The sequence below is a fragment of the Chelmon rostratus genome, chromosome 16 (assembly GCF_017976325.1).
Source record: "Chelmon rostratus isolate fCheRos1 chromosome 16, fCheRos1.pri, whole genome shotgun sequence".
NCBI lineage: Eukaryota > Metazoa > Chordata > Actinopteri > Chaetodontiformes > Chaetodontidae > Chelmon > Chelmon rostratus.
The window spans coordinates 8,343,665-8,582,984 of NC_055673.1; the positions used below are offsets into that span (position 1 = coordinate 8,343,665).

General features: G+C 42.0%; 6 protein-coding genes across 8 annotated transcripts; 2 read left to right on the forward strand and 4 right to left on the reverse strand.

Annotated features, from left to right (window-relative positions):
* Window positions 1–708: 708 nt before the first annotated feature.
* zdhhc3b (zinc finger DHHC-type palmitoyltransferase 3b) lies at window positions 709–11,475 on the forward strand. Its single transcript, XM_041955477.1, has 7 exons — window positions 709–1,046; window positions 5,958–6,289; window positions 6,619–6,743; window positions 7,653–7,749; window positions 8,018–8,099; window positions 8,319–8,449; window positions 10,136–11,475. The coding sequence occupies exons 2-7, from the start codon at window positions 5,987–5,989 to the stop codon at window positions 10,292–10,294; spliced, it is 897 nt and encodes a 298-aa protein (XP_041811411.1). The 5' UTR covers window positions 709–1,046; window positions 5,958–5,986; the 3' UTR covers window positions 10,295–11,475.
* A 9,016-nt stretch (window positions 11,476–20,491) lies between these two features.
* On the reverse strand, window positions 20,492–22,520 carry LOC121620011 (transmembrane protein 42). Its single transcript, XM_041955947.1, has 3 exons — window positions 22,344–22,520; window positions 20,956–21,102; window positions 20,492–20,635 (listed from the first exon to the last, which is right to left on the reverse strand). The coding sequence occupies exons 1-3, from the start codon at window positions 22,518–22,520 to the stop codon at window positions 20,492–20,494; spliced, it is 468 nt and encodes a 155-aa protein (XP_041811881.1).
* A 10,611-nt stretch (window positions 22,521–33,131) lies between these two features.
* LOC121619620 (oxysterol-binding protein-related protein 10) lies at window positions 33,132–105,691 on the forward strand. Its single transcript, XM_041955449.1, has 13 exons — window positions 33,132–33,643; window positions 45,374–45,549; window positions 56,701–56,780; window positions 59,791–59,856; window positions 66,585–66,782; window positions 76,595–76,835; window positions 82,246–82,376; window positions 97,680–97,829; window positions 97,933–98,431; window positions 101,400–101,586; window positions 102,992–103,174; window positions 103,269–103,422; window positions 104,754–105,691. The coding sequence occupies exons 1-13, from the start codon at window positions 33,375–33,377 to the stop codon at window positions 104,796–104,798; spliced, it is 2,379 nt and encodes a 792-aa protein (XP_041811383.1). The 5' UTR covers window positions 33,132–33,374; the 3' UTR covers window positions 104,799–105,691.
* A 3,275-nt stretch (window positions 105,692–108,966) lies between these two features.
* Window positions 108,967–197,188, reverse strand: LOC121619413 (dolichyl-diphosphooligosaccharide--protein glycosyltransferase subunit STT3B). 3 transcript variants are annotated; one of them, XM_041955115.1, is made up of 16 exons: window positions 197,077–197,188; window positions 159,149–159,257; window positions 151,543–151,830; window positions 143,426–143,491; window positions 136,656–136,755; window positions 135,023–135,121; window positions 128,197–128,343; window positions 122,477–122,525; window positions 121,625–121,779; window positions 119,230–119,441; window positions 117,660–117,847; window positions 116,689–116,860; window positions 116,016–116,189; window positions 114,124–114,237; window positions 112,145–112,351; window positions 108,967–111,420 (listed from the first exon to the last, which is right to left on the reverse strand). In XM_041955115.1, exons 1-16 carry the CDS (start codon window positions 197,136–197,138, stop codon window positions 111,346–111,348), a joined length of 2,217 nt encoding a protein of 738 aa, XP_041811049.1. In that variant the 5' UTR covers window positions 197,139–197,188; the 3' UTR covers window positions 108,967–111,345. The 3 variants fall into 3 exon arrangements, with proteins under 3 accessions (XP_041811049.1, XP_041811048.1, XP_041811050.1); XM_041955114.1 differs by lacking the exon at window positions 197,077–197,188 and adding an exon at window positions 191,880–192,346; XM_041955116.1 differs by lacking the exon at window positions 197,077–197,188 and adding an exon at window positions 185,242–185,280.
* On the reverse strand, window positions 132,998–134,699 carry LOC121619415. The gene is made up of 2 exons (XM_041955117.1): window positions 134,040–134,699; window positions 132,998–133,255 (listed from the first exon to the last, which is right to left on the reverse strand). Exons 1-2 carry the CDS (start codon window positions 134,498–134,500, stop codon window positions 133,072–133,074), a joined length of 645 nt encoding a protein of 214 aa, XP_041811051.1. The 5' UTR covers window positions 134,501–134,699; the 3' UTR covers window positions 132,998–133,071.
* A 6,577-nt stretch (window positions 197,189–203,765) lies between the features above and the next one.
* Window positions 203,766–222,942, reverse strand: LOC121619586 (TGF-beta receptor type-2-like). The gene is made up of 7 exons (XM_041955400.1): window positions 222,689–222,942; window positions 220,029–220,170; window positions 219,030–219,220; window positions 215,559–216,334; window positions 214,525–214,666; window positions 207,453–207,577; window positions 203,766–204,966 (listed from the first exon to the last, which is right to left on the reverse strand). Exons 1-7 carry the CDS (start codon window positions 222,759–222,761, stop codon window positions 204,787–204,789), a joined length of 1,629 nt encoding a protein of 542 aa, XP_041811334.1. The 5' UTR covers window positions 222,762–222,942; the 3' UTR covers window positions 203,766–204,786.
* Between the last annotated feature and the right edge of the window lie 16,378 nt (window positions 222,943–239,320).

Consider the following 239,320-nt stretch of genomic DNA (forward strand, 5'->3'; position numbering starts at 1 on the left):
CGTGTATACTCCATTAATATGTGTTGCCACAAACACACAACTTATTCTGGCGATTAACGCTAACTCTTAATAAAATCTGACCAGTCAGAGACGTTTCTATTGTTTTTATCTGCATGTAGCCTCTACTGAAATTACACTTTTTGAATCAGTTTTGCTCTGTTTGGTGTTTACAGTGCACTGGCATCCCTATAACAGATCCCTGGTCATTTCTCATATTTCCACTGCAGCCACAAGACCTGATGCAAAATCTAATATGAAACCCTGAGTTATGACTTTCAGGCAGTTGTGGCCGCATACTGGGGACTTTTGCGTGGAGACAAGTGGAACTTGTCTTTGTCATGATGAATAGACAGTTGGTTCAGAGAGAATAAAAAAAGGAAAATGGAAGTAAATCAGTCTAACATCTATTGTTAAGCACCATGGTCACTACTGAACAATTACTTTTATAGGCTTTTTAAAGAAGAACATCATAATGTCCTCTTAGCTTGATTTTAGATTGGGATATGCACGGAAAACTCCAGATTCATATTTCAGTATTTCAGAGAGACGAATTAATTAAACTATCCTCATATGGAAGCTGGCGTTTGTCTCACATCATAATTTGACTGATTGGACCTGGGAGAAAGTGCTGCCTGATAGACTCAGCACAGGGCGAAACGCCCAAACATCACGGGAGAGAGTATCGGACTTCCTGGTTCAGCTCTACGTTCTGTTGTCCCACTGCCAGCAACGCTTTCTGGATCTAAAAGAGAAGGAAGCTCCGAAGTAGTTGGGCAACCCCCTGTTTTAAGGCTTGGTCCGCCGCGGTAGTTAGCATACGAACGGGCGGATTAACCCCTCGTCGAAACCGAGGCGGCTGTAAAAGCGGGAGCCGAGCCGCGGAGCTGTGGAGAAAAGCTGTCCGCAGATCAGTGAGGTTAGCCGGGCTTGTGCTAACAGACGCAGCGGCGGAGGAGACGCTTGTTTAGGCAGCTTTTAACTTCCAGCGCCTCGAAAACACGCAAGGACCTCAAGAAACTTTTGCCGACAAGACAGGAGACTGCGAGGTATGTTGTTAGAAAACTAGCGTCAGTGTTACGCTTGAAGTTGAATGTAAGGCACATTGTGTGATTTATCAGCTGTCAACTAAAGGAAATTCAGATATCTTGCCCCAGATTGCAGAGTTACTTCCTGGTCGGTGTAAGTGTTTTAGCGGTCTCTGGAAGTGTATTAATTATAGCCCTACAATGCCATACTAACTGTCTAGGCACTGCCAATCTTTAAGTTATGGTAAGGTGAACAGGCCCCCTGATTCAGAGGCACTTCAGAGATTTTAATATCCTAGATCTAGATCCTAGATTTTAATATCCTAGACCTTGACTGTTAAGTTTCCCAACATTTTTAGCTCGTCTTCATCCTCCACTGAAACAAGGTCAAAGGTCAAAAAGAGCATCCATGTGTTCATTCTAGTGCTACTTTGGAACTGAAATAATTAGAGTCAAACATCTCGCAAGGTAAAGCCTCAGATGTTTTATTCAGAGCCACATTTGAGTTAGAAGTGAATGAAGTTTGGAGACCAGAACCGCCTCTCTGACAGGATGCTCCTGTGGTGGTCTGCTGGTCTGAGAGTTGGCGTCTGTGCTGATAGTGGATTCACCAGTTGATCCATCCATAGCATCGACTCTGATGATCCATCATTTCAGTCATTTCTCAAGCAGAAAACACCAAACATTCACAGGTTACGGCCACCTTTATCATCGCTATGTCTTAAGTCTACAAAGTTTTGCTTTCCGCGTTGCCAATTGAGATTATTGATCAAGTGAAATCATAATATATTGATGATCAACTCAGCAGGGGGTGAAATGTATCTGCGACTGAGACTGGGATCATCCTTTCATGTGTGCGGCACGTGGACATAAACATAGAATTAAATTGAATAGATCACTGATACCTGATCAGTATCAGTTTGATGAATCTGGCATTTTCACATACTGTATCTAATGTTACAGTGGTGGCATTTCAGTTTGGCAAACAGTACGACAACTCTTAACAACGCTGGGGCTGTTCTGTCATGTGTTTCTGTTACAATCAAGTCAGTCAAGTCTATAGCATCATTCTCCAGTTTTTAGGGTCATCAAAGCTTCTTTGTCTCTGATAGACTGAAATGTTTAAAGCAGTCTACATAACAATTACTTTACCAGCCGCCTGTATCGTCACCACTGATACTGACACACACACACACACACACACACACACATACACACACACACACACACAGGACAAGTTTTTCTTGAACTGGGCAGCTCCCACCAGCTGAGTCTGATCTATACTGGCAAACGGGCACATGAATTAATGACAGTTAGCTGGATCAGTAAAACAAAACCTGTTTAGCACATGTTGTTTTTTGCCACTTTTCTTACATTTTGATTGATCAGAGGATGCGATCATTTTCACATTGGGATTGTAACCTCACTAAAGTTGTGCTTCACATTATAATTGTCCCCATTTGGCTACAAGAAATGAGTTAATACCCCTCGTAAGGTGTTATATTAAGGGATTTCTGTTACTGAGCAGTATGTGTATTTTGTAGGTTGTCATGGTTGACCTAATTTCACCTACAATATACTGTTAGGTAGTTTTATTCTTTAACAAAGCATTACATATAATTTTTTTTTTTAAGATTTTAATTTGCATAGTCTCTACAAACTATACTGCTGACACCAATAATTTAAAGCAAGCATGTGTATTTGTATAGAGCATGTTTAAATACACAAAGGCCCTTTAAAATGCTTTTTTAAAGCATCATAAATTAAGAACGTAGATATTAGATAAAGAAAGATGTTGAGTTTCAGTTCAGTCAGCTGTAGTGAATAGCCTGGATTTAAAAGTGGCAACTAAATGCAGCTTCTCCAGGTTTAGTTTGAACTCTGAGAGCAGTTAGCACAATGCTAATAGACAACCTGAGAGGGTGATTATGGTGGAAGACAGCAAGAGATGTTTTCTGGTCCTAAAACATTCACAGATCTACAGATCAGCACCAGTAATTTAAACTTATTTTTCATTTAGTCGTTATTTTCACTATTCACTGACACATTGACAGCTACACTGGTGCAGAGATCTGAGAGCTGGTCGAATGTAGTCAGCTGTGTTTTATACAACTTTCCATTATGAATGAGCTGAAGTTGAAGTTTTTTGTAGTGATGTAAAAGTATAAAGAAGCATAAAAGGGAAATTGTATTAATTAATTAATTTATTTATTTACAGTATCTGTGCAGATATACATACTTTTGCTGTTTAGTGCCACTGGTGCTGAGGCAGATGGTACAATAACCCCAGGCTTCTCGAGAAAGTGAGAGCTGAACGTACACCAGACCTCCAGCGTGGCCTCCCGGAGCGCCCAGCTCCTGCTGTGTGATGACAAGTGTGGTGAAAAGGGTCAAGGGGCTGCGCAGCAGGGTTTGGGTCAGTCATACAGTATTTTAGAAAGGTCATTCCAAGCAGGAAGTGCATTTTTAACAAGACAACGCCCCCGACTCTGTTTTCAGAGTTTGTTTGCAGGCAAGTTTGCAGTCACACAGGTGGATTAGTTCCGGTTGTTGGGAACTAACCCCCGTAGACGTTCACTGCTGCCATCAATGATCTCAGGCTGGGAGTGCTACCTGAACCTGACTACCTCCAGTTTTCATTTCAAGACCTGTTGAGTGGCGCTCATTGTGCAATTCTTGGCAGGGTTTTATCATCCCTATCGTTTCCGTATTTGTTTTTCCTATTGTAAAGCAAAAAAGGTTAGTTTTCAAGTGACCGCTATATCGTTGTAGAAGGCAAGTGTACAAAAGCTGTGTGTTGTATTCTGTACTCTCAATGGTTTAGAAGAGAGTTGAAACAAAGATCACCTCCAGCAACATCATAAACAGATCTCATGAGTCCTGTAGCTCTGTGGGGCTGCATTTAAGCACAACAATGCTTGAGCATAATTCTAACATAAGCATATTAACTCGCTCGCAATGACAATGCTAACATGCTGATGTTTAGCAGGTGTAAAGTGTACCATATCACTGTCTTAGTTGAGCGTGTTTCCATGTTAACAGTAGCTAATTAGCACTAAGTACAGCTGAGGCTGATGGAAGTGTCATTAGTTTTGCAGGCATTTGCTCACAAACCAAAGTATCTGACTAATTATAACTTTGATCTGGTGGTGGTGCTGGAGAACAAGTTCAGAAATCACCAAAGTTATTATAATTCATCCTGAGTATGTAGCAGCGTTTGGTACCATTCTCTATGTCCTGGAAGATTTCCAAAAAAAAAAACAAAAAAAATGTGATTTCCAGATAACAAAAAACTCTGGTGTGTAGCAAATTTTATGGCGATCCATCTGTTCAAATGTCACCTCATTGTGGTGCTAGAGTAAAAGTTATAGGATCACCAAAGTCAGTAAGATTCATCCTCTGGGGGCCATGAATGTCTAGACAAAATGTCATTGTAATCCATCAAATTGTTGTTGAGATGAAAGTGTTGGAGCACCAGACTGAGGTTGTCGTCCATGCAGCTAGCATGGCTTAAAAGGTTCAAAGTAAACTCTTCAGTCATTGTTATGCTGCCATGCTGTCATTTATTCCACAACAGAAAATTAAACTCACAGGCTGAGATGAGGTGAAAGAAAAGCGTTTGGATCGGTGGTAACACAGGAGGGTGCATGTCTTCAGCAGGTTGATCTTGAGGGAATTGGAAGCATACGAAGGCGGGAAAGATGCTTGATCTGAACTTTTGCCATAATGGACCATGAGATGTCTTAGTTTAACCCAGAGATGGCGTTGATTAATTCTTCATCCCAAACATGCCGTTGGAACGCCATATCGTATCATTCTGATTAAAGTGCTGTCCTCTGGGGAAGCATGTTTAACTGCCAGGATCATTGGCTAAGCCCTAATTAATACGGACATAAAATAAGATTAGGCTATCGCTCGGTTAAGCCTAATGGATAGATTGAATCCTCAGGAACGACCAAGCAATTTGATTTTACTCGTTATAAGCTTAGGTTTTAGTGAGGAGCTCCAGCCACCCTCTGGGCATAAGGTGATATATTCCACTCTGTGTTATCTGCATATTACAGTGAGGCCTATTTTTGGTTTTCTGACATTTTGTCCCCTTTGAAGTCGCATCATCTCTGTCTGCCCACACTCAGACCTGCTCAATGGCTTATTCATGAGCCTCGAATCCAAACAGAGCTGGACACACAGTCAGTGCGGGTCAGGATAAATGTGTAGGCTGTGTTGAAGTGTTGTTTCGAGTTTCTGAATCCAACAGCAGTCTCTTCTTTTTGCCGTGAGAGGAGCCTGTTGGGATTGGACCAGTCAGCGCTTGTTCCTCCTTCAGTTAATGCTTCCTCTCGAGTATTGTCCTCAACTTCATTTGCTGATTCACTGTCTTATTAGTTCCTATCTCTGTTTATATTCCTCAAGGATGTAGAGAACCTATTAGATGGCTTACAGAGTCTTAATTATTGTGGGAAGGAACTCTCACACTTATGTTGCTGTAATGGGGACAGGAAACTTACGATCAGTTGATTGGTTGATTGACAGGAAATTACTGTGCAGTTATTTTAATATTTGACTGATTGACAAACGTTCTCCTGTTCCAGCTTCTCAAATGTTTGCATTTTTTCTTTGTCTGACATGATAATAAATCTATAATTTTGTGGTTTTGGTTTGGAGGTCAGAAAAAACAGTTGTTTTGAAAGCGTCACCTCAGACTGCGGGAAAACATTTTATAGACCAAACGACTGATCCAGAAAGTAATCAGAGGATTAATTGATAGTGAGAATAAATGTCAGTTGCAGCCCTATGCTAACACCTTCCCTTATCAAGATGCCGTCACTCCAGATCCCGCACCTAATTCTCTAATTCCCTTCTTCTTTCATTTTCGGCCCATCTCTCTGCTCCCCCTCTTCCTCTCCATCTGCCTCTCATCACTCCTCACAGTATGCGGCCGGAGCCACGGACGCTGTAGGATGAAGAGCCCGGCGCACCGCACCAGGGACATCGAGCGGCAAGCCGGCTACCTGAGGCCCGAGCACTGCGCCCCTCCCCCGCCCCGCTCCGGCTCTGACACCATGTGGTTCATCCGCGACGGCTGCGGCATCGTGTGCGGCGTCATCACCTGGTTCCTGGTCTTCTACGCCGAGTTTGTGGTGGTGTTCGTCATGCTGCTGCCTGCCAAGAACGTTCTCTACAGCCTTTTCAACGGGGTGATCTTCAACGGACTCGCTTTCCTCGCCCTCGCCTCTCACGCCAAGGCGATGTGCACAGACCCGGTCAGTCAGACTTTGAATAGCAGATTGGTTACTGGACCAAAGGAAAAAATGAATCATTTATAGGCTGTAATCAATGTTTATTAACCCATGAAGGGTTAGACATACAGACATATGCACAGACAGACAAATACAAGCAAAACAGCTGTTGAGTGTTTAATCCAAATCATACATTTTTCTTCAATTTGTTTGCTGTGTGTGTAAATTTCCATCATTAAAGAACTCGCAGCCAAATTAACGACTCAGAAACGCTGTAAAAAAAATCCGCAGTGAGAGAAGCTACAACTGAATTCCTCACCACCGCATCTCTCCCTCCTCTCTCTCTCTCTCAGGGAGCCGTGCCTAAAGGGAACGCTACCAAAGAATTCATAGAGAGCCTGCAGCTCAAGCCAGGACAGGTGGTGTACAAGTGTCCCAAATGCTGCAGCATCAAGCCCGACAGAGCTCACCACTGCAGGTACAGCACTCCGCGTGAGTGTGTAGATTATAGGAAAGATTACAGTTCCCACTGCAGACTCTGCAACTTTTAAAGATGTGGGTCTGGGCGGGGAGAGTGTGCTGCTGAAGTCTGCACCTTACAGAGCAAAGTCCTGATGAGTCTATCGCTGGGGGACTCCTCTGCTCATCTGTGTTTGTTCCTGCACCGGTTCTCCTGCTCCCCCCGTGTGGCTGTAGAGTAGCTGTGAAGCATTTCCCTGCAGGCTCTGCAGCCTGACAATAAGGAGTTCCCTCTGTGGCTGCTCATCCCTGGGATCTCCAGGCGTGAAAAGCACAAAAACACTGCAGAGTAATTGAATTGTAAAGCCAGTGAGTCACTCGGCCTCAGAGGCAAGAATGGGTGTGAGTCTGAATGAAACAGATTTATTCTTTGCTGACTATTATTAGTCATCCTTGTGGGTGGTGCAGATGATACAGTGCGATGATACACTTGTCTCCATTGACCCATAAGAGTAATATCTTACACACAGGGTGGCTGCTTTTAAATGTGTATTTGCCTCAGAAAGTTGGTAAACAAAGCACACGGACAGACTGGGTAAGACTTCCTGCTTCATCAGATGATAGAGTGTGAGTTGCCAGACCTTGCTTGAGTTTTCACAGCGGCAGTTCTGCGAGATAAATAACCCGTCACACACACTCTACACACACTGACAGACACAGTCCAGCCTCCATGACTGAGAGCGGTCTGTTACAGTCTCTCACATCAGTCAGTGTCAACATGTGAGTGAATTAAGCTGCTGAAGGAGCACTGAGAGTTAGTTTGTGTCATTTTGTGTTTTGATTTACTCTGGCAATAGCTAAATATACCTCAACGTAGCCTCCATATTTTCCGTCCTCATTATATGTGTGTGTGTGTGTGTGTCCTCAGTGTGTGCAAACGCTGCATCAAAAAGATGGACCACCACTGTCCCTGGGTGAACAACTGCGTCGGAGAGAACAACCAGAAATACTTTGTGCTCTTCACGGTGAGTCTTTAAACTCAGATTCAATATATTTACTGTAGAAATCTTGCAAAGCTTATTTGAATATATTCAGTGTGGAATATAGTTATAATAATAATAATAATAATAATATTATAAGAATAAGGCATCAAATCACAGCATAAAATAATAAGATATAGGTAAAAATAGATTCCATAAAATGCAGAAAATCAAGTAAAATGCAACTTTTTAAAAGAAGTCTTGACACTAAATCTATGCTTCATTTACTCTTTTATTTAATTTTTTTCCACAGATGTATATTGCACTAATATCCTTCCATGCGTTAATCTTGGTGGCCTTCCATTTTGTTTTCTGCATTGAAGAAGACTGGACAAGTAAGTAATAAACTGGTGCAGGGGCTGTACTTTTGTGAAAATATGGCTGATTATACCCCCAAGAGACTGCTTTCTTAAAAATGATAATAGAAAGCTTTGTATATTTTTTCCTTCATTATTAATTTGCTTATCTCTCGTTAGAGCTGACCATATTGTTCGTGTACCCGGCATTAACTAATGTGACAAATCTTTCTCTCTCTGCTCTTCCTCCCTCTCCAGAGTGCAGTAACTTCTCCCCACCAGCCACTGTCATCCTCCTCATCATCCTCTGCTTTGAGGGCCTCCTCTTCCTCATCTTCACTGCCGTCATGTTTGGGACTCAGGTCCACTCCATCTGTACCGATGAGACGGTGAGTGAAAGCAGCAGTGACGTCACCCCTGCATCTTTCCACCTCCTCCACGCAGACTTTCAGTTGCACCACGGGTTGGGTTTAGGCAGTCGGGAGGGGGAGAGAAGAGGGGAAATTGTCTTTTAATTTGGAGAATTGGCGTCCGAGCCTCCGGCAGCCACTCTCCACCCAGCTGAAGTGCCTTTGAGCAAGTCGCTAAATCCTACCAGCTGTTTGGAAAATGAGCTGCGCTGGCTCTGACCTTCCCTGCAGGCTGCTGCAACGTTCACTCCACCTTACAAAAGACATTTCCTCACCGAAACAGCGGTCAGGCTCATTTGTATTTGTATCCACTGTATTTATACATTTTCAGCCTAAAATTAGTTGGAAGTAGTTGTTGCATCAAAAGCATTTTAATATTTTAGCCCAATAATCAGAGAATTGAGGAGTGAGCTCTTGCATCACTTACAAGCACCTTCATGATTAAGAAGCATGTGAATTTAGCATTGGTTTAATGTAATATATTTTAAAAAAGCAGCCAATGGACTCCAGCAAACATTTGAAGCTAACAAAGTTAGAGTAATAGTTTATTTCATTACATTTGTTTGGCAGACACTCGGTCCAAAACAACTTATAATAAGTGCATTCAACCTCTCTTGCAGCAAAAGAGGTGATTATATTACCTCGGAGACATTGAGTCCAAAGGCTGAGATAATATTGGACATATTGTGCCACAAGATCCTGCACTTTATCGTTATTTTAGAAATGACGGAGAGGTTATTTGGCATTATGCACAAGTCTGGCCTCAAGTTGTTCACACCATTGAAACAGAGATGTTAGGTTGCATTAGCAGTAACAGCATCAGCGATAAACAGTGATATCACTGAGATAAAGTTACAGACTTGTTTTGTGCTTGTGAATAGAATCTGCCATTAAACACATATAGAAAGATAATTATTCTGAATTTAAATACATTTGATGGCTGTTGCTGGAAAAAAGCTGATAAGAAATAGCATCTAAACCGAGGTCTGAATTCCTGAAAATCAACCATAAATCTCTCCTACTTAACTTCCTGTCATCTCTCTATGCTCTACTCATTAATAAAATCATAAAATCAAACAAAAAAGTCGATCATAATAATATAACGAGGAACACCAGACACACTGCAGGGTCAGTTTAACCGACAACACAATGTGTGTGTACTTCTAAAGTTCGTATAGTAGCTCTAGACTTCCTAAAATAAGTCATAAATTCATACTGTCTGTTGTTCACTAAGTCAGAGCGCAGATGTAAATAGGAGCAGTTAATTCACTTACAGCCTCCAGGCAGGTAGAGATTAGTGCATTTTCTCATAATGTATGTGCTCAAACCACCCACGACGGTGACTCACAGTGTAATATTCACGACAAAGATCATCTATTTCAGTCACTTTCAATCTAATATGGCTTACAGTACTCTACCCTGCTGGTGCATCTTCATGTGTCTGTGTGTATGTGTGCTGTTCTTAGACATGAGAGTGAGTCACCTAACCCTGATTAAGACCTCCGAGAGACAAACAAAAGGATGCAAAACATGTTTAATTTTTAATCCCTTGCTCCGCTTATTTTCCGCTGGTGCTTTAAACTTTAAATACGCAGCTGTATGTTCAGACATACATCAGCTTTGAGACTCACATCTTCTCCTGTTTGTTACATCTTGCGCCTGCAGGGTATCGAACAGCTCAAGAAGGAGGAGAGAAGATGGGCCAAGAAGTCAAAGTGGATGAATATGAAGGTGGTGTTTGGCCATCCGTTCTCTATAGCCTGGCTGAACCCGTTTGCAGCGCCCGACCACGGCAAGGCAGATGTGTACCAGTACATAGTGTGAGAGCTGGAAACCTGAGCTCTGCTGCTGTGGACTTAGACTGATCAATCCTGGCCTGCCCCCCCTATTGGCTGGACCTCCATGAGCATGAACTCCTCTTCACCACTTCCACATTTCTTTCGTTTATGAATATTTCATTGATATTTCAGGGTGTTCTGCTGTGAGCTATTACATTTGTCAGAGTATGTTTCTTTTTTAACTGCTTGCCACCTTCTTTTCATGTCATTGTTTCCCTCTTGGTGCTGACTGAGATTAATGAGGTGTAGCTGTACAAAGAAAAAGAGCTGAGCGAGGGAAAAAGAAAACATCTCAAAACTAAGCAGCAGCGACAACTTGACAAGAAGCACTTGATGAGAGTCGGCGAAACCACACCGAGAGACCGAGTTCTGCCTTCTCCACTGTCAAATTTCCTGCAGTGTGTCTGATCATTTCCTGCTTCCAAGACAAAACAATGTGAATTCGAAAGTGAAGTCCAGAATGTTGTCGCTCTAAGCGGCCTGGGTGCCAAGATGGTTTCTGTCTTCCTGTAAACACTGCTGTGATCCTGTCGCTTCTTCATTTGCTGTATTTCTGTCGTTGCAACAGTATTCTGCTGAGCTCTGCGGATGACTCGCCTTAGAACAGTGCATTAGTGAACGGTGGCATCTGCTTTTTTTTTTAAGACAGTTGTGTTATTTTGCCTTAATGTGACAGTCAGGGTGAGACAGGATCACATTGGTTAAGTACTCTTTTAAATGAGTTTGTTGTACCCTTATTTGGTGCCAGATCACTGTGAAGGACAAAGGTAGCCTCACAGTGGCCAGTCGAAGTTATAATCCTTAAGATTTCAGTCCTGCTTGATTCGGCAAAAGCCGTGGTTTCCGTGGTAACAGCAAGTGGGATTTCGATCCGACAGCAAACGCTCGATGAGCAGCTACTTTGTCGGAAATACAGCAGAAGAGCAGCTGTTGAATTTGTTAACAGTGCGGCCGAACGAACTGTTGCTTTAATAAATGGGTCCATATTTTAGCCGTTTTCCATCACATTTTTCCAGCAACGTGCAGTTTCACCCACCACCTTTATCTGAATATTACAACCCTGATTTCCAAAAAAGTTAGGACGCTGTGTAGAACATAAATAAAACAGAATATGATCATTTGCTAATTGTTATTGACGTACACTCAATTGAAAACAGTACAAAGACAATATATTTAATGCTTGACCTCATCAACTTCATTGATTTTTGTAAATATCTGCTTATTATGAATTTGATGCAACAACAAGTTTCAAACAAGTTGGAACAGGAGCAACAACAGAAAGTTGTGGAACGCTCCAAAAACACCTGTTTGGATCATTCCACAGGTAAACAGGTTGATTGGTAACAGTTGATAGTATCATGATTGGGTATGAAATGAGCATCCTGGAAAGGCTCAGTGGTTCTCAGAGGATGGAGCGAGGTTCACCTCTTTGTGAACACATGATTGGATAAAGGATGATACTAATAAACTATGCTACACTTTGAAAAATCATTGTCTGCAAACACATTTTGTTTGCAAATGATTACATTTTTATGTTTCACACAGTGTCCCAGCTTCAGGGTTGTACACGTTACCTAAACCTTAACTTACTCAAAATCTAATCTTAACTCAAGTCTCAACCTTCAAACAGTCTTGTGTCAGTACCATCATAACTTTACATTAATGCACCTTCCATCCACTACCCTGATGTGAACATTAGGAGTCGGATGCGTCAGGATAAACACTTGGTGGCGCTAATTCTTCCGCCAGCTGCCATTAAACCAGACGAGGACGATGCAAATAGATAATGTAAATTTCAATTCTCGCTTTCCAGTTGGGAGTTTTTAATGTGCAATTTGAAAATGCGCACAAAAACACATGAATGGAAATCACAGAGTGAGGCTGATGTCAGTGGGATGTAGTTAAAAGTGCAGTATTACATGCTTACCTCATTTCCTGTCAAGGGATTTTAGCATAGCTTGAAAATGGCTCCACCACTAACAAAGAAAACCACTACATAGGGGGATAATAATTTGTTTACACTGAATGGGTGTCGCTAAAAAATTGCAGACCACACAGAGTATCAAAAAAGGGGTCTGAATTCATGAAAATCTTAAGGATTATAATTTAAAATCTAACACTTGACACTTGTTTCTTGGCTTGTACAATATTGTAAGTGACACATCAGTTTAGGTAGTTCCTGAAGTCCACCAGGTAGTTTGACCAGCATCCTTTTGATCATTTGATGTGTTAAATCTAGCCGACCTCTTTGCATGAAAACCATTTACATCGCAGTCACCAGCTCAGATGGACAGTCAGGGAATAAAGCAATACACATTGCTCTCCGAATGCACTGACCCTAAGTGTAATTCACTCGCTCTCAATTGATGGAATTTGCCCGTGGATAATCCAGTTTGTCATAGATTGTAGCTGTGAGCCTGACTGAAGTGGAAAAAAGCCTTACAGGATAAAACGCTCGCTGAGGCCTGAAAGACCCTGGTGGAATTGCACATTTCAATTGTCACAGCTGTGGACAGCACTGGGCCACCCAGTGTGAAGAGATGAGTGTTGATTTCACCTCCGGTGATGGGAATCTGATGCAGAGAGGAAATAGGCCACATCAAAGCATTTAACACTAAAAATGCCTTTGCCCAAATGTGTTGGAAAGCCTTACTGTACTTTGAAAACATGCTTTATGGGTGATGAAAGGATGTATTTGAACATACATGTTGCCAAATTGACTGCTTAATGAAGGAAAGCGATGAAGTGACCATTTCAGGAGACGAGCAGAGGCAGTCAAGAGTGACATTTTCTTAGGCTTTTAAAAAACACTGGAGGTTTTAAAACACGTACAAAGCATTGACGTCATATGGAGATGCATCAGTTGCGATCCAGTTTACACATACAGCACCAGCTTCCTTTTTTTTTTTTTTTAAATTGTCCATTATGTTCTTAGTGGTCAGATATGAAAACCACTTGTAATACTGTGGACCACATGATGTTTTTTTTCTTTTTGATTGTGGTATTTGTTTCAAGGGGAATGAAATAAAACTATATATATATATATATATATATATATACACTACCGTTCAAAAGTTTGGGGTCACCCAGACAATTTTGTGTTTTCCATGAAAAGTCACACTGTTATTTCCCACCATGAGTTGTACAATGAATAGAAAATATAAGACATTGACAAGGTTAGAAATAATGATTTGTATTTGAAATAATATTTTTTTCCCTCAAACTTTGCTTTCGTCAAAGAATCCTCCATTTGCAGCAATTACAGCATTGCAGACGTTTGGCATTCTAGCTGTTAATGTGTTGAGGTAATTTAGAGAAATTTCACCCCACGCTTCTAGAAGCCCCTCCCTCAAGTTGGATTGGCTGGATGGGCACTTCTTGCGTACCATACGGTCAAGCTGCTCCCACAACAGCTCAATGGGGTTTAGATCTGGTGACTGCGCTGGCCACTCCATTACAGATAGAATACCAGCTGCCTGCTTCTTCTCTCAATAGTTCTTGCACAATTTGGAGGTGTGCTTTGGGTCATTGCCCTGTTTTAGGATGAAATTAGCTCCAATCAAGCATTGTCCACAGGGTATGGCATGGCGTTGCAAAATGCAGTGATAGCCTTCCTTATTCAAAATCCCTTTTACCCTGAACCAATCCCCCACCTTACCAGCACCAAAGCAACCCCAGACCATCACGTTACCCCCAACATGCTTGACAGATGGCGTCAGGCACTCTTCCAGCATCTTTTCAGTTGTTCTGCGTCTCACAAATGTTCTTCTTGGTGATCCAAACAACTGTGTGAACCAAACTTCGATTCGTCCGTCCAAACACTTTTTTTCCAATCTTCCTCTGTCCCATGTCTGTGTTCTTTTGCCCATATTAATCTTTTTCTTTTATTGGCCAGTCCAGATATGGCTTTTTCTTTGCCACTCTGCCCTGAAGGCCGGCATCCTGGAGTCGCCTCTTCACTGTAGATGTTGACACTGGCATTTTGCGGGTACTATTTAATGAAGCTGCCAGTTGAGGACCTGGGAGGTGTCTATTTCTCAAACTAGAGACTCTAATGTACTCGTCTTCTTGCTCAGTTGTGCAGCGGGGCCTCCCACTTCTCTTTCTACTCTGTTTAGAGCCTGTTTGTGTTGTTCTCTGAAGGGAGTAGTACACACCGTTGTAGGAAATCTTCAGTTTCTTGGCAATGTGACACAGCATTGGGTTAAGTTAATATTTTCGCAGGTAAGGTTTTACTTTGTGAGAAATTCTTGTAATTAACATACTCTTACAAAAATCTGACAGCAAAAATTTCCAAGCAGTTACCATTAAACTATATGACAGAAATATACAACAAACTATTCTAGAGTCAGTTTCAGATTTTTGCCATTGATAGTCTTTGTAGTTCTACCCGTCATTTGAAAACATCTCTAAAATGTGGAAAAATCTAACTTTCACCTCTAAAAAAAACAAAAACATAAATGCATTTGAATTTCTTCATTTTAAATAGTTGCTTTCTTTTTTAATCACAAGTGCAGATTTTTTGTGGGAAAAGACAGAACAATTATTCAAATTGACATTAATTTTATGGATAATTTATCGACTTTTATTTTGGCGGTTGGGTCCTCTGTTGGAAAAATTTAGAAACTCAATTTTTAATTCAAGCATAGGGAGAAAAAAGGGAGCATATCTGAAATGTAGACAAAACAACATTCAGTTCTCACTGTAAAACCATCACTGTAGAAAAAAATGATAAAACTGGCAGCAAAAGTTTTGAAGTAATTACCATTAAAAACTGTAAAATTCTAATTTCCAATAAATTATTCTCCAATATAAAACCTCTAAATTATATTTTTGCTCTTTATACTCTAATGAAATGAAGGAAAATCTAACTCTAAATCCTACAACAAAGAAAATACCTTTTGAATTTGATTATTTGAACTTAAATAATTGTTGTTTTTTATAGTACACTTTTGTTATAACGTGTCAAAGTACATATTTCTTAAGGTAAAAACTAAGTAAATTGATTTAAATGTGCATTCACATACACTCTTTTAACACAGGAATGGCAAACTATTTGCACATTTGATACTACAGTTTTAGCATGTAGAATTATGAACATACTCCTCATTGCAGAAGCACAGTCTTATTCACAGTAAAAGCAATATCCATACACAGTAAAAAAAAAAAAAAGGCAGATTTGTGTTGTGTATCTTGGTCGTTTTACAGCCTAACTTTAGTAGAGTTAGTTTTTAATGATTAGAAAATATCTCTAAAATATGACAAAATCAAACTTTTACCCTGTACAAAACATAGAATATCTTCCGTTTGAATTTCTCTCGTTTCACTGATTGCTGTCTTTGACAGACACGTAGATAAATTGGATAATTGCATGAAATTAAAGTATATTATTATATAGAGTATAAAGTATATGAGTTGAAAGTACGTGGTAATTTAAAGTACAGTTTTCTTGAGGTAAAAAAAAGTTTTATGGATTTTTTATTCACCAAGTCTAATAGTTAAATTTTAATTCTTTCTTTGAGAGAAGTTTGATCACTGAAACTATCATGTCAAACAATAATAGTTAAAAAAACAATATATTCAAGTACAAGACATCTGAAAAGACTTCAAACTGATTTATGTTTGTCTTCTATTTTTAAAAGACGTATTTAAAGGAACCGATCCTGTGGTGCATAAAGCTCTCTGTATAAGTAGATGGAGGCTCAAGGCTGTCATTACATGCAACACCATTAACCACAGTGAGTGTGATCATCATTAGAGGACACTGAGCTAAATGAGTAAAAAGTTCCTGTTTGCTGCAGGAAAACACAGACCTTCACATCCACTTGAACATGCGCATCAGATTTGGCTTGTTATTCACGTCTAATTCAACTCATCCGGACGCAGAGCGGCGAAAGAAGCTTTTCTGCCGTGGAGACGTACTTAACATCCTGCCACAGCCAACAATATCTGAGCGAAGCAGACGAGAATCTTGTTTGTCAGATGAGATGTTTATTTAATAATTCAACAGTGTTTCTTCTCTCAGTGGAGATGGCAATTTACACATCCTTTTAAGTGTCTCCTATTAACAGAATATATTTACACTTTTACAAATGTTTGTTTCACATAATCTGTAAGACACATTATGAACGGCTTATATCAGAGCAAACAGAGTCTCTCCCTCTAATCACGCTGTCTTGGCTCGTTTTAAAGTTAAACTTAATGTTAAACTGTACAGCTGCAGCTGCAGATTAGAGTGACCAATATGCACAGACTTTTTGATTTTTTGGTTAGAGTACCAAGAAACACAAGAAGTCCTGATATATGTATTTTTTTGCACTGCAGCTTATGAACTCGTCAGTGTGACAGACACCTTGTCAGGCCATGATTGTATTTCAGTGCTCTTTTTTAATCTCTCTGTACAAGCACATCTACAGTTTATGTGTGTGTTATAAATAGATCACACTCAGGGCCATGCCGCTGTCACAGAGCTATAAATGTGGCTACAGCAAAGCTCTGACTGGTTATATTACAGTGAGAGTGGGTTCACAGGTAGGTGGTTTACCCTCATGTCATGCCGTTAACTGGAGAAAAGCCAGGCACCAAAAAAAAAAAAAAAAAATCTTCAGAATCAAAAGCAGGGAGTGCAGATAGTAAAGGTGCGCTAAAGGAATAGTTCAACATTTTGGGGAAAACGATAATTCACTTTCTTGCTGAGAGTTAGGCAAGGGGATTAATACCACTCTCATGTCTGTATGTAAATATGAAGCTACGACCAGCAGCCACTTAGCTTAGCTTAGCATAAAGGCTTGAAAAAGGGGGAAACAGCTAGCCTGGCTCTGTCCAAGGGTGATAAAATCTGCCAACCAGCACCTCTGAAGTTAACTGATTAACAAGTTAGATGTCGTCATCATATTACATGTCTGATTTGTAACAAAAATGTAAGTGTAAAAACGTCAAGTTGTGGTTTTATGGGGGGGTAATGTGTTGGGTTATTTCTTGGCCAATCACTGTTGGTTGCTACAACTGCTCCAAGCCAAGAAATAATCCATCACATAAACATCAATAAAACCACAACTTGACATTTCTCTCATACCTGTCCAGTAAATGTTTAACAGTTATCTTATCTTAGCATGAAGACTGGAAACAAGCAGAAACAGCTAGCCTGGATCTGTTTAAAGTTAACAGAATTCACCTACTAGCACCTCTAAAGCTTACTAATGAACATTACAGTGACAACATCTAGGAAGTCACTAGTCCTGGCCAACACATACTCTAACACATAAACCATTTTGTAAACCCACAAATTGTTATTTTTACACCTCAGTTTTTGTACAGTTTAAACAACTGAGATCAATTTTTATTAGTGAGCTTTAGAGATGCAAGTAGGTGGAGTTTGTTACCTTTGGGCAGACCCAGGCTAGCTGTTACCCCATGTCTTCAGTCTTTATGCTAAGCTAAAATAACTACTAGCTTCAGTTTTCTATTAATCGGACAGACATGAGACTGGTATGAATTTTTTATCTGACAGTCAGCAAAAGAAAGGTTGACTTATTCATTTAAGTCTCTTCCTTCCTTCACATCTCATCTGTTAGCTCATGAGCTGTGCTGTTAATAAAAAGGTTTCCCAAAAATAACATAAAGCTATTGTTTAAATTGGATTAAACATATGAAAACAACATATAACAAGATAATAAGTGAGCTTTAGAGGTGCTGGTAAGCAAATTTTGTACATTTGAACAGAGCCAAGCTAGCTGTTTCCCTCTTTCTACCCTTTATGCTATGCTAAGCTAACCAGCTGCTAGCTCCAGCAGCATGTTTACTAACATGAGAGTGGTATCAATCCTCTCATGTAACTCTTGATAACAAAGCAAATGAACGTAATTAGCCCAAAATATGTAACTATTTTTTTAATGCAAACACCCAGGATCCCCAAACGTGGAGGCACAAACAGCTAAATTCACTTCTGATGTCGCTGCCTGTGTGCGGCTGTGAGCGATCGCTGCTGCAAAATCCTGCATGGTGAATACAGCCCTGCCATGAAACATCACTCAGCCGGCATTTCGCATAAAAGCTGTATAATCACATTGTCACTGCAGTCACATTAATAGGGATGCATGGAAATCACATGATACAAAACCTGCACAGCAGCGGTTGGAAGGACATTTGACATATTTGTGCATTGCTGCTGTGGTATATTACAGACAGGTATTATAGCTACCATTATGCATTTATATTATGATATGTATCTGAACAGCAAAGTGTGATCTTAAAACATTGTTCAATAAAGCAACCTTTGATGTCATGTTCAGGCAAATCCCTGTGTACTACAGTATGCTTACTTATCTGATTTATGGTGATATAAATGTCCCTCTAGTAGCATATATTGCCATTTTCTATGCTCAATAATTAATGCTCAAAGCTCCCCCGTTGTTACACACATCACAGTGTTATGACATTAAAAGGAAGTATAATGTTATTGCACTCTTGCTGACAGCTCCAGGGGTGCAGAGGGAAGCTTTAAATGAAGTCGATGTCTACAAAACCCCGAGAGACAATGACTGATATTCATGACGTGCAACAGAATACTATGAAGTTGCGAATGCAGGGCACGTAAAGCTCAGCAGACAATCAAGAGGCGATGTGATGTCTCTATTGCTGTAGAGACAGTTTGGCCACTTAAGTCGCAAGATTCTGGGTTTAATGAAATGAAGCAGCTCACAGGGACGTCCCTCTGATGTGGGCTGAAGCTCCAGGATGCTTTGGTGTGAGATATTTGAGCTCAGGCCTCTGTAGGAACAAGCACACTTCTCTCATGAAATGGAAGACCAGCTGCCTCTGAAAACATGTGTCATGCTCATATCTGGAGGTTAAGGTTCAAGCTATCGAGAAGGCAAATAAAAAGTAAAAGAAAGATCTAGGCAGGGAGCATATTCTCACGAGGGATGAGCCTTTCAGTGCTACATTAGTATTATTACTTGTGATAGTGCGAGTACCTCGTTAGCGAACTGCTTCATTTATAACATCGCCTCGAGCATGCATAAAATGCAACGTCAGTGAAGGATGTTTACAGTGAGTGTCGTAGCAACTTAAGGAAATGTGAGAATTAAGAAAGCTTTGGTGATCTGACGGCTGCAATACATAATGCACAGGCTGATTAATGGTGACATCATGCGCATAGCCAATGATGCTATTTGCTCATTGCTCATGAACAAAACCCAAAAGATTTACTTCAGATTGGTCTGTCAATATGCACACAGGTTCTCAAATTATATACATATATCTTGTATTATCTGTCTCTTCCTTTAAAGGAATAGCTCAACATTTTGAGAGATGCACTTATGTCCTTTCTTTAGCCAAGAGTTAGATGAGAAGATCGATACCACTCATGTGTCCGTTAAATATGAAGCTGCAGCCAAGAGATGGTTATCTTAGCTTAGCATAAAGACTGGAAACAGGGGGGAACAGCTAGCCTAGCTCTGTCTTAAAAGTAACAAAATCTGGTCTCTTGTTTTTTAATCTGTAGAGATGCTGATGCTGTTACCTTCAGGCTGAGCCACGGTAGCTGCTTCCCTCTTCCATTTGTTATGCTAAGCTAAGCTAACCAGCCGCTGGCATCAGCCTCTTATTTACCGTACAGACATGAGAGTGGTATCAGTCTTCTCATCTAACTCTTGGCAGGAAAGCAAATAAGTGCATTTCCCAAAATGTTAAATTATTCCTTTGACTCTCCTCCCTTCCTTCACATCTGTTCTGTTAGCTCATGACTTGTTGTGCTTTAGTTGACTAAAGCTAATATAATTTTTGCTTCATTGTAAGCCTGTGGGCAAAGATGATTTTAGAGCTTCTGGGAAGCCTGGCACAGGCATCCATTAGCTTGTCTCCACTAGCCAGACTGTAGCTGTGCCATGGTCAGACTGGCTGAAAGCCAACATCTCGTCTGATTTTAGAACGGGCCTAAACACAGCTGAGCCAGCAGTGTTACTCAGCCTACACAGGAAATTCTTGTTGTTTCACTGCAGTGCAGAAAGAGTCCTATTTCAATATATGTACTTTTGTAAAAGAGCAAAATTGGCCAAATCCACATAATATTTCAATATCTTTTGAATAAATGTTGAAGATCAGTGGAGATGCTGACCAAAACACACCACATACCACAGCCAGCTGGAGCCAGGCTGAACTGAGCTAGTGGAGACGAGACATATTATTCGTCCTTGGCGACAGTGTTCTGATGTCCATCCTGCGGTGAAACCCTCTGCAGTACCAGCAGACCGGAGAAGGTCAGGGAGATCCCAACCCACCACAATGTTATCTGGGCTTCGCCAAAGATCAGCTGCCCCAGAAAAGCCTGCAGGAGGAAGAAAAATCAAGGTTTCTTCTTTGTCAAAGTAAATCAGTGTCTGTAATTCCATTGATGGGATATGAAGGACAAGGAGATGAACTTTGACAAGAAATTCTTGTAAGAAGCCTAAATCACTGCGACAAGCTATTTTTGAATATAGACCAGCCTATTTCCTAAAATAAAGCAGCTTCTATAAGGGCGACAGCACGTAAGGTCGCTCTGAAATTAACTTACACTCCACTACAGTCTGATGTAAAGTATTTAGTGGTATAAAGGAAGGACAAGAAGGGTGTGTCAAAGGTCCTGTAAGACAGACTGTTACTTACGGAAGATATGAAGTTGGAGGCGGTGGTGGTCACAGTGGTTCGGGTGGAGGAAGAGGAGTACCTGAGAGCTTTGGCAAGGAAGGTCCACATCACAGCATTGCAGGTGAAAAGCAGCCCGCCACACAGCAGCCTCAGGGGGATATGGAGCTGAAGTACAAAAAGAGTAACTTAGAAACAACAATAAGACATGTTGAAACTGGTTGAATTAAACTGAATGAAATCCCTGCAACGAGATACACAATGTTTGCACCTGTCTGCCGGATTAATTCTCTGTGACAGTCGTGTTTTAGCAGATGTCTACATGAAATGTAATGTAGTAAAGTATCAAGTCACATAAAACTGAAATACTCAAGTAAATTACAGTACAAGCACTTCAAAGTTGCACTTAAATACATTATGCTTTCCACCACTGCATCCCAAAACAGAAAAGCCAATAGATGATGAATATACTGCAAATAAAAGTGTTATCAGACAGAGTGAAGCAATTCAGTACAGTGCAGTCTAAAATATCCAGTGGTGGAAGGATGCAAATAACAGATGCATTCATGTTTACAAAGCACTTTTATGTTGCAGTTGTCATTATAGTCATTATATATGTCTGACAAATGTACTAAGTAAAAAGTACAATATGTCCCACTGAAAATGTAGCGGAGTCGAAGTGTGAAGTAGCATAAAATGAAAATGCTCAAGTATAAATACCTAGAAATTGTCTTTAAGTTCACTCCACAGCAAACATCACATTCAACACTGTTAATAATTCAACCAGACCATTATATAAGGAAGGGTCTCTGTTATTTTGTCTATTCCCTGCATGTCTGAGGTACTATGACGCATTCAAACCTCGTGGTGAATATTAAGAGCATGGCCCCCTGCACACCTTATATGCCATTTGAAACATCCCCCGCATTAAAGGTCACAGTTTGACGTTTCTACCGTCAGAAGCTACAGACAGCCGCCTGCAGATGTGTTTGACATCACGGCGTGACGTGTGCGGAGAGCGTGAAGGTCACGCAAGAAACCCAAAACACATCCGTGCAAGAACCCTGACCCCCTTCCATGCAGAACCCCAGCCGTTCTCCGCTCCATCGACGCCACCGCGCTGACACGAGTTAACAAAGCGACGCACGAGCACGAGCTGCAATGTCACTCGGCACGCGGACACGGCACGAGAGCGCAGCAGCTGCACGGGCTCCCCCGTGTGATGCTGCTGATGGTGCTGATGCTGAGGGAGTCGGGGAGGAGAGAGGCGGCGGGCGGGGATCACCCCCCGTCTTGCTCCGTGAGAAATCACCCCGCTCGCAGGCGCGCACGCCACGCGCTGCATTATTCACCGGCGTCCACACTGTGTTAATAATTAACGCAACTTTAACAGCCTCTCGATGCCTCACCCGGTCACAGGCGGTAGTTTCGTCCGCTTGTCTAAATTTCCGCTGCTCTCCCCACGTCCGGAGTCCGGTTTCACAGACTCCCTTCAGATAGTCGGCTCCGAGGGACAGCTTGGCCGACGACGACGCCACGGCCCCGAGGAAACCCGCCAGCAGTGCATAGAAAACTCCCGGGAACATGATGATGACAGCCGAGGCACATAATTTTCCAATCCGTCTCTACATGTCTGCTGCTGCTGCTACTGCTGCTGCTGGTCCGGGTTGAGCTGCCTGCATGGTTTTGTGTGTGTGTGTGTGTGTGTGTGTGTGTGTGTGTGAATGCATGGCACGTTTTCCTGCACTTTCTACCGACAGCCGTCCGGTGGCAGTCACACTACACATTGTCAACCCGGAGCAGGGCTGTGGTTGGACTAGAAAACGGTGGCATTCTGGGAACTGTAGTTCCATCATTCCATAACCTTAACTGAATAAATTATGACTTTAACGCAGCAGTAAGGTTCCCCCAAACATGAAGGAGTCATAATAATCGATATTATAGTGTTTTGATATTTAGATTAAGAAAGAGTAATTAAACAGAGTCTAATCTTTATTAGACAGTGATTTAAAATCTGCTATTCTTCTGTGCTATTAATACTGGGTGGAATAGAGGACAATCAATGCTAATGTAATGTCCTTGAGTGTGGGCGTAGAATAAAGTATGACTCCAGTTCATCCAGACTGCATGGGACGGACCTCTCCTCCCCTCAGCATACTGATGAGCTGCATTATAAAGGCTCATTACACTAAAACACACCAGTTGTAAGAGGAATAGACAGGGGAGTGTGTGTGCTGGTGCACATGTGTTGGCAGTCACACACGTGCACCCCGCATTACACACACATGATCCTCGCTCCCTCTCCTCTGTGTCCTTTACAGAGAGATGAGCCTGTCAGAGAGGTGGTACCAGTACAAGAATAAATTATTCTTCTAATTAGGAATAGAAAGTGGAGTCGTTGTCATGCATGTATGGGCCTGTAATGACTGTATTAATCTGAGCGTCTGTAATAAAGACAAGAGTCATCAGAGACAGTAGTCCCTCTATTTATCAGACTTGGCTGAACATTTGGCCAAAGATGGAGCGGCAGTAAGAAAGGATGTGTTACTGTGTTATTTCTGCTCTAAAAAATGTACTGATTGTGTGTATTTTACAGACAGGACGTAAGGTCATTGTTATTAAGGTCATTGAAATAGTCTACATAAGGCTAGTAATAAACTTAAACTGCAAAACCAATGCAAAAATGCAGAAAAGATGATTATTTACTTATTTTATTTGTTGATTAGACCATAAATAATGTCTTAAAAATGTAGATAATTCCCTCTGAGGCAGAGATGGCAGATACTCCACTAAGCTAGGCTAGCAGAAGTTAAGTTTAATCCTCCGTCATGATTAGATGTAGCTACTGACATATTTGTTTATTAATTTACCCACATGTAGTTTATATTAATTTACAGAAAACAACTGCAGGGAAAGAGTTAGCCAGTTTAGCTTTAGCTGAGGCTAGCTGGAGCTAACTCACCCTTGTGATCTCACTAGCTAGCTTTAGCCTAAACCTGCACGCATGCACAGTACCAGGACCCTGACACTGAAGCAGCTAAAGTAAATTCAGCCATCATTATTTTTTTATCATGCATTTCATATTTTGACATGTCTGCTCTGAAAAAAAACCCTGTTTCTTAAGCCGTCTAGCTGTCTGTGTGGAAGTGCACTGATTGGGGTGGGTGCTCACTGAGCCATAAGCCATGGTGATTGCTGTAACTGCAGGGCAGCAATTGCAGTTCCTGCAATTTGGCTTGATTTTTTCTAGCTCCATTCTATATAGCTACCATACCATAATCATCCTATGTAACACATTATTCTAACACATGTCCACCTCTGTTCTGTTCTGGCCTTAACTCAATCCTGCCCAAATGTTTGGATTTTATGGGCTGAATTAGCAGATCCTCCAAAGCGAATGACATCGCATCTTGAAGGTGATCTCATCATCTTCTCAACCAGGCCAGGTGTAAGCGCTTGTTTAGTTTTCTGGCCAGTAGATGTCTCTAATGAGCTTCAAGGAAATACAGCCACCACATCCTGCTGTGGATGAAAATCACCGACTTGCAGCCTGTGTACATTTTTTTCTGCAGCGATGTCGTGGGTTGGAGTAACAATTCGTTTGAGACACAACCTGTTTTCCCTGTTGATGTTTCGATGATCTGCTACCAAAACTCCATTTTATCTTTCCATCTTGACATTTGCGAGCAATAAAATCTTAATTAGCCTGTAAAGATGCTGCTTTTAATGCATCTGCATATGTCAAGTCAATTTATTGAGTGATTTTAACTGAGGCGATGAATACAGAGTCCTTAAAGGAAATCAGAGGCAGACAAACAAGGAAGGTAATAAAACCTGGTCTTAAAACAAGCACAACACTGCAGGGCCACAGTGTCTATCGTGTGCGTCTGTGAACAATGTGTGTGTTTTCCTGTTGTCAATGGAAAATGATATTAGAGTGGCGAGCAATGACAGTGCAGAAGAAAAGAAGTAAGGTGTTGTTTCTGTCACAGTATCCCCTGCTCTCAACCCACAGAAGCGAGCTTCAGGGAAATGACCGTCCTCGAGCTGTCACATTTTGACACCGGTATCTTTCTGGAACGCCTGCTTAGCAGAAAAAGTCTGAAATCAAGTGGAACCATTAGCGGTTATCTCCTTTGCTCTTCTGACAAACACAAAAAGTGCCAAGTTAGAGCATGAATGGGAGGTCCTTCTAGTCGTGTTCAACTGAGCGATAATTGAGCCCACAGAGAGCTTCAGTGCCACTTTTACTAAAGGTCTGTCACTGCCTTCCTGTATCTTTGTCCACCTTTTGTGCTTTTGGTCCAGAAAGGTGATTTACTATGAAAGAAAAGACTACCTTCAAAGTGAAGGGTTCATTAGTGTAACAACCTGACTGTGACTTAACCATGACCTTTAACTCAGCTGTCAGATACTTGCAGACAGGTTTTAATGAATCCATGACTTTCAGCTATAAAAAAACTGTGGCATGATGGATCTTTTTCTCATATTGTTGCTCATTTCCTTTTCTGTTTTGCCTTTGTATATATTCCCATTAGATGTCTTCATTTCATCCGGAGCTGCAGTAAAGTACACACTTACAGCCTTTTCTTTAATACATTATTTAGCTAATTTAACATTTCTTGGCATGGAGCAGCTCAGGTTTTTGCTGGAGATTATGTTACAGCTACTGGCTACTGGTGGAAGTAAACGGTTGACCATTTTGGTTGCACACACACTCAACAACTACACAAAGGAAACACTATAATGAAGATCAAAAGATGATAAAATACCTGCACACTGTTATCTTGTTCTCAGCTCTTTCCATTTCTGTTTCAATTCTTATTCCACGAGGACACAACAAATAGAAGAGCAACTGGGAAAAAGATAACAGTGTTTTTGACTGAAATGAGTCTGAATGGTGATGCATTTGCTTTCTGATGTATACAATGAAGTCCCTTTGAACTGCGATGCGTTCGCTTACTGATGTAGGGCCTGAGGTGCCTTTGAATGATGATGCATTCAATTGCTATTGTATGGACTGAAGTCCCTTTGAACAGTGATGCATTCACATGTTCATTTATGTCCTGAAGTGCCTTTGAATGGTTATGTGTCCATTTACTACTCTATGAACTGAAGGTCATTTAAACAGTGATGCACTCACTTACTGATGTACTGTACATGCATTCACTTACTGGCTTCCTTTTAACCCAATGCTCTGCTATGAGAATATTTAGACATAAATATAATTTATGTCATTTCATGTGGGTTTAAAGTCTGGTGGAGACTCACATGCTAATTTTTTCATGTTGATTTTCAGGTCTTAATTACCCATCCTCTTTCTTGTAAATGTGTTTTGACCTTCAGAGTTGTGGCTGATAGAAGGTTCCTGGCACACAAAAACAAAAAAACCCCCAAAAAACTATAACTAGTCTGGTCTCCATATTGAGCCACCAAAGGGCCTCATTCTTTAGCTGCCTTGATGAATATGCATGCCTTCATCTTTAAGCCCAGCATGGAAAGAGGCAGCATGCAGAGAGTCAGATATTCACTCACAGGCACACACACCCTTGAACTATAAATTCTGTGCTCAGCTTTCAGTCCTACACATAACTACACAGGCACACAGTCTGTTGACCTTGTCAGTGTACAGGGTCAACAGCCTCCTTCCAGTCCATTTAGTAGTCATGACGAAGTGGCTGGTCTTTGTGAATAATGCAGGCTTTTGTGCAAACATACGCAAGCTTTTGACAAGCCAAGTATCGCCACATGTCATTCATAATGTTACAGTATGAACAGCCTCAGAAAAGCAATACATTGAAATACAGTTACACCCAATATGACTGAATATTGCAGTTTTACACACAGTTAAACGTTAAAAGTAAGAGCTGACAGAGGGAATTAAGCTTGTTTCACACACCAAATAAGCTTCTTTCCAGAGAGCAAAGGGAGAGAGACATTTTACTGAGCCATGTTGGCAGGCAACATTTTATCTGCAACAAGCAGATAAAATGTTCCCAAAACAAACAGACTCCAGATAATCTCACTTCCTGCGGTTGCCAGGAACAATTAGACCAGGTGAAATGATAATCTGATCCAGCTGTTCTTTGTAACCGCAGCGTCAGCGAAACATAGAAACAGATCAAGGTCAGTCATGTCTCTCTGTACATTATTGTTGGGTCGGTTTGGACTCTCAGGGAGACGTGTGGATTATGTTTGTGTATGTGTGTTTGTGCATTTGCACACAAAGCGCTGGGCAGTGCAGCATGGTGCAGATATGTGTCAGGGACAAGGACAGACAAGCTCACAAAGCCAACACTGATAAGATCAATGATGAAATACACCCATCCTTATTGAAATTCTGACTGCTCGCTCTAAAATGAACCCTGTCATTGTCACCCATGTCAGCGAACAAAACTCTCTGCCCTGCCACTCACTACAGTTGCTTCTGAGATGCCAGGATCCATTAAAAGCTATGAAATATTTCATTCTGGAAATTGAAGCATTAGAGCTAAGAGATGACGACGAGTCCTGATGGAGGATTTCTTCGCACTACTTTATCTTTAAAGCTGATTGCAGGGCTTTCTCTTTGCAGAGCCTCGCGCTCAATCATCAATTATTTTCTGAAAGGCTGTCAGACATCTAAATGCCAAATGTGCTGGACAGCAGCGCACTTTGATCAAGCAAGGTTTTGCATGCACAAAGTTTGCTGCTGCAACATAGTGAAATATCCTCGATGAAACCACCTCTGAGCACACTTCATGGCCAAAAGTATGTAGACACTTTAACACGGCACCCTCTTCTTCCAAAACCACCAGTTTTCAACAAGATTTGGGAACCTGGCTGCAGGATTTCCTCTCATTTCTCTCTCAAAAAGATCAAATCACACTGTCGTCCATAATTTCATTATGTGCAGTTGTATCAAATAGGTAATTCCACATTTTGCCAAACACACTTACTTTCTTGAGACTTAGGTGAGAAGCTTTAACCACTGTCATGTTTGTACAGTAAATATGATGCTACAGCCTGCAGCTGGTTCGCTTAGATGAGCAGAAAAACTGGAAGCAGGTGAGAACAGCTAGGCTTGCACTGTCCAAAGATAAAAATCATCTGCCTGTCAGCACCACCAATTAAATCATTATATTTAGTTTATTTAATCCGTAAAAAAACTGAAGCTAAGCTATCCTTCTGACTGTAGCTTCATATCTACTGTACAGACATAAGAGAGGCATCAATTTCTTTATCTACCTCTTAGCATTAAAGTAGTACATGTATATACATCTTATATTAATTTGCATGAGAACATATATGAAATATTTCATAGCAACTGCTTACCTCGTTAGAATGTCATTTAACGAGTAAAATACAATTTAACAAATGCTTCATGTAGTCAGTATTTTCTATGAAGCACAAAGGTTTTATTCGTATTATACATCTCATTTAGGTTGCTTTCAATGATCAAAGACTTTCTGGACTGCCTGAGCATTTTCCCGCTTTGAAAATAAATGTACACGCACAAAGTTCACTGGTAGCAGCTCACATGCTAATCTGCTTTACCTCTTCAGTATAAATACAGTGTGCACACGAATCTGCCGAGTACGTCTTTTCTCAGTCACATAACAAGCAGGACGGCTGTAGGATGATGATGGTGGCACACCACATTGGTGCCAAAATGATTTCAGCCGATTTATTTATTGTTCGTATTTGTAAAAATACAACATTGCTCAACAGTTACATTTATAAGGAATAGCCTTGCAGGTCAGCATAAAGGCTCGCTATCTTAGCACACTCAGCGCTGCAGTAATTACATTTTCACAGTAGGTCAGTGTGACATGGATGACCTTATTTCCAGCTTGTGCACCGGTGCTGGCTTGAGGCTGTTCCCATGTAGGTATATATTTAGGTGTGATCTTTGTTGAAGATACATTACAAAACAGGGTAGCTGTGCATTGCCACTGTCAAGTAAATACCCCCTTAACTGAATTTTGTTGATTCCAGCCGCTTAAACCTCAATTACCTGTGGATGGACATTCGCAAGCTCATGCTGTGGCGGCCAAAATTGTTCAACCTATTAATTTTCAAATCTAGTAGAGATGCCAAACTTTGCAAGTCAGGCTGATTATGAGGGGAAATGTGTGTAAAATTATGCACAGGAGATCTAGAATATTTCCCTTTGAAGTGGGAGGGATGGAATATTTCACCGGATGTAAACACAATGTAACTTCAAGGAAGAACTGAAACAGGCTGACACAGAAAAAAGAAATGTATATTCCAGCCTTACAGGCGTTAAAGGCTTAAAAAAGGGGCTAGTGTTTAAAAAAAGATGAAGAAGTTCCTCCTTGGACTGTCAGTTGAGTTTATAACTTAACACTTGTAGCTTAAAAGTTACTACATAAACTAAGAAATGTGTTGCTATCATGCTAAAAGCGAGGCTGCTGTACTTAGTTCCTAAAAAGCTGACACTTTGGAGCTGTTGGGGTTTAAAGTATCTCTTTCTAGGCTGTAATGGCTCTGGTGCCGACAGCGGACTTGTAGTGGAAGGTGATGAGGCCCTGCCTCGGGCGAACACAGCTGCCATAAATCTGACTGGGCTGACGCAGGACTGTAATGGAGGAGATTGTTGCGATGTCAGTGTGTAGCTGGGGAAAAGAAATGCAGCGAGTCACAGCTCTGGGGAATGAGTTCTTTCATATTTTACAGTGTTGAGGTGAGGAAACTGAGGTGGCTCTTGCAGCAGCTCACTCTGTCTCGGCAGAGTGATGGTGACTGAGGCAGCGGTGATGCAAGCTGTTTCAAAGTGCTTATGACGCTGATGATGCTGATCAAGACAATAAGATGGAGGAGAAGATAGAAGAGGGTGAAGAGGAAGAAATAATGAAGATGATGGTGATTTTAAATGTCATGATACTGCAGAGTTAGCAGAAGAAAATAGAAAGCTGCTGTTCCAATAACTTCTGTAACTCTGCAACCTTTTCAGCATTTCTTTACCTGGTGCTTTGGTAAAAAGTAAACGCATTCCTGATGTTTACTTTTCATATTCTGAAACAAAGCAGCATACACTGCAGCAGTTCTCATCAAAAACCAAAACCTTTGTTATATCGGCAAAGTTTAAGAGTTATTTTGTGAACACAGAGAAACTACCACTCCTGCAACACCTAAGGTACTTGAGTCATTGTAACTTGGTTACAAAGCTCTTTTTCAAAGTAATTTCCCTAATTTTTAGCAGTAATCTCAGCTGTCTACAAGCTTTTAAAGCATCTGTACCTCGGCTCCTTATAGGCACACTAAATTGTGTACTAGGTAAGCCCCTCCCCCCTTAGCTACAGTTGCTATGCCTGTCAAGCTGTGCCTTTTCTCATGGCAGTTTAAAACAATAACAGATGGCACACTCACCACTGAAATTCGTGCCAATTTTTTAAACAACACGTGTTCAACTTCACACAAAGGTAAACAAATGCAGGCCTCTCATTTTTAGGCAGTGACTGTTGCTAGCAGACTTGATCAGCTGTAGCTAGAAAGTAGAAGCTAATGCTAATGCTAGGCTAAAATTCTGTTACTGTTAGCTGACTTTTCAATGTTTTTAGCTGATTAATTTTCAATGAAGGACCCCGTAAAAGGGTCTTAACTATGGAAATAATGTTAAAAGACGGAGGGTAAAGCTAACAGGTCCCCTGTAGAAAACATATATTACATTATAATGTCATTTAAATAACCCTGTGATGATCTGAAAGCTTACTATAGAAAAACGTACTGTTGGTTTTTTAGTGAGTGTTCATATTATAATATAAAAGGTTTTGAGGATGAGAAACTTTGTCTGGAGTTGCTGGAGTGTAAGCTTCCCCAACCCAAATAAAACAGAAGGACACAGCTGCTAACGTTGATCTCATATAGCCTGCTAACATCTTGACATCTGTGCAATGAATGTTTCTGTCCTGTACGTGTATTTTTCTAACCTGTTACCCCACAAAATAATCTAAAATAGTGATTTAGTAACATGCCCTTGCCTTTGAGATGGATTAATGTTTGATTACTACTGTAGGTTGTAAGATAGATAGCTGGTCATGCTAACGTTTGCAGGTTGAAGTGGTGCAGATAAACACACAGTTTAATAAAAGATACCACCGCGCCAGACTCTTAATGTACAGAGCATCTCTCTTTCTACAGGCACACGGCTTCAGCATGTGGTGAAGTCCAAAGCCTGACAGACTGTCATGACCTCTCCTAATGAAATGCAGCTGACCTGAGCTTGACTCTCAGCACAAGCTTTTAACAAACCATTGACTCTCTGTTACACAGGCGACTTTTTTTTAAACTCTCTTGTATTGATCTTTGCTTTGTGGCTGCCTCAGCTGACAAGCAGCAGGAATCTAGCCGTGCTCTGTTGAGTGTCCTATGGAGATTCAGAGACATGTCTTCAATTGCTCAGCGCAATCTCAGCCTCCTCTTAATAGCCTGCAGTGCTCCTCAGTCTGGTCTTCATTAACGTGTTCTTTTTATCCTGGTTGTCATGGTCGCGTGAGCGTGTGTGTGAATAGGTTGTATAATACTTACTTACATACATGTAACCATCTGAAAAGCCCTCCCAAATTCATGAAACTTTACAAATAGACTAGAAAAGATATGGAGAATTACACCCAGATTTGATATAAGTATTTATCAAACAATGCTCTAACCTCTCTATCTCCTTAATTTTGCCGAATATATATATATATATATATATATATATATATATATATATATATATATATATATATATATATATATATATATATATATATATATATATATTTATAACAGCTGATGGACTGAAATCGCGAGGGAAATAAGTACACAAACTACCCCCGGCAACAGACCAAACAAAAAGAAAAAAAAAAGAAACAAGACTAAGGCCCTGTGAGTATTACAGTACTGAGGCACATCGGTGCATGGAGCTAAATGCTAAAGTGTTGATGTGTTTACCATATTCACGATGTTAGTTTAGCACGTTAGCATGCTAACCTTTGCTAATTAGCACAGAACACAAATTACAGCGGAGACTGATGAGAATGTCGTCAGTTTTGCATGTATTTCGTTATAAGCCAAAGTTATTCATCCAGAGGGTGGCATGAATGTCTGCACCAAATTTTATGGCAATCCATATTATAGTTGATTGTTATTTCAGTCTCGAACGAAGTGGGGGACTGACATTGTTGGCCAAAAAATATCAGTGAGCGTTGACCATAAACCAAACCGGTATATTGCTAATCGTCACTGTTTTGTTCTTGTAAGTATACGATATCGCAGCGCTGTGTCTCCAGCATCTGTCTCATATGTCTTTAAATTACAGGGCTGTGGTGGAGTTTACTTCAAACAGACAGATGTAATCTGAAGTCAGAAGTCAGGCCTAAAATGTTAGCAAATCTTAACCCATAAATTATGTAGATCTTTGGGACTCAATAGAGAATTATGTTTTAACTTTATTATTATTTATTTAAGCTGATAAATGTACCCTGAAACACATCTGGGACAATGTGAAAGACATTAATCTATATATATACACACTGTATGTGTGTATGTATGCATGTGTGTGTGCATTTGTGAGTATTATGCAATTTTATGTGATTTTATTTGCTCTATTAACCAACATTTCTTATCATTATTATACATATTAAATTGTAAAACTACTCAGTTTTATAGTCCCCTTATGTTGCAGTATTGGCTGTAATGTTTTTATAATAACCCTGTGGGTATTTATACTTCAGTAAACTGGGTCCCAGCCCAGAGGTCACAGCCCTCTGTAGGGGTCACATGATAAATCTGGGGGTAACAAGACAAACAAAGAGATGATAATAAAAAACATATTGCTGTTATGCAACATTAGCACATTTATCAGGAACCTCTGACTAGCTGTGTCCCTCCAATTGTGAAACCAAACCTGCACCTTTGAAAATATAAAGAAACTCTTTGTATGTGTCACCCTCGTCCATGAGTAATCTTAGGCTTTTCCTGCTGATGTTTGCAGTGTTTTTATGTTTTTTGGGTTATATATATATATATATATTTTTTTTTTTTTTTGTATGATCATGTGTGTAATAGGATTGCATTGTAATATCCGGGGGCAGGTCCAGAGTGGAGTGGGCGTGTCTGTGCGCTGCTCTCCCTTCCCACCAGGAAAACGCTGGAGGAGACCCACAGACCCACTCAGACGCGCACTGCAGAGGAGCGAGCAGGACGCGGACACCGCCGAGGAATATGTCAGCTTTCTCACGCACCGAGGGACGCTCAAACCACCGGCGCTGCGCGGTCAATGCACATGCACTGCCTCTGCTTTAGTTCAGCAGACACACATCGCCTTGATTTCCACTTATGCGCTGGTGAAACCTTCCCTGCTGCTGCTGCTGCTGCTTCTGGTCCATCCCCGTCCCCTCCTCCCCTCTCTTCTTCCTCCTCCTCCTCCTGCTCTCTGCCGTCCCGTCGCCAGGATGGACAAGACGCTCTACAGTCCGCATCCCGTGGCCAACAAAGCCAACTCCTCCTCGTCGGACCGTGGGAAATCATCGTCGAGGAAGCCCGGGAGGACCGGGTCGCACAGCCCCGGCTCCGGCTCCCTGGGCGGCCCGGCTGGAGCGGCAGGCAGCCGGGGAGCTGTGCTTGGGAACAGCATGAATTTGCAGCAGCAGCAGGCGCGCAAGAGGCAGCTGGAAGGAGTGCTGAGCAAATACACCAACCTGATCCAGGGCTGGCAGAACAGGTAAGCACATGGACGGAGTTTGGTGGACAGCGGACGGGGGCCGTTAGGCGCGATTCACTTCGGGTTCAGGTGTCAGATGGCTCCGTGTTGTTATTTGCCCCGTCCACGTTGCACTTTTGCCACCACGTCACCGCGAGGGGGAGGAGGGGGGTGAGGGGGTTTAAATCCAAGCCCTGCACACATGCTTGCAGGCCTGCTCACGAGCTATTTCAATGACTATTATAAAGTAACTAGACACTAACAACTTCAAAATCAGTTAATAGAATTGCTGACACAGCAGTCCTGCACTCAGTCTTTTTTATATTTTACAATATTCACTTTTGGTGGACATTGTGTCAGAGATGTGTTGACCCAAGATGTGTTGTTGTTGACACTGCAGCTCTTTTGGTAACTGGTCAGTCCTTTAAGCCATTTCTTAAGCACAATAGAAAAAAACAAACTGGTTTTCTCTTCTCAGATGTGAATGTTTGCTGGTTTTCTTAGTTCTCGATAATAGTAAACTGAATATCTGTGAGATTTGAACTGCTGGTCAGACAAAACAAGCAATCTGGAGACGTCCAACTTGGGCTTGGGAAGTTATGAAGCAATAAATAGAGAAAATAATCAACTATCAATGATTACATTAGTTGTTAGTAGCAGTCCTAGAGTTTTGATGCATTGCCTTTTCTAACATTATGGCGCCTTATTTCCTGTAACTGGTGGTTAATAAGGCCATCCTGCATTCGGCTGCAACTAATGATTATTTTCATTATCAATCAATCAGGTGATTATTTTCATTAGCTGATTAATTGTTTGGTCAATAAAAGGTCAGAAAATGGAGAAAAATGCCCATCAATGGCATTGTTTTGTCTGATGAACTATAAAAAAAATTCCAAAGATATTTAATTTACTGTAATCTAAGTCCAGTAAAGTCAGGAAACCTTCACGTCTGATATTTAACATTTGTGCTTGAAAAAGATCAACTAATCGATTATTGAACTAATTGTTTGAGGTCTACTCTAAATCGACTGGGTTGATATCTTGGCCAATGTTTGGATCGTGAATGTGAATAAATTTGAGGAAATTGCATTGCAGACATGCCAGACATATTTTTGGGGTACTTCAGAAACAGTGTTTTACCATTATATACAGAAATATATCTTTGAAGTCTTCCATTCAGTTCAATGAATAGTGATTTTCATCATTGATTAATCTGCGGATTATTGTCTTGATTAGTAAATAATTGTAGAAAATTGTGAACAAAACCCGCTCCGTCATTGCAGCTGTAAAATACTGCTTAACAACCAGATCTAAGGGATCCTGGTAAAAATGTTTGTTTATGTTAAAAAGTAGCCATTGGAGACATTTTTTACTGTGTTTTCTAAATTCTCTCAAATACTGATTGAAGCCTCAAAAATCCAGTATCAGTGGGTCTACTGCAAAGCTGAAACAAGAGCCGTCTGACACAGTGTCAACAAAATACGATGTTGCTTATATATAGAGTAGCAACTACCTGTTATTTTCAGGATCAGTTAATCTGATGATTATTTTTCCATTCATCGATTAATCGTTTGGCCCAGAAAATGTTAGAAAACATAAAAATGCCCATCACAATTTCTGAGAGCCAACCAACAGTTCAGATCATTAAGATGCTCAGTTAAGTATCACAGGGACGAGCGGCAAATCCTCACAAATGAGAAGCTGGAACTAGAAAGGTTAGTATTTTTGCACAAAACTCACTGAAACGATTGATCATCAAAACATTTTTTCTGTCAGTTGATCTGTCTAGTTCTAAGGTTCATTAAGCTGGGATATATCGTATTGGATTGAATTGTTTGCGTGTATCTAATACAATGGTTGCGTGGCGTGTGGGACATTAAGCCTGAAATGTCTGCAGATGCATTTCACTGCAGCACATATGTGCACACTGGCCTGTTTCGCTGTGGTTAATGATATATTTCCTTATTGCGTTTTTTTCTGCTCAGTTCTGCTGCTCATGAGGCGCTGCGGCCGCTCTCATAATGAAGAATGCCTCAGCAACAACTGTTGAGATCACAGCAGTGCGTTACTGTGCGACTGTACTTCATGCAGCATTCATTGGTTCGCTCCCTGCCCTGTCCGATTTACTCAACTCAGACACAGCGGGATACAGAGGGAGTTTTTTATGAGAAGCTATGACCGAGTTTTTAAGTTAGAAATATTACTCAAGCCCACTTTTGTTGTTGTGAAACATCTGTTTGTGGTTTAGTTTTTGTTTTTTAGGAGAAAAGAAAGCCTTTTCTTGTGAGTTTCCTGTTAGCTGCCAAACTCCTGCACAGTTAACATGAATCATGCACGATTTCTGCTCTGCAGCTGTCGTGTGATTTGGGATTTGAATTCCTTTTTTACCGATATGCACACAAAGATTACCGACTTATAGTGTCCCTTTGTCGCCGTTGTGGTGCTGCAGAGAAGCTGGGACTGTAGTGTGTGTGATCTGGGCTGGAAGCCAGTGTATGTGAGAGGGGTGGGGTAGTGAGGCGGAGGTGGAGAGAAAGAATGGCTGCTCCCCGGTCTCCCATTAAACTGACAGGCAGATGAACTGAACTGCATCTTGATATGCACCCACGGGAATACCTAAGTGTAAGACTCATCCTGGGTGGAAAAGAAAAGACACGTGCTCATTTCAAAGAGGCAAAAATGAAGTGGTTGATCAAATGAAATGTGACGGTGTTTGACGTTGCTGTGGGATTTGTAGTCCGTCACCTCTGCTCACACAAACACTTGAACACACATAAACGCAAACAAACATCACAGTATAGAAAGCGCGGGTTGTTATGAGCAGGTTTGTGCTGATTTGTAAGCGCAGCTGTTAGCAGGAAGGGAATCCGTTTGTTCTTTGGGCTGATGATAGCTGACCCGTTTCGATTTCAAAGTGCCCGAAGGCGAAGGGCTTGCTTTCAAGGAGAGATTCCTTTTGATTCTTTGACCATGACTTGACCCCACCACGACCTCCAGATCAGGTTAGTGTGGAGACTAAAACACCCTGCAAATGTAGCCGAATAGTGAAAAGCCTCTTTGAGTATGCACTGAGATCAGAGTAAATGTTAATTATTTGTTGGACTATTTTCTTGTACCACTATGTCTTCTGTTATAATCAAGACCCTTAACTCATCAGGAAGCCATTTTTTTATATCTCAGTTCTTTTGAAGGAAGCCAGGTTTACTAATCACATTTTGTTTCATGCCGGTGGTTCCAAATATAGTACGTAGGTTGAATGTGACTAATTGAAGCGGGATGTTTATCTATCCCTGAAATTAAAACGAATTAACCCCATATAAGTGGATCAAGATTATTCCTGGAGTCATGCTGTTACTGTATTGTACATATAATCTTGTATGAGGCTCTCAAGCCGCTTGCACATCCAGAAAAGTAGAAAAAAGCAATCGTGAATCCCATTTCTTAAAAAAATCAGTTTGGGAGGAAATGTTCCATGACGGTCATGAGATTGGGTCTTGTTGTGAGTAATGTTTCTAAAACTATGTTTTGCATAACAGCTACTAATATACTGCAAATGGAACTAGCTCAGTAATCCCTGCAGAAGGGTTCATGATTTCTTGCCACACTATTTTGACTTTCCATTGCCTTTTTAGACTATGTGTCATGTGCAAAGTAAAATACACTTAGATATTGTCTGCTTTGTTTAATGTGTGAGAATTAAAGGCGCAATCAATAATTTTAACTGCATAAATACCTGCAATTTTCATAGAAATTGTTGAATTGTACCTTGAATGTGTATTTGTTGAATTACTCAATATTAGCATTTTTGTATTTCTCAGCTTATTTTCTCAGATGAAAATCAAGGCCTGTGTTTACAGACACAATTGATGTAAACAAACCTTCAACAACAACGTCAGACAACATTAATACATGGGCACATACTGCACAGTCCTGGCAAATATTGCACATATTGCGCGGTTCATGGTAGGGGGCTGTACTGTCACAAGCAGTGTTGTTGGCCTTGGCTAAGATGCATTGTGGGCAGTTGGAGGGTGAGGGAGGGAGCTAGGCTGGGTTGTTGTGGAGAGTGATGGTTCTGGTGCTGATGGAGCTGAACCAGGCGGAAGCTTTCTGAAGAGGTGGTAAGCCAGGTGTGATGGGTCTATCCTACTGGTCCCTGAAGATATATTAGATTTTCACTAGAAGTGGACACAGAAATGAAAAAAAAAAAAAACTTAACTGGAATTTAGAAAAAAACTGATAAAAAGGTCAGAACAGGTCTGTTCAAAATGGCTTGTAATATCAGTCTTTATCCAAATCCATTAGAGGAAGAAGAGACGCATCAGGACGGTCCATCCTTTCTCAGGTTGGGTCCAACATTGACAAAGAGCTAATATCTATAAGTGCCTGCAGCATCTTTACATACAGTATAGAAACGTTTTGAAGGAGGAGAGGCTGTGCACCGGTGGAAGATGGTGCTGGAGTAATTACAGTCGTCAGTCACGTTCCAGTATTCATCACGTGGAGAAACACATTGTGTGTGTTTGGCAGGTGGTGTCATGGTGGGCAACAGACCTGAGTGGAGCTAATTCTGCCACTGTGTGGGTGGCCATGTGTCAGCGTGAAGTGCTGTTATGTTGTGTAGGTGCTGTGTGTGTGTGTGTGTGTGTTGAAGAAAATGTGCTAGGTTGCCTTTTTTTTGTTTCTAGAGACACATATACCTACTATGCTTGTGAGGACCCTCATTAATATAGTGCATTCCTTAACCCCTAGAACTTTTTTTTTAATTCAGCTTAGGGTTTTCATAGTTTTTTTGGTTGTTTCTGTCAGTAATAATAACCCTGCACTGATTCAGGTTAATTGCTGGAATGCAGAGACATTGCAACAACAATGGGGTTGCAGTAGTGTGCAGTTCAACCCTGTTATTTTCTATGAAACATGATGTGGGGGAAAAAGGGAGCGGTCAGACTTTAAAAAATGGTTTATGCAAATGAGTAGACAGTTCCCCAAGAAACTCCATAGTGATTTATTGAAAAAGTGACAGAAAGTGATGGTAACAGGTGATAGTATCATGATTGGGTATGAAAGGGGCATCCTTGAAAGGCTCAGTCGCTCACAAGCGAGGCTGGAGCCTGAATGTACTCTAAATCTAGTTTTACCTTAACCCAAGTCTTAACCTTTAAACAGTCCTGTGAAGATGCCAAAATGTTCCCACTCTCAAGGTCTAAAACTCAAATGGGCCCATCAGCTGGAACTGAAGCTGGATCAGGTTTGTGCTGCACTAGAAGGTGTTCACTTGAGAATCTGTTTCAGGATTAATAGGTTGACTCTACGTTACATGGCCTCAGGGATCCCAGACTAAAAAATCAGGTTGCTGTTGTGTATTTTACACAAACACCATCACACATTGACTCACACTCACGTACACACACTCAAAATATGCTTACCATGCATGCAGTGATTGGATGGTATCCCTGCTGAGCCTTGGCCTTTTATTGCAGATACAACGATGTCGGCGCTCTTGTGACTGTAAAGTAATGCAGTATACAATACAGAAGTGTGTGCGCGTGTGTGTGTGTGTTTGCAAGCCATCGGCGGGTCATATTTGGTGTGTGATAATTCATTTTAAGGTTAGTCGATTTTGTTGCTGAAGCAGACGATCAGAGGCTTTTGGTTGTGGATGGCGGTTCAGAGCTGGTTTCCAGGGTGATGATGTAGGAGATGGACTTATTAATGATTAGAATTTTCAAACGGCAAATGAGGCCTTGTGTTCAGCTTTTCATGCAGGAGATATTGCTCTGCTGTTGGGTCATAGTCTCGTTTTCATCAGCACAGAGTGAATGTTTGTGTGCATCGTGTCTACAGTAGGTACCCTGACATTTGCATGCAGACCACAGAGTCCTAAACAATCAGAGTGCTCTCATTCTCCTTTTCAGATCTCTGGTTGTACAATACGAGGCCAGATCTGCGAGGATTTCTACATGTGTTGATTCTAAATTTATATCTTCCTAAGCGGTCAGCAGGGTGGGGAGTACATTGTAAGTGATGAATCATTTCTTTGCAGATGTGCTCACAGGAAAGGAGCAATGCTGCGCTGCTTTGATCAAAGCTGTGAGTCGGGCTAATGCGGCTCTGGTGGGTGTCTCTGTGGCACAAAACAGAAAGAAAACTTAAGATGTTTGACTTCTAGATGATAGTCTATTGCTGCCTGAAGTGAATTTGCATTTGCTGTCGTCATACTGTCTTAGCTGCAGTTTGGTTGGTTTGCTGGTAGCTGCAAAATAAAGTTTTTAAGAGGAGTTAACAAACATCACACCACCCTCATCATCAGATTGAGTTTGCTCACCGGCAAAACAGCAGATGTTGAAACTGTCAACAGGGAAGTCAACATGGATGATGGAGGGTTTAAGCATATACAGAGCATTTGTTATGGTTGAAGTCTCCAGAGCAGGCCAGGAAGTGGACCTTGAGTTCAGATTGCTTTGTTTTGTTTTTGGTTTAATCAAAGCTCAGAACCTGCACTCGTGATATTTTTGGGGTTAACACCGAATCAGATCTTTGTAAGGTTTGCAGACCTGCTGAGAAATGCCGTCAGCTCTTTAGCTTTTACCAGCTTTTAGCTTGATGTTTAGTTTTGTGGTTGATTCTCAATGCTCTCCTCAGTCCCCCCGGAGAGAAAAAAAACATTGTCAGACATGGAATTGCTTTATTTATCTGTTGAAGTGATGGCTTTATGTCATTCAGACAGTTGTCTTTTACTTAATGTACCTCTCTGCTGCAAAGTTAAAAGTACTGGAGATTCGGGGTGGGTGATTTGGCACTATAATTATATCAATATTTCAGGATATTTCCGTGATAATGATATTCTTGACAATGTGACAAAATGTGGAGTACAACTTGCCAAAGATTGGGGCATGCTATTCTGAGCCAATGCAGTTTGCCTGCTTGGTTTAGATCTCACAATAGCTGTTGAGCTCTCCTCACAGGATTTTTGGCTCCACTCGTACTCAACCTGGAGCTTCTGCTTGGATGGTAGCACAAGTTTGTTGTGTTGCCTGCTTTTGTTATAACAGTCTTCCTGCACTTCTTGCATATTACCGTGGTTTGTTGTACATTTGATCTTTGTACCTGAATCTCTTCCACACTGCTGAAGTTGCCCTTTCTTTTCAAACTAGCTCCGTCACTGTGGAGCCAGTGGGGTGTTGAAGTAGTCTTTCATGACTGTCGTAAAGGCGAGGTCGCCTCGTCTTCTTACAGTAATTCCAGAGGATCGAATGACAGGACGTTTCTTGTTTGATTTGTGATTGTCGGATGTTCATGTATTCATCCCTGCAGCTGGTTGTTTATTCAGCTGATTTCATGTTGTTTGGGCTTAAGTAACGAAAACTGATATCTTTCATTTATTGCAGTGATCGTAGAATGTGGTTATATATGCTTTACCTTTTGCTGCTGCAGCCTTTTATGTTACTCTGGCGCTAGTTACTCTTCAGTTCAGAGTACCAGACTGAAAGCGTTACAGAATTTTTACTTGATCCATCTTCATGACATTATCATTGTGGCTTTACCGTAAACGTGAGAGTAACATGTTAAATTGCAATTAGATTAACTTCAAGGGGTGCATGTCTAAAATCGGCTCAATCAAGAGAGTTGTTTCCAATGAATGAGCTCAGAAAAGCCAAATGTTCAGTTGGTGGAGACCAACCTTGAGTAAGAAGCCAGCCAATATCGAACCTAATCTGTCACATGGACAGAAACAGGATGCTAATGTCTGCTGGATATGTGGGAAGGGAACCGTCACAGCTAACAGGTTAGCTACACTCACTCGATAAATGGATATCTCAGCCTCATGTTTCTTTGAGTTTGCCCCCTAGTGGTTGAAAATCATTTAACGCAGCTTTAACATTCTCCCATGATGGTGTGTATGATGATAAGGTGTTGGCCCTTTGACACTACAACACTACATATTTTATCCCTTAACAAGTATAAACCCACATTTCCTGCCAATAACCAGGGTGATTTACTGCCTTCCTGCTGGTCCGATGTTCCTCTGGGCATTTTTGAGAATTAACTGCCAAAAGAGCAGGGAGGAGATGCAAATTCTGCTGACAAGCTATTTCCTGCACCATCAATGTTAAAGCCATTAGGAAATGGCAGTGTTTCTGTTGATGTGGACAAATGTGCTTGACTAAGCTCTTTTTACAGTGTTATTATTGTTTGGTGGTGATTTATTTGAATGATATCAGCAAAAAAAGTCAGTATCGGAAAGCTCTTTGTTGTTACAGATGCCTATTATTGAGTGAATGAGTGATTACAGTTCAGAGCTGTAAGGCAAGGATAGTTTTTGATGAAAAATCAGAACTGACTGAAGTTATATTTAGGGTTTTCAGTGCCTGAAAAAGCACAAGTCTACACAGATAGGCCTGAAAATGTGAAGTAAAATCATGATATACCTAATGAGACACGTTTATTTTTAATCATATTTTCAAGGACAATATGGCCAAATCCATGAAATTTGGTGCATACGTTCATGTCCCCATCACAGGGTGAATTGTAGTCATTTTGTTCAATCCTCAACCTTTCATGTAACTCCGTCATCTTTGTGTTTTGGGCTAATTGGCACATTTTAGCATGCTGACATTAGCATTAAACTCAAAGCACCGCTGTGCCTCAGTGCAGCGTTTTAGAGCAGCTATCATGGCTTATGTTTGGTCTTGTTGGATTTTTGTATTGTATTATCCTGATATTAGATGTTTGATCCCTTAAGTCTTATATGCAGCAATGAGTATGTTGACCAAAATCAATTCGCTAACCTCTGCTTGTTTCACCAGACACATTATAGCCCAAAAAGCCCAAACATCAACTTCTCAGTGATATCTACAGCCTGCTATTTACATGTAGATATTTAGCAAATTACCATTAGCATTTAGCATTAAACCAGGTTTGGTTTTGAAAAGCTGACGAGTGATGAGCAAAATTAATTGAATATTGAAACAAATTCACTATATTTGACAATTAGTTTTACTTTTGTGGGCTTGAACTTGTTCAATGAAATGGATTGTTGTATAACGAGCAGTAACATTGCTGCAAACCTCTGATGTTCTCTCGATGTTGATGTTGATTTGGCCCAGTTCGCTGCAGCCTCGTGCTTTCAAAGGTGAAAAGTTCACCGTGAGCGCAGAGAGTCTGCAGCCTTGCAGGTCTGGTGTTATCAGCATGACACGAGGGGCTGAATGTAAAGCCTAAGGTTTTGTTATCCAGCACCATCCATCATGTTAAAGGTCTGCATTGTGGTTTAGCTGCAAAGGCAAGACTGCCCGGAGGGGTCAACGGTAAAAGCCTCCAATCTGCTGACTGAACAGGGGATAAGACTTCATATACAGTACAGCCTGTGTGTGTGAGAGAAAAAGAGATGGCTGGATGGAAACTGACGTAGGCAGATTGTTCCCTGGTTGGCTGTGGTCGACATAAATCACCAGCTCTCCTGATGGAAGGGGGCAAGACCGTGAGTGGGGATCAATTTTCAGAGAGCAGTATTCACTGCATCCTCTCTGGGGAACCCTAGAGGGTTCATGGGAAAATGCCTGATGTGGAGGATGCTGTAAAAGAGTTCTTTGTCCTCTTATCTTTTGCATATTTAAAGACTGAAGCCGTCCGCAGTGTCAGTTTTTTTGTAATCATAAAAAACAAATGCTTGAGATCTCTAGTGCTGAAAGAATTAGCGCATTAATCGATGAGTGAATCAAACAGCAATTTAGATTTTTGAATAATCAGGTCTTTTTATCAACCGAAAATGCCAAACATTTGCATTTCTCTTAATTGCAAACTGAATTTATTTGTATTTTGCAGTATTTTTTTGACAAATTGAAAACAAGACTACAGCCATGCTAGAAGCTATACTTCAGGACAATGGTACTTTGAGCTAACTGCTAACATCAGTAGGGTTGCAACTACTTTGATAATCGATTGATCAATGCAGTCATTTTTCAAGTAAAGATGTCAAACATTTGCCTGTTTCAGCTTCTTAAATGTAAAGATTTGCTGTTTTTCTTTGTCATGCATATAGAAAATAATATCTATGCATTTTGGACTGTTGTTTGGACAAAAAAGCAATTTGACGACATCACTTTGGCCATGCTCACAGTGACAAAGCTAACATGCTGATGTTTATCAGGTATAATGTTTAGTTTCGCAACACAAAGTATGCTGAGGCTGAAGAATGTCCTTAATTTTGCAAGTACATGGTCATTTGCAAAATGCAAATGTTGTCATTGTCCTTCGACCTTTTATAGACTAAAATATAGCAGAATTATCAAAATAAAAAATCAGCAGATTAATTTATGATGAAACTAATTATTAGTTGCCATCCTAGATATGTCTATCCATTAATGAGTTGGACACAAAAATAAGATATGTGTCTACAGACACAAGATCTGAAATAATTAGTCAATTAATTATTTAGGTGATGGGTGGGTCTATATATCTAATATCAATATCTATTTTGTTAATCATTTAAAACCCATGCATTGCCTACATCCATTGTCTTAATTGTGCTGGTTTGTTGCTTTTCTTTGTCTGATGTTAGAATCTTTGGCTTTAAACAGCCATTTGAAGACGTCACCGTTGGCTTTAGAAAATTGTGACGTCTTTTGATGCAGTGTCACGGGTAAAAGAAGTAAGTGGCAGACAGTGATAGTCAGGGTGCAACCACAGCATGAGGGCAGATTGAAGTGAACTGTTGCAGTTCTTTGAAATCTATGAGACACCTATCTAAAAACAACACATCTGTGAGATACTGGAGCGGACAGGTGACCGCTCCAGTGTGCCGCTCAGTCGTCACATTCAGCCGTGATGTGGCAGCAGGAAGAAGCTGAGAGCGGCGCTGCTCGGCAAAGGCCTGATCAATACTGCAGCTTCTGCAATCGCGGGTGGAGAGAGAACATTGATTGTGAACATGGGGAATCTCGGGGAAAAGAGGGCGATGCGGGGCCGTGCTGAACCAGAAGGCAGGACAAAGACAACTGCTGTTAGGCCACTGTGCACAGACATGGAAAGGTCAGCCAAAGCCACCCAGTGCCACTCTGGCCTGTACTGAACTGCAGAACCAGAACAAAGCATTAAGCGGAGCAGACGGGCCGGTTTCTTGAATGTCATACACAATCCTTTCTGGCTGCAGGAAATGAAATGTGTCTACCTCTCTAAGTCTTAGGTTATGTGTCTGGCTGGGTTTGACTCTTCCAGCCAGCGATGAGCGAGGCAGAGATTTAATTATGCGGTGATTGAATGTGATTCATTAATCACAAAGGGGAAAATGTGGGGTTTAATTTCGACGCCTCGAGCTGTGGGTTCTGCTCAAGATGACCGTTCTAATCGCCACCTTGAGTAATTTGGAATTGAGCTGCCGGCTCGATTAATGTGAGCGGTGGGGTATTTTTAACAAATCTCGCATGAAGAGAGCTGTGGTAAATAATATCCTGCAGGCGTCGTTGCATGGGAGGTGAGAAATTTAAGGGTGCTGCGTATTTTTACGGCAGCTCTCTTTTGCCTCATCTCACACTCATTCATAACCCTCCTACTCGCTTTCTTACTCTCTCCCACAACCTGAAAAGTTTGTGCAACAGGAATATATAAAAAAGTTTTATTGGTAAACACAAGCTGCAGTAATGAGAGCATAAAACAAGATGATGAGTATGCTTCCTCTGTTTCCCTCTCCCTTTCTTTCTCTCTGGCCCATTACTTTCTTAACTCCCTGTCTTTTTTTTCCCTCCCTTGCAGGTACTTCGTGTTAGATCCAGAGTTGGGACAGCTGCACTACTTTGTCAACGAGCAGGGGAAGAGCCAGAAGCCCCGTGGGTCCCTGCCCCTGATCGGTGCCTCGGTAACCCCGAGCGACGAGGCTCCGCACATGTTCATTGTAAACTCTGTCAATGGAGAGCTGTACAAACTCAGAGGTATGACCTCACGCCGGCTTCAGGCTGTCCGTATACGGCAAAGTACAAACACTGAGTTGAGTGTGTGTTTTATGTTAGAGTCACTCAGTGTGCAGTGTACATACTGCGGTGTTATGAATGAACTTCTTCCATCCAGTATTTATGAATGCACTGAACAGCTGGTAATGGAAAGCTCTTGACAGAAGTAAAGCTGCAACATTTTCCTCTTTAAGCTGCTCTAATCAATATTTTTAGATGAACAGTGGATCAGATGACTTTGTGCAATGTGAAAGATGTCACTCGTCGTGATAATCCTACATGGAATTATTACTAAATGGCGGACAGACACAGTTAGCGACTAGCTGGTGGACATAGTGAAGCTTTTAGCAGCTAAAGAACCAGATGTTTCCCTCAGGGGCTGTTAGAGACCAAAAACAGGGATAAAAATTGAGTGAATATTCATTAGGTGGCAAGAATGCGACTCCAAATGAATGATAATGTCGTTGTGGGACTGTTGAATGTGTAAAAATGCAGCTGTTTGCCAGTGATTATTACAGACTCTGCAGCTCCCCTTAACTCCATGGAGCATTTTAGGGTCTCTCAGCTCATTGGTTTGGTAATATGGCCTGCAACTTTTTTTCTTTTGCTTTTTTTCTCACCACTCTGGCAGCCGTTTTCAGTGAGAAAGCTCGGATAAACCCACTACACACTGCCCAGCACTTAACAACAGACAAACACAGGTAGTGACTAGCTGGTGAACATTGTGAAGCACTCGGCAGCTAAAGAGACAGATGTTTCCCTCTGGAGTTGATGGAGACCAGAAACAGAGATAAACAGAGAGTGAATATTGGACTTACGTTCATCAGGTGGCCAGAAAAACTACTCTGAATCAATGATAGTGTTGCTGCATGACTGCTGGTTGTGTAAAAATGCAACTGTTTGCCAAAAAGTGTGCTGCATCAACTTTATAAAGTGATAATGTGTTAACCTTGGGTTTACTGCTTGTTTCACTGCCCTTAAGTGGCCAGAAAGTCAGTAAATGTAGGTGTAAACCTGTAGGGAAGCTTTTTAAATGGCACACATTTAACTGCACTAGACGCTGTTCTACTCTGTTATTGACCAGAAAAGATCTGTTATGTTCTGAAGCTACCTTTAAAATCCAGCTCGTCCTTTTGTGCCAAGAGTAATTTGATGTCACTTTCCATATTTGAATTAGAGTTCTCACTAATTTACATACTCAACTCTTGTTAAAGTGTTTTTTACAGCACGTCATGCCAAAAGGAAAAGTTGATTAACCAATTAGTTGCTCAACAGAAATCAACAGTTGCAATCATGAGTGATCACGTAGTTAATTTGTCATGCAAATATAGTAGTTTCAGCCTCTTTTTATCTGTTTCTTCTTTGGCAAAATAAGCAACTTGAGGACCTTGGCCTTTTATAGACCAAACACTGAATTAATTAATCAGAATTAATTGAAGCTCAGTTTCATTGTCGTTGTAATTGGGTTCAACGGAACATAGTCTTGTCATTTCAACATAGTACACACGCTGTTTACATAAAAACAAAACAGTAGAGTCAAACTAGATTAAGAACTCCATTCTGCAAATACTGCGCACAAGGACGATACACGTGGACCAGTCAGTGGTTTCCTCAGTTAAAGCTGTTGTTCAAATAATCTGTGATCTAGTCTTGTCAAGATTTTGCAAGTATCTAATGTAGAAGTGAATGTTATTTGCTTGATTTTGTCTGCGTTTTTATTGTCCAAGGGAAAAATGGCTCCCACATCAGTGCCAGGTTTGTAAAAACATTGTATACCTGAGTGGAAAATTCAGCTCAGGAGACAAGTTTGGCCAAAGTTTAAAGCAAATAACCGAAGTATCGCTTTAAGACCCAGTGCCAGACACAGCGCCTGTAGCCGGTCACTGTGTTGAAGGCCTTTGCTTTCAGTGACCTGTATCCAATGAAGCGAGAGAAACTCCTTTTCACTGTTGCTCCACTTGAGCCACTGGAATGTCCCCTTACACTCTCAAGAGGGAGGATATCAGAATAACTTGGCCTATATTCCCAGAATAACTCAGTGATCCATGCGTATTGAGCTAAAAGGAAACAATGATCACACAGAGACGAAGAAGTCGGGCCGAGTAGCTCACAGGCAGAGGTATTTCCATTTCCAGCACCTCAGTGAGTCGAGAGTAATCAAGGAAGTCATTGAGAGAGAAAAGCAATCTGTTGATGCAGCTCAGCCAGACAAACCCAAGACCTGTTCTAAGGTTTGACCTGCACATAATCCCCCTAAAGCAAAACAGCACTTTAAATATTCCTACTTTGAAATTAATTGCAGTTGAATAGAAGCATTTGTACTCCAAAACTTCAATTTGCTCAAACAGCAGGGTGCAAAGTCGCTCAGCACTCTGTGATTAAGATTAGCCGGTACCCTTCAGATCTGGTATTGGTTACCATTGGAATCCCTGAAAGTCCAAACCTGGAGATGAAAAAGAGTAACTTGAAGGTTCAGTCAGGAGTCTTAAACAAATTGCGTACCATATCACTGGTGGTGTGTCTAAAGCTTTAAATGCCACCTTTGTTCTCAGGTTGATGCCTTTTCACAAGAGGGCTTTGAACACATTTCTCTGCTGCTTACTGGAGTGAGAAAATACTGGATCGTGTCCTCTTACTGTCCAACTGCCAAAATCCACATGGGAAAATCTCTGAGTTGATAAAAATGTTGAAAAGCCCATCAGAGTCGCCTTCAGTCATATCGTTCACTCACAGAACTTCAGCTTTACAAGCAATAACCAATGATTTGATGACTTTTTTGTCCTGGATTTTGCCTCTCAGGCAACATACCAGTTGTCCCACCCGACTGGTGGAGGTTGTTGGGGTTGCATGTAGCTTGAGCAAAAGACTGCAAACACGCCTAAGGCCTTAAAATGTCCCCCAACATCACTGCGTTTTCCAGGGATTCATCATTTAGCTGATTTTGAATATAGATAATTCTCCTGAAAAGATGCTAGAACTAATGATAAATCCAAGATGCAGTAGAAGACTATGGTCTTTGTAGTAAAGGTAGAAATAAAACATTGCTTATTTTGTTCTAAGGTTCATCATTAATATTGGAAATGATAGTCATGATAGCAATATAATACAGCAATTTTTGTGGCTTTTGTTAATACTAGCATTATAATGGAAAGCATAACAACTAATTTAAGTATAATGTTTAATTTGCTAAATATAGATTTATATAAATGATGACAAAATATTATATGATATGAGTCGTTTAGTATCTAGCATGCTTAAAAAGAGTAAAATGAAATTAGTAGCAAAAAAGGCACAAATAGTAGTAAGAAGGCACAATAACAACAATAAATAGCAATGATAAAATACAAGGGAATATCAAAATATGTACAAAAATGTAAAACAGAAACAGAATAAAACTTGTAAGATCAATTTATAAAAAATTTAAGATGTTGAAAACATGTACTTCTCGACTCGACAGTTGACGTACACGCTCAAACTTCTGAAACCAAACTTACTTTCTCGCTTTGAGGTTTTCTCTGTGCAACAGTTGATCACAGCTCTTCATAATGTTTCTCTATAAATGCAAGAATATCTAATCTGATCCATCTTGGGACTTAACATGTGGCTGAACTGAGCTGTGAAGTCTGAGAATCACGGTATAATTAGCTAAAGCAGAGTTACATGAAGGGAGTATTTCATTATCGGGTGGAGGGAGCCTGTAGCGCCTTGTGTTTTGCTGCTGAGCAAAGGTGAAGAGCAGTGGGAATTTAATCATGTCTGAATGCACAGACGGCAAATTAAGCAATTTATCAAAGGATGTCACAATGAGACAGTCAGCCAATGAAATGTCACGTTGTGTTCAGCACAGCTTTCAAAACGGCTGATTAGGATTCCTGACACAACCTTTTTTTGTGCATCATAATAATTAAAACAATGCTTTTGCAGTCTTTTGATACATAAACCTGTCAGCCGAGATCATACTTCACTACAAATCTGCCAATGCATATCTAGTATTTACAACAGCAGGCTATTTATAAGGTTTCCTGTGATAACCCCTGTTTGTTTTTAGCTGTGACTTGACAAGAATAATTTTACATTTTGGTTTGGTTATACTAAAAATAGAGCCACAGTTAGTAAAAGCTTATCTGAGATTGGCATAAAGAGTGGAAACAGCTAGCATAGCATCATAAAGTAAAAACTAGTGGTGTCTACCAACACCAGCACCTATACAGTGGTCCCTCGCTATAACGCGGTTTACTTTTCACGGTTTCGCTACTTCACGGATTTGCATCGTGCATTGTGTTCTGCATTCTGATTGGCTAAAAAGTCACTCCGCTTCTTCTCTACCTGTGCGTCAATAACGTTGCAGTTTAATATGTACACGTACGTTAAACAGCTTGCCAAATTTACATTACGTACGTGCAAATTCTCTTGCAATTTCGAGTTTTGCCTATCACTGTGTTCTTCTCCCGAACAAACACACCTGCACCGCGGGCTTCAAAAGAAGAAAACACTGCAGAGCGGAGTCAGGATGCAGCGGCTCAGTCTGAAGAGCAGCGAAATACACCTGAGTCACTATTTGTCCGACTGTACTCTGTATTTTTTTCATAATCATTTTTAATTTTCTCCCGTTTAATCCAATCACTCGGGTCGCAGTGGGCGGTGCTAATCTCCGCAATTTGAAGCCTTCTGTTCACATCGATGATTAAAATTATTATTTGAAAGTACAGTACAGACGTTATTTGTTGAAAAAAACGTTTCTAAAGTACTTTTATTTGTGAAACAAATGCTTGAGCCTGTAAAATGGTTTGTATTTAATTGTATAATAATTGTAAAAAAAAATTAAAGGTTTCTACTTCACGGATTTTGCCTATCACGGGTTCTTTTTGGAACGTAACCCCCGCGAAAAACAAGGGTATACTGTATTAGCATTTTAGAATTCGTGCTTTGTCAGCCAAATCAGAAATGTGAAGTTGTCATTTTAGTTTTCATGCTAAGCTAACCTAAGCTAATCGGCAGCTGGTGATAAATTAACCTGTAACGTACAGATTTAAGAGTGGTATCAATCTTCTCATCTAACTCTCAGAAGAAAAGCGAAAAAGCTTACTTCCTAAAATGTCACGTAGCCATTACCCTTTTAAATGTGAGCTGTCATCAGAAATAATTGGAAAATTGTAATTTTTCCACATAAAAGAATCACACCCACAAGTGTCCTCCAATAAGTGACTTTTCTCTGAATACATTTTCAGTGATCGATGAAAGTGATCAAAGATTTTTTACTTAGGACTCTTATTTATAAGCAAAATAATGGCAGAAACAGACTCTACTCCTTGCCTTATATATAGGTCGGTTCCAATTAAGATTAAATTCACAAATAAATTTTGAATTTTGATTCTTATCAAGTGAATGGCAGAAGTTCACTTTCTTACATGGTCATTTGAGGCTTTTGTGTAGTCTTCTTTTCATGTGATACAATGCCAGTAAAGCAAACACTTACTCGACTTAAACGTGACATTCAAGTCCCCTTTGACCGACTGCATAAAAGATTCAAATGAACTGCTCCGCACAACAAATGTGAGGTGCAGCAGTCTGTACCATGAGTGAATAAAAGCTATTAAAAGCCAATTAAACATAAAGTTAAAGCTGAAATTACAACAAATTTGCTCCTAGTATATAATTTCACGTTACTGATTCAGTGTGAATAATTACGGGGGCCATTGTGTCATTTTAATGAGGAGAGGCTGGGCGCTGTAATTGCTGGGCCACTCTTCTAGCCTCTCTAGTCCCTGTCAGCCTGTCCATTTTCTTGAAGTATATGTTTAAAGTGCCTCGCTCATAATATCTCTCAGCACTTTAATCAAATCTAACTGCTGGTCCAAGCATTAATCCTCAGACGTACCATTATCTTAACCAATAACATCTTTCACAATGCTGTAATTAAAATGGGTGTAATTAGACGAGGATGGCGATGCTATGATTGACTGGAAAGGAGCTCTCTGACTCAGGAGTGTTCGGATATTGCTCGCCGTCTCTCCGGGATGGATATTGACATTTAAATAGGACACGCGGGCCAGGACGCGTGTCTATTGTTGCTCATTTTAAATGGGCAGACAGACCAGCTTCTCATTTTGTTTAGTCCCCCTGGTTTCCGGTGCAAACCTTGTGCATTCATTAAATGAATAGAGCTGTCAGCATGTCACCTCCAAGTCTGCAGCTCTTGTGACACAAAACCAGCTTTGAAATTTTCATCGCTGTCATAGTATTCTCCCTGAATGTGAACGGCTCTGCTCTCAGCTAAGTGGCGCGTGTTTCTTTTGCGTCACCATATGAGCAGGTGCATATTAGCATAGCCACACATCGAGGACGCTCTGCTCAACACAGACAACTAATTATCTCTAATCACAGTGAGGCTTGTGCACATCAGAGAGAAATATCCGATTTAGGCGTCTGCTCACTCTCCGGTAAGTGGCCCCTTTAGAGTGAGCGATTTCTGTGGACGATGACGACAAGAAATGAGTGGGGAGGTTGATTCTTGGTATTTATGGAGGGAGGCAGCTTTGCACAGGTGTTTCTATATGAATGCCCTGTTCTCCCCGGAGAGGTGAGCAGCCACTCCCACAACACGTCTCCAATGCTGCGCTCGTCAAGAGTTCCTCTAAATGCCCCATTTTCTCAGAGTTCCCTCCTCACTTCAGGTGTTCTCATGTCTGCGGAGGACGTCGGCGGTGCCAGTGACTGACAAGTGCAAATTGAATTCTCCATACCCTGACATGCCTTCCATCAGCATGTCAAAAAACAGTTAGCGCCGAACAGAACATTTTAAAATCTCATTCTGGCGGTGATGCAACTCCTCACAGATCTAATGAAGCCATCCCTCCTCATTATCCAGTCGCTAACAGGGCGAGTGCTGCATTCGTTTACACATTTAAAGCTTTTCTCCGGAAGAAAATCCAGAGAAAAATATCTTGATGACAACCAAAGTGGAGTTTAATTCAGACTTCTTTTAAAAAATAGTAGATTAAAAGCTTCAGGAGGCTTCAAACAAACCATGTCGTACAACACAAGATTAAATATTCTGAGGATAAAGTCCTGCACTTTCAGACAGTCTAATCTCAAAAGCATTAATGGACTGGAACTCATGCAGAAAGTGACATAAGTAGTTGTGTTTAGAGAGCCCTGTTGCCCAGTAATTACATTTATGTAGAACTGATTAGCAACAGCAAATACATTTTGAAGGAAATGTAATGAACCGAATTGTGTTTTCTATTAACATAATGGGAAATGTTGTTAATTAAAGTACCTGCAAGTCGGAAAAACATTGATACTGAATTTTTGTTTTCCACCAAAATAAGCAATCTACTCATAGTGACAACAGCATTATTCAAGTTATTTATGGTTATGTTTAGGCGCTGGCAGCGCTTGGTTCATGGCCTGTTTTAATACAGAAAAAGTCAGCAGCAATCAGGATGTTTCCCAAACTTAACCCAAAGTGCTTTTTGTTGCCTAAATGTTACCACAGTCTGGAGGTGAACCCTGAATTCTGGTGTCACAGTCCTGCACTTTATACGCCAACCATCCACCCCGACCACCTGCCTGCAACAGCGCCGCACATAAATGTAATGTTTCAATCACTCAAGCATACTGAGGACTTTACTCTTCTTTGTTTCCTGCGTTACACAAAAGGTTCGACAGTCCAGTGTGCAGGCGAACAGAAAAAGTACACGAGAGGTTATTTTGTTTCAACTATGCTGCATGATTCAGAGGTGAGCAGCTTGTGAAAATATGCTTTTTGCTTTGGTTTCAAACTTCGCAGTTAAAACCCTGCAATGCAGAAGTTTAGATCCAAAGATGTCGGTTTGTTCGACACCCACAAATCTCACAAATAATGACCAAGTTGGTCATCATGCTTTCTGTAATAGTGGAAATATACAAAAAAACATCAGTAAGAATAATAAGACATGAATTTAAACCATTATTAAACTAAGAATAAAACAAGATTTGATAAAAATTGTAAAGACCAGCTGGGGCAAATCAGATTACTGAAAGACACAGCTGAAAAGAAATGTGTTGACTTTAGTTTTAAAAGATGACAGTGTTGGAGCACATGTAACATGACTGCATAGGATTAACCTTTAAGCTAATGTATATGAATTTCCTTCTTTGGCCCAAAGAACTCAGCCCTTTGCTATATTATCTCTATATCTGTCTTTTTAGGGGGTAAATCAAAACACCCGGCGGCTTTGGGGGTATTTTTTTCAGCCCTGAGTAGTGTCTGCAGGCTTCCTCACAGGCTGCATACGGCCGTAGTAACCTCGACCAAAAGGACAGCCTGTATGTTGCCTGAGAAGCGCAACCCAGGCCAAAATAAATCCTGTAAAATCACTCATGACATGCTGTAAAGCTTAATTGCTGTAATAAGTGCTAATTACACCCTTGTTTGGATCTGAATGAAGCCTGATGTTTGGCAGACCTAAAGCATTTTTAAGTCATGATCTGGAAATAAGTGTTGTTTTCCTATTTTCCACCCTCAGTCCTGTGGGTCTAGAGCGTACCTTCATGCGAGGGTCTGCAAAGACGCAGGATGTCCCAGTCCTGTTCTTTTTTTGTTCTGCAAGGCTGCTCCGAAGTGCTGTCAGGAGCCCCTGATGGACCCTGGTGAAGCCTGCATCTGCACAGACTTCACAATGATGTATTACCCGAAAGTATTTTCAGTGTCTTATCGTAGTGGACGGGTGTATTTCTGTAGTGGTTTTTTTTCTTAATTTCCTCATGCAACTGAATTTGATGAGCACCATCCATACATTTCACAGTTAGTTCTTCACAGTTAAGGACAGCCAACATTTTTTCTTTAAAAGCATGACCACTAACTGCTAGCAAAATAAAGCTTAGCATATATTTTGTGCATGTAAATTAAATCACTACTAGCTGTGGTCAATATGTTTTGTGATGTATGACAGGGTTTTGATGGTGTACATACAAGACTTGGCAGTCAGCTTACAACTGATAACACAAAATGAAGCACACGTATAAACGAGGCTGTGTGCAGGTGTGCTGACACACACCGGGCCTTTTGTTACCGAGGGGGATCTTAGTTTTAGATGAGTTTTTAAGATTTGAATCATGTTTTTTATTATTATTATTATTATTGTCATTGTTATTATTGTTTATTTCGGTGGAAATGCTAGAAAGTAGGAGGAGGCACAGAAAGAGCAGGTGCAGTAATTTTGCTTTAGTTGGGATTGACCTACAGCCTAAACTCAACATCATCAGACCTATCAAAGACTTTGCTCTGTAATAATTAGTCAGTGAAATGGGATCAGAAGGATATTCTTTTCCGGTCTGACCTGGAGGGGGTCAGCGCAAGCAGACAGTCGGTGTCTCCTTCAGCTGGAAGGGCTGCAGCTCGATGTGTTAGTCAGCAAGTCTTGGCTTCAACTGGCTATTTGTGTTTAGATAACAGGGCGTATTGTGTCCGTGCCAAGGGGAAAACCACAAGCATGCAGAGAGTATCAAGCTGCTTCCTGTGCTGCTCCAGACCGGCCAAATGAACTGCTGTTGTTTCCCGAATACTGAATGTTCAATTTAGTAGAAAATGAAGAGGTTCAGATGTTAAATCAGCCCAGAGGACTTCACTCAGAAGGTAGCAGGATCAAATGGTCGGGTGAACAAGTTGAATATCTTAAGGCAGCAGCCACGAGTTAAATCACAAACATTCATTCATTCCACCTTAAAACATGCTCTGTCATGGTCGTGCTGGCTCTCTGATCATTTTGTGAGACAGTTCAACATTTTGGGAAATTTGCTCATTCTCTTTCTTGCTGAGGGTTAGATGAGAAGATCCTTGTGTGTACAGTAAACATGAAGCTGCAGTTAGCATCCATTTAGCTTAGCGTGAAACGGGGGAAGTTTGTCATGATTACACTTTAATTTTCCTTGGCTAGATGTTTCCCCCAGTTTCCAGTGTTTATGCTAAGCTAAGATAACTGAATGGTGGCCTTGGTGTTCAGCAGATATGAGAGTGGTATCAGTGTGACTCCTGGCAGCAAAACACATCAGCATGTTAAACAAAATGCAGAAGTCCTCCTTTAATATTTTTATTGTGCATATACCCATTGCTGTGCCTTGTGGGCCCATGTCATGAAGCCTTGAGCTTTTTTTTAAACGCATGTGTGTTAAAGCATGTATGAGAGTTTGTCTTCAACAAATATGAATTTTGCATTTACACCTGCCAATACTTGATGACTGTCCAGACCAGGGCCCTCACCAGAAGTCTGTTATTCTCTGGTTTCAGCTTCTTTAAATGTGAAGATTTGCTACTATTTCTGTTTTATATCGCTGTAAACCAAATACCTTTAGGTTGATCAGACAAATCTAGGCTTTTGAAGACATCACCTCTGGATTTTATTTTATTCATTCATTTATTTACTTATTTTTCCCCACACTCAGAAAATTCAGATTCAGATTAAAATCTAAATTTGTTTCAATTGTTTGTTGGATTTTTTCGTTTGATATGTTACATCAGCGAGCATTAAGGTCTTAATGATCTTTCAAAGCCTTTTCTGCAGTACCAAGAACAGAATTCTGGTGCTAGAGCAGTGAATTTATTATTAACTATTTTATTTTGTTGGCTAAAAATAGTCACATGTTTAATATTTAAAGTCTAAGACTAGTGCTGGAATCAGCCAATTAAATACCCACCATCATATATTACCCGTATAACTCCTCTGTCTGCTGAAACTCCCAAATTCTTTTTAATCATATCAAAGACATGACCTCAATGTCGTCAGAAATTATAGTAATTCAGTGCTTGCTCTTTTAACTTTATTCCTTGTATATTGGGGATAACCCTGTAACACTAAAAAAGGATTTTATTGAATGCTCTTCTTCGGAAAAGATATTCACATTGGCATCTTGTTCCTCTGACGATGTTTAGTGCTCGAATAATTTAAAAGTTCATCTGTTCAGTACAAGAACTGAATGTTAAGCATCGGTGGATGTGGAGACACTTTGAGGCAGATGGTTTTCTTCTAATTGCATATTGACCTGACTGTGAACTCATGGAAGGATTTATTGGTGATTCCCGATGTCTTGTGTGTAAAGGAAGTTAAGGCCTGTAATTTTATCAATTTATTTTTGTTCTGTGTGTCTTTGTAGCCTCCGACGCCAAGGAGCAACAGTTTTGGATGAGTCAGCTCCAAGCGTGTGCCAGACGTCACTCTGACAGCAGTGCCAAGGTAACACACACACACACACACACACACACACAGTGAGAGAGTTGTAAACATGACCATGGTCCAAGCTCTTGGTGAATGTTCCTGCAGGAAGAGAAGTGAGCGGAAAGCCTTGACATTTCCCTTGAGATTCCTGTTGTGTGTGTGTTTAGAAATGCGGCAGCTTCCCATTTCAGTAAACTCAGGTCAGGTTCATGAGTTCAACAGTTTGCCACTCTGTGCACAGGAGCAGATCCTTCACCGGGTGAAGGCCCTGTCTTACTTCCTGTTCTGCTTGTAGTCCACCATCTTTTTTAGCGAGTCTAAAGTTGACAGATTTTTTTTTTCCATTCCATTTTTCATTTTAAATGGCATCATCTCCCACGAGTCTCACTTAACATTCCCTCCAGAGTTTTAAAGCTGCTGCAAGATTTTATCTTATCTTATATTTTTTTTTTCTTTTTTTTTTTTTGCAGATACTCAAGTGTTCTTTCCTGGCTTTCGCTTTACTCCTGCCATTCTCATCTTGGCCTGCTAAAATTGCTTGTTTTCCCTATGAAGTCTTGCACTAGCATCCTGCTAATGCAGCATAGCCCTGTGCAACCTATCTATAAGTACAAATGTTGCAGAATTAAAGAGAGTTACTGTACAGTCCACACAAACTACTTCCCATGTACAACCCCCGATTCCAAAAAAGTTGGAACACAGTGTAAAACATAAATAAAACAGAATGTGGTTTGTGAACACAAAGCTGGCAAAGCTGGTAACTTGACTAAATTTGACATCAGACACTAACTATATATTTGTTTGTGTTTGCAAGCAAATATATAAAAATAGAAAGCCCATCGTTTTATTACCCTGTGATGTGGTTGATGTTTTCAACACTTGTTATTTTGCACTAGTTAGGGCTGTACAGTTATCTAATCAGAATTCTTTGTCCCATTTTCCGAACCTTTTTCTGTTGTTTGGTGATTAATGTTAGCTATTTTTAGCTATTAGCCTCTTTGCTATAGCATAGCAACGTGTTCAAAGACGACTGGGCACAACAGACAACACCGAAATGCGGCTTTAAGAATAGTGCTTTTCACTTATTGGCCACAGGAAGTGATAACGTCATTTTCTGCAACAATATTTTGGTTTGTTTGGACTTGATAGTAGTTAATTAAAACTTACGTCTCCGTGGTGCAGCCTAACATCGACACAGCTTTAGTATCAAACTCACTAGCTTCATCATATTATTTAGTATGAACTTTGCACCACAGGTATTTTGGGGTACATTGAACAATGTACAATGAACTTGATACAAATTGAAACACACAAGATATTTTAACTTCAATGCTTACTTGAACAGTTATGAGTCAGTTCAATTGGGGAATTATGGTCTCAATACACCGTATGCATCATCATTTTCTGTTTTCTCTCATTTTCTGTTTTCTCTCATTTTCTGTCTCCCTTCACTGCCTCGCCACAATCAGCGTGAGCAAATCCACAGCTGCAGACCTTAAATGTCATCCAAATAAATGCTATGTCTCTGCAGACAAGTAATGCTTCTTAATTAAATCTGTCCTCATGTGTCTGATTTTCTAGCTAAGCACCCCACACAGAAAAGAAACAAGTAAATAGAAGAAGTTTGAAAACAAATAAAAAGTAAGGACATTTTAAATAAGAAAAGGGCTGAATTGGAAGTTAATGATGAAAAGCAACAATTAAAACTATTTAAAAAGTCAACAAGTGAGAATGATACAAAAAGTGAGCACAGATGCATTTAAAATGGAAAGAAACTGTGTTTAGAAAATGTAAAATTTTTGAAAATCCAGGATGGACACCATTTGCAGAGCTCAGCTTCCTTGTGTCATGTGTAACTTCTCTTGCTTGTCTAATTCAAAAATATTTTTAGCACCTCCATTGACAGAAGCGACTTAGGGAAATGTGGTAGCACGCTCCTGCTGCTTTATTTGAGGATGAGATTGTCACTAAATGTCCCTGGTTTCACCGTCTTCTTCATATCCCTCTGGGCTAATTTCTGAAAAGATTACTGCATAGGCTGGAGTAGTAACTAACTTTACCCACAACCAGTCTTTTTTCAGATGTGTTTCATGGATTAATATTTGGGCATGTGCATTTCGTGAGGTTTAGCGAGGCCTTCAAGGGATTATTCGGTGTATTCGTGTGTGCTGTCTGTATCTCGGTGGGGTACATCCCCATTCGCCTGATCCAGTCGAGAATGAGGCTTGTTATAGAGCTCCTTCTGGAGCGCCACTGCAGGTTGTGACAGTGTGCAAATCAGCAGTGCACGACGTAGAAACATAATCCAAACTTTATTATCTCTTTGGCAAACTTTTGGTATTAAGGTTGATTTTGTACATGGAAGCCGTTAAGGCATATTTGTTGTTGGTCTTTGCTGCAGCTCTGAATGAACAAGCTGATGTTGGGATGCTTGTGAATGTTTTCAGCTGAGTTTATAACTCCTGAAGTTGGGTGACTGGTGCTGGAAGCAGCGGATTTACCAGTTCATTAGAAACATCTGCATAATCTAATGCAATTCAATACAACTGACCAAACTCCTGGGTTTGTGAAGCTTATAAAGCTTTATTTTTATTGACACTTTCATAGGCATTGATGCAGCTCTGTGGCAAAGTTTAACTTTTGTACTTGGTGGGTTTGTTGTATTGGATTGCACTGGTGGCGGTGAGAACAAAAACAAACAAACTGTGCCCAACGGTGAAAATGGGGAAACGTTCTGACTTAGAATAAATAAGGTTTTGCTTGCACTAAGTTCTGTTATAATGTACGCCACATGAGACAGAGTCTGTACTGTATATTCAAGCTGTCAAACTGGTTTGCCTAAAATCTCCCACATGTCTGGTCACTTTGAAGGCATCATGGCGTATGATTCACAACACTTTTATAGTCATCAGACCATTCGGTATCTTCCCTGGTGTCTTGCACAGAACCGTATGCTTTTGTCATGTTTCCTCACTAATTTATTCAAGCTGTTTTCCATTAATTTGTCTGTATGTGTGCTTGGTTTCAGGTGAGGAAGCTGAAGGGCTCTGATGAGCATTTGAGTGTGGAAAGAGCAGGAGGCCAGGAGGCGCTGGTGAGTCACCACACACTTGTCCCTGAGCACCTAAGATGCTCTCACAAACATTGTTTCACCTTCGATCACGAGGAAGGACATCGAACACTGGCTTTCTTTCCATGCTGATACTGGTTCATGTGTCTTTTTAACAATTAAATACTGCACCCTCATTATGCTGCCTCATCGCCGGCTCGCTTATTCAACATGTAGCTCCCTGCCACTTCAAAACTGCTGCACAGCTGGAGCGAGGGGAAGGTCCAATTACTCTGCTCAGCCGTGATGAGAAAAGCAATCAACAGATGAGAGGAAACTGGATAAGAAAGGAAAAGTGGAAGGGGGACGACTGTCTGTCTTTCTTTTCCTTCTGTCCTGCGGAGCTGAGTGGGCGTTTTGTTCCTGATCGTTGACTGCGAGGCATTGCCACAGCAGCAGCTGTTATTACTGTACCCACTGCTGTGGTCTAATCCTTCCCTGAGCCGCACTGTCTACCTCTGAGATCGTTATCGCAGCCGCGCTGGCGATGAGGCAGCCAGCGGTGGCGGTTCGGCTGCATCTTTGACAACGGGCTGTCGCAGGATTTATTTATTACCAAAAAAAGGGGGGGAGGAGTTAATTTTCCCTGTCTGTCGAGAGAGAGCGTTTTATATTGGTGCTAGATACAGATGCATTGACTAATTTTTTCAAACTTGTCTTAGGGAGGCTTTTATTTTGACGTTGATGAGGTAGAGTATGTTGGTATGCTAGTTTTCTCCTCAGCATGGACACTACAGTTCTTTATCTGCGCATAGACAGGGGTGGTGGACAAAATAGCAGGAACACCTGAAACTATTATGCAAAAATTTTAACACACGCTGTTACATGGGGCTGAATCAGCACCTTTCTGACACAGCAGAACATTTTAAAGTCCATTTAAAAGGTGCTCTGGAGCTTTTGATCATATCCTGTGTTTTCCATCTGCAGAGTCAGCAGATATATTTACAAATCATGTGAGTTTTGGCTCAGGTGTGATCCTCCTATTTCTTTTCCCGACGCACAAGTAAGTGTTGATATAAGTAAGAAAACAGCCAGGTTTCTGTTCAATTGGAGAAGTTGGTTCATTGAGACGTACAGCTGGTGGCGCTAATTCTTAAAATGGGTGCCATTAAAACACTGCAGAGGAAAAGGCAATGAGATGAAGTATTAATAGAGGGCCAGTAAGACCTGAAATGATGGAAAACAATGTAGAAAATGTGATTGAAATATTACATTTGTGTTCTTGTCATGTTTCATTATGAGGAAAGTTACAGTCTCCTCATCCCTGCACAAAGATCTGATGATTTCATCTGCTGCTATTATTAAATCTGTTTCCATTGCACTTTGTTCCATTTTCCTTTAATTTATACTCAAACCTTTTCATCTCAGCCACAGAGAGACAAAACATACATCAAAACTAAGTAAACTAAAAAAGTGGAAATAGATCTTTAAGCAATTTCTGAGCAGGATTTAAGCTTCTGAGTTAAGGCATTACACTGTACTGCAGCACCTACATGTGCAGCCATAATGGTCGTTTCAGTCTCTGTGTTTACCTTCAGTTGAACTCAGAACAAGGGTTTGAAATGATTAATGTAAATATCATGTTTATTTGGAAAACTGTTGGAGGCTCGTGCAGCTTGCTCACCAGGTTGAAACACACTGTTATTATTGTTTAAAGCATGATATAGTCCAATAGTGTATGATACACCTGTTCAGAGCTGCAGCGACGATATCAGCAGGTGAAATCTGTCACTGAACGGTACAACTTAACTACATCGTAGGCATCCATGGCAGGACTCCTGGTTTCTTCTCACACAGATTTTCTGGCCACCTGCGCACTAATGATCTACTCGACAGGAAATGTTGGATAAATGTATTGCGTGTTGACTCCAACACATTCGAGGTGACTAGCCTCTAAAGTTTTGTAATCATTATGCAGCTTTTTGCAGAATTATCTCCAAAGGAAGATTCAGACTGGTTTTATCCATTTTATGCAAGAGAAACACATGAGTGAACTTTTCTGCAGCCACATTTTCAATTTAGGAAAGCTCATGTTCAATAAAGCCATGAATCTTAAAGGAATGAGTAGATACACTTATCTCTCTGCCTGGAGCTTCCTGTAGATTCTCATCAGGTCTCGTTGGAGAGTTTGACCTTGTTCATTGCAGCGTGAGAGCCAGTTTCCTCTGACCGACCACAGGTAGCTGGTTACGCTGGTTGTGTCTTTGTTCGCTGCTAACTTAACTCCTTCCAGACATTTAACAGTTATGCTGCTTTCATTTAGACTCAGTTTACACTGAGGTGTTGTTCCATTACAAATCATTCTTTTTATGTTATTTTATATGTTTTGTTGGCAGCAAAACTTGTAGATATACGCATGAGGAGTATAAAAGGCAGTGGAGAACACACGAAAAATAAAGCACTGTAGGCTATTTCATATAATTTGCAACAACTTCTGGTAAATCCAGGTGCAGATTGAATGTAGATATTTTTGTGACATGGGCAGAATAAGATTTTCTGTGAGTCTCATCTACCTGCTTGGTGGTTTACATGTTGTTTGAAAGCCTTCTCTGCATTAGCTGTGTTTCCATCAAGTGTTGAAATGTTGCATAAAGAAAAAGCTAAGAAAATGCGAATTAGGCACATTCCAATAAACTAGACTAAGATGGGCTATGTAAATTGTAGTTTTGTCAGAAGCTGCTAGTGTGAGCCACGTTACACATGTCTACAATAAAAAGAGTGGAAGAAGAAGAAGAATATTGAAATATGGAAACAACGCTAGTTGCCTTAGCCACCTGAGAGAAAATGGAGATTTTTCTTTGGGAAGTCGTATTGTTCTTTCCTGTCAGCTTGTATTGGCCATGTTTCATGCTGTCTGGAGGCAAAGATTATGAAGACAAAGAGCGTTATGTGAATATCCAGGAAGATGACCGCAGTGGAAACAGCTTCTTCTTCGGATTTTGTAACGGAAACAGCTCTTCAGTCAGCACTGACACTTTAGAAGAATGTGATACGAACTCCCATTCGTGCCATTATTAAACACAGAAATTCCCAGAAATATTAGAGGACTTGACCACGGTGTTTACAACGGTAGCTACGACCCTAACAGCACCACCAACTTATAGAGACTTCTACATACACTGCACATGCAGGTGTGGTCTTAGAGGTTGCTGCAGGTGGAGATTTATGGCCGCTCAGTCGGGCAGTGAGCACAAATGCAGGTAATCAAGCTGATTAGCAGCCTACAGATTATCAGTTATCATGTGTGTATGTGCTCAGTGTTTAGTTGTGAAGCCGAAACCACAAACTCCTGACAGGAAGGGCACAAAGAGACACACTGTGGACTTTGAGTTGGTAGTGTTGTTTACTTTCTGCTTGAATAAAGACAGTTCATGTGTCAGTGTCTGTCCTGGGTTTTGAAATCAAACTAAAAGTTAATCATTTCATACTAAAAGTATCGTTGTGCAGGTATTTAAAAACCTACACTCTGACCAAGGTTATTACTGAGTAACTAATTGTGTGTAATTAGTGCTGTTCCCTGTAGTGTAGATAATGGAGGGTCAGCAGCTGACCGTTGTACCGTCTACCCATGCCAGCCTCTCACAGGGCCAAGTCCACCCACGGTCGAGTGACAGCAGAGCACCTGTGAAGCAGAAAGTAATAGGTTTTATTTACCCCAGAGCTAAGTCTGTCAGGCACACACTGCCTTTTACGTAAGATTACAAGCCTGGAGTCCCATTCATGGCCCTACATTTACAGAGGGTGCGATTGTATGGCCTAAAATCTATATTTGTATATTTGAATTATACAGATAGACATATACAGATAGTGTTTCATTTTACTCTGCTGTGTTGTAGTGTGGTGGGTGATGGTGACCATAACATAAAGCTGAAAGTCACAAGATTACTGCAGGAATTTCTTACTCAGTCATTTGTTTCTTACTCAGTCCTTAAAGTCTTACAGTATGTGCCTAATCTCTCAAAATCTCTTTGTTCCAAGTATTTCCTTGAACCAAGCTTAATTTGTCTTTATACCTGCCTGCCTTCTTCGTCATTCATGTCAAAAAAAATCTTGAAACTAGTTCATATCTGTTGGAAATTGAAATTCTCAAGATTTTTTTTTTTTATGTTTTTAGGATTTAATTTTACTTGACAAGAGGAAGGTTTTTAACAGTGGTGATCAAATATGAAAGAAATGGCAAAATTATGTTCATTTTTGTCTGACATTTTTCAGATGTTTGCTTTTTTTTAAATCAAATACTGGATACTTGCACATCTTCATGCCTCTAAACAACCTTTAAATACAACAATATGAGAAAGGAAACACACAGCTCCTGTTCGCACTGGGACCAGGGGTCACAACTAGATATTGGTTTAATTTCAAGGGGTCTCAAGCCAAAAATATTGGGAAACACTACCCTATTTGGCCCAAACCTTATTTCTGATGTGTTTATACGCATTTGCATTCATCCGCATCACAGCCGCTGCACTTAGTATGTTCCTCACACCTGTGATACTCTCCTGCACCTCTTCACTCTTTTCCTCTTTGAATTTTCTTGGTCTGACATCTTCCTTCCGTTCCACTTTTATTGAAATGCTCGGGGCTCTGTACCAGTTTTGGAGCGCAAAACCTCAGCGTGTCTGTCTATTCGCACTCCTGAAATGCCGTTCCTTTTCTGCTTACTCACGACTCGTGGCTCAGCCTTGCACAATACAACAGTGTTCTCTCCTGTAAGCTGATTATTTTCTGTTAAAATGATTACACAAGAACCTACCTACTATACTGCAACTCCCTCTATTTAGCGTTTGGATGCATCAAATCACGAGGAGAGGTTCTTACAGGCGTATCGACATGATTTTATTTTTGTAAAAATGGGGTGTTTTTGCATGCAGTTTTATCCTATTAAAATCTACCCACAGGAGCAGAATAACAAATATCTACTAATCATGTATGTGACATTATGTTACAACACTATGGTTGTTGTAGGTTTGATTTCCTGGGTTACCGCATAGCAAAGGCTGGTTCGTTCCCTCTCAGCCAGCAGTGTCCCGGGGGGGGGGTTGTTTATTTGATCTATTTTATTTTCACCGCTGCAGTGGCCAGACCTCTGAGCTCTTCTGAGGGATAAATCTCTGGTGCCTTTTCTCCCTGTGCTGCTGTAAAGTAATGGAGAGTAAAGACAGAAGAGAGAGATACTGTTCTGACATCGCTGCCTGTGTGAGCACAGAGGTCAGCGAACTGAAGAGACAAGAGTCGCAGAGGGGAAGCGAAGGAGGCATCAAAATGAGGAATGTGATGTGACTTTAGCTTTGGTGCAGAGAGAACAACAAAAAGGGATGTCTAGTGTTTTTTTATGTATATATATAAAATTCAGTTAAATTCACAAACCTGGAGGTGGCATCTACTGTATAGTATTATCTTGTATGTTAATTTGGAGGCAAATACAAACATATAAACATTAATTAAACATGCTTAACATTTTTGATAATCCATTTGTTTTAAGTCAAAAGTCAAACCTTCATTCGCCTCAGCTTCTCCAATGTGAGATTTTTTTTTCCCACTGGTTTTTTGCTGTTAAAAATGAGCGTAGGCATTGGTTTGATGAGCCCCTGCAGACAGAAAGAACAGAAGTAGCGTATGTGTAGTTGCATGGTGTTACTGTGGAACGTTTGAGATGTTGGTGTTTAGAAGGCAGTGGTAAAAATAGGCCTCATTTACACATTACAGCAACTTTGTCTTGTCTGTGTGATAATTTTCCTCCTGTAATCTAAGAAACAAGGACCAAGACAAAAAGAAAATGGACAAGGGCTAAAACTAAGCCACATTTTAATTACTAAAAAGTTGCAGATTTGTCACCCTCTGCTTAACATATAACGCTAATAGCTAGAAGCTTCTTTGTTTCCACAAAATTTATAGACTATAATTGCTATTCGTCTAAGCCAAGTTAGCACAAAACATCTAATTTTAATAACTTTGAGTAAGTTACTTATCTAAAATTATTAACATGAAGAAAAACCAAACAGCATCCAACTGTACTCACCTTAGGCACAGCTAATGTTAGCTAGCATTAACATTAGCCAAACCACTGTCTTGAAAAGAAGAATTTTTTTAACAACAACAGAGATGGTGTATTCACGGAGCTCTTTCTACATTACCATATCTACCATTTGCTGATTGTTCATCCACTTGGTGTATTTAATTTACATATACATTACAATTAGCTTGAAGATTAGGATTTAGTTCCAGGTTTAACTAATTTCTAGCTAACAGTTAGGCTTAACTGACATTCAGCTGGCACGTTGGAGCATAATTTGATTATGTTAATTTGTGTGTCTTATTTTGCTAATACTGAAGAAACTGAGGCAGTTAAAGTGCCGGAGATATCTAAATAAAAAAAAAAAAAGATCGGAACCAACTTGGGTTGGCCATAATTGAGTTAGCGCAGATTGTGTAGGCTCAGCGCTGTTCTCCTCTCTATTAGCAGACAAATCAAACAACCCCATGAACATAAAAGGGTTTATTTCAATGCAAATTTAATACTGAAGCTTTTTGTGGCTGAAGTTTATTTGATTTGAGGAACAGAACTGGCATTCCTTATTTAAACTTGTTTTTTCCCAAATGAGATCATTTTGAAGAGCATGCTCTTCCTTTACATTACCATGCTCCTTTCACATTTAAATTCCCACACAAGTCTCTCTCTCCCTCCTCTCTGTGTCACCCCCTGCTTCCCCCAGGGCTCCTCATCCTCTGGTCGGACCCGTAGTTTCTCCCTCCTCCCCCACCTAACTCCATCTTCATCCCCGGGTTCTCAGAGGCACCTGAGCCACACGGCCTCACCCAGCAACATCGTCACCATCACCCACCACAAATCTCCGGCTGCGGCTCGGCGGGCCAAGAGTCAGTACCCAGGACGGCTGCTGGAGGTCAAAGAGGTGGGTGTCACAGGCAAAGCAACATTTTAACGCTTGGCCTCGAGGCTTGAAATTCAAAGCAGACAAGTGGGCGTATGCTTTTATGTTTTTGCCTTTGAAAGAGGTTGCACATCCAAGTTGAGTTGGATTTGCCAAGACAACATGAAAGTGTAATTCTGTTTTAGTACGCCTTTTGTCCCATTTGGGTTATCATTTCAATCAGCTGTGATAATATTGTACTCAAATTCACTGCTTAAATTTGTGTACAAGGCAATGTTGCTACAATAAAGTCCAAATGGGCTAAAACATGCGCAGTCAGACTATCAGACAGGTTGTACACAGGTTAGCAACCTGAGATAAAAATCCATAATTGTACAGAACTGCATACAAGTAAGGCAAGTGTGGTAGATCAAAATTTGGGCAAGGGTCTCATGACTGACAGGAGTAGCCAAGCTAGCTGACCGCTAGCTCACTGTACTATAGATAGATGATGTTGCTTTATGCAACCAGAGTGTTGGAGTTTTGCCATTGATTGCTCTTTCAAATGGATAGGTGCGAACAGTGGGAGCATTATGTGTTTACACTAAGCTATAACATACCTGTCAGCATTAGGATTAGAATATAAGGGAAATTTTCTTGAGCCCAGCCCCGGGCCGTCCCACCGCCCATATCACAGTCCATATACCCCTTACATTCAGACAATGGTACACACAGTGAATTCTAAAATCAGCACTAGGCAGCCCTTTAAAATATCAAAGCAACAAGGATTGGGTTACTGCAATTAGGTGGTCGGAATCAGAAAGTGAAATGCTCTGAACAACCCTGCTTTAAATAAGCTAAAACACCAAAGTGCAAATAAATTCAGCACTTCGGCATGTTTGAATATGTATTACTGTGTACACGTCAGTTGCACATTATACTTCACTTGTGATTTTAAGAGAGGCAGTTGGTAATAGAGGGTGATTATGAAAATGGATGGCAGAGATAGTATAAATGCAGTCACTGGTGGAGCATGTTCCTGCACCTCTTTGGCGAGCTTATGCTCGGCAGATTTGTCGCTTTTCCCTCCGTGTGAGACGCTAAAAATCTGTGGGGCATATTTTACTGCTATAAGAGATAATGCTAATGCTGTAGAGTGTTGCTAATTTTACTACCAACTAATCTTTCAGACAATTATGTCATGCGCTACAGGACAAGTAGACAAGCTAGCAAGGCTACCAAAAACTAGCTTTCTGACAGCTCTGGCTGTGCAGGTCGTAGTGGTCCCTCGAGTCTCCCAAGTTTACTTCTACTCTTCACCTTTTCCAAATATGTTTAACTAACCTGGAGGTTTGCTTAAAGCCTGTATGATTGTATGTCTGCTGTATGTTGCTGCATTCCCCACATTCCAGAGCAGTTAACATGTTTTTGTTACCAATAGTAATGATGGACAAACTTAGACCTAAATTGTAATAAATTGGATTATTGTTTAAAAAAATAATCCCTCAAATATTAGAGTAAAGGCCCATATTTAAATAAAAAACAACTTTGGATGAAGCCCATTTTGTCCTTTCTGATCATTTGGACCAAACTCCAGAATCTGCACTGCATTTTATGTGGCCTCTGTCTTCAGAGCCTCCACACTGGTCTCAGGTGGGACACTGGTGCAGTGAGTTCAGCAGATATTTCTGGCTTCCTGGCAGGCTTGACTCCGACTGCAGTGTGCTCGGTCTTTCCTGTTATTTCAGCTTTGTTGGCATTTTTATGGTATATATCAATACTGATTAACACTGCTGGTGTCAGAGGGAAGGGCTGGCGGAGCGTATGTTGTTGAATCAGGATCGGTGTGGTTAGTGTGTGCAGTAATCAACATATGAGATGTGAAAGTGTGCAAAGAAGATAAATAGTGAAGGTGATGAATGGGGAAAAGGGGCCGTGAGCTCCTGACCGTGTTTCCTTGCTGATGCATGAATGTATACGTTTTAACAGTTTTTACCATGATTTCCATAAGGGTTTAAACATACAGACCTGGAAGCACATCCTGAGTTAATTACAAATCCCTCCACTTGAAATTTCCAATCAGGTTTTGATTTAGCTTGAAGTTCAAATCCTCATTAATTCTCTCCGCTTCAGTCACCGGACCTGTCAGTTCTGGTTACCACTTTGTCCTCATCTACTACATCTCCATACACTCAGCACAGTCACTCACTTTCACTGCTTATCTCTCAAGAGAGGATTGTTTCTTTTTCCTTTCTCTTCTTAATAGCCTGTCTGCAGTTGGGTTTCAGTGATTAATTGCAAGAGATTAACCCTGAAGTTGGCTTTGCAAAGCGAAAATTATAAAGACATGATGAAGACATGATTGCATGCCTGGCTGGCAGACTACAGAGCCATTAGCTGAGGGATTTTTGCTTTCACCCTTTTGTTTAGATATGAAACATGCTTTTCGGATTGTTGCCAGGCAGCTGCACATCTGGCTGCTGAACTATGGAGATAAGATGACTTTACAGTTTGAAAGGAGGAAGAAACATGTACAAGGAGAGACAAGAAGCTTTCTAAATGTAAAACACTTCTGCCCATATAAATTGTTGGTACAGAAGAGAAAAATAGAAACTGGCAGGGAAGCGGTCATTCGGCCATTGTGGAAAATGCTGTTTGCTCAGCACAACTGACCTGTTTTTGTCCTTGAGCTGTTCAGGTGTAAGATGCTTTACTAAAAAAAATACTTATTTTACATAAATTCTATTGCCTTTATTATGCATAATATCAGTGCCTGTACTTACTCATCCAGACCAAATGTTGTTCAAGCCACACGTTGAAAAGTGTGACACATTTTCACAAAACTAAGTTCTGTACGATAAGTTAAAAGCTGCTATAATCAATGTTTTTTCATAATGACGATCCCAGTGAGAATCATCACTTGACATTTCCAGCAGCAGCAGGCAGCTGTTTTCAGTGAAAAAAAAAAAGCTTTGAAACTCACTGTGCACTACCTGCTCAGCACCAAACAGCAGCTGTTTGGAACATAGTGGAACATTTAGCAGCTAAAAAGCCAGATATTTCCCTCAGGAGTTGGAGGAGACCAAAAACAGAGTTAAAAGAGTGAATATTGCACATTCATTAGGTCACAAGGGACATAAAAAGAGTCAGAATGAATGCTAAAGTTTCTTCGTTTTTTGCCATGTCAACTTAAAAGCGTTGTATTAAAGCGTGTTTCCACAGCCAAGTTTAAAGGTTAGGCAGTAATTTGCATCAAACATTGGCAAAATGCAACATGAAACTAGCTAACACATCTCTAACAGAAACATTAATTTGATTACTTCATTGAATGCAACTAATGATCATTTTTTTATATCAATTAATCTGTTGTCTGTGTTTATCAGTTAATTTTTTAGTCTATGTAAAAGTGGAAAAGAGGCCACGGTGATGATTTAAAGTTGCCCTGTGAGGTTTTCTTATCAACAAAAACGAACAAAAGTGGTGTCTACATTCAGTGTTACTCACTAAAACACATCCTGTGTGAATCCTTCACTTCTCACGAAAGTGTTAAGTGCATTTCCTTCCTCATAAAGTGTTTTTTGTTTTTGTAAACATTTTTTGTGTTAACTGGCTTGCAGTCTTCTTCTCTCCCTTTTGCTGTGTTTCTTGGCGCATTACCACCATCTGTTGATCAGTGGAATAGTGTGAAACCATTGGCAGGAATGTGTAATGCATACACCTGTGTTTGTGTGCATGAGACAAACAAAACAGGGACCTGCTCTTGAATGAATACCTCCATCATGCTGCTAGAGGTAAAAAATAGCTTGTTTTATCTCACGAACAGTCCCAAACAATCCGAACATTGATAGATATCCAACTTACAATGATATTACTAATTTTCTGTCTACTGACTAATTGATCCCATGTTTGTCCATTTTAGCTGCTATTTATTGTTAAGTCAGACAGCTCTTTGGTTGACTTTTTGAAGTTTACAGGGATAAGAAGACAATCTTTCACCTGTAGCTACTTGATCCTCGCTCCAGACTAACCAAGATGTCTGTCATTTACTGGCTGTCTTAAACTGGGACAAAGCTGCTTTGCATGGTGTCTGCTAGATAGGGCGCCTGAATACACCACAGGAACAAAAAGCCCTGCTAGCCTAATAACCTCAGAGTAAGATTTGAGCATGTTGCATTGCTCTGTCCCCTCTCCTAAACTGGAACCAGTAGGGAGTAGACTGCAAAACTATTTGCTAAACGGTGTATTAAAAACTTGGTATTTACTTCAACGACCCATCTGGTTCCTCTGCTTGTCATTCTGATGGCGCTGTTGGAGGAGCATCAATATTTCACGCAAAGATCTCTGTTTCATGCCTTTTTGCTCATTGAAGACCTGGCTGGCTTCAAGTTGTTAAATTCCCCATTCAGATGCGCCACGCTGTGCGTCTTCCTCGTCTCGCTAAGAATATCTCGGCTAAGTGATTCACTCTGTGACATGAAGAGAGCAGCGAGCGATCAGTGCGAGAGTCTTTTCTCACCTCTCAGGAGCAGAGTCTGTCTCCTCGAGTGAACCTGGGACAGTTTGAGTAAATACCGAGCAGATGGTGTGATCATTAAGCAAAACAAACACTCCTTTGCTGCTCGTGTTTCCTGTGCAGATTGAGAAAACAAGGCCCTCTGTGATGCGTGAGTCACTTTCCCTTCGGCTCCACATTCTTTTGGTCCGGGAGAATTTGGTTGCTGCTTCCTGTGACCTGATTCATATCTGCCATCATTTAGCTTCTGTCTCCATCACTCCTCACTTCCACTATTCCTTCTCAACCTCCAACTGCCTTGCCTCCTTCCTCATGTCATTTGTTGTTCTCCTTCCTTTATTCATTACAGGCCCATAAACTTGTCTGACAGGTTTGGCACAAGGCTGGAGGGTGCTGGAGTCGACAGTAAAGGAGTCTGCTTGCTCTGTGATTTATGCACCACTGTACGCAGCAGAGACCAGAAAGCTGCTGCGTGCTGATTGTCAGAGGATTTATGGTCCAACAGTGGCATCAGGGATGTTGTGTTGTACATTGCATATGTTTTCTGGTCACTATCCCTGATAATACTCATAAGCACCACTCTGTTATGTCCTACAAGATGCATCCCACCCAGCTACAGATGCATACACTGCCTCCTCTTCAAACTGTTATGGAGGGAAAGAGGTCTTTGCACCTCAGTGAGTCTCCACATGATCTGCCTCCTCAGCTCTGCCCTGTTGATCCCCGTCTCACCAGCGCTCACTGAACCATCCTCACACCAGGCAGGAGACTCCGCTGTTAGGGTTCTACCAATGTTGTGTAACAGGATTAAAGTGTCCACCACTCACCTGGCTCGAAGGCTGCTCGTCTGGGAAATTTCCATGGCTTTCAAAACGCTGTGCCCCCAGTTTGTAACACAGGCTTCCTGCAAGAGAAAAAAGCAGTCCCCGAGCCCGGCCTAGCCGAAATAACCCTAATGAGATCACCAGGGTTATTTTTTCAAACTTTGAAAGCTCCCTACAGAGCCACAGAAGATGTTTTCTCAGCCTTAATAGTGCTCTTTGTGACCAGCTGAATGTGAAGAATCCAGTTTAAGTAACACATCCATGAGGTTTTTGCCATTTTTTCCCTCTGCTTCAGCACCCTCACTGCTGTGGTCTACAATGGATGAAGAGGCTCTTTTATTAGTTCACACAATCTATTTCCTCATTGTTAAAGTAATGCTTTGTTATTCTCATACTGGATGGATGGTAGCGATGGGAGAGATTCCCATATTTATGACGTCACCGTTGTCATCGGACAGCTGGTAATGTTTATATGAGTACAGAGTCGGCTGTATTAGGGTTAAAACACTGTGAATTGGCTATATAGCAATATTAAATTTGGGTTTGAAATATGTTTTGTATCTTCATGACCATATATTATGCATTATGTTGTAGTATTGTAGTAAAGACTCTTAGAAAGGGAGGGAAGTGAGGTAAAGGGAAGTGATGTAAAGGAAAGGAGGTGAGCTAAACAGGGTGGGGAGACATGAAAAATAAGAGTCTTTACTACAAGTATGTTGTTTGAAATCAAAATTAGTATAACCTGTAACACAAAATACACAGATAGATTTATTTGTATAAAATGGTGCACTGTCAATGTGCATTTTAAAGTGTGAATCTTAGATTTTTTTGTAGGTAAGAGAAACCTGGATAATAATTTATACATTTCAGAACATTTTTACAAAATAAATATGCAGCATCTGACTCTGGTATCTCTAAAAGGTAGCACTTAAGCACTAATATATTGCAGAGGTCTTTGACTTGATGTTCAGGCCATTGTCTTGCTGTCACCTCCCATCCATCTGTCCATCCATGCATGCATCTGTCTTTCCTCTGAATGTGTGACGCCGGGAGTCAGACCACATTACCGTCTCTCCTCAGCAAGCTTGTCACAGCTGATGTGAACTCATCAAACGCCTCGACTCTCAGTGCAGCAGCACCACTGGGCACTTAGACTGCTGCTGCAGAGCTGGATCACCGGGGTTAGGCTATTTCTGGAAGCATCACTGGTCCTGTTGGCTCCAGAGAGCTGTGTGTGTGTGTGTGTGTGTGTGTGTGTGTGGTGGGGGGTGCTGCCATTACTGTAAGCCCACTGACTTAGCTTTGTAGCAGAGGTCTGCTGCAATTTTATGTTTGTTTTACATTCATGTAAAACATTGATAACTGTGTAATATACTTAGAAACGAAGCAAAGAAATATGAACTATAGTCACACACAGAGAACATAAACTAAACTAAAGCTTAGATGTACAGTATATGAATACCTTTATGACCTAGTTTGTGTTGGAATATAAAGAAGGTTTTTTTTTGATACGCAATTCATATTTTGTGTGTGTGCGTGAAATTGCTTTAAAGGACTTTATCTTATATATTTATGTCCCTCTTGGCACAAGTGTAATATTTCTCTTCACTAAAAATAGCATCTTTTGCTTACGACCCCACTTCTTACAACCCGTTTGTCAACAGCAGTTTTCCAAAGTGTTCCTGAGCCCATGTACTAATATCCTTTATCCAATCAAGTGGTGAACTTCGCTCCATCCTCGCTTGTGAGCGACTAAGCCTTTCCTGGATGCTCCTTTCATACCCAATCATGATACTCTCACCTGTTACCAATCAACCTGTTTACCTGTGGAACGATCCAAACAGGTGTTTTTGGAGCGTTCCACTACTTTCCCAGTCTTTTGTTGCTCCTGTCCCAACTTGTTTGAAACTTGTTTCTGCATCAAATTCAGAATAAGCAGATATTTAAGAAAAATCAATGATTGATGTTGATGATGTCAAACATTACATATATTGTCTTTGTACTTTTTTCAATTGAGTAGATTCAGCAAATTATCACTTTTCTCTTTTTTTGGAACTGGGGTTATACAGTATATGTACTTAAAATGTATTTATTTAGCATGAAATATTCTTCCTTTGGACTTAGCAAGTGGTTGTAAAAAGTAATGTAGTTTGGCTCTTGGCAAGAACTACGGTCAGCTTGGATCCACAGCAGATACAATAAAAGTAAAAAGAAACTGCACCACACAACAGTCAAAGACGTGTTTATGTCGTTTTGAAAGAATGATGCCATCACACTAGAGAACACTGACATGTTTATGTGTTGACTGTAAAGTGTCCTGGTCAGTCTGCATCTTCGTTTCAAATCTTATCATAATTTCATTTTTTTTAAAACTATCAAACATTCTTTCATCGTCTCAAAAGTCCGATACTGGTCAGGATAAATCTCTCACTCGTCATTCAATACTCCCGTAGTCTTATGGTGCTGTGGATTGGTTTGCATATGAGCACACTTTCTGCTCATTTGTTTTAGTAAGCCATGAGAATAAGGCATGAAAATGTTAATGATGTCGTGATGTAATGAAGAATTTGGCAACATATAATACAGAAAGACAATAACTGATTATGTCCCGCCCTTTATGACTTTATCAAGAGCAGTAAAAATGATGTCAGTCAAGAGTTAGACATATCTATCTTGAGGGTTTTAGCTGTAAAAAAATAAAACGTCCGTGTGAAAGGAAACAGCAAGTCCTTATTATTTGAAGGGCACTGTGAAAGTGATATGGTTATCAGCATGCTGAACACTAAGAATCTATTTATAACAAGCAGTGGGGACAAAAATTTGAGCTCCATCTGCCTGAGGAATTCAAGTTCCGACACAAGCGAATAGCTGAATAATTGGACAAGCTCTGTTTAAAAAAAGCTTTTACATGAACATCTATGCCACATGTAACCCCACCGCAGCCGTTCTCGGTGACTCCGAAATAGCTCTGTGTACTGATGCAGGGAGACAGATGTGCAACTGAAGTGCGTGCAGAGGACGAGTGTTTGTGAAGCTATACAATATTAATGAATACAACATTTCCAGGCTGATAAACAACCCAGATTCATTAGCCCCGAGAGAAGCTTATTACCCGCTAGCGCAAAACTGACTTCTTCCTTTTTGTGATACATTCAGACTCCGATAGGTGAGTCATAAAGAAATAATTCTCAGTAAGAAATGTTCTGTGAGTCTGTAGGAGCATCAGGGAGAACTTTTCTTCTTTGAAGAGTTTTAGCAGGTTCTTTTTTGGCACTGTCGTCTCGGAACAGATGGTTGTGTGGATCAGTTGCTGCCTGCAGTCAAGACTGAGGTGACAGAGTGTTGTATCACTTCCTACGCACTTAAAAAACAACTAAAGATGTATAAGGTGGTGGAGGACGGCACATTTGATTCTGATTGGAAAACGTTTTAAAAATCGAAATTACATCAATATTGAGATGTCTGTAATTATCAGCCCAGCTTTAAAACGTCCATTAATGAAAACTGTAACTAGTTTGCTCCTCATGTTTTTACAAGCTGACAAACTAATCTTATTTTAAAGGATTTGATGACACATGTTATCGCCGTGGACTTCCTGCTAATTAGGTCTGGAACTCACAAGTCAACAGTAAAAACTGACATTTATTGATTAAGCTGGAGTTATTCGGTTTGTCTTTTTGTCAACAAATCCCATGAAAACACCATGTGCCTCAATACTTTCTGACTTCCCTACCCTGCCTTCCCCAAGCACATTGGTTCCTACTGAACACATGTTCTGACATAAATAATTTAAAAACTGCCCCAGATCTGTAGTCTCATCACCTAAAAAGGCCAAATAATTTGCAAAAACAGCTGGGCACTGTAGTTTTTTTTTAGCAAACTTTTCAAAGTAGATTGTGCATTTGTGGGGGACTATTTTCAGCTGTGGATAAATACACTTTTGGTGCACTGCTGAGTATGATGTAGGGTGGCCTCAAAGCAAACCACAGCGCCCATGTTTGTCGTAATGAAGGAATATGTCTGTACGTGCAACTGTGCGGCTCACTGATGTGTTTTTAATAGCTTCTGGACAACAGTGCAGGTCTGTGGCATGGAGGAATGAGCTATACCATTGTTTGATTTGGTCTTTTCATTGGATGAATGAGAAAAATAAAAATACCACCAGGCTCATCCTTTAAGTGCAAATATGTGCAACTTACCACTGATGCTCTTGTTCCTTAAAGTGCAGTAGTAGTAAAGGAACATGTTTTTTTGTTTGTTTTACATTAAATTATATATATTTTAAGTTTCTCACTGGTAGTGATAGGGATTTTCCTGCCATCCAGTGATGAGGAATGTTTTTAATGTTGAACACTTTCTGGTAAGGCAAGCTGAGAAGTGCAGCTACAGGATTCATTGCCTCATCTAGCAAACATATGCATCCATGCCGCTAGCTGCTAGGCAACTAAGTGATTGTTGATTATGGTTTTGAATGATGACTGTGAATTTTAATGCTGTGCATCACTTTTGTCCCCCAGGTGATGTCTCAGGCAGAGGGCCAACAGAAAAACCTGGTCCAATCCATTGACTCTTTACCCACCAGAGGCCCTCTCTCCTGTCTGGACCAGGACCTGCTGCTGCTCAAAGCCACATCGGCCGCCACGCTCAGCTGCCTGGGAGAGTGCCTGAACATCCTCCAACAGACCCAGACCCACAGCCAGGCACCACCTCAGTCCCAGGCCTCTGACCGCAGTCAGGCTGTCCACGGAGCCCCCTCCGGTGAGTCTGCCCTGGGCCCCATTCCAGTGCTGCTACTGGAGCCCCCGACCCCTCCATCTCCCCCATCCCTCTTGTCTTTCCAGTCCCCTCCTATAGAGCCCGGCACCAGCGGCAAGGTCCAGCTGGGGCAGCTGGACTGTGGCTCTTGTCCCTGCCTGATGGCTACCATGAACTTCAACGTTTGTAGTAAATGTTGTTGAATGTTGCATTTGTGAATTGCAAATTGTTTTATTTTGTTCCATTTATATTTTTTGTCATAGTTCGTAGTTGTTAATGTTGTTCTGTGTTGTTTTCCATTCATTATTGTGTCTCTTCAGTGTCGTCAGTTGCATTGAAATGCCAGTATTTCCTCAAAATGGTAGTGCCAAGTACAAGCTTGTGTGTATGAACATGAATTGACTGTCAATCTTGTTTACAGAATCCTTGAAAGCATTGCAGACTGTCTCCCAACATGCATGTCAGAAAAATCAGGGTTTGTGTGTGAATGAGTAAACCTAAATATAATGACTAATACTATGCACTTCTAAATCTCCTCAAAGGATTAAGTCTTTGCCAAAGGAATCCACACTGGTGCCTAAAATGTCAGACCTCTGCCATGTTTAACCCTCTCTGTGCCAGATCAATATGGATCCAATAAAGTTGTTTCGATTTAAACCATTTGCAGCCTGAGGGTGGTTCTATTGGCCGAACACCAAGGATCAAGATTAGGGAATAGTTCCTAAAGGTGGAGGGGAGACTGCAAATACAGGACAAGAATAGATAGATAAAGTGAAATCCATCCAAACATTATGGACTAATCCTATTTTCTTAAGTACAGAGGAATATTTGTAATCCATTTACAGTCGACCTGCTACAGAACAACAGCACCATAAATCTCTCCAGAAAGGGGAGATGATTTAAAGTAAGCAGAGTGCGCTGTTACTTTGAAAAGCTACTGAGTACACTCACTGCCTGTAGGCTTAAAGGTGTGGAAGATGGCAGATTTAGTCAGTTTGGATTCACAGCAGTTCACAATTGATCCCAATGGTCAAACACAAGTTAACATTCACTTGCTGACAAAGTAATTCCAAATCAAGGTCCATTTACTTGCTGTTCTGGACCTGTCATGGAAACAATGTTCAACATGGACTCGAAAATGACTAATAAAGCATTAAATGTGCTACTTCTGCGTCACACTATTGCCTCCCCATAGTTCCAAAGCTCTGCCGAAAGTAGCGTGTTTAACATTTCATTGGCAAAGCAAGAATTGTTTGACGTATACTGAAGAAGTCTATGTGCTGTAGAAGTTGTTTGGAAAGTTCCTGTGGAGGTTTTTGACGCTGTTCCATAAAGATGACGACCGAACTAATTAAATCACAAATCCAAGCAGTAGGAGACAGAGAGTGAGGTGAATTAGGCTGCGGTCTTGCCGTCTGTTATTCACCTCAAAAAGCCAATGTATTAGCCGTACAGGTGGAAACTTGTTGGAAACAAACTCAGTGTGTGTGTGTGAGCGCGGTCAGCCTCTGACTGGTCTCAGAACTCATCAGAAAATCCAGTTCTTTCCGGTTTTCCCTCCAGTCTCCTTTTTCTTCTTGTCTTTGGTGGTATCTAAAGCAGACTTGTAAATCCCTGGGATAGTAATGGATCAAGTTTGCCTCAGTTCACGCTGCCCCATGCTAATTGCTTCTATTCTCGCCCGCTCTGGTCTTTTCTTTGACTTCCTATGCGTTCATGCCACCTGTAAAATTCGCCTTGCTTACTTTTTGAACACGTCTTTAGAGGTATGGTGATGAGCTCAAACACCCACAAAGTACTCAGTGTGGAAACACTGCTTCTTTAGGAAACTGATTTGAATGCCTCCTAGACACCTCTCTGTAGAGGTATTCCAAACACATTCAACTGGGACACACCCATTAGATACTGAAGGAAAGAAATGTCCCATCAAGCTTGGGAACCCATTATGATCCCCCAGGAAAAGCTGGAGGACAAGGCTAGGGAGAAGGATGCATGGGCTACCTTGTTTAAGCTGCTGCCACCACGTCTTGAACCCAGATAAACAGGGGAAATAGATGGATTTGATTTGATTGATGGTTTTGATGCATGTTTTTCTCATGACTTCTTGGTCCCCAGCGGAATCCGTTGTAACTACTGTGAATCCAAATTGACAACCGCTGCCATCTTTTAAGCTCTACAGGTGCATGTGTTTGGTGGAATATTTAAGCCAAGAACTTGTTGTCCACCTCCATCCCCGACTTAGGGGGAAGGTATTTTGGGGTCAGGGTTTGGGTGGGTGCTGGATCCCAGCCAATCCGCCAGTCCTCACAGTTTGTTGGTCTTCTCTTTGCGCCAACAGTCACTCTACCCTGTACCTGTTCATCAGACAGGGGGTGGTGTGGAGTGGGACCACCGGGCCGCAAGTACAAACCTCTTTCCTTCCGCTGCCTGGCTGATAAGTCCTGTGGAGGTCCAGCTGCTCCCCGCTTCCGGCATGTACCCCCCACACCTCAGTGAGGAGTTTTTTGTTAGGATCCTCGGTTTTGCCGAGTGACGGGTAGTGTGGCTCACCAGCATGGGCAGCATCCAGATTTGATGCAGCTGATAAAGGGAGTGGCTGACCGGTCGGTTGGTTGAGTGGTCTTGTTACGCCCTCACAGGAAAGCTTTGCCACTGCATGGGCAAGATAACTCTTTGGTAGAGAGCCGAGCATGAGGTTGGACTGAGTTTGGCCGGCACGTTAGTCCCTCCAGGCTCCTATTACTACAAAACCAGAGCAGCTTGTTTGAGTCAGCCCCAGTAAACGCAAACACAACCAAGGAACTTGAAGGATCTTTGTAAACTCCCACCAAGAACCTGCCAGTCACAAACCAGACAGCATATTATCAGCTGATGTCACAGAAGATCTTTGCTGCTCTTTTTGGATCCCCCTTCCCTCCCCTCTGTCACTGCTATAAAGAGCTTGAAGCCCAACCCTCCGTCTCTATCACGCAGAACACTTTCCTTTAAGGGAATGAAAATCCATAAAGGAAATTTACTTTGCAAACGAGTACCCTTGCAGCATAACATAGAGACAGAAAATCCCTTCTTTTACACACAAAATAAAAGAAACAAGAGGAACATGAAGGGCAAGAGTTGGATGTGAAAGCATCACACAATCTGAATCGATGTCACAGCCCAGAAATGGAAGGTAAAGCCATTGGAAAGCACTTGCTGCATGAATGTTTGTCTCTCCACTGTTTGATTTGCAACAGCCTTTTGATTCACCTGCATGCCTCTATCCAATGGCCCAGACATCCCCCTGAGTGTTTCTACTTCTGGTGCTTCATTGTGACATTTCAGAGAAAGCATCAGAGTAGATCTATCTGTCATGAATTGTGTGTGTAAGCCAGCCGCTAACTTGTGAAAAATCATTACGACCAGCATAAACGCATGAACTATTTCCAGAAATGTTTCCCTTACAACTCTATCTTGAAATGAACTCTCAGGAATCTATTAACCTCCAAATGTCTCGAGAACAGCCTTTTCAAAAAATTAAATTTTCACTGTATTTGCAACTTTCTCACATCTCACTTGCCTCCAGGCAGAGCCACCCCTGCTCATGTCTCCACTGTGTAGGAGTCCGGTATCGTAGGAGGAGGTTCACTAACACTTTTCAGGTTCCTGTCAGTCAAACTGTCAGTTGACCAAAGCTGAGACCTGGCCTGAGGGCTATTTCAGCAGATTTTGTCGAGACAGACTCGCCTCAGCCTGACCAGTGTGTCGACTTGTGTCAACACAGCTTGCTTCTCACTAATGGATGTCAAAGAACGGCCTCTTGGTGCATTAGACTTTTAACCCAATTTGAGTGTTGGGACTTGGGATGAGAAGGGCCTGTGGCACTGCTCCATTAACTGTACTTTGAAATGGGATCTACCACTGTGGTGTATATAAGACGCTTTTAAAAGAGCCAGATTCCAGCTTGCTTTTCTGATGGGTCTGTTCATACATACAGGAGACAAAAAATTTGATTAAATACAGATTTGGTGAAGCACAATGTTAGAGGGTTGTGAGAGGTGGTGACTGAATTTGACGTCTGTTTTTGAGGCTGTAGTTTGTAGTGTTGTTAAGCAGATTTCCAGTGAAAGTCAGTATTATCCTTTCAAGTAATAAATATTTCCTGTGAGTCATGGGGCTTTTCACCTCACCACATTACAAAAGGTTGTAATTTATGAACCCGTAATTCAGACTGAGGCTACTTTAAAATTAGTGATTGCTAATGGGAGGGCTGAGTGAGATGATTAAAAGGAATATGACAGTATTGAAAAGTAGGACAAATGTATACAAAATCACTCATAATATAATCAAATTGATATTTAGAAATTTAGACAGCAGCATTTTGTAAAATGATAATGCAGCATGTTCACAATTCAATACCACTGAACGTTGCTAAAGAATAATATGGCTTTATTGCCCATTTTTCTCACTTTGTTTCAGTTTAATACTGTATAACTCTGAAGTGGTCTAGCTGCCTGAGATTTTATCCGTGCTAGTGACATATCTCTAGAGACGGCGATGTCAGTCTGTCAGTCGGTTGGTTAGTCCAACACTTTTGTCCAGATGAAATATCTCAGTGTCTATAGGGTGCAGTGCCATGAATTTTGGATGTTCATGCTCCTCAGAGGATGAACCTGACTTGGTGATCCGCTGACTTGAAAGCTTTCAATCACCCTGTGCAATATCTCAGCATCTACTTTATAGGAGGTTAATTAGGAGGTTATTGAGGGAAAACTATTAGTTAATGGCCTTGTAGCAGTAGTAGGGGATTTGCTTAACAGTTCTGCAAACTATGGGCTTAAAAAAAGACCAAGTTCTTCTGCCAGTCTGTCCTCTGTGGGTGAAGACAGTGCAGCGCTTTCTGGGTATGCATTGATTTTTAAATGCCTGCAATAACTGGCATGAAATTGTTTCAAGGCTCAGTTACAGTATGGGACAGACTGTACAGGATGTAGATTTATAATACATCTGCAGAACATTTTTTTTTTGGCCAGCGTTAAAATAAATAGTGATTCCAGTCATTTCTGTGTGACATACCTGAGTTGAGCCAACGCAACAGGCCAGGATATAACAATGAACAAATATTAAATTCAGACAGACACTCACAACACACACAATATCCTGTCTAGTCTCTGTCAGTCACACACCCTCAGTTCAGTACTATTCATGAGAATATTTATATTGAATGTCAGGAAAAAATAGGATATTGAGTGTGATGAGTTTTCTCCCTAGTCCCTCTTTCAGGTTCAGGTTCCCTCTATCAATTTTATCCACCCCAAAATCATGCATTAATAGACTTGGATCAACAGTACAAATCATATTATAAATCCCAAATATCTCCTCCTCACTGTTAAGTAAAAGCCACAGTCGGCTCTGACGCTGCCTTGTCCTTTTTCAGATGGTGTTCCTGTGTGGACTGTACCAAAGTCGCCCTTAGGGGAGCCGTTGAGGAACGGAGGTCTGACTCCTCTACGATCAGCCGAGCCCTCCCCAGCCCTCAGGAAAAGGAGTCTGTCCCATGGTGCTGAGGTGAGAAATATTACATCATATTGTCAAAAATCACCTTTGCTGTCTTGCTCTTCTTCCTCTACCCTGCTGTCTAAGTCTGTTAGAAATCTGAGTTTATGGTGTCTCAGATGTGGGCCTGAACCACTACAAGGAAACCTAGGAGATACTGAAACTGAAATATTGCCTACTTATAATGTGGAGAGCGTTCCTGACTTGTTTGGTTGGATTGTTATGAAGGAAATAATTTTACATTTACTCATTTTGCTCGTGCTTCCAAGGTCCAAGGTTGCAGGTGCATGCAGCAAGGTATGAGTGTGTAAGACATTGGGATTTTTTTTGTATGCTGTTATTTGATTTTTGCATTTCCTCTGGGCACTTTATCTTGGCGACTTTAGTGAGGCACTCTTTTATAAAATTGCCAGGGGCTTTCTGTGCCAGGTGATGAGCTGGGCTACTTCATGGATAGTATTTTCTTGTATTTTGTTGGCTCCAAAAAAATGCTACAGTTGAACTAGGCTAGATGTCAGTTTTTTGGTTTTCTGCTCATGCTCTTTGCGAAGAAGGCAATATCTTCATTTTAAGATAGGGTGTATTTAATCAACTGAGGTAAATGTTTTCATTGAACGATAATCAACGTAGCTCATGCAGTTGTTCGACATGGGACCAAACTCTTGTGTTCAAACTAAGAAGTGTAATGACAGGCCTTGCTATTGGTTGTTCAAAATGATAGCAACATCTAGTGTTTAAACTAGGATGTGCCATGTACATATCTGGGACAAGTTAGCTGGAGAACACAATGGAAACACAGCCTTAACCTAGTCCAAGTTAAATAAAAACAGATAACAATACCACTGAAACTGAATAGTTAATAAAAGTGTTTCTTATTTATTTGCTAGTGCTGGAGACTTTTTAACAATGTAATTATACGTATAAAATGTAAATATATCGAGGGTGGGGTTGTGAATATGACGGTAACTGCAGCAGGTCCAGCTATGTCGCGTCATCAGAAACAGACGTCGCTTCACGTGACGCTTCAGAGGAAAGGACGTCTTAATTTTCATAAAACATATTTCCTCGTTTCTTCTCTCCTTGCGTGGTTTCCTTGCGTCCTCTCGTGCATCCCTGGTGGGAGGGACTAAGACGCAAGGAAAAGACGCAAGTGAGGGAAACGAGGATGCAATTTTGAGAAATGGGATCCACCCAATAATACCGTCTCCGGTACGTTTCCGGAAGTCTTCACGCTGAAAACACAGAGGGAGCGGCAAAGGTGCACATGCCCTGCTAATTAGAAAGGAGAACATCTTTTTGAGCATTATTACCATGTTTTGGACTAAATATTTGTACTGCAGTGGATCGTCCCTTTTTGTTGTTGTGTTATTGATCTGTGGATTACGAAGAGATGTAATTGGTGAGTTGCCTTAATGTTTCCTCAATTTTAAAAACGGTTATTTGTCTGCTGTTGGGGTTTTATTGTGCCTTCTGTTGTGATTTTGAAAGGCTTTGCATCAGTTGATTCACGAGAATCTTAGCTTTCTAACGGTGTGTGTAAACGGTTCTGTCAATAGACCGGAAGAAAAATAAACAGCAATAAATTGTTACTGTTTATTCTCACCGCAAGCGGGATGTCTGAACGTAAGGTAGGCCGTCCATCATGTTTCACTACTTTTTTGAGTCAACGTTATATTACGCCCATTTACTCACCCAGACAACTTTGGTGGCATTTGGAGTCGTTTTGAAGAAGTTAGCCCCAGAGGAGCGGCGCATATATCCGTATAATGCGAGTACTCGGGGCACCAATGCGCAGCCTCTATATAACGCATAATCTGTGGCGAAACTCGTTCATATTCCAATATTTTGTTATGATATGCTGGTGCTATTCCCCTCTGAGCCCTTGGTGGCATGTTATCAACATCCGGCGTCTCTAGACAACTACTTCTGACGTGGATGATGTCATTACCAAACGCCGCGCATAAGGTCCAGGTTGTAAAAAACGAAAGTTATCCTTTAAGTGCATTGGCCATCTTCTTGCATTAAATAGATCAGCGGCGTAGTCTCAAGTATTTGATGTCTGACTTGCCAAAAGCCCTTGAAGACACCAACAAAGACATTTTCAGAACAGTGCTGCTCTTAAAACAATGAAGAAGCTGACTACATTACTGTAGTTACTGTGATGGATTACCTGTCTTTTCAAACCTCTGTAACTTGATTTCCATGCTATACTGAAGTTAATTAAAAGGGAAAAGCTACTTGCAGATATGAAATGCTATAAAAAATGTGAATGAAATAAACAGTTCATTCATTCCTAATTCACAAACTTCCTCTGTGTGCCAGTGGACCGAAACAAATCTGTCTGTGATGATGCTGATGCAATTTCTGCTTCACTTTCATTTCATGTTAGCCCTTGTTGCCCAGCAGGAGAAGCATCTGGTTTCTGAAAGTTTTAACAGAACTGCTGTCAAATAAGTGGGTCACACAGTATAGAGCTAGAACTGAGCCGATCCCAGAAGGGGGCTCCATGAATTCCTGCCTGCCTGCCGCAGAGAGGGGCTGTCTAACTGTCTGGACCACCCTGCATCAATGACAAGAAAAGCAGGTCAGGTGACCCTGATGTAATTGTGTTTCAGTTGGGTGGAGAGAAAGAGGGCCGGATGAAAGTGTGAAGCTTAGAGGGTGAGACATTGGTGCTTTAATTGCTTTCTGCCCCAAATGGTAAGCAGACATTTTAAAGCTGTGGTACAGCTCTGCACGGACCTTCGGCTCATTATTTTCGATACCATGTTGCTCGTATTGACAAGTGGCGAAGAGTGAGGAAGTCGTGGAGGGGCGTCTATGAGAAGTTGCACCGAGAGGGGCCGGGTCTTGGCGAGGTTCACGTCGTGGAGAGCGGACCCTATGAGGCGTTAAGTTTTGCTGGCCAACCGGCTCCTGCTGCCGTTTGAACTTGTGGATTTGGTGGCAGGGCTTCGTGGAGTGATACGAGGCAGCAGAGAGAGAGGCGGAAGGTTTTACATTGTGTATGCTCAATTGTTAAATTGATAGCATTTGCAATGCTGCGGCTTTAATCATTTAGTTAAAACACTGATTATTAACTTCAAAGGACGATGCCCACCCCAAAGGAAGTGAGTTGTACCTGTTTTAATCTCTATGAAGCACAATTAAACATATTGCATTATTGTGATAGAAGACATGGTTGTTCAAAAGCAGCTAACTTTCCATTTCTTGCATTTTGCTTTTTGATTTTTGGTGGTGTTTTCCTTGTTCCCATGGATACCTTGGAAACATAGATGAAATGCTACAGTGGATTTTTCAGTAATGTAAAACATCAGCATGCAATCAAATAGCAAGGACGCGATTCCAGACTCACCCCACCTGCATGGAGTTATTTTAGTATAGTTTTTTTTATCTTCCCTGTAGCCCACAATGCACTGTAAAAAATGCCAAATTGCAAATGTATGGAATCATAATCTGTAGTTGAAGTATGCAAACCATGGTAAAAGTAAGGATGATCATGTCATGACGACAGTTCCTCTTTGCCGTACCGCTGAAGTCGGAGCGAAAGGGGGGCTCCTGCTCTTGTGGATGTACATGGCGACCTGCTGCTGCCTTTGGAGTTGATGATAGTTCAGATTTTTCCAACTCCCTGTGTGACCATGGCAACCACAGACACCAAACTGAGGGAAATAATACAGGAGCTGATTTTACAGGCATCGTATATCTTCCACCACTTCACCAGCACAGAGGAAGTATTAGTGAAGAGAAACAGTGTTGGGGCAACATCAACTTCCAAATGTGTAAATGCCTCGGTTGTTCAAATTCAGAGAGCGAGGCAGCGAGAAGGCTGAAAGAGACAGGCCTCTAATTACTGATTATACGTCTATTCTGTGCCATGAAAGCACCAAAAGAAAAATGAAAGCAATACAGGTGGGAAGTGAATGATGTACGGTACGAAATAACTTTTAGTACCAGGTGTAAATGAGGTATTGGTCACAGATCAGACAATGTGGTGGATGCCGGTGTCAGAACAGCAGAGCAGAGCAAAGGTTGTTCACCATGTAAACACAGATCAATTTCCTGTAACACCTCTGTGACATGAATCACATTGATCTTTGGTTCTGTCATCCTATTATTCAAACACAGCAGAATAATACAATCCTCGGCTGTGAATAGCAAGATGAAGATTAATGGGGCAAGTATCATCTCAGCAGCATTAACTGCCACGCCCGCTCTTAATAGCCTTTTTGTCAAGCGTTAAACTTGTTTCATTGCTTGTCACAAGGCTCTGTTGTGAAACATTGAGGGAACAGCCTGTTAAACTCTCGTGTCAGATCTTATAGTGGGATGACACTTATTTAACCACAGAACGAGGTATACGGGGCAGGGAGGGACTTTCTACCCTTGATGGGAGCAGTGAATCGACACCCCGCCTAAGGACTTAGCTGTCTGGCAGCGGTCTAATCTAGAGGCACAGAGATGTAATATGTCATGTTAATGATCATTTTCTATTGACATATGAGTGTAAAATGGGTATTAAGGCATTGCTCTGTCAACCCATTCACAGCTAATTGTCAAGCTGTTCAACATACTTCATAGCGCACAATTAAGAGCGGAGAATGGAAGGCAGCTCATAATGGTGATTTGGCACCTTTAAAGACATTTCAGACAGTATTATGGTAGTTATGATTCAGGGGGCCTCGGCCAGCCATCTGCACTGACATTCCTGCCGCTGTCAGTATGTTTCTGCCCAACGCAGTGTGCTATTAGGATACTGTGCTCCACTAATGAGTAATGGGAAGTTAGGCCTGCCTTGAAATAAGATGACATTGAGGGAACTGTAATAATGTCCATCAGGCAATCGAACCAAGAAATTGCACATATTATATATCATGATGTATTCAAAACTCAACCATAGGCTTCTGTACCACAGCATAATTGGTCTTTGTTAATCTGCAAATTATGTGAAAACTTCTCTTTCTTCACACTGTCATGTAATGTATATTGTCAGTAATGAGGCATACTCTATAGCTTTGGTGTTATCCCACCAAGGAATGCAAGAGGACTTTTTTTTGTTGCCTTTCTTGACACCTCATTGTATTTTATCTTATCAAGTGCAGACAGTAAATTAGATATTACCTCTCAAAAAGTTGTCAAGCCTCTCATTAACTGTGTAAACAATGTCAGTGGTCTATTAAGAGTCTGTAAAAAAAAATGAAAGTGTGATCTTCTCTCCAACGTAGAACGTCTCTGTAGTTAGTTATCTCATTTTGCATCGACACGTTCAGACTTCGCCTCACTCCGTCACCACTCTGTAAAACTCTGCACTTCCCTCCCGCATGTTTCTCGGCTCTGCCCTGCAGCTTGAACCAGATTTCATTAGAGCCTTCAAAGATGCTGTGGCCTGCGTTTGAAGAAGAAGGCCAGAGAGACGGAGGAGATGCAGCGCAGATTGACAGGGCGCATTACTCCAGCTCGACCCTGACGTTTATTCATCTTTTAACGAGATGCAGCACCGTCATCCATCTGATTACTCCCCGTCCAGTCAGAGCGGTTGAAAGTGGAAGGGGATGGGAGGGCTGAGAGATCCTTCTTGAGTTGATTGTCTTAAACTTTGACACACTAAAGCTGATATTTAGATAAAGAGGGGCAGAGATTGAGGGTGTAATCATTTATCTCCTGTGCAGTCTGACATGATAACAGTGGATCTGGTGAGATGGTTATTTTGCCATCTTGTGGTGGGGAAACACAATGCAGATAGAGTTAAAGGCAAAATGCTTTGGGTCACTGGCTCAGGAGGTTTGGTATTTTATATTTTTAGTGGGCAGCCAACACTAGAAACAAGAGACGGTACATGCATTATTAACGGTTTTAATGAAGTGTTGTTGGTCAGATGTCATTAAATGATGGACAAAATTTTCACTTCAGTACTGCTCAAGGATCCAATCTCCAGTTTCTAATCCTGGTTGTTTGCCAGTTCATCATTTTCCCTGTAATGACGTGAGTAGTCTTGAATGCGAGGCAGAAAATACATTAACCCAGAATAATAAAGGTTTGCTATTTGAATTATTTAGCGCCACAGTCGTGTTTGATATTCGCTCCTAGTATGCAGGCAACAAGAAGGAAGCACAGGGCCCAAGTGTGACTGGGAAAATGGAAGAAAAATTGCTAGTGCTTGCAGAAATCAGGTGCTTAATGCATTTGCAAGAGCGCCAGTGCACCTCCTCGCCATGTATTAGACTGTGGAAATAAGATGCTGCTGGAGAACAGAGATTCAATGACAGTCCTTCAGTTAGTTCTGTATTGACAGAAAAGGCAGAGTAGGAGAGTTCTTCTCTCCCGAGTGCCTGTTGGTTGAGTCCTTTCTTTCTGGTATTCATGTGTATCGGTTAAAAGTGTATTGTGTTTAATATTTGCACATTTTTACTCACACTGTTCTTTTATGTGCTATTCAAATATAAAAAAGGTGGAAATCCTCCAGGAAGGCAGTAGTTATATTTTTAATTCTTTGTTCTCTTCTTTTCTTGCATTTCGTGCTAAAAACTTTCTATATCTAAATGAGTGTTTCTTCTTTATTCCAGCAGAGGGCAGCAAAGTCTTAGGTGCAGCTGCTCTTCTGTATGATTCAGTATATACAGTACCAGTCTACTGCACTGCCAGGGAGAGATTTACATGTGAACTCAAGAGTAATTATAACACTTAAACAATGCCAATAACATCAATGTCTAATTTAGATAAGCATGTGTGGTCAGCGTGCAACCTTCAACAAAACAATGAACTTAAATGCTTATTTGAGCTAAATGAATACAATTTGTTTTTGCTGTTTTGCTCTAAACCTGCAACCAACAGTCAACCAAAGTAATAAAAATCATTTACATGATGGTGCCCTGATTTTACAAGTCTTATAAAGATCCTGTCAGTCCCGGAGTGAAAACATCACATAAAGAGCTGCGTGTTCTCAGGTCTCAGCTCAGGGTGGAAAATATCACCCATGACTCACCCTCTGCTCTGTAATCCACTCTCTTTATTGAACTCGAGATTTACTTTGGGAAATTGGAAATGACATCTGCCTGCTGGAAAATACTCTTTCTCCTCTGTCTCTTTGAGCACTTCTGTCAGAGACATCACAAACTTTGTTTTAAATCGAAGCTTCTTGCTGTTTTTTTCTGAACACCTGGCATGAAACACCACAAGAATATGCTCGATTTCCTCTTTGCACATATGCACATACAAAGACATTTTGTAATATTTGTATAAGGGCTGCAGCTTACTTTAATCACTGATTAACTGGACAGTTATTTTCTCAATTCGCTGATTAGTTTTTTGTCTATAGAGCGTCAGAACTCTGTCCTGTGATGTGTGGTTGGCGAGAAGCGAGGTTGAGTTGCTTTTTAAAGTTCATTGTTCTGAACTGCAAGGTGTCTTTGTTGCTTTAATCTTCCTCAAAGCTCCTCGACAAAGACGTCTGAGGGTTTGAAGTTTCTCACTTCTTAGTTTTCTTTTGGCTTCTTTTCAGAAAAAGAACAGTTCTGCAGAGACTTCCATTACCCTCTGATTAAAAACTGGAGTGCCAAAGTGGGAATGTGTGTGATTAGCGGGTATACTACATACTAAATTAAGCCTTACATTTTGAGTGGGTTGGCATTACTTGCTGCTTTGTTGGAACAAAGAAACAAAGAAGACAAAAAGTGTTGATTATTTTAAGGTAGTTCACCATGTAACTATTCACAAGATTAACCGCCTGCATTGCTTTTGTTGTGCCACATATTTGTATCAGTTTGTTACCAGGTGGAACCAGATACAGAGGGTGTATAGCTCATTTTACTGCCCACAGTGGTGCATTTGCAGCCATTCTGCCATTCCGTTGACGTGTGTGTAGTTCTTGTCACCAATTTGGACATATCATCAGAGTGATGGTACTGTTTGGTTTGTCCGTTTTGGGCTACTGTAGAAACATGGTGGCGCTCCACGGAAGAGGACCAGCTTCCCTACGTAGATATGAAGTGCTCATGGAAAAACATGAAAATATGAGTTCACCTTCAAAAACAGCGTTAAGATTTGACTCAAAACCGTTGCCGTAGACAACAGCACAGTCTTATTGTTTTGTGCTTAGTGTCTCAACATGTAGCTACAGTATGTTGTAATGTTTTACTGATGAATTGCCCCACGTTTAACAGACAGCGGCCGCAGGATGACTCACCACCAAGTGTGATGGTGTACGGTGTCTTTTATCTGTGTGTGTGTGTGTGAGAGAGAGAGAGTTCCTAACCACTGTGTCTGTATTTTATATCCTCTCATTAGATGCTCTTCTGCTCATTATGATTTATACATGAGGCACCGAAACTCAACATCTCAGCGCGCCTCTTTTTTTTTTTTTTTTGAAGTGGGAGAGATTTGGGCAGTCTGATCCTGGCACTGTGTTGTGTTGCTTTCTCATTCATAACCATTCAGGTGGTGCGTTTCTACGCCTGTGCTTTATTTGTGGCAGTTCTGTGCATTGTATCTCCTGTTTTTTGGTACCTGAGAGCTCGACTGTTTTGCAGTATAACCATGTAACCCAAAATGCTAATAGCTTTACAACCTACTGCTAATCATTCGCTCAGTCGTGTGTGTGTGTGTTTGTGTGCTGTAGTTCTCTGCACAAAATGTTTTTAGACATTTATGTCCTAAATTGAGACTAAGCAGTAAATGCAGCGCAGTCTGTTCAGACATCTGTTACCATTTAAATGCCTTTTAACGCTACTAATTAACGTTAAAAAAAATGACTTCAGGTCTTATTACACAGCTGCAAACTCGTCGCCTTCCAGTGAAAGTCACTGTTGTGATTGAAGAATGTGGCACCCAGGTGATTCATGTAGATCGTGGGTTTGTTTGGGTGGGGCAGACACATTGCTCTTAGGGCTTCTTGACCTCATCTTTGTAATGTGTCCATAGTGAGTCTTGTTTGGCCCAGCGGCAGCAGCGACACACTGAAAGCGGTGCGTCGCAAAGCGAAGTTCGGCCCTATTCTCAGAGCTGTCACCTCGTTATATTAAACAGTGTCAACACTTGTATACGTTATGTAAAATGACAGACGCACGGTAGAAATAAGCTGTAGGTTTGAGATAAATGCCAAATGGGAGCCACACTGGGAGCTTTTCAGTCGCTCAGTGCAAGTTGACTCAAAACATACCTGACATTTAACAGAGGAAGTGGAGCTCGACAAATACACCCAGTAGTTCTACTTTAGTTATGAAACCGTCAGTTTATTAGAATATGCTGCTCCTCCAGACAGTGATCCGGATAAGCATAAAGCACACAGTCAGGGTGTGGAAGTTCAGTGATTATGAGGCGACTAAATGTCAAATTGGACAGGAGGTGTTTTTCTGTGATTTTGAACATGATTATTAGCGTTACACACACAGACATGGCTGCCTGAGGGTTTCCTGAGAAGGACCAAACACATCTAGTCGGCTGCAGTCCTGACAGCGAAAATACCACGTAGATCAGCAAGAGGTCAGAGGTGAGCAGGCGGGACAGCGCTGTACAGAGAGTGTTGGAGTCCAATCCTGTTATCACTCTGATGTGTTCATCTTAGACTTCTAAAAATCCACACTTCAGGCTTTGTAAGTCGAAATGAATGCGTGGAGTTATGAGTGTGCTGCGTGGAGTGAAAATGTACAGGGGCAAAAAAATGTCACTTCACTATATCAGTTTATTGGTTGTAGGCTTAATGACATCAGAAGAAATGTCAATATCATTATGTTTGAAACAGCATGCAGCATCAATATTAATGCTAATCTTGTTGTTAACAGCAACAGCACACACTGACTGACAGATCATTCAGACTACAGCCTCCACAGAACTTTCTATTGTTGGAATATGTTTTAAAAGTGGTGACTGATCTAAAGGTCCAAATACAACTCACTTATTAGTTGATTAGTTTATGGACAAAAAATGAATCAACAGCTATTTTGATAATTTATTTATCAAGCAAAAAAATGGCAAACCCTGGTTCCAACTACTGAATTTTATCTATTTTTTAAATAACATATCATCATAAACTGAATATTGAAATCTGTGCACATGCTCACTGCTGTGACAGACTTATTAACAGTATGTCAATTTAAGCTTGTTCACTAAGCGAACTTGATTCAAACACACAGTCGAGGATTGTGCATTAGTTTGCATGACTTCCTTACAATTTCTCTCATAGATCAACCATTGGGACACTTCCTGTATTGGCTGCTGATCATATTGAAATCTCTTACGTGCAGCAGAATAAGTTGAGGTCCCGGTTACACATGTTCAGAACTAGTTGTTACGATATGTTCTCCAACCACGTCGGAAAGAAGAAGTGTTACTAGTTATTCCTAAATGGCGACACCAGACGGCCGTTAGAATATGCAGATGAACATCATAGTGACAGAAGTAGTTGTGTCCAGTAATAAAAAAGGCAGCTGAGAGAGAGAAGTTCAAATCTTTTCTCCTTTTTCACCTCTGCACAGCCAACCATCAAGCTTTACTATTAGCACCCACTCACTAATGTCTCATTATGGGTTTCATAAAGTTACAGAAATACAGAAAGGCACCAACCATCTGACAGACGTCTCTGAAGACGAGGGACATTTCTTGGTGAATTTGTTGAAGTTAAAAACAAAGTTATGTTGCTGTCTTCAGCAGACAGGGATGTTTAGTTCTTACAGTATCTCCAAAATCCAAACTACAAACTATAATTCTATACAATATAACACATGCATTCATCATATGCACATGGTACAATACATGTTAGTTGTTTTGTTTTTGTTTGGAGGGGGTTTCTGGAGCTGTTTAACCATCCAATAAGCAGCTCTGAAGAGGGATACTGGCCCTTTAAGACTTCAGGTTCATGGTCAAGTTTAGCAACAAAGCAGGTGGAAACACGTCCTACTAATTACAATCTAGCCGGAGCTGGGTGGAGACAAAAAAAATTAATTAGCACAACAAAGCTGGCCTCTCCGGTGCTGGCGATGACTAATAGTGCAGGTTACCACTTTACCTTTTCCTCTGTTGACGGTGCCCAAAGGAGTGGGAGGAGGGGAAATCCACTTTACTGTAACACGGACACTTCAAAGGTGGAGCTAGAAAGAGGACACTTCTGTCGGGGAATGATTTCACAGCAAAAAGGTTCAGGAGTTGAGTCTCATACACTCAGCACTACCCCCCCCCCCCCCCCCCCCGGTTCTCAGATGGACTTTCGACAAAAAAAGAAAGAAAAAGAAGATGGACGTGATGATGATAGGGGGTGGAGAGGTGGGCTGGTGAAGGAGGACAAGCCCTCCAAGTTTATCCCGTTCAAACCGAGAAGGAAAAGGAGTCTTTGAAGTGGGAGCACGAGCAGACTTGGTCTATCTAAGCCTCCTGCAGACGCCCACACACTCCCCTGATGACGAGAGAGAGAGACAGACAGACAGACAGACAGCAAAGAGAAAGAAACAGAAGAACTCACAGCGAGAGCAACAAAAGAGAACAGGGTGGAGGTGGGAGAAGCCATGCGAACGGATGAGGGGACGGTTAAGGAGAAAGACGGTGATGAAACAGAATAGCGGATGGCATGAATGAGGAAGACGAGGGGAGGGAGGGTGAATGGAAGGCACAATGACAGATGACAGCGCGAGGGCGGAGGAGGAGAGAGGAAGAATGAATCAAACATGAGATTGGAGTCAATTAAAAGGAGGACTGTCAGGCTGGAACGAATGTGGAGAAGAAGACAGTTACTGAAGCGAGAGACAGAGACGGAGGGCACGATAACTTTATTTATAACACATCTCTGACACAAAGCTGCAGCCCAAAGTGCTATTAGTAAAAATAGCATAAAAATATAACAAAAAGTTTGGTACCAATACAACATTAACAATGATACCAGCAAGAGAGTTGGCTGTTCTAAGCTCTGAGGGGGGGTGTTCCACAGTTAAAGGCCATAATAACAGAACAAACCACTGCCAGACTAATTAACCACGCTGATAAACACACCCCTGCCACTCGTGCTCGATAGGAGCAGAAAGGTGGAGGTGTAGAAGGAGGGGATAAAGGCGGGGACGCCATGTCAGAGGGAGACGGGAGGGGGGGGTGTAAAAATGGAAAGAGATGCAGGGAAACACGCCAGAGGGATGCTGGGAGGATGCGGAGGGAAACGTCACTGGGACTTTCCCTGAGCTCTCTCTCTCTCTTTTTTTTTTCCTCCCTCCTCCTCCCTGTTTTTTCAGAGTGGGTGGTGGGCAGAGAGGAAAGAGGCTCTCTCTGCAAGTCACGCACAGCACAGCAGCTCACCACCTCACCTCAGCCACATTGTACATCTCTGTAGCAAGACCCGGGACTCCTTTAAGAGGGCTGCTCACTCAGTCAGCAAATCCAGTTGCGGAAGAAGAGTGTTTTCGTCCGCGGTGCCCGTCGGAGCTTTAAAACCCTTTGAGAGACGCGGTTTCTGACAGGTTTTCCACCAATTTAACTGGATTTTACAGTGACTCCAGCCTCCTGCAGCGGCTGTCCTGTTAGAGCAGGAAAGAGCTTGAACTTCTCTGCCTTTGGCTGGATTTCACCGTCGCTCGTGCTTACCTGAGGCCGTCTCACTTTTTTTTTCCTGTTTGGAGATGAGATCCAGCTTCATGCAGGTCAAGCCTGTAGCCACACAGCAATGCAGCGTGAGTGTTAACCAGCCGTGTGCGTCGGTGCGTGTGCGTACCGTCTGTCTTCGCGTCTGTTTTTGGATGTGGGGGTTGAATAGTGAAGTTGAAGCCTGAGGGGTTACCCAGCGTGCACTGGTAAACATCATTTATCTGGAATGAGAGACATAGTTTTCCTCCAACACAGAGACTCTTTGTTCAATTCATAAATTATAGAACTGACTAGCCAGCAGGGCTGATTCTGGTGGTAAACGGCATCCTTAAAAGTTTCTCAAATGGGTTATGAAATGGAAGAAGGTGAAAAAACAAATCTATTTTTCTTCTCATGGTTGTGAGATCACTGAATCTCTGGGCACAACTTTGTAATTGTGATGGATAATCAATATTTGCTGTCATATCATATCAATATCAGTTAGAAGCAGTTAATAAGAGCCCCTTTTGGGTTGCCAGGTTGTCAAATATTGTGTTGGTATGTGAAGTTTATCTTTTCTATTCAATAATAATTGCAGATTGGAATGTAACTAAGTACATTTACTCAAGTACTGCACTTAAGTACCATTTTGACTTACTTTAACGTTACTTGAGTGTTTCTATTGTACAGTATCTCTACTTCTAATATTGTACTTTTTACATTTACTTGACAGCTTTACTTGCTCGCTACTTCACAGATTCAGATTAATATCACAAAATATAAATCAAACAATTTCTGATATATTATCATGTGGCCAAAACTTTGAGTGATTACAGAGTATTTTACGTTGTACTTTTGCTGCTTTCACTTCAGTAAAGTATCTGAATACTTTTTCCACCACTGTATTAATGCTTGTAACTGCTCATTCTCACTTTCTGATAAACCATCGAGTCTTTGGTTATAAATGTTAAGTTGTTAATGGATTGACGCTGGAAGCTTTAAAGTTCATAGAAGTGGTTTAGAACTGAAGTGTTAAAAAAAATTTATTAACTGTTTATAATGAGTTGTGACGTGTTAACTCTTGTTTGATGTTTCATTAAAAAGAGCCACAGTATCCATCAAATGTGGGGGTTTAACTGATTTAGATCTCAGCTAACCCTTTAGCACCTTTGGTTTAAGGGTTGCAGACATTCTTCATCGTATTTGCATTCATATGACCTTTCACGACACTCGCAGTCTCTGAAAGTTAAACACAGGCAGCGTCCGGCGATGGCGTGCTGCACAGTTTTATAGTTTTACGATGGAATATATTATAAGAAGAAGATAATAGATTTCATGTCCTAATGACCAGCATCAGTGAGTCTCTTCTCCTCCTCATACCGTTGAGTCGTAAATCCAAACACTCCCTGTGCTAATTTATCATTCGAGACACATTATCACCTACTTCTGGACAAGTTGAACTGCATTAAGAAGTCTTAGCTAATGACAGCCACTAAGTCCACCAATATAGCCACTCCAGGGCTTCCGCAGAGATGCTCTGACCTCTTCAGCAGTACTTTTCTGCTGCTTTCAAGAGCCTCTTTAATTAGTTAGAACCAGAGGAATCATAACAGACCCCCTCCCCCTACAGTACCTCCTCTCTTTTCCCTTTCACGTCTATATATATCACTCTGCTGCGAGAACCAACCAGCTCCAGGGACTCCTCTACTTGTGTGTTCATGCACGCTCCCTCGCTTGTGTGTGTGTTTGGTGCAGGCGGTGTGCTCAGTGTGGAGGTAAAGTGTGAGTGAACGTGTGGAGCTTTTGGCATGCATGCGTGCAATGAAATATTCAGGTGACAGGCAGGCACTCGGGTCCTGGAAATCTCTTTTTCTTCAGCGTTCCTCCCTCTTCCTGCAGGAGCGTGCAGTTCTGCTGCCAGGAGTTTTCAGTTCAGATCCCCACCATGTTTTTGCTGATTTTCCAGCAGTGGCTGCACTAAAATGAGACATACAAGCTGGGAAAAGACCACGCATGCATTGAATGTTGCAGAGATAGTGATAGAAATGGAGGATAAAGAGCAGGGCGGAGGGGGCGTACAGAGAGTTGTTGTTACCCACAGGCTCCGGAGCACTTTCTGCATTATACATCAGCCTCTTTCTTGTGTTGTTTTTTTCCTCTTCCTTCCTGCCCCGAGTCACTGCAGGAGATATCAAAGGCATCAGCTCTGCTTTAACCTCCATTAGATCAGTTTCCAGTCGAATGCTGGAACACAAATGAAGGACACAACTTGTGTCTGCTTTGACCAGTGCCAAGTATCGTACACCCGTGAAGGCGTTGTGAAGGTCGGTGCTGAAGGCTCTTAGTAGCGAACAGGAAGAAATGTAGAGCTCCTGCTGCCATACGAAATGCTGAAAGTGGCTTGAAAGGTGGGAAGACACGGCTGAGTGGAGCGTGAATGTGCTACAGTGAAAAGTGAATGGTGGTTATGGGTTGCTTATGTAACAGGGCCCTGACCTTATCGTTGGTATTGACGGTGGAATATTGGTGAGAGAAGATGGCCTTACCTTCCTCCTCTTGGCCTTTCCAGGTGACAGGTGTAGCACTGTATTTGTGAATATGTATGGTAGTGAGCATCCTCTGACATGTTTGGTGCAGTTATGTCTGTGCTTTTCACTGAGGACCCATTGTTACAGATTGTGAGATGAGAATGCAACAGCAGACTCAGTGTGTTTACACCCTCCACACGGAAAATAAAGAGTGAAAATCACTGAATTTAGTATTTTCTTCTTGCTTTCATAGCACCACACAGGGCTGGAAGACATCAGCCCCACTGAGGAGGTGACGGATACGGAGGATAACGAAGAGGAGGACCTGGGTGTCCTGGACGACCAGCGGAGCATCATCCTCCACCTGCTCTCCCAGCTCAAACTGGGCATGGACCTCACACGGGTACGCCACGAAAAACGCTTTTAAATCACAGCTGCCGACTAACGAGAATAAAGTTTGTGTGATGTTTTTAGTGCGTCATTTTCGGTCGTTTTGTGTCTCCCAGGTGGTGTTGCCGACCTTCATTTTGGAAAAGCGGTCGCTGCTGGAGATGTACGCCAACTTCATGGCCCACCCCGACATGTTCCTGTCCATCACGGCGGGAGCCACGGCCGAGGACCGAATAGTCCGTTTCGTTGAGTACTACCTGACCGCCTTCCACGAGGGGCGGAAAGGCGCCGTGGCCAAGAAGCCCTACAACCCCGTGCTGGGCGAGTCTTTCCGCTGCTCCTGGGAAGTGCCTCGGGAGAAAGTCAAACCTCTGGTCAGATCGAACCAGGGGTCCTCTTGGGAGCCGAGCAGGGGCCCCAACAACACACAGCAGGCTGACGATTCGCCGGGAGGCTGCTACAGAGTCCGGTTTGTGGCCGAGCAGGTGTCCCATCATCCACCGGTGTCTGGGTTTTACTGCGAGTGCCGGGAGAGGAGGATGTGCGTCAACGCCCACGTATGGACCAAGAGCAAGTTCATGGGGATGTCTATAGGCGTGTCCATGGTGGGAGAAGGTGAGCAAAGCCACAACATGGAGCTCCTAAAATACAGCAGTCACAGGAAGCAGTCACACCTTCCTCCATGTTCAAGGTAAACAGGTTGATTGGTAACAGGTGATAGCATCATGATTGGGAATGAAAGGGGCATCCTGGAAAGGCTCAGTCGTTCACAAGCGAGGATGGAGCGAGGTTCACCACATGTGTGAACACAAAGTTTTATTAATGTTTTAAACAGCTCTGAGACCTCTTTAGAATCAGGTTTGTATATAAATGTTAAAACTCTGTATAACTCACTTGTGTGGCTGCATCTGTAACTGTAATTACCGTAAAAGCTGCTCAGGCCTGAATTGTTGTTGCAGTCGATACAAAGGTCACAACGACACCAGCCTTAAACAGGAAACTCACGAGTTACACACTTATCAACACCGCTGACAAACATTAAATTACACAACAGCACTGCCCTGAACGCAGCTCACCTTTTGTAACATAAATGAGTTATACTTGTTTTTAGGAAGGTTATTTTTGTGTCAGCTGGGAAACGGGAGGAACAAAGTGTCAAAAAACTGCCACCTTGTTTCTCTCTTTTGGTGAACGTCTCACTTTAAACAGCGTCCTGTCCTCCGTGAAGGAGTATGAGAGCTCTCCCATGGCAATCAATAAGCCCGTCCTGTCCGTCAGCATCATCACACTGTGTACAGTAGACTGCTGGAGCTGAGTCACCCTGAGCAGGAAGTCCTTGAGCCCAGTCCACTGACTCCGGACACACAAACTGATCCAGGCTTTACGCCGTCCTCAGGGTTGCTGTACCACCTGTTGGTAGGTTATGACGCAGCAGTTCATCGCCATGTGCGGAGGCTGGCGCTGCCGCCGGAGAACATAGTGACCCTCGCCCCGGGAAGTATTGATCGCTGGGTATTTTTTTTCCGCAGCGGCTGCTTTCCTGAGAGCTTTTGATCCCGTATTTTGTTATGAACGGCTCAGACTCGACTGATTGGCGGTGCGCCAGCAGCACTGGAAAAGGAACAGCGGGTACAGCAGCTGATGCAGCCTCATCGTTTTTGCGTACACGACCAGCAGGATTTTGATGTGACCTGCAAGACCTGGTGATGAACGGCTGCTCAGGCCCGCCAGTGGAGGTGTGAGGACGGACGGTGTGACTCATAGGTTTACTGTACTCGTCTCTCAGCTGTTTTGGCTCTTAAAACAGAACTCCATACCAGTCGAGGCACAAGATAATATGTTACACTACATTATATAATAAGCTGTGACTGCTGTTGGGCAGATGTTACTATGAACAGGTGGTTGTTGTTGTCAGTGTTATCAAGTCTATTAAACAGGTGGCAGAAAGGCTGCGTCCTGATGACATTAAGATGCTGCATATTCTTATTGAATTTCCAGGTGCCAGAATTTGTGACCTCGATAGGTGTTTTGATGTTAAACAGATTTAAAAGACTTCCAAAATGTCGAAGAACAGATTTGAAGGATTTATACTTTTTTCCACTTTCTGCTGCTTTTTATTTGTACTTCACTGAATGTCAACAAATATTGCACTTTTTTACTCCGCTGCATTTATTTTATTATTTATAATTAAAAAAAAAAACCAACAGAATTTGTGAACAAACTGTTTATGTAAAACAGTTTTACGAAGTGTTCCTGAGTCCAGTATGTAGTAACATCCTTTATACAATCATGTGTTCACAAGGCGGTGAACCTCCCTCCATCCTCGCTTGTGAACGACTGAGCCTTTCCAGGATGCTCCTTTCATACCCAATCATGATGCTATCACCTGTTACCAATCAACCTGTTTACCTGTGGAATGATCCAAACAGGTGTTTTTGGAGCGTTCCACAACTTTCCCAGTCTTTTGTTGCTCCTGTCCCAACTTGTCTGAAACTTGTTGCTGCATCAGATTCAGAATAAACAGATATTTACAAAAATCAATGAAGCTGATGAGGTCAAACATTAAATATATTGTCTCTGTGCTGTTTTCAATTGAGTAGATGCCAAAAAGGATTAGCGTATTATCATACTCTGTTTTATGCAGCATCCCAGATTTTACTTGACTTTTTCTTGCATACAATAGTGAATACAGGACCTTTACTTGAGTATTATTATTATCTTATTCAGAGTCACACAATGTCTGCAGGCCACTGTTGTGACTCTGAATAGGTTTATCTCTCACTGTGTCAACCCAGCGATCTCGTGCACACATGTGATCATGGCGTCAGAACAGAAAGCTATTCATGACCACGTGTCGCCGTTTACGACAAAATGAATCCGCTGATGCACTGAGCCGAGTGACGCAGATGATGAGGATGGGTTGCATACGCCGAGAGTCCATCATGAGCTTTAAGCATAATGGCCTCTCTCATGAGTATCCCTGCACTCCAGAGACGCAAACACAAGCAGCCTAAAGGAGATATCAGATGGTTTATACGATGCTCCTCGCAGTGGGTGTTCGTTCTGCATTATGTGTAATAGAAAGCAATTATTGCTGCCTCGAGCCAGGTTAAATAATGTGACTGAAAACATGAAACCACCAGCACACTTTAATCACGTTACTTAAGATTTAAAGCTGCGCTAAGAGATTGTGGAAAACAATTTAATTCTTTCCATAATGTTAAATGTGTACGACAGCACCATTACCTGTGTAGCCTCGTCATTTCATTTCATGGAGGATATTTAGTCCCTGTTCAGTTTCTCTGCACCGCCTGCTTTGTTGTGCTGATGCATAATGAAGAAAACTTGGAGAAAACATCAGGCCCATAGATTGTTTATTAAGGAAATATTTGATTATGCATGTAGACAAAGGGAGGCAGTGTGCAGGCGAGTCAGCTGGCTCGACGTGCCTCAGCTGATTTGAACTTTCGAGATGTTTGTTTTTCCTCTCGCCGTTTCACTCGCCAGGAACTCAGGAAATGTCTTCATGTCTAACAGATTTCTCTTTTCTCGTCTCTTTCTGTGCATCTCCTCTTCCTCTCAGGGGTGCTTTGTCTCCTGGAGCACGACGAGGAGTACGTCTTCACGTTGCCCTGCGCCTACGCCCGCTCCATCCTCACCGTGCCCTGGGTGGAGCTGGGGGGCAAAGTCTCCATCAACTGTGTCAAGAGCGGCTACTCCGCCACCGTCACCTTTCACACCAAGCCTTTCTACGGAGGGAAGGTGCACAGGTGAGTGTTTGTTCTTTCGCTCTCCCTGCCTGCCGTCATACCCTCCATCTCACCTTGACAGCAGACATTAAGGGCAGGTTGATCTTTTCCATTATTTACTTCCATTCATTTAGAAGATGGTGTGACGGTATGATTCGGGTAATAAATGTGGCAAATGTTGGCCATTTATTTGTTGGATATCAGGCAGATTATGTCACTCATTGCTCCTGTGATAGAGGCTCCTCCTGGACAACAGCTGCATTAGAATTAGATCATTCACCTTATTATAGAGGATTAGACACAGCAAATATTTTCAGAGATTTTATTTGACGTATCACAAACATACACATACTGTAACACACAAATATTCCATCGACCTCTAAAACATGAGCGTGTAATGAGGGAGCAGCAGTGCACCTCCTGACTTGTGCCGTAAAGCATTTGCCCTTTGTGATGTAAAGCAATCCATCAGATTTCATGATAAAACAGAGCAAAAAAAATGCAAAGTTAGTAAAAGACTGTTTTTTAAAAATAATACCACAAAGTTAAAATACTGACGTTTGCTGGTTTCCTCTGGGGTTCTTGATTTACTTCAAACAAACACACTAACACTAGTCTAGTCTATTAGAATGGCTTATAAGACGCGATATCTACAACCCTGACACTCACAGATTATGTTTAGAAATTAGTGCCAATTTGCAACAGCAAATACTTGGTTTGAGGATGTTTTTACCTTTATCTGTACCACTTTTAATAAAAGTGTCAGTAACCAAATATTCATCCAGCACAGAGCTGCACAGTGTTGCATGATTAACACTGTTTATGGTTATGTTTAGGCACTTAAAGCACTTGGTTGAGGTTAGATCTTTGTCTTGGCTAAATATTGAAAAAGTTAATAAAGAGTTGAACCTAATTTCAACTGAAACCAGTCTCTTCCAAACCTGAACCAAAGAGCTTCTGCTGCCTAAACCTAAACTACATGTGAACCCTGGTAACAGTGTAGCAACCATCCATCCTGACCACCTTCCTACAAACAACATAAACTAGGCAACAGTTATGTTTCCCTCAAAAACTTTTGAGAAAAAAACCCCAAAACGTAATGTCTAGCAGCCAGGGTTCATAATCATGTCAAACTATCTTCACATAGTGGATCAAAGTGATGCTGAGTTCATAAGTACAACTCTGATTCCCAAAATAAATAAATATAAACAAAACAGAATTTTTTGACATATACTCAAAACAGTACAAAGTCAATATATTTAATATTTAACCTCATCAACGTCACTGATTTTTGTAAATATCTGCGTATTTACAACGTTTTTGGAATCAGGGTTGTAGCTTAAATGTCAAATAACAAAGTCCATAATAATGCAGGTTTAAATGTGCACAACAATGCAACAGCAGTGTGTCTGTCTGACCAACTCAGAGTGACGGCAGAGGTCAAACACAACCCGACCAACACCATCGTGTGCAAAGCGCAGGGCGAGTGGAACGGCACGCTGGAGTTCACCTACAGCAGCGGGGAGACCAAAGTGATCGACACGGCCAAGCTGCCCGTGACCAGGAAGAAGCTGCGGCCTGTGGAAAGACAGGGGAGGACGGAATCCAGGTGAAAACCTCACCGACTACAGAGGCGGGGTGGCGCCAGATGCCGGAGCATTGCTCATGAATGTGGTTGTCTTGTGTTTTAACTGTGCTTGTAGGCGGTTGTGGCAACACGTCACCAAGTCGCTGAAGGAAGGGAACATCGACGAGGCCACGGAGCACAAACACAGGCTGGAGGAGCGACAGAGAGGGGAGGAGAAGCAGAGAGCGGCTGATAACAAACCCTGGACACCCAAATACTTCACTAAAGAGGTACGAGACCGTCCGTGTGACGACGTGGTGATTCGAGAGCAGGACCCTCAGACTGCCCTTCAGCGTTTAGCCGGCCGTTCTTTCCTTTCTAACTAGATATCACTTCCTGTTTACTGTGTCTGACATTTACAGACTGTCCAAATTCTGCAAGTGTGAAATCAATGTTCTTGACATAGTTCTCACAAAGCCGTGTCCATGCCATGTGCAGTACACTCCTGCCTGCCAATAATACAACAATGCAGCGTGTCAGATTGATGGAAAACTACACTCATCTGACTCCAAACCTGAAAGGATGATGCAAAATGTCCAGATGCTTGAGCCTACTGCTCACTGCAGAGTAAAGCATTGATGGAGGAGTGAATGAGGCGGTGATGGAGGACACAGCTAACAACACAAAACGAGAAGAAAGTAGTTTTTCCACTTACCTCTGATGGTTACTGGAGAGTCTTGGTTTTATTTCCCCGGATTTGAGATATCAGAGATTTCTGCCGCTCTCCTCATTGAAAAATGACACAAAGCAATCCAACAGTAGCATCTCACTCAGGAAACAATGTTCTCGCTCTTCTGGGCACTTCAGACTTCACTGTGAACGGTTTCATATTTCCTCAGTACAAAGAGGCTGCTCTGAAAACTGATGGCGGTGAATCTGGATTATCTCAGAGTAAACAAAGCCCCTTTTTCACCAAATCAATACGACATACCAATTCACAGCTGAAAGTGATAAGATAAAGTGCTCTTTAGTACTGTGCTGCACTGTATGGATCTGGGCCATGCTCCGGGAACTAAAAGTCCATCTGTGCATTCCTGTAGCCGGCAACATAAGAAATGTCCGTCCCTCGTTTAAATTATAGTCTCAATGCCGTCAAGTCCTGCTGAGGGCGCCGGTATGCTTCTGCAGAGCGGCTTGTTGGGTGAAAGAAACCCTCCAGTGCTGCTTCTCAGAACGACTATAAGCACTTTAGATTTACGACGCAGGCCACCCTCGTGGCTTCAATCCACCGGGCGCGGCTGTGGTTCTGTTCCACCCCCTGCACGGCTTCAAACCCCGCCAGGAGCGTTTCCTCTGTGCTTGTGCTTCTACCGTGGACAAGCAGGTGTGAGCCGCTCGAGGGGCCGTGATGCAGCCGTGCCCGGTGGAATCAAACAGGTGCTGCATTATTTAAGATATAGCCACACAAGCTGGAGCAGACCCCGCCCCGATGGGTCCTGCGCCGACACAAAGTACCAAACCCAGAGCACAAGGAGCTAAATTTAGTTCCTTCAGCTGAAACGCAGATGAAGTTTGTGACATCGTTACCGTTTATTTTTTCTTTTCTTCCTCGCTCTTGCAGGGAGATGGTTGGATCTACAACAACCCGCTGTGGAAGTCGACCTGACGGCAGAACACTCTCCTCTCACGGACAATAGCTGAGCTCCTGCCTCTCCGCGGCGAGGGCGGAGGTCAGGAGGTCAGGCGAAGGGAGCAGCGCCCTCCAGAGACCCATAGAGCCCAGAGCGACACGCCAACAGTAAAGCAGCAAGGTGCCAAAGGGATCTCCACTGTTATAACCCAGACGGTGGCTGGAGCTCTTGGGACAAAGTAAATTTTTATATACAGTTAATAGTATTACTATTCAAAGTAGAGTATTTCTATTTTTCACCTTGCCAAGGCCTTTTTTGCACATGCACAGTAATGAAGTTTGCCACTGGTGTTTTGCTGTAGGTGTTTCTTTTTTTTTTTTTAAATGATCAGTGTTTTCTCAGACATTGTCGATGTTCGGTTTCATGCTTTTAGTTTGTAAAGCAGCGTTAGAATGAAGCGATACGAGTTCCCTGTGACACATATTACTGTAGCTGTAAGTGTGTTGTTTATAAAAGCACTTTTACCATAGAAAGAGAAGAAATTTCATATTTTATATCTATGGCTTTTACCAATCAGGGTGATCTCTAAGAGCTTTACAGGAAATAAGAACACCCAACCAGATTTAAAATGATATATATATATATCAAATGTACTACATTAGATTCTGTGTTAGTATATATTATTATACCGTGAGCTACTAGAAAGTAAAGGTCCTGATTGTTTTGTCTGCACTATGAATGTATTCGGGCACATTTTAATAGTATGCTACTTTTCCATCGTGTAGCGTTCGCTACTACGCGTGCTTTTTGTGTTTTGCCTTTTTATTTCGTCACGTCGCTCCATTTACAGTATTTCACCGATCGAGTGGGACGCCGCCGCGTAACAGACCTTTTACATTTCCATTACTACCTCTCTTATCCAGCTATTCCAGCCATTAGCCACTTTCCCTTCCAAAACAAAACACTCCTGGGTCTACTAATCTTTTTTTTTTTTTGCATCTGTGCCGCTAAGACGGCGCTTGTGTAATTAGACAGCCACTGCTCGCCCGTGCCTGCTGAAGTTAATACTCCTCCTTAGGTCGCCCGTGGTGATGAATATGGATGAGGAGGCTCGCAGAAACACACAACCATGTTCTCACATCTGGGGGTCGCCGGAAGGTTCCCTCTGTGAAGAGGATAATCTAGCAGAATAACACTCAGTTATCACTGGGAACTGGGAGAACCAGCCTGTTGGATAGAAAAGGAAATGCATGGTGTCATGCTACTATGACACTCACATCTTCACAGACCATATCTGACAATGGGGCTGATGTTTCAGGCTGAATGGCTTTTCTAAACAAAGTCAAGCAGAAATTAAATAACAGTTTATCCACTTCATGCTGTTTTTCACCGAAAATTGATTTTTTTGTCCTTTTTTGTCGTGAAAGGATCTTCACAAACTCATCACTGCTTGCTCTTTCAGTTAAGCACACTTACATTTTCAAGTAGTACTCGTATTTTAAGCCAGGTGAATTTACCAGATGCCTATTTGTAGCTTATGCCGTGACAGTACAGAAGAAAACCCGTCATCTACAGCAAACCACTGTTCATTACTGTTTTATGACACTCGCCTTACATGGAACTAACATGCAGTTTTGTTTTTATATCCAAGAGGATCCAGACTCACTGAAGTAGATGGTGATTGTGGGTAAAGGAGGGATTGTTCATTAATAAAGACCTATCTTTTTTTAAATTAAACGTCTTCTCGTGATGTCCTGGATGTACATCTGTCACAGTGTCGTGCATTCAAGTGATTCCTCATGAACTGTGCACTGCTCATTCACTCTGGAGGTCGAAGCCTGTGCAGCATCTTATTTTTCACAGCACAGGCCGAAGCAGGTCCTGTTCAAGATCATTGTTCTCTAATAAATGTGCCATGGCAATCACAGGGTCTTTAACCTTGCTAGCGGTGTAGCTTCAACATGAAATACCTGATGATGGAATTAGCACAAATATTCACAGTCACGTTACCCGGAGGATGAACTCTAATAACTTTACGGTCCTCTGACCTTTCGTTTAACGCCACCAGCAGATTGTGAACCACCGCCACCAATTTCCAAGACGTCAGCTCTCAAGAGGACACCTTCAAAGCTAATGACCAAATTCCTGTCAACCTCAGCTAAAGATTAATGCTAACATAGCAAATATGCTAATGATGGCATGATACATGCTTAACATTAGAGTGATAAATAAGCTAGATGTTAGCATGTCATGCTAAACATTGGCATGTTTACATGCTAGCTATATTTGCGCTAGGAAGCAAAACATTACATACCAAACACTTGCATGTTACCATATCAGCATGCAAACATGGTGACATGCTGTAAGTTGGATATCCAGTAGTTACATATATGCTTGTTAGCATGCTAAATGCTAGCATATTTACTAATCAACTGTAGTGCATTATGGCTCTCAAAAAACAGCTGAGCCTGAGTGCAGGCTGAGCATGTTGACATGCTATCTGCAGGTTAGCACATTAGCACGACTAGCTGAGCCTGCAGTAAGGTGCAGCCACAGCTGACAAACACAAGCTGAGCCTGACAACCTGAGTTTAGGATGGCCTCCCTTAAGAACAAAACTCACGATTTTAGTAAAAAAAAAATAAATATATGGCGTCTCCTCAGGCCAAATTCAAGAATAACTGCCTATAACAAAGGCAACAACTTGGTTTTGTGGGGTGAAATAAGCATTAAAACCCCATGTAACAGTGGTTATATAGATTAAAGGAAAGATGCCTTTTCTCACCCAAAAATAATAATACTGACTGTTTTAATACAATCCTCTCATGTGCGCTGCTTCACATAGATCCACATATACATTTTCATATTGGGGGACATCAGATAGCTTAGCTCAGTTTCAAGTGCCTCACTCAGATCAAGTAATCATTCAGACTTAATCTGTTGAAGGAAAGCTTGACTTTACATTATGCCACCAATATTCACCCACTGGATCCCACCTCGTGACCGTGCAATCACAATGCATGTGTCTCAAAGCCACCACCAACTATCCTCACCGGCGAGACAGTTAAGTCATTCTTTATACGTGCTGCTGCAGACTCAGAAGCTAATGTCTTCATCCAAAGGCTAATGCTGCCATCAAGTGGTTGGCTTCCTGCTCACCTAGATTGAAAAATATGAATATAGTGAATGTACTGCCCATTAATAATTCTGAAAAAATGCTTCGGTTTAAAATGACAGCAGGACTCATCAAAAACAACAACTTACACAAATGTTTTCATTAAAGTGTATATTTAAAGATGGCTGAACAGAAGAACAATGTAAAAATGTAAACTTTGAAGGTGAGGGAAGGTATTCATCAAACATGAGCGGTGTTGGGGTCAGACGGCACTGAGCTACTAAGAAATGAGTAAACTTAGTAGAGGAAGGGACTGTTCCACCGCTCCTAAGTAACACAAAACGTAAGAAAAATGAAAAACATAAGAGGGCAACAAACTGCACATCACATTAAGGCTTAGTCTGCACTCTCTCCTCTCTTGACAAATGAGAAATCAAAGGGCTTGACACAGTTTTAGGCGCTGTGCGACTGAACAACAATGTGGCATTGTGTCAAAGGTCTGAAGCCTGAGCGCGTGACACTCAGCTTCAGGGAAGATCAAAGCGAGAAGAACAAAGCGATTCAGACACATTTTTTAGAAACTTATAAAGAAAATTAACAGGTGATACCAATAAAAGTCACTTCCAGCGAGATGTGACAAAAGTACGGCTGTATGATGTGTTAGTCTTTTGATGTGTCACAGATTTGATAAAAAAGTTACTGAAGCGTGCACATACAGAAACTCTTCAGTGTTTGCACACCTGAAGAACCCCGACACAAAGAACAGTGCAGTGCCCGTATGGTAACGAGTCAAAGGTTGCAGCCCGTTAGAGCCGTGTCCCAACTCTACACGATACACTAGAGCTAAAACAATTAGCCGGTTAATCCAGATTGACCGTTAATTAAAGGAATTTTTTTTAAAGAAATTCCAAGAAATTATCCGGTTGCATCTTTGCAAATGTAAATATTTGGTTTGTGTTTTGAAGTGAACATCACCTGTCCCAATTTTCTAACTGTGTAAAGAGAGAGAAGGAAAAAAAAAAAAAAAAACAGATTAATCAATAACAAAAATAATTGTTAGCAGTGCTGCTATACTGCATATTGATATTGTAGGGAATGAGTTTTTTTTTTTTTTCCATGGAGCAGATTCAGCATGTGTCCCCTCAAAAATCGATCTAATCCAGGATCCTCACTGGAGAAATAATCAGTCGATTGATGGAAAATTAAAGGGCCATTCCACCAATTTCACACATGAAGCAACTGTAATATCACTGCGTTTATTTCGGATTGGTATTTTTTTTTTAATTTTATTTATTTACAGAAAACCTGAGGTGCACACTGAGGATGGGGGGTTTGGAAGGTTAGGGTTAGGGCTTTACTAGACATGGGTAGTGTAATATAAGACACCAGTGAGCTGCATCATGGGAAATGTAGAATCCAGCCTTTTTGGATCTTGACTCATGCTGTGGACTAAAAGTTAAAGATCGTCCCTTTATGGAACAAACCCGGTGGAATACCCCCCTTTAACTGGCACTATATTGACAATCAATTCCAATCAGATTGAAATCAGTCATCTTTCAAGCAATAATGCTGCTATTTGGCTTGTTTCAGCTTCTTCAGTGTGAGGATTTACTGCTTTTCTGGGTTTTGGATGTTTGATCGGACTAGACAAGATATTTAAAGACTTAATTTTAAGACTAAGATTTCACTGACTTCTGGAAAACTGACATTTTATAGACAAAGCTCATTAATGAATTAATAACACTTAGCTGCAGCCCTAATGCTCACTGACATATTTGAGAAAAGCAGTTAATTCTGTAGTGTGAATCCGCCACAAACCCTCTAAGACTTGCATGCTGTATGGAATTAGGACACAGCTCTAAAGAAGCCTACAGATGGTTGTCAGACCACCGTAGTCACAGACAACAATGGAAGTTTCAGTGCCTGCGTACTAACCACCCCCCTTCACAGTTCACCAGTCTAGTTCCAGACATCTTCAATATGTCCATTATCCAATGCCTCAGTCTGGTCGAAGCACCCAACCCGCTGCATCGATACGTGACGAGCTAAAACAAAACGCTAACAAAGCAGAGACGGTCACAAATGAATGAGGCGATGATGACCAGCCATGAGGCACTAGGCTTTGCACACTGAACTAGAGAGCTCCCTCTGCAGGAAGGGAGGTCTAATTTATTATCACTACTTCTTACACACAGTTGCTTGCCTCCGTCTTTAAAACCCTAGCAGCAGAAATGTACAATCTATGCAATTTATGAAAAAGAGGAGGCCAGGGGACTCTGTGCACCTTCGTCTCAGTGGATCAGAAAATGAAACACGGGGCTTTTATAAAAATGTCACTCAAATTGGAAAAAAGAAATCATCTGACATTAAATGGCTTGAAATTCTGTTTTTTCATTCACAAGTGTAATTCCTCTTGATAATGACTCCCCACTGAGGATTAATATTAACACCAGGAATGAAAAACTGAATTTTGAGCCTTTTACTTTAAATTCTACACCCATTTCTTTAAAAAGCTCAGTTTTTATTTGCTGATGTCGGTATTACACGAGGAGATCGACTGAGACGACGGCGCACAGGTTCGGGGGGAACATTGTAAAAATTCACATTCATTCCTTCAACAGAATCTCGAGCCCCTCTGTACAAGAATTATTGCATTCACTGTTCTATTCGCTGTCATACAAAAAAACCCAAAACCGAAAACAATCACATAAAGAAATTAAGAGAATAACAAAAACCGCATATTTAAAAATCACCACAATAATCCAATATATTATCATCCTTTTAGACATTTTCTTTACATAACATATTTACATATTAGGCCAATTTTTTCTAACGAATTTGCTGAAAACGAAGGTTGGGGAGCCAGGCAGACATGTTGGAGATGATGATGATAAAAAGGTTAATATTACAGACGGACTGTGCCTAGACGGTGACGTTCCTCCATACCGCATACTGTCCTCTGTACACGTGTCAGGAACAAGTCCTCAGCTTTCTCTCCTGCGCTTCCTCACTCTCAGTAATGAGTTCACATGTGCCATGGAGCAAGGTCGATGGGTCTTTGGTGCAAATGTTCCTAGTCTTCTCTCGTTCCCCCTCCACCTCCTCTCACCCCGATCCCCGCACTGATAAGCAGTTAATCAACGTACCACAAAAATGAATCGACGCCAAACCAAGTAGAGCAGCCCTATGCCTTGCCACACATTCAAGTACAAAGTAAAAAAGAAAAAAAAAATCAGAAAAACAAAAACAGGAGAAAATAAGCAAGACAAAGATCCTCAGGATAAAACGGACAACGGTTCTGGAGCGAGCCAGATATGACACTTCAACTTCCTCACCACACCGGGGCGCTCTAATGAGAAGCGCTTGAGACCAAGTGCCGGATTAACGGCCCCTGTGTTCTTCTTCATTGGTTGTTCGAGGTTTCTTCGCATTTGTTTGTTTTCCTAGAAGAGTTCATCGCGGTCGTCATTATTTTTTTTGTAGCTTCTTGCCTTTCCTCAGGACGAGCTTGTTCTTGATGTGTCCTCGCTTCCTCTTGGCGGTCTGGTCAGAGGGACGGGAAAAGATAAATGACAAAACGTCCAAAAAAAATAAAATAAGTTTCATCTAGAATTTATGGGATGTAACTGAATTTAAATGACCCACATATCACTTCTGGCTCATCAAACAGAATCTACTCATATGATCTAATATGGTGAATTCAGCATCACAGAAATTGTTGTTGGGAGTGTCGGTATACTGTAGATATTTACAGTTTATGTACAACACTGGTCTTAAATAGTATCTACTCTATTTGTGATCTATTTTTTATTATATTATAAACATTAATTGAAGAGTAAGCTACAGTGACTTTAAATGATTTGTGTCCCTTCAGAGGGAAAATCCGGTGATTCCATCCTCAAGACCAAAATAAATCAATAAAATAAGATGAAATATGTGAAAAATGTGCAACATATGCACAATTACAGAAATCGACTGTCACAACAAGTGCGGAGAGTATGCAGTGGTGATATGCAAACACATAGAGACCACGCAGCTGAGAGCAGGAGCAGAAGAACTACTCCTTCTAATAAGCGACTAGTTTCCAGTGTTGATGAGTGAAACGGTGTTTTGGGGAAATCTGCGTCTACATTAGCTGTTCAAACAGCTGGTTTTCACCAGCACTGTGAAAACCCATGATTTATTCAGCTGTAAAGCCGAGATGAATCCCTGTATGGAAAGCAAAATAAATAACATTTAAGACACGTAACAGGATGTGTGCTGCTACCTTTTTGGAGGTGTACTTCTGCTTGGGCACTACACTGCGAAGCTTGTGGTCCAGCGGCTCTCTGTTGTCCAGGTTCTTCACCTTGTAGATCCTGACCAGCCAGTGCTCCGAGGTGAACGCCTCCTCCAGGTGCTTGAACTTGATATCCTTGTTGCCGATCTCTGCGTTGCGCGTTCGGTCAAAGCCGGGAGGCGTCCGGAAGTCCAGCTGAGGGATGGATACGGCCGTCATTCGACTAAGTGGCTAGCAGCAAGCTGTGTGTCTTGGTAATCTCATCAAAACAGTTGTTGAATATGAAGCTACAGCCAGTAGTAGCTAGTTTGGCTTTGAAAGCAACAAAATCTGAACTAGTCTGGCACAATTTATCATTTTTACACTTCAGTGTTTAGTGACATTGTTTCCAGTCTTTATGCTAAGCTAAGCTAAGCTGCTGCTGGCTGTAGCCTCTCATCTACAGACACGAGAGTGGCGTCTTCCAGTCTAACTCAGCGAGAAGACAAATGAGCGAATTTCCGAACGTTGAACTTTTCCTGTAAGGAAAACTGAAACAAAAAGGCTCTAACGTCTTATGAAGACGATTAAAATGCAATTCTTTTTTAATGTCATCTCAGCCCACTGCAGTTTAACTAATCCAAACATTAGTGCTGAACGGATAAAAACCAGAACAAACACAATTATAAAAGAATGACAAAAAGTTTGATAGCACTTTGGTTACAGAGCAGCGTCTGACCTTTGGCGACTCTTACATTATGCTCTGTATGAGCCACTTACAACCTCTTACCCCTGTTATTCTGCTCTAAAAGCCTTTGACTGCTGCTCTTACATCGTCCTTGTCACGTCTGATTCGCCCTTGTCACCTGCATTCTCAAAGCTACAGTCTGGCGTCCCCTCTCTTGTGTTTTTCCTCCTTCCTCCTCAGCCTCCTCTTGTCCTTCGAGTACCATCTACTGTACCTCGGCATGTCGATTATGCCTTCAGGCAGCTTCAGAGGACAGAGTGTGATATATTAAATTATTATTAGTCACAATAGTTTAGACTCTCGATATGTATTTATTAGCACTGTTCGACTTGTTTAAGTGTTAAGAAAAAGAAATAAATGAGGAGAGATATGAAGTCCACAGTTTGGATCTTTTCATTCCATACTTTCTATTGTGCATGCATTATGCATTATTATCCTTTAATCTCCACTCACTGATACAAACTGCATCCACCCTCAACTATCCTTTATGGTTCACCCCACTCTACTTATTGTCTTTCTCCTGATGTCCTCTAAGCCTCTGTTTCACCTTGTCACATCCTGTTTCTGTAAACCTAATCTACCCCGCTGCTCTCACTCTCTTTCTTCTCTCGCCGCTTAGTCCATTCCGTCTTCTTCTGTGCCTCAGTCTCTCTCTGTGAGCTACACAGAGCTTTGGCTGTCTGTCCACGGATGGCTGTTGGCCAGGCTGCATCTACAGTCGAGATGGAAGCTTCTGCAAGAAGGATCCCTCTCATCTCTCCTCTGCTACCTGCCAGAAGTAGCCATGGCACTTTTCAAAGCTTCCACCAATCCTTCATATTCCTTCTCCATCCTTTCTTTCCTCACCAACAACCTCCCTCTCCCAACCTCAGGAGCTCCCCAAGGCATCTCCTTAAATCCTCTTCCGCCCGTCTGTCAGCCAGCTCCGCTTTTAAGATACAGTATCAAGAAGTTTTACACCTTTGGTGGTGGCAGCTGCTTGTTATTCTCCGGAAAAGCTGCACGCTGTGGTAGCTGTACTTTTCACTTTTGAGCGATAGCAGCTGCTTGTTACTTTCTGATCTTGGCACAAAGCTAGAACTCGTTATTTGTACCTACAAAGTGGATCATAATCACCAGAAAATCGCTTTAAATTTTTTTTCTCCGGCCCTGACCTCACACCTGGAGATGAAAAAAAAAATGAGTTGCAGAGTTTCTGGCGATGTTAACTTGGCCAGACAGTCACATCTTCTCTCCTCACCTGCATTTCACCAAATCGATAGTAGGACATCTTGTACATGAGGCAGTTGAGCAGAGTTGGTGAACCGGCCTTGTCCACTCTGAACTCTCCCTGAGGGGTGAAGTAGTCGCTCTCCTGAAGAACACAAGGAGGAGAGTATGATGAGGTCCGGAAAATTAGTAGATGGTGAAGTAATTTAGGAGCAGAGCATGGACATGATGATAAAGGGTGGATAAAAATATGAGAAGTTAGTTTAAAAATGACTGATTTTTTTGCCATGTAAACGCCAGGTTTTGATGTGGCTTTTTTCAGACATCAAACATGTAAGTAATGCTGTGACAGCAGAGGTGGAAAAACAATCATCATGCACACAGATACTGCCTAAAACATGCCTGCCTGAAACTAACCCATATTGCATTTGAAGCATATTGCTTCAAAGATAAGGTTAAAGGGAATTACTGACTTCCTGTATGCACACGCAGGTTCTTACGGTTGTGTGACCTGCGTGTTCTGGATAGCTTAATTTCTTGGTTGCATGTACACCTGCTGCATGTGTTTTTGTGACTGTTACTCAGTTATGTGTGCTACATTCATGCGCTGGAGCAGAATCAGCTGCAGTGTTCGTGTGGTGCTGCGGGTTGACAAGCCATCCAAAATAAAAAAAAGTAAAAAAATAAATAAACAGGGACATTGTGAACTCGAAAATTTGAATTTGATATTTTCTGGCATTTAAAAAACGGTGTTGCTGTTCAGGATGTGCCTACAAGTCAGGAATGTGCTACGATGCAGTGTTTCCCCAAGGTAAAGCAGTCATATTTTAAGTCTGTTTTATTTTATTTCCTTGTGATCCACTCAGAATATTTTTTAACAAAGTCATGCTCATTCATCATCATGTTTTGCCAAGGGAAGGCTGTTCTGAATAGTCTTCCAGGTCCATTTGAATGAATGTGGAAATGAAAAGGTCCTGCCCAAATGTTGAAAGAATTGCACTAATTAACTTTCAACTTAATTAGTCAGCCGAAAGCAGATTCCATCACATCTTGCCCTGTTTAACATTCTCACTCTAACACGTACCACCACACCAAATTCTGCTCTCAAATTCAACACAGCAAAGTTTCTTTGCTCACGTGCCAGCACAGACTCAAAGAATACTCATCAGTTACTTTTCGAATCCTCGTGAACCACTCATCACACCGGCATAAATTAGATCCACAACACAGCACTTATTTAAAGAGATAAATATGTCATTTTTAAATCCGGTTCGCCTGTTACAGCCGTTATTTCCTTCTTCCTCAACTGTGGGGATGAACACCGGGAGCAAATGCCAGGAGTTTTCATTAAAACAAAATTATGACTGGTGTGTTAACTGCATGCTGAATTAATCAAAGCACACAAGGCCAAATTGCCTCCTAAGTTATCATATGAGCGGATGCTGACAACGAAGCATTTAAAAAGCTTTTTTTCCCCTCTCCTTTTAAATGGAGTCTGGCATTGTGCCCACTCCACATAAAATGCACTGGGGCCACATTAGATCACTTCCAGCTAACTTCACAGAGAACAATGAGGCCAAAACAGCATCGCAGACCAAGTATTCTGTGGTCTAGCTCGGCTAAAAAGACAAAAATCCGTCAACAACCAGTAACAACAGCTGTGGAGGGGCTCAGAAAGTGACGGCAAAACACTGTAAAGACTCTCACACAGAGCTGAAATGAAACGAGTGCAGATAAATTAGGTACATAACAAAAATAAAATATATTTTGTTTCTCTTAGGGGGGCGGTGAGGTACTGGAAGGAAAACACTGCAGTGGTCTAAACAGAGTCTGTCCTTGAGCATCATTATAAGCCCGAGTGTGTAAGAGTGAAGAGGAAACATTGATTTCACTGCTGTGTAAGTGCTACTGTCTCACACTCACCCTGATGTCTTTGGGATGCTCTCCCTCCGCTATCCTCACCATCCACAGGAACTTGTTTATGTCGTCTCCCGAGTAGCCGATCACACCTCCGAAGATAATCAGAACGTAGTCCACGTCCAGCGACCTCATGATTTTGTAGGCTGCGGTCTCGTTGGACGACATGGCTTTCCCCACCTAAGAAGCGTCATAAGGAAAGACAAGTTTAATTTGGGTTTGACGAGAGATTATGTTCCCAAACAGCGATCGTTATTAAACAGAGATCCATCTTGTATCCTCTGAAATTACATGTCCTGTGGACAGGTGCTGAAGAGACAACAGCCAGCAGGTAAAAAGCAAGAGAGACCAAAGTTAGAGGGTTTTAACAGACTTAACCAAAAGACAAAAAACATTACTCTACATTTGGCGGCAGGGAGACACCAAAATAAATCAAACTCACAGAACCTGACAGCAATTAACTGAAATCCCCCTAAAGTGTAAATTCAGTGGGAAAAGTTTAAGCAAACAAGATTATCTGTCTTGTTGGAAGGAGAGGTTTTATAGAACATGGCAATTACATAAAAAATTCACTGAAGAGCCTGCTAATCATCCTGTGGCTGCGAGAAGAAATCCTTTGTTTCTCTCTACGTGACTGAATTCAAAGAGTAAAACAGACAGAGACAGATGGAGGGCTCACCAGTGCTATATGACTGTTGTTCCATGTGTTGTTATCCACCAGTGTGGTCCTGTTGGCCATGCCGGCTATTTGGTAGCCGTAGTCCCACCACGACATGACGCGTGCGTGCTCGTCTGTATTCTGTCTCAACCAGTAGTACGCCTCCCTGAAGTCATCCAGGATGTTACGCGTCCTAACGAGGAAAACAAGGTTGACAGGTAACAGCGTTGACAGGCATATGGCTGCGGAGCCTATTAATATTTCAGTTAAGACTTTGAATCAGAAGGGCGACAACAGCTGAAAATAGAGCATCCATCCATAATAATCCGAGGGTTAAAAACACCTCCTACTTTAAACGTTCATGTCCTAAATTTACCTCCAGGAGAGGGAGCAGACAGAGAGAAAGGCAACCAATTAACCGTAGTTATGGTAATGACATTATGTCTGTGTGTCCTCCTCCATTTATGCCTGTGTATACGTGCGATAGAGGAAAAGAGCAGTGTTGACAGCTATGCTGCTCCCTGTAGCATGGCAAAACCATTGTCTGAGACGTGCCGCGGTATCATTAATATATGTATGAGAACTTGCTTCTACCATTTAGTCTTGGCCTTCAATATTTCCTCCCTAATACTTAAAGAGAATAATTATGCCCGTAAAGAATCTCAGAGAGAATAATATATCAGCTTTTTGTAAAATCAGAGATGGTCCACAGATGTTTTCTGTGACCTAGAAACACTAAGTTAAGCAATCAGATTAACGCTTATAGGTGCACATAACAATATTCCCACAAACCTCTGATGAAATATACATATATTCCGTCTCTCCTGCTGCTCTGTGTGTTCGTGCGTACTCACATGTGCTCATTTGCATGCAAGGTGGAGCGAGCCGTCCTTCAGCATTATGAACTACCACTGCAGACTTCGCTTGGCTCCTCGCGGTTATTTGACATCCATTAGCGCATTACAAGTGAAGTTTGTGTGTGCATGTGTTACCCGTCGTGGTTGTACGAGGCGAGCACCACGCTGGGGCTGGAGTAGGCGTTGCTGGTGACCCAGGTGCAGTGGACAGCGAACATCATCAGCAGCATCAACATGAGCATGGTGACGATGGACTTGATGTTTGGACCCAAACCCTCCTCGGCCTTCTCCTGCTCTGACACATGCTTGCGCACCTTGCCAGCCTGCAGGGGGAGACACACACTATTATGATGTGCCGCAATGTCTCCAGCATTCCAGTGAGATGAATGACTGAGTGCAATAAATTATTGAATGAACTAATTGGGCATCAGTATCTTAGAGTATCTAAGTTTTCCATGCTGTGTGATGAGTTAATATTATTTTACACTATCTGCAGAGAATTGTTAAGGCTGCAAAAACTCTAGTGAGCGAGAAATCTGCACAGTGACATTTTTGTTAAACAGCATCTCCAATTGCTTGCTCTGACATCAAAACTGTAGCTAAATACAAGCAGAGCCAGACGCAGATAAGAAGACGTACTTAAAATTGAGGGACTAATGTTCTACTTGAAAATATTTCTAATATTTGTGACTGTGTGTGACACCTGCTTTGTGTGACAGCTGTCTTGTTTGACATGATATATACATGTGCTTTGCTCTCAGGTCTCTCTTGTAAAAGGAGACGTTGGTCTTGGTGAGACTTCCTGAATAAATAAAGGTTAGATAACTATCACGAATTTAGAGGACAAATCAGAAAACCAATAAAGCCTTTAACACTGAACATGATACACTGATGACACTGGATAAATTGCTAGGAAAACATGTGTGTCTTAAAGGTACCTCCTGTAGTAGAGCTTCCATTATAAACACTGTATATAAAGTTGTTACATAATGTTGTTGACGTTCACTGTTACTCCCACAACTCAACTTAATGCTGAATATATTTCTGACCTAGAAACCTGCATGGGACTTCCCCTCTATTTTTGACAAACACTACTTTTAACAACATGTTACAGCAGCTATGAGTCTGCATCACACTGTGAGCAATGTCTATGTTCAATGAGATGCAGGCTCCGGCCTGTATTAACAGCAAAGCCTTTAAGTGTCCATCCGGCCGTGCAGAAGAGCAGAGATGTGTAACGAGCCCTGGCTTAAAACAGGTCATTTTCAAATCATTTGTACAAAAAGGCTGGATGTTTGTGGGCAGCACATGGATGGCGTGATTACAAGGTGGACTGGGATATACAAAGCCACAGTTTGGCTCAATGGTGACAGCAGTCAGATCTAAATTTAACAAAGTGGCAACATGGCAACAGTATCTAACAGTTTCTGCTAACAGTTTAATCAGTTTACAGAAAACTGATGGGGAGGTGACGAGCGAAGCTGATAAACATGCAGCTGGTAAATACAAACTCCTGTGCAAGACAGGTGTGAAAAGTCAACGAAGAGCTCTGTAAAATATCTCAGTGACAGCTGTTTTGTCTTCTCTTGTTTGCTGTAGTGTTACTGTTTTAAACTTTAAGCACACCATAATGACATTTGTTGCAGGGCACTGAGTGCAAAGAAAGACATTTCTGTGGATGATGTGACAATCATTCTGTCTTGACCTTGTCGTAAAGATTGCCGGAATTCCTCTTGTCGTCCTCGTCGCTGCTGTCTTCAGCGGGGGGCTTCTCCCTCTTTGTGTCATCTCCCATGTAATGCTCAAAGACGCTGGAGAAAGCCACCGCAGACAGCATGCACACCACCGGCGTCAGAGTCAGCATCAGACGCACCATCACACCGGCAAAATAGACCGCACTGATGGCATAAAGGGCCACTGGAAGGAAATGGAAAAGGAGGCGGTGAGTGAGCGGCAGGGGGTGTGGGGAGAGGGGGGAAACAAAGCACAGACAAAGGTCGGACAAGGAAAAAGACAGAATGAACGCAAAGGAGAGACAGGAAAATGAAGCAGAGTGTGTGAGGAGGAGATAAAGACACGAAGAAGAGAAATTGAGTTGTTAGACTAACGCAGCATAATCAGTCTATGTTGGCTCTGCACAACTCAAACCCTAATGGCTGCTTTCCGTCCTTGAAAAGTGTCGACCCGGCTCAACAGGTGCATGGGTAATCAATAGCTGTAAGAGGCTGATTAAGTCTGAGGGAGAAACAGACTGCTGAAGGACTGTTTCTAGCACTCAGATCAAGGTTCTCTGCCCTTGACCGTGGCTGTCTTACTCTGTAAACGTTAAAGTTCTGAGCTGTATTTTTTTAAAGTTCAGTCCCCCTCATTGCTTTTCTTTCAGGCAGATAGAAAGCTGACAGCACAGCTGCAGAGGAGATACTTTACTCTGCTGTTTCATTCGCCTTACGATGTGCTATTTATGAAGTATGCATGCTAATCAGAGCTCACTGTTAATAAAGCAGATAACTGTAACGGAACAATGAAGCCCCATTTAAGCATGCAGTGTACCCTGAAATGGTCGCAAGTGTTTCCTGCATGGGGTCACAAATCCGAGCAGTGATCCATAATTAGAGAAATTCCCACCTGCAGACCTAGTAACACGTCAGGAAGAATGCTGGTACGGCTGTGTTGTGAACAAAAGCAGTAGCATTGCAGGGACAAGCACAAAAGTCCATCTGATGAAACATGCTTTCACATGGAGCATGCAGACCACACAAGACTCTGCTGATGGCGTATCTGATTCAAAAACTTGAATTTTCCTTTAAATGTACTGTATTTGTGTTTTTGGTTAGAGCAGATCATGACAAACAATGCTTATCTTGCAGACTTGTTGAATAGTAAATACATTACAAGAGCACCGGACAAAAACAGCTCCTCGCTTGCCATGTTCCTGAAAATAATGAGAGATGTCTTCCACCACGTACACATACATCCAGCCTTGCCTCATCTTGTTTTGTTTTTTGGCGGTTGGTATCATAAGTGTTGTACTACCAACAATGGGGCAACGCTGGGCCATGTCCCATGTACTCCAGCATTAGCGTGGCATGTGTAAAAAAGCACATGACAGAAAAGTTTGTGATAGTAGCTGCATGCGTAAATATTGAAAATCACTAGCAGTGTATGAAGGGTAACCCCAATAATTTACCAGAAGCTGTGTGTGAAAGAGGCTTTAGTGAGTAAATGACTACATTGCGTGATCTGACAAATAAGCAATGTCAAAATGGAGTTGCAAAGTGGAAGTCAAAGTCCAATTAATTTTCTCTGTAGATCATATTTGGTGACTGACAGTTGAAGCACTTTCGCAGCTTGGATGGAAACATGAAACTCTCCAGGTCGAGAGTGGTATTCAGAGTATTTAGAGCCTACAGCCATGCTAGTGGCTCTCTGAGCCTGTACTTTAACACAGTGTTCATGCTTTGAGCTAAATGCTCAACATCAGCATGCATACTGAAGTTAAGCAGGTTTAATGTTTCCATGTTCACATTTGCTAATTTGCACTTAACACAAAGCACCACTGAGGCTGATGGGACAGTCAATAGTTTTGCAGGTATTTTGTCAAAAAATAAAGTATGAAAATGTCCAAAAATGGATAAAAGAGATTTTTGACCTGATCATTGAAAAGTCAGGGGTTCACTTAAGTCATTACAATTCATCCAGAGGGAAACATGAATGTCTGTCACAAATTTAATGGCAATCCATCCATCCAATAGTTGTCATTTGTTAAGATATTTCATTCAAAACTAGAAATGTCAACCTCATGGACTGCACTAAACAAAAAGTCATGGGATCAGAAACGTCAGTAGGATAGAATGTCTGTAAAAAATGTAATGGCTATCCAGTTGCCAAAGCAAGCATCTGTATGACTGATATATCCAGGAGGGTCCAGTGTTTACACATTAAGTAACACTGAGGGCATCATTAAATAGAAAAATTAAGATGGGAATTCAGAGTGGGGGGGGAAACACTTCCAGATCCACTGACTCAACGCCGCAGTGGAAATTAAGACTTTAAAGAGTATTTTCAAGAACTGCAGAGCCGTGAAAATTAAATTTCCCTACCGAACACTCGTTCATCGTTGATGTTCTTGATACAGAACCAGAGGCCTGCCGGGAACGTGCAGACCAGGATGTGGAGGTCGAAGAAGAAAGACACCCACGTCGTTGGCTGGTGCTCCGACACCGACGCGATGATGGGGATGTGGATCTTGGCGTAGCTGGAGATGGCGGGAGGGAGAGAGGGAGGAGGACAGAAAGAGGGGGAGAGACAGACAGGATGTAATTCATGTTGGGTTGAGCGCTTTGGGAATGTTGAGACAAATTATACAATAGAACCCCCTGATTAACTCCAGAATTATGAGGGAAAAAAAGCTAATTCACCTCCCCGGCATGCTAATGGTAAAACATGAACACATTTAGCGCTGAAGATAAGAAATGCCCTTTTTTTTGGCAGTTAGTTTTTCTGATGTGTGTGTTCCCCATTCTTTCATTATGGGATTTTACTCAGCAGTTTCTATACAATTTTAAATATTTCTCACTAAAGTGTTTTGTGATTACAGCTGGGGAAAAGAAAACACACAGCACATTAAGGAATTAGTATCAGCCTCCAGAGGAAAGGAAGGGGGAAAAAAAAAAAAACGAACCCAGACTGCTTCAGTCAGCAAACGGGGGAGGGGGATGGGGGATTGATTGGGTGTGCTGAAATATCAAACACATTGCAGTGCATTTGGAGAACACAGGGTGCCTGGTGCTATTTGGAAGCAAGACAATGATTCAACAGAGTCTCTGCTGTGCTGTTTTCCCCTCTGGGATGGTGCAGGTGGGGGCTTATACCCGTCTTAGAAAACACACACATGCACTCAACTGAACAAGTGTTCCATCGACAGCAAGAGTGTGAAGGTCAGCAGAGCTTACCCGGTGTCCCAGAGAGAGTAGAAACGACCACTCCACGGAGCGATGTATCCTGGAGAACGAGAAGACAATCAATGAAGAAATATACAATCACTTTGTTTTACTGTTCTCCATTTGAGCCTTGGAAAACGAGGACTGTTGGTAGGCTAGTTGGTGAGTTGAGTTAATGAAGCAGGATAAAGGTCTTTTATCATGAAAAAATGTATTAAAAGAATGTGAGAAAACATTCATTAGATTGTGCTTTATTACAACAAAATGTAATTATTTACATGGCAAACTCAACCCCAAGTGTGCAGCTTTCAGTAAATAAAATGGTTAACACCGGATGTCTACAATACAGTTTTAATATTCATAGTCTGAAACAAAACTGAAATGCACTGCTAATATGGTAATTTGCAACTATTATTTGAAGCCCCTAGAAACTTGATGTCTGATGTTAAGTATTTCTCTATAACATTAAATATTCATGACTGAATAAGCTACAATCAGCGTAAAGTTCAGAAAGAAAACCATCCATTGGCTTTTGTTTTGTTTGTATGGAGCACAAAGATGCACATGGACAGGTGCAACGCAGCACGACTGACATCCTGCTGTTGATTTGACCCCATTCCCCTGATCAGCTGATGGCAGTAACGTGCCAAAACATACAGCGATGCTCCATTTACAGCAGCGATAGAGACTGCTAGCAAGCAAACATACCTCCCAAGTCCCTTAAATGTTTCCCTCACTTGCATCTTAGTCGCTCCCACTGAGGATGCATGGAGAGACGCAAGGAAACCATGCGAGGAGAGAATAAACGAGGAAATGAGACGTCCTTTCCTCTGGAGCCGCACGTGAAGCGGCATCCGTTTTTAAAGACGCCGACAACTGATCACAGCTGGATCAGGTGTCGGTGGGCTTTAACAGCTGTAGAGACTCCTGATGCATTTGCATCTGCACACGTGCACTGTGCTAATACTAGCGCCAGAGCAGCAGTGTTTTCTCTTGGTAGCCTGTTACCTGTTTAACAAACACCTGCACATGAATAACAACCTGTGTTCTGTATTTGTATTGTGCCCTGCTCAGAGGCACAGGAACCTTTTCTACTAGCAGAATGTGCTGAAAGCATTTATTCAATATTTGCATCTGTATTAACTGATATTCTGAAAGTGAGATTATTATCTAACCCAGAATACGGTTCCGCTGTATTTTGAACACTGGAAATCATTTATTAGGCTAAACATTTCAGGCAAATTGAAATTATGTAACTCATATTCCCAACGCTCATCAGCTTCACATGTGACTGAATGGAAATGACAATAAATTAGGTAAAGTGTTTCTTGCTGACTGACAGACTCTTGCTCTCTTTGACTTGAATTGTATCCATAGTAAAAATGAATGGGGGAAAATAAATCATGAAAAGAAAAATCGTTTGCATTCATAGGTCATGTCGTTTCTGGTCCTTTGTTGTTCAGACCTACAGTTAACACAGATTTGTAACTAATCAGAAAACAAATGAAATGTAAAACTTTTCAGTGATACACTTGAGTTTAATCTGTTATCCGCCTTCACTCTGATATGAAACTGCAATGACGTTGTGATGTATTGGATCAGTCCAATCAGCTGCAGTGACTGATCACTGACTCAAACAAGGGGGCATATTGGCAGGTTAAAGCTGTTGTGTACCCTCACTCATGGCTCCTCAGAGAGCCCTCCTCGCAACTCGGAGCAGAAATAAGAGCTCAAGGAAGAGACTCCAGATGTACCCATTAATGTAAACCAGGGGTGTGGTGGTGATAATGATGATGATGCTACTTGCTGCTGGTTTTCCAGGTCAGTCAGTTTTTGAGTGGAGTCTTTACTGCTCTCAGTAGCAGATTGTTGCTTTGCAGCTCAACTTCATGTTGTAGGTTGCCAGGCACATCAGCTGATTCCACATTAAACAGCAAATATGTTCGATTCCGTTTGTTTACTTTTCATGTCCTGAAACATCTCATCAAGTGCCTGAAGGAGTTTTCAGATGTCACAGCAGCATTTGTTCTTGCACGGTGTTTCCTCTTTCCAGCTGCACCTGCCACAGCTTTGATTTCACTTCAAATGATTTCACATTTGATAGCAGAGAGCTGAGAAGCTGCTGGAGCTTGAGGTTCATCTCTGAGAGCTACTTGGTAATGGCCACCATGAAGGCCAAATCACACAGACACTTGCTATTACTGACTTTCCACATCACGTTTTCCTTCATCTCTATGAATTACTCCAGACAAACTGACACCCTGACACACTTTGTCTGGTGCAGCTCCCCAGCAGCAACAAGGCTCTCCTTCACATATTCTCCTTCTGGATGAGGTTTCAGCTTCTTAGCAGGTCGCTCACCACAAACTTGCCAGTGTAACACTGTCTCCCTCACAATATGGTCTTGTAAAAGCTCCACCAAAGAGTGTTAACTTTATACAAGGGCATTTATCTTCGTAGCTCATCCAGTTTAGCATGTTTGTAGCTGTAATGACACTTGAGATTAGCATTTTTCATTATTGCAAGTTAAGCACACTGGCTTGTATTCTACAAAAACAACAACAACGCTTGTTCATCCATTCAAGCGTGACCCTCCACATCCACTTTTTTTTCTTCATGAGCACCATGATGCATTGACGCGATATCAACTGCTACGTGCGTGTTGCATTAAGGGACCATTTGCAAGAACGTGTTAGGCTAGTATTTTAATTTTCTTTATCGCTGACAAAGTATTTGTTCTTCGGTATTTATGGATTGCCTTGCGGGCTGGATCAAACAGTCTTGCGTCTGGAGGCCGGAGGTTCCCAACCCCTGATGTGAACAAATCACAATCAAAAATGTAAAAAAAAATCTGCTCTGCAAATGTGATTATGAGAAACCCAGAATGTAAAGATAACTATTGTTTGTTTACTAGAAAACTCCACTGGGCACCTTTAACATTCAAAGCCTTAATTAATCTGATCTATCAGATAAACTGTGTGGGTGTGGTTTGATCAGATTTGATTGATGGTGCTGGCACCATAGATAAACAACCCTTTTTTGATTGAAATATATTAAAGATTTTAGTACTATTGTACTAAACTATGGATTATAGTAAGACATAAGAAAATAGGCTTTCTTTGCCTTCAGTTCTATTCATATAAAGTCCAGCGACTAAACTGTACAAGCCCTCTATGGTTCAAAACCAAGAAAAACCTCAGAAGAGAATGTGTCAATGCTGAAAATGTATTCTATTGATGGTACTTAATTACTGGAATTGACTTGTTTACAAATGTAACTGAAACCATTTAAGCTGCAAATTAGACCGCACAGGGTATTTTATGTGTGCATGCAAATGTCTTATTTTGGTAAAGCTTTGATCTGGAATTCATTCCAGCTCTGAACTGTTGCCTAGGGGCCCTCACAGCCACTCTCACACTCACATGTGTGCAGACAACACCAACAAAAGCATTATCCTCACAATTTAAATTTTGTGACGTTTGCAGCAACATAAAGTCCTTTGATGCTCCTTAGAAGACATTATGCTTAATGCGTATAATAATAATAATGAGAAGATAGTCACACCAGAAAAAATCCAGCGCTTTTTAAATAAGATGTTACAAAAGGCTAAACCAAAGCAGGCAGGCACAAGATGTGGAAACGCAGTAAGTGGGAGATGGAAGAGATATTTTGAGAGGTGATTTAAAGGATAACACTGATTTAACCAATCGATACTTGGCTCTGTGTTCAAGACACTGAGGAAAACCACCCGGCTGCTCTGTTGCAGAGATTCTTATGAGATGAAAAAGTCTGACAGACCAGAGAAGGACATTTCATTGCAAAACTGGCACATCACCAAACAGTCACAGACTCCCACTGCTCAATTCAGATGGCGGATAGATCACAACGTTTTCCAGACACCTGGCTGAATGCAGGACCCTCACAAGACTGGACTTCCACATCCACATAAATGGCCACTCAGTTCTAAAGCAGGCAGGCAACCAATCTAAGGACTCTAGATGTAATGTGCCACCATCTCTGCTCCGGGCTGCAGTGTTTACATAATCTGCAGTGGCAGAGTGGCAGATTGTTGGTTACGGCCAGTAAATAATCTGCTACCTTACTCAAGGTGAGAAAACTAATATATGTCTGTTTAAAAAAAAAAATCAATACATAGCAAGGAGGCAACATTTGAAACGTCTGAAACCTTGAGGTCTCAGCTGAGGCCAAAACCCAGGCAGAGCTGAGAGTAATGGAGAAAAAACATTAAAAAGGACAAGGTTCAACCAGCTGGCTGTGCACATCAGGGTTCAACCAGGCCAGTGAAAAAAAAACATATACAAGTTCACAAAACGGCATTCAGGGAGAGCACAATCCTCCACCAACACTCAACAGTTCTCCAACGTGCAAAGCTGAGGCACCCATACCACTTTGTTTTCGTTTCTGATTTTCCTTCCAGGTTTTAACCAAACACTGATTAGCGGCCCACTGGGGAGGCCTGGAGGTCAGATGATTGGGGGATAGTGTATGAACATTCTCTAAACTTTTGGCTAAAAAGAAAAGAAAAAAAAATCTACAATGGCTCAAATCCCAGATCTGGATCAGCATCAAGATCTAGTTAACTCTTCCTTGCACAAAGGCTATTTGTCCACCAAATTCTGGGTAATTTCTAACATGCTGTGCTAACAAACAGACAAACAGATGGGGGTAAAAAATTTAAAAATATTTTATATTTTCATATTGTATCATAAAAGTACTATTAAAAGGTAATATAAGTTCTTTATGATGACTGAACTTGACACTGGTGTTCAATACTGCGGGAGGAGGTTTGTGTCTTAAAGATTCACACTTCTTTACTGGAGGATAATCTGAACACTCATCTTCTAACAACTTAACTACATAACAGCACCTCGTATATTTCATCTTTGTTGTGTCTGATTTCCATGTGCTCACAGCAGGAAGGAAGTTTCAGTTTAATGTGTCGACATTATTAAGAAACTCTCACTGTATTCAGGAGACACGAATGTTGTATTTCTCGGCTTGTGCAGGCGTATTTCTACTGTCAATAACCAAGACAAATTCACAAACCAACTATGTGGAAATGTACTGGTAGATTTGGCTTATATGAAAAGTTTGATATTGGTGAGAAAATGATGCATACAGCCAGTTAAATTACAATAAATATATTTCTAATTTTAAGGCATTCAGTAATACAGCAATCATTAATTCATGATTGTAATTTCTTTTCAAAAAGTTGTTTGTTTATGTTAAGCAATATGTTTATTGATTAATGAGAAGTGTTCCCATTTGCCAAGCCATGATATTGGCTGCAGCTAACGATAATTGTTTACAAGGACGGCTACAACTAATGATGATGTTTTCTTGTAAAAAAAATGAATCAGTTGAGAATTTTTTCAATTCATTTAACTTATAGAATATTGTGAAAAATGTCTGACACAAAGAACAGAAGGAGATGTCTTAAATTTGCTCGATTTCTTGCACAAAAAACCCCCGGAAATCATTCAATTTACATCAACACAAAACAGAGAAAAGCAACAAATCCTCAATCTTGTGAAGCTAAAACCTAAAACTTTTGCCCATTGTCACTTATTAATTAGCTTAATCGAGAATAATATTCTCTTGAACAACTGATCAATAAATTGACTAATTGTTTCAGCTCTAATTAAAAGTGCAAAAAAATACAAAAAATGAGATTATTTTTAATTATATCTTGACTAAACAGACATACAGACCTGTGTATGTGAGATAGATGACAGTGAGGAAGACCACGCCGGCAGCGAGAGAGACCCCGAGGAAGAAAAGTGTCTGAAACTCCTGTCTGGTCAGCCTGTCCTTCAGGTACTGCAGGAAGGCGTAGGCTTGGAGGAGTGCAAACACACCTGAGACAAGCAACAGACAGAAACAAAAGAATGAGCAAACATACAACAGGAACACAGTGAATATTTGAGCAGGCCCCGTTTTACACTGCCTCCTGCAGGGTACAAAGCAGGTTTTACGTGGTTAAGAAGTGGCGGCGTCGTACGCTTGGCAGAATTCTCCACAAAGCAGTTCGCCGTGGCCCCCTTCAGCTGCTCATGCAGATGTGAAAAACAAATATTGCGGGACAGCGTATTTCAAATGCATGAGACAGATATGTGTGAATAAGCCCTTCTCTTTCCCTCGCCTTGTCTTTCTGCTCGCGGCCCCCTTCGGTCACACTTTTTTCCTCTGTTCCTTTGCTCTGTCACTTTCTCCGTGCTGTTTTCTCCGGTGTCTCCTTGTTTGCACAGTGAATTCCATATAAAAAATTGATAGAGGGCTGGTTCCCCTCCCTTTCATCACCTCTCATTCCTTTGACAAACCTCGTCTGAAATCCCCGTACTCCTCCGCTAGCCCACCACCACCCGCGGCAGGTCGCACCCATTTCCAAGGTTAAGCCCCTGCCTGTCTCCTGGAGAGGCGCCATGGTGCTAACACGCTTGTCACTCCATGCCACCCTGCCTGCCTCAGGGGCTGACATCTCAAGGGTACCGACCGTGGCTCTGTCACTCTCTTCCTGTCTCCCACTGCGCTCCCTGAATGCTACCACCAGATGTTCTGAGCAGCTGCTACCCTGGCGACATGAAAACACACTCGCTCTTTGAGAGACAGAAAGAGGGGGGAGCCAAAAGCAGAGAGCAGAAGAGATGATTTTTTTTGTGGGGCATTCTTCAAAGCCGCTCTACAACACCATGCTGTTGGTGTTGTAGACACCGAGGAAAACAGGGACACTTCAACGTAGTCCTGCTGCAGTGATTTCTGCTCATGCTTCATAAAGCTGCGAACGGCAGTCCTCTCCCAATCTGGATGCAAATGAACGCGAGAATCACGCACATACCCGCGCACTCATCCGTACTGTTGAGCAGCAGATGGGCTCGCTCTTGAGAAGCGAAACTGAACAAGCTTTAATAAACTACTCACAAGTCAAAAACAAAAAGTACTTAAAGTCCTAAACCCATACGGGCGGCATGTGAAGCAGCTTCCTTTTTTTTTTTAATTTTGTAAATGTATTCTGAGATGGTGCTGTGTTCTTCTACGCGCAGAGCATGACTAACACTGTCAGCGCGAAGGGATTCAATTCCTGCTGCAGCCGACCAATCTTAAAGTGTGTGCATCAACTGTACTGTAAGGTGCTTTGGATAAAAAGCGAGTGGCTTATGTTAAGTCACACCTTTAATACATGGACTACAGCAGTCAGCCCGAGCCTTTCTCCTGTGTATTGCAGCATAAAATTGTAAGCAGGGTCAGGGCAGGTTGGAGGTTGACATGCAAGCTCTGAAATAAAATCTCCGCCTTGAAACAGACCACCCAGACGGACAGTCCTCTCAGTTACCTTATGTAATGTTAAACAGGAATGTTCCATGTAGTGTTAAAATGCTAGAATTCAAGGTCAAGCATTGTAATACAAGTCTATGTTTTAGCAAAGACAATCGTAGCATTAAACTGACATTAACCGATTTTTTTGTCTAGTTGTGGGCAGCTGTAAACTCTGACATTTTATCATATAGGCTAATTGTATTGATATTGCTAATGTGATAGCAAACGGTCGTCTATTTATACCAGGCATGTCCAAACTATTCCACGAAGGGCCGTGTGGCTGCAGGTTTTCGTTCCAACCAAGGAGGAACACACCAGGCTGGACCCATTTAATCAGCTGATCTCAGTCTTCAGCTGATAACTAAGTGATCCCTTGATGTTGATTGGTTGGACATGCCTGATTTTGAGAAGACATTGAGAAGATGTGGAACAATATAAGCATTCATTTTGAGTCATATTTCTTGCCACCTGTTGAATATAAGTCCAATATTCACCCTGCAACTCCTGGGAGAAATATTTGGCTTCTTAGCTTCTAAATGTATGATTATGTTCACCAACTAGTTGCTAACTTTGACCTTGACCACATATGTAGGATATTAAGAAAAATGAATATTGTTCTCTGCATTCTGGCCTCTTTGTTCACATGTAAGCAGCATTTCAGGTCACGACAACAGAGGTTTTTCAAAGCACCTACTGAGGTGCAGATTTTCTTAAAACTCCAGTTTAAGAAATGAGTATTTAGGAAATTATGATGTCAACACTTCAACTCTCGCATGCCCACTGTTGCATCGTGTAATGAGCTTGTGTCTGAAACAACAACAACAATAGTGGACTACGGCTAAGTTTACGTTCCGACAGCACTACTAGACTGTGTGCCTTAAAGGTGTTAAATAACAACAAATAAATAATTAGCTACTATTGTTTGTGTTTTTAAGTTACAACCACTAAAGGAAAATAAGCCCACTACAACTTGATCATACATACAATCACTGATGTAGACTTTATCACCGCCTACTGGCCTGTATGCTTGTGGCTGAACGTTTTTGTGTTAGCATGTGTATGATGACATGGAGAAACCTACTGCTTTGCTTGATGAACCAACTCCTAATTATCACGTTACGGTGGTTTGCATTTTCTTTTGCAGATTTTCTTGAAATTTGGCTTGACATTTGAAAATGACATTTGTGTTATATTTGAATTAGAGCCCAGCTAGTGAAACAAAACAGCAGAGTTGAAGGCCGTGCTACCACACACTTGTGAGAAGCACTGACATTTCCTGAGAAAAGTATGATAATCTTAAAGGGATAGTTCGGCATTTTACACATTAATCTGTATGGCATCAACATCTACAGTCTCGTGCTCTCACACTGACTTCGCCCCCAAAGTGTCCTCTGAGCCGAGATCTGGCCAGTTGTGGTCAGTGCGAAAGTAGTTCCGGTAGGTTTCCTGGGGCCAGAGAAGGCACACGTTTTTCCTCTCAAAACAGCACTCATTCGAATCAGTGATTTATTTGCATAACAAAAGACGTCAACCACAAAACGTCACACCTCGTAATCGTTTGGGTCTAACTTTATCCCAATTGCGATCAATGCGCGCTGTCAGTGCTAACCGTTGTGTGTGAGCCAACTGATCTCTCGTCAGTGTACGATGGTGTTTACAGAGTGCAGACGACGCAACGCAAACGAGCTAGTTTTAGAGCTAGGAGAAGGAGAGAGAGAAGAAGTCCACCGGCTATTCTTTATTTGGAAAAACGAGATAGAGACATGGTGCGCACTTGTGCCTATCCAGGCTGTACCAACAAAGATGAGAGTGGGTCTCCTCAAACATTCCACCGATTCCCTTTGACGAATGTAGCTTTGAGGAGACTTTGGCTACTTTTCTCTGGGCTTGAACGTGGAGCTCACCCAACTACCGAAGATGAGAAAGCTTCGCGTGTGCAGTGACCACTTCAGCGAGGACGACTTCCAGAAGGACAGACAAAGAGACGTATTTTGAAGAGCACTGCTGTACCTGCACCCCAGGTAAACAAAATTGTACCACATATTTTCTATAGCATCCGTGTATAGTCTTCTGGTGATGCACCGCGGGCTATGCGAGTGCAAGCACTGAGATATATTCTATCTCAGTGAGTGAAACATATTCATCTATCGGTGTCATGTCACCAATGATGTTTCACATACATAATATGTTGGCTACACTGTTATTACAATGGTCAGAAACTAATTACTACGTGGAATGTGCATGGTTTCTATGCGTGTACGAGAAGTCCATGACGGCGTTGGCTAGCATAATGAAGATAAAGCTACCCTTGTCAGATTCTAGACTGGAGAAATAACGGCAGCACCCAGCATATGTTTGAGCTAAAAATTCCACAGATTTTATTTTCAGATTGTCACATTTTAAAATTTGGTAGGCTACTAGAAGAATTTCTGACATTGGGACAAATGATGCACCCTGCCCGTGTAATTTGGAAATCCGTCCAAAAAAATGACATGAGAACTCGAAGCAGGCACTTTCTGAAATCAGACTGTAGTCTAGCTGCTAGACATTGCCTGCTAACAGATAATGTTTCTTGATTACTTATCTGAGTAAGAAGTAGACCAAGACCATTTTGAAAACTCTATATAACTGTTTTTTTTCCCCAGGAAATGTAAAAAATGTTATACAAATGAATTACATCTTAGTTTGCCTTTCTATTTTAGAGATACCTATTTGTAAGCTCATAAATGAGAATTCGCACAGCATCACAGGACACACATTACCATATTGAGTTTCATATATAATGATCATACACCATCCTATCTTGTGTGTCCCCCCCCCCCACCCCCCCCCATTTCCTTTTTCCTAGGACAAGAGAGATATAATGTCTTCCATTCACGGCAGTCAAATCAGTGGGTTGCAAGAAGACTGTATGAGCCAACAACACAGGAGTTCCCGAAAGATTTGGTGGAGAAGGTCATCCAACGACGGCTTGACACCAATGTGAAGCTCGGAGACCCAGCTTTCCACATACATCCTCCAGTCATCATACCAGCCAACATTGCCCCAACACCAAAGCCAAACAAGGCTGAATTGGTTTCAGCACACAAATCACGCTTTCATGAGACACCTGCCACTGAGAAAGATGACTGAGACTGTATATACATATATTGTCATAGAAGTGTGTTTATTTACATTGTTTATTTACATTTGTGTCTTTACATTTGTTTTGTATTTTTAGGAAATTGCACGTCAAAAAGAAATTCACAGTAAAGCTTTTGATTTTTAAAATTCTAAAACAATTGCAGTGCATCATTTGACTCTTTGAAACCAGCATATTGTCCACTTGGTGATGGATATGTTCTTCTTATTAGCGCCACCACGCAGGAGGGAAGAACTCTTCTGTTGCCAGGACCAAGCGTCTGTCCTTTCAGAGCCCATTCCATTATGATGCGATAGGCGACCAGCCTGTACTGTCTGAAATGCAAACAGAAAATAAGTTTATGCACATTAGATATATGAAGTGTGTCAACATTGAGTAAACTGCATAGTTATTATGGTTGTATATAAACACATTTTGTTTAATTGACAACACAGCAGTTTGTCAGGAAGGTATCTTTATTTATGCACCAGCATTTCAGGCTACTGTGAAATAGGTATCCTTATGTGTTTTTATACAGAGAGAAAATGTCCTTTATGAGTACACTTTGGGCCACGGCGACATAACCCTTAGAGCTCTCTTGACATAATATGCATAAGGTAGGCCTTGCTTTATGATTGAAGGGCATTCATGAGTAGGCTGATATTGAGACACAGTGATGCTCAGAAGTAAATTTTGCTTCAAGTATGATGATGAAATGAACATAAATTACTTTAGGGATGCACTACATTATGTATTTATATTCATAAGTGCCACCCATGACATGGTATGTATAAAACTATAATTAGATTCATTCAATGTTGGATGTGATGACTGTAGGTCGCACTAGCCTACTGCATGGCTCAGACTAATACAATATAACGCCATAGAAGCAAGCAGCTTTGTAAAAAGTAGAAGTTATCTTACTATTTTATTGACAACACCCATACTATCACGTTGTTACAACTACAATACCAAGCTGCTGGTGTTGTAAAAACATTTGTAAGAGTACTTCTACTTACATACATACAACTCGGTGTAGGCTACAATTGAGCACTTGTAGGCCTACTGTAGGGTATAAGGCAATAGCATCGAAATAACAGCATGTAGACAAAAACTCACTCTGCAGACAACTGGCCATCGGGTCCAGCAGGTTTGGGGCGCTTTTTCCAGTTTATTTTCGGGATGTGGAAAAAAGTCTCGAGGACACCAGCATTCAGGATTGCAGGCAAGTCGTTGTTATTGGCGATGCAGACAGCTGCTGATGCGCCAGCCTCCTCGTCAATGGAAAGGTCCTGCATGCGAGGCATTACGAGGTCCCATTCATGGCAACAGTAGCACTCAACCTCGGTCTGCATAACTTCGCACTTGTTGCACGTACACCACCTTGTATCAGTCACTCGAGGTCTCGCAGCTGCGGCCCCGATTTCACGTTCCACATCTCTGCTCGCCATCTCTCTCTCTCTCTCTGCCCGTTCTACCTCCATCTGATAGAGTTCTGCATCCGTATATTCGGGTTCATACAGATATCCTTCTGGTTGTGTGCTGAAATCATATTCTTCGTCGCTGCTGTAGTCAGACATGGTGTAACTAGCTTTCCAAACGCTAAACTGTGAATGAAACACCTGGCTTAGCTACCTGTCACGTATAGTGGCGCCTGCGCGCATTGATCGCAATTGGGATAAAGTTAGACCCAAACGATTACGAGGTGTGACGTTTTGTGGTTGACGTCTTTTGTTATGCAAATAAATCACTGATTCGAATGAGTGCTGTTTTGAGAGGAAAAACGTGTGCCTTCTCTGGCCCCAGGAAACCTACCGGAACTACTTTCGCACTGACCACAACTGGCCAGATCTCGGCTCAGAGGACACTTTGGGGGCGAAGTCAGTGTGAGAGCACGAGACTGTAGATGTTGATGCCATACAGATTAATGTGTAAAATGCCGAACTATCCCTTTAACTTCAGCAAGCAGCATTTTCCAAGAAATACTTACTTCATCATTGCACGCTGAGTGACATTTATATTCAAATTTTCTAGATGGGAACTTGTTCTTTCAAGAAAAACGCAGGATCAGCCACTCTGGAGGTAGAGAGGGTGGGACTTACCAGCAGCAGCCATGTGTTCGCTGGTTCTGATTGGCTGGAAGCCGACAAATGGGATCTGCATTGACAGTATTAGACCCACGATGTAGAAAGTGCTGTAAGCTGTAACGAGAGACAAGAAACAAGGAGAGAGAGGGGGTAGACCAGGTAAGAAATCAAAGCATCAAAATAAACTACTGCACTACTAAAAACCTTCTATTCTGTTCCACCACTCCAGTTTGGGTCCCACTAAGGGAAATCAACCTCAATAGAGGTATTTAAAGCCTATTGATTTTCACTCAGCACCTCAGAGGGAGTAAATACAAAATACTAAATCTAATGTCATTTACTGGGAAAATAGGAGCTGGCTCGGCGCAGAGTGGCGTGAGACGGCGGTGCTGAAAACAGTGCAACTCCCACCTTTGTAGCTGGGGGGAACCGATTCGCAGATGCACCAGCTTAATTAAGATTTCATACTCTTCCTGAAGAGTGTGCCTCATTTTTGAAGTAGTTTTGAGTGCCCTCAGCAATTTCTTTCTCACACATCTGCTATTGACTCAAGACAGAGAGATGAATTGTGAGGGAACACAGACTGCGAGGCATTTTATTAAACCAGGATTCTTTTTTTCCTCGCATATTCCTTCGTAGTGACTGAGAGACATCTCGCTCCGACAAGAGGAGCTGCAAGATGTAAAGACGAGGGAAGGTGAGGAATATAGGGGGCGCTTCAAGCCCTAATGCCTTTTCTGTCAACAGAATATGTCTACAAATATCTCTTTTTTGCGAACAAAAGGTGCATGAGGTTGCAGGATGATGCCCTGGCTGCACAAATCCTGGAGGAACAGGGAAGGCAGAGGGAAATTTTCCACTTCGTCAAGAAGAATTTTATCACTGAAGAACCGCTTGGACAGGAGAAGACGTAGGTCAAATCCTTCTCACTCTGAGGAGGTCATCATTTATTTTCAAAGCTCTCAAAGGCTGTGCTTTGCGGTTACAATGAGTACAACATATAATCATGCGTAAATGATACTTGACACGGTATCAATTTTCTCGACTGCAACAGAAGTGCCTGACGCGAGCTCACGGCTAAGCTGACGATGGACGTGTGAGTGGCAGTGAGAGTGAGGGTCTGACGGACTGAGCTCCAGTTCTCTGAGCAGAGGGATAATGTGCAGGAGCTGCCGCGTGCTCTTTGAAACTGGGATGTTCTGTGGAATAACAAGCCTATCCTCTTCCCCAGCGCTGTGCCTCTGGTATTTGTGGAGAGAAAAAAAATTAAGAGGATCAGGTAGCAGGTGGCTGAATTTACTGTTAAGTGGTTTGTGTGGGTGTGTGGATGTCTGCGCTGCCGATGATGGAATGCTTATGGTTGGGAGAGATGAGCGAAGGCGTGACTGGGCATTTGAGCTTGTTTCAGGGTTAAATGCTTGGGCAGCAAGGTTGGGAGATGCATAGGAGGGAGTGGTGGATTGTCTGTTTGTTGCATACCTTTCTATTCTAAGGGGAGAGGATCTGCAAACAGTTTCTGTTTCAGCAAGTCTGTATGTGGGGGAGTTTAAAACATCAAGTCATACACTAAAAGTTACTGTCTGGTTTAATTGCTTGTGTGTGTGTGTGTGTGTGTGTGTGTGTGTGTGTGTGTGTGTGTATGTCTTACCAATGTAGACTCTTCTGCTGTAGCGTTGCATCAGCAGCAGCACAAACACATGGAGAGGGATCAGGTTGATAATAAAGACATAGCCTCCCCATGCCGACACCTAGAACACACACATACACGTAGAACATGGCAGTCAGCCTTCTAGGATGTCATTCTTTCACTAAAGCATTCTTCATTTAGAAACAACTGACCCGCATGATCAATTGCTCTACATTTTCTGGTTCAAATGAGATAACCCTGCAGAGTGGAGGCTTTCCTCTGAAAAACCAGCAAATTAGCTTTGTAGGAATGATGTCAGGTTTGCCTCAGTGATGGGGGCTACTTGAAAACAACTCAGGTTGTGACACAATAAATTTCCCATATTGCCGCTATCCGTTTATTACCATGTATCTAAATGTTTCATTTGCATATTTCGATTAACTACTTGCTTTTTAACCACACGTTCATGTAGACAAGTGGCTGTGTCGTAAATGTAACTGTTCACATGCTTGCCTATGTATTACGCGTGCTACTGGTGGATACCACTAGGGGGCACATTAGAGCACTATAGAACTTTGACTTTGCATGAAGTAGACAAAATATGGCAACACTCCAGAGGTTTGTATTTAGTTAATTCTGAGCTTGTGGCAAAAAAAAAAGTGACAGCAGCGCCATCTTGGATGGTATTAAGGTCCAGAGGGTCATCATGACAATGGCGGTAAGAATGAGTCTCTCATTCCCCCAAAGCGAGAAACACCACCCGCGTTTTTGAATGTCTACCACAAAACACGTACAGAGAGCCAGTCAGCAGAGCGGCTTGCCTTCACTCCACTTTCCAACAACGGGCATCTCCTACCACCCCCATACTGCTCCTACCGTTCATGTGCATATTGCGTCTTGTGGACGCAGGATGCATGAGGCAGCCCTAACGTGCACACGAGCACATAGCTAATAGCAATATCTCCAGTCTAAAGGGTCTGCCATACTGGTGCATTCATGAGCATCTGCAACTAACTGTGGCTTTGGAATTCAGTGCTATTTGTAGTCCCCCACTCTTCCAACAGAAAACCAGGACAATCGTTGTTTTAACTTCTGACTACATTAATACTGACTACATTTACTGGCTGTAACAGTTTCTAGATTAATCACTTAACTTCGAATTGTACCACTGCATTCAAATGACATAATTCATATAAGCTAGGGCTGCAACTAACAATTAGTGCTGGTTGCTCTGTAAGTTGATCAATTAATTGTATATTCTATGAAATGCAAAATACGGGTGGAAAAATGCCCATCTCAGTCTCTAAGAGCCCATGGTAATGTCTTCAAATGTACTGACCAACAGTCTAAAACACAAAGACAGTTAGTTAAAGATTATTGCAACAATCAATTATCAATATAGTAAGAAACAAAGTTTTTGCAGAATAATCAATTTATCATTAAATTAACTTAAAAGTTAATCAATCCATACATACATACAGATTACCTCACACACCTTGAACAGAATCGTTCAAGAACGGCCGTAAAAACGTCTTACTGCCTTTTCTCCATTAGACACAAGCACACAGCTATAAAAAAACTGACTTATATAGAATCTATAAAAACTAGGCAATCATACTTTACATGTTAGATGTAAAATGTGAGATGCACCAATAACTTTAAAAGCTCCACTAAAATTATACCTCAACCATTTTTTAGGTCTGCAAAGGCAGGACGTGGGGGCAATAAAAAGACTCTACAAAAACATCACTGACAAGTTTTCAATTGTCTACACTTGACTACAGCAAAGGGCAAATGGAAACGGTGAGAGCACTTGACAGAGAGAGGAGCAAAGTGAAGAGTGAAAGAATACAGAGAAAGCAAGAGTGTTCAGAGAAAGAAAGCGAGACAGAAGAAGTGAGAAAGGAGAGATGCAAAGTGGTGGAAAGTGAAACAGAAGAGAGTGAGAGTGAAATCAGACAGGAGAAGGGTTTATCATATATGCAAATTGTCTGATCCTGTTCACAGCAGCTTGTCAGAAAGAGCCCCACTGCACCTGCTAAGCACAATAAAAAGAGCATTCATAACACTTGTGCAATCACAGGAAAAACGAGCACATCATGTCTTATTGATAAAAGCATTAATATGTTACATTACTGGAGAGGGTGAAAGAAGATTCCCAATTAAGTTCCTTACTGAATGGTTTAGTGCAATTATCTTTTGGCAGTCGCTTTGCATCTGTTCTCTCAGATGGTGACAGCCAATTAGTAACATGTGAACCTAACCTAAATGAATACCAGAGATTACTTCATTAAGACTCATTTTCAGCACTGACAGAGGACAGGTGATAGAGTCTCTGTTGCTGACTGGCAAGGAACTAATTGAAAACATAACGCTCAAAAACACGGTGTATGAAGCTACTGGCTCTGTAGCTGTAAAACTGAATATGACACAGCTTGCTATGTACATTTTCAAATACTTAGTGAGTACGACATTCAGGAAAACAGGAAAACTGTGCCTCTGCATTTGGCCAAAACTGACTGCAACCTACCAAAGTCATTTTACTGTGAAAGTCTGTGAATCGACAGGCACGTTAGTGATATCATGGCATGTGTTAATTCATAAATACCATGCCAACTGCACCAGTTTCTCAGGGTAAGCCTAAAAAAAGCCTCTTTAAATTATTGATCCCTCCAAGTTAGACACCCTGGTATCTGTGGTGCATGTTATTGACTTAGAGAGTCAAAGTCAATATTATTTTTAAGGCTTGTTTTTCCCTTTGGATACTTAATTGGGCAGAAACATAAGAGGCTCAGTGCCATGTCAGAGGGACGGAAGGCTGTGACTGGAAAAATTCCCATGGTCACTATCTGCAAGTGTTCAGGTCAACTCAAAATGGACATGATCAGTGATTCGAATAACTGGTGTAATTTACACACTAAATGAGTTTTTATGTACTGTTCTGTTATAGTTTTACAATTGCAGAGTTTGCAATGTGTGTTTAAAAAATAGATTTTACCTACCAAATTGCCATTATAGCAGGGTTAAGCAACACTGAGTCAATAATGGGCTTCAGCTGGCATAATAGCATCCATGTTTGTTTGCTATTTAGACTAAGAGTCTACAACCATGCTCGTGTCTCTCTGAGGCTGTAGAGCAGTGCTTTGAGCTGCATTGTCTGGGCAACATGATATCTGCTGATATACCAAATGCTGTACTGGCAAATTAAGCAGATGTTGAGATACTGAACAGGGTAAGTAAAAACACTGGCCGGTTGATGCCGCAACAGGAAAAGTCAGGGGTTCAGCCAAGATCAGGGCTGGTGGCATGACTCAGCCTGGACAAAAGAGGCGAAATGATAGGCTAACCCATGAGCAACGGTGCTAAGATGGCAAGAAATACGATTCCAAGAAATAATTACCTTTTAGATATTGGTCTGAATGGAACTTATTTCAGAGGTCAGTAAATATGATAACTCTGATATGACATCAAGGTCGTATCAGCGTCCATTATTAAGCAAACTCTACAAAGCAACCTGATTGCAGATTTACCTTCCGAGTGTTAGAATAACTGATTGTGTCAGCAGAAAGCAGAATCACGTGGGGGTTAAAAAAGAATGGGAGAAACTAGCCATCTGGTCACATTAGAGGACCATGCAAAGATGAATGCCCATGACAAAAAACAAAGCTATGCCTGTGTCTGTGTGCGCACACTAACAGGCTCTATTTGAAATCACGCTTCGAACAGCCAGCTCTCTGCCCAAGCCACGGGCTAACAGCTGAGGGCAGGAATCAGAAAATGTTCGGAGCAAAGTCTTTTAGCCGTTATCGCTCTCTGCATTTCATACTGGGCTTATCTGATGACCTCGGGGCCCACTCTGAAGAGGATATAAAGAACGCAGCAGGGAGAAGGGGTTTACTCAGAGTGTGTGTGTGTGTGTGTGTATGTGCGCACAAATGTTTGCAGCCTGCCTATGTGCTCATGTTGGGCATCACTGTGTTTCTTTGTGACAGAGAATATGAATGCTGTTTTGTTTATGTGTAGTTATTCACTAGCTGTGCCCTCTCTAATATTAGCAGGGACTTTCTGCTTTATTAAGAACACTTCAATATGACACTACTTGGGTTAAGCTGAATGCTAACATTAGCATGCGCACAATGACAATGTTAGCATGCTGATATTTGGCAGGTTTAATGTTTGCCATCTTATTTCAGTGCTGTTAGATGGAAAATCAGGGGGCCAACAAAGTTATTACAGTTCATTCACACAGGGGCATGTATGTCTGTGCCAAGTTCAATGTCCTCAATGGCCTCAGGAAAAGTCAGGTAATTGTCTAAGTCATTAGGCTTCATCATCTGGGGACAGTGGACGTCTGTACACTGAATTGTTGCGATATTTCAGTCTGGATCAAAGTAGTGGACCGACCAACCACTGACATCCTGAGAGCTATGCCGCTAGCATAGCTAAGAAGTAAAACAAAGTGACATCTTTCAACACTCACTTGAGAAGCCTCTTGTTCGGAGCATTTAATCAATAGTTGATTAAGCAAAGGAGCTTTAGGCGTGCTCTGATGTTCCAGGTAGCTCCGCTACAGGAGACTGTGGAGGGCTTACAGAGAAAAAAAGGCCAACGCTTTGGAAATGAACAGTGCAGTCCATCTATGCATCTGCTTTTGCTCTGTCCTCTGTCCGTTTTCTCCTTGCTTCACCCTCAACCCCACTCTACCCTCACCCCTAGAGGGATGAAAGGAGGATGCTGCACAGAAAGGCAAAATAGTCCCTGTGGCTCCTGTCCATCAGTAGGTCCTGCTGCTGATCCTCTTCTTAATCTCGTCCTTCTCTGTCCTCCCCTCTATAATTATGCCAATATCCAGGCATGGGATCTCTCCCTCCCTGTCTCCATATCTGCTTTACGAGTGTCACATTCAATTAAGCCCCACGGGAAAACGTAGCTATGGCTATATCCTGATTAAATTGACAGCATAAGGTGACAGGGTGGTTAAAAAAAAGTATGCGCAGGTCAACAAGTGTATGCGGTACTTTTTGTGCAGTACCAAGCGGAGATGGTGGGAGGTTGATGGGGTTGATGGAGACATACAAGCCTAGTTTGTTGCATGCTGCTAGAGGTCTCATCTGAAACAGTGGGTGGGCTGCAGATACAGTACAGAGGAACATCACATAGGATAGGGGGAGAAAGGGTGTGAAGAAGAGAAAATAGTAATAAGGAGAAAGAAGACTCAATGTTCCCATTGCTGCTGACTGGGACAGTGCTGAAGTTACACATCACAATATATTCTCTCTCCTGTCTTATCATTCTGTATTTCCCTCCATCTCTCTGTCCCCTCTATCCTTATCTTTCCATACCTCTCTTCATCCCTTTGTCTCTGCTCCCTCTCCATCCTGTTTTGTCTCCTGTTCTATTCATCCTTCCATCACTCCCCTCTCCAATCCTCTCTACCGCCCCGCCCCGGTGTGACCCAGTGTGATCGATGAAGCCGGATTTCGGTAATCTGTTTCATTTGATATCTGTCTCACTGCCGGCCACAGAGATTAAGCCTGAAATGAGCAAGAAGCTGGAGATTTTCATAAGCGATCATGGACCCTCACATACACTCACACACACATGCAAACAATCTGTCGCTGAGGCAGTGTGCCTGGATTGTCTTTTTTATCTCATCGCTCTCATCAAGCCCCGGATGGGCTTCTGCCTGAATTCATAAATAATGCAGAAAACACTGGCTGAACTGCGGCTCTCCTTTCTCCATGCATTGCCATGTCTATGCTGGACAAAGGAAAACTGTCCCAGTGTGATCATCATGGGGGGAGGGTTAATCATCAAGGACCAGTACTGAATTTGGAACTTTAAATATAAGCTTTAAATATAAAATGGGATTCGTTGAGAAACCTTCCGTGTCCCGGTCAGCTTGTGTCTGTGCACATGTGTAGTGTTTAGATTTAGTGTCAGTGTTTAAAAAAGAATGACAGTACAGAACATGAGCATACAAACTTACAAGCTATGCTACAGCATTATAAAAGACAGCTGCAATGCATGACAATAACTTCATAGTAGTGAGGAAGTCTGACTAACATGACACAGCATTTCCTGTAGCACTGTGTCAGAATGCAGCATCTTTTCTATATTCACTCTTGTAATCAAAGTGCTGCAGAGTCAGTTAGTGCCAGCATCTATAACATCAGTTAAGACAAGTATGAAACTGTGAAGGTTCTTTATGTGTGCAAAAATAAGGATGATTAACATCTTTCTTCATCTTACATATCAAACACCCTTGTTGCTTATGATGAATGATTGTATATGACTGCACAAACATACTGAGATTTTTGCTTTGAACATATTTTGGTATCTTCTCTGGCTCAAATAATAAGACAAGAAATGGAAAAGGGTTGATAAGAACCAGAATCAATAAGCTGAATCAGACACAGAATTGACAAAAGCCTAAAGTGTACTGAACCCTAAAAAGTAATCCCAATCGCTGCTCAGGGCTGTCGGTTAGTCAGCAGGGAAACACAAACACAAACACACATCACATATTCACATTTAATAAAAAACAGAAATGTGTAAAAAGCACAGTGCACAAATTGAAGCAATTGTAAAATAAATTCAATTCTGAATAAAAATATGAAATCATAAAGTATTTAGAATTCAGGTCCTATATGGGTATATGAACATATATCTCTCTAATGTGGTCTTGACTTAAAATTCAGAGGGATGGTTTAGCCAAATAAGTCTTTTTTTAGCCAATGGTTAGCAAGTACTCTTGTTTGTGTCACTGTCTGTGTGTGAAGTATTCTTACCATGTAGAAATAGGAGAGACAGCAGCCAATGGTCCAGAATACCGAGCCTGTCTTCACTGATTTCACCTACGAGAGAGAGAGAGAGATCACAGAATGATACGCCAGCCACAGCAGTGTGCCACACATGCTTCAACATCAAATAAGACATGTCGACCCATGGGTTGTGTTTCAGGGGCACTAGAAACTAAAGGTGGTACCATTGTCTGTGATAATGATGAGGTGGTTCTCCTTCAATTACAGTAGGAAAAATCTCATATCTGGCATGAGTGCAGGTTGTCTTGTCCTCTCTACAGAAGGTTCACTCTATTTGTTTTAGTCCCACACTGCTGCGACACTGGAGTCTCATTAAAAGCTGTGTTTACATTGCGTTTCACCACATTTCAAAGCAAGTCAAGACATGTATTTCGAAAGTAATGCAAAATGTGTAAAACCAACTTCTAAATGCATGCTTAGAATGGGTTAAAAGGACATGAATATGCATATTTTGTGCATCTTAAGAAGTTGTTTAATGATCACAGCTTAATGATCACAGTAGATACGGAACAACCAGCTGTGGTGAGAGAGGATGAGAGGAGAGTGGTTCAGACTAGACCAACGAAAAAATCTTGTAAACAAGCTCTCCTTCCACGGCACAGGCCGATAAAGCCGGCAAGTGTACACATTAACATTTAAAAACACACTGAGAAAATAAAAACTTACATGCACTCACTAACACACACAAACTGAATAAAAGATGCATTCAAAAGTGACATTCACATCATCAGTGCTGATGAGTGGCAATCAGTGATCGCTCGACCAAGGTGGTCTCACCCAAACAACCCAGCAGAGCGTCACAGACAGACCCCTGGATCAGCCACCAATCAATCAACTGCACAGGTATACAGGCAGACACTGACACTGCTTCATAATTTGATTTTTTTTGCTTCACAAAAATAAAAACCTTCCTCAAGCAGTGGTTTCCCTCTGTGTTGAGGTGGGCCATAGTAAGAAGATCTGATTATCTTTCTCTAAGAAAATGGAACTACTTTTTGTGGAAGAAGGAAAAATTATATTTAAGGGCCTCGTTGCTCTTTGAGGTTGGCATAACAGGACTAAAGGCCCAGTGAATGAGATATACCAATTCCTCTTAGGCAGATGGGGTGGCAGATTTTCTGTCCAGAGAACAAATGTCTGATTTTTAAACTTACACAATATAGGAAAAAGCAAAGATAACAGCTGAGACCAAAGTGCTGCAAGCTCATCAAAAGGGTCGTTGTATTAATGATGCCACAGGTGATTCTGTCTCTGCTGGTCTTTCTTGGGCAGCTGAGGCATTTAAGTACTGAATTTTGTCAATAATTTCTAGCATACTAATGTTAAAAATAATATGATGTTAAAAGCCACGAATTTCCCTCAACATCAATCAGCTATTGTAGTTTTGTTGGTGGCTAAAATGTCACCTGGAAAGATGGGCGTTAACATGATTGAGGAGAGAAAATATACAGCATTATCATTCGTCTCCTCCATTAATATCAATACTGTCCAAACAGGGCCTGAGGTTGCAATTAGTTGCCAGCTTATTAGCTACACCTTGGTAAAACTAGCCCAGTCCTGCGATAAATCCTACCTTTATTAAGGTTATAATGTTCAGTTTTTGTTGAGTCTGTTTTAAAGAGGTGTTCTACTATCTGGTACCCTCACCGATATAAATGGGGTGCGCAAAATATACCAAACACCTCTCAGCACAATGCAAGACAATTGAAAACCACCAAACCTGCAGCATTGGAAATGATCAAAGAGTTCAGTCAACACCTCTCTGAAACATTTTCAACAAAAACTGAACAGTCTAAGTGTCATGAAGGCAGGATTCATTGCAAGGCTGTTTTATTCAACTCCATTAGTATTGGCTTGGTGCAAACCTGCAACTGAGGGTATACTGCCAAAGGGACAGCCACCAAAACAGTGTCCCCATAAATGGCTCCATGTGGTTCTATCGTTTAGAAATGAAAACAAGCATAATGACAGATTAGGATGACAACAGTTACTGTACAAGCTGCTGTGTTCTCCGAAGACTATATCCCCACTCAAGCTGGCCTGACGCTAGCGTGCAGCCTTGTGTTGTCGATTCGGCGGCAAAGTACAAACAGTGTACTCGTGCCTCAAACCATTCGTGCCTCAAACCATTCTTCTAACTGCCCTCCCAGCCGCGTCTCTGTGAAGACACAGAAGTCACACAGTGTGATACCAGTCCAGCTAATTAAATGTGAGCCGAGAAAAAGAGTGGAATTACTGTTACAACAATGCATGTATGGTGCACGGGGTTGGAGCAAGGGAGGGAGGCAGTGTGTGTGTGTGTGTGTGTATGTTATGAAGAACTATGGTGTTAAAAAGAGCAGCTCTCCTGGGTGTGAGGGGATTCAATTATAGATTATGGGAGGGTGTGTGTGTGTGTTGGGAGGGGGGGTAAACACAGAGATTAAGCGAGTGGAGCTGAATGGGTTATTAGTGGATGAAATGAAGGAGTCGGATAATGAAGATTGGGCTGAGGCTTGAGAGAATGGCTCTGTGCATTTCTGCCATGTGGAAGAGAGGAGTAAGGAGACAAGGAAGAGAGCAGAAGACAGGCATGAGCAATAATGAGGTATAGGAGGAGACAGCAGGATGTGAGGAACAAGAACGAAGAGACAGAAAGCAGAACATGGCAAAAGCAAAACAATGGCAGGGACAAAAGAAGACAAAGACAATTAACGGGAGACGAGATGGAAGAAAGACAGAGAGGAGGAAAGGAAAACCAAAGACAAATGTGGGTAAATGAGACTGATAATGGGAAGCAGTGGTGCATGGCCTGGATGATTGTTTTTCAGGGCCCTTGCCAAATAGAACAGAGGACGTGAGAGGTGGCAGGTGAGTGGAGGGGGAATTTTTTTTGATGGCAGTGCTTCGCTGATGACACATCATCTTAAAGGTGGGGTGAGTCATTCTGGAGAAAGATTGTTGATACTGGCTGGATTTGAAATTCAGCCAATACCCCCCTATCATATTCCACTAGCTGTCTGTTCTGTGTGCACCCTGTAAATGCGAAACAAAGTGGCTCGCAGCGAGCCACACGACACTATTCCATCCGATCAGCAACAGGTGGCGTTCATGCTCCTGCACAGGACACAGCGAAGGGGAGAGATCGGGCAGCGCGAGGGACGGTAAATGTGGCATGCTAATGTGTAATCGCATTGTGAAGGAGGAGAGATGGTGATATCAGCAATCTTTCTCCAGAATGACTCACCCCACCTTTAACAGACAGTGATGACTGCTGCGAGGAACACCTGCCTCACTTGGAGATGTACTGATTATACGCATGAGATGACAAGAAGCCATTGTAATACACAGGAGACAAAGATGTCCCTGATATACATTTCCCGGTGTAAGAGAAATGGTTATGGTGAGCCCTGTAAAGTTAAATGATGCTTTTTGGAGAGTCCTGCAGAACGAAAAAATAATTTCAGCTGGACACTGGAGGAAAACACCTCAGATGTATTAGAGGAAAAAAGATGCATTGGATGGGAACAGACTGGAATAATAAGGATGAAAGCTCTCTCATTAATGCTTAAAAGTGCCAGATGTCCTTTAAAAAGATTTGTAATAGAATATGTTGTGAAAATATGAAACCTATCTACAGAAAGAGGCTGATGAACATTCTCACTAATTATAATTTGTTATGACTGATCTGGCACTGATCTGCCATGATTTACTCATTGTTTCCATTCCTGTGAATCACTTTAAAATCTGTCTGAAAACAGTAAAATGTACTATTTTAGAGAGTATTATTTCAACGCAGCTCATTTCAGATATGGAGACAGTTCACCTGAAGTTCACCCTTTACACAGTGCACTTATCTGCAGCACTGTGCAGAGTTTGCATTTCTTGTTGCCAAATTCTCTCAATATGGCAGATCTCAGGTTTTATGAGCATTGTGACTTTTCCTTTGTTTCCAGGCTATCCAAAAATTAGCAAATTATCTTGTCCTCGTGTTTTGGATAGTCAGTTGTGTTGCCCTTTGTTTTTGCTGAAACGTTCAATATGTGCTCCTTTTTGACTTTAGAGACTAAAACTATGCATGTTGGTGGAAATGGTAGTTTTATATTAGGTTGTTAGAGTGTTAGTTGGACCCATTAATTCTAAAATCTAGTCAATGCAAGTGACATGGTGTCGTTTAAACTAAATTAATTTCTGTGTGGTTTGGATTTTTCTGTACATATAAAATCCTGTATATTAATAGGTGAATAACATACATTTATGGATATTTGCATGTGTGCAAGTATGCCTGGCTCCCAAATATGCACTGTATATTTGAGGATGTCAGCTCTCCCAGTGAATGACACCATCAGCTGCTTGGTTTCACTCCGCTGAGCCAGTACAGACACGGTGCCAATCGTGTTATATCGGGACTTAAATTGTAGACACAACAGGCGTGCTCAGCCAGCCACCTGGACTCTAAACTGTAGGTCATTGCCAGATCAGTGACAGTGAGCGAGTTCGAAAAAGAGCCATAGAGCTGTCATCAAGCACACTCGAGCCTGGTGACTCAGACTACCTTGAAACCGCATTTAGAAATGCATCCATGCACAATTTAACAAAGTGACATAAGCTGGAATGGCTGAATCCTTGGACAGATAAAAAGGTCCCTTCCAACCCGGCAGCAACTGTACTGCCAAGCTTGTTATGCTGTAACAAACAGCAGTGAGGCATGGCATGACGAAATACCTGCATCACTACTTTTACCTGGATGAAAGCCTCTACCGTGCAGCATGTTTTTACACTGGAGCATAAAGGGAGATCAACACCTTGAAGGTAAAATAAAAATTGGACAAATAGCCTAAGAGCTACTATTACCACTTGCCTGTGGGATGCATAATGAAAGCCCTTTTCTTTTCATTTGCTGAAACACCCTTGGATGAGGACAGGCAGTCTAACGTGCGGCAGCGCTGCCATTCAGCAAATTTGTGCCTCTGTACGACTTTTCCACTTAGAATTTAAATGACAGGTAAATTATATGTGTAAATTGCATAATCACATAAAAAATAATCTATATAGTGACCTGGAAACAGTAAACACTGAATTGCAAATTTACATTAAAAATGAAAAACCAAAATAAAAAATTGAGTACAAAATATTCATGCTGCTTTTCACTTCCAAACGAACTTCGATTTCCAATTGTTAATTGCCAAGCAGTACGTAGATCGACAGTTTTGCAGAACAACTCAACAACAACTCTACGTTTCATTTGAAGGGCCTTACAAAGAGACATATTTATGCAGTCACAGGTGACTTGAACAACATTAAGGAACAATCTCAACGATTTTAACCTGTGACAATCGTGTCTTTGAATTTGCTACGTGGATAGTTTAGGCTTAACAGAAGCCCGAATCTGTGACTGTGTGCTGTGCAATAACTGATGCACCAAACTACCAGCTAAGACAGAACATTTATCCTGAATGTTGATGAGCTCCACAGCATGGGCTCCAAATACAAGTCTGCATAAATGTGGGACTCCTTTTAGTCTTGAGCTGTTTTTAGCAGAGAGGGTATTTTTTTAAGAGCTGCAGGCAGTCATGTTTGAACGCTGCGGGTGTAATGAAAAAATAATCAATGCAGTTTAAATAAAACTGGGGTTTTATTTGTCTGCAACTCTTGCACACTTGATGTGAACCAGCCAAGAATGATAAGTCTCCCTACAACTACACAGCTACAGTTGGTCAATAATGGACATGTGGCTTATTTGTATGAGTCTCCTTTGGTTTCCAATAGGATTGCGGCAACAAATCATGTAATAATCTTTTCTAGATAATGCTAAAGCCTCCAAGCTTAAAAAAATTTGAGCTGCAGGAGTCATGCAGATAAGAATTATATGATATTGTGTAATAGGGGTTAGGGGTTTCATTGTTGCATGCATGTTTGGGGGAAGGCCTTGCAGGTGGGGGTGGTTGTCTGCTTGCAGGTTCAGCTCTGCACAGCTGCTACTTGCAAACACTGCCTTACAATCAGTTAAGTCTTTTGCTTGATATCTTTTACATTGATTAATTCTGCAATATTAAATATGGACTGACTAAACTTCCATATTCATTTGACACCTGCTCCTGGTGCAGGTTAACAGCGCTGGTGTAAAATTCTGTCACAGCGATGACTGTAATTGCTTCACCGTAACCTTTTATATTATATCACCACAGTCTACTGGAACATGAGACAATTTTGCTCGTAGAATTCATTTTATAGACATAGATATTGTATGAATAAGAAATATGCTCACAGTGCTCACATGAAAGGCAGTGATATTTATGTATTTAGAATATTTGCAATTTCTCTGCAGTTGAAACAAGATCAGTTTTAATGCTCATACTTTCATGTACTGCCTACATCTATTCCTTTTATTGTTTTTTTTCATGACGAAAGAACATATATGTTGGATATCCATGGTTCTCAAGTCCAGGGCTATTGGTATACCCAGTCAAACCTTCTGCAAATGGTTCAAAATGTGGCAGTATGTCTGGTCCACAGTCAGCCAAAAAGGGCTCATGTGCTTCCTCTTTTCATTTCACTCCACTGGATCCTTGTTGGTGCTCGCATTAAGTTCAAGATACTGAATCTCACCAACAGGGTGGCCACTAGCATGGCACCCATCTACCTGAATCCCCTCATTCAGTTTTGTTCACCACATTCACTACAAATGATGACAAGCTCTAGTGTCACTGCAAGACAGGAAATCTCAATCCAAACTTTTCTCCTGGTCCCTGAACTCTCATTCAGTGAACTTGAGTGGGTCAGCAGAATCCCTGCTTACATCTTCCAAGAGAACTTACCTAACACCCCTTTTCTTTTTCTATCTCCCCCCACATTGTACCTCATTTGTACATCGCTTTAGATAAAATGCAAACGTAATTGTAACATGTTAAAAATATACCATCCAGCAACACCTACATTCAGTAATTCATTCATTTATACTCTTATTTTCTTTAATGTTCTATTATTCCTGCTGTGCCTATTAGTGCCTTTACATTCAATTCTATCTTTACTCCAGCAGCACTGGCCTTTACAATCTCAACACACCTCTTCAATGTCAAGAGGACACTAGTTTAACAGAAGAAGATGATTACTTCCATTTCCATTCAGCTGGTTATCTGTAAATAGAGTTCTTCATCTCAAGTTTCCTTTCCACGTTTTGATTTTCACATCAAATCCTTCTGCAGGTTTTAAAGTAAAAAGCAAAGCATGTATCACTGAACGGACACAGCTCAATACAGGATGGAAGAACTCAATACTTGTCGAGGTCAACTCCAATAACAAGAAAGAGGGGGATGCTGATAAAAGTGTTTGCAAAATAGAGCTTTTCAATTTCTCTCTCTCTCTCACACACACACACACACACACACACACACACACACACACAAATGCATACATGCATACATGCATACACACACGAGAGATGCTTTCATAGGACGATAGCTGCGGGGTGGTAAGGTAGCTGCTGATGCAACTGAAAAGACTGGACAGACTGAGGTTCAGTGAAAAGTCTGTTTCAGACATCTTGTAGCTTGAAAAGCTCCTTCCTTACACCTGCAGTGGAAGAACATTTCAGAAATTCTTTGCACTGTCGTTCCTGAAAACATTCAAGCTGTATTCATATTGGAATTTCTGTTCTCTGTCAAGGTCTACCTTGAAGGACAAGGATAACCTAGACAAATTGTTAAATCAAAGTGAGAAAAATATTTGTTATGCAAAATAAATCTGACCTTGTTGAACTCATCTGATGGTGCAAATCCAAGGTCAGTTGCTCTGTAAGGTACATACCCTGCTCTCTTTACTTTGTATATTTTGGGAAAGTAAATTGGGAGGAAGGCTATTCAATCTTTAACCCAAGATGCAGAAGTTTTCTGGGCTCCAAATGGTCATCTTTGGATAAATAACTCAACATCAGGGTGAAATTGGGGCTATTTTTCCTTATAACAGACTGAGCCCTCACTATAGGGATAGAAGATGCCAAAGAGTGAGCTCAAAGACAAGTTTTAACGGTCACTTCATTAGAATGCCCATGAAACTGTATATCCACATGATAATACATTTTCAGTAAGATCCTTCTGTGTACACACCCAGAGATAGTAGGTGAATTGCAGGGCGAAGATGGCGATGCCCTCATTGTCGAAAGAGCCAGCGACGGAGCGCGAGATGTATCCAGGGACGATGGCAATGAAGCAGGCCGCCAGCAGCCCTGCACCCTGGTTCCACAGCTCCCGTGTCAGCAGGAAGGTGGAGATGGCGGTCAGACCGCTGAACACCGGTGCCAGAAAGACACACACGTCACGGATGTGGACCGTGATGTGGAGCAGGTTGAGCACGTAGTGAATGAGGCCGGCAGTCACCATTAATCCCGGGTACACCTGAGCGAGAGGGCAGAGAGAACAAAGAAAGCATGAAGGGAAAGGTTTAACATTTAGTCCATCAGCTGATTGACAGAAAATGAATCAGCAAACATTATGAGGGCCATTCTTTAAAGAATTTTTTTTCCAAATTTATAATGGTTCAAGTTTGTTAAATATTACAATTTGCTTCTTTTCTTTGTCTCAACATTATTGTATTGTAGGTTTGCATACATGCTCTGAAGCCATCACCCAGTTTGTCTGCCGTATGATTGAGACCCATATGCGAGCAATCAGTGTGGTAACTAAGACAAAGAGGGATTCAAGGCGCTAGTTCAGTACCTTGAGCCAGAGCATGTTATGCCATCGAGAGCTACTGTGACTATACACATAGAAAAACACTTTCAGGAGAAGGGATCAGCTAAAAGACAAGCTAGCTCTGACCGACTGCTGGACAACTACCTGTCGCTTCACCAACGCTGACTGGGAGCAGGGAAACGAACGTGTCAGGCAGAAATGCCTTCTGTCTGTTTCCTCTCCATTTCATGCCACTGTTCGGAGACAGTCTAAAGTGATTCCTTTATGTCTTCACAACAGAAACTTGAGCACTATCTGATCAAATCTTAGTTACATTTCCCTTTTATGCTCAGTGCATGGCTGCATCTCCGATGCCCATTTAGTTCACTTCATTTTTGTTTATTGCAGTGGCCTTGTCTTGTCTGTACTTGCACTCACAAGATGTCTGAAAGAGCACTACAATAAGACAAGGAACAAGTTTTGTTTTTTGAAATGACGGAACTAATCAAATTTAGCAATAGTTTAGTTTAATTTAGTAAAAATCATCAGTTTAATCGATAATTAAAATATCTGTTAGTTGCAACGCTAAATAAAACTAAAGTGAACTAAATCTGCCTTAAGACTTGGACCTACAATGGGTACTGCAACCAATAATTTTGTCATCAATTAATCTGTTGACTATTTGGCTTGTCAAATGTTGGAAAATGGTGAAAAATGGCCTTCAGCAATTCCCCAGAGCCAAAGGTGTACTCTTTGAACAGCTTCTTTTGTCTGACAGTGACATTGGAGAATATGGAACCAGCAAATGTTTGACATTTTTTGTTTAATAAATTACTTTAACAATTACGCTACTATCAAAATTTGCTCTCATTTATGACGTCCTTTAGAATGAATTAAACCTTTCACTCAGTGGAAGCTGAGGCTTTGTTTATACGTGAGAGCAGATCCAATTAAGGCCATGTGCAGTACACTGGCTGTCTAAAGTAAAAAAGCGAGGCTATGTTTAACGTGTGAGTGATATCCCTGATGTGTCTTCACTGTAGCCGCAGTCCATGCACTTTGCCTTGCTGCTAATAAACTAAGGTCTTCTCGTCTCTAATTAGCTGGTGCCTAGGAGACCTAAGCTTCATCAACCAATCTACTTCAGTGAAAAAAAAACCATGGCTTGCCTCTCAGCTCTAAGGATTGGACTATGTCTAATGGAGCGGCATCCTGCCATTTACAAGACTACTCTTGTAATTATTAGACATTTTGAACTCTGTGGTAGGGTCCCCGTCCCCAAAACGTTACAGAGATGATGGAGATTGTTCATCATTGCCAAGTACATTCTGCATTGAGCTTGATGGATAAAAATCTTTGTGCATAATTTATCAACACTCTTCTCTAAATTGGCATTCAGGAATGCATTATGTAGCTTGTTCATTATGGAGATATCATCAACTAGAACTGACAAAACCAGTTACAAAAAATGCTCTTGAGGCATTGTCCTTATGCCAACAAAGAGTGGTTTATTGGCTTGACAGTCCACTGTTGTTATGGACTGTCACATTAGAGAAGCCTTCCATTTCTTATCTATGGCTCAGGAGAAAGAGCATCTGACAGTCGTCCTCTAGGGAACAGAGGGAGGGTGGGAGTGAAAAGGGAACTAAAAAGGGAGAGGGCAGCTGGACCGGCCTAAGCATAAAGGCACTAAAGTGTCACATTAACTGATATCGACTCTTCTGTCTTCCAAACGGTGTGACCCATCTGAGTGCTTAGAGACTTAACGCTATCATACACAATTAATGAGGACTGTCAGGATCATCTGTCTGATTTTGAATTTTAAAAAAGGGATACAGATAAGGATGAGAGCAAGGAATGAAGGCATAAAGGAGGTGAGAAATACAGCAAGACATTAGAGAAAGGCAGAGGCAGACAGCAGAGGAGCGATGATGAAAGATGAAGAAGTTGGACAGACAGAAGAAGAAAAGTGAAGTATAGTGGCTCAAAGGGTGTTTTAAACTGAGTGCAGGCAGGCAAAAGGTTGAATGCAGCAGACAAAAGTCTTGGTCACCGCCATCGCATAGAGCAAAGGTGGTTTTCTGACTCTCGGCTTGAGCCAGAAGGGTCACAGACCACCACTCCACATGAGACCGCCATTGTTAAAATGTCAAGGACGTATTTTGAAAACCTGGAGGGACTGTAACTTTGTAATTCATAAACAATTTTTAGTTTTCTAAACAAAGGCCATGGATGGTGACTACATGGTGACTGCATTGTGGGGTATGAAACAGACTGTGGCGGTCTGAGATGAACCCAGCACTTGTCCACTCCCCTGCATGTTTTAAAAGCATAGGCTTAATGCAAATAAGAGCTCTTGCACACACATTTTATGATTGTGAATGCAGCGTGGGCGTAAATGCCCTTCTTCCCTGAAGCCTGTCTATGTTCCGAATGATTTTAACAATTAGCCTACAGAGGTAAATGAGTGAGTGGCTTTCTCTCCAGCAACTACCATCATGGTTATTTCGGCAACCAATCCCACCTCAGCCTCTTGTATAAAGACACAGCAGGTAAAAGTGAGCTAGCATGTAGAACCTCTGTGGTAGCTCTGTCAGATCTTCACTATGCATAAATTCCTAGACTTTGCTGCATTTTGCATAGATTTACATGTTATAGGGAGACATTTGCATTTACCATGGCCGCCAGAATGACCCATCCACATGTTATTTAAAATGCCTGTGAACCCTATAAGGCAGAATGTGACTTACCATCTGGCAGTAAATCCCTTTCTAGTCAAATGTGGGTTGTTAGCAAACTTAAGCTGTTACAGAACAAGGCGGGCAAATTTCTATACATTCTATTGTAAACAAATAAAATGAAAAGACCATCACCATCAATGCTATCTGTGGCTCCTCGCCTCAAGCCCATTGGTTCTTCCTGATCATGTAAATCTTTAAAAAAAACATCTGCTCCCAAACATACAGTTTCATTTTTAAAAAAGCCAGTACCTCAAACAGGAGTAAATTGTGTACTTTTTGGGACCAATTTTCAGCTGTGGGTTAATACACAGCTGGTGAGCTAGTGAGTATTTACGACAAAATATGCATGTGGGATCAACTCAAAATGAACCGCAATGGCCTTGTTCACGGTAATGAAGGAATGTGTCACTTGGTGCAACAGTGCGGCTCATTGGCATGTTTGTAGTAGTTTTTGGACAACACCGGACATCAATGGCACAGAGGAATAAGCCATGTCAAACTTTGGCTGCATACATAAAATACTTAGAAGTAGAATAACTTTGTTGTTCAGTTTGTGGTCTTTTCATTGGAATGTGAGAAATGTGAAATAAATGTAAGACCTTTGGGCAGAAAAACTGATGCTCAGAGCAACAGAGTTAACATTCATAAAAGAAATCAATCTATAGACAGACAGTGGTTCTGCTCGTTAGGAAGTTATAGATTAAACTGATGCTCATCACAGCACCTTTTGTCTTCACACCTTGCACAGAACTCAAGCTCTGACCCAGCTAAAGCTCTTACAAGTCCCGTGTTTGCAGACTGGTGTAGCTTGTGGGTACTCTGCTGATCAATTCAAAATATTTGATGCAATGTTCAACTGGGAAATTAAATGACATTTATGTGAAATTAATTTGAGCAGAGTGCACAACTTGCTATAATCTTCCTCAAATGAACCATGTGTGAATTACTCTGCAGTTATTTGCTGTTGGGTTTTTTTTTTACTCGTACATTCATGAAATATCAATACAAGTGTACAGGGGAAAGATGTAAGATCTGTTTGCTTTGTAGGCTTATTTGTATGCAGAAGACAACGCATTGTGCAGCCTAGGGATCTTCTAAAATGTCATGAAAATTAACTTTAAACTATACGCCTTCCAATTCCGATTACCAGTGTAATCATGAGTTTTAGCTTCCACTCTATGGCTACAAGTCCTTACTGGGTATCCACATACTGTAATGTACCCAGCACATCCATTATTACAAGCCAGGCCTGTCATATGCAATTACCAGTAGCTGATGGTAACTGCATATGACAGATGAATGCTGATGGATGGGTTTTGGATTCCAATTCCTTGTGCCTCTTGTGCTGTTGCGAATACTAAATTCAAACATCGGCATGTAGCGTGGCTACAGCTCCTGCCCTGCACCATCTGCTTGTGCTGTAATGATAACGACATCTGATGGCAATGCACAACATTAACATGCCTTGCTGTCTCAACTGTGCAGAGCAACTCTCTGATCAGCCTGCAGGACTGATTTTACACTAAGCAGGGACAGGAAGAAAGAAAGAGTGAGAAGGGAAAGAGTCACACTTCAGGCACCCAGGGCCAGGCTCCATCCCAGCCCGTTAGCTGGCCCCAACGATGGAATCATCTAAGGAGACATTTCCACATTTATTTGACACTGAGGACGTGGATTATGTAGTCTTGATGCATCATTAGCTACTGCAATTACGGCTCAGAGTACAAACATTGTGGGCCCATGAAGCTGGCCAACAGAAAAAGGCAGGTGGGGTTGTTAAAGAGGAGAGGGGGAGATGGATGGGCCAAAGGTATTTTATTCGCACAGGATTCACAGCTCACAGGATGCAGGGCTGAGAAGATGAGTTTGAGAGAAGAGATGCACAGAGGAGGGGAGGCAGGGGAAATGGGAGATAAATTGCGTGGAATCGGAATGTTTTATTTTTCACTGAAAAGGGTCAATGTTTCACAACCACTGCTGGTAAACGGGGAGGCCATGGCAGCCGAGGGGAATCTGTCAAGTTAACAGCTCACTGTTGCTACTAGATTGTGACTTAAATCCATGCTGCCCAGTGGAGGCTTATAGGGCTCTCTGGCATCCCTGCACTGCCTTGCCTAACCCAAGATAACCCCATGCAACCCCCCCTCTCCCGTGTTCCCAACAGACACACACACGCAGTCTGGCATCCATCATTTTTGGGGACATTACATAGTCTTGCATTCATTTCCTGGAGAATTACCCTAACAATAACCATTATTTAGCTAACCCTAGCCTTTACCCTAACTCTGAAATTTAATAATTTACATTATGGAGACCTGCATTTTGTCCCCATAATGTGACTGTTTAAACAGATTTATGTCCCCACAATGTTAGGAATACACGGTACACACTCACACACACGAGAACAAACTAAAGATCATCCCTTTTCTCTTACATAAACCACTGACAAGGTCATAAACACTGACTCCATAACATCCATGATTAGCCCTGACATGCTCCTGAATATTAACAACAGGTATACAAATCCATGCCGATTTTACAACAGACATGCAAGACAGAAATTTATTGTTAGTTGTTTTTCTGGGTCAACGGCAGCCATAAGTACCTTTATGAGATTAAATATGATTTAAAGCATAATTTGATGCCTGATTGTACTCACTGGGGGACACACTGCTAGTGTAGGGCAAGTAATTTTAAAATGTAATATTAATAGCTACTTTCCTTTAGCAGTATTACAGTACTTTACAATATTTGACAAATTCCTGCCATGGCTAGTATAAAACTTCCTCTATCCATCCTTTTCTTTTTGAAACTTAACTAGGTCAGGGTCACAATGGCAGCACACAGAGAGCACCTCCTGGGGGATCCCAATGTATTCCCATGGCAGGTGGGATGTGTAATCCCTCTAGCATGTTCTGGGTCTGCCTTGGTTCTTTTCCCAGGTGGACAAGCCTGGACTAGGGAGGAGGCTTCCTAATCAGAATCCCAGAGCACCTCAACTGGCTCTTTTTAAACTACACCATGATGGTTCAGTGTGTCTGAGGTCCACATCCCAAAGGGTGAGCCTAGAAACCCTTGGTAGGAAAACTCATTAAAGCATCTTGAATCTGTAATCTCGTTCTTACAGTCACTACCAGAGCTCAGAAATACAGGTGACAGAACAACAACTAAATCCAGAGCTTTACCCTTAGGTTTAGCTCACTCCATCACCAAGTACAACACCCACATGACTGGCAATGCTGTACCAATTTGTCTGTCAATCGCAGGGTCCATCTTGTCCTCAGTCGTGACCAAGAATCTAAATTACTTGTACTGCTTCCACCAGGGCTAGCAACTTGCTCCCCAGCTGAAGGAGGCAATTTAACAGATTTGCACAGCTTTAGAGTTGGGAGTTGCTGAGTCTTCTCCCCACCACTTTATAGTCTGGTGCAAAGCAAGCCAGTTCAAACCGGAGGTCACACTCTGATTAAGCCAACACAGCTACATCATCAGCAAAACGTAGCGATACAATCCTGAGCAATCAAACTGGAAAAACGCTACGCCTCAGCTGTGTCTTCAGAGTCTACCATGAAAATAATGAGGGCAAACCCTTGGCTGATCCCAATGCCTTCTGGAAATAATTTGACTTGTTTCCGTGGATACATACACACTTCTCATTCTGGCAAAGGAGTATTGTATCAGCGGCCGTAGCATGCTGGCAATGGTCATAGGTCACTCCTAGTGCAAAAAAAACACAAATCAATGGGCACACTCCATGACCCCTCAAGTATTCTTCCAAGATTAAACATGTTCCACGACCAGGATGGGAACTGCACTGCTCCTCCTCAATCTAAGATTTATCAATCGGCTGGGGGGTCCTTTCCAGCACCCTTGCATATGCCCTCCTGAAGAGGCTGAGCAGGGTGATAACCACAGAGCTGAAGCACACTATTTTCCACCTTTTTCAGAAATTCAAATCAACACTCTCCGTCTCCCATCCATTAGGCACTGTCATCGCCTATGTGAGTGGATAAGTACCCTAGCAGAACTATGGAGTTCCAAGGAGGAGTCTCCTTCAGCTCTGCACCAGGAGAGCAACAGGAGGGCCAGACCACAGGAATACACATTTCTGTGTGCGCTCCTTTCAGCCTGTTCAAGCTTGAGAAATCTTAGAATAAATATCAGGTCATTTTCATTTTCTCCACAAGAATGTTGTAATGTGTATTCCTCAAAAGAAAACCAAGAATTGATGAACAATGAAACAACTTAGCAAACATGTAAAACATGCATCAAAGCTTGCATCAATTTGAGGAGAAACTCACTGTGCCACCAACGATCCTGCCCAAGGGGTACCAGGCCCTTTCATCAAACCAGTTGAGGAACTCGTAGAAGCCGTTTGTGGTGAGGTGGTGTGTTGATCTGTAGTTGAACCTGAAGCAACGAATGAAAAAGAGAAGAGGGTTTGCTGAGAATAGGGCAAAATACCCACATACAGAGAAGGAACATCAATTTCCATTTATAGACCATATTTTGCCAAAATGTTACAGCTGTTGACAGAGCAAAAACACTTAACTCTAGGAAAGAATAGGTTATTCTATTCTATTCTATTCCCAGATTTCCTGAAGGCGGGCTGAATGGGTTAGCGGCAGAGATTTTGCCTTGTTAGAATAGGGAAGATAAAGCTTCAATTCACTATGTGAGCCTTTGTGTTGATGCCAACAATTCTCAGGTCAGCCCACGGTTAAAAAAAATGGAGAGATGACAGGCTTTCACCCATACTGTGGCATTTTCAGAACAAAGCCTGCTTATTGTACAGATAATACCAACTGCAACCACTGGTATGCGTTGGGGTGACAAAGGCAGAAAATGGCACGGAAAAAGAACAAAACAAAAACAAAAGAAAAAAACAAAACAAATAAACCAAAAAGAAAAAACAAAAACCTGAGAATGAATATAAGGAATATCACCACAAAGAGGCCTTGATTCACACTGTAGCTGTGGTAAGCTGAGGGGGTTGGAACACTGTCAAACCAGCAGAACGAAAGAGCTGACATTGTTGAGAAGAATGCTGCCAAAGAGGACCAGGCAAGTGTTCAGTATATTTTCAGAGGCAGTGTCTTTGCTGCAGAGCTCATTAACGTGGGCTGCTTTATGGTATGTTCAGAGGCCCATATACCTCATGTAAAACACTTGACGCAAAGAGAACCTATAGCAAGGCAGAACAGTTTGCAAAAGGACAACTACCTGCGTGTCTGTACTAGAAATATATACCAGCCAGAATTAAGTTAAATCAAGTAAAAATATATTGACAGCCAGCAGACAAGAGAGGAGCCTTAAATGTGACAAAACATTGCAAAGCCATGTTTATGCGTGATTTAGTTTTAACAACCTTAAATTTATGTGTTTATGTTTACTCCAAATGCTTTCCCAAGACCACACATGCATGAGTGGCTGTTGTTCTGCAGTAATTCCAGGCTGAGGAGCCTCCAAATGTTGATGCTGTGAATTTGCTTTCATGTACATTTTCAAATCATACACAGGCCTTAATTAGTTTAGCTGTGCAGCACTGTATAGAGGCTAATGCTGCCTCTAACATGCACACGTCTCGTTTAGCAATACTTCAGATGTTAGGTTTGCAATTTTAACTACACAAAATTTTAGGTAAGACGTTTTTTATCTGCATGTAAATTGGGGATCTGTGTCAAACAACAGTGACAGATAATCACATTAAGATGCAATCGTCAGATAGATTTTGTTTATTTATATGCAATAGTTCATGACAACATTTTCAAAATAAAATAAATGATTGGGTCTGCACCTGAGTCAAGATCACCAAATGATGCACCAAAATGTAATCAGTTGTTCCTTGGACTGATGCATAATGTCACGAAACAGTGTTTCTCAGTCAAAAAAGCAACTGATCCAATGAGCTCCCAACAATTGCCAATCAGCGCTATAGGCAGCAATAACATTGTTGTCAAGCATTGTCAAGTTGATAGTGAGGCTTTCTATGCCCAAAGTAGTATAAACACATAACGTAGTTTGTTTTTACGTTGCTCTGCACCACTCTTAAAAGCCTGACAATACCAGTATTTTGGCATGGCTACACATTTAGTCAACCTGAAATGACTTAGATTCAGGCAGATACGTTGGTCTCTTGTGATTAGTTAGGGGAAATTGAATCCCCCGCCCCCACAGAAATCATTTAGAGCGGACACAATGTCAGACTGAAGATGTAAATGGAGTGTATCGAGTTAACAATTCTGTCTGATATCAGGCAAGGCAGCGGCAGAGTTGTCACAAAGCTGCTGGAGTGTGTGTGTGTGGCTTACACCCATGATCGGGACAGTGTGTTGAAAATCGCTGGCATGAGGTGCAGCTCATTAATCATCACAAGTTGCCTGTTTTTTTTTTTGTTTTTTTTTACCGCCTCCACATCGCACCTGAAGCCGGAGCTCTCCTCCCTCGTGCAAGGCCTCCCATCTTGGCTCATGCAACCAGGGAGCACACGGTGGCCAGACATGAGAAATTTCAAATTCACCGTTAAGAGGGGGTCTTGTGTTCATCTTGAGCAGCATGTCTCATTTCTAAAAGATCTAACTTTCCAATAACTGAGTCCACTGTAAACAGTTGCAACTTTTTTTATCCCCACTTCTACTTCAGTTATAAAGACTTATTTCTCTGTATATAGTACAAATTCAGATACCCGCATGATAACATGTATCACATGTTTGTATCCCGTGAAACATGTTGTATTGGCGTCTTTTTTTTTTTTATTTGATTTACTTTATTGATCCCAAGACTGGGAAATTATTCTCTGCATTTCACCCATCTCTGTTTTGAAGAAACACACACACATGCAACATGCAGTGAACCACACACAGGAGCAGTGGGCTGCAATCAAGTGCCCGGGGGCATTTTGGGGGGTTAAGTGCCTTGCTAAGGGGCACATCAGGCTAATGGAGGGGGAGGGAAATTTTTCTGCCAGTCCGGTGGAGGAATCGAACCGGCGACCTTCCGATCACAAGCCGCTTCTCCAACGAAGCAGTCACGGTTAACATTCGCACTGAAAACCAACATTTCCATGACATTTTAAGGATATTTGATGTTCTTTTGACTGTCTAGGAATAGTGAGTAACTTTTTAAATTCTACTAGACAGCTGTGCCTCAGAACATTTATGAGTCAATGACAGCACAGTGATCAGATATTATATGAGCAATATTCTTTATGCCTTTTTAAGAAACCGAGAAAAAAATAGAAAACTATAACAGCCATTGTGCCTCTTAAAGTGATCTTGAAAAGCTATTGAGGAGCTGACACGAGTATTTATCTTTGTGGCTCCTTGGGCAATTACATCATATTACTCAACAATCTGAGGCCTGAATCTTGGCACAGTACGGTAAAAAATACACTGCCATTGTTCTTGCATGTCAGATTTTTGGCTGATAAAATCGACCTGAAATTTTTACTACTGAAGATTCACTCTTGTCCAGCACAATTTAACACTTCTATCTTCCAAAGCTCATTTTACTCCACACAATTTGCAGTGGGCAACCAAACTGCTCCTTAAAAATTAGATGATCGAGACAATACTTTCGTTCTTCCATTCGGTGAGTATCCTTCTTTTCATACTGAGGTGTGCAAAGAACCACAATGTTACAAAGTGGAAAGCTACAGAGGCAGCCAGGTGTGAGAGAGTTCTACCACAGTGGGACTTTGAATGCAGGTGGAACTGGCCAGCTACTTCTGCCTCATTGTTCTGCAGCTGTCAAACCGGCGAGGCAGAAACAAAGTGAATTCAAAAGAAAGCATTCTAAAAGACAACTCTGCACGCTGCCAAGCCATATCCACAAAACCCATTTTCCAATGATCTCACGGACAGTCGAGCGCAGTGCTTTATCCCTGCCCTTGTCACTTTGATGGGGCGGATAATGTAGCTCTGCCAGGCACATTAGCAATTTAATGCATAGCTGCCAATATGGTCTCAGGCCACAGAGCACATGACTACTAGTGATGCTTCCGCAGCACTTCAAACCAGCAGCAACTGAGCTTAAAGCTGAGCAACACCATAAAAAACAACAGTCCTGGATTGATAGCAAGCAGGATGAAAGGGAACAATCCGCCCCTATATCAGCTCCTCAGATAATATCTCAGAGCAAAACTGAAAATTAGGAGTGGCATATTGTGCACCTTAGATCACTTGGGGTGCCCTGCTGGCATCATAATTAATTTTAATCAAAAGTCCGTTTCACTGATTATCAGTTCCTGTTGAGACAGAGCCATCATCATCAGCATGACTAAGTGGGCAGCATTGCTGTTTACAAGCCAGCAATGCCTCATTCAGTATCGACTTCATAATCAGATGCATCATTGCCTTTTCCCCACTGGTTCACGATATGCTGAATGTCTAAATCGACTTTTGGTTCCAGGGGTGTAATCACCACCATGACTAATTAGCCACCTCCGTCAAAGTCTGAATGAATAACCTGTAAATGTGAGCCAGCTTGGGGACCAAAAAGGCGAGTGAGCGCTTGCAACATAAGCTTCACACAACAAGACATCTGTCAGATGAGCAGGTTAGAGCATCGCCGAGGTGTCATGTTATTGAGCGCTTTTAAAGCAGCAGTCTCGAAAGTCTATAATGAAAGGAGCAGAACACAAAGAAGGGGTCTTAGATAGATGGAGGTGGAGGATATTGGTGGCATGCACCATAACATGCAATCATAAGACAATAGTATAGCAGTCAATAACACAATGTGAGGTACAAGGCACAATATATGTGGAAATAACAAGGTCGGACAAATTCATTGGACAATTTGTCAAAGTGTGATTTGTTACATTCGTCATTCATCCATAATGCTGGCTTTAAATATGCGTAAACAAAAATAGAAAATGGAAATTTCTGATGATGGGAAAACTGATTAATCTTACAAGGTAAAACATATTAAAAAATAAGCAAGGTAACCAAGTGAGAGAGATCAAACTGTTCAACTATCCAGTTGTTTCCATGTTGATGCCATAACATAGCAGCTAGTAGATTCAGGGTCTAGCTTATGGACACTTCAGCAGGACGAATTGTCACTGGGACATCACATAAACCAGCATGAAACACTAAACCTACCTGCAGCTCCAACTGTTAATTTTGTTACTCTGATTTGGCTTCTAGACAAGCCCCTTACGTACAAGTTTTACAAGCACTTGAAATAGGATTACAACTATCCGCAGCCTACAGAATTTGCCTTTTAATAGTCTCCAAATTGGATTTTCTGGTTGGATTACCTGAGTATTGCATGATCGTTAGTTTTCAGTCACACTGCACACTTTTCCATCCTGTCCCTAAACTAATACCTCCATGCTGGTGGAAAGGGTCACACAAACTGGCTCACTGGAAAGCAGCCAAAGCTTTAATAGTGCTGAGTGGCCTGCATGCCTGCCATCATCTGACAAGATGAGGCATCCTGGCATATCATTTGGCTACTGTATCACTTCATTCTCAAAGGGTGGTGTGTGTCTGTATGTGTGTTCCTCCGTGCTCAATGACCCAGGAAGGTAATTGAATTCAGTGGATGTGTGATGACAATATTGTTCACATGCGACACGACACGTCTTAGTAAATCTGAAATTAAATATCGGCTGTAATTACAAGCCTGCCAGAATATGCAGTAGCTCCAATGAGGTACTGTCTCAGTTGATGTAGGGTTGTTTATAGAAACCGGCGCAGCAAAAACATACTAACAGCATCGTTAGGAAACAAATACCACATATGCAGCTAATTATTCTACCAAGTCAACCATTTCCAAAAAACTCAAACGGGCTCAAAAAAATTTAATTACCCTAATTTCAATGTGTGAACACTTGCTGACGCTGCAGGGAGCATTCTTCTAATTGAATCTTGAGTGCAGAGCTCATCTTTTGCGATAAAAGAGGTCCAACCAAGAAGAGTCATTTAATCCCATTTCCAATATTATTGAGGGTTGTACAGTGCAACATAGTTTGCATGTGCTATGTAGCACCTGTGTGATACTATTTTGTGATGCATATGTGCGGGGTGGTCTGAAATCATGCTAAAACACTCGCTGGACAAAGATTGGTTTCGCTTTAAAACAGCGTGTGGTTGTAGTGTTTGTGGGAGGTGAATCGATGGTGCATCATTAAGCTACCTGCTAAGATACTTAGCAGGCTGCGGAGAGTCCACACATTCAACACCAATTCCCATTCTCAAATTGGTAAAGGGAAGCAGCGTCTCCTAATGCATGTAAGTCTATTAAAGCAGGAGGTCTATTCACAATTAAAATCATCATAACTTGCTTAATTTTAGACCGATTTTCAAGTGGTTTGGTTTGTTGCTAGTGCCAGGTACAGGATACAGGATACTTGCTAAAAAAAAGTGGATTCAAAAGGAAATGACTACATTACAAGGGCCACATTCAAGTATTTGGTATCTATGAACACGTAACAAGTTGAATATCAAAGATATGCACACATATGCAGTGCAGTCACACACTGTATGTACAAAAAACATACAGTATATCCAGTGTATCAGCAGGGTTGTGCAGAGTTATAGTGTAACAGTTCAATATTCTGATGAAATAATCTTTCAGTTTTTTTGTACAACTGAAAATGATGAGGGTTGCATGATTATACTGAGAGATGAACAATACAAATTTAGCTCTAAGAGGGTCCTGTATGATACAGTAATTAATAGCCTTGGAACAAATATTTACAGATTCATATTGTATTCTCAATCTGAATTTAATATTAATATTACCTAATTTCAGCGATTTGTACTGCTCATATGAAGTAGAACAGATTTTTTTTTATACTTGTGCTACAATTTGGTGGTCTGTGCTACAAAACTGTTGACCTCTGGAGCACCACTGATCTATGGAAGAGGCATGTCCCACATGCTTGAAGCATTAGAAAGTCTTCACCAGAATTATTTTGGTTACAATAAATTTCAATAGCGTGAAATAGTGTGCACTAAAAAGATGCACTGGGTTTGCTGTCATGTGCAGTTGAAATTTCAACCACTCCTGAAGAGATGCGGTTCATAGAGGTTGCATATGGCAATGTGTACCCTCCCAAGGCCAGCAAATAGTGTTCGATCGAGGCAAGGACAACAGTGTATACGGCAACTGGGCATTGAAGATATGGATAAGGATAAGGATAAAAACCAGGGGAAAAATGAAGTTACTGTGTAAGATATGTGGGAAAATTCCAAAAACCTATGAATATGGATTTGGACTAAATGAATATGCATTCGGATCTGCACTTGAGGTGGTGATGCAAAGAAAGAAAACAGAAAATTTGCCCCTTTATATTTTTCTGAATGAACCAGCTGGCAGTTGCAACACAACCAGATGGTTTCTGTTTTTGTGCCATGTTGAGGTGCAAGATCTTCATGTTAATATACATTCAAACAGCCACACTACTGCCTGTTAAAATTAATGAATGAAAACTGAAAAATGACAATGTATCTTGAGGTAAAGAAACACAATGTCATAAATATTGACTTGCCTTGGGGAATAACTTCAGAACACATTACTGTGCTCCAGCTCTTACTAGGACTACCCATTAGACATAGAATAGCTATAAACTAGCATTGTTTGTTTGCTCCACTGCCTCCACATTTTGACAGTAAAGATAAAGATTCACACATAAAACAGTTTGGGCTGTAAAAAAAGGCTGCTGGGAGCGGAGTTATTCAATTCTGATGAAATGCAGCACAGTTTGATAGAGACTTTTCTGTGTCTACAGTCTATTTTGTGTATGTGTCAGTGCTCTGGCTGATTATGTGTAGGGAAGCATGCGGCTTTCTAAGATTTGTTCAGCCCTGGAACATGCTGATTTTTGTGTAAAATACTAAGTTGGAGTCATTTGAAGGCAATTAGCCAATGAGCTCCACATTTTCCTGACAACAGATTCATGGGAGAGCAGAATCACTGCTATCGACATCCTAATTATCTTTTCACAGATGTGCAGGCCCTTATTCACACCTTTGTGAAAACAGCAAAACAGCTCGGCCGTACCTACGGCAATGACACAGATGTATAATGCCTTGTGGGTCTAACAGAACAATCGATCTTGAATTAGGCTATTTTCCTAGCCAAGCTAGACAAGATGCTTACACAAGCTGTAAGCAGACAAGGAGAGGCACTGAATAATAAATTAGCCAAACAGGGTCGAGAATTGCACTGCGATCATGCATGCAGTTGTATTAGTTCAAGTCTGAAGTAAGAATGCAAAACAATGTCTGTCTGATTTATTAAGGTGGTTGGAACACATGTGGCTACACATTGTGTGTGCTTGTTTTTCTTTGTTATAGATTATTATAAAATTAAATCTCGGGTTCCCATTGTCTGGTCAACCAAATGCCTCCACTGATCATTTTCAAAAGGCCTGAAGAAATGAGGTCTGGAGCACATCAAATATACTATAGCCAAGCGCTTTTTAATAAGATGCAGCAAATAACATTTTGACCTAAAGCTTGTCTTCAAAAGAAAGAAAAAGTTGAAATAACTAAGTCATTAACTTTGACACTGTATGCACTTAATGAGTCATTCAAAACACATATGTAACATCTTAAGTTGCAATGATATTACACACAATTTGTTCAACTGCACAATGTGTACAGTTATTATAGTTTGCAGATTAAAATAATGCAATAAAATCTCAGTACAACCTTGGATGATTCCAATTATTCATGCTATATGAATTTAATTACACTCATGATTGTATGTACATAGAACACAGCCATACTGGTTCCAAAAAAAACAACACCATAAACGTTTAGATACTGACAGGGCAAGCTTCACTGGCAAACAACACAGGGGTTGTTCAGCAGCAGATGACAATATTTTAAACAAGTGTGAGCAAAACTTGTGAGCATTTAACCTTCTCACATTCAGAGAGGGCCTGCTGATACTGCTGCCGGACGAGGGCACAGGGCTCCGGAGGTCCTCTAAGAAATTTCAAGAAGGGGCTTTGGTACATTGAATCATTTCACGCTCCATTGCTTCCTGCATTTTGAACTGAACAACTACAAACAGATAAGTAATCTAAACAAAGCAGTTGCTCAGTGTGATCCAACTGCTCTCTGTGATAGTATCATGAAAAAGAATGCACCTGGTCAAGTGAGTCCAATGAGGCCAACTGAGACAATCCTACAACCACAATATTCCTACTTCCTAAGGAGGAAAGACTCCAAAAGATGATGTTAACAACAGCCTTGTTCTAACAGTGTGGTGTGCAAGCACAGCAGTAAAGCACCATATTGTTCCTACTGTGATTTTCCTATTGCGAGAACATATTTCTGATTAATGTCACAGTGAAAACACATTAGTACACAATAGAAGAATGTAGGATGGATGAAATGTAGTGTTTGTTTGCTAGTAATGCAGTGGGAGATGTGAATTTAAAAAACAACTGCAGCCTTTGTAGGTTTTTTCCTTTTTTTTACCAAAGTACAATACAAAATCAAATTTATTTTGATGCCTATACTTTCTGCTCCTCCCTTGTATGTATAGAAATGAAAGTAGACAAGACATGATACAATAAGCCACAAACTCACTGCAAGCTACAGACTCAAAACCCCTCCCCTCCCCTGTGTCTAGAAACATTCAACATCAGTCATTAAAGTTGCACAAAGGTACGATCAATTCATTGTCCAAAAAGTTCCATTTTTTTGGTCATTTGGTATGCAAAAGAGAGTGGAGAGACAGTGCTAATGTCTTTTTTTAAAGCAATTAAGCATGTGGAGAATGTGACAAGATTTTTAAAAAGCACCCTAAACCAGTTGTAAGGGAATAAACTGAGCCTGAGGGTCTGCCCTTACAGGGAAGGTTGAGATTATCAGCAATTGCAAAACTATGGGCTGATGTGCAAGGAATCCATCAATGACAAAACTATTAGGCAACTGTGCCTTCTGCGTTCAATAACATTACACAAAGGTGGCCATGTGGCATACAATTAACCAGCTGGGGCTAGGTTAGTATTGATTTGTAATTACAGAGGAAAGATGAGAAATCTGAACCCCAAAAACTATTGGTTTAACACCACAGCAATTACTGTGCAGAATGCATTCTTAGCTAAGATGAGTAAGACTCCCTTACACCCTTATTTAGCAGACAGTGTTCAAAACACAGCCTAGCTAGAAGGAGAAAGTTTGACTGATATCACCTTGCTCAATCTTCAAGTTGCTTTTATCTTAGACTTAATACTCCACTGCATGAACACAAAAACACAGATCAATCTGTCAAAGCAACCTGATCATATTTTGAAAGATTAAGCTCCTCTTAGAGTGGTCTATAATACTATATGCTCCCCATAAAGCTTAGCCTCCCATCACCTAAGAACATCCCTGACTGAATGTAGAGTGGATGTGAAATCTGGACAAAGTAGTGTGTACATAAGCAGAGCAATGATACGATACCCCCCAAGAGGATGGTCAGGAATAAAACAATGAACTTACCTACAGCCACAAATTCTCCTCTAATTTACTAAACATATTTGGGTCGTCTTTGGATTCCCCTCAGTAAAAGGCATTATTCAACAGAAGGAAATTATTTACTGTACTATTTGCACACAGCGACTGAAATATCACTCCACAACAACTATATAATAACCAATTCTCAAAATACATACACACTTGTAGAGACAGAGGAGCTTTCAGTATGTAAACAAGCACAAATTACAATTTTTGCCCAATTCCAAAAAACTAAATGTTGGCTGTTTGCTAACTGATTTAACTGATGAACTGGTGCATTTCATTTGCAAAAACATTCAGCCTATCCACATTTCACAGGGACCAAGATTTCTGGGGTACATCCATGATCTTGAGCCAAAACACTAGTTTCAAGACATGTAGTCATCCATCCAAGCTCTGAAAAATCCTGTCTGAGGAATATGTTGGGTTGACAACTGATGTGTGGACTTGAATCGTAACAGATGTTTTTATGACAGTCTCTGCACACAACGTGGACGCCAGATGGAAAATAAGAAGCACCGCTCGCTCTTAGCACTGGAGATTAACAGCATGCTCAAAGATGAGTGTCACTAATTGCAACGTGGACAAGCTGGGTGGCTACAACATTATAAGATCAATGTATTATAGATTTCACCACTTAAATGCCAAAGTAGAGGCAATGCACCTAAGGGCTATGGACGGTTAATGTCATTAAACCCATCATCATTCTGTCTAAAAATGGAATCCACTGACACGCTGCATATCTTCAGACCACAGCACTTCACTTTACTTCACTAACAGAAGCCTACCTCCAAGAGACCAAACAGAATCAGCCACATGCATCAAAGAACCTGTCAACTGAAAACTACATTAATAAATGTTTACAGTAGCATGGGCCCTTTAAAACTGATGTACCTAATGATTTCACTGTTTAATTTATTGTTTAAGCTTACTATGAAAACTGGACGCAATTCAATTTCTGCAGACATAAGATGGATACAGCTGATTACTGAAGTAAGACACTGGAAAAGGGGTCACTTGTAGTGAAGAACCTACAGAGAATTGTCACCTGATTCTGCAGCATTGGTTTTACAGAGCTTTATAGTGATCTTAAGTTCAACGGCTAGCTGTCTGGCCTGCAATCTCACAGCGTTGCGTTCAGCCGCACCTCTAAAAACCTTCACTGTACACAACCTGCTCAGTAACAAGCAGCAAAGAGACACAGTTAGTGACTAGCTGGTGAACGCAGTGGAGCCTTTAGCAGCTTTAGAGCCAGATATCTCCCTCAGGAGTTAGTAGAGACCAAACACAGAGCTAAAAGAGTAAATATTGAATTTACATTTGCCAGTGGGCCAGACACATGACACCAGATTAATGATAATACTGCTCCGTAACTGCTGGATGTCTAAATAAACACTTGTGTGTTAACAAGCTTGTTATATGTACTTAAAAGGCGATGATATGTCAATGTTGTGTTTGCAACTTCGTTCTGCTGGCCATAAATACCTTAAGATGGTATTTCACATTTGATTAGAAAGAGGTACAAAGAAAACATTTTGATAGGATTAAAAGTAAAAAAAATGTGTTGGCTGTCTACTGATGAAAGCATATTCATTAGTGGATGAAAGGCCGGCAGACATGGTGAATTGTCATTTTGTTTGAGATCACCAGCTGTAAGTGTCAAGGGAACTTAAATTCATCTCACACAGTTTTCTTCAATCACATTTTCTGAGCCAGGTCACAAACTTTCCTCCCTAAGCTCTTTGTTAAATGCTGCAGGACCAATAAGCCAAAACTGGGCACAATGCTAGATTAAGAATTATGTCAACGTCTTTGATACAAGAGTGGTTCAGAAGCAGATACAGATTTGCACTTTGAGTCCATTTAAAAAGGTAAGGAGGGGGATAAGAAATGTGACGTTCCCAAAAGCACCAAGTCACTGAATTTTCAAACTGCGGCATGTGAATCAAAGGAAATGGATGAAAGGCATGCCAATTCCACATTTAGCCAAGGAGTCCACCGGGGCAGAGGCTTTGCTTTTATCAAAACCCACTGTTACCATCGACCAAAAATAGGGATGGCACTGGGAGAGCCAGGCAGAAGCAGCAGGCTGCAGTGAATCCTGGAGATAGGGAGTAATTACTGGCACACAAAGAGCTTTGCTGTCATAACGGGCGGCTAATCAATTGGATATCACAAACACAAACACTGCGAACAAACAGCAGCAATAATTACAGACCTAATCATCACAGACTGAGATCTCTATTGAAGGTATTCTCAAAAGAACTCACGTCTGAATGCTTTGTCATGATTTGGAAAAAAAGAACAGTGCAGGATTACTCTCAAGTTTCTAGTCTATCTACTGGCAAGGTGTAATGAGGAAGGCAATTAACATGCATGTGCAGCTCCTGATGATGCACTCGCCTTAGCCCTCAAAATATCCTTGTGAAGGAACTCAACTCAAAGGCTGTAATGCTTGGAGTATCAGTACATTTTGGAGCTACAGACAAGCATATACTAAATCCCCCGCTGTGAGGTTCCAGGCTGAAAATCCTGCAGTGAGGGTAAACTGAGGGCGGCTAGCCACAGTCATATACAGCTTAAAAATCATTTTCTCTTCATCCAAACATCCACCTACTGCGGGAAAGCGGGAAACTGGGAGAAAAAGCTCTATTAAGACAGCAGAATGGCCAGAAATGAAGCCATAAACTGGACGTTAAAAACACAGCTGTGGACAATTACGCAGTCTACATATAACTGAGTCCCCTGGACAAGAAGGTGTTATTGCTCTCTTGTTGAGCACAATGGCTTTTCTATGAGCTGCAGAGTCACTAAGAGACAGCAAAGAAAGCAGGTAAGACATTTACGCCTCATTGGCTTAAACATCAGTGGAAGGCGCTCAGTAACACTCCAGTCAAGAAGACACTGAGCACTTTACGCAACCTCTCTCTGCAAACTCGACAATCATTAAGACAGCGTGCCTACATCATAAGACACGTTATTGCTGCCCCAAAGCTGCTGTATCTTCTCGAATGGGCTTGACTGTGGTTCTGAAATCCTGAGGGGTCAAAATTTACTGCCAGGGTAGAGTAATTATACACTGTCTCCTGTACCACCGTGGTCCCTTCATCATTATTTCCAAACACATGGCTGCCTCTGCTGTTTCATATTCTATGTCTACGAGGGAATGTAGGCGAACAGAGTGGAGTGCTTCCATCTCTGCTCTTCTTTTTGCTCTCTTTTTCTACGGCGGGGACAAAGCAATGTTTCATTCTTCCACAAGGGAGTCTTTGAGGAGGTATAAATTCCCAAATCGTATAGCCTCTTCAGCACACAAAGAGCACAGACACACGATGTCTGTGTTTCGCACTGTAGTTATCCAACTAACTAGCTAGCCTGGGGTGTGAGGGTTTTTTTTTTTTTTTTTTGCATGAAAACGAAGCGCTAGTGCAGCTGGAGTAGCAAGTAGCTGGGTAATTCAGAATTAACTTTCCAGGGAAAGATGCTCTGCTCTTTGAATAAGAAGTCGGCCCTCTTGAGACCTGAATGCACCTTACTGACAAGCAGGGCTCAGCACAATCAACAAGTGACTCCCTTTAAGCAAACAATGTCTTCATTGACACACACAACTCTGTCTGTGGTGATTATTTATGATTTTAACAATTTCATCATAGATGAAAAGTTTGGAAAATCATTCAAAATATTGACATATATACAGGTGCAACAAAGGCGTCAGTTTGTTCAATAAAGACATAATTATCTTGATTTGTTTCCATCCGATTCAACCGAACAGCACACTAACATATCAATAATATTTAGGTTGCCATTCTAAGCCCAACTATAATTACATGGCTTTTTTTTAGCTGTAGCATATAGAGCTACTCTGTATATTTAGGTCTCGTCTTGACGGATAAAAAAGAAATCAGCAAGGGTAGAAAGCATCTCATCCGTGCACATACCAGTCAGCATTACATTGTTATCTGCCTGTCGAAGAAGAACCTCTGTGTACATAGCCAGTTAAAACGTTTTACTTTAAACCGCCTTCGCATAAAGCAGTAATGGCAAGTCCTCTGACATCAGTATGACAGTGACATTGACTGACAGCCAGAGTACCGCAAACAAAAAGGCGCCATTGACTGAATGTGCATAGTTTATAGTCACAATGTCTTCATCTTTCTTCCCTACAAGCATGGACACTTTTTGTGCTGCACCTTCGCTTAACGAACGAGCTAGCAAACAAAGTCCCAAACCATAAAAGCAACTCAAGATCTTTAGGCAAGATAGATAGCTTAGTCATCTGTGGCATTCTGAGCAGCTTGAAAACTTGGCTGCAATTGTAAAGCTCTTATTTCAGGCAATGAATGTAAGATCCACTTTCCTCAACAGCGCTGGAAAAAACACTGATACCATGCATGTACGCATGCAAGCTACTACGCAAGTGCTCTCTGCATACTGAGCCTATTTGCTTACTTTAGGGTCTGCATTAACTTCCATTTCATTGTTATTTAACCTGAGTGAACTAGTGTGACAGAGTACATTGCTCAAAAAAAGATGCCAGAAGATCTTCAGTAATTTGGTGAGTGACTCAATCACTCCATTTCAGCAACTGATAGCTTTTTACTCGTTACTTGGTCGGCCTAATAAACAGATCTAGGCACCTTTATTTATGTATTAAAAACAAATTGCATCATATAACTTTCTGCAATAACATTAATTGCTCGTATACTCCGCAGTAGAAAAAAGAAGAAAAATGAAAAGGCAGCCTCAAAGATCCATTGTCAGATCAGGTCTTCTTTGTAGAAGCTGGAGAGGGACATAGACAACACAGGCAACATGAGCTCAGTGCAAGTAACCCAAACAACGCCTGTTTGATGTAGCAGCCTTTAATGATCCACGCAATCTAATGAGCAACCATGCCGAATACAGATATCACCAGAGGGGACCTCACGACTTTGTAAAACATAGAAAAAGCTACTCCGTCATAACTGTGACTCTGCATGCATAATTGCACTGGAGGACAAAGACATTGATTTGTGTGGCGGGGGGGGGGAAAATTGCTGTAGTAATTTCCAGTAGAGGAAAGACAATGAGCCTTTTGTTATTCCTCCAATTAAATGTCACCCCAGACATGGTGAGGCTTGCACGCTTTAGGGCTTCAGTGCCAAGGATGAAGGATTGCTCTTGGCTAAATGGAGAGTACTGTAGCTGCATGGGCTGCTGCTCATCACTCGGGCCAAGGCATCACAAATGCATCTCAGCATGGGGATGAGTTTTGTTCAGCGTCTGAGACAGTGCAGCAAGAGCTTTTAAGGTCAAAACTGTGGTCTGCGTTAACACAATCTCATACACCTCTCAACATGTGGTGCCCGCTAGAACAGCAATGTGACCTATTTTGGTGTCATGGCATGAGAAGAGCTGCGTGACTGTGAGAGACCTGTTCCGGATCCTTCAACAACCCTGGTTCCAAAAAAGTTGGCACACAGTGTAAAATATGAATAAATCAGATTGTGATAATTTGCTTATCTTTTTTGATATATACTCAGTACAAAGACATTAAATGTAACATTTGACCTCATTCATTGACTTCATTGATTTTTGTAAATATATGCTTACTGTGATTTGATGTTTCTGTCAAGCCACTACAGCTGCCCTTCACCCTCAGGTTATCACTAGAATAAACTAGCATAGCCGTATTAAAATTATGATCAACCGTGACAACATTCTTTGGAAGCCAATCAAAGCTATGCTAATCAGGCGTCAGCACTGCTGTGTATGAACGTGGCGTCTGCAAACTCCATATGAACAGAAATCTAACCACTCCACACTGAAAACAAACACTTGCCCTAATCCAACTTCAAAACTTCAGCAAAGATAAAAATCAAGCGGCACAAGAACTCGCAGATAATGCATCTGTGTGAAATGCACAGTGATAGCATCTTAGTAGAAAACAGGTCTCCAGGCAAAAGGAATACATAAAAGGCAACAATGCTCATCCTGGATGAAAACTCTATACTCTACAGATTTGCAGTGGTGAATGAGAGCGAGGGCTTCCTCTTGCGCTCATGTCTGGGTAGCAAATCTGCAAATCTCAGCCAGAGGGGGCAACAAACCCAGAACCCTATTACAGGGATCCTGAGAGATGAGACTGCCGTTCATTTGCAGCCAAATTCAGCTTTTGTCTGGTGGGCCGCATCAAATATGGCCCAACCTTCGCTGGGAGTGTTATAATGATATTAGGGCAGCTGTAGCAACTGCAGGTAGGGCGCGTGTGTGTGTGTGTGTGTGTGTGTGCATGTTAGATGAAGAGAGAGGGTGATGGGGAAGGAGAAAGAAACAGATGACTCTCTCAGCCCGACTACTGATTGAACTGCAGCCCAGAAATGCAGGAGGGAGAATCGTCCCTCTGATTTCCCTCTGCAAGTGAATGATGCTGATGCAGACAGCAAGACTAATGTCACAAGCTGTACAGCCAGCACCTCTACAAGAGACATCCTTTGTGCCAGCCTCAGAATGCCCCCTATCAAGTCAAGGAGACAGACATCTTTGTTTTAAGATAAGAGTTTTATCCACCTTTAGAATTCACAGAAATGACATGTTAAAGAGGTAAAATCACAGTTATACACTGTACAATCAGCAACATGCATTTATTTACTCTTTTTCTGGATGAAATGAACTTAATAACACCTCAGCTGGACTAGAGCAGCTCAAGTTGTCCCAGCCTGAATAAAATGTTAACTGGGTTGAACCAACCATCCCTAAACATTTCCTCTGAGAAATCCACTCTACATCTGGCTAATGGCCACCCTACTGCCCCAAACTACAACCTCATCATAATGAACCCTTGTGCAACAGTGCCAAAGTTTGCGTTAGTATTTGTTTTAGGTCGTCAAAAATCAAGGACTGACTGGAGAGACTCAGTTCAACAGATTCAAATAAAAATACACACACAATTGCATTTGCTTAAATCGAGCCTGTCTTTGGCTGTAATGTATTCTGCCTGCAGTGGAATGGTAGGGCTTACTATGAAGGGGGGAAAAAAGAAAAAAGGTAGACCATTAACTAACTAAAGCAGCTAAGCTGTGAATTAATCTGACGACCATTTTTTTTGATGAATAAAGTAATTGATGAGTCTATGAAATGTCAAAAAATGGTCCGTCACAATTCTTACAGTTCAAGGTAACAATTGTCCAACAAGCAGCCAGAAACCCATATCATATTGTACTGTATTCTACTATTAGTATTATAAACAGCCATTTACTGTTAAATAAGGCAGTAAATCTTCACAATTGAGGCCGGAAAATTTTCAGCCATTCTACTAATCAATTAGTCGACTAATTGTGTTCTAGAAAAGCTAAAAAAAGGTGAAAACTACTTTAAAGCATCCACTAAAATAGTAAACAAATTAGTTAAGTTCTCAACAATACAAAATACTCCAATATAGCATAGCTCTTTAATAGCAGTGCTATTTGTAAAACCCCCTCATAACAAGGAAAACAGGTGAATTCTGTCAGCCACTCACTAACACTGTGACTGGCTGTGGGGGGGTTAGCATGCAATCAAAGTCAGGAAGAAATACACTAAAACCTGAACAGAAGCATGCTTGTTAGAGTACACAGAGGTTTAATACAGTGCCATTTATCACTGATGCAGGGGTCCTGGTTTATGTGACTTTCAGGCAAATGGGATGACAGGTGACATCGCTATTAAGAGCCTCTACAAGTTCATCTTGCTTTGAAATGAAACTCTGGGTAGCTGGGAGGACCAGATGGGAGTTAGATCACAGCTTGAGAACAAGCCTTGCTTGCTCAGTTCCAAAGACATGCTCATGGGAAGAGAACAGAGACACATGAAAGAAATCCAGGAAACTGGCAAATAAGAAACTGAGAGTGACAGAGAGAAGAGTACCTCTGTCAAGTTTGCCACTTGGATTGAAAATTTATGTTTCAAGGTCAAGATAAGCAGTCATGGTAAATGGAATTCTAATGACTGTGGTAATTGGCAAATTCTGGAGCTATATTGCAAGGGAAATGTCAAAGTCTGGGGTCACTTATCTCTCCTGAGTGAAATCATATCAAGTGCCTAATGATCTCCTTCATATATTCCAATGAAGCTTTGGGAGCATTTTTAATGGAGAGGTGCCATCATCAGAGCTGGATTCGTTCCTTAAGTGTCGGAAATATCCTCCTTGATCTCACTAACTAGGGTGCATCTGCTTAAGAAGAAAACATGCTTTGAAGGTCACAGGTTGAGATGAGAGAGAAGATGACACCATCACAGAACTTCACAGTCTTTGATTTTAGTGATGTTTAGTGCAAAGGACCGGGGGAGGGGAAAGCAAGAAGGCAGTGCTTGTCACAAAAAGAACAGCAACAAGAGGATAAAAGTAAAATACTGCCAAAAATAATATATCTATTGAAGATCTACAACTAAACATTTAAACAGAGCTAAGAATTCATTGTACTCTATGCAGTGGCATCATTATACTGAGGAGTTTATTCAAGGGTCAAGACCAATCCAGGTAATTACCTATGGCTATATTTCTAATGGACACTGAGGAATTTCCAAGGAGCCAGAAGTTACTTTACAAGATATGCACTCAAAAAGAGTACTCTCAAAAAAGCATCCATCATCTCATATTTCATGCTACAGGAGCCCCGTAGCTATTGGTTTTCACTGAAGCACAGCCAAGCTGGAATGGCCTAGTGGGGGGGAACCACTAAAATGCACTCAAACTGGGCATTCACTTTGTGAGACTGGTCCTTAGACAAAGAGAAGATAAGTTCAGCCTTAGGACCCCAGGGTTATTGACACATTCAATTTCACAAGGAAATAGCAGTAAATGCCTAGCATCCATGGTGGTTAACCAAGCCTAGGGTACTGTTTCTCCATCCAGCCCATACAATTCAGCATTGCTGTAAAGACACAGGCCTCTTTATCAATTATTACAGGGCAAGAAAATAACTTTCATCTCAATTCCCATCATTACTCCTGCAGACCTCTTATACCATTCAACGAATCAATTAAGAGTCCAAACAAAAGAGGGCAACTAATCTGAAGGTCAATTTTATGTTTGGTCTAGTTGGTCTTTTTGGAAGTCAACAAAACTTGTGCTTGTTCAATGGTCATAAAAACTGTGAAACTGCCAACCTGGGGGAGTATACTCTTCATTGTGCTAAGATGCAGAGCAAAGTCCAGGGTATACTTTCGGTATGGCCACGTGATGTACACTTCGTTGTTTGCAGACCATCCACATGCAGCCCAAAATCTATAATGATGCAGTGCATGGCCATATGAAATGTAAATGTTGCATGAACAAAATCATGTGCATATCTGCTGTCTGTGTCCATGTTGGAGTATATAAACAACTGACAGAAACAGTGCATCTTCATCCTGTTTTTTTCCTGACAAAACAGGAGAAGATGTGAGGATTGTGAGAGATATGTTGGCATCACCATGACATCCATATGGAGGCTGACTCAGAGAAAAGTATTGAATTAGACTGCCAAACTGCTGCTGTGACTCAAGACTCCAAGAATGGTTGCCTTACATCTCCCCCACCAAGCAAAATCAGCTTGACAAAACTGTGAACAATGAAACTCGAAGCTTCTACGGATGACAGCAAATTTCCAGGATATCAGTGGAAGGCAGCAAGTTTCTGGGATATCAGCGGAAGGCAGCAAGTTTCAGGGATATCAGTAAAGACTAAGCCTCCAAATCAAGTCGGTTAGTCCATCCTGTGGTTGGGAAATGTAGAAGGGCCATGGCAGACAAGAGGGAGTATGGCACTCGGGACAATGATTAGCATTTGGAAGGAAAAGCTCGTCTACTCATGTGGTGCTACATGTCTCAAGGACACATTAAATTGAAGAGTTGGCTTTGGGGGAAAATCATTTTATTTATTAATTTCAGCAAATCTGTTCTGAAGACTTGGCTAGATCAGGAGGAAGCATCATAAAAGGCAAAATGAGGAGGCAGAGTTGTGTCTCTGCAGACTGAAATGCTGCAAGATGAGACCGCAAGTGGAATGAGAAAACATTATATACTGATCTCATCTTGTTGCATCTGTAAGAACTGAAGCTGTAATTATGTAAAATACTGCTTGAAATGTTATAGTTTAGCCGTGAAAAGGAGTCCATAACAAACGCGAGAATGCATAAGTCACAAGACAAACTTGATATTAAAAGGCTGATGCTCAAAAAGAACTTAAGTCTTTTTCAATTCTTCACCCATCGACTTCAGTCACTTTTCACATGCACAAACAACTGGAACACCGGGAATGTCTGCAAGAATAGATTGTTCGAAAGTGTGGACAGTTATCTACTTCCAAACGATTATTTCATCTCATCCTTGCCTGCGATGCCAGGATTTTCACCCCACCCTCAAACGAGGCCATACAGAGAAGCTACAAACACTTTAGCCTTCAGACGCAGTCAGACAGCACATTGTATAAACTACTTTGAGGCCATCCAGGACTGGCTATTGATGCATGAGGATAGTAGGATTTTTGTTTTTTGCAAACTGAGTTTCACAACCTTTCACAAAGTTGTTTTTTTTTTCTTTACCACCATTAATAAAGCGCTGTTACTATATTTATCTGTCAAATGGGGTTACGAAAGCAATCTGTGATAAGCCTATAATCTTTCACTGGAAATTGAAAGAGTTGCTTTTTTAAATCGGCAATGTCTTAAGGCCGAGACAAACGTTTATCTAATGGCCTGCAAGTGCACTGATGCCTGCTGTGGGTTGCCTGGAGCCACAATGAGTCATACTATTCTCAAAGCACTTCTCAAGACTTTTTATAGCAGCAGGTCCGCTGCATGCCAACAATGCCCACAGTGTCCACGAGGGAAACCTGCTCTCAGCAAGCACTCACATTACATTGTGCCTTCTGTCACTCTGACATGGTGGCATGGAGCTGGTCATGGAAAGCAGGTGTTTAAATAACGACACTGACCTGAAAGGTTCTTGCTGCAATAAAAGCAACCCCAGCATCCCAGGCATTTCTGGGTGGTCCTCCTTCACGCATCAATGAGCAAATCCAATGTTGACAATGTCAACACATTACAAAACAAAATGTTTCTTTCCCTATTATTGGCTATGACATTGTAGCTTACTACAAACTATGACCAAAAAATGCATATTCTGCAAGTTTTGGCCAAACTTCTTCACAACTACAACATTTAAAACAAACAACTCTGTAGGTATATCGTTGCAGGGGTTAAATCCTCTTTCATTGGATATTAAATGTCTACAATGGGTTTTTAGAGGCATTTAACTTTCTTGATTAATTTGTTGCAGGTGATTAATTTCTTAATTTCCATCCCTTTTCCTGTTCAGCAGAAATTTCACCTTTGCCATGCAGAGATCCAGGATGGTAATGGGTTTTAGAGGTCAGCAGAGATATGTGACACAGTGAGAAAACCTTCATGAACATCTGTACACTTGGACTGTGGAATGGAGACCCTTGCCCAATCAAATTGGTTATTCAGTCCTAAGAACAAAAAGAATTTACATGTCAAATAATGTTTTTTTAATTGGCTCCTGTTTTGAATATATGCGCCAGACGTGAGTCACCGTATATAGTGGAAGAAGGTGGTCTACATTTTTGCATTCATTTTCAACTTGCCGTGCCCTGTGTGATCTACAACTATTCACTGGGGTCTTAGTATCAGGGCCATTTCAGCCTCTCGTTGGGTTAAGACTCTTCACTCCACCGTGTTTCAAAGCTGGTGTGGCTCGCTCGGACTACCTGCCAGCTGCTCTACTTGATAACCAAGATGATATGACAGCCGCCTGACAGACTCGTCTTTCTCGGCCAGTCACTGATTGACAGCCTATTCCGGCTGTCATTCTGCCCTGCTTGACACCACTCCATTCGTCCATCTGTCATTTTTCATCCTCTGCCCAGAGCCCTCTGCCCAGAGCCCTCTGCCCCCCCCCCGCCCCCCCCCCCCCCCCCCCTCCCCTCGACTGCTCCTCCATTCGTCTATGCCCTACAACAAAAGACAGCAACCCTGGCCAGTTGTGTCCTTGCCTGGTAGTCAGCTGTTCTGCCGACCTGAAACAAAGCCGTGGCCTTAGACCATAATGCATCGTAATGTCACACCAGGTGGGCTTGCCAGCGGCTATGCTGTGACAATAAAGTCATCCCTTCTCAATGGGCTGATGAGAATGAAAACATACACAACAATGGACACATCTGCACTAGAAAAACAAGAGGCCAGGTGCTGGCACAATGGAGAGACAGCCCTTGGCAGACATACAAAGGGCAGATTAAAGTTGTTCTTTCAAAAAAATATTTAAAAAAAAAACAAAGGCCAAAATACTGAGCAAATCAAGGAAGTAATCAGGATTTGTTCTGCATGTTAAAAACAGGTGACAATCATGTAAAAACTGCACAGTACTGAGGCTGCCCCCAAAAGCCCAAAAGGTGATCAAGTAATCAGTCAAGAATACTCCAAGTCAACAGCTGAATCATCGCACCTTTGTTTTTAAGCTGCATCATTGAACACAGGGTAATATGGAACATAGAACATAGAAACTTTACAAGCCAGGTCTCAAAATGACCACAAATAAATGCCCTACAGCGTGACCCCAGTGTGCTGGCTGCACGGACGTTCTCTGATCTGGTGATGACTATCACCAGAACCACTGTTAAACCAGACGGTGGTACAACCGCCTCTACTGCCGTCCACTGTGACTGACTCTTCAGCTGACAGCACTGTCAGCGGCCTGCCAGGAGAGATGCTCCATGCTGTGCTGGGACATTATATCTGACCTTTGAGCAGAATGCACACTTTCACTTTACCCAACTGTGCAGAAATATGATTTTTTTTATGTCACAGATGATGAAGAAAGGACTTAAAACGAGTCTTACAGGTGCAACATGAGACTCATGTAGACTGACATTGATTGGCAGGTAGTTTATATGGGGCAAAAAAAAAGGAATGACTTGCTGAGTCTTTGTTTTGAACAGCCAAATCCATTTCAGCTGGAACAGCTCCAGAAACTACAAAAATATACCTCAAAAATATTAAACATAAAAATAATCAGCTTTCATTCATGTTTTCATTCCATTTTCTCTTCACTTTCTATGATGGCAGGCATATCTGTCTCTTGAGTTTACAGTAAATTATAGTGAACACTGCCCTCTTGTTGCAAATTATTACTGCATGCTAAACTGAAATTTTAGGCAAAGTTTAAGCTAAATTCTCACTAGAGTCTCCCATATCTAAACATTTGCTGGGTTTCTCAGACTTATGTGATAGTAAACGCAATATCTTTGGCTTTTGGACTGTTGGTCAGACAAAATAAGACATCTGAATACATCACCTGGTTTCCAGGAGATTGCGATGGACAATTTTTGTCATTTTCTGACATTCTGACCAGGTTCCCATTGAAAAAAACACCATTAGAAAATCACCCTCTGCATTTGATACAGCTTAATTTTTTAAGAGCTATGGGAAGCCTCTGCATGGGCCCTTAGGGACCAACTTAAGTTCTGAGTCCAATGCTTTTGTCAAGGGCAATAGCAGGAGAATTTTTAATTCCTAACACTTCTCTATTGGTGTAGGAGGAAGCCAAAGCACCCAGTACAAATGCATGTAATCCCGAAGGACAACATGTACATATAAAACTGAGGGGACAACAGTTCCACCAGAGTACATCAATATTCTAACAACAACGAGTAGTGTGGAGGATTTACTGTGGCATCTACAAAACAGTGTGGTGGGAGAAGACACACAGGCCTTGTTACAGTTTCTAGGAAATGCAATTACATCATATCTGAGATTAGCTTCAGTTATGGGTTTAGTTTATTTGCATAGTGATAAAAGACTGACACAGTCTGTTTTGAATTTCAATAATTTCATACAACTTCAAAACAGATTCATATGCATAAAATACAAAAAATATGCAAAAGGCTCTCAGAAGTCTTACTTTGAAACAAAGAAAAGGAATAAAAGACTTCCAGTGAAGACATAACAGAATCTAAAAGACAACAGAACACAAGGCATTTAAGAGGAGCCAAACTGATTGCTAGCCAATCAAGTAAACAGGGATCCAACCAATGGCCATATCAACACACGCAGAATTAAACAGGCAAATCTCAAAGTGAAACATGCAGTGGTAACTTCATATAAAAGATAACCAGCTCACTGACTACAGAACCCAAATGACTAATTTATCACACCATGCACCAAAGTACGGCTACAACTACCTGACCTTCATAATAACCTCCACTTTGGGATTTACTTGATTAGGCCAGCTCTTAGCTATCTACCTGCTGATGCTAAACAGGAAATTCCTGGGGAGTTTCTGCAAAATGTTAGAGGGATTATACTGAAAGGAGGAAAACTACTCAAGAATAAGCTGAGTTGAGCTATTTTAACTGTTCAGTAATGCTTTGGAGATGCTTTAAGCAGCTGATCTTATTAAATGGGCTCTGCTGTAAGTAGTCTATCAGCTACAGAAGACATTCAATTTAACCAGAGGCCAAGGCCGACAAAATAATAAATCAACCCTATCCTCCCTGCATAAAAACATAAAGCAAAGACATTACACATGTACATGCACACACAAACAAACTGATGAAGCAGTGTTTGGAACAATGAAATCGCTTTGGCTCCACTACCAAAACCTCCCTCAGATTGGATGCCTGGCAGGCATTAATTTCTTCTCTCCCTCTCCACCTCCTACCACCGTTTCTCTCACTCCTCCTTTCTTCTCCTCTCTGTATGCAGGTGCGCTCGCCCACAGAGCTGCATGCTGACTCCTGTCAGTAAGAGGACAGGGATGTATGATGAGCACAGATCCGCTCTCTGCTCCCTCTGCCCCACTTCCACCCCACACCATCCAGAAAGCATCAAGGACCACTTCAAAGCCCATGTGAAGGAGAAAAATAAAACAGTACGGCTGAGCCAATATTCAAGAACTGTCTGACCAACAATGGTCTACAGTTACCACAGACAGGGTGATAAGGCTGTAAAACACGCAGATATTGTTTTTCTCATGTTTTTCTCCTTAGGATAAGCCCTACTTTAGTGTAGAGTCTGCACTTGCACCATCTACACTTGTTGGTCTTTCATCGCATAGTCTTTCACAGCGTTCTCATCCTTTAAGAACACGTGCGGTCTGATTTTGAAAGCCCTACCTATACCCTGTAAAGCCAATATTACTTATCCAACACGTCTCAGTTCACTTGGATGGAATGTCTATGGTGTCTATCGAAGCCTGAAGTCTGACCCATCACACACGTCTACGAGTGATGCGCAGAACGCTATAGGAAAACACACAAGAGAACACACTCGCACAGGCATTCAGAAAGGAGTGCCGTCAATTACAGCCTCGCATTTGTTAAACGGACACGTCGCTCCTTCTGTTTTTCCCCGGACGGATGGGTTCTGCAGGCTGGGTGGACATGGAACAACAATCACATCAAAGCGCACATGACAACACAGAACAAACAGCTTGACAAAAGCTGCATCAACCACGCATCTCCACTCGGCGTGACACACACTGATATGCAAGTGTGTGTGTGTGTGTGTGTGTGTGTGTGTGTGTGTAAGTTTGTCCAGTGTTTCCTCTGGCACTTTTTGTAGATGAGAAAACAGGGGATAAATTTAGTTCTGCTACCCAGGTTTGCTTCTGGGCCCCCTCCAAGATCAGTTCCAGTAGAGGAAACAGTATTAGACACAATGCTATTTGGGCATGTATATCAAGACATATTAGGTCTGCACAATACAAGCAGAACAGTGCAACAATGTCCATGCTTATTTTCGAAAATGTACTTGCGAAAGCACGCTCTGAAATTTACCTTTATGACAACTACATCAACATCAAATTACTTCCACAATCCCTGTGTTAGAGCAGTCTCATTTTTCCTCAAAATAACACCTTTCATCAACATCATTTCAGAATTTCAACTAACATTTTCAAGGTCAAACACTTACGCTTCCTGTATGAATAAAAATCCAGTTCCAATGCTGTGGTTTAGTCCTGTGCAAACAATGGTGTTACACTTGAGCTATCAGCGGCAGTGAAGAGACTACCCACACTACAAGCGTTTAGATGATTCGTGCAAACTGTCCTTCAAACAAACACCAAAGCTGTCACAACAAGGAAATGTATATAAAAAAAAAAAAAAAAAAAAAAAAACATGCAAAGAAACCTGCATTATGTTCTCTATCTTAAATGTTGCCACACAAGCAAAGTACTTCTTCATTTCAGTGCTGTGTCATGTGGGTTCACGTCAATGCTCTTTTGTGTGGTCGTCTGTTACCGTTCAAACATAATGGTACAGTAATTTGGAAACACAGAATAAGCACTACAATACAATAATCTATTGTATAATTTTGGTTGTTTGGCGATGGTGAATTTTTATCTAGATTTTTCTAGCTCAGGAGACCATTTTTTATATTTTTGCTAAGGAACCTTGGCCTCAAATAAAGTAAATTTAACTGTCACAGACTGAAACTGTGGAGACCCACTGCTGATGAGTGAAAATACACAATAGGAAACACTGCCATCCACATCTGATATGTGGGGATGTAAGCAATAAGCCGGGTGTAATCAGGTGCTTGTAGTGTTGCCGTGCCTGAAAGTTATAGGAGCACAAGTTCGCACTCTTTAGCCTTCAATAAAGAGAGTTGGAACACAGTACTCGAAGCCATCACAGCAAAAGGTTCTTGAAATCTCATTAGTGAATGACTGCCAAACCTAGCGAGAAGACTGTGGTTCAGAAAGGTGGGGCAGAGGACCAGCTCAAGGTAATTTACAATGAATAATGGCAACGGCTACACTGTGCTGTAGCTTATGCAAGGCACGGGCTATGCTGAACCTCTCCCACCCCCGTGTAATTAAATGTAAAATTAAACAAACACTTTAACTGGCACCAAACACTCTGTGACGCTTATAATGTGCGGATGAGCACACAAACACAAATATTGCTTTGAATGCGCAGCAGAGGCAATTCATCACGCTAACAAATTGGGCTACCTCTCAGTGCCATTATCCTCCATCAAGGCATCTGTGACTCGTGTGGCCTCCAGGCTGCTGACAAGCACCTCTTGTTATGTGGCAATCTTGCACACTTTCAGAATGGCCTGACCAAATTGGCTGACAGGCAAACTGTGGGATAAAAACTAGGGCATCAGCTACCTCAATTCAGAGCGAATGAATTGACCAGTATCTTTCACTTTTATAATGCATATTGCCTATTTTTTATTTTCCTGAACAGCACCCTGGAATAGCTTGCAAAAAGCCTAATGCACAAATGCTTGCACATTATCCACAGCTGAGAGGATAACCTCAGAATAGAGTGCATGAAGACAGAAGGAGGAGATTCAACTAAGCAGTCAAGAGACATAGCAATGGTCTTGCTGTATAATTAGCAAGCTAAAGTACAGTTAGAGAAGAGTCCACTGTAGAACAAACCAAAAAAACATACAACTAAATCTGGTATAAAATTGGGTTGTTTGTGTGCCTATCATTGTGATAGCCAGTGTTGTCCCCGTGCCTGACGTTTCTTCCCTTCACAGCTCATCAACACTTGCCCCAGGTGCCCTGGAACAGATCTGTCGCCCTCAGTCTCACACACACATGCAGCACACCTTGCATGTACAGACACCTCCTGTTACGCCTGACACTAGTCCGCTGGGAGGCCCAGTCTAAAATATAGCACTTAATCATCAGGGGCTTGACATCAAGTCTCCTGACTGAGGAGAAAGCAGCAAATAAAAAAGTTCTGCAAAGGAGAAGAAAAACACCAGCATGTTAGCTTGCTCATGTCCTGTAAGTGTTGTGTGTGAGGCCTGGCCTGCAATGCTGGAGCAGAGACAAAAGAGCTGAGGCCTGCTGTGAAATGGCTAATAAGATGCCGTGGTAACCCCAATCTATTAAACAAAGAAAAATGTAAGCCTAGGAAAATAGCCTATAATGACTAAGGATGGGCGCTCACGAAAACTTTTTCTCCTGCAGGTAAGCTGGACATCGTCTCAACGCTGAATATTTCATAAGCTGTTGGACAGTCAGTCGGGGGTTTAGGCAGGGATCACAGCTCCAGCCAAGAGTCTGGTAGGGAGATCAATCACGACTTATTCTCCATTTTCCCACACTACTGCACTAGCTAACGTGCTGATGTGCCAGCAGCCGCTCCTGGGATGGCCTAATCTACTCTGAGCAAGACGGCATGTTTTTTTGTGTGAAAAAGACAGAAGGACAGAAAAGGGGAGAGATAGGGGAAGGGAGAACACACACAGTAATACTGCTACACCCATCAATTTTGCTGGCTTTAAAAAAAAAAAAAAAAAAAGCTGAGGTGGCAGCGTTACTTGTGGGGAGATTTCATTTTCACAGCACTTAACAACTTCCAGCAGCAAAGAATGCATTATCAGAAGGGGGTCAGAAACACTTTCAGGGGTGTTAGCCGATATCAAAGTGTTGTTTGAGATAGTGGAGGATTGTACAAGGCAGCTGCGAAACTACGGACATTTCAGGTGTTAAAACACACTTCTCTTGCTTTGCAATTAACAGACAAAAGCAGGTGAATATCACTGGATGTTTTCTTTGCGTCTTGCATGAAGAAATGTGACTGCCTCCAAAAAGGTCTGAGATTCTGTATCAATTTCTATCTGTAGTGGTGCTCGAGCTGCCAGTATTACAGGTTTCCCACCCAGATAATTAGGATACTGACAGAGCAGATGAAAGTGGTTGTTAGAATTTTTAGATTTGTGTTTCCCAAGAAAATTCAAATCTGCTGCAACCAAATTTTTGCTGATCACAAGAGAATATGCAGGTGAAGGAGAGCGCGCAGGCAAGCAGGAGAGCAGGGGAGAGAGGGCAGAAATAAGGCGATGTGTTCAGATGTTTTTAGAGCATGTTAGGCAGTTTTCCAACGGGCTCTCGGGCTGAAAATCTTCTCTTAACCCAGTAACACTGCTGTAGTGAGTGTGCACACAGATGGCACAGAAACACTACAGCAGCAGATGGCACAAATACTACAATCCCAACTGTCTCTTACCTTAACCTGAACCTAACCTTTTGCACTAGTCTAAACAACTTCACTACTTTATATATTTCTAAACTTGCAACTATATGTAGACTTATGATTTGGCATAATACAGAAATAATTAAAAAGAAACACAGGTAAAAAATAAAAAGAATAATGGAAAATGCAACCTATCAAACTCCTTATGCCTTAAAATCAGGGATGCACTTGTGTCTGCTGATTAAGCAGATTGGGTGTCAGCCATAACGTGACCAATCCACATTAAATACAGTTTATTGTGTCACTGTCATAAAAATTAGTCCGTCCTCTATCAGCTACATTCACTTTGGCGCAACATGTCAGCAACAAAGTTGTTGGTGACACAAATAATACCTAGCCTCATCTTACTTTACATAAAAAGGACTCAAATGAAGTTTCATGCAGTGACATATACAATTTTTAAATTTGTGAAAAAGCAGCACTGGTATTAATCAGTGCTTGGTATCGGCAGATACCGTGAGCTGTGGTAACTGAATGTTGGGGGAGAAAAAAGTTGGATCAGTGTATCTGTCATTAAAGATACTTATTTTTGTGGCCGAAGAAAATTCACAATCATGTGAGGCAGCAAAAATTGAGCACATCTTCCAATGCCCCAGGGGCAATTCAAATTGACTAAGTGATTCATCACCTAATCAGCACCACATATGTCCAAACACACCGCTTTAGTAGACTTAGCTACTAAAAGCTGCCATCCCATATGACACACTGTGAACATCCATCTAGACCTTGAACAAAGCTGCAGTCATGCGAAGCAGCAGCAGTTCTGATACCAACCGGTCAAAGAGAGAGTAAGAGTGAAAGTGTGTGTTGTGTGTGCATGTGTATGTCTTGCTGCTATACCCGACTAACCAGCTCATTATTTTCCTGACAGAGACGCTTCTTCTACCCCTCACTCTGCTGTCAGATCGGACTGCCTGCTGAAAAACTTCCAAGGAAGGCTCCCCTCCCCTGCACACATGTATGTGTCTCACCATACAGCTTTCAGTCCGGTTAAATTTTCTTTTAACAAAGTCAATAAACTGGGCAGAGATATTGCATGAAAGTCAACTCAGGGAGCAGGAACAAATCTGTCTCTTCTGAGGGGCACCAGTAGGAGCTTGGCAAATACTGGTACTTAAAAGAGGGATATATTTGCACCAGCAGGGTAGAGGGTGTTACACCTCCGTGTTTTAAAGCCTAGTAGGTAGTCATAACAAGATTCTTTGCAGAAATCGGGACACAACTTGAGAAATTAATTACTTTTATGAATGGAGAAAACTAAAAACAAATCTACCTTGAATGCCAACAAAAACCCACCCCGGTTTTATGATAATCCAGAAATATTAGGAAAGCAAATTGAGCACAGCCAGATAACAGCAAGTCATATCAGGGACTCGTACAAAATCAGTACAGCATGTGGCGTTTGCATATTGCAGAATTAGCGTGGCATTTTGGAGCTTGCAAATCCAATCTTGAATCTTCAAACTGCCAGCTCGTTTAACGCAATAGTTAGCTGCAGATAATTTGAAGCTCTTTGCAGAGGGAAAAATCAATGACAGCATCTAAGCGCTCAGACCACAACAGCACTAATCATGTGTGTCTGGGAGGGACGGCCACCTGGAATTACCATCATGCAGCGGTGAAATGCATGTCCTCCATTCTCACTGTCAAAAAGGATGAGGAGGATCTAATGTGTAATGCAGCATAATCACAAAGACCGGCTTTTTAATAAATGCAATCTCATTTCTTAGGGTCAACAGGAGGTGCAAGAATGAATATCAATTTAGTATTCTTAGCAAAAGAATGGTAAATGCATAGTAAATGGTTGCAAGATTTATAAGCAGTCTGCTCCAGACATACTTCTGGTAAATTCCCTAAATGCATTTTCTGTAAAATGATCAGTATTTGAAAACTAACACTCTTTCTAATAATTAAGTGGACCATCCTAAAAACATTAGCTGAACTCACCATTTTTCACATTCAAACCTGCAACAGAGAGTTTCATCCAGGCAGTGCTTTGTTTTTGAGGTCCGGAAGAACAATTTTTGATAGCAACAGATGTAGACTACTCATAGCTGCGAGGGCTTTTAAACATTCGAATATCAAAGGGTGCCTTTGCTTCCTTTCTTGCGACATGTTGCCAAAAAACTGTTTGCAGTTTTAACTCTGCAACTGCAAAAACGGATGCCGCTTTGTAGCAATATTTTACAAACGTTACAGCAAAACGGCTCCCACTTTTACTGCAAAGAGCAAAACAACTGTTAATATTGTTAATATACCAACTATGTTACCACCCAGGGCGTTAATCGGATATATGAAGGTTGTAAAGAAAGAATGCAGCTGTGTGACACTTTGTGCTACTCAGTAATAGTACTAAGGTAGGACCTTGGTGCAAATTCCATACTCAAAGCAGGATTGAGCTGTTCTGAACCATGTTGAACCTGTCATTACCCCTAAGGCTTGGCCCTTGGCTCTAAAATGCAATCAAGTTATCAACATAATTGAAGAGTGGCACAACAAGATGGAGCACCTGTTCTTTAAAATTATTAAATGAATGCATCAGTCGTGCGTACCCGTGAATGCCACGGAGTGTATGTGAGAACTGTGACAGTGCATTGCAAACCTTTGTGGGCCCATGTGACGCTGTCACAGGGCGGAATAATCCTGCATTGTGGTGACAGACACGACAGACCGGATAAATTGGTTTCCGGGTTAGAAGCCGCCTGCTGTTATGATGAGCACCGGCGGTAAATTGCACGAAAACCTGGTCGTTCAGTATGCATTCCTCTACCTTATCTAAACCATTTATAAAACATACAAGTTATAACTAAACTCTCAGACAGAATCGGTTAGAGCAGTAAAACTGCCTCAATCAATCACATCGACCACCGCTGAAGCGATAATCCCCATATAAGCAACCGCAACCGTTTCAGCTATATCCGCTCTCACTGATTTGCGCTTTCGGTGGATTGAAGCAGAGAAATCGCGCATGACTTCGTCCCGGTTATTCACGCGTTTTCCTACAATCCAAACAAAGTTGCGCCTGCAGGTAAAGCCTCCTCAAGCGGCTCCCTGCAGTTCATACTTGGGAGTTATTTGTTCGCTGCTGGCTGAGCGCTAACGTTAAATCTAATCACATAAGAGTGGTCAAAACCAAACGAGCTAGCTGCGTGTCACTCGGATCATCACATTTAAATGTCAAGGTCCCTCAGACGGACTACACATCAGGCCACTGACCCCCATATTCAAAGTGTTTGTCCCGACGACATCAGAAAAAAAACATCGTTGTTACGGCAAAACATCTATTTATCTTGAATGTGACGAGCTAAGGTGAACGTTAACAGAACATGTAAGTAGTTACAGCTGTATTGAAGCTGTTTTTGTGCTGACTTCTTAGGAGTGCAGTAATGAATTAACGTTATCTTTAATGAACCTTATCTGTCTTTTATTTAAAATGAGCCTCTGGAGTGATGCAGACCTCGACCTCGGTCTTTCGTTGCCACTAAAAGCAACTGTTACCGGGAACTCAACCTGACCTGACGAACGTTAGCTAACTTAGCTTACCATGGATCAAACTCGTGGATGATGCTCTCGAACCGGATCACCGCGAAAAGTCTGGAGCTGAATCCCGCCAGGCAGGCCAGAAAAAGAATGCTAAACGAGAGTAAAGACTGCCACCCTGCTGGCTGTGTCAGTCCGCCAGACAGGCCTCCTTTGCCCCCTCCTCCTCCAGCGGCGCCGGGTCGGCTGTTCCCGTGCACCGAGCCCCCGGCATTGGTGGACGCTTTGTGCTTGCCGTCGCTGGCTGCGTGGTGCTCCGCCATTTCTGCGTGCGGTGTCGGTTGGGTTTGCTCGAGCGTCCCTCCTGCCACGCTCCCGTGTCTCCCTCCGCTCCGTGCTGACGTAAACTCCCTTAGTTTGTGCCCGCTCTCCTCAGGTATTCTCTCCTTTGAGTCCCCCGCGTATTTATATGCTAAAATTCAGTGTCGCAACTCCGAGAGCCAGCTGTTACATCCCGGAACGCATTCTCATGCGCCACATACGGAGCCTGCAACAGTCACTTCGCTTCACGATTGAACGCCGGTGGAAAGGGGCGGGAGGTAGGCGATGGGCGGGGCGTAAGATAGCTCTGGCGGCCTCTCACAGATCGACAGGTACGAAAGGGCGGGGTTTTGCGTATTTAAGCCAATCAGAGAGAATCACCGGATAGATGGACAAATGAGTCCACCAATGGAAACACATTAAACTATGGCTGCGACTGATTGAAATAGGGATTATCCCCTGTTATATATAAAATTGAGCCATTCTGATGCTCACTATAAATAAAATCCTTACTCGGCTTACAGTTGGCTGTATAGAGTTGAATTAGTCATTTTCATTGAGAATAACAAAGAAAGGATAATGTGCACACAGCCCAAACTCTAGAAAGAACGTGATTCCTTGCAGCTAAACGTTATAGGCAGGTGTGAGAAGATAAATGTTCTCTCTGAGTGTAATATTTCTGTTGCCCTTGGATGTTCTGGACTTGGTGTTGGAGTGGTAATAAAGATTGATGTGTCTCATCATTATTATGTCCCCCAGCAAAGACAGGAACACAGCATTCATCATTCTCTTAAACTCAGGATGTGCTTTCACAACTTCCCCCAAAGCCCCAAAAGCCTATATTGGAATAAGACACCTTTTTTGAACAAGTTTTTGATTGATCGCATAGGTTCATTTTGTGCTTGCACTGTTTCATATAACCATGCGACTGGCAGGAAGTATTATTGATTTATCTGAGATGTGATTCTCTCCCAAAGGGGGAAAAACAATAGTCCAGCAGTCCTCCTCTATGTAATATCATAGATAGAGACAACTTTGCTCTGAAGTCAGAGTGGACAAAAAATCTTTTTTCATCTCCTCAAACATTTGTTGTATATAATGCTGCTTTCATGTGAACCTATCCTATTGCACAGTGCTACATCATACACCGTAGGCCTGTGTCAACATAAGCAGGAACTTAACTGAATCACCTACATCTAAAACATTATCAGAAATTCAAAAATTTACAGGAATGTTTAAACAGATGCTGCACACTGCTCTGATAAGTAGGTATTATTTATCAGAACAGCCAGTTTTTAAAGGGAATGCATGGTTTTCCTCTACAATATAAAACACATTGTCATTTAGGTCTCCTTTGATTTGAGAAGAGCCCATTTGCAGGTTTGAAGACTTGGCTAAAATTCCCAACCTTACTTTTCATCAACAGTGTTTACAGCTACCCTGTCATCCACAAGATCATGATTTTAAAAATTTAAATGAAATATTCATGTAGAAGAATGGGACTAAAGTTTGAGCCGGCTTAGCACAGCTTTGGATTGAGGCTATCTTCTGGAGAGACGGGGAGGAGATAAGAGGGGGATGAGAATACAGTGCTGGAGAGACGGCGAGATGGAAGGCCAATAATAAAGGAGAGTAAAAGGATGATTATGAAAAATGACGGGGGTCATCACAGAGAGCAGACGGAGTGGTGAACATGGATAAGAGTTTTGAGTTCATGAAGAGATCACAGAGACCAAAACCCAGTATCACAGACAGTATTGCAGCAATATGCTGCAGCTGAGAGTGCCAAAAAGAATTCATGTACACATACACACCCACACACAGCATACACAGAAGCAACATTGTGTAAAGGTACAAACATATGTAATCCCACACACACACACACGAGCATATGCATACTGATTGATACATACAACACACACACAGACACACACAGTTCCTCAATAATTCATAAATACCTGCTTATGCCATGATGAGCACTCTAACCCTTCATCCTTACCCCTCTACCTTCAAATTCTGAATGGATGACCTTTGAGACAAATAGAAATGCAGGCTGTGAAGATTGCTTCAGTCGCATCTATTGTCAAAAGGCCAAGCCCAGATGAAAGCCAGCCAAAATGAGTGCTGTTGCCAGGCAGGGCAGCTTTGCTTTCCTCCGTCCCCAGAGGCAGACTTGAATGTTTGTGTTTGCTTTGTCTTTCTTTTCTGTTTTTTCCTCCCTAAACATTACAGACTTGCTGTGTATATGCCTGGCATTCTTAGGTGTCTACACTTCTTTACTTTGCCAAAGGCCAGTCGTGTTAAAAAGCCTAAGATGCCTGGCATGAAACGCTCTTTGCACCTTCCTCCCTGTCATCTCTCTCGGCTTTGACTGCATGTGTGAGAGAGCGTGTGCGTGAGAGAGAGAAAGAGGTGTCGAAACTGGCCAAGATGATTATAATCATTATTCCCGTTTTTACACTTTTTTCAAAAAAACTGATGTCATTGAAAGTGGTTCATCCAGCGATTCCTGATAGCTATAAACAGCCACAGTATCATCTAGGTGCAGTACTGACTGGATTCAGTGAAAAGATGCATAATAATCTAAAATCTCTCAATCAATTGAATATTGTGTTATGTAAGCATGGGGAACAAAGCAACGAATCCTCTGTGAATATGCTTTCTCTGATGAAAGCAAAGTTGCCCTATACATTTAAAGGAATTCTCCAGTATAATGCAGATGGTGTGTGAAATGCACAGTGTGGAGGAATCTGATGTTGTAATTTGTTTTTTAAGGCGCAGCCTGCAGTGTGAAGGATATCTGAGGAGCAGGCACATCATGTTCCCAGGTTCCTGACATCCTTGCAACATCAATGGAATCAGTGGAAGCTGTGCAGAGGAGGCGGTGGGAAAAAAATCAGAAATGAGAATAATAATGTTTTATCTTTACAGACTTTGTCCTATTGAGGGTCATTAGCAGGGGCTGGAGTCTTTCCCAGCATGCAGTGGGCGGAAAGCAGGAAAACACTAGACTGACTGCTAATCCATCACAGGGATAACAGACTCACACACCTACAGTATGCAGTCTTCAACTCACCAGCTTCCTGTCCTGCAAACTATACTATAATAAATGTAAGATCAGGATCTTATTGCTGTGTTTGTTGTGTTGTAAAGTTGTCCGTCAGTTCACTTGGCAATCCTCTAACCGCCTTGTGCATCATTTACATGGACAACCTAACAAGATGGAGAAATCCATTCTCTATATTCCATCAAAAAGCGTGGCGGAACAGGATGTTTGCTCAATGTGAGTGCAGCAAGCTGCAAAGACCCCACAGAGTCTGTCTGTGTCATCCCGTGTAGCCGAATGATTAGCCAGTGGCTGGGGATCGCACTGCGCACACACACACACACACACACACTGATCTGCATCGCAATCATTAACAGAAATGAGAGCACTTAAAGAAAAGCACTTAGAATCACAATGAGCTACAGCGTCCAGCTGTTATGGACTATTTATTTACCTCACCAGCAGCGAGTTAGCCTGTTTTAGTACTCTCGGAGAAGCTATATAACTTCACAGTAATTGTCTCAAGGTCAAGTCTCATGTGTCATAAAAGCAATTCCTTATTTAAATTTGCATACAGGTTTGAAGTGGTTTCTATGACTACAGAGTTTAATGACATATTGAGTTCAAGTCTTAGTGATGAGTCAGAGGACGAAACAAAAACAAAAACACGAGTAAGGACCAGAGTTAAGTTCTGCTTGAGGATGTGGGGCCTTCCTCGGAGTGCACAGGGTTATCTGTGTGGCCTCATCAGTGACACACCATTTCACACTGAGTATGCCTCATTTCTCCAGCAGTCAATGGGCCACAGAAAGGCAGTTAAATCTGCTAGATGTGAACATGACCCACTCAGTCCCAGGCAACACGTGTGGATGATACTCAGCAGCACAACATCTTAATCTTGACTTTGATGGAAGATGTGCTGCCGCTGGATTGGCCACAGGTTTCACCTTGCATGATAGGGCCGCAAATCTTGATAATGTCACGAGTGATCCACTGATTATCTGTAGCGCTGCATCACTTATCTGTTCACATGCACGATGCACGGCCGAGCACAGAGTCCTTCCCTAAAGAAAATTGCTTGTTGTGATAAAATATGAAACAGTAAGATAGGTTCACGGTGGGATCTATCATCCCAGAGATCAGAGAGCTTTCGCTCAATTTATAAGGCTGCATCTGCTTCAGGATATATTGCATTCATTGCACTCATCTGTCATTTTCCAAAGCATATGAAAAGTTCTTTCCCCCTAAGAGGCTGTGAGCTGCAGAGGCAATGACAGTTTTGATTGAAAATGTATTTTCATGTGATTACAACAACATTTTCATCTACCACATCATCTCCAAGAAGGGAACAAAGCAATCTGCGCTTGTCAATGAAAACTTCCATTTTCGACAACTTAAATAAAAAAGAAATGAGAATGTGAAAACTGTTTTTTTTTTTGATAAAAGTCAGATAATTTACTGCAAATCATAATTTCCAATATTAACACAGTCACAGAATCTATCGCTTTAATTTCTAATCAGGCTTTTAATCACAATAATTATCCCATGAAATTACACAATAATTATGCAATCATGGAATTGAAAAAAGATCCTCTTGCATCTGAGTGCAGGCCTTAAGTATATAGAAAGAAAACTTTCAGCTAATATTTCTTTTTCTGAGAGCAACTCCCCAAAAACATATCAGCATCGAAAATTGCCTGCAAACATTCACAGTTCGCCACATTCATCAAGATTGATTGTGACCTGTCGACACAGCCGAAAATGCCTGCAGTGATGCTTCAATTCTATTGGCATGCTGCATAAAAAGTTTCCTAAGAAAGTTGCAATTGATAGAGCATGAGTGTGAAAGAGAGAGAGTGATGGGGGAAAAATAAGGAGGAGCAAGGTACTAACCTGAGCTCAACAGAGATATCAACTGTCTGCAGGCAGAATGTCAATCTCTGAAAAGTTGGCATGCATTTCTGCCTCGTCAGAATAACAGCCGCCTTATCAACACTTCCCTCGCTTTGGTATGGTTCGAGCAGCCTCTGCGTCGTGTCTTTTGAGGGGGCTTGCCGCTCAGATATGAGAAATGGAGTGCGTAGAAAACAGTTGAACTTGTTCTGACATTATCCCCACGGGAGGCTAAAAAGTATGACTCACGTGTTGAAAATTGAAGCATGTCTCCCAATTTCCCAGCTGCCCCAGCTTGACAAATGACCCTTCTTTCACTTTCCTGAGCGGCCAGCATGGGCTTGTCTCAATTCAGAAGACAGCAGATTTATGTGATATTGCTTCAATGACAGGCCCTGAAACCTCCGTGGCGAAATTACGGCAGCAGCATTCAAAACAAGGGGAGCAGACTGATGTTATTCTGCTGTGGTGACAAAGCACATCTCCGATTCTTTCGAAAGTTCACACAGAGATCGTGCACAAATGAAGACCGCTGTCATATATGTTTTTCACAAACGACAGCTTTTGACTGCGCTAGCCTCTCTCTCATCTCATTTTTTACCTTACAGATGACAAATTTAGGTTTTAGGGAAGCTTTTGTGCTACGTGAACACCAAATGAATGCTTGTACTTTTTAAAATGTAATGCATTTATGTGAAATGCGCAAATATATTAAATTAAAGACCAACTCTGCTCTTTTTTTCTGACCAAAGCGTGCTCTGTAAAGGTGGTTCAATACCAAGTTGCCCCTTGGCCAAGACTATGCATCTCTGTGCTCAGCCCGTGTCCAATCGATTCTCCTCCTGGTTGCCCTCAATCGGTCATCTGACAGAATGCAATTCACGCCTCCAAAATAAAGTTAAATTTGGCTGGACCCTCCAATGAATATGGGGGCTGAGGGGGAGGGAGAGAAGAGGGGGCTGCAGGATGGGCAAAATGGACACAGGGAGGTGGGAGAGAGAAGCCTGTGCTGGTGATATCGCAGACAGACAGCCCCAACTGTACACCAGCACACAGCACAAACCTGTAGTTTAAATCCAAACGCACAAATCTTTTCTTTTAATGAACGTGCAGGGACACAATATTGTTAGTAAATATACAATTTTGCCCGGCAAAGCAGAGATTTGACTGAACCGGAGAGACGTGCTTCCAGGCAAAAATTATTTTAATGGAATGATTTGACATTTTGGGAAATATGCTTACTCACTTTCTTGCTGACAATGAAATAAGCAGATCAATATCGCTCTCATATCTGTCTGTTAAACATGAATCTGCAGCCAGAAGAAAATAAAATGGCATAAAGAACGAGTGCAAGGGGGAAACAGCTGGCTGAGCTCTCTTTTCAAAGTTCAAAAATCTGCCTACCAGCACCTCCAAAGCTCATCAACATCAATCCACACACAAGCAGAAATGCAACATGTTGGCATTAATGAGAAGGCAGATGGTACGCAGATTTTTTACCTTTAAGCAGAGCCAGACTAGCTGTTTCCAGTCTGAATGCAAGGCTAACTCACCTGGTTTTAGCTCTACAGCTGGACAGACATGAAAGCGGTATCAGTCTTCTCATGAAACTGCCGGCGAGCAAGCGAATAAGAACGTTTCCCCCCAAAAAAGATAATCTGTCCCTTTAAGAAGCGAAACTCTGAGGGGAGTAGGCCCTTTTCACAGCACACATTTTCAGATGTCAAGGCAGGGAAAAGCACAGGTGTAAATAATAACATTAACGATGGCTTAATCCCATTAAGTGTCCCAGTCATGTCAGCCATGCCAGTGACTGAGCATGCACAGTACTCGAGCCCTGGAACTGGCTCACCTAAATATAATGCAACCATAGCAATAATAATAATAATTGATAATAATAATAATTGGATTACATATATACAGCTCTTTATCATGATACTCAAACATACCTCAACCACCACCAAAGTGTAGCACCCACTTCACTAATGTTATGAATTCCACTTGGGTCCATTAGTTGGGCTCTGAGGTGGGGCAGCCCTAATGCTAAGATGCAGCGATACTAAACACATTTGCTGCAGCATTGTGGAATTTTATTGACAATGATGGATTACCATTATTACCACTTCCAGTAGTTATCCTACATATAAGATATCAATTTTTCCCCCATCAGTGCCTCTTATGTCTGATATCGACCTTTGAGGAAAACATTTCTGTACATTATTTAATAATGAGCTGTCTGTGAACACCAAAGAGGTCTGAACAATGCTGCAGCAGAGATGGCTGGAGATGAACTCACACCAGGCTCGCTGCAGCCTCTCATGGAACATTAACTGGAGCGGCGCAGCAATGAGTAAATTAGGCTGTTTCTAAATAGACAAATTAATACGGAACAGAGATTAGAGGATATATCGAGCCAAATTAGTCCCAAATCATCATCAGACCCTACATGCAACGAGGGGATGATTGATGTAAGGAAGTGAGTGGAATGGCGCCGTCCTTGTTGGCCCAAATGATTGAATCATTTCTTCTGCTTCTTTTGTTGGAGGGGAAAATCACAATGTAACTGCCAAGCGCCGGTCTTGTCAAATGTGAGCAAACAACACTCTTAATGTATCCTCCCAAGACAAACACCCTCAGATCAGACATACTGCCTTTTGACACAGCTGTGTTTGTCCTTGATAGGCTGTTCTTTTTCTAACCACTGAGCGCTCTCTAGCAGAGACTGTAATGACACAATAGTTCATTCAGGCATAAGGAAATTAAAGTAATATCGGACCTATCAAGCCCACTGCTATCAGACAGAAATGTCGAAGAGGACAGCAGGGGTAATGGCTCCTGATACGCCAGAAGTCCCATCTCTCTGTGTCTGGGCCCTGGCTGCCTGCTGCTCTTATCTTAACAGGCACATCATCCACTGGACAATTGCTGCATGCAATTGTGGCTCAGGGCCTTAAAGTTTCTTCCAGCGTGTGACTCCTGCTGCTGCCACTATCGCTGCCAATAACAAAGCTGCACACCCGAGTGCTTCTTTGTAATATGTCAAGGGAATGTCTAAATCATATGGGTATTTGGGACAGAAAAAAAAGAAGAAGAAGCTGCAAAATGGAGAGGGGAAATGGCCTCTGACGCCAACTGGACCTGGAGAGGGGGAGGCGATATTGGAGCAAGGACTAATTTGTCTTCCTTGTCATCTCCTTACTGGAGCTTAAAATATTGTTTATAGCTCTCGCCAACCAACGCACTCCTCACCAACTTTGATTGATGTATGAGGCGTCGCCATGGCAACCAGCATGTGGGAATGGTAAGTGACTTTGGCAGGAGAATATCTCCTTCTGGATTATTAAGACCACCTAAGGCTTGTGTGTGCGTTTGCCTCTTTGTAAATACGTGCGCGCAATGATGAGTTGTTCTTGGCCTAACTCTCTGCCGGCTGCTGCCTCCCACTCAAAGGGTTAATCGGGTTAGAAAGTATCATGATTGAGCGGCTGACAAGAACACATACAGTGCCCCAGGTATGGAGTTTAACCAGTGGAGGGCTGTACAATGGCGTGTTGAGCTTCTGCTTCCTGATACGCTGTGACAGGCGAGGGATGGAAAGCGCTGTGAGAAACGAAGAGAGTGCGGCTCAACGGAGTGAGGGAATCAGATGGAGAAAAATTTGCTAAGTTATGCTTGCCAACAGCAGCTGTTTAAATGCAATTAGTTCCCACCGAGATACAAAACGACTCCAGCGTTTGGCGACTGGTTAGTATGACTCAGCATAAGTCTGAGTAATGGAAAGACCTGTCACATCTTGAGCTCAGCCCCTTCATTTTCACAGTGCACTGCTTTCATTTTTTACCCTCAAAGCACAAACGTCAGCTCACTGGACCCTGCACTTTAGCACTTAGACCCAGTTGGCTGCAGGAGACACAATTGATGTCTTTGTATGCAGCATCCAGTAGAACCACTACGCCCTCTACTGGTGAAACAACAAAATGCAGGCGTTTAGGGCAATATCCTGCTTTGGTGTCGCTGGCAATGAAGTAAATAAATGTGCACAAGCTCCCATGTTGCCTTAATTAAAACACAAACTGGGATGGGATCACAGACTGGAGGATTTGTACCAACTGACTGAGGACTTGAATATTATTAACGCTGAACAGACTGGAAAAGAGTTTAAAAACCAAACCAAAAACAGAGAGACACGACACACAGTGACATCTATCTGTTCTCTTCACGATGGCTGCGATCGTTGAATCCAAAAACTGCGTGAATTCATTTGCGAGGCACAGCAATATAAACTGGCATAACAGCTTAAACATAACAGGATTATTGTTGACTGACTGTATGTGCCTGCATGATTCATGTGTAATTGCTTTACACTTGTCCCTCACTGTTAACCAAGCTGCACCTAACTGTGCAGACCAGTTCTTCTAGGGTATCTGTGCTCTTTCGCTCCAGCAAAAACTGTAAAAACTGAACGGAATTAGCTATTGAACGAAGGCAGAATTCTTTCACTGTCACTAACAAGTGTGCCACAAAGAGAGAAGTGCTTCCGGAGGCATTCAGAGACCTTTCGTATGTATAAAACTCCCTTGTGAGAACTTGACTCTTTTGCTGCAGGAGAACTGGCATCACATTATTTGATTGTGAAAAATGAAGAGAAATGTTACTTTTGTTACTTTCGACACCCCTGTGGTAATCCATTTATAATGTAAAATTATAAATCATTTATCATCAGCGTGTACATCCTGCGGCAGTGTCCAATTCAGCTGTAGTGCAGCCCACACCAAGTGAGCCTGTGGCATACTTTATGTAAATAGAGCATGTAAACTGTGGGAAGGGCAATGGAAATCTCCCGACGAGATGACAACTCAGCCCACTGTGGCTGATAAATCCTACTATCCTACTGTTCCCAAGTGCATTTGTTTAACATTTCATGCACTTTCAGCGGCGCTGCCTCACGACTGCAGCCTGTGTTAATGTGTTCTAAATGAAAGAGACGCAATTTTGACATCATGCAGTGTCGGAGGCAGAGATTCTCAGACATAGTGACATAACCGGCGAGACGTGCATACTAGTGAATGCTCTTCATGGAGATTCTCATCCCAATGCAGGCACTGATGTCTAGTTTAGCCTAAGCAGTTACTTTTTGCCTGGCAGGGCCTCGTTAACCGAAATGCAAAATAGATTCTGGGAAACTGGTGGATGAATTAAAAGCAGCTGCCTGCAAGACAGACAGATGGGCAGAGAAGCAGGCAAATAGTGGCATAGACAGGTAGACAGAGAGCAACAGACAGAAACAGACACATTTTCCAGTCTGAGTCAGCTATGGGCTCAGGATGAAAGGTCTGATGGCGTCATACACGGCAGACTCACTCCATGCCAAACACTGTGTGGACCTGCTGAACCTCTTACCTTGGGCTCATCCAGCACACACACACCCTTACTTGGGTCACTTCTGGGGAAATTACATAGAGGTACATTCATTTCCTGGAGACTTACCCTAACTACAACCACTACTTGCTAATCATAACCGTTACCCTAACCTTAACCTTAATCTTAACCACTGACCCAAAAGTCAGCTGTTTTTCCAAATAGGGACATTGCTTTTGTCCTCAATTGCACAAGTCGTCCCATATTAACTGGTCTTGAGTTTGAAATGTGACAATGAAAGCAGCCTGAGTCATAGCCACACACACACACACACACAGTGTAAAAGCACTGTCTGTCAATCATTGGAGAACTGCCACTATTAAAATGTGTGACAGCACAGTCTGAGAGATTTGTCATATTTTGAATAACACCCAGAATGTGAAGCATCTTGGTGGCCTCGGTGTAACCATGAATGAAGAAGTCTGTGAACATGAACTTCCTGTTCCAAGCCTGAGAGCAACTGATGCGCGATCACGGTTTTACTGAGTTCATCATCCTGCGGGAGCTCGAGCTCTGCAGTGATAATTTAGATTAGAGCACACTAGAAGCATGCTCTCAGCGCATAAGACACATTAAAATGTATCATGTGTAATGCTGCAATGTATTTTTTTTTAATTGTTGTTAAATAGAAGTGCTCCATTAAGGAAGAAGACAAAAAAAAAGTGGATCTCATGACCCCTCAGATTTAACACTGGGAGGTTGGGAACTGCTGGACTAAACCCTTTAACTAAAAATAAAACTGCACACTACCTCCACCTCGACCACCTACATATACTTAAAGACGAGCAGCAGATGCTTACACAATGATACAATCTAATAACGTAATCAATAATAATATATCATGCAGTGGAGACGACTCACCAGTCTCATACATGGGGGGTAATAAGGTCCAGTGAACTAAAACATGAGCTGAAAGCTGCACAGAGCTGTTGATTCTCAATAGCCTTAGCAACATTAACATCGAGACAGTTGATTCAATGTCAGAAATATCCAAAACACTGCACCGTGGAGCTTTGAGGATAGCATTTATGTAGGATACTGAATAATATTGTGGGCTCTGTTGAAATAATGACAGCTAAGCATATGTAACTGTTGGAGTTGAGCTAAAAACAATATTCTGGCCTGTAAAGAAGTTCAACCTTTAAATGAAAGTGGTTTATAATGTCAAATCAATGCTACCAATCATCTCATATCATATAGTCATAAGCGGCAGCAAAGTGGACAGCACAATGATAGCATTAAAAACACCACAGTGACACAATGAGTACTGTAATACTTTTAATTATGGCTTTAGACTTTTATACAAAATTACTTTGATATAGACCTTTTTTTAATCACTGAATCAGAATTCCCTTTTCAGTAACAAAATGTCTATGAAGAAGCTCAGCTTTTATAGCATATAGGCAGTGTGCAGGAACTTCCAGTTTAGAGTCCTTTATACATATTTCCATTTCTTTTATTTTCTTTGTCTGATTAAACAGACTCCTCTGAGTAATACACACATACACACACATGCATGCAGACACACGCACACACACTCGCGCGCGCACACACACACACAAAGCACTATATATCTGTTCCCTTTTTCCTTTCAGGCTGATTTTGCCGTCTTTATTTTGCAATTCATAGTCCTTGAGATATGATAAGAGCTTTCCCTGCAGATTTCTGCCTTAGAGGGGTTTTCTGTTTCTTTGCTGTGGGTAATTTCCATTTCATGCCACAAGAAATCATACTTGCACCTTGAAAACTGTCATCCAGTCCCGTTGACACCTTGGAAAACGTTTAAGTGCTCAGTCCATAAAACTAGAAAGGGGGTAGTAGTGTTATTATATATCTTAATATTTTGGATTGCTCCCTTTTACCCACTTGTCTAAATATGTTCTGTCCCTTTATTTCCTATGCCTGAAATGTTTTATCAGAGCAAAAAGACACTCAATATATATATTTGGTGTGCATAGATATTGGTAAAGTGCAAATAGTGTTTGGTTATAAAAGCTTTAAAATGCAATTTCCCTGTTTGTTTACGACTCGAACCAGTCTTTGAAGCATGTAGAAGAAAACGAATCAAGTCAGTCACTGCTGTCTGTATTTATGTTGGTCCTGATCTGTACATGGAGGTCCATCTCTGGTATCAGTTCTGTTTCATCCAAATGACTTTCCAGTTTGCTCCTCCGTCACACATTTCTGACGAACCCATAGCAAACAACGCATCCACTGGAATTTCTATCTCTCCCAGCTGCTCGGCTGTAATTCCTCTGCCACCCTAGTGGGGGGCAGTGTTTCTGTTGAGCTCTACTTCTCATCCACCACAAAGATTTCTTCAGGGATCTTCTCCTCTGAGTCAGAGCGGTCTGACAGCTTGTCCAGGTACTCCATGTCGGAAAAGCGCTCGGCAACACACTGGGCTGTCAGACGGGCCTCCGGGTCGTGGTCCCAGCACTCATCTATGGTGGCGCACACCATCTGGATGCCCTGCAGGGGGAGCGGTGGAGCAGAGATATAATCAGCCAATAATTCAGACTGGGGGCAAGTCTGACTGTGACAGCATACCATCACCTCAAGCTGAACCTCTGAGTGTTCATGTGAAAGTATGAGTTTCCATCTGTGTGTTTATATGTATGTCACTCTGTGTCTGTGTTGCAGTGTGTTTTCTGTGAGCGGAAACAAAAAAGATGGAGTCACATAATACAGCAGAATTATACACTCAGTTGCCAATTTAGTCGAACATAACAGTCTGAAATAAAACCGACCTTCATGCGGGTTATAATGTTCAGTCTTTGTTTGAGAGGCGATGACTCAGCTGTATTATCATTTAGGAGGCTGCAGTTTGCGATGCTGCTGAACTGAACTACCCCCATCAATAGCAATTGGGTGAGCAAAATAATAGAAACAGACTATAGATTAAAACTCTTCTCAGGACTAGCAGGGATAAAACTGTGCTTGATTGACTGATCTGACCCTTTTTTTTTTTTGGCCTTTCTTGCACCTGTAGATCAGCAGAATAGTGTGAAGCCATTCGCAGAAATGTGTACAGTGTCACCTGTGTGAGTGTGTCCTTGTGCACATGCGAGAGAAACAAAATAGGGACCCACTCATTAAAAACTAGAGGCTACTCAAGGTCAAAACCTCCAGAGGGTCCTTTTAATAGAAAACAGGCTCTATCAAAACTGTCAATGCAACGCTAACCATTTGTTCATTTGATTGTATTATCATTAGCTTCTGCCATAGCAGTTGCTAGTCTTCCACTCAAAACATTTCTGACATTAACGGTTAGACTTATATGAGCTTCAGGTGCATGATGTCATTAAACAGGTAAATGTTAAAGAAAAACCTCTATTTAGGGAAATTATATTAGCAATACACCTAATTAATGTTTGCACCTTTGTTGGCCTTACATCAGTATGGAAATAGAGACACCACCACCAGCTTCAGCTTGTGCACGGCCATGTGCTAGCGACACTAGCATAAATATTAGGACGAGGGCGCAACATTTATTTTTATGCTGATTAATGTTAAAATGATAATGTTTTTTGGCTCTCTGACTGAAGGCATTCACAGAGCATGAGAGAGAGAGAAGAAGAGGCAGCGAGTGAGGCAACGTGAGAAATAAAACCTATTTAAACTTATTTGCTAATTGTTTGATTGTGGTTTCGTTTTAAGAGCAGGAATAAATAACAATAAAACGCTCGACAGATTGTCTACTTTGGAGACAGCTGTTCTGGGCTTTTCAGTCTGTGTTTCCACCTCTGCATGTCTCCTTTTCTAAGTATTGAACAAAGAGCAGCAGGACGACTCTGTGCTGATGTTTCCTCGTGCGTAAAAACTGCATCTCATACACTGCTATTGTTTTTTCAATTTGTCATCAGTCTAATTTGCTTAATTTTTACCAGATATAGTGAAAATGCAAATGAATATCCAATGACGACTTTTAGTTGTTAGTTTTAGGAATTATAGAACCAGAGGAAGTAAACCTGTTTGATCAAAAATGGTTATAAGATGCATTTCAGGTTAACCAACAGGCATTGTTTATTTCTAGGGGATAGTGCACCGTAATCAGCATCGGTGTAGATGTGCCACGGTTAACTGAACAGCAAATTTGCAATCACAGTCGCAAGCAGGCGTAACAAGAAACCAACAAATAAGAAAAACACAGTAGGAGATGAATCACAACCCTTAAACTCAGACCAAACAACAATCAGACGGGTACAAAATACTATTCATCTAGAGCTAATCTATAAGTAACATCAGATCATTAATGAGTCTGTGTGGATTTTAACCATATTTCAAGTTTGATTTTGAACATCAAACTTAAAATTTTGGAAATCTAAAAGGGGTTTTAGACGGGGTTGGGTGATGGGACGAATAAACAGCTATTGGTGATTGGCTGAGTCCATTCCATTGTTTTTTGATTGGTTTTCGTCACGTAATTTTGCTTATTTTATGGTCTGCCTCAGAAACATGAGGCTGTTGTGCAGACAGACTCTGTTCAGTGAGCAAACCCAGCACCACAACGATGTCAGCGACGGTAGTGTGGGGCAAACGGGGGCAACAGGAAGAGGTACACAGCGTGTAGAGCAGGAATATTCTCACGTCTAACTCTAACTCAGGGTTCATTTCGATCAAGCCAGGGCAACAAGGCAATTAAACTTGTCTAAAACAGCTTAAAATACAACAGGTATAAGAAAATGTCCTTTCTTGCCATTTTGAGAGTTTATATTTTGTTTATTCGACTAATAAATAAACTAAGCAAACCCACAGTGTGTGGGACGCCACACACACACCTGCACAAATATTCCAGTAATTGCTGGTTGTTGAGCTGATGGTGGATGGTTTGGAAATTTTTAATATGTCACCAAACCCAAAATTCAGATCCTGAAGGGTCACAGAATGTGTCAGCACACAGGAGATCATCCTGAAATCTGTAGCGAGGTCTTGTATGTTTGTGCGGTGCCTCTTACCGTGTGGTTGATCCAGCTGTTGGGGATCTCAGGCCTTCCCCTGTCTCGCAGAACGCTGTCCTTCATGCTCTCGACACACGGGTGTTCCCTCAGGTTCCCGAAGGGCGGCTCGTACTCCTTCACCTCTGCACACACAGACGGGAAACAGGTGGAGAAAAGTGAGCCCGACGCCGCCCAAACTGGTGGTTTTATGCAAGTAATAAACTTTGAGAGAGGTTCACATCTAATGAAAGATACAGCCCTGTTGAACGGAGAGACTAGATCAGATGGCAGTGCCCCACAGCGCACACATCAACAACACTTCTCAAAGGATTCACTGTGCGCTCCAAATTAAAACTGCAGGTTGCAAACTTTAAATAGCACCGAAGCAGCACAAACACAAAAAGAATCCTGTGCTGCTGATAGAGGGGCCAAGGGGGAGATTTGCTGAAGAGAAACACTTATTATTATCACATTTTTACCCTCAGCGTCAAGGAGCTTAAAGTATCTCACCAACGCAGCTCTGGCTTTGTGTCAGCTCTCTTACACAATGAAATCCAGGATGCTTGTCAAAGGAAATTTACCAGCTGAGTTTACTCAGGGCAAGATTTCAAAGCGCTGCGGTGGAGGACGTAGTCTGGGAACTGTGGGTCAAGAGTTTCCAAAGACGGTTTATCTTACATGAATTCATGTATCCTCGGAGTGAGACAACAAATCAAATTCCAAATTGCTTTGAAGCGTGGAGGGCTTGTGTGAGGGAAAACACAAGTTTCAGAGGACCCATCGAGATAAGAGAAGCCTGAAGAGGCACGTGACTGTGTGAAGAAAGTGGAAATAAATAATTAGCTCGAGCAGAGTTTCAGTCATTAAAAAGATGACCAGGAGATGAAACAGCTGTTTGAGAATCACATGTAGGCATTCCACAAACAACACCTCGGCAAAGACAGACAGAAGCCTTCAAACAGAAAACAGACACAAGTTCCACTTCTCTGCTTTGGGCTGCTTTGAAAACTTTAAATTGTCTGTCACCGTTGACCGTAACTGAACACAATGATCCTTTTCATATACCTGTCATAATTTCCTCACCTAGAAAAACAGACATGCATTTCTACGCTGCATACACTACACTGTTATTGCAGCTTTCAGCTTTAACTACAAGCTGGAACCTGACTGAGGGAAATGAGTCAAACGTACAGTGCAGCCTGTGTTATTGCACAATAACGTTAAATGTCTGTATCTGCTCAGGAGGCATGAATTGTACTTGTACTTGTATTTGGAGTAGAAATGATGACTAATGCCTGAAACTGATGTCGTTAATGAAACACAAATATAGTGTCACAACATCAGACAAGGATGCTATAGCTGCTTTAACCTACAAAATATACATTAAGGCTGTAACAGGCAGGTTTTTTGTCTTTATTTGGATATCAAATTTACATGTTATTGTAGTCGAACCTGTTTCTGTTATTTCTGTTTCTTATAAATGAGCTGGTGCTTTAATACGGCATCTCTCTCTCAAATTGCAAACAATTTCCGTCCGTGAATCTGTCCCACAGAGTTTACATGATTGGGACAAAGCAGCGCCAGCCCGAGTCAGCGAGCTCCGGGGTGACCCGCCCAGTCACGAGGCCAACATGGTGTCTCTGCAAGCGAACCGACACGTCTTGTGCGCAGATTACTGTATGTGCAACACGAGAAGCCACAACTGTTTGCTAGAGTGCTGATTGGGTTAAACAATTTGTAGGATGAACTAGATGCCAGTTTCTTCTTCTTCTTTCAAAACACGTTTAAAAGAAGCTCAGAGGAAGTTATGAAGCCCGCAGACAGAACTGGAGGCTTGTGGGAGGCAGACAAGTGCAACAGATGACTCTTTTCAAAGGCTAAAACTTCATATTTCTTTCGGTCAGCTCCTCTGGATTGGTATTAAAGTTTGAACACTGCCCCACCCAAGCATTAAGAGAAAAGGTGACAGACCTCTTTTTGTTTGGACAGGTCCGTGGGAGTGTATAACTGCGCTCTACGCTGCAAATCCCATTTATAAACTGTTGGGCAAACATGTTTATGTGTTCATCTGCAAACAATGGGCCCAAAATATATGAATCATACTACTGAGCACTTTGCAGTGTAAACAACAGAGTGTACTCCAGGATGGAAAGATTGGCCAATCCTGCTTCAAAAAGGAAAGATGGTTTTTCCAGGCAAACCTTAAATTAAAACTCTGAACTAGCAAAAGCTATTGAAAACACAACACAAGGCGAGGGAGGAATGCTGCGGTTTGCAAAAGTCACACACGGCATATTGACAAGATTCCTGCGAAGCAATATAACAAGTTCAGCAGAGTAACAATGAGGAACTTACACTATGTCTCCAACAGCAGCTGACATGGAGTGATGTGAATTTTGCAATGCTAGCACATATTTCATCCTTAATGTCTATTTGCCATGCTGGTTGTCAGGCAGGCCTGTCGAAGCTGTCTGGGAATATGCAGCCAAGAGATATTCGGTTAAATTTAGCCACGATGGCAGACTGGGGAAACTCGTCAATGAGTGTCACTCTTAGGAGGTTTGTGATATGCATTGCCATAGCTGACGGCCACTTCTGTGTCTTTCAGGGAATGTCCAGGACTTCCATCCCAACTAATTATAGTCTTTCATGAACCTGTCACTTGTTTTGGCTCTATCACATAGATAAATGTTCAAATATCAACGATTAAACTGCAGGAACAAACCAACCAGGAACCATCCTAAAATACTACACTGAAGCTATTTATACTGGTATTTTGTCATGCTGCCCTTCAAAGTTAACATTCTGTATAGTTATGCTCAACAAAACATAAACACAGAAAACAAGAACTACAGTCCTGTAACCTAAACACATAAATAATGCATAAAAACAGAGCTTCGACATGTGCTCGGAAATAAATTAGTAGTGTGATCACTATAACATTGTCTGTTTCCCAGAGTCTGTCTGAGTCAAGCAACAAAAGCTTGACTAATCCACTCCCAGCCGCCTCCACTGGTTTTCATTAGGCCGCGGTGGCTCTGACACTTGTTTGTGTTCCTCACAGGTTGTTAAAGTCATTTAGTACAGATGTAGGCACGTGCATGACATGTTAGCAGAGCTCAGTGTTGGACATATGGCACCGACGTACCCTGAAGGCTTAGCCTACCATTAACTACAGCTGATTCGTGCCCTAACCTTCACCTAACCCCATTAAAGGAGACCAAAAACCTATTTTAGCTCACGCTGGTGTAACTTTCATGAAACCAAATCGGGCACATGCATTTTGCCCCCAACTGATCCACAATCAAGTGGTTTGAAATCAGACTTTTGTCCCCAAACGTGGACTACGGCAGACCTCCCACAAAACAACACAAACACACCGTACTATCAGGCCCTGCAGTCCTGGAGGAGTTGATGGTCTGACATCTGGAGAGCAGCTGCCCTAACCTCTTCTCCTCTCCAGTCTAGCCCAACCTCTCCCTCCAGGGACCGAAGGCATTTCTCCGTCTGCAGCTCCACATTCAACACCACTCCACTATTATCCCCCCACGTAGCCCCACCCGCCTGGGGAACGCCCTCGTAGTCTTTCCAAGCCCTAAATCTGGACCGGCTAAATTATACAGGAGGGACATTTTGGGGAACAGAGTCAGAGATAAAAAGGCCTGAGCCTTGAATCCAGCTTTTCCTCCTCTCCGAGGTGTGCTGATCTCTCGGTTTCCCTCTCACTCTAACTTTTCCTCTGTCTTTATAGTCTTGGAAGATAAAGAAAGCAAAGTGAAGGCTCATGGCTGGCTGACTGGCGCTGTCGACAGACGGCTGTGTTCTCCTCGCCTGGCGGATCTCAGATCAGACCGCGGCCTCAGGAACTGTGACAGAGCGGCTATGTGGCTGCCTGCCACTGAGACGCAGAGCTCTGATCAGACATCTGTCTTCCACAGACACACACACACAGGCAGGTGGCAACAGAGACAAGAGAGACAAGAGGAAACCAGGGCTTCACCCCAGTCATTATAATGATGCCCAGGGATGTGTCACCCTGAATTTCTGTGTGTGTGTGTGTGTGCGCACGTGTTTTTAATATTTTGTGTCACGTGAGGCGAGCACTCAGGGTGTCATTAGTGACTCACCGGCCTCCAGGGACAGCTTGGCAACTTCGGGAAAAACAAGAGACCAGCAGCGTGAAGGCATGAAACTCTTTGAGTGCACTCTGTAAACACATCAGTTTTACTCTCGTGGTGCTCTGATTCCCCAATCAATACCAGATCTCTGCCGGCATCACTATCTGCATGGAGATTTTTTTTTTCCAGCTGCCGGTGAAGCAAAACCAAATCACTGCATCTCATTTACGCAGCTCATTCTTTCCGCCTTCCTCGGGGTTTATCAAGGTAGGAGGTTGGCTGTGTTTGTACAGCGTTTTAACCTTTTAGCATGAGAACGTCTCCTTGGGTTTTGGCCTTAATGAACTGCAGATTTCACCCCCCCCCCCGCTCGTCTCGGAGAGATGCCAAGTCTAGAAAAAGTGGATAGAGATCTACAGAAAACACGCAAACTACTCCAGCTGCTTCCATCTATGTATAGTCTCGATTCTGGTCCGGGGGTGGGACTGGATCCCTTCTGCTTCCCCTCTCTGCAGTAAATCTACAGCCCTCCCTGTCTGTCTGTGTCGGTATGAGTAAAGCTAGATGGCTGTCTACAGGGCTACAGTGCAGTGGGAGAGTAATTAAGTGCTGCTTCACCTGCCTGAGGGTAGGAAGAAAAAGACAGACAGACATGGGGGGGTGGGGGGTGTAGATAGAAGTTTTGAAGCAGAGAATGACAGAGTTTCTCTGCAAGGACAGTCAGAAAAATTTGTTTAAGCTGGGTCTAAAATAACGTTTGCTGCCCTGTATAATGTTTCTGTTTGTCAAGATCTAAATAAAAGACTCAGAAATAAACTCAGAAATGGACGAAATGGACGGAGGAGGATGAGTGGGATGAATAACGCTGTTGTCCCTCAAATCCCCCAAGAGGAAACCAAGCGAAGCCACACTAACCTTTATCCAAGGAGCCTGGATTCATTTAGTCCACCAACATGCATCCTGTCTGGTCTCCTCATGAGACATTACTGCAAAACATCCTCATATAACGGAGACATCCATACTTACAACTCCACTCTGAGAACAGTACGTCTTGGGGACCGCGTTCTCTGCAAAAACAGGAAATAGTCTATTTTCTTTTCAAAGGTGTACCCAAGGGGCACACATATTCTTGCTGTTGGGAAGGAAAAGCGAGGGGGATTGTGGGTCACTCAACCATGTTTTTTCTTGAGAGGACTCTCGGGTAAGGTAACTGTGTGATACACTTCAAGGAGGCCCCCCGGGAGGATTGGTGGGGGCGGGGGCAAAACAGGAAAAAGCCAAAGTAGAAGCGTTCATGCCCAAGCCGGGCTTTCAATCACTGTTGTGACACAATGGAGACAGAAGCAGTCACAGAAACAAGCTGGACCACAGAGACACCGAAGGGAAGTGAAAACAAACGGCTGAGTGTCGACATGAAATACTGCCCTGTGGTTCGCCTTCAGATAATCACTCATTCCTATTATTTGCACATATCCTGGCCTTGTTGTTGCTGCAGAATGACAAACACACGTAACGGCACATTAGGAAAGTGAAGGCAGATCCTTGAGACTTCTACAAGATGAATTGTGTGTTTGACACTTTCAGATTTTGTTCCCACAGTGATTAATGGGTCGTGGATGGCACACACATTAAGTCCTGTCGCACAGTGTCACACATCCAGTAAGTGAACTCAAGGTGGAGTGGGCCACTGCGCTCCTAATTGGTAAAGTCGTCGCTGTGCCGGTAGTCCTGAGAGGTCAAGCGAGCTGTGGAGGCAATTTTTCTTTTTACAGTATTTCTGAGGCTCTTTACACTGGACCCAAAGGGACTTTCATCAATCAGGGCTTCTATTGATTTCCTTTACCCTCAACGGCCCAGGCTAATCTCTAATTTACCAAGGAAAATGCTGTTATCTCCATTATTAACTACAGTAAAGGTCACAAGTAATGCTTACAGTGTGTACAATGGGGGCACCATGCGATTGTCCAGGAAGTCAGATGCATCATGTTTAAAGCTGGTGTCCACAAAACACAATTAACACAAATAAACACCCAAAAACAGTCAGAGATAGTGAGGGCAGCAGAAAGAATAAGTCATTGAAGGAATAGTGTAACATTTTGGGACTATGCTTATTTGCTTTCTTGCTGAGAGTTAGAGGAGCACATTTATGCCACTCTCGTCTGTCTTTTGTTGTACTTTTATGGGGGGGGTTGTGTGCTGGACTGTTTTTTAGCTGCAGGAAATTACTTCATGGAGTCGCTGCTGGTTGCCTGACCACCTCACAGTGATGACAAGACCCAAGAAGCCATGCCGTCTCGCCTTGGACGTGCTGGTAGGCAGATTTTGCTACCTTACGACAGAGCAAGGCTAGCGGTATGACCCCATTTCCAGTCTTTATGCTAAGCTAAGCTAAGCTAAATTAAGCTAAGCTTGGAGAGTGGTATCAATCTTCACATCCAACTCTCTGAAAGTCCATTTTCCAAGTCAAACTCTTCCTTTAAGAAGTCCATCTTTGAGGAATCATTAAAACCTCTATGACCGCAAATATCTACACTTTTCAGAAGAAGATATTTCTGTTTTACAGCGCCGGCAGCGATTGCAGGCCCGAGAGCATTAAACTGACTTTAGCAAGGATACAAGCTGACAAGTGTCTGTAAAATCTAGGATAATAACACTATCATTTTTATTTTCCCTGATTTTATTTATTCACTTGTATTAATGAATAATACATTCAAGCCTAATTTATTACATTACAAAAATTTGCTCAACCTAAAAAGGCTGTGTTTTATGATTTTTATGATTTTTAAAAAGTCATCATTTGAGCTGTTAGCTGCTTCCATCAAAAGCTCCTGCATTAGCCTTTGAATTCAAACATTAATCTAACCCTCCCGTGAAGTCGCTTCTCTCACTGCGGAGCTTTTAGGCAAAACCAAATTCTGTGATTGTGATCTAAGCACACCAGCACCGGCACGTGCGTCTCCGTCACAGCTTACCTCCGATAGCGTTGCACCTGGAGATGATCTCCCACAGTACAAGAGCCATGGAATAAACATCGGCCTGTTTGAAGGACTCGATGTTTTCTAGGTTGATTCTGGACTCCAAGACTTCTGGGGCCATGTACCTGGCAGTGCCCACCTGAAACAAAACAGGGAGAAGAGGATTTCCATCTCATTCAAATTCTTGATACCACAGATGATGGAAATGTTACATGGATGAATAATATTGTTTTGCATGGCTTAAGCAGCGTGCCGCATCTAAGAGGAGCTGGTAAACCACACAATTAAGTTACCTTTTTAACCAACGACTCTCTTTTCACAACTTAAACAGGAGCTGTTTGGTTAAGAAAGCATAACTACGCAGACCATCTCAGCAGTAAGAGTTGTTCACCTGCATTAATCAAGAGACAGGCGGTAATTTTGTGCTGCAGTCAGATCACATTTATCCGAATTAAAACACGTTTGATGTATAACATAATTGGGAAAACAAAGGCAGCTCTGAGCTCAACAACACGCTGCTTGTCTTCACATAATTACCAGCCTGGAAAATGTGTTCACTGGCGCTTCCTCGAAAATGCATTACAATGCATTAGGTGTGCTGCGCAGCAAAGGGTGAGGCCTTTTCATAATGAGTAATTTTCATAACAGAGTCTAATATGACTCTGGCCTCTTGCATCAGCGTAATGAGTCCATTAAGAATCAATCAAACCTGTTTGTCTTGTGAGGATAATAAAACGACAACCTAAGAACACTTACAGCACTATTACTATCAGCATCAGCCATCTGGGGCCCAAGATATAGAGGGTGCCAAATAATAAGAGATGGTGTCGCTGGGTGATGAGGATCAGAAATGAAAAGTTTGATTGATAGCACGGCTCTTTTCAGTGTGGCTCATATCCTCAAAGAACGAGTGGCCTGTGTCTGGGGTGGCGGTGAAAATGTATATATATATATATATATATATATATATGCAAATGACCGAGGGTATCAAAAGCCAAGCAAAACCAAATAAACGGATTATAAGGCTTTACCTGCCCGCTGTTGGCCAGCTCGTCCACAGACAGAGTGTTGTCCAGGCGAAGGGCGAGGCCAAAGTCACACAGGCAGCATGTCAGGTCGCTTTTCACAAGTATGTTGGAGCTCTTAATGTCCCTGTGCGCAATGGGCACCTTGTAGCGACCGCAGGTGGTGTGGTCGCTGTGGAGGTGGGCCACTCCGCGCGCTAGCGAACCCCCCAGCATCCACAGGTCGTGCCAGTTGATAATATGGTGGATCAAGTACTCCTGGAGGTTCCCTCTTGGCTGGAAGGCTGTGATCAGCCAGTACTGTCTCTGCGCCTTCCTCTCCTCTGCTGTCAGGAAGTGAAGCACGTTCTCATGCCTCAAGTCTGCGTCTGAGAAAATTTCCTTCTCGTTCTTCCAGGAGGCGTACTCCTCGTATGAGAAAATCTTAATGGCCACTGTCTCGAAGCCCTGCTCCTCGCTGACTGAGGAGCCCTGCTTGAGCTTGGCTTTGTAAACCTCTGCAAAGCGTCCTTTTCCGACCTGAACATCCAGCTCAATGGGCAGCAGCTCTGTGTTGTGGTTGATGTTGTTGGCGTGAGTGGAGCTGCTGTCTGAACCTTCGTCGTCTATCATGATGGCGTGAGCGTCGCTGAAGTCCAGCGGGGGACCCCTCTTGCGTCTGGAGCTGGCTTGCCGCTGGCGGTAGACCCGATAACAGTAGAAAGAAGTGATGACGACTACGGCCATGACCAGCAGAGGCACCAGGCTCACTAAGATGACCGCCACCACCTGGGAATCCATGTCTGAGGGAACAAAAGTCAAACAACTAAGATGATGAGGATGAAGATGCCCACATTTATACATTTGAGGTTAAAGCCATACTAATAATGTTTTTATACTAAGCAATGGGAAAAACAGGGTTAGGGTTATTGTTAGCCCTTTAAAAAAGTGGGACATCTCATCATCCTCTTGGATTTTAGACTCTTCTCTGTGGGAACACGTCGTAAGCTCCTTCAAAACACTGTGTTTCCCCAGTTGCGCTTTGCTTGGAATGATAATATACAAAGCAATTTGTCTCCCCCAATATAAAGAAATAAAACTCAAATCCCGTCTCGGCAGATCAGCGTCCAACGTAGAGGGTAAAGCAATATTCTCAAAACAGCAGAGGAACCTGAGCCATCCCTGTGGAATGTCTATAAGCATCAGAAAGCTAAAGTTAGCGTCTGGGCCACTAAGGCAAGCTGCTCCAAACCCAGACCCAGTCAACCACATATTGTGTCTCTTTATAGTGTACGTCTGATTCTTATAATTTAGGACGTGGTGTGTCTGGGAGCTGCTACGGTTTTGGCAAACGGTGAAAGTTTATGCTTGTGCCGTGTTTATGGTCCAGTTTTTGAAGCTGCAGTCATAAAAGAAGACCTATAAAAACTATATCACCAGACACAACAAACTAAATGAGAAACCCCCAATTGGTGCACAGTTTGATGAGTTCTAAATTTAATCATTTATAAGCCTCCTTGTCTAGTTGCTCTGAGTGCCACACAACTCTCCAAAACATTTTAAAACAGCCAGCTTTGACAGATCGTAAATTTAAAATTTAGTTTCACAGCAGAAATATCCTCATATTTTCTCATTTTGCTTAACAACTGATAAGAAACTAATTTGAGAGGCAAGTGTGGATGTGAGGAGCAGAGTCGGGTTGAAATAAGGGAAGGACGAATGGGGAAGGCATCTCGCGGCCTGCCCACTCGAGCCCTCTGGTTCCTTCTAATTTCTCTCTCTCTTTTTTTTTTTTTCCTAAACAGGAAACCACATGTCTGAAATCCTCAACATGGCCCCAGCCAGTTTGTTTTTATTTTCACAGAGTGAGAAGCTATTTCTCACAACAAACCTGTCACTGTGCCTCCCGGACTCCCTCAGCTTTGGCCAAAGCCCTCACTTAAAGCATGAAATATTGAATTTTTAAGAGAAAAGGCTGTGTGAGTGGCAAAAATGTGAATTGCAGTGAGTCTGAGTGTTAAATTGGGAGATTGGGATGCTGTGCCCAGTACTTAAACCAAAGGGATATTTTGATCCAGTAGCCCAACAGTAATGTAAAATTACACCGACACGAGGTCAAAACATCCCATTGGTACTGGATTAACTTGACCACATGCTGGGTCAGTTTCTATTCCTGCAATTTTTAGTGTGTAGAATTGCCTTTTTGTTATTATCACTTACTTCTTTAGCATTAAACGCTTCTTGCTCTCTAACTAGGTCTCCTTCTTGAGGTTTCCAATGGTTTTTGTGAATGTATTTCTGATAACATGATTAAAAACACCACTAGCCCTCCTGTTAGGGCAGCAGTACAATGGTGCAGAAAGAGGGTTTACTGTTACCAATGGCAACTCTGAGGTGTTTCAGCTGGTATGTGACAAACAACTTAGTATTGCCCCCAACTTAAGTAATGGCTTTGAGATGTTTTTTGCAGCATCCTAGATTCACCTAAAATACCGTAAGTGAAACCTCAGGCAGAAAAATGTGACTTGCTAGTTGCGAAAGAGGCACATTCACCCCAAATTTACTGGTATTGTTGCCTCATGGTCCTTATTTCTGCTGGAGCTCCTTCATTACCACACTGTCTCATGTGAGTCACTGAGAAGTTACAGGGAGTGCACAGACATTCTCGAGAGTGAGAGAAAGGATTTCCATTACGTGGTTTGCACTGCGCAGATGCTTTCAATTTGGCTCTCTGTGCAGAGCCAGGTCTCGGAAATGTACCTCAGTGTTATTATCGCCTGGATGTCGTAGTCAAAATACATCTGATTCCAGGGCCAATGTTGTAACTGGAGTCTACAAGCCAATGTCTCCAAAAACCTGTTCGTAATCTCGGATCTGGAGAGCATTACAGCGCACATGTGTTAGCATCCATGCATGAAGCCTTACATGACAAGCTGATAGAAACTGGCATATTATTATTGGGCTGACCACGACTATGACGCTACCATGTTATGTTGTACGGCTGTACGAACCAAACAGTCCAATTTTCACATGCGTAAAACAGAGTTACTGCATCATTGCTCCGCTGTGAAAGAAAAGTACTGACGCAAGAGCGATGGACTGGATAGCGTGAAAGAATAGGTTAGAAATATGGGAAATAAACGTATTATGTTAGATAAGAAGATTGATAACGCTCTCAACTCTACAGCCAGCAGCCAGTTAGCTTAGCTTAGCATAAAGACTGAAAGCAGGGGGAAACAGCTAGCCTGAATTCGCAACAAAGCCCAAGCTTTTTTGTTTTGATGCCGGGTGATGCTCTAGTCTTTATGCTAAGCTTAGATGGCTGTAGGTCTGTATTTAACATGCAGACATTAGAGCTCATTTCCTCAAAATATTCTGCTATTCTTTCAATGTCAGGAGGCTGAGAGTTTATCGCTATTGCGCGGCTAATGCATCGGACACTCCCTGAGCGGATGAAAATACAGAATTAATAAGTGAAATAATTCCGTCTTGACTTACAGGAGTTGAAGAAGATGTGCTCATTGCACTCATCCTCTGAGCAGGAACAGATAAAGAACTGGGAGCCCATGCCCTTTCTTTCTTTCATCTCACACTTGCTGTTGTTGTAATCCTCCAGGACCAGGCCATACAGCTTCTGAGCCGGGTTGTGACAGACTGTATCAAAGGTGATGTTGTCATCTGTCTTCCTCCTTGGAAAGCGAGAACACACAGAAAATGTTGCCATTTACTGGATTAAGGTTGATTTGTAGTCTTTGCTCACAACTATTTTGGCAGCGAAGTCCCCGTTTCAGCGATCTGTATTATCACGAAACAAGGCAATGATGGCAGGTCTACACTTGTGCAAATAATGCAATTTTTCAGCCGTGCAGAGATAAAGCGGAGGCTGTAAATGGCACATTTGTCTCTTTCAGTAGTCCACAGTCTCAGCATTATGCAAATGGGTGCAATACAGAATTCACACTTACAAACAGCCAGATTTTGAAATACCATTACAAACAGGAAACAAGGAAAACCCTGAACCTGCACAAATACACATATTTAAATTTAGCTTCCCTGCTGAGCAGCGCTGCGAGAAACATTTTAAAGAGGTGCTGCTGTCCATTTCTGCTGACCTCAGCTCAAGACACACCCGCAACACTGCTAATATAATGAGAAACAGCAGCACAGCCTTAAGCTCTTAACACCAACACAAATCTGCTTCCTGCTGCTTCTCACATTCAGAGTCAGATTAGATGCTGATGGGTGGTTAGACGCTCATGTGCTGTCATAATGCAGTCAACTGTCTTCAGCAGAATGCTGACTAATGAAGTGTTCGAGGGAAGAGGTCACTCCAAGGATTAATGACCATCTGATTAATGAAAGAGGAGCTAATGTTACCTCGTTTCCTCACTTCCCCGTGTGTTCAAGTAACTCAATCAGTCATTTCTGTCTGGAAACATTAGGCATCATAACCCTTACTTCTGTTTATGTAAAAATGTGGTTTGAGTGGACACTTACCAGATACTGACACACACATCTTGTTTATCGGGGCAGATGGACGTGATGTCGCACTCCACCTTGCAGCTGCCTTTACCTGTGCAGGTAGTTGCCCGCACGTCACAGAACTTGCACAGTCTTTTTACCTTCATTATAGTGGCCTCTGGAAAAAGAGAGGAGTGAGAGAGGAAAGATGGTGAGTTGGATACAAAAAAAGGCTCAGTCAGGTTTGTAACAGCCTATTTGCTTGCATGCAATTGGACAGACTAAGCAGCATTTGATAGAGTATAATGACACTTCCATGACATTAAACATTAACATTAAAAGCAAGAAAGCGTTAAAGTTTAATTTAAAGGGGGGAAGACTGTTGGAATGCGCCAATAAGCAAGAAGCAGATATTCAATATAACCACACGAAAATCCAAACTATTTCATCCTAGAGGGGTGGACAGATTTTCCCCTGTGAAGTCTGAACAATAAGAGCAGCGCGCAGTGGCATCCACCTCCTTTGGTCTTGTCCAGACTTGACTTTGCCGGCAGGCAGACCCATATCAGTGAGACAGACAGGATTGTGTGATGAGTGCCTGTGGGTTTGATAATCATCTAAGGAGACAACTGGCAGACAGGCAAGAACAACAAACAGAGGAAACACGGATGCATCTCCTCGCTGAGAAGTCTCTAATTTGTCAGGCCGATGAGTCGGCTCCCCCGTATAGAGAGGTGTCGTGCCAACTCTGTTCATGAATATCAAAAAAAAAGGGAGGCCGACGTTATGTTTCAGCGTCTGTGAATGTTTGGAGAGAGGCATGTGCGTACGTGTGTGCAGAAACTCTCCACCTGCAGTCTGCAGTTCATCCTTGCATTGAGAGGCTGCTGATGATAAAAATCAGCCGGGCAGCATGCGTCTCTTTGGCATAGAGAGGAAAGATTGAGCAGCAAGGAAGGTGAACAATCTCCCCTCTCTTCTCAGATTTTCCTTTTTCCTCCCCGCCACATAAAAGCACAAGTGGAAAGTGAATCTTGTGGCTTTAAGAGTTGGAAATGATCCGAAAAGAGGATATTCCAAAATCCCCAGGATCGATCTAGTACCACTGCTTTGGGAAATTATGTGTCATACGGGCAATGCCACATGGTTTTGTTTGTACAAGTGTACACAATGTAGACTCAAGTGGTACCATGAAGATAAAGTTAGGCCCCTCGCTGCAAGTCTGTTGAGTAAACAGAGGGTGAAAGAGAAATTTCCACATGATGTAGACTCCTAATATTGAGAAATAACTGAAAACTCTAAATTGCCTAATCGCAAATACAGAGGAAACGAAAAAAGCATGTGACAGCGCTGCTACTGTAAAACCACACAACCGCACTTCAACGATGCGCTTACTCGATGTTCACAGGAAGTGCACCTCGCACCAGAATACACAGCAACACGAGACCGAACCGAGAGACCGACATAAGGTGATCTCAAGGATCTTCTCCCGGAGAAGCGCTGCGAACAAACATGGGTGATGCATCTGAAGCAAGATGGCACCAACAAGACTTTGATCACATGACCTCTGAGTGAGATGCTTCAGACTGGGAAGTGAAAGCAGACCTCTTGACAGCAGACAGTGTGAAGAAGTTTGTTAAGTATGTGTTCGCCCCTGACTTCACGCTGACTTGAGGAAAAGTTGCTGTGTGTGTGTGTGTGTTTGTGTGCTTGCAACCTGCCACAAAAAGCCTACTGCGTCATTTCACCCAATCCGTCGGGTGGGGTTAAACCTGCGGCCTTGCAGCAACACAAAAACACTGCACGACCTGCAGCGAACCCAGAGCATGCAACGTTTACAGCATCCTGTTCCTGTTGCTTTTCACAAGACGCCGACAGGACATCGCAGACGGGTTTCGCTCTCCGGCTTTGTCTTAACTGGGAGACTCCCAAATAAAAACATCAAAATATTACACCTGAACTCCAGACTGGGCGACTTGACGGAGCAATTTCAAACTCTTCCTGGCGGGCTGGTGAGGTGTTTTGAAGCACGCCAGCTCTGAGGGGAGGGGATAGTCCACGCCTGAGCGCCGTGGTGGGAAGGTGGCTGAGCCGGAGTAATTATATCATTAGAACAACTCCTCTGAAGGAGCATGTCATTTAAACCCAGGAGGCGGGCTATGGAAGGGATGAATGGTAGTAATTGTCACCCAGGGCAACATATAATTGCAGAGAGAGGGGGGGAAAGAGGATTAGGAGCAGCCAAAGCCACTTGGTGCCTCTGGGACTGAGTGTTGAGACAGATGAAGGTATAACACTGTCTTTCTGAGAGGAGGAAGGACCTGCTAGCAATGTGGCCACATATCAAAGATGGAGGGGGGTGACTTACAACAGGTGAGGCCCTCTCAAGAGCACCCAGACACATTTAAACACTGCGTACAGAAGCTAATTGAATGTTTAAGCTAATTTAGGGCTGCGCACTAAAGCAGTTTGATGTTTTTGTTTTTTTATTAAAACGCGACACATATGGCACCACAGGCGCGTGCAAAAACACCTGTGTGAAGGATAATGCGTTTACTTCATCGTAATTACCTGAAAGAGCTCATTCGTTACTTTGTAGCGCTCGATGAGGCGTCGCATGTCCGCCGCGAAGCTGCATGGCGGCTCAGATAAAAGGCGGACAACTTTTATAGAAGTTTAAGAAAAGTTGAACTCACCCGTCTCCTCCAGCAGAACACTACCGAAGAGTATCGCTCCGCACCAGAGAGCGGAAAACCGAAGCAGCTCCATGTAGAAACGGACTCTCCGCTCCTCTCTTTCTCATTAATTTAGCGACGCCTCGGCCGCGGGTTCGTATCCAGACGCCGCGCGCTGCGCTCGGTCCGCCTGTTGCTGCCCCGAAACGCCTTCACAGCTCCGGCGAGAAGACGCAGAGTAAACACAGCGGGCAGGACTTGCCCTATATGCACTTTTCATGAAACAGGAAATCTTCAGAGGGGTTGGACAGCTTTCTTTCTCCTCCTCCTCCTCCTACTTCTTCTTCTTCTTCTTCTTCTTCTACTACTTCTCAGGCGTGCTCATGTGGCTCTTGAAGCATGTCATTAAGAGGGTGAAACCCAGCAGAGCAGGACTTGAAATGACATGCTCAAAAAAATAGCTCCACCAGAGGCTTCACCTCATGGGCCGTGAGCATATGCAAACACCCAGATTTACTTCAAAGTCGTCACACCTTTCAGATCTTATTTGGAGCTGTCAACTGCCGGCTTCTGCTCCTATTTCATTTTAATTTTGACACGCCAAACTCATTTAGGTGTCCATTCCAAGTCACTAAATTACACCCTCCGCGTCTTTCCTGGAGAGGCTCCAGGCTCTCTCGGTTAATCAAGGGTGACATAAGAAGTGGCGAGAGTCACTCCATATCTCACCGGGTGGGTTTTTATTGAAGACGCACGGAGGTTAAGTCCACTCTAACACCCATAAATTACTCGACTATTGCTGGGGCCTTGCAGACATGTGTTTTTGCTCTGCATACTCAAGGCGTGATGTCAGGTTTCTGTCCTGACCCCCTGACCCCGGAGCTTATAACTCTCCACACAGGACGTCTACTCCTTCCTACACCGTCGGCTCACTGAGCTTTATTAGCAGCTCTTGCTTTGCTTTTGGTGAGCCCGTGTTAGCGTGGGTGTAGTGCAGTGAAGGGTGGAAAAAGACATTTCCGCAGAACCCCAGACGTTGGCTGAGAATCGTCACGTTTTTAAGCCGCCTTCAGTATTACAGTAATGCAGTGATAGTCTATACATCCATGGGTACATTGCAAACAGGAGCTGATAATAGCTAATTCGGCATACTTTTAATTGTGCCAATTTGCCAAAATGTAAAAAAATATATATTAAAAGGGGCTCAGTTTTGTCTAAAGGTGGTTCACACTGTCAGACTTTAAAAACCACTGGTCTAGGGGAGAGATTCAGCTCATTTCACTGACTCTATTATACTTTCGGCTCTGGGTGGGTGTGGGCGGTTGTGTTTGTTTAAGCCTGTGTGGGCGTTCAGTACTGCGAGATGGGGCCCAAGCCACAAGGTGGAGATCCGACAGCGCTGTGAGCCCAAGACGGCCATCCCCCACTGACCTCAGCACATGTGGCACAGCACATCCTGCTCAGTGACCACAACACCCAAACAAACGCCTTCTATGACTTTACTCTATCTGCTTCATTTCAACAGGAAACTCACAACGCTCCTGTGTGCCCAGAAAGGTTTATTTGATCATGGTCTTTTTTAGTGGTACTTCATGCGCCGCTCTCACTGTTACTTTTAGCTTTCCCCTGTTTCTCAGCGTTCCCCCCGCCTTTGAACGGCTTTTTCCCACCTCATCGCACAAACAGAGATAAACACGCGGCAGGCAAACATCCTGAGTGGTATTATGCTCAATAGCAGGTGCTTGGCGTTGCTGTAAACGGCTCTGGTCGAGTGGAAAGGTAAACAGTGCAACCTGATGACAAATCTCTGGACGCATGCCTTGAGATAACACCGATGGCAAACAAGTGGTGCGTTGCAGCACATTACAAAGACGTTCAGAGGTCTCTGCACCTTTCTGGGCATATCTGTAGGAAAAAAAGGTGGTAAAGTAAGTGCAGTCTCTCCCACACACAGGATTATATGCATATATTGTATGCGCATTTCTTATAAGATCTCTCCCCCGCACTGAGTGCCAACTGGAGGTACGCCACAGAAGGAGAGGGCGCACAGGGATATTGAATCATCAGTCAGTACTAAGCTGAGGCACGGCAAGGTTGGAAAGATGCTGAATTGCTGTTAGAAACAGTGAATTTCTTGCATTTAGTTTAAGAATGACGTTTTGAAAGTTCTGCGAAAGTTCAGCTCTGAATTAATTCTCTCCAGACAATTTCTCCACACCAGGTTTGATTTCAACCTTTTGAGGGCGTTCCTATTTATTTCGGATTTTGAAAGAAGGTTATCATTTTTAGTTTGAAGGTGCGAGGCATCACGGTCTTCCTGCTGCATGAATTTTAGCATTTTCTGTTCATGCATTGCACACTGTGTTCTTGGTATCTAAAATTAGACATGGCAGCACATAACACAAGGGATGCCTTTCTTTTTTTTTTTACAGGTGACTGCAAAACTCAAGTTCTGTGCTTCAGGTGTCTTCATGTTATTTACAGTGTTGCAGATTGCATTTTTAGATATATTTTCATAATTTGTTGCAAAAGTCAAAGGGGCCTGGAAAACATAAACATTTCACAAAACATTAAACTATAATCTCTTTTTCACAAGGAAATAATTAATATTAGTTTGGGAGGTAGAGGGCTCAAAAATCCAATTTCTTTTTCTTTTTAGTGTCTTTTATTTTGTCTGTCATCTCTCTTTAGCAAGGCTTTCTGTCAGTGCCCACTGGTGTTCATCAACAGATGAAATCTGCCTCTTCAGGTAATTTTGAGGGAAACTGATCCATAAATATACCTCGTACCCTTTTAGATGTTTTCACCCGTTACCCGAACAGATCCTCCGATCGGATCTCTGTTTAATCGCTGATTTGCTAATGATGTCTTTGGTCCGCTGGCTGTAAAAGCAAGCAAGCTGCTGGATCACCGCACCCACTGCCAGCCGGCCACCTCACGCCATCTGTCTTTGTAAACCACTTTCAATCAAAGACTTTGTTACAGGATAAAATGCTCATGCCAAAGGAAAAAACATCTTTAAACACAGCTCTGGAGTCCCACAAGCTGGGGCGTGTGTACGCGCACAGCCGAGAGAAATGCAATATGACTGGCAAATTGCTTGTGAGAATAGTGGCACAAAACAATCAGGTAATTCTTCAGTTACATTGCACATAATTAAGGTGCCTGCCCACGCAACTTGAATATGAAATGTTTTTTCCGATTGTGGGCGCTTTTTTCCTTCACTTACAGAGCTTCTGTTAGATGTCAATCTGTCAGGTGAATGTGCCTCAGGACGTGTCTCTTCAATACATCAGTAGTCTCTGTCAACAAATATCTGCATGTGAATTCAGAATCAGTAGGAAAAGGACACAATTTTAGAAAACCAGAAAGTGAAAGGTGAAATCAAGCTAGAAAGAGAAGTTAAAGACAGTAAAAGAGAGAAAGGTGCATCTATCTATGGTGAAACTCCAGTAGTAAAAAAAAATGTCCTGCCCCAGTGTCCCTAATTGGCTGGTGTTTGTTGCTTGGTTAGGTTTAGGGTTAGACGGTTGGATAGATGGTTAGGGTTAGAAAAAAATGTCAGGGTTAGAGCCAATCAGAGGCAGCGTTAGGGCGGGTGGTTGTGGGAAAACGACAACACAAGGAATCGGAGTAATGGGCTGTTGCAACAACGGCACGGATCCCAAAAAAATGCTGATGTCAGCATGCTAACATGTACACGGCAACAATGCTAATGCTGCTGTAAGCAGGTACAATGTTCACCACCTTAGTTTAACGTGTTAGCATGCTAATGTGCTAATTTGCAGTAAACACATTGTAAATGTGATGATGAAAAGTAAAAGCAGCACCAAAGTAACCACAGTTGTTAGTATGGGGGACATGAAAGTCTGTACCATATTTCATGGCAACACACCCACCAATTGTTGTGAAATTTCACTCATGTGAACCTTGTGGTGATGCTAGAGGAAAAGTCAGGATTCATCCTCCCACCAGTGCCTGTATAAAAGTTCATGTTAGTCACTGAAATATTTCAGTCTGGACCAAATGTGGCGGACCAACCAACACGCTGGCAAACAGCAAGTTGACAAGAGCATTAATGTCGCAACTGCAACTCATAAGAGGAATACGACTTAATATAGCATGCACACAAACACATTTGAATAATTTGAAACCCACAGACACATGCAGGAATCCAGGCCATGTACGGTAAAGATCGGCCTACCACTAAGCTCAGCCTATCGCTTTTAAGTTCAATGCACGCACTGTGCCCCAAATTCAGCCAAAGAGCAAAGGAAATCTGACTCAACCAGGCTAACATGTGGGCTTGCATGCACACTCACACAAACACACATAACAACGCTCTTAGCTGTACAGATGCAGAGTCATGCACAATGACTCCCACACTCCCACACAATGAATTGGCACGGTTTTCTTGGTGCCATTGGTAAACCTACGGAAGTCAAAATGGCCCATTCTGACAACAACAGCCTCTCTCTGTCTTCTCCCACCGCTGTGAACGGGCTTTGTCCCCCAGCATTACTCAGACGCTGTGAAGGAAGGGAAAGTTTATCTTTAAAGCGCCAACGGTTACAACCTTTGGTATCAGGATACTTTTAGGGCTATTGTTCTCCGGCAGAACTTCGATAGGTGTCCAGAACTGCCAAAGTCTGTTTTAGACAGCCAACACACTGCAGAGGGGGTGGGGGCAGCGACATGTGAGCAAAGGCTGCAGCATGTGACTCCCATCTCTGTGTGACAGGAAACATCTTGTTTCTTGGTGTGGTTCATGTGTGGAGATGAGTGACAGACGTAAGGTCAGATGAGATCGTCTTATCCGTCCATCTATCTGTTTACATACGCCTTGAATATTGATCGTAACACGCTGCCAAAATCTTACTAAAAACTTATAATTCAGGCATTCTGTGGGGCTGAAACATCTTCCTCTCTTATCACATGTACAACCTTCAAGGCAGTGCTATTAATTGCCATACATTGTGAACCTAAAAAGCAGCCCCTCGTGCTAAATTTAAAGGATCACAAAGCAGCAAAAAGAGGAAGGGAACCAAACAGAAAACAAAAACTAGCTCGCTTGTTTTTTTCTGGAGTAGAAAAAAAACAAACACCCACATCTTCCTTCCTCCCCTGATAACGTTTGCAAAGCTCCTCTTTCCTCAGAGCGTCATGCCACACATCAGCCCTTTCTGTGGCTTTTACCACAGATTCATCCAAAGTATCTAATTGCTCCGTAGGGGATCATGCTGAAGATGATGGTCATGCCATTCACCAGGCCTAGATTACAGGGAACGCACCATTTAAGCAAAGAGGGGGAAGATTTAGTTGCCTTGCCTCCAATAAAATGTTTCAATATGAGTCCCGAATGTGGCCGAGGATACAGTTACACACAAACCCAATCAAAGTGTTGTGAGGGAGCGGAGGCAGCATATCAAAGGAAACATATGCACTGCATGTAAACCCTGCATTAACGAAAGCCATGTGAGTTATCATGCTTTATATTTGCAGACCTATACAGCTGTAAAGGCCAGTGGTGGAAAGTAACTAAACACACCAAGTACTGTAGTACTTAAGTGAAATTTTGAGGCAATTTATGCATCCTCACTACAATTTGGGAACTATTCTACTTTATATTTTACTTTTATTGACAGCTCACATATATACCCCACAGCAGATAAAGGTTAAAGTTACTGTAGTTCCACCTGTAACATTAAAACCTTGCTTACAAAGTGTTCCTGAGTCCATGTACTAACATCCTTTATACAATCATGTGTTCACAAAGTGGTGAACCTCGCTCCATCCTCGCTTGTGAACGACTGAGCCTTTCCAGGATGCTCCTTTCATACCCAATCATGATACTATCATCTGTTACCAATCAACCTGTTTACCTGTGGACTGATCTAAACAGGTGTTTTTGGAGCGTTCCACAACTTTCCCAGTCTTTTGTTGCTCCTGTCCTAACTTGTTTGAAACGTGTTACTGCATCAAATTCAGAATAAGCAGATATTTACAAAATTTTCTTTTCTTTCTTTTTCTTTGTCTTTCGTGTAATCAGGAGTAAGTCTCACTGAGGTTAAAAATCTCCTTTTTTAGACAGGCAGAGGAACAATTACAGGTTGCAGACATAAAACAAACATAGCAATTTAAGATGAAAACGAAGAACAAAAGTCATGAAACATCAATGTTTGGATCAACATGCAAAACATCCATAGCCAGATGTCCCCGCCTCCAAGTAATTTAGACTCACTGTAAATGTATCCAGCAACGGATGCCAAGCAGAGGGAGCAGCATACTTAAACGCTCTCACCTGCACTCAGGTAAGAAATGCTTTAGCATCTTTCATTGTTTTTGTTTTTATGGTCGCTACTTTGACTGTTTTGGTTCACTTTCTTGGATCTCACCAGTGTTGTTCCCAGCCGCTGCAAGCAGCTGTTTTCACCAAACAACAACAACAACAAAACCATCAGAGTAAAAGCCTGCACGCGACTGCGCGGCACCAAACAAACAGCAGAGAGACAAAGTTAACAGCAGCCCGTGAACATAGTTCCCTCAGAAATAATGAAAAAGAGCTTCAAAAGAGAGTAAATATTGGACTTACATTCATCAGGGGTCCGTTTCACAAAGCAGGTTCAACAAACTCTGAGTGTAACCCTGAACTCTGAGTTGATCTACTCTGAGATAGGAAACTCTGAGTTTTCGATTCCACAACAGCAGATTTGAGTTAGTTTGATTAACTCAGAGTAGGTTCACCTAGAGTTAAGCGCGTGCACCGCAACTTTAAAAAGACAGCATCAATGGAACCCCGATTTGAGGAGTCACCATGGCAACGGGGAAGCGGAAGGCTGCGTACTTCACGCCACTGGAAATTAGACATTTTAATGCGCTCATACAGCGAATATGAACACGTTTTTAGACGGAAGTCCAACACCGCTGCAGCTGCGAAGGAGAGGGAGACGGCGTGGGAGAACATTGCTGCTCGGGTCAATGCGTGAGTATAAATGTAGTCCTTTGAAATCACAATAATATTACAGGGCAAAACTGCTTGAATGGTTGCCTATTAATTTATTTCATTTAGGTGCAATCCCGCGGGGGAGAAGCGCACTTGGCAGCAGCTTAAAATGAAATATAAAAACATGGTTGAAACAGGTAAGACCTCTGCATGATCTCATGGAGGTAGCTACCTCATTTTGATCATGTTTTACATTGTAAAGTAAATATTAAGTGGCTCCCTTTCATTGTAAAATTGGTTATATTGTGTTCATATAATGTTTTGTTTTTTTGTTAACGAATGAAATAAAATTTAAAAATGAAAAAAGTGTTCTCATCTATATCATGTTATGTTAAATAATTAAGCCTATATTTAAACTAACACAGACTTTTACTCAGCCAACAGAAAGAAGGCAGATGCATGAAGAACGGGTGGTGGCCTAAAGACGATAACTGTCTGGAAAAGCAAGAACATCGTGGTCTGATAACTATCTCCCGACGAATGTTTAATTTTCTGCGCAGTATCGCTGCACCTTCATCCACGGGATCATGATCAAAAGACGTTAACATGCCATGTTAACGAAAAAAGTCACCACCTACTGTGCCTAATGGACTTCCCACTGACTGATATTTTTAATGATTTTTTTTAATAACAGACGGCAGAACTATGCCAAAACTCGTCTGCCGACTGAATGAATGAATGAGGAAATGAATGCGGTGTGTGGTTGAAAGAGGGCGGAGACACAGAGAAACTCGAGGTTCCTTGAGTAAAACCTGGTCCCGACCAGGTTAGGTTCATAGAGTCAGTTACTGCGGTAACTGACTCGGAGTTTAACTTACCTCTGTCTGTGAAACAGGCTTGAGTTACCCCTCTTTCTCTGGTTTGACTTACCTTCCTATGTGAAACGGAAAACTCAGAGTTTCCCTCATTTCAGGGTTAACATACTCGGAGTTTTCAGTAAACCTGCTTTGTGAAACGGACCTCTGGTGGCCACAAAAACAGTCTAAATGAACAACTCACAGTAAGATGATAATATGCCAGCGCTGTGCTTTACAGCCTGGTGATTTAGTAGAATGTAAAAGACAACGCTGACATATTATAGACTTACTGTGAGTTGATAACACCATTACAGTTGATGGAATAAAGGCTTATCTTATCTTGTGGCCTTAAAAGGATCTTAATTCTTTTAGCTTCCTCAGTTTCAGGGTCCTGGTGTTGGCTCACTGTCACGCTGTCATGACTTACTGGGACACTTGAATATAACAGACAGATTGTTCATATTATAAATAGCACCAGGGTTTTTTCTGCTATGAAAGAGGTCTATATGTTTCACGTGCTGTCTGCGAGAGAGGTTTATGTTGCTATAAGAACACGTGCATGCAAAATCCCTACTTCTGCTTTTAACTGTCAAATAAGAGTACACTTCTGTAGCTACTACTGCCCTCTAATCAGTAAATGTGAGGGGATGCCAATATTAAGCCTTAGAAGTGAAAATGTCAGCGGCTCGCTGAGGGTTGTAATACACAAACGGCATCGGCTGATTTACAGTTGGCTCGCTGTGGGATGCAGCTCGGTGATGGAGGGGATGGGCGTTTGCAAAGAAAAGCCAATTCACGATGACATGCAAGAGGCCGCACTCCAAATACGTTCAGCGAGCGAGCCCAGTGATCATGGCTTCCCAAGAAAGCCACTTCTGATAAACATTCAACATCAGGACGTTTGAAGGGCAAGTCCTCCCTGGTCTCAGCAGCCACATGCGTATTTACATCTGCAGAGTCCCCCTGATGAGACCAAGGGTTCTTCTGTGTGCTTCCCATGGGAAAGACGGCGTTGAGGCCGAGCTGGAACAACATTTCAGCTGAACAAGGTTTCCACAGTAAAAATGATAGCAGACAATATATTAATGTCACTCAAAGAGCCCTCTCTGCCCAGAGGGGCCCTCGTGGAGTTGTAGGGAGGTTGCTATCCAAAGAAGCAGCACTTAACTGGAGGATACTACAACATTTAAAGGATATCATGGGCAAACTTAGACGAAATGAATTGGTTTGCTTTTGACATTCATCCTTTTATTTAAAATCAAATATTATCCAGTCAAAGTTCTCCCTCTGAAAGCTGCAGAAATGTCTCACATGCTGCTTGAGTAGTTCTTTTCTTTTTTATCCAACCACCGATAAAACTGAATTTCTAAGGGATTTAAGTACACTCACTTGATGAAATATCATCAGAAATTATTGGCTCTCCTCAAAAAAATCATCTAATTCATCCAGTAATGACTGAGGCAGGCTGCAGCCATACTGAGTTTCATTTTCCGACACTGCTGTGAGTCCACCTCAGGGATCAGACCCCTCCCCAGCTTAGAGTCACTCCATCACATATCGTCCAGCAAGCACAAACACCTTTAAAACAACCCATTGACTCAGTAAAGATCAAATGAATTGCAAATGAACTGCTCTCAGTTCACCACTTGTCAGCGCCGTGCAGCTATCTTTGATCTCAGGCATACAGATGTGTGAGCTATTAGCTGAAAACATGAGCTGTACATTGGGGGCAACTCAACACGCCCCCTGGAACACCTCCTCTGACTGCAGCGCGGAGTGGTCGGGGCCTGTGGGTGCATGCTGGGCGTGCCAGCGCAGGAAGCAGCACTCATCCTGTGCCACCTTCTGCTCTTGTTCCAGGCAGGAAATACCACCACGACCCGACACTGATAAGGACAAGGAGCTGAACCGAGGCCACGTGGTAAACGATGCCAGACAAAAGAGGAACCATATATTCTGTGTTAATGTGTGAGTGGGAGAGCGATAGACAGATTGATAGAGATGGGAAAATAAAGAGGGAGAGATTTGTTTTTTTAAGTGCGAGGTTATAGTGTGCATGTAATGTGGATATCCTGGTAACCCTTCACTTTAACGCCTATTTATCTATCAAAAAGCTAAGTGTGTTCAAATAAAATCAAATTTTACTCTGTAATGTAGTTGCAATCATAAGTACTTTTGCATTGTTAATTTATAGGAAGCTGCTCATTTGTTTTATTTCAGAGAGTGAGATTGGAAGATTGAGGCCACTCTCAGGTCTGTAAGCAACGGCGAGCAGGCAGTTAGCTTAGCTTAGCACAAAGACTGGAAACAGGGGGAAACATCTAGCCTGGCTATGTCCAAAGTTCAAATATTTGTCTATTAGCACCGCTAAAGCTCATTAACTAACATCGTATATTATTTGTTGTCAGAAAACGATACACAATTTTTTATGTTATTTATTTATTTATTTGAAAGGGACAATACACATTAATGAACATCAGTATGTGAGTACATGTGTAAATGTGTCCGTAGTCCCTTGGCAGATATAGACAGACAGACACATAGGAGGTAGACGAGAAAAGAAAAGAAGGAATATAATTGTGTAAAATGTATTTGTGGTTTCCTCATTTTTTATAATTGTGGCCAAATGAATCACAAGCAGGTTCAAAATTATTGATAAATGTGTTTTAAGACCAAAAATTCCTTCACTCACTTGACTTCTTTCAAAACTTTTGCAAATAATTACTTGATATATTCATCAGCTGTGTTTTATAATTGTTTGTATTTTGTGTGGGTTCACTGAAATCCTTTATGACCCAGTGTTAATACACGATTTATTTAGACACTTTTCCAGATGTGTTTAGAATCAGTGTTCTAACATCAGCTGAGCGCTCAGCCAACATGTTCGTTCATGTGTCAAACATTTTAGGATGCAGTTGAAATGCATCTGCGTGACGTCAGTATTCCAAATGGATTTAATTTAACGCCTCATTCCATCAGCTTTTCCGAGGCTGAATTTCCCCTCGCCGGTTTGTAAATTTACCGTGACTGTGAACATGCATTTGTTTTCGGCCACTCCATGGAAAGTGAGGCGAAGCTCAGCTCCTGTGGATGACTTTGATCGCAGAAAACCTGCTCGCAGTTTCTTCCTTTTAAACAAACTGTGCATGACACGGAGCGAGATCGATCCTCTGTGCGTTCCCTCATAGCCTGTGCATCAACACAGCATGCAAATGACGAGAAAATTACAGCCGTCCTCTATTGGGGACACTGTGGGCTTTATTCACTACATCCACTGTGTTGCAGTAGCATCTAGTGCAGCTAGTGAGGCTCAGAGCAGCCTGCTGATGGAATATCATAAAATATTCTCCACTGAATACAAGCTGCACAGATTTACAGATGTCAAGCCTGAACACCGATGTCTGTGTCTATTGAATATGCTGCTTCCAGATAAAATGATTTTTCCATTTGGACAAAGGCATCAATTTCACATTTGCTCATCAGATCTAATGAAGTTCATTCTGGCTGCTGGAGCCAACCGCCTCGTTCTCTTTGCCAGATCCCAGAGCGCTTATCCAAACAGAGCGACTGCCAGCTTTCTCGCTGCAAGGAATTTCCTCACAGAGCGCTCCCACCACCTCTCCTGACACGGGGGTGATTTAGATATTTCAGGAAATCAGATTTTAGCGCTCAGATCCACTCCGGTGCAATTATGAGCCGCTGGAGTTTTTATTTATTCATTTCTGTTTTCCCCTCTGGAATGTCATCACGAGGCCCAATCTGAAATATGATGTTCCTCTCCTTGAATTTGGCCAAGTTGTTCCAATTAAACTCTCATTTGCCCAAAAACAGCACTTTGTAATAGTTTCTTGGAATGTAGTGTTTGTATTGCTGCAGCGATTAAAAGAAAAAGACCAGAAACAGCTCAAAAAAACCCAAAGCAGAATATTTACAGAAATTAACCAAGCTTACCTGCTCCCTTTACTAGCTTTAAAATCCCATCATTCCTGTTTACTTTGCATCTGGACACATCTGTGAATGAGCAACGCGGAGGCGAGGACGACAGTGTTTACCACATTGTAAAAATGGGTCTTACAGCATAATCAGCTGCTGCGCGCACAGTAGCAACACTGTCAGCGATGTGTTGGCCTTTGTTGATGCAGATAACAGAGCTGCCCTTTTCTTTGCACAAGCTGCTCTCTGAAGCCGTTTTCTGTCACCCCTCGCCTTCAAAGATCAGAACTTGAAGTGCTTTAAATGTTTCAGATCGGTGTTGAAATTTCGCTTGTCGAACAAGAAAGAGTATTCGTGATGTTCTTTTTAAACGCAAGATTAAGAAATCCATGGTTGGAAGACGGGGAATTCAAAGCTACCGATATTTTACACTGCATTTGCAACATTTAGATGTCTCCGTCAGGCAGCAGAGGAGACCAGCTCTCAGCCATAATAGATTAGCAAAGGAAGGTTTCCTTAAATGTGCCTTCAGTGTGCTAAGATTAAACTGTGAGTGGGAGTAGGCAGAGCAGTCCACAGCGATCCATTCAGGACTATATATTCTGGCCCATTTTCTCCACAGCAGCCCATTTTCATGCACACTGGCCCTGTCCTAAAAATCTGCAGAGGAAATGGACCACGCTGTGTCTATTTCCAGGACAGCCTCCGCGGCCCAGCCTCATTAAAATGCATTGCCTTTATGGCTCAACTTATACCGCAAGTTGCTGCCTAAGCTCTTTGTTTTAAGTGCAGCTGCTAGGTGAGGTGAATTTTTCCTCGGCTGCGGGAGGACGGTCACCTCAGCACATTGTTAGAGGCGCACGAGGTGAAAAGGTTGAACGTTTCCAATCTGATAAGAGCGACAGAAACAGGGAGTGTGTGTATATGCGCGTCGGCCAATCTGTTTTTAATCACGTGGAGGTTTTCCGACTGACCAGATCGCGTCTGCAGTGTCTGACCACCGGCCAGACTGCAAGAACAATGATAGTAGTGGCTGTGCGTTGCGGGATTGTTGCATTGTACTCACAGGAAAACCGCTGCTGCTGCTGCTGCTGGCCACTGCTGTCCAGAGGAAAGAGTGCGGTCACCTGAAATCTGCCGCAAAATTACAGCCTCTTTCAATGCCCGGATTTTTCAGTTGGGCCTATTGTGTCTGGGACAATTTGTGGTGTGCTAGAAAAGGAAAGTTTAGCGACAAAGTATGAAAACTATTTCGAAAGAATAGTTTGAATGACTGTAAATCACCGTTTCCTAATTTGGAGCCAGTCGGTTACATATAAACAGACATGGGACGTGGTCCTGACTGCCAGCTGGGGTCACACGCCTACACACTGCCCTACAAGAGCAACCTGAGGGCCAGCACTTCCATGTGACACATCTACAGATAGGCAGCATTAAATGGCCTCACCTTTAAAGCCACTTTCTGAGGTTCACTGTTCAAATAGTGGAAGTTCTTTCAGATGACATTTAGTACTGTTAGATACACAGAAAATAAGATTTAGAGGGGAGCGCGTTTACTGAAAGCTGTGTACTGAAAGTGGCGCATGGTGACTGTTAAGGTGTCAGTATGCTTCAAGTCAGATGGTTGGACATTGTCTGAAAGCCCCTCCATACACACCCTTCTGATGGAACTGGGAGAGATGACTGAGAATCAGCTCTATTTTGTGTCTGTTAATAAAAATACTAATGACTAAAGGAAAGCACCTGAAGGCTGGCTGGTTGTTTGAGCCTTACCTGGAGTTTGGGCTCCAGCAGCGGCCCCACGAGCAGTCAGTCCAGACTAGAAGGTCTTGTTCAGGCTGTTCAACAAATCAAAACAAATTTGTAAGTGGCTGACTAGACGGTTCTAAGACAGGCCTGCAAGCAGGTGTGGGAAAAGAACGAAGGAACGTGCTAATGTGAGGCTAATAGTATGAGCCTAACATCCGACCTAACAGTGGCCTGCGTCTGAAATCTTTGCACAATCGAGTGCTACACCCTGAACGCCCTTGAGGAGAAACAGTTTAAAGCCCTCGCATCTGTGCAGTAAATATGAAGCTACTGCACCCAGACAAGAAATAATCTGGCACATAACTCCCTAGAAACCGCTTGGATTTTTGTACAGATTTATCAAACGAGATGTAACTTATTAATTAGTGAGCTTTGGAGGTGCTTGTAGGTGGACTTTGTCTTTGGACAGAGCCGGGCTAGCTCTTTCCCCCTGTTTCCAGTCTTTAAGCTAAGCTAAGCTAGCCAGCAGCTGGCTGCAGCTTCGTATTTAGCGCACAGACATCTCACATTGTAAGAAGAACTTTCTGTTCACGCATACCTCAGGCTTTCGTACGCATTGCCACTCTGCAGATTATATTACGGATGTCATAATTTGTAATAGATTAACAGAAACCTGCTCATCCAGGCTCTCCTTGTCATCTTGCTGTCTTCCCACCAGCAGGGACACACGAAGCCTCCAGAGAAACTATATCTATTATATCTTTTATAGAGACACTGAAACTCATCCAGCACTCATCTTTCATCCAATAAGGCCCCTAAATCCAGATGTTCTGACTAAAGCAGCTGCCAGCTGTGTCTATCAGGCACACTGCGTCTAACCACCACTCATTCCCACTCGCTCTTTCTGTTCTCTTTCTATCTGTCGTTTCCAATTCCTCTTGAAATCCCTCTGCACGTTCGTGGAAAAGCAGCAAGGAATGCCCTGGCACATTGATGCAGCATCATTAGCCGCAGCAGAGCCCCATGCCTGCTCACTGCCAGCTGCAGCCTGCACGTCTTCATCTCCGCCACTGTGTATGCTTGTTGTCCAGCTGGTGCTATGGCAACAGGGCGTTCTGCTAGACCTCTGCTATGATATCTGGAGTTAGAGAGAGAGAGAGACCCACACACACACACAGTTGGGCAAAGAGACAGACCAACAGGAGGAAAAGCAATAAAGAGTGAGCATTAAAATGCCAGCCCAGCTCCTAAAGCAGAGCAGTGAATTACTGACGGAGGAAGGTGAGGCTCTTCTGCAGCCCTGTTGGTGTTGGCCAGTGTTCTTCTTGCTGTGATGGCCGGCCTTTGGCTCTCGTTATTAGCCATTTAGTTGCTTAACAAGAGGATGTACTGAATGTCAGAAAATGGGCCCAGACCTGCTTACATAATGAAATATATTACAGTTAGTGCAATTATGGAAACATGGACGGACGGATGTCCAAACACGTGGAATAAGACCGCGACACAAGACATTTTTCGAACAGAACCTCCCCGCTGGAGCTGATTCTTAGTGGTCAACAGATGTTTTAAGCTCAGCTCCTGTGAAGACGGTGTGGCCGGCGACGCTGCGAGACAAGGTTTACATGGCTTAACCTTCACATCCACGCAGCTCATTCATTATTTATCAGGGCTCTGCACACATGTCAGGACCGCAAGAGCATGCATTCTCTGAGCCCTCCTGCATTAAACTAACGGAGCCAAGTCCTTCACAAAGCTCCATTTATTATTTAAGCCGATGCAGGAGTTTGTATTTAAATTCGTCCCTCTGCAAAGTGAAAGCCTGTATTGTTTTCTTTCATACTGCAGGCACACATGGAATTAAAAATCTATGCATTTCAAAAGTCATAGTAAATTACAGATGAACGAAAAGCAGTGTGACGTCAGTGTTGGATCCGTCTATTTCAGTTTCCAACAAAAACTTAAAATCTGCGTCTCATTTTCATTTTCATCATCATTCCAGCTCTATTCGGGGATGTAGCGTTTCTGCTCGGCACAAGTTTACGAACAAAAGCCACACTGGACAACCAGACAAGCAATCGAGAAGGTCAGCGGTTGAGTAATATTATCTAAATTGCTTTTTGGAAAGAAAAAATGCTGATCAGTAAAGTTATCACCCAGATTTCAGATCTTAAAGCAGTAGCTACACAGCTCTAAAGCTGAGGCTATTGTTCACCACAGATCAAAGGAGTTAAAAACTGCACAAGTGGGAAGAATCATTACCAAAGCTACAAAAACAGCTTTTTTTATTTTTATTTTTAACATTAACAATGATTATAATTTCTTGTTACAGGCCTGAGCTTGACAAATGCTAAACAGATGAAGATTAAGTCCAAAAAAATCACAAGAGAAAAAAGAAATAAATGATAAATCACAGGGAGAATTTACGCACGTGTACACACTGTTCCTGATGCACTGTTGCTTTCATACAAATCATCCGTGGAGTGAATGGCAGAGGAGCCTCTGGTGCTGGCAAGTGAGTTATCAGCGGCTGCCATGCATTTATGAAGCCGCTCTCGTTTCCTTTTATTTTGGCACAGAGTCTTCCTTCACGGGAAGGTTTCTCTATACCATTGCGTTACAAATGGGTTTTCTTCTTGGATCCTGTTAAATAGTAAACATTTTCTCGCTAGGAGAATAAGTTTATTTAGCAACTTAGATCTTTGAGAGCCTAAAACATCTGCTGTGGATGGCGGCCCCAGAAAAAACCCAGGATCTTTGCACATATTACGTTTCTCAACTCCTTTGCATTTCTTTTTAGGACAGTTCTTTCAATCTGCATTAACTGATTATTTTGTCGCCTTGAGTTAGCGAAAATTAGGAAAATATCTGACTCAGCTTAACGTCATGTCCACCAGCGAGTCGCTAACATGTGTCCGTTATATAGCGATCGATCATTGCTAGCGAACAAATATTACATTTTTACACTCGCCTTGAATAATAATAAATGAATTGTGATGGTGATTCACAGGTTTGCCTTTGAAGAGTTTGATTTGTCAGACCAGACTGTTCAGAGGCCGAGATTTTGAGACGGCATATTTCTGCTGGTGGGTGTTTTGCTCTGTTTCATCCTCAGGCCTGACTCACACACTCAGACACACACACACACACACTCAAATACTAATGCAAGGATGA

Excerpts from the sequence above, each read along its gene's own strand:
- zdhhc3b (XM_041955477.1), top strand. The coding sequence starts at position 5,987 with ATGAAGAGCCCGGCGCACCGCACCAGGGACATCGAGCGGCAAGCCGGC. Across the intron at positions 6,290-6,618 it reads AGGCGATGTGCACAGACCCG|GGAGCCGTGCCTAAAGGGAA; the intron begins GTCAGTCAGACT and ends TCTCTCTCTCAG. Across the intron at positions 8,100-8,318 it reads CATTGAAGAAGACTGGACAA|AGTGCAGTAACTTCTCCCCA; the intron begins GTAAGTAATAAA and ends CTCCCTCTCCAG.
- LOC121620011 (XM_041955947.1), bottom strand. The coding sequence starts at position 22,520 with ATGTTCCCGGGAGTTTTCTATGCACTGCTGGCGGGTTTCCTCGGGGCC. Across the intron at positions 21,103-22,343 it reads AAACTACCGCCTGTGACCGG|CTCCATATCCCCCTGAGGCT; the intron begins GTGAGGCATCGA and ends TTTGTACTTCAG. Across the intron at positions 20,636-20,955 it reads CCTCCAACTTCATATCTTCC|GCTTTTCTGGGGCAGCTGAT; the intron begins GTAAGTAACAGT and ends TTCCTCCTGCAG.
- LOC121619620 (XM_041955449.1), top strand. The coding sequence starts at position 33,375 with ATGGACAAGACGCTCTACAGTCCGCATCCCGTGGCCAACAAAGCCAAC. Across the intron at positions 101,587-102,991 it reads TACGGAGGGAAGGTGCACAG|AGTGACGGCAGAGGTCAAAC; the intron begins GTGAGTGTTTGT and ends TGACCAACTCAG. Across the intron at positions 103,423-104,753 it reads CCAAATACTTCACTAAAGAG|GGAGATGGTTGGATCTACAA; the intron begins GTACGAGACCGT and ends TCGCTCTTGCAG.
- LOC121619415 (XM_041955117.1), bottom strand. The coding sequence starts at position 134,500 with ATGTCTGACTACAGCAGCGACGAAGAATATGATTTCAGCACACAACCA. Across the intron at positions 133,256-134,039 it reads GATGGCCAGTTGTCTGCAGA|ACAGTACAGGCTGGTCGCCT; the intron begins GTGAGTTTTTGT and ends TTTGCATTTCAG.
- LOC121619413 (XM_041955114.1), bottom strand. The coding sequence starts at position 192,139 with ATGGCGGAGCACCACGCAGCCAGCGACGGCAAGCACAAAGCGTCCACC. Across the intron at positions 143,492-151,542 it reads AATTCACCTACTATCTCTGG|GTGAAATCAGTGAAGACAGG; the intron begins GTGTGTACACAG and ends TCTCTCTCGTAG. Across the intron at positions 111,421-112,144 it reads AGAAGTACACCTCCAAAAAG|ACCGCCAAGAGGAAGCGAGG; the intron begins GTAGCAGCACAC and ends CCCTCTGACCAG.
- LOC121619586 (XM_041955400.1), bottom strand. The coding sequence starts at position 222,761 with ATGGAGCTGCTTCGGTTTTCCGCTCTCTGGTGCGGAGCGATACTCTTC. Across the intron at positions 214,667-215,558 it reads AGCTGGCCAACAGCGGGCAG|GTGGGCACTGCCAGGTACAT; the intron begins GTAAAGCCTTAT and ends GTTTTGTTTCAG. Across the intron at positions 207,578-214,524 it reads CAGGTGCAACGCTATCGGAG|AGGTGAAGGAGTACGAGCCG; the intron begins GTAAGCTGTGAC and ends CTGTGTGTGCAG.